The 288,358-nt window shown below is 39.1% G+C and overlaps 3 protein-coding genes across 12 annotated transcripts; 2 read left to right on the top strand and 1 right to left on the bottom strand.

Moving 5' to 3' along the window:
• Window positions 1-22,436: 22,436 nt before the first annotated feature.
• Window positions 22,437-86,083, bottom strand: WAC (WW domain containing adaptor with coiled-coil). 5 transcript variants are annotated; one of them, XM_049798953.1, is made up of 15 exons: window positions 85,895-86,083; window positions 85,066-85,102; window positions 83,416-83,611; window positions 67,370-67,402; window positions 59,838-59,944; window positions 58,386-58,501; window positions 57,698-57,810; window positions 55,899-56,207; window positions 45,409-45,654; window positions 43,242-43,364; window positions 42,049-42,197; window positions 36,563-36,681; window positions 28,703-28,889; window positions 25,093-25,220; window positions 22,437-22,645 (listed from the first exon to the last, which is right to left on the bottom strand). In XM_049798953.1, exons 1-15 carry the CDS (start codon window positions 85,909-85,911, stop codon window positions 22,576-22,578), a joined length of 1,950 nt encoding a protein of 649 aa, XP_049654910.1. In that variant the 5' UTR covers window positions 85,912-86,083; the 3' UTR covers window positions 22,437-22,575. The 5 variants fall into 5 exon arrangements, with proteins under 5 accessions (XP_049654910.1, XP_049654909.1, XP_049654908.1 ...); XM_049798952.1 differs by lacking the exon at window positions 85,895-86,083 and adding an exon at window positions 85,240-85,571 and having other exon boundaries at window positions 28,703-28,886; XM_049798951.1 differs by lacking the exon at window positions 85,895-86,083 and adding an exon at window positions 85,240-85,569.
• A 32-nt stretch (window positions 86,084-86,115) lies between these two features.
• Window positions 86,116-105,509, top strand: LOC126037976 (Sjoegren syndrome nuclear autoantigen 1 homolog). 5 transcript variants are annotated; one of them, XM_049798958.1, is made up of 2 exons: window positions 86,116-86,224; window positions 87,208-87,815. In XM_049798958.1, exon 2 carries the CDS (start codon window positions 87,277-87,279, stop codon window positions 87,619-87,621), a length of 345 nt encoding a protein of 114 aa, XP_049654915.1. In that variant the 5' UTR covers window positions 86,116-86,224; window positions 87,208-87,276; the 3' UTR covers window positions 87,622-87,815. The 5 variants fall into 5 exon arrangements, with proteins under 5 accessions (XP_049654915.1, XP_049654920.1, XP_049654917.1 ...); XM_049798963.1 differs by having other exon boundaries at window positions 86,118-86,220; XM_049798960.1 differs by lacking the exon at window positions 86,116-86,224 and adding an exon at window positions 86,241-86,414.
• Window positions 105,510-129,157: 23,648 nt separating this feature from the next.
• MPP7 (MAGUK p55 scaffold protein 7) lies at window positions 129,158-287,209 on the top strand. Of its 2 annotated transcripts, XM_049798956.1 has the most exons (19): window positions 129,158-129,259; window positions 134,673-134,747; window positions 170,947-171,113; window positions 184,812-184,930; window positions 217,364-217,441; window positions 221,975-222,055; window positions 238,986-239,117; window positions 247,402-247,483; window positions 248,424-248,509; window positions 250,308-250,382; window positions 250,998-251,194; window positions 251,721-251,785; window positions 261,937-261,975; window positions 270,152-270,322; window positions 277,237-277,317; window positions 279,184-279,277; window positions 280,362-280,470; window positions 282,438-282,581; window positions 283,982-287,209. In XM_049798956.1, exons 3-19 carry the CDS (start codon window positions 171,077-171,079, stop codon window positions 284,159-284,161), a joined length of 1,770 nt encoding a protein of 589 aa, XP_049654913.1. In that variant the 5' UTR covers window positions 129,158-129,259; window positions 134,673-134,747; window positions 170,947-171,076; the 3' UTR covers window positions 284,162-287,209. The 2 variants fall into 2 exon arrangements, with proteins under 2 accessions (XP_049654913.1, XP_049654914.1); XM_049798957.1 differs by lacking the exon at window positions 261,937-261,975.
• The last annotated feature ends 1,149 nt before the right edge of the window (window positions 287,210-288,358 follow it).

Genomic DNA, 288,358 nt, shown 5'->3' with positions numbered 1-288,358 from the left:
AAGTGGGATGGAAAACCCACTTCAGTCTTGGATGCACGGGTACAGGAGTTGCGAGAAAAAGCAACCAGAAAAGAGAATTCTTGGAAAACTGCTGCTCCAGTTTCCCGTGAGCAGTCCCCCAGACGCAGTAGATGGGCTGATCTCATTTCTGATCCCCTTGAAGGGACTTCCGATTTACGTGTGCAGAAAGTGAGTAACGGATGTTCTAACCAGGATTAGAGGGGCCCTGCCTCCAGCCAGGTGGAGGAGAGGGACAACCGAGTCTACTGGACAGTGTGGATTCGATGGCCTGGCACATCAGACCCACAGGAATATAAGGCTCTAGTGGACACTGGTGCACAATGTACCCTAATGCCATCTAGTTATAAAGGGGCAGAACCCATCTGTATCTCTGGTGTGACAGGGGGATCCCAAGAGCTAACCGTATTGGAAGCTGAAATGAGTCTAACCGGGAATGAGTGGCATAAACACCCCATTGCGACTGGCCCAGAGGCCCCGTGCATCCTTGGTATAGATTATCTCAGGAGGGGGTATTTCAAGGACCCAAAAGGGTACCGTTGGGCCTTTGGTATAGCTGCATTGGAGACGGAGGAGATTGAACAGCTGTCTACCCTGCCGGGTCTCTCCCAAGACCCTTCGGTTGTGGGGTTGCTGAAGGTTGAAGAACAACAGGTGCCAATTGCTACCACGACGGTGCACCGGCGACAATATCGCACCAACCGAGACTCCCTGATCCCAATCCATAAGCTGATTTGCCAACTGGAGAGCCAAGGAGTGATCAGCAAGACTCACTCACCCTTTAATAGTCCCATATGGCCCGTGCAGAAATCCAATGGGGAATGGCGACTAACAGTAGATTATCGTGGGCTGAATGAAGTCACGCCACCGCTAAGCGCTGCTGTGCCAGATATGTTAGAGCTTCAATATGAACTGGAATCAAAGGCAGCTAAGTGGTATGCCACAATTGACATTGCTAATGCATTTTTCTCCATTCCCTTGGCAGCGGAGTGCAGGCCTCAGTTTGCTTTCACTTGGAGGGGCGTCCAGTACACCTGGAATCGACTGCCCCAGGGGTGGAAACACAGCCCCACCATTTGTCATGGACTGATCCAGGCTGCACTAGAAAAAGGTGAAGCTCCAGAGCACCTGCAATATATTGATGACATCATCGTATGGGGCAACACGGCAGAAGAAGTTTTTGAGAAAGGGAAGAAAATAATCCAAGTCCTTTTGAAGGCTGGTTTTGCCATAAAAGAAAGTAAGGTCAAGGGACCTGCGCAGGAGATCCAGTTCTTAGGAGTAAAATGGCAAGATGGGCGTCGTCAGATCCCTGTGGACGTCATCAACAAAATAGCAGCTATGTCCTCACCGACTAATAAAAAGGAAACACAGGCTTTCTTAGGTGTTGTGGGTTTTTGGAGAATGCATATTCCAAATTACAGTCAAATTGTAAGCCCTCTCTACCAAGTTACTCGGAAGAAGAACGATTTTAAATGGGGGCCTGAGCAACGACAAGCCTTTGAACAGATTAAGCAGGAGATTGTTCACGCAGTAGCTCTTGGGCCAGTCCGGACAGGACAAGATATTAAAAATATGCTCTACACTGCAGCTGGGGAGAATGGCCCTACCTGGAGCCTTTGGCAGAAAGCACCTGGGGAGACCCGTGGCCGACCTCTGGGGTTTTGGAGTCGGGGATATCGAGGATCCGAGGCTCGCTATACTCCAACTGAAAAAGAGATCTTGGCAGCATATGAAGGAGTTCGAGCCGCCTCAGAAGTGGTTGGTACTGAAACACAGCTCTTCTTAGCACCTCGACTGCCAGTGCTGGGCTGGATGTTCAAAGGGAAAGTTTCCTCTACGCATCACGCGACTGACGCCACGTGGAGTAAGTGGATCGCACTGATCACACAGCGAGCTCGCATAGGAAACCCCGGTCGCCCAGGAATGTTAGAAGTGATCACGGACTGGCCAGAAGGCAAAGATTTTGGAATGTCGCCAGAGAAAGAGGTGACACGGGCCGAAGAAGCCCCGCTGTATAATAAACTGCCAGAAAATGAGAGGCAATATGCCCTGTTCACTGATGGGTCCTGCCGCATTGTGGGAAAACATCGAAGGTGGAAGGCTGCTGTATGGAGTCCTACACGACTAGTCGCAGAAACTGCTGAAGGAGAAGGTGAATCGAGTCAGTTTGCAGAGGTGAAAGCCATCCAGCTAGCGTTAGACATTGCTGAAAGAGAAAAGTGGCCAGTGCTCTATCTCTATACTGACTCGTGGATGGTGGCAAATGCCCTATGGGGGTGGCTACAGCAATGGAAGAAGGGCAATTGGCAGCGCAGAGGTAAACCCATCTGGGCTGCCGCACTGTGGCAAGATATCGCTGTTCGGATAGAGAAGCTAGTGGTAAAAGTACGTCACGTAGATGCTCACGTACCCAAGAGTCGAGCCACTGAAGAACATCAAAACAACCACCAGGCAGATCAGGCCGCCAAGATTGAAGTGTCTCAGGTGGACCTGGACTGGCAACGTAGGGGTGAGCTATTTATGGCTCAGTGGGCCCACGATACCTCAGGCCATCAGGGAAGAGATGCAACATATAGATGGGCTCGAGATCGAGGGGTGGACTTGACCATGGACACTATCTCACAGGTCATCCATGAATGTGAAACATGTGCTGCAATTAAGCAAGCCAAGCGGCAAAAACCCCTGTCGCATGGAGGACGATGGCTGAAATATAAACAGTGGGAGGCCTGGCAGATTGACTATATCACACTCCCACGAACACGCCAAGGCAAGTGCCATGTGCTTACAATGGTGGAAGCAACCACTGGGTGGCTGGAAACATACCCTGTGTCCCATGCCACTGCCCAGAACACTATCCTGGGCCTTGAAGAGAAAATTTTATGGCAACACGGCACCCCAGAAAGAATCGAGTCGGACAACGGGACTCACTTCCGAAACAACCTCGTAGACACCTGGGCCAAAGAACATGGCATTGAGTGGGTGTATCACATCCCTTATCACGCACCAGCCTCCGGAAAAATTGAACGGTACAATGGACTGCTGAAAACTACATTGAGAGCGATGGGGGGTGGAACTTTCAAGCATTGGGATACACATTTAACAAAAGCCACCTGGTTAGTTAATACTAGAGGATCCGCCAATCGGGCTGGCCCCGCCCAACCAAGAGATCCACATACTGTAGAAGGGGATAAAGTCCCTGTAGTGCGCATGAGGAGTATGTTAGGAAAGACAGTCTGGGTTAGTCCTCCCTCAAGCAGAAGCAAACCCATTCAAGGGGTTGTTTTTGCTCAAGGACCTGGGTACACCTGGTGGGTGATGCAGAAGGATGGGGAGGTTCGATGTGTACCTCAGGGAGATTTGATTTTGGGAGAGAATAGCCAGTGAATTGGGCTGTATGATATTTAACTGCTAAATAACCTGCCAATGCATGTCATTGTATCTATAGTGTCTATATGCCATATCAAGGGTATTATTGTGAGAATTATCCAAATGACTACAGGATGGACTTTTGAAACTGAGCCAAGTACAACAGCGATAGAACTTGAACTGGCACCCACCAATTTCCTCAAGATCAACATCTTCGACCTGCAGACCAGGGGCATGAGTTGCACCAAATGTACTAGCCACAAGTTCCAGAGGCAGCGTATAACAACCCAACATCTCACACCATCTCTCTCTTATCCTGAAGAACTGTTACAACAGATAGAGCCCCAAAATTGATGGACACATTAGAGGGATAGCCCATAGGCTAAAGGAACACCGTGTGTGTGTGTGCGAGGTCAGGGGGTGGAGTCCATATACTTATATATAAGACAAGGAAAGTTGTAGTGGTTGATTGGAAAAAAATAAAAAAAAGTAAGATCTGGGCATGATGTAGATGGTATAGAATAAGGGGTGGATAATGTCCTGGGTTCAGCTGGGATAGAGTTAATTTTTACAGGAACCTGGGAGGTGGGGGCATAGCCGGGGCAGCTGACCTGAACTAGCCAAGGAGCTATTCCATACCATGTGACATCCTGCCCAGTATATAAATGGGGAGCGGGCCGGGGGGTGGTCTCTGTTTTTTTTCGGTGGGGGAAGTGGCGGAGCGTCGGGTCCCGGGTGGTGAGCAGTTGCACTGTGCATCACTCTTTTTGTATACTTTTTTTCATTAGTGCCGTTGTTGTTGTTGTAATCTCTTTTGTGTTTGTCCCAGTAAACTGCCTTTATCTCAACCCTCGAGGTTCCAGTTTCTTTTCCTTTTCTCTCCTCCGTCTCCTCCCCATCCCACCGGAGGGGGGCGGAGGAGTGAGCGAGCAGCTGCGTGGTCCTTTGTTACCGGCCGGGCTGAAACCACGACAGGCATGTTCCCCTCTTTGCCCCTTAGGCTTTCCCAGGCTAAGCTACCCCCTGTTTTTTCAGGCCTCTCTGGCAGGTCATGTTTTGGACATCATTGTCCTGCATCTCGTCCAGACTCTTTCCAAACTTCAGTCTACAAATACAGACATCACGCTGCACCTCAGGCCCTCCTTGCCTCATTTTGTGTGTCTTGCAGACAGGAACGTAGTTTATACATCTGAATTTTCTGCTTTTCTGCAACAGCAACACACTGGGACGTACCCTGAAAAGCTCTCCATAACGAAGAAGCTAATCTCCCTGTTGCAAACATAGGGGCTATTCCAGAGGATGTTCCTAGCTGTCTAGCAAAGGCAGTCCAAATTTCTTTGCAGGAAGAGACTCCGCTGGCTAGAGAGGAAGTTTGGCAAGACCAGCATGACTAGGCAAGCCGTGTTTAACAGACACACCAGCAGTGACCACAACTCAGCTCGTAATACACAGGATGGACTCTCAGACAACCTACAAGGTACTTTCTGCAGGCTGCTGCCCCAGCAGCTGCTCCCCAGCCATGTTCCTGTGGTGGGGTCTCCCAACTGAATGCACACATCTGTTCTTCTCACTGATGAGTTTCATCCCATGTTTTTCCGGAAACCTACTTTTCACTTTCTGTACACGCCCGTCTTGTGAAAGAAGAGATCACATTTTAGCCAGTATCACCTGTTACTGCTTTTTCTTTTGTTTGTCCATGCTAGAACCACTTCTTTTGGTATTCTTAGCACTCTTTTTAATTATTATTTAAAGGAATTACTGGTTCTGCTTAATTCCTTTTTCCTTTATGCTTCCTCCCTAAAATTACCTACTAATTCTGATTTTACTCAACACTTTTGTCATTCATTTGCTCTTCTCTCACTTTGTATTCCTGAATAGTACATGCATTACCTTTTATCTTCACAGTCAACCTGTTTTGTTCTACTGGTTAGACTCAGACCTAGAATTTCTTTTTTGATTACTTTATATAGATATATAAAGAAGGTGGGAAAAAAATCATCTTCCATCTCATTCATATAGGTAGGAATATACACATATATGTATGAAACTCATTATGGCAACAACTGCTGGAATTTCTCGCCACTCTGCATCCCACTCATCCTCTCCCAGCAGACATGCAGATGATTACAGCCCTCCATGCTCTGCGCTTTGGGTGACATTACTAGTTGCTGAAAGACAACCTGGTCCACCTGATCTTCCTGGTATGGCAGCCTGCAGAAACATGGACAGCCATAGCACTCCTTCTTCCCTCTTCTGTCATCACTGACAGAGCCAGTAACCCCTGTGGAAAGCAGCAGAGGGGCTCCCATCCTTTGTTTCTTCTTTGGTGTAATAGCCAAAAATTGCACAGAGGTTCAGGTGTTCCCTTCTGCATCAATGACATTCGGTCCTCAATGTGCGTTCGGGCAAGAGTCTGGTATGTCTTCCCTACTGAGGAGCAGGTACGAGCACCAAAACAGTGACTGCTTTCTCTTTTCAGAGCGGCATTTCCTCTCTCCTTAGTGATGTTGGTGCAAACCTCCAACTTCCTAGCTTTTGCCTTTGGAGGCCTCTACATCCACCCTGTCTGGGTCTTTGGGATGATGGACCTGTCTCCATCTGACTGTTCCTCGCCCAGCACTTGCAGTCTGCTTCTACAGAAATTTCCCCAGCACTACTCTCTGCACTGGAGGATGTTGTTCTCCTCACGAGCAGAAAAATGTGGAGTTCAGCCCTTGGTAACCCAGCCCAGGATCCCAGCTGAAGCATGGCGTGTTTGCGGTGACGGTGTGGGCCTGGCCCTCAAGGCAGCAGGTCAAGGAAGGTCTCAGCTCCATCAGCACTGTGTTTCATCATCCCTGCCTCGCAGGCTGTGACCCAGCCCCAGCTGTTAGCCGTGTGAAATTCCCCCTTGTTGCCCCCTATTCACTCACAGCTGCTGGGGCTGAGAGTTCACAGACCCTCTCCCAGCCTGGCTGCATCCCGCTCCATTACTAGGTTGCAAAAAGAGGGCAGAGATGCTACCTCTCATTAAACTGATGCAGCTGGAGAAGCAGCAGCAGCAGATGGCTCTGGCTGGAGGGATTATGTGGTTCTGCTGGGATTCCCTATAAACTCAGCTCAGTCAGACCAGTTTTTTCATGATCTGGAAAGACTAAATGAGAAACAGTCTTAAAGAAGGTGAAGAGGAGGAGCAACAGCAACAGAGCCACAGCCACATCAAGCCCTCTTCATCTGTTTCTGAAGAAGGGTGTTGCTTTCTGGCTGCTAGTGCAGCTTGTCTCACAACAGCAGAAACCGGGCTAACTGCAGCAATTCTAGAGATCAGCTCTTTTCACTACAAGATTGTCTTGTCAGGAAGAGAGCTGAGATTCGCCTAGGTGAGCTGGTGTCTCCTTTAAGTAGGCATCTGCATATGGCTAAGAGAAACCCAACATCTCAGAGAGACATTTTTTTCCCTCGGCATGCACACCATCAGTTTTGTTAGCTGTTAGTATGTGTGTTAGGCATTAAAAACACTAATATTCAAAAAGAGGCAGATAAAAGTTTTCAGCTGTGTTATTTTAGCTATTTTTCTTATCTGGTTGAACACATATTGTCTATTTTCAATATCTCTGAAAACGTAATGAGGTTGGGTCTTCCTGTATTGAATATTATGAAAGAGAGGGTAACTATTTCCCCCCTGTTTCTTTACAGTCAGTTCTTCAGACAGTTCATGTTTTGACCTACTCGAGGCCACCAGATTTCTCCCGTCTCAGAAGGACTAGGTTAAGATCAAGGCTATACCTCCCTAGCCCGAATGTAGACAGGTGGCCAAGTGTCAAGCTTACTGAAACAGGGCCATTTCCAAACCATGTTTATCAGTTGATGCTTTAAAATCATTGCCAAACTAACAGGAATAAATGACTCAAGTTTTTGTCTCAATGTCATCTCAACATTGAAAGAAGCATTTCTACATGTTTAAGTCAAGAGACTTCTATCAAGTCTCCACATTTTTTGATGTCTCCAGAAACCCTTTTTTCTTTTTTCTCTCTCTCTCTTTTTTTTTTTCTCCCTTAAACATGCCACTGAAAATATTTTGTAATGGGCATCTGCACTTCTCCATGGTACCCAACATTGCTGTTTTGGTACCTCCACCGCAGGACCTGGGAGCTCGGAAGTTCTGAGCTCTCAGAGGGAGGGATTGCTGGGGGATGGGGGTGGGATAGGAAAGTGAAGGGATTTGGTAAAGATGTCACCGATGGGTAACTTACATAAAGCTACACAAGCATATGGAGTCAGCATGCTTAGCTTAGGAAATCTACCCCAAAATTCATGACTTAGATGCGTGCACCTGCTGCTCCCTTGGAGGAGCAAATGATAGAGGGAATTTTAGAAAAGCTAATTCACCTAATATGCTAAGTTGTTGCCAGTAGAGGCTCAAACTGAATAATAATCAAGCTAAGATACCTGCTTATCAGAGTAGCTTCCTCCTTCCTTTCCCAGTACTTTTAGTGGCTGTCAGTGCATCTTGTTTTATAACAGACTGGGCTGCGCAGAGTAAGGGCCATTTTCTAGTTTCTGAAATGTCCCAAATCCTTTTGGGGACTCAGAAGCAACTATTTCCTATTCTCAACTAAAATTATGAGAACCGTTCCCATCATTTCTCCCAAGTCTAGGTGAGTTTTTACTCAGCCTGAGCACTTATCAACCATTGGCACAACCCAAAGCCACAGAAGACCCTCGTGACCCTTTCAGCCGCTGTTGCATAATTACATTTGACCCATGAATGAACAAGTAATGGACAGGATCTCCACCCAGGTCACACCCAGGAAAATGTTTTCTTAATGCTAGGCATGGGTTTGTGGTCCAGAGGAGGTATTTTGGCAGGGAGACCAGCCTGTGTCCAAGCAGATTTGGGAAGTCAAACATACAGGAGCCAAGTCTTGGTTCTCACATTAAAATCAATCAATTAGACTTCTTAATCATCTCATTGCAACATTCTGGTTGTACTGCCAAGCTGGGCCAGTCAACAGATTTTGTTTACCCTCCAACATACACTGGGACTAGCAAAACAGGCTACAACATCCCACCTCTTGTGGGAGCTGCCAGGGCCTCTTCCTTCGTGAAGACAGATAGATGCAAAATCAGGGCAGGGAGCAGAGCAAAGAGAATGGGCAGTCACAGCATTCCCAATCTCTTGTCCAAACTTTCTGCCTCCTAAATTGCTAAGGCCTGAAATAAAATTAATTTAGGCAGCTCTGTAAGAAGCAAGGGACACTTAGGCAGAAACGCAGAGGAGAGCTGGTGTCATGGAGCAACAAACCGTGCTAAGTGAGAATAAACATCCAGGAAAACAAAGGTGACTTGCAGCGTCCAAGGGGACAGTCCCACTTCATACTCAGTATGGATAATTAATCAAAAACACTTTCAAAAGCACGTATTAACCTTTCTTCAAGAAACGAGGAATCTCCACATAACTGCTCTCCTCCATGAATTGAAGCACCTTGTGAAAATATCTTTCCTGGAGTCACGTAGCCTGCAGTCCCCATTTCTCACCAGCTTTGCTCTGTGAAAGGACCTCCAGCAAGTGCCAGCAGGAGCCAGGGCCTCACCCCACAGAGGGTGAGCACTGCCACACTCTGCCACTGAGAGATCGAATTTGTACTCCACAGAATGCCTTTGGCACAGGCCTTTTACCACTGTTTAAGGCATTATTGTGTGAATTATCACTGCAAGCATCAGTTAAAAAAAATGAAATTAATCAGATTGCAGACTGAAGCCTACAGAAGAAAAAGGAAGGAGAGGTTTTCGTTCTAAGGTGGTGTTGCTCTGAGTAGAGCTCTTATTCAAAAAAACATTTGGAAGAAAGTAGCTTTGGAGCCTGACCCTGCAAGGTCCCAAACAGCATGACCTCTCCTCAAAGCTGAAGAGTAAGCCATAGCATTAGTGTATGGCACTCTGATCAAAATGTATTCCTCTGCCCCTAGATACCCTCAACTCCGTGGTATATTCTCTCGTGGCCAGAAACTACTGGCTTCACATCACCGTTTTTCAACATGGCACCTCTGTAATGAAACAGGTTGCAGCTGTGCCCAAGCATTTGGCTTAGCTTAGCACAGCGGGAGGTGCTGGAAGCAGGGGGTTAACGTGTCAGAGCAACCACAGCCCTTCAACGTCCCCTTGCAGCCAAATGCAGAACCTGCCAAGTCCTGCGTTCCAATAAAACGCAACTCACACAATCTGTAAGTGTAATAAAATAGCTGTTAACAATTCTGTAACTCTCTCTCTTTAAGCTTGTAAAAGCCTGAAGGTCAGCTGGAAGTCAAGCTGCATTTCTTTGGGAAGAGGGCAGGCCAGTCCCTGGTGATGGGTTCCCGTCCTTTTACCTCATCCTCTGGGGCTCCTGAAGGGCAAGCACTGTGCCTGAAGGGGTTTTCTGCCTTACTCCTGCTACAGGAGAGCAAACGGACCAGAAGGATGCGTGACCGGAGGGGAGCGGGTACCAAAGGACCTTGCCGTTTTGGAACTGCTCAGATCTGCCTTTCCTCAGTGGTGACACTGAGCAAACATCTTCTCAATTTGGTGGTTTGGGAGAAACGAGGGGGTGGTTTCCCTTCTCTGGGCTGGCTGCTGGAGACTCTCAAGACCATGGAGTGAAAAGAGAAGCAAGCCCAAACCCTGTCCCTCCAGGTAGGAGCAAGTCTCAAAATCACACGGTGACCTCCAGGCTCACTAGGGTTTAGAGCTGGGTGTGCAAACGCAGGCACAGCACTCCTGCAGTCTTGTATGTGGAAATGTAAGGCCACCGGTCAAGGGAACAAAGCTGATCTGCCACGTACAAAAGCGGGGAAGGAGGATGGATGTGGAGAGGGAGAACAAGGGTAGGGGAGGCAGAAAAAATTCATCACCATTCTCTCGTCACAAGACAGTCCATTTCTAGTTTGGCAAACCAAGTGATTTCATTTGTCATCTCCAGGGTCAAAAGCCTCCTCATTTAATCACTGAGATTTGGAGGGACAGAATGTGTCAACACTTAGAGTAAAAAAAAAACAACATGAAACCCATGTTTTCCCCAGTAATTTCCCAATTGTATCCCCAAGTATATCAAATTCTTGAAAGAAAAAGCGTCCAGACAGAGGGCTGAGCAACACGGACAGAGCAGCCCTGGCGAAATCAGCAGTCGTTGCAAAATGGCGTAACCCACTCCAGGCAACTAACAGTAGCAAGAATAAAGCCTACATGGCCGGACCCTTTTATTGTTTTAGCAAATGTCATGTTATTATATTTCTATTGTACTTTACATTAAAACTCTGTTTATTTCAGCTAAGAAAGGAGGGAATCAAAGGGGAAGAAAAAAAGGGTGGACTAACATGCAAAACCAATTCAAATACAGGCTTTAAGATCAAGCATCTTTTCCGGGATGATATAGGAGTACCCAAAGCTCTGCTCCTTCCCAGCAGGGTTTTGCTTGCCATTATTTTACAGTAGCTGAGGCCAGGGTGTCCAGGGACAGATTTAGATGAGCACCATGAGGAGGAAAGGTGAGGCTGAACACCAATGGCAGGCAGAGCACCACCCTTCCCTCCAGGTGCCGCAAGCCCTTGTGCACAGAGGAAATTCTAAGGTATAGACATACCTGCAACACTCACACGCACAAAGTATGGACTTTTGAAATTTCCTTTTTTTTTTTTTTTTTTTTTTAAAGAAGCACCCTTTAGAAATCCCATTCGCCAAAACATCTTTTGCAGAAAGGGTACAACGGCAGCTCAGAGAACAGTAAGAAGCACAAGCAGCACGCACAAAAAAAATCATGAAACGCATTCAGTTATTCACCCAGGCTTACGTCTTCAGTTCAGCTTTAATCAGGACAAAGTGGGTTCCCCGGGGCTTTGGTTACAAGAAACCAGCTGCAGCACTGGAAGAAGATGGAGCTTTTCCAGAGGGAGCCGGTGGGGTTTGTGCCTGGTGAGGAGCCGCAGCAGTTCAATCGGCCTCAAAGCGAGCCTCTGCGTGCTCTCTTCTGGGAAGCACCACGGGAATACGCTTAAGGTGTGGGCGGTGAAGAGAAGGGGAAACCCAGAGAACACAAGCCTGACAAGTCTGATGTCCCCCACAAGCGCTGGCATCCTTTCCCCTTCACACGCGAGCTGCGCAGGGGAAACCCACCCCGGAGGGGGTGATGCCCTCAGCTGTGAGGTACCACAACCCCTGCTGCTGCTTTAAAGGTGTCCCCGGGGAGCCCCCGGCCTCGCCGAGCCGCTGATGGAGCCGCGGGCGCTGCCGGCCGCCGGAGAGGGCGAGGGGCGGCCGGGCTGGGGGTGGGGGGAGCCGCTGCCCCCCCGCGCCGGTGCGGTCCCCGGCCGAGCACTGACACCTAGCGGTACCCATCGCCCGCCCCCCGCCCCCCCCCCCCCCGGGCTCCCGCCGAAGCGGGGGGAACGGGGGGAATCGCCCTCAGCCAAGAGGAGTCCCGCGGGTTTTGAGAGGCGCTGGACCGAAGGAGGCGAAGGGCAGCAGGGGAACGAAATGAGGCGGAGGAGGGTGAGGCCGCGGCAGGCAAAAAACTTCAGCGGTTGAGAAAATCCTACGTGGGAGAAGAGAGGTTGCGCCTCTGAAATAGCACAGCAAGGCACGGCTGGCGCAGGCTGTTCCGCGGCCTGAGGAGGGGACGCGGTCCCTCACCTAAGCTGAAGATTCAGTCGCAGGGCGTAGTAAGGACCTTAAGAGATGTAGAAGTGGGGGTGGGAAGAAAATCTAGCCTCCGATATTAAAAGGGAAAAGTAACATTTCAAATAAAATGGCCTGGGTGGCTCAAAAGGGACAAATTTAGCAGATTGGCCTCTCAGTTCAGGGAAGTAAGTCCCTTTAAAGCCACCGCAGCCTGCTTCTGCATTGATTAAAATGCATTAACAATCTCTCAGTGTACTGGCTTTGCGTGGCAAGGTTTTGGTAGCAGGGGCAGTTACAGGGGTGGCTTCTGTAAGAAGCTGCTGGAAGCTTCCCCTGCGTCTGACAGAGCCAATGCCAGCCGGCTCCAAGATGGACCCGCTGCTGGCCAAGGCTGAGCCCATCAGCGACAGTGGTAGCATCTCTGGGATCACATATTTAAGAAGGGGAAAAAAAGTTGCTGGGGCACAGAAACAGCAGCCGGAGAGAGGAGTGTGAACATGTTAAGAGAAACAGCCCTGCAGACCCCAAGGTCAGTGAAGAAGGAGGGGGAGAGGTGCTCCAGGTGCCAGAGCAGATTGCCTAGAACACCATGGTGAGGCAGGCTGTGCCCCTGCAGCCCGTGGAGGTCCACGGTGGAGCAGATATCCACCCACAGCCCGGGGAGGACCACATGCTGGAGCAGGTAGATGCCCGGAGGAGGCTGTGACCCCGTGGGAACCCCGCGCTGGAGCGGGTTTCCTGGCAGGACTTGTGACCCCGTGGGGGACCCACGCTGGAGCAGCGTGCTCCTGAAGGACTGCACCCCGTGGAAAGGACCCACGCTGGAGCAGTTCGTGAAGAACTGCAGCCTGTGGGAAGGACCCACATTGGAGAAGTTCATGGAGGACTGTCTCCTGTGTGAGGGACCCCACGCTGGAGCAGGGGAAGAGTGTGAGGAGTCCTCGCCCTGAGGAGGAAGGAGAAGCAGAGACAAGGTGTGATGAACTGACCGTAACCCCCATTCCCCTGCACCGCTGGGAGGGGGTAGGCAGAGAATTCAGGAGTAAAGCTGTGCCTGGGAAGAAGGGAGGGGTGGAGGAAAGGTGTTTTGAGATTTGGTTTTATTTCTCATTACCCTACTCTGGTTGATTGGTAATAAGTTGAGTTAATTTTCCCAAGCTGAGTCTGTTTTGCCCATGACAGTAATTGGTGAGTGATCTCTCCTGTCCTTATCTCAACCCAGAAGCCCTTTGTTATATTTTCTCTCCCCTGTCCAGCTGAGGAGGGGGCAGTGATAGAATGGTTTTGGTGGGCACCTGGTGTCCAGCCAGGGTCAACCCACCACACTGAGTTTTAGATTAATTCTGAAAAGCAGATTAAGTTAAAACTATTTCCTGTAATCCACAAATGTCCTGTCACTCATCCCAGGAAATTCCACAAAATGGAAAAGCACACAGAAAAGACAGTATTTAATGAAATTGAATCCAACTTCACTGAAAACTTCAAGCCTGTGCAGAATTCAAGTGCGTAACAAAATGAACAGGCAAATCTGATTTAATTTTTGACTTTTTCCTCCCCTCAGGGAAGTTATAGATTCTCACAGCTTTTTCTGAATTTAGGGGTTTTAGGATACACTGTTTATTAAGACATTTCTCACTTATGTATGTTCTGCTTGACACATACAAAAAAGATCAAGGCGTTACAAAAGTACATCACAACTACATTAGATTCCCAGGTAGAAATTCCCTCTCTTGAATAACTCTGGATAAGTGAATCAATCCCTCTTGCTCTAAAGAGAAAAATCTCATAACATCTACTACAAAGAGGTACAAAATACAAGGTTATATTAATATTTCTACTTGTCAGCCAGGGAAGCCATTGCTGAAAAAACGTGTTTAACAAAATTTCCCTTGTGAAAACTCTTGTAATAATCCAAATCCCGCCAGAGTTGAACAAGGCAGTACAAAAGAATAGAACGTCATTAAAAATATGAGATTTTTTAAAATTACTATTTAAGAAGTTAATGGCAGGTTTCTTTTAGGTGGTCCTCATCTAAAACTATGTATAACTGCACAAGCCTGAAGTAGGTTTAAGCCTCTCTACATCTCGACGTTTTCATACTAGATCCTCCAAAATCTAGCGCCCATGGCTGGGCACACTTAAGCAGAAGTTACTCTTGTGATATGAATAGCTTACCTAAAAATAGTAGCAGCTATTTGTGTCGATGCATGGTAACGGAAACCTGTTTTCAGACTACAGAATGCTGAATAATCAATCTATAGCATGCCCAAAGCAGAGTCCCTTACGAAGTACTATCCAGGGGGGATGTTTATCGTCCCATTCCACACTGCACAAGATCGGTTTTTGTGAAACTCAGATCATTGTTATGATTTACCTATGCCATGAAGATCAGTCACATGAACCGGCAAAAGCCCATAGCAAACTCCCATGAACCAGCTGCCAAAATGTTGCCTTCTGTTCAATAACCTATTCCAAATGATACCTCTAATCCCAAGTAGCTTGGAACAACTGCTGCCATTTCAGATAAAAAACACCGTCAGAAATCTACACCTAACATATAAACTCCACTTAATCTTGTATTGGTCAAGGATGATCAGCACTGAAACTGGGCACTAGAGAATGAAACAAATTCAACTATATTAACAAATAAGAGAGAAAGCCATGCATGTTAGCTAGGAGAAAAATACAGAGATTTAGGGGCTTATACCAAAGATTATTCTAGGTGGGATATCAGGGCCCCAAAATTGCTAACTGAATTTTAAGAAAAAGGAACCTAGTTTCCAGAGGAACAGGGGTCTGGCCCAGCATTGCCAAAATTAGATCCAAGTTGGCAGTAACAACAGTGGTCGATGCAGCTCAGGTGAGTACCGACACCCTGCTCTGCTTTTCTGAACCCTCCTTTGGGTGGTTCTCTTGCTCTGACCCTCCAGGGTTGGATCCCTTGCAGGTGCCAGAGAGGCTCCCTCAGCTACTACAGCACTAAAAACTCCGACTGAGTAAAGAAGTCCCAGCTGAAGCAGAGGCTATTTACCGGGCCATGCACTGGTCTGTCTCTGCTGAGCCAGGGGCAGCACTGGACCAGCTCAGATGCTGCATTCTCCCCCGAGCAAGCACTAAACACAGCTTCAGCTGCCCCAGAAGCCAGGCACACAGAGAAAGAGCCTGTGTGTCTCTGTGTACCGGCCCAAGGCAAAGGTCTGCCAAGCACCCGCGCTGGCCCGCAAACTGTGGGAGATGCCCAGCCTGGCAGGCTGCTCGGGACCCGCAGCGAGGACACGTGCTTGCTCACAAGGCTCCCGCAGGGGAGCCTGCAAAATCCTCACGGAACAACTAAGGAGTTTGGGAAATGCTCCAAACTCCTCAGATGGCAGATGAGGACAGCTGAGCTGATTTTTCCTCATTCTTGAGAGAGTTTGGGGATCTAAAGACACCACCCAGGGTGAGAATAGCGGCTCAGTATTAGCGTAACAGGGAGTAGTAGTTGAAGAGGAATAGCATCTCCTTGGAGACACTCCGCCATTTGTATTCCAAACCTATTAAAGAGGCACTGTTCGCTTTGGGATGGGTGCTTTGTTTTAAATATATTATGGAGACCGTGGTTGATAATTAGACCTTTGCTCATGCTTAGTTAAAAATTCATGTAGCAGTTAACATGGCAGCTTGGTTGACAGGTTAGGATTTTGTTCAGCTGCATAGCAGCTAAACATTCATAGAAATGAAATTTTTAGATGAAAGCATACATGCATCCAAACCTCAGAAAACTGTGCCTAACTCGGAGCAGTCTCCATGCCCCGAGCCCTTCTCTCTGCACAGGCACCTCGGAGTTTTAAGAGCAGGTAGTCTTTACCATTTGAGCTTACTGCTGCCCCAGGAGTTACTCTGACCTGCCCTTCAACGCCAGAAGGTGCCAGCCCTGCCCTTGCTTGGCCCCTTGGTGTGAGCCTCTTCAGGCTGTGAAGTCAGCAGACACGTTACCAGGCGCGTTTCTGACGGGGCTTTGCTCCCTGAACTGCTTCAGCCCTGGCCAAAAAGGACTCAGCAGGAGCACATCACCGGGAGCAGGGAAGCAATAAGGAAGGGTCTGTTCTTTTCCCAGGGAGCTGGATGTCAGATAAGCTCTCCTGCTGTGTGAGGCCTCACCCTCACCAAGCAATTCTTTCAATGAAACCACCTATGAAGCAGAGTCCTTAAAGATCTTGTCCCATCACTCTGCGCACACTCACATCCCCCAACACATCTCTAATTGTTCAGGTGAAGAGATGCCAGGGGGCATGAGAACAAAATATTAAAAAAATTAATTCTTTCTTTTAATAAAGTGACATTCAGATACCATCCTAGGTCAAAGTGAACTCTCAGAATTTATATCCTAAAAAAAGAATAGTATCAAGAGGTTCAGTTATCCATGCTTCTACTGGCAATGTTATTGCAAGCAGAAAGGCAGTCTTATTTAGCAAGTGAAGACAGGGACATGCTGTCAGTGGTTTAATAGCTTTCTCTTTTTTTTAAATGACAGAAGACTTACTGTGAAATCAAATCCCCAACGAGAAGAAAAAGTTCAATTAAAACCTTTCAAAATGTGGAAGAAAGAAAAGCCTTTACTCCGAGGATGCAGAGCAGCAGCTGAAGGAACCTGGATGGAGCTGATGGACACCAGAGCCCCTTGGCATCATCAAGCAGTCCAGACATGCTGACAACACATTCACCTTCTGTAGCACCATCTGCCACAGGCTTCGTCACTTTGCCAAATAACTCTTCCCGGTACACGAGCTTTCTGCTGCTAACGAGGACGCATCTAGCAGAAGAATAGGAACCCCAGTCAAACTCCAACTGCATCCCAATTACACTGAAAAAAGATCCAATCACAGATTTTTGGACAGAGAAGCATGTAAGATCTTGACAGAAAATCTGCCTGGTCAGGCAGGAGAAGGAAGCTGTTCAGGCTGTTCAGAGCTCTGAAAGGCAACATGCTAACAGACCTCCATGTGCCAACTTCAGAAATTTGTGAGGAAGAGAGGGAGACAGTTTAAGTCACTTGTACCACTCTAGCTACTGGTGCAGATGACTGTGACAGTATTATCCATAATTACTTGGACAAATTTTCTTGTAACGTACAGAAAAAGGGAAGATGAGCATAACTGACCATTCTGAGCTTCACTGTATTAACACACACTTTTCACTCAGCCCAAATTCTGAGATTTCAAACTGAAGCAAAGGGACTAATTTTTGAGCATGGTGCCATACACAGAACTAGATGGCATCCCTTTACAAATGCTCTGTGGCACATATGACTAACAGAAGGTGACAAAATACTTCACATGTATTGAGTAACTACTGGAAAGCTAAGGTTGTTCAAGCCATATTTGCAAACCTGGTGTGCAAAATCTGGTATATGGAGCCATGTGGTACAGCTGCATACAACCCAGCAGCTCCAGGCAGGACCTGTCTGGGATGCAACAAGACTTGCCAGGATATTACTAGTTCCCCTGGAAGACGAAACCTGACAGCTCATTCTCTAGAAAATCCTAGATCAGATGGGTTAGTGTCTTTATTAGGGAGGAGAGCACCTCATGACTTCCAGATCCTCAGCTAGCTGGAGCCCTAATAGCTATGAAGTCTGCATCAGTCCCTTCCCTCAGATAGGCTCTTCAAACAAAAAGCCACGGTTGGGAAATACAGAAATCTGTAGCAAGGAGCATCTCTTCCAGGAATAATTCCAGCTGAATTAGTACAATAGCAGCAGCACAGACATCCAGGAAGGTTAGAATAGAGCTGGCGCCTACAGCTATGAAAGACTGAATCTTTCCCAATTCCTGTTGTAGGAGACCAAAGAGATAGAAGAGAGAGGAACTTAAGAGATACCTGAAAAGAGTGATGTGTGACTAAAATCCAAAACTGTATCACAGCTGAAAACAATTTTCTTTGCAAAAGAAGTCAACAACTATATGGATCTTAGTTGCAAATGAGAGCTTTTGCTTGACTAACTGCAAAAGAAAACAACTGCCAAAGAAGTTAAGCTAGACAAAGAAATTCCTCCTACACCAAAAGCTCTGATTCTTACGAAATAATATAAATAAGAAAACCAAAACACAAAAGAAACCCCCATATATCATTAATCAGTAATTATGGGCAGCAGAGCTGTGCTCATGTCAATGAGATGGCACTTCAGCTCAGAATATTCCTCTGCAGGAACCTTCAGAAGTCAAGGCAGTATTTTTAAAACATCCAGAATTGCCTCATTATCATCTTACATCTGTACATAAGATTGTGTTTTGGTAAGGACAGAATATTACTCTAGGAACAGCAATAGAGATGATGTATTCACAAAACCATCCAGCTCCTAATTCCAAGAATAGACTTGAAATTTAACTATATATACACTAGTCAAATGTTAACTTAGGGTTAGAGTAAGCAGCTGCCCCTTATGCACAGCTGACTTACGAGTACCCCCAAATCACAGTGACACTGATGCTTACGGCACATCACTCCTTCCTTGCAGAATATGCATAATTGGCCACGGCAGTCAAACTCACAGCAACAAAAGACTCTGCTTTGGCAAGTCCTCAGGATGTCATCATAGGCAAGGTGACACTGGAGTGAAAGGGTGACAGTAAGATATGGTCGTCTTTGATCCGTAGACTTAGGGGACGTGGTGTAGCTACCCAGTATTTTCTCACATATCTTTGGGGATACTCCTGCAATGAGGCTGCTCCAAAAAGGGACAGAAATGTTTTTTAATTCTCTCTGGCCTCAATTATATACCCATTCTGAGTAGGTTTTTAACTCAACAGTAAAGACAGCACTGGTGTCCACCAAAAGACAGGACACTCCTACCAAAGGAGATAGAATTAATAAAGCCAGTCTGAAAAAGAGACACTACATTGCTGCAAAAGACCAGTCTAAGCAGGGAAATTTGACCAAAATTGAGCAGTTGACAACTGCACCTTAGGATCAAGGCCACTGAAAAAATATAGGCAGACTTTCAAAGATATCAGGGGGCCTTAATAATAATAATAAATAAATAATAAAAAAGATGGTGCAGTTGTAAAAGCATCAAACATCCGAGTGCCTTGGATCAGTCATGTAGTTTTACAATTATATGAAACCCCTCCTTCTCCTGCAGTTCTTGAGTGTGCAACAACAGATGATAAAATACTATCCCAATTGCACTGCTTGCAGTATAATTGTACAGGCTCAGCCAATCTCCTAACTAATTCTAAAGACCATTTCTCTATTATACTAAATAGTTGCTTAGCAAACACATAACAGGAAAACCAAGAGCAACATATGCAACAACAGTTCTTTCATCGTTTTCTCACCACTGTTCCTTGACCACCCATATCAAGTAATTAATATAGAAAACACATCCCACAACTCCAGTAAACACTTTCTGAACACCTGCCTAGGAAGAAAACATTTGCCCCAGGGGAAATTCACTTGATTTGACTTGCAGGTGTAGAATGATCCAATAAAGCCCCTTTTATTAAACAATGTCAACTACATTTGGAAGGACAGCATCAGTTTCAGGATGGATAATAAATGCTAAGCCAGTAATCTAGTAACAGGTCTTAGTGCACCTGCCCATTTCTTTGTTGTCCAGCTTCAGATAGATTTGATAGGAAGGAGAAAAATCTAGGTGTGTCCCCCCCCCCCCCCCCCCCCCGGCAATATACAGAGGGCCAGTTTCTGCATGTCACTGAAAAGGGTGACAGATCACATGGTTAAGGCCAAAATTGCATTTGTACGTTAGTGAAGCCATTTTGAAGGATGTTAATCCAGACCCTGCAACTTGGTTAGTGTCTACTTTAAAGCAGTGCCTGCAATCCTCTTCCCCAACTTGTCCAATGACAATGGAAGTCTGGCAAGCTGTCATTCCACACCACAACAGCTCCAGGTTTTGGAAGGGTGTGGAGGATGAGGGAGGAAAGCTATTGCATGGTGAGCAAATACAGAAGCCAACAAGTTTTCAGTATGCCATTGGATGCTGACAAAGAAGTAGCCTTTATCGCACTGGTTAAGGAGGACATCACCTGAAGAGAGAGTGTGTGTCTCTGTGTGATGTATGTATATGTAAGCATGCATTTTTAAGGGGTTAAAGTAGCATGTTAGTTCTTGCTACTCCCAAATTATCTGTGACCATTTGTACATTATCAAAGTTTTCATGTGATAAAACAGACTAGTAGTCTTTAGGCTGGAAGACTCTTCTGTAAAACAATGAATAATAAGATCAACAGGCAGCAGCTAAGCATATAAGAAAATTCATTCAAACCAGAAGTTTAAAAAAACAATCCAAAGTAATTTTCTACAAAATTAACAAAATAAACTTGTGAAGCTCATTGATACAGGATGTTGTAGAAGGCAATATATGAAGCAAAAGGAAACAAAATAAGCTCATGGAAAATACGCCCAACATACCTATTAAGACAGAAGCAACCTTTGTCTCAGCAAGTAACTAAACAGTAAAATACCAAACTAAGGACAGCCACTGGTGAAAGATCACCTGTACGTTCATCTATTTCACATGCTATTTCCCTACGCTTGGGCAACCTCAAGACAACAAGCAGTACAAGAAATAGGACGTTAGGCAAATACAAGAGTCTCAGGAAGACTTCTGTCACATGGCCTTGGGTCTCTAAAAATGCAGGAACAATGTATGCTGAAATTAATTCATTCGAGGTTATTCTATTCCCATTTTCTGAGCAAAACCAAACATTTGCATGATATGAAACACAACAGCACATACTGGATTAAAAAGTGAGAACAATTACTAATTAATCTATCCCGATTTCTCATTTGTTGTTGCTAGTTAAGGTATTTCAACTTGCTCTATTTGCAATGTCTTGTTAGGACAGAGCATTCAGCTTCCACTGATGAAAAACTGATTTTGAAAATCAGTCCAAGCCCACTCAACATGAGACAAGGCAAAATAAAAGTCAACTAATGTTTCTGGTGCTGAAAGACAGTATTTTGTAGGAACAAAACATGTAGCATCACATGTCAACACCTTTATCATTAAGTTCTTTTTTTTAATCCATTACCTACAGTCTTTCTTACTTAACAGACTATTTTAACATATACACCTCTGCAAATATTAAACTAGTACCACCATCACTATTTTTGTTGTTGTTTTTAAGCAAAGAAAAAGCCACGTTTATTTTGTAGTAGCAATAGTTTCTTTTTTATTTTTAATATACTTTAGGAAACAATATACAAAGCTGAGCTTTGCCACCATTTTCAAACGGCGGTTGCTCCAATTACACAAATTCAGCGTTTTGTGATGGTTAAGAACAGCAGTCAGCACCAGACTTAAACAGTTAGCTACAACACAAACATCCTTCGAAATGAAATGTCATAATATCAAGACAGGTAAACCAGGAGTTAACATATGACAACTGTTGGGGAGGTGTCTTAAATCATTCTTGTTGAATTTTATATTTCATTAAATATTTTATACACATTTTCCTGTTTACAAGTTTTAAACAAAACCTCCCTCGAGGAATTATTTAAGTACAAAAATGTTCAACAAGAACAGTTCTAATAAAGAGTCCCCAAACAGACCAAATTTTAATATGTGTTGACCAAAGGAAATGAAAACCAGTGTTTCTTTTGTTTTAACATGTTTATTACAACAGATACAATTCACATCTGACTAGCTTTTTTTTTTTCCTCTTTCCCCTCCCACAACCATGTTAACATGTTCATTGGGCTATTTCCTTATATTTGAGCAAGTAATGTACTTTCAGCACACATGCCCAGCAGTACTATAAGTCCATTCTTACAGGGTGCAAATGGAAATACGTTTCAATAATTTATACAAACAAGTGGGTTATGCTCAATCACTGCAATTTTAAGCTACTGTACACAGGAATGAAAAGATTATAGAAAAAGTGCCATAGCAACAGTGCCTTAAGAAAAGAGAAAATTAGAAGCATTAAAAAACTGATAAAATCAGATTTAGGATTTCACGGGGAAATGGAACACAGAAAATGAAAAACATTTCTCTGTAGAACAGAAATGGAGAAGCACTGCTCTCGATTCGGTGCAAGTGTGGAAACAGTTGTTTCATGATATTTTGTACATTACCCAAACTGTTGCAGCCTTAGACACAGATCGCCTGGCGCTTGCATTGAATTTTAGGAAATGCAAGATTTCTGAATGATAAATTAACTAAAAAAAAAAACCAAAACAAAACAAAAAAAAAGAAAGCTAATTTTGCAGACAGGTTTACATGTAAAAGGCTAGGTATTTAGCCACCTCAGCATTGATTAGTTTTGGATGTCTAAGCTCTGATACACATGGCTTCCCATGGCTTCACTCTACAAAACATATTTACAACGTGAAGAATACATCTACAAGAAATCTACATTTCAAGGGTTTTACAAATCATTCTTGTATCTTTCCCCTGAATTTGACTCCCTCCTGTCCCCTTCCCCATGTCAACTTTTTTTCTGCCCAGCTCAACGGTCCAAAGTCTACTCAAATGCAGCTCAAAAGTGTTAAGACTGGGCATCAGTTTAATAGTTCCTGTACTCAAAACCATGTGCAATTGTTTACAACTTTTCACACCATGAAGGAATTCTGATTCTTTAGCTTTTCAAGTTCTTTAATTTGTTGCCTCAAAAATAGTATCCTGCAAGAGAAAAGAAATAAATTAGTATAAACATTTTCATTATACAGATATTAAATAAGTATCTACACAAGTACTTCTACAATTTCAGTGAACGATACCAAGCTCCTTAGCTCTATTAATAAAATTCACATATTTTAAAATTAATTCTCAATCTGCTCAATCACCTACAAACACTGTATGCAGATGCACAGCAACCTGACATGTTTGATACCTTAGTTCAGAAAATTAAGTTGCTATATTTCATTGAGACTGATACACAGTTATGTTTAAGCTTGTTCTTCACTTGAATTTAACTCCCAGAAAAAGTGGGACACTGGAAGAGTACACCGAGTAACTGAATATTCTGAAGAATGGTATTATGCCTGTGTCATGCAGTTTTCCGGACTGTACAACCCCCCAAAGCGCTCAAATTTTTTTAAACAAGCAAGTTTTCTTCTAGGTGCAAAACACTTTTTTTCTAGTATTTGGCTCTGTGGCTGGTGGTAGTCACTAGTCATGGTAAGCTCCAATCTCAAAATACTTGATCATTAAAAGACATCTAAGGGGAAAAAAAAAAAGCTGTAACTACACTTGGCTTAGAAATAAATTATATTGCTAGCAATTCCCTTATACATCTTTCCTTATTCTACTGAACTGACATGAACAACTACTGTGATTAATTAACATTTGGTTTACATAACTGTTTCCCAGAATTTTTAATGAATATTTTGAAACAACTTTTCATGATGCTGAAGTATAATGCAAGCTTGTGAATGAATTAAGAAAATATTCAGGCAAAGTTGAATTTTCATATAAATATTCTATAAAGTCCAAAGCAAATTTAATTGATGCAGAAAAAGCATCCACTTCAGCAGACTTTTGTACAACACTTCAAATATGTGCCCAGTTCAGTAAAAATGAATTTTCTACTGAAAAATAGGTGAAAAACGATTAAGATAGGCACACTGAAAAAAAATTAAACTTAAAAATTGGGGGCATATAAAATATATCAGTCAATGAAAAGCGCCTTTTTGCATGCTGCCAGTTATGGTTAAAACAATATACTCGCTTTGCCTAAAGTTCCCCCTTAGAATAAATTTAAATACTTCTCTTCTGTGCAAAAGCATAGAAATAATATAATCATTCAAATGTGTTGCCTTTGATAATCCCATCCTTTGCAAAAGCCTCCCCCCAACCAACTTGTTACTTATGCCATGTATTCCATGTCTTTGGGATTGCAGCAAAAATAAAAGATACATGTTATCATAGACTCAAAGTCATAATGACAATTATCCATTGATAGCTTAAGTATACACAGTGTACAAGAAACAAGGTGTTATTTAGTGACTTGAACATTGACATTTGACATGTTATTTCAGATCAAACATGTACCCAGAGACAGAAATGAAACCTTAGGAAATGAAACCTGTAAGAAACTAAGCATTTCATTAAATATACTACAGAAATTTTAATTTATGTAATGAAGTTATGAAATAAAATTAAAGAAAGAATGGATATTTTTGATTCTTTATTAGGAATTATTTACAAATATGTTATAGCCTCCTTCTGACTACAGATTTACAAATATATTATTAGCCTACTTCTGACTAAAGGATTGTTTTACTAACTGCCAAAAACCAAGAGCTTCTAGGATAAAGCTAGCTATTTAAACAGCATGCAACGCTATTAAAGTGGCTTAAAATAGTAAATCAGAATCACTGTATTCAAACTGTAGTGTGCCTTAGTAGATGGGACAACATCATTCAAAAAAGGAAACTAAATATGAAAATAGATTCAGGATCATGGCTACTGGTGAAAAGTTTCTGCATGTATTGTAAGACCAAACTTTTCAATCTTGCACAAGTCTGCAACAATGTGGTCGTGTATTGCTTCAGTGATATGCAAGACACCTGCTATGACTGACTTAAGAAGCAGAAGTCTACTTTGCTATAATCAACACCTCGCTAAAGAACCCCGAGATCTTCTCAGATGTCTCCTACCTAAATAACAAACATTAAATTTTTCCTTATTTGTGATATCAACAACACCTGTTCAAACTTACCTAACAAATGTCTCATACAAACAGCAGTGTTTAAGACCAGTATAAAGATGTGTACCTATGTGATCTATGCATCATGTATGGACAGATATTTTAGGAGTATGCTGAACTAGTGTGAGTTAATCAGTTTTTCCTAATGCACTAATGTATCTGGAAAGATACTTCTTTTCTATCTAAGTGGAAATACATACAGAAGTTGCATATCTGGTTCTATTCATTGGAGACTAAGAGGTGTCTGTGTGGGAAACAGGTAGAACGTACACAGGGAAGACAGCTTGTAAATCTGGCAAGAATTAGCATGCTTACAAAGTCATCAGTAAATACAGCTCATGCAAAACAATGCTAGAATGAATTCTAATACCACCTTGAAAATTACCATTTTGAAAATAAACACAGAGCGCGCAATTACCTTTGCTCACGCAAAGTTGCTTGAATTTCACATACTCGAACTAAAGACCTTAAATTCTTTAATTCAGTACAAATTTCTGACATATGGACACTTCCCATGTTATGGGCTTCCTCACGTAATCTTGATGCCTGCAATGGTTACACATAAAGGTTAGGATTTTGAATCATGCATTGGAAACAACTGGCTATAGCCAGAGGATTGCTGGATGAGTGTGTCTTAAAACAGCAAAGCACTCAAATAACTTCAAAAGGGAGTATTAATCAGAAGTACATTAAATTCTCTACAAAAGCCCATCTAGAATCAGAAATGAACAACACTGGCTGCCAAGAGATTGTCTAATCCAGGCCCATGCTAAACCAGGGATGGTTTAGACTTGATCCTAACAAATGTTTACCCAACCATAGTACAGGACAGGGCTCCGAGTTTCCAAAGTTTCCAGACTTATATTTCCCATCTAAATTAATCCTTAGTGACACAAATAATTGAATGCCTTCTTTCCAGCTACCTTATACAGGAAAAATACTTTGCAACCCTCTTCAGGTGTTCTCTTCCAGACAAACTCCATTATTTTAATATCCCCACTTACGTCAGGTGGAGACAAGCAGAAGCATAAATTTAGAAGGCATGACCTATCCTCAATCTGTGCATTTCTTAAAGTCTTGTCAATAGCACCAAGAAGACTAGTATAATTACTCTGAGGTCCTCTGTATCACACTGCAATAAGGAAAGAGGACTTCTTGCAAGTGGCACACTGAAAAAAACAAAAACCTGTTTCAAACAGTTCCTTCCCTGCAGTATTAGTATTTAGCAATACTGTTCTCTGCTGTACTGAGTCTGGCTAGGATGGAGTTAATTTTCTTCATAGCAGCCCATACACTGCTTCAGATTTGTGACCAAAACAGTGCTGATAACACACAAATGTTTTAGCTATTTCTGAGCAGTTGATTACACAGCATCAAGGGCTTCTCCCTTTCTCTCTCTGATCCCCCCACCCCAGCAAATAGGTTGTGGGTGCACAAAAGGCAGGGAGGGATCACAGATGGGACAGCTGATCCAAACTGACCACAGGGATATTCCACACCATACAAAGTCATGCTCAGCAATAAAACCAGGGGGCAGTTTTCCAAGGGTTGCCATTGCTTGGGGACTGGCTGGGCATGGGTTGGCTGGTAGTAAGCAAGACTGCTTTCACTTCATCACTCTCCCCCCATCCCTTTGTCTAACTTTTGCCCTTCCAGTTCTCTCCCCCATCCTACTGAGGGAGAGTGAGTGAGCAGCTGTGTGGTGCTTAGTGGCCTACTGGGGTTAATCCACAACATCTGCTTACGTACTTGCACGTAAGCAGATTTTTCCATCCCCAAAATAATGGTATTTAGCACAGGTCTTCATCAACTTCTGGAATTTCTCCAGTTCAAAGCAGCACTTTGCTTTCTAATTCCCTACATTAAAAGTTTTCTTTTCTGGAGTGTTGACATCCAGGAGTACCCTGGTCTCCAGCAGGACATCATTTTGCATGTCCTCCCTACACAACTCCAAAGCCTTGAGACTGATAGCAAACTATCAATAATGACTTTCAAAGTACTTCTTTTTAAGCTGACCTGTCACCCATTTTAAAGTAATCTCATTTAAATGGCTCTAAAATAATTTTTGTATGATTCTTGTTAAGAGGTGTTAACAGTCTTGCTGCAAATCAGGATGTAACATTTATTGCTTTCCTGTACTACCAAAGTCTGACACTTTATCAAAAGAAAAAAAAAAACTCCAAACCTGACATAATTTCTTTCTAAAAGGTCCACGCTGAATATTATCAGTGTTTTCTTTTCAGGTGTTTGTAAAAAGGTAAATTAATCATTTTTTCTACTTCAATATTGCTCAATACTCAAAGTACCTCTACAATTACTGAGTTGAGATGACCTACAATTTCATTTCTCACATTCCTTAAAGAGAGCATAATTATGTTGATTACTAATTAACCACATTACTGGATCTTTTTCCAGTTTTCCCTATTAACTGCTTTTTATAAGTTCTGCGAGTTAACTGCTAGTGGTTCAAGAATTGTTCTAGCTACTAATTACTTCACAGCACATTTCTTCAAGTCTGACTGCTTTAACACAAACCTGTCCTGGCTCACCTAACTTATTTACTTATTTATTTTTCAGTTTACCTGGCATGTGCTCTTATGGCCTAATTTCAATTTAAGCTACGCATCTGGTTAGAAATCTGAAGAAACCAAGGCACTGCGTATTTTAGCCTCTCCACTTTCATCTAGCTTACCTTCTTCACTATGTATTGCACCCATACTTTCATTCACTTTTTCTTTTCCATTAAATATCTGACTTAAGTCCCTCAAGTGTTACTAACCAAAACTGGTCAATAAACAACACTATCACGTGAAATCATCTGAAATAGCAGACAGGACAATACAGCATGTAGCACTTAGCACAAAGGTAAAAGGTATCCAACTGAGTACATGACCGCCTAGCATTAACTGGGTTTTTTGACCATCTTTATTACTGATAGTGGAAAAATAATATTACCTATGAACTGTATAAATCTGTATTTTCTGCATTAAGATGTATGTCAATTTGGTACACAGTGAAAATAACACTATCAAAACTATGGGCCAAGGCCATAAAGAGAAGTGGCTGTGCTACACCATTTCCTTAAACACTTCCCACAGCAATGGCTCAGTTGTTTGACTCAGTACAGGCTGGCAATGTCTTAAAATTGAAATTAAAAAATTAATGAAAAGAAACAAAACAAGAAGCCCAGAGTCCAAATAAGGTATCAGCCTAGACTGCACTTCTAAGAATCATCCTGCAAGTTACTCCCCAAAAGCCCCCAGTGCAGGCTTGAGGCAGCATGCAACCACTCTTCAAAAGACCAAAGTAAACTGGGCTAGGTAAGATTAATATCCCATACAGACTGTCAGATGGGGCTGCCTGTGAAAGGACTTGAACTAGACTCAATAACCAATATGGTGCCTTTGAGTAATACATTCCAAGCAGCTAACATGCATCCAGTTTCCCTGTATTACCACAGCAAGATAGGTTTCATACAGTTAGTTATAAAATATGGATGGCAATTCTACTAGATTTCCCATTACGTAAAAATAGCCCAAATTCAGTCTGAGCCTTCTATATCATCTTAAAAACTGGGTACAACAAACAAGGCAGAGTTCCTTTTTCATTGTGTAGAGCTAACAACCCAGTGACTCAAACTGTAGTAGTCTCAAATAGTTTTAACTGTCACCTAATTCATAACATTTTCCATGTAACAAAAATATTATTATAAAAATTTGTTGAAATTTATGTTCTTTGTAAATTTCAACAGAACTTTGGCAGTAAAAAACCAGTTGTGAGGATAGCTATTCATCTGAGAATTTCAAAAGCACTGGTACTTTAAGCAAGACTGAAAATACGTAACAGCTAAATGGCAATCACATACAAAATCTGCAGGTCTGGCCTAATCTCTCTTCCCTCTCCTAAGGCCAAGCACTGAGGGTTTTTTAAATACTTTTAATTCCTAGAAGAATCAACCTGTGTAAGAAACCCAGATTTTAAGCTACACATTTGCACTCTCACAGAGAACAAAGCACAAATGTACTCACCTGCTTTTCTGCATGGTCTGCAGGCCAGCCTTGAACATGCTTTATAAGATTTTCATTGAAGTGTGCTGCTAGCGTAGGTGTTAATGAGCAAGTCGGTCGTACAGATGTATTCTGCGGTGCAGGTGTTGAATTTGATGCACTAGTGCTAGAGGTATGATTTGGACCTGGTGATGGGCTTCTTTGACTACTAGAAAAAAGAATTAAATAAAAAGTGAGCATTTAAAAACATATGTAAACTATAGAGAAATAAACACTTAAAATTCATTGCTTCCAGCCACAAAAATACATAAAGCATTTAAGTCACAAGTAAATACTTCTGGTAGACCAAACCTGTACCACTTTTCCACAAACCTCCTACTTGTATGGGAACTGTTTGAGTGCTACAATATAACATGGGGGTTTTTTTGTTTGGTTGGGATTTTTTCAGTTTTTAACTTTGATAGCTGTTCAAGAGATGTAAGCTGTGCCTACATATTAGTGTTGGATAGAAAATACATACATGTATGTTCTTCCTTCAAATAGCTGCAAACCTAAGATTTTCAATAATGACGTATCAGATGGAGTTAAGCAAGTTTATTCAACAGAATATCAGCAAGTGTCACAATAATCATTAAAAACAAAGCCTCACATCCTAATCTAAAAATATAGCCATATGGGCTTTGAGGAATGTAATTATTTACTAATGCCAAAACACAAACACCTAGATGACTTTGTGATACTGTACATCCTCACTTAAAGCACTTAAGAGAACAGAAGTATCACAGGAGCAGTATGTTTGTAGCTATCAACTTGACTGCCTTACTGGTACATATTCATGCTGCCGTTTTTCTGGTTGGTGTGTTAACCTGTTGCTGGAGAACAGATACATGGGGACATGTTCAGCTGACATGTCCTGTAGGACAAATGAAAAACTCTGTGCCTTGGACAAAGTCTTTGACTGTCCTCTTTCAAATCTCCATATGCAAGCAAACACAACATCTACATTATCTGAACACTACCCAATACACAGCTTTTCAAATTCTACTTTGCAACTATAATTCTTCATCAAAAACTTTTCTAATGTTTACTAAAAAACTCTCATGTTGATCTTGGCATAGTAGTCTTTTGCCATCCACAGTGCTCAAGATTGTTATCTACAAAGTATTCTAGTCATTGCTTTAAGCATTAGGGTTTTTGCTGTTGTTTTTTGTTGTTTTTTTTTAACTGAATTCCTCTAATAATTACCCTCTCTCCTCTCACTCCATCTTACAAGACAGTTTTCCTCTCTACCTCCCCTCCTCATGTATGGGAGGGACCTTCTTAAGTTTTTCTCTTTATAAAGCCTATTCCTGCTGCAGTGCCTAAAAACAGTGGGTAAATCTTTGGTAAACTGGTATGACTGACTAATCCACAAGGACTCTTGTGCTCCCAATTTGCAAATACTCATTCCCCACCTTACACTTGGATGGTAAGCTCTCTAGGTAAAGTAGGGGGTTTTTGTTTCACTTGTATCACTTCTCTCAATAAAGCTATGATATACAACCTGAACACCTAACATTAAGCCCAGCAAGCTACCCAAGTTCCCTGAAAATATTTTAAAATCACTGATACTTGAATTTACTTTCCATGTGTCCAGAAAACCAGGTATCAGGGCCAGCATGAACACCACATTCTCATATCATATGTATCCAACCACATCTGACGCAACTGCCAGAGCTGTAGCCACACGGTTCTGCTATGTGTAAGAGTTCATCGCTGTTCTCCAACTCCTGTACTATCAGCAATAGACAACTCCACTGTGACTTTCACCAGCATCCAAACTGCTATTTGGTATATCACCATTATCAAACAAAAGATCAGAATGTGGGGGTTTGTATCCTCCTTGCAAGCACTGCTGTCCAGGGAATCTGATCTTCTAGGAAACCAGAACTTGTGCTGGGAGGGGTATATAACCCATGGTGGGGAAGCTTAGAAGCTGACATTTCAGCACATGCCCTTTTCTACTCGCCCATCCCTTGCAAAAACAAGGCCTCTACACTCTTCCCTTTCCAGCATTCATTCAATCACTCCCCCCTCCCCCCCTGCTGCCAGAGAGGGACTCTGTTCTTCTGTTTTGCTAAGAAGAGGTGGGAGCAGCACTAGTTATCCATGCAAAAAAGAACAAGGACAGGTCAGGATGAAAAGTCTGCTCTGTCCTTTCCACCCCTGTCACAGAAGACAGAGGATGTAGTAATCTTGAGCAGGACAAAAGAACATCACTAGCACCATAACAGTAATGGTACCTCACAGTTACAATGTTTTTTGGTACTACATATACTGAGAAATAGTAGTACTAAACGTGTAAGTACTTAGCTGTTACTCATAAAATTATGTTTACAATCACTCTCCCACTGGCAGCACATAATATAGGTCTATTTCTTAAAACTTTATTACTACTTGCCTGCAAGTGATATAAAGTAATATGAAGAAAAAACAAATTGAGAGGAATCTTAATTCATCACCTAACCTACACCCTTGAGGGCTGAAAACATCCTAGCATAATGCAACTATCTTTACAGTCCAATGTCCAGCCATTTATCCTAATCACACACTTGCAAAGAATTACAGCAGGTTTCCAAACAAACAGCCAACAACTTAGGTACAGCACACCGCTCTGCAGCAGACTTTAACCTCATTCCTTTCAGTAGCCACAAAACTTGTTTAAAAGCTTAGAATTAAAAAAAAAAAAAAAAAAAATGCAGAAGGATTTTGGCAGGCAGCTTTGTTAGTGTTGCATACATAAATTTCCCTTGATTTCAGGCAGCAGAAGTTGCAAAAGGGAATAGATGATGTAACTGGGGGGGAAACTATTCTTTGGGTTTTGTGCTCTGTGTTCTCTTCAGTTATTGGCTCAACTACTTCAAAACCACTTACAAGTGCAAACGCTTAACTGTAGAAATGTTCAGTTGATAGAAAAAAATGGCATTTAGATTTTGAAGCTGGAGTTGAAACTAGCAAAGAACATGAAGGGCAACAAGAGCTGTACATCAGGAGCAAATGAAAGGTTAAGGAAGAGATCTACAAAGCAAGGGGACCTAGAGACAAAGGACATGAAAAAGGCCAGGATAGTCAGCCACTTTTTTTGCCTGGCTTTTTTATGGGTGTGGTCTGCCCTCAGGCCTCCCACATCCCAAGCACATCAGCAGAATCAGTGAGAATAAAGTATTACCTACAGCAGAGGAAGAAGTTAAGGAGCAGTTAAGCCAGCTGGACATATGTCCATGCAACCAGATGGTATGCATCCAAGGGTAATCAGGGAGCTGGCCAGTATAACTCAGATGCTGCATCATCTGATGATGGGGGGAAAAAAGCAAACGTTAAAGCCATCTTCAAGAAGCACAAGGACAAAAATCTGGGGAACTACAGGCCAGTTGACCTTAGTCTCTGGGAAAGTTATGGAGCAAGTCTCCTGCAAGGGGTTCCAGCTACATGAAGACTAAAAGGCCAAAAAAAAGAGCCAGCATATTTTTACCAAGAACAAATTGTGCCTGACCAACCTCACTCTTCTATGATGATATGACTGGCTCAGAGGATAAGGGGAAAGCAGTGACATTTCATGTGTAAGATAGGTGGAAAAATGAATGAACTGCTGGGCTCAAAGGCTGCAGTCAGGAGTACAAAGACCAATCGAAAGCCAGTGACTAGTGCTGTCCTTCACTGATTAACACTGAGGCCAATACTGTTTAATGTTTTTATTAAAAACCTAGATGGTGGCACACAGTGCACCTTCAGTGAGTTTGCACATGACACCTCCTTGTCATTGTGGGAGCAATTAATATGCTGGAGGGCAGGCTGTTATTCAGAAGGACCTGAATGGGCAGACAGGAACCAAGTCCGAAAAAGACAAATGCAAAGTCCTGCACCTGGGGTGGAATAACCCTGGGCAACAATACTGGAACAATCCCACGGGACAGCACAGGCTGGGTGGGTAGAAAGCAGAAAAGGTCCTGAGGATCCTGGTAAGCCAGCAGTGTAGCCCTGTGGCAAAGCAGGCCAAGCACACACTGGGCTGTATTAGCAAGAACATGGTTGAAGAAAGCAATTCTTCCCCTCTCTTCAGAGATTATGAAACCGTAGTACCTGGAGCACTGTGCAACAGGGAGCCCAAAACTGGACAAGAATTAAACTGCCACACCAAAGGAATCTGGCAGAGGACCACACAGATGACTAGGGGGCCAAAGCACATGCCGTATCAGGAGAAGCTAAAAGTTTATTCAGTCTGGAAAAGAGAAGGCTGAGGGAAGGAGACTGAAGGATCTTCTTACTGTTTTGAACTACCTATGGGGAGAGCAGACAGCCAGACTCTTTTCAGAGGTGCACAGTGATAGGACAAGAGGCAGAGACACAAGTTGCAACAAGGGAAATTCTAATTAGACATAAGGAAAAAACATTTCACCATAAGGGTAGTCAAACATTAGAAGACGCTCAGAGATATTAAAAAAATCACCTAAACAAAGTCCCTAGCAATTCAAAATTGCTGGTCATACATTGAGCTAGGTCTTGGACTAATCACAGCTAAAAGTCCCTTTCAACCTAAATTATTCTATGTTTCTAAGTATTCATACAGCATCAGCAGACTGATGGTGCAGAGAAAGGCTACATTTATTAACTAAGTAGAATTGAGGCATCACCTTCAATGCTTACGTACTCCTTAGTTCTATAGGATCAAAGTTCCTCTACGACTTGCCTCCTTTCCATTTATCAACATGGCTTCTCTGACTCCTATTTCATCAGTAAAAATCACTCTAACCCATCAGAAACATTTCAGGAAAATAAATAAAATCCGTGGGTTTCTCAAAAAGAAAGTTGTATCTTAATTATGAATAAAACATAGTCACTAAATATCCCAGCACTGCTATGTTAGCAGCAGGGGGAGCTACAAATGCAGCAATGACACACAGTTCCAGTGCTGTATTTTTAAATGCTTCGATAAAGCCAAATATACCTGCCTTAACTGCTGGATGAGTTAAAGACCGACTTTGTCACAGATAATGGAATGCTTCCGAAGAGGCAAAAACATCTATACAAGAGTATGAGAACAGGATGTTTCTGAAATACACTACTACAAACTACAGAATCTTACAACCTACGAAAAATGGGAGGAAACACCTCCTCCTCCAGCAGTTTTGCATTTTCTAAGGTAAAGGAAAAATATTCCAAGTCTTTTCTGGAAATAAAGAGAAACTGGCAACCTGATGAAACTATTAATTATAGAAGCACTCATTTAGTTCCATTTTTAAAGCAGCCATAATTCATGGCATGTCTTTGGAATCATCTCTTAACAAAAGACTCACTGTATGCCTACTTTGCATTAATTTCCTAACTTACATGACTGAAATGTTCACAGCTTTAAAGTTATCAATAGCTATTCACATATTTCTTAGTGCTTCCTCCCAAACGAGTTAAAAATAATTTCAGCTCCATTCACTTAAAACTTTTAATAATAGTAAAAGCAAAGGAAATGTAGTTGTGATTAACAATGAATCTGTGTGAATCTGCACAATGAATCTGTGTTTAAGCTGTAGAAAAATGCAACCTTAATTCATAGAGCCTCTTTTTGGACCACCTGTCCAGTTCAGGTTGCTAAGCTGTCGTTCATTCCTATTAAAAAAGTAAAGGGAGTTAGCCCCAAGAGCAGTTACCAATCCAAGTGACTGCTTTTACCTACTACAAAGGAATAATCTGTTCTATATCAATTCAGAAATACTGCCTAGACACAGGAAACCTTTTGCAGATGACTAAATCTACATCTGAGCTGGTCCATTTTCATTAAACTCCACTGCACTGAGGAAAATACCAGGATTTTCCCAAATTACCTGTTCCTTAATCTTCCATTTTTTGCAAATGAGACACAGAAACACAAGAACTCATGATGCACAATATACCATAGTCACAAACATGTAACAATTTGAGAGATACAGGATACTAAATAATACTAATATTGTCACAGTATCTTTGATACTAGCCTGCACATTCTCCTGTACTTGTGCAGTGCCTTCTGCGCCGCAGCCTCCTCAAATACAGGACATGTACTCTGCATGACTCCTCTGCTTCAGCGGTACAGTTGCTAGGATAAACTCAGCTTCCCTTCTCCAGCAAAATGCTGATGCCAAGCAGAGCAATGGTTTGCAGAGGACCAGTAGATCCCTAAAGGGAACTCGATGTAGGTAAGGGTTATGCCAGAATAGGAAGTCCTGTAACCCAAAGGGAGGGTGGGGTATGGATTAGCAGGTCAAATGCCCAGCAGAATCACTTCATGCAGACTCCAGGCCATGGTGAATGTTTCCAAGAATAAGACTATCTTCCTTAGCAAGATTTCCTATGGGGAAAGGGTGATCAGCAAAGGACAAAAGGGTCTGTGACTTGAGAGCTGTTCCCCAAAACCTCACCACTCCTTGTAAAAAGGTCTAGTCCCCTTATTAAAAAAGGCTTAGCTGTTGCCAAGTATAATTTTATTTTTGGTACTGTAATTCAGAAAGATTTAAACGGCACCATCCATAATTACTAGAGACTGGAGCTGGTATACTACATCTTTATTCTACCCATAGAGAAAAATTAGTTGTAGGTTAGACATCTGCCAAAGATTAGAATCAAGTGTCTGTAAGACAGCCAACATTAAAGGCTCAAAAACTTCTGACTTGCTTCTGTTTGTACGCTCAAACTGATCAATATTGCAGTGTCTCCAGTAAAGACAGTCACTGGGACAGGACTACCAAGGAAACAAACAAAAAATCCACTGCTCAAAAAAACCTAAACACAAAACAATCCCCTTCTCCCCACAAAAACAGCAAAACCCAGCACAGATTTGAAAATCTAATAATGTTAGTACATTGATGACATATAATCAAAGGTCCCCTTTATTAGTAGTCCCAGAAGGGCAGATAAAAGGATCTCATTAATTTACCATCTGGAAAGCACCACCACGTAGCTTCAGGTATGCTGACAAGGAAAGAGTGTTGGGGTTTTGTTGTTTGTTTTTTTTTGTTTGTTTGTTTGTTTTTTATATCATACCACCATATTCAACCACTCTAAAAATCTACCTTTTAAGTAGTACAACACCTTGTAGATTTACAGGAATCCATTGCGATGATGCACTTTTTAAAAAGTCAACCTGCCATCTCCTCCTGTCACAGTTCTAGACCATGACATCACAGAAGGATCTTACGACAAATCTTTAGTTACAGCCCCTGGAACCAATATGACAAAGTGCACAGCATCCTACACAACGAAAAGCCCATGTTCCCAGAAGACAAATTTCAGATGAGATACAGATCCTAAACACACCTTGTAAATCCAAGGCTAAATGTTCCTATCATGCAACATCTGAATAGGCTGCGATGTTGACAAAAAAGTCTGGCCAAGGAAAAGCATAACTTCATTTTTTTATGTTTTTCATTAAAGCAGCAAAATCGCCTGATAGACAAAAGTTCTTACTAATTCAAAAATCAAATTACCCTACAGCAAGACACCACAAGCATCTAACACTAAGCAAATCACAGAGTTAAAGCATTTAATCTCACAACTGCACAGAGAGAAACAAAAGCTCCAGACTCAGAAATCACAATACAAGGAATCACTTGTAAAATTAACTTCAGAGTGACAGGGCAGAAATACGAATTCTGTTTTGCTTCTGTGAATGGAATTCTAGCGGTGGTCCTAAAATAGAGCTAATGTGGTAGATCCTCCGTAACAAAGATATTTAGCTGCATCCTCTCAGTATCAGCAGTTAAATCATATATTCAATAAATAAGCCAAAGAAGAATCCACAAATTGCAACATATACAACATATATTGGATCCAGAGCAAAACCAGAGGACAGCACAGAGAAGTATTTCAATATACCTTGAGCGCTGAAGACTTCGTGGAGAGGCAGGTTCATGTCCTGCCTGCTTGTCAGCTATTACTGGCTGCTGAGGTGCTGCCTGTGAAGCTGGTCCTTGTTTAACACCTGGAGTAGCAACCTGGAAAGTTCAAAACTTCATTAGATTTCCTCTACAGTAAATATCAAGTGTAAGAAGAAAACATGGAAATTACAAGACCAGTGGGGTTTTTTGATACAAGGTCTTCTGTTGACAGAATTTTTATATTCTTCACAAGGTGGGTTTTTTTTTTTTAAATCTTCTCTAGTTCCACAGCTGTGATAGCTTTTTTTACTAAAATAAAAAGAGCACTTAATAGACATAACAGAAACAAATTTAGATCCATCTGACTTGTCAAAATAATGCAGCTTTATTAGGTAAAATAGTGCAACCCAATTTCAATTTGGACTCTATCTTCCATGTGAGCACCAAGTTAATTTTCAACCTTGGAAGAATTGTTCATTCCCCAAATAAAAATTTTCACTTAAGAAGTTAAAAGTTCCCTCCTTGAAAATACATTACACAGTGTCAAGAGCAGAATTAGGACATAACCGTATTATAACTTCTCTATCAGAAATGGAAAAAATCTAAAGCATATTTGTCAGTCTGTTATTCCCCCTTTTTAACTCTTTTGTCAGTTGTAAACAAATTAATAACAAAAAAAGAGTCACCAGTAGTTTTTTGCTTTTTCTTTGTAGTACACATTCACATTTAAGATATTAAGACACCAGCAGTGAGATGCGGTCTTTTTTTCTGTGAATGACTGAACTACAACAGGATGAAAGTTTGGGAATATAATAGGGTCTAAGTTACAGTAAATGAAGTTCAAGATACTTTTTTTTTCCTCACACTCTGCATACCTCTGCCCATTTTAAAGCATGTACAAGAGAGGAAGCAGCTCCAAGATTTATCCCCCAGTCTGGAAAATGAAGCTAACAATTTTAAGAAAGAGGGAGGGAAGAAAAATAGGTTTAGGGATCCAAAAAGACAAAAAACATAAATCAGGCAGCCTGTCTGGCATTTTCTGACATCAAGCTGGTATAGATTACTAACTAGTGGTCATCTGAACCTCCAGAAATTCTCTCAGTTTCAGAAACAGACTTCTGTGAAACAAACCACAGACAGCAAGTCAGACAGTATCTGCCAAAGTAAATTCAAGACCTAACTTCATTTATTTAAGTATACAGGAAATCTTAATGTAATCTCAAACCTACTTATATGTCTAAGAGGAAAAGCCGCCTTTTAAAACTATCATCAAAAGCCAAAAAAAGTCTGAATAGCACATGAAAAGGTCATGGTTCTGGAAAGATAAAGCAAGATCATTTTAAGATCACTCAGTGTGCTGAAATCAACAGAATTACACAGTTGAGGGGGGGTGAAATAGTAGTAGTTCATAAATTGATTTATGAAAAAAGAACACCTGAGTATCTTTATGAAATGTATGACATAAAGAACATTGTGATTAAGGCCTGAACTTTGCTCACCCTGTGAACAGGCATAACTATTGAGGCTGTTCAAACAGAAGGAACAATTTCAAAAGGGAAGTCCATCAGATAATATAATCACCTTGCAGATCCAAACTGGAAAACTAACCAACTCCTTGGCTGGCAAAAGTAAAAACAAAAATGGATTGTAGAGAAAAACTGAGATTTGTGAGATAAATGACCCACAAAATCTCTTAACTATTCACTCTTTTCAAAGTGTTTCAAAGACTCTAAGTAAGTGTACCAGGGACAGAAAAATAATAAGAGCTAAAAAAACCCACAACAGTATTCTATAAGCAACATTCTTGCTGAGCTTGACACGTCTGTGTAACATGCTTTACACAGTTATTTTGTAGAAATTCAGAACAGTTTCTAACCATACTACACTGGCACAGATAAATAGCAAAATGTGATGCCTAGGATCCTCAAGCCTGCAACACCTGACCTGCCATGCACATACAGCACACTTCCAAGCAGACATACCAGCTTGCGTTTATAAACGGTATAGACATGTTCATGTAGTCTTAAGTAACAGGCCCTACAGTGCAAATGGTACTACACTGTTCGCAGAGCCAGCCCAAGTATCTGTGCATCTGGCACCGGGCTCTGCTTGCATGGTTCTAGTTCAGCTTTGTCTATGCCTGCTGCACAGCAGCACCCTAAGCCCATGAGCTTGTACTCTGAAAGCAAGTGTGTCCTGACACAGCACCACATCTTGATTATGCATAATTTACTTTAAACTCTTAGAACTGGATAAGCTAACCTGACTGACATATATATCCAAAGGAGTACTACTAAAACAGACATGCTCACACTGGAGCTATCAACACCTAAGTTCTCATCTCAGTCCCATCTTATGGAACTGAATTACATGAATACAAGAACGGTTAAGAAAGTTCTTTCCCTACTGAACTGGAAAAGTATCCCCTGCTGAACCAGAATTTGTTACTTCTGGGACTAAACACACAAACAATTCAGGTTAATATTTCAACAGCTCTGTTGTTAGCACCAGATTTGACAAACACAAAAACCAAGAAAAGATCCTGCTGTCAATCATTACTGCTAACTCTGTTTAGCTGATCTGCGAAGCTACTTGAGGTACCTAGAAAATAGAAAGCTTTTATTGTTATGACACCTCAGCATAGTAAGAGTTGTAACTTTCTTACAGAGGGATGAGAGTAAAAACTTGCCAACGTATGTAATAATGCACAACAGTCCATCAGGATTGATAGCATTCCAAAGCCAAAGACATTATAGCTTAGAATGAGTAACTCAGAAATTTACTACACTTAACACTTTGATTGCAACCACATTATATGTGCTTCAAAAATATACCAGATGTGCAATCTCACCTCACTGTGGTGCAATCTTAAGGAAAGATGGATTAAAACATAGTAATTTCAAAATGTGTCACAGTATGCTCATCAAAATATAGATGTCACCACTTTCAGCAGAACTTCTATATATGTATCAATAAAACACACAATATCCTACTTGGAAGATAACCAGAGGTGAAATCCTGCATGCCAAGTCACTAACTATAGGCAATCACACAGCCCTGCATATAAATGGAGATTCTCCGATCAGACAAAGCATAGAATAACAGTTTTTTTGCAGAATGGCAGCCTTGCTACAGTTACACTGAACTCAGATCAACTCTTCTCAAACCTGTATTTAGCCTTGAAGTTTTTTTTGCTTCTACTGAAAACCTGAGGGAAAGCTTGGGTGTCCAAAATCATTCAATTATACAGTTGGTCTACCAAGACAGGTGGCCCTACTTAGAACACTTGACTTGCCTTCACTTTCTCTTAAGGCATAGTTTACTACCACACCACCTACTTCATAGGTATCATGCTGGCCTTCATACTTGGCGAAAGGCAGTGAGTTCAAGTTTGTCTGCACAGTTCTAGGGAAACATCTGTAACAGGATGATAAATACTAAAGAAGCTAAGTTTATAAAACAAGGCTAAATGTCTTGGAGGGGGGGAAACCTGCTGAGCTGCCCTTCCTTCAGGTTTTATTTCAGAAAACACTGTAGATTAAGATCCCAAAGGATAAAACTTTTGCCATGTTTATAATGTAGCTGATAATCAGAACTTTATAAACAAAGTAGATCCAGATCTCTGGGTTGTAGAGACCAGAACAGATCAACTTCCAGTTACTGACACTAAACAACTTCAGAAGATTCTTTTTCATATCCCAAGATTTGAAAGGGCCAGACATCTCCCTTCCTACGTCTGCTATTTGATAATTTCATTACTTGTCACCTAGCTATGGGATGTGACCACATAGATTGAGGATGCACTCCAAGAGCAGAAACAAAGACAACAAGCAAGATTAGTACAAACATGAAGCTTTCACAATTGACTGTACCATTGTCAATCACAACAAACAGGAAGAATCACTTGGTTTTCTTTGTACCCATGAGAAAATTCAAATGTAAGAAAATGAGGCATTTAGACTAGAATGAGGAATGCAATCTGTCCTCCTGAAGATAAAAGTATTCCTTGAAGGCCTTCAAGACATAAGAGGTTCTCTTCCAAGCAGAAAATTGAAAAATGCCTCAGCTAAGCAGGGGGTGGGGTGAGCATGAAGGGTGTTGGAGAACAGGGATTTGGGGCAGGCAGGGCAGGGGAGCGTCAAACAAGACTGGTTTCACTCCAAAGTCGAGAGTCATGCTGCTTACGCTGATAAGATACTACATAAGATACTACTGAGCAACATACTGATGGACTGGGTTAAAATCTGAGGGTCTCAATCTTGAAAGAAAGATCCGTAAAATGAAGAGACAGGACAAGCTCCCATTGCATGAAGACAGGAAACCTCTAGGAGAGGTCCAAATCCTCCTCAACCGACTTCCATTTTTCACAGCCGGAACAACACTGTAAACTGCTAAACTTCTGTTTCATTTTTTTAAACTTGCCTAAAAGTCACAAGAATGTTATGCCCTGCAGCTCTACCTATCGCTAAGAAACTCCTTAATGTAAAAGGTTACTTTCCACCAGACAGTGCAAATCAATAGTTCTGCCTTCAGTCCCCTTTAATAACAAAATCCTCCTTCATAATAGGTCCTTTAGCCCAGTATCTCTTCCCACCCTTGCTCAATAATATGAAACACAAATCTTTAAACAAGGAAAAAGAAAAACCTTTAAGGGGAAGTTCATCTTGAGTGCCTCTAATTACATTTGCTTTCCCCACCTGTACACAGCAAAACAGAGTCTCTGATCTGCTGGACAGAGAAAATAAATAAATAGATACATACATACATAAATAAATAATCTCAACTTCAACCAAATTTATTCCTCAGCATTGCCACTTGTAGGACAATCAATACTGAGTTTAGATTGCATCTTTCCTCTGAAGAGTGACCCACTAGAGGGACTGCACCAAAAAAAAGTAGACAACTTTATGTTTTATACTTCATCCTTAGGAAGAACCTTAGGACCTTATTTAGTAGCTTCAATTAATGCTTCCTAGTCACTGATCAATTAAGGAATTCTGAATGAATGGGGGTGAGGGGGCAGAAGGGAAAGGGACATAACGTTATTGACCCTGTAAACACCTAGAACATTTCTAAACCAAATTTCAGACTACATCAAGTCAACTTCCCCAAGAATTTCTCTCCCATTCTAAAAATTGGCTAAAGTCTAGAGAACTGTATCAGCTGTTGCCTTTGGAGTGAGCTTCTGTTTCCATTTAAATGTGAAAATACTGATCTCTTGGTAATATCTCCAGACAGCATCTGAAGTAAACACAAGATTTTCTTCAAGAACAGAAAAGCGTACTAGAATTCCATGCTAGAGGTGTACTGCAAAAACATAGCCAAGTAGTTGCTACCAGTTGGTTCTGTTTCTATTGGGAAAGATAACATACGTATTTTATCACCCTGTATGTAACTGCTAGCATACAGATAAATAGCAGCAATACTTAATATTACCTATCATGGTTTCTTACTACAACATGGCATAAATCAAGAGGAGCTTACCTTCTGCTGCGATGATACTGGTGGCGTAGTCATCAAAGGTTTAAGCGGAACGGTGTTAGTCTGAGGCGTGCTTATTCTTGGCGATACATACGATCTTGGTGATGAGGCATCAGATGTTAAAGACATTGGAGACTGATTAGATGGCTGAGCTGTAAAAAAAAAAAAAAGATTGTCTTTAACAAAACCATATCCTATCTTAAATGTGAATTAGATTTTCTTTTGGTACTTTGGAATATGCTGTATTAGATAATATAGAAACATATTCACCCTGAGACAGCTGGAGGGGTGAACAACTGGAACAATCAAATGTTCAACAACCACCCTAACTAAAGAACTGTATTCCCCTCAAACCCTCCACTTCAAAAACTTGAGGGGAGGGGGAAAGAGAAGAAGCTATTATGCAATGCTTTTTACACACTAAAAGACTAAATTAGTTTCATTTGCGATTCCTATTTTAGAGTGCTCAACTCAATTTAACCAAAAGAATGCATGAAGAGTTTATCTAGAAAACTATTCACCTATTCTAGGCATCTACCAACAGTCCCCTGCCCATGTTTTTATTAGTTTAAAAATTAGCATTAGCATAATACTGCTTACCTACTCAATAACGTGACGGCATTTATTGTTTTGGTTTAAGTTTCTAGCTTTATTAAGTTACAAATAAGAATGTATTAAAGATACATGAAGGAATATCTTTCCTGGAAGCTACTACTTACAGAAGACTACACCCCCCCCCCAACCAGATAGAATAAACTTTCTTCTAAGAATTTAATGTCTCCCCCAAGAGTAACAGCTGCACAGTATTACAAGAAGGGTGTTCGACCAAGGAAGAGTTGTGGTTTATATTGAACATGAAATAATGTCTAATTAAGGTTCAGAATAAATTGAGAGGGTCTTGCACATTTCATATTACTCATATAGAGTTAGTTAACATACAAAGAAAATCTCAAGAAGCAAAACAGAGAAACCCATTTACTTAGTTGCCTGTCAGCTTCCTGCTCCTCAAGTAACAATTTCTTATCCTATCTTTGGAAAAAGAAGTCATTCAACATCCTCCACACCAGACGGCCAAAGATAAAACAAGAGACAGCTTCTACAAGTTTCAATTGTATCAGCCTTTATAAAATGCAACATCAGCCTTCATAAAATGCAACGTAACAAATTTACATAAGTGAAAAGAAGACTCTGAATACCTTGCGTAGACAGTTGTGCAGCTTGAGAAATTAGGGAAGTGATATTGAAAGCAGATGGTCCAGCAGTAAGAATTTTATGGAGTATAGACTGCAGAGAGGCTTGTGTCACAGCTGCTGTTAGAACTAAAAACAAACATTCTGTTTTACTGACAATTCTAGAACATCACTTTAAACTGTTCAAACTGCCTAAATACATTTGAAGCCGCATTTTCTTTCTGACTTTGTTCCCATATCCACAATAGACCAAAGAGCCACCGGAACTATTTTTCAGTTATTTGAATCCAATTCATGAATGCCTGGCATGTCTAACCAAGTCCTTTATTTAGTAGTTTTACCTTTGAGACATACACTAAAAAAATTCTTTTAAAAAATAACTTTAACTCATCAGCTTGACCTTATGGATCAATAATAATTCTTGTAATCATAAAAAGAGTATTTGTTCAATTTGTTGTTGTAGTAAGCAGAATGTGTGTGGGGTTTTTAAACTATAGTAATTAAAAAAAAAAAAGGCAAAAAAGCAGTATCACTTTAACTCACTAAAAGAGATGGCGAGGGAAGACTCCCTGCTTAAGGAAAAAGAAAGGATCTTTCAAGTTAAAAATCTAGACACTCAGTGTTTCCTCTTAAAAACAAACAAACAAAACCACACACACAAAACCAAACCATGAACAAAAACAGAACACAAACTTTTTTGTTCTGGGTTAAGCTGTCCCACCCCCTCCTCCTCCAGTAAAGAATTGTATCATTTTCAACCAACTGTTTTAAAACTGCACTACGCCAGAAGAACATCTTACAGTATGAGCTGATGAGACTCAGCTTCTGAACTAATCCTTTCAAAAAGGTGTACAGGCTCTGTGGGATACTTCCTGAACATACACTACCCATGCACAAGTCAGAAAAAACTGACTCACCAGCACAAACACAGAATAACTCTGCATCATGTGAACAGTAAGGGCAGTCCTGCTGTGCAAGGTGAAGTCACTCTGCCCACATGGACCTGCCAGACAGGCCCTCATGCCATCAGAACAGTACTAAACACTCTTGTTCCAAGACAGACACAGCTGCTGCTCAGATATGGCAAGAGAAAATTACTAGGAACTTAAATTGGCAGCTTTCTAATGAAATACAATTGGAGTCTTGACTAACCTTTCATTTTTTAACACAAACCACGATAGTCCTACTTTTTTAGTCCAATCTAGTGCACTACAGTTTAAAAAGCTTCTCCCTGCACAGGAAAAAACAATAACCTACTCACCTATTAGTACTGAATGAAGCCATAATATTTGCTGATTAAAAGAAAGACAGCTTTTCCTTATAAATTATCTTAACACACCAAACAGTAATATTTTAAGTAAAATTTTACTTTGACTTTCATGGTTTGCACTTTTAAAAAGTTAATTAACTCTAGGCACTACATGTAAATGTTTTGCTTCCTATTTAAATTGGTGATCAGTGCACAAGAAGTTCCAACAAGCAAACAAAAAATCCACACCACTTTCTTCATCAGTAACCTGCCACATGCAGACACCACATTAGATAAAATTACATTCAAAATGCATCAACTCTACTTGTTCTTGCAGCAAAAGGCACTATAGCTAGTTCTAAACTTTCTTCTAATAAACTAGCCAATGTGACAAAAAAATCTAAGGGATACACCGATTACATGCACAAAATTTAACTTGCTAGCAAAATTACTGATATGCTATCTTTACTCAGAGAAGCTAACATGTTCCACTGAAGAAAAAAGTTGACAGGCAACAAGATTTAAAAATCCCTAGGAGTTTCAGTATTTGCAAACACATATTATTAGAATTGCATCACAAACTACAGAAAACAAAGAACATTACACAAAACAAAAGAACAAAAAGCTCTAACTAAATTTTGTGCAACAGATGAACGCTGATACAGCGATTAAGTCACCGGTCTCAATTAGACTGCTCACATACATCAGAATTTATTAGCTTAAACAACCTTAAACATTACTTGGCTAATTTAAAAAAGTTTTAACAGAAAAAACAAACAAACAAAAATAATCCCCACTTTATCTAGGGATTCATTTATTCACTCTTGATTTAAAATAAGGCTTGCATTTACTACAATGCTTAATATCCAATAATGTACTAATGTGGGTAAATAAGAGATTATATCAACTTTAAAGAATCCTTACCTTCATTGATTTTGGATATATCTACGCTAGAATTATTAAGCTGCAAGGTGGCCTGCAGAGCAGGCAGCAGCTGTCGAAGGAGATTTGGGTCCTGAAGTAACGGAGGAATTGGTGATTGTGGGACAGGCGAGACAGGAACTGTAGGAGCAGATGAAGCAGGTGCAGAAGTTGGATTCAGTCCAGAAGCAGAAGATGTAGAAGGAGTTGTGCAAGAATGTGATACAGACTTGTCCACAGATGCAGACTCTGAACAGAAGACAGACAGTAATTTTCATTTTTCCCAATATAACCTGACAACTTCTCACTAGCACAATATTCACAATAAATTCAGAAGATCAAATGTTTAACTATCTTAATAAGAAAAAAAAAACACAACCAAACATGAATATAATAAAAACTGAAGATACTTGATATCTAGTGTAATTTACGCTACTGAGCCTAGTATTTATTAGGAACACACACACACACACAAAAAGTTTTTCCACTTCAAGATATTGGACTGAAAGTACTACAAATGGGAATTTTTTTCCCCTAGCTTTTACGACAAACGTGGGTCAAAAATTCCTTAGTGATTTTTCCTTTACTGTGCATACACTCATATTCTATGTTTTTACTCATGATTCCAATCTTTCTTTGGAAAATATACTATGAGCAAGAAACTTACAGCCTGTGGACTTTACAGATACACTAGTATGACAAATTTGAGGGGAGGGTATAAGCCATGCTTCATTTATTCAGAGACCCAACTACAAGAAGCTATAAAATAAAGACCACGTCTATCATACACAATCCAGCTACATTGCTCAGGATTCACAGGATAATGAGCTGTACGAGAAATGTAAAACAAGATCTGTTAACATCCCCACAGCAGAGTGGAAAAACATCTAATAATGTATCTGCCCATAATTAATTTGAAACTTGTCAGCTTGTCCTGAAGCATCAAGACCTATATCCTTTTATCAACACTTATTATCCACAGAAATGCTTGGTACTTAAATTCAATTATACTGTACAGCAATTTGTTCTAATTAATGTGAGTTATTTAATTAATTTTAAATTTGACTTCCAGTTAACATGAAAGTCTCTCCTCCATTCCAGTACTGTGAGAAATTCCTCCACTGAAAATATTTCCACTTACTATACGTTTACCATCAGTCACTTCAAATATGCTTTCTTTAAGAAGCCTGTATCACTATATTTCAATTTTAGTGTTCCCTTCTCTCATCCCCATTAAACCCATCAGAGATCTCCACCCCCAAATTCGGTCAAGACTAATGGCTCTACAGCACCAAACAGGCTGGATGAAAAGTGGGAAGATGGATTTGAATCCAAGACCTCACACAGGATGCTTGCCCATAATATTGAAGACCTGGATTTTAAACCCACCTCAAACCGGGCAAAGAACGTCCACCTGGATATTCCATATTTCAGGCAAAAATCCAAATGAAAACTAAAACAACTGGCTAGGAAACTCTTTAACTCTAAAGATGCGTTTGGTTTTTTTCTTTGGAGAGATGGTCAATGTAAGAAGAGGCTGACTTTTAGTAAAGAAGAAAAATGAAAAGATCTTGTTTTGTTTTACTATGTAAGAATAAAATGTTACAAAATTTCTAAAAGCTTTTGTTTTCTGACAGCCTTAATTGCAACTTTTGAGACTAATTTGGAGAAGAACCCTTAAAAAAATAAAAAAAAAAAAAAAATGACCAGAGTACCAATACATAAACCAAATGAGATTAGAAATCTCAGTGAAGAGAAAGGGGACTTCTGCTTCTATGCAGTTACAGTAGAAATAGTTCATAACAGGTCACAAATACTCCAAAAAAACCTTTTCCAGTCAAGTAGCTGAGAACTCTAAACCAGAAAAAAAAATTCTGAAGAATCCAAATTTGACAGCTTGCAAGGATGCAACAGCCAGGGCACACAGACATATTTTGATGTTTCAAGCAAACTCCTAAAAAAGAGGTGGCCTTATCTAGTCACATGCTCCTCAGGACAAGGGTTTGGCTTTCAATGTACCTGTAAATGGACCTGTTCATTTGGCCAGGAGCTTTCATAAGAAGAACTTACAAAGGAACAAGAAGTGTTACAAAGACTGAAGAAAAAGAAAAAAGCAGTGACAAAATTTTTATATGGTTTTCAGTAACATACGACTAGGACAGCTGATTAGGTATTAGCCCCCCTTAAAGCAGTAAGTCATTCATAAAAGTCTTTGTTATAGTGTTACATACAAAATCTTAAGTTATGGTGTTCAAAGTGAACTTAAGACAACTGCAAGTCAAGACATATCAAGCAAACAAGATTCTTACCACACTAAACAAAAACATGTGGAGTTTAAACTGAACTTGGATCTGTCATAGTCCACATAAAGACGAGATACACTGGCAGACAAAAGCAAGGGAATTAAAAGCACAATGGTGCATGTTAGTACTTATATGTGCAAGTCTCCTACCCTACAGTTTTGAGAACCTTACAAAAAAACCCCAGAACACCCAAAACAAAACAACCCCAACAAAACACCCCAATTTAAAAACACACAAACAAAACAGGAAAAAAAATACTAAACAACTACCAGCACTAATTTCAAAACATATTTATTGTAGTTAGGTTTGTCTTCACAGTTGAATTATTTTAAGCAAAGCAGCAACTCAGTACTATACTAATTCACATAAGAAATACCTGAGCTTCAAACCACACCACGATACCAAACAGCTGGAAGTATTTTTCACCCATGTTGCAGTTTTTGAACACAAACTGAATCACAGGCAAACTCGAGGTAACAATGCAGTGAAGACAAACCTTAAGACCAGTTCTGGGTATTTACTCATTTCTTGAATAAAAGGACTCAAAATGTGTCATACAAAACCATTGAATTCCAAGAGGTCTGTAAAAGTACTTTAATTTTGGTGAGCTCCTCTGCTATAAAAATGCAAACTGAATTACATTAAAACAACACAGTCCAGCTAATTCTTTTAGACAATATGGAGACACTATTCTGAGATGTATTATTGCGGGCATTTTAAGTATGTTAAAACACAACTGTGAAAGATATTTTTTGTACCATCACCCAGATTAAACACCTAAAGAAAGTGACATGAAAAAAGCATGGCGTCTAACATTCCGATCTTTTGAGATGGCTAACATTACAAAACCAACAGTTCAAATGTTATGAAAGAATACATCTCTATGATCACAACTATCTACACATACATCATATTACAACTCTGTGTTACCGAACATCATAGAGGATGCAGAGCACAATGAATACTCAGAACATCACTGCACTTCACAAATTAAGTAATTTAAGTTATTCACAGTGAAATAAAGGATATAAACCGGTTCCTGCCAAAAAAAGTTGTAAAAAATATTTGCGGAAATACAAGTATTTCTTGTTTGTATTAAGTAGCCTGAATGGCTATTTTCTTCTCTACAAAGGGAAGCTCCTTTGTGATGAAAAAAACATGCTAAAAAATATAGACTACAGATTAGTTCTGTATAATCACAACTTTTATTACCTTAATTTAAACTAAGGTATCTTACTCCATGGCTTCTAGACTGGATGCTTGATTTCACAGAAACAAATCCAAGAAATACTGCCAATAAAACAAAGCCTCTAAATATTTACACATCCACTTTTGTGTAATGTAATTATAAAGGTTTAAAACTGGTTTAATTTGTGATGCTATACAGAGCTTGCAAGCTTTGCCTTTAGAGTTAACGCAACTAGTCAAAATTCCTCAAGATTAAATGTTTATTTCACAAAAATCCTCAGATATCACTCACTGGATTATTTTCCACAAATAAAAGCAGAAACTTCTCACTCCTTCCTTTTCCTGCCTAATTCCCTTTTTCTGATTTGCTTTGAGTGACTGTTTCATTTTATATTTTGCCACACAGTTTACTTTTCAACATTTAAACAGTTTCCTACTTTCTAAAATATTTACTAGGAGTTTAAAAAAATGCGTAGAATTATACAGTCCTGTAATTCTTAAATGCATTTGAAGCCTTAACCGTCATGAAACACAGTCAAAATGAACACAGCATACTGAGAAAAGCTAAATATCTTTACAAATCTAAGTCCTTTAGTTTTACAACTCAGATGCACTGGTCTCTACACCTGTGTCAACAGAAGTTCATGTTCATTAACAAGCTAACTACAGCATTATTGCAAAATAAGGTTTTTGATTACACGGCAGTCATTCATAAACCTGATTTGAACCATTAATACATCAATCAGACTGACTGCAGGGCTGCAAAAGTCTTAGATTATGATTGAAGTTGACTGCGATCAGACAGGGCAACTCTGCAGCCTCTTCACTGTCAACAGCAATTTCCATACAAATGCTATGCAAATGACTCTTCAACCTCACATAAAATTTCAGCTATTATCATGAAAGTCCCAAGGATAAGTTTTTAAATAAGAAAAAAATAAAAATTTAAAACCGAAATCAGACCATAGCCCTCTGTGATCTTTTGAACTGTTGAAAACTTTGTTAATTAAAATGTTTTAGCTCTTCATCTGGATAAATAAAAAAATTAAAATTTAGATTTTTTAAAAATTATTTTTTGTTGTTAAAAATACAACCTTGCACCAATTTTTCCACGATAAGCTAAGCACATTGAAGTTCCAATTTCTGGAGCTTTTAAGAAAACTTGTAAAAAAAATCCATTCACTTTGTTGTGACAGTATGAAAACACAGTATGCTTTCTGACAATCATGTAACAAGCTAATTAGATGTAGCCTATATATAGAACTACAATATAGAACTAAACAAGTTTCTGGACCATCAACTTTAATCATATGGGAAAAAATGAGCAAGAAATAAAGCCATGCAAAAAAAAAAAAAGGAGGAAAAAGTAATCAGATGGCAAACAAAAACAACTAGATATGGAGATTAAGTTAATGTGAAGAACTATTAATTGGTTTTACATTAAAATGGAGGAGGAAAAAAACCTTTTTATAATGAAAATAATTTTCTAAGACCACAATAATTAGGAAAGAACTTTCTATTCATAACCTACTCTGCTGGAGTGTGACCTGTGATCACATCTTTTGGACAAAAAGGAGAGAAGTCTGAGTTATCGGGCAGTATTCTCTATGACAAGAACCTGTACGACAAAGGTGCATCTTTGTCGCAGGTTTCACAAAGAGGTATCTGAAGTAAACTGGAGGCTATTGCTTGCCCCAGAAACATCATGTCAAGTCAGAATGGAAACATTACACTGCGTATTTCCAAGCAGTGCGGATTTTTTAACAAGGCCAAGTAATCCTTTCAGAAAAACACCACAGATAATTTTCAGCAGTTGCGTCACAATGTTCTTCAATTACAACCTAGATACAAGGCGGCAAACACTTCGCTTCTTTGAGTCTGAGGCAGTATATTAAAATGCTGTTGAATCTTGCTGTTACCAGTCTCTGCCCCTCGTGACAAGAACCTTTGCTCCTAAGCAAACAGCTGATCCACTAGTGAATCTCATTCTGAAAGGCAATTCTCAGCCGAGCATGTTGCAGCTAAAATAAAGTTATAAAGACTCGCTTTAATGCAGGGGAGCGATCAGCTACTCTGTTTCAATGAAGAGCTCTTGACACCAACACTGCATCTCTGTTGTGCCGCAGTCACCCCATTCTACCTGCTGCCATCCTTTAAGAACCTGTTCCAAGTACTTGCTCACTCCCTTCTTGCCCATAGTGTGCAGAGTTATTTAGGCATGTTAGTGTGACAGAAAAGTGAGCGGGGGAAAAAAGAAACAAAAAGAGGAAACTTTTTTGTGCAATAACTTCCTTCACAGTTCTAACAACTAATATACTAGTACTCCCTATACAATGAGTAGCTTTAAAATACTACTATATATAAATTATTCTTATTCTGCCGCATATATAGACAGCTGATTTATTTCAACAAACATTTTTTTAATGACATGGAAATTACCCACTACTGTCGAACAGATAACTCCAGATTATCAATGTGATCCTTTTAATGTTCCAATAGCTTTTACTACTGATGTAATTTTTTATGCCATTTAAAACAAAACCAATGCATTCAAAGTCTTTCAGATTCAACACTACAATATTAACCAATCACTCTGTTGTGAACTTGAGCTGTATCTTTGCTCTGCTAGCAAGTCATGCACGTGTGCTCTCACAGTGTGCTCTTTGTGGGAGGAAAATTGCATTACAAAATTTTCAGAAATTCAATGCCTGATTGCCCCATAAACCTCACCTCTGCTATACTGATTAAACAACTACCACCTAGAACAGCTAACTGATCTGCTTGATTTACTGCTGATGACTAAGAATCATAACACATTCATCTGTGCTGAAATACCTTAAGTGTACAGTCCACCAACCAAGTTCTCTGAGCAGTGACAAGTCACATTTACCTGGTTTACATAGTTCAGTTCTGACCTCCTAAGCACCTTAAGCCACACCAAAATGTACAAATATTTAAAAGCAATGTGTTTTGTAAACACATTTGGCCAAATGAAACTATAGCAGCAACAGTATCTGGGTTTTCAAATATGCTCAAATTATCTAAAATGAGAAAAATATGCAAATTTTTGTACTTGGATTACTCTGGTCTTAAACCTGAATTTGTATTTGTATTTTATCTCTGCTGCCAAAATAAATGTAACAGGAATGCTCAGCAAACAAGTATAAAGTACTGGAAGAAACCTGTAACAGTCTCGCTAGTGTAGTTTTTTCTAATCACTGTATGAATTGAGTAATATACTTAAAACAGCAAAACTCAGCCAAAGAAGATGCAATGATACCATGTTAATAACTGACTGCTAAAGACTAGCAAGTGTTACAAGTAAGAAAACCACAGGGTGAGAACAGAATGAGGAAGAAGCTCAGCTGTCACTGACCAACCACTTTAATCTGTCATCATCAGGGTCACAACCCACCCAGCACTGCACTGGCTGGCTTGCTGAGTTTTGTCAGAAGAATTTTGGAGTGTTGTTGCACTAGAAACAGAACTGCTGCCTGATGGGACTTGGAGGAAAGGTGTGAGAAGTATCCTACAGACAGACACACTGTTAAGATACGGACAATACAACATTTCATTCAGTAACTGAATTAGAAATCGGAAAATGTGATTGTGCCCTACAGATAAAGCAGCCAAAAAGTAGGAAAAGCAACCCCACACTTTACCTGCATAAAGCACTCACAGTGAGCACAAACAGAAGCAGCAGATTCTGACTGGAACATTCAAACCAAAGGGTAGAGGTCAAATAGTTCCCCAGGAACTCTCCACTACTGCCAGCCATTGAGGGCAGAGGACTACCGCTAACAGCTGAGCTATAGTTCAGCCAGGGATTTTATTCAATCTCCTTGTGGGACTACAACATACCCCTGCAGCAAAAGAGATTGAGCTGAAAAAAGTGTTGTTGTTGGTTTTTGTGGTTTTTTGTTGTTTTGTTTTTTTACAACTATTACTGCATTAAAAATTACACACTAAGAACAGAACTATTAAAACAGTGGTACATATATGCTGGCATAAGGCTGCCAGCAACACATTGAAAAGATGCAAGAATTCATTTAGGCAAGGACTACTGCACATACTATTCAGTCATTTGGACCAAGCTATTTTTATAAGCAAAAAATACAGCTTTACCTCTTTTTAGAAAGAGAGAGGGATGGCATAGCTAGCAAACAGAAGATGATCAGAGGCTGTTTGCTTTACTAGTGTAAAAATAAACCCCTCACGCTATTTTCCAATTTTATAAAGATACTTTTAGAAGATTGTTTGAACTGAGTGTCTCCGGACTTTTTTTTTTTTTTTTTCATTTTGTATCACAGCTACAAACAAATACTTTTAAACACTGCATACCTATAGTACTACAGGTTCACAGTCACCTCTGGGAAAATGAGTAACAGAAGCAAACTATCCAAAAACATCCCAATGTACAGCACTGCTTCCTTCCTTCTTTTAAATTTAAATACATAAAATGCTACAGAAATTATAGTGGTCAAATTTCTTATATATAAAAAAAAGTCCACTTTCACAAAAGAGAAAAAGGCATGACTATTGAATATCCTCTTTGAATGATCTCTTATCATAATATAAGCTGCACTGATTTTTTCCGTTTCTTTAAGAGAGGTATTCAAGCAACATGTGAAAACTCACATTTTCTGGAATAAGTATTTCAAGCCCAACATTCATTTATTCTAATTCTTCAATTATTTACTAACTTTGTGTAATCCACCCTGTCGAAGCTCAGGAAGTATTTTATTTGCTCACAATGAAGTGCCATGAAACACATCAACGAGGCAAGAATATTACAGAGAATCTATCCATTTAACCCATATAAACTTAAAAAACACTACATAGGAATACAGAAATTAAGTGATTATTTAATATAGAATCATCCACGGTAACATGGATTCTAAAGTAAGATTTATAGTGTCAAGACAGTCCTGTGCAATCATTTTCACTATTTGTACCCCGTTGCATGTTCTCAAATGAATGTGCAATGTAAGGAATACTAGAACTCCCTGCTAATATCTGTAGCAGTTGTCACAATGGGAAATTAATTCCTTCAATTGCAGTAAAATTCAGGTGGTCAATTTAAGTGGAAGCAACTAATAAAGGTATGCAGTAAAGCAGGGAAAGAATATATTTGAAGTCTGATCACACACGAAACGGGAATCAAGCACATGCCAGAACTGAGTAATAATAAGGGTTTTCTTTAAGTATATTTTAAAGATAGTAATGAAAATAGAGAGGATACAGTAAAGTACACTTGACTTGGATGCTTTGCACTATCGTGTTTAAAAGTGCATCAAACTGCAGTCAAAACATAGAGGCTGAACTGAAGCAGATAGCTATGGTATTCAGTATAAGAACCATGCATAAACTAGTCCACCTTCTTGCTTCACTGTGTTGAATAGAAAAAGGCTTGCTGAAAATCTTCTGTTCCTCTGTCGTTTATAGTCAACATTCATGTACCAGGTCATGTAAAAGTTGCACAAAGACTCAAGAAAAACATACAAAATTTCTTTATATGCACAATTTTCTTACATTGCAGTATTTGCCAATGTACAGTATTGTTTGGTTATTTTGGATGGCCAAGTGCACTTATCTCTGTGTAAAAGCTGGAATTCTTTATTAAAGAAAACTGGAAGGCAGGAAAGCAAACGCGGAGTATAAGATCAATATCAGACCTGAGTCTTCCTGGTCTTCTTTTTAGTACTGCACTATTCTTCTGTTACTAGACAGACTTGCAAATATCAACAGGGCAACAAGCCATCTTTCAGAAAAGAATTCAGTGTCATACTAATTAAGCAATATTTTAAATTAAAACCAGACATATTTATCAAAAATTACTGTTTCCCCTCCCAAAGCCGCCAAAATAGAATTTTCTTATACAACGTTACTCTCTAAGAAGGGTCTAGAGCACAAGTCTTATGAGGAACAGCTGAGGGAACTGGGGTTGTTTAGTCTGGAGAAAAGGAGGCTGAGGGGAGACCTTATCACTTTCTACAACTACCTGAAAGGTAGTTGCCCTCAAGTTGCTCCAGGGAAGGTTTAGATTGGGTATTCAGAAAAATTTCTTCACCGAAAAGGTTGTCAAGCATTGGAACAGGCTGCCCAGGGAAGTGATTGAGTCACCATCCCTGAAGGTATTTAAAAAACGTGTAGATGTGGCGCTTCAGGACATGTTTTAGTGGTGGGCTTGGCAGTGCTAGGTTAACGGTTGGACTTGATCTTAAAGGTCCTTTCCAACCTATATGATTCTATGAAAGTATTACACTATCACTAATAACACACATCTCCATTCTCACAATCTTCTTGGGTTCTTACTCCCTAATAATGAAGTAAATCCAATTAAAATATAGACTTTTGAAGGGTCACAAACAATGCACAGTAAAGTCTTGATGTTTGCTTGATGACTTTGAATTTCTGGTACGTATTATACAACTTTCAGCAGTGAATTACAAACTTTCAGCAGCTTTAGAACTGAAGATCCAGTATATCACAAGACAGATCAAACCAGAAGAATAGCTGTTACAGACATGTAGAAGACTGTGTTGCTTTCTGTAAGAATTGCACTTGTGTTTATTGAAGAGTTTGACACTGGCATTCCAAACAGTAAAAGCAGTTCATAAAATATAATGGTCCAAAATGACTTTCAAATGGTGTAACTACAGCTATGTTAAGAACTCAAATAATGGCAAAGATCCAAAACAACATGAGGGAGGACAAAAATTAAAATATGTCCTACTAAAATACATCCTTCAAGTTACCATTTGAAATTATAATTTGCAGAATTAGCCAGTAAACAGCAAATATTGCAGCGTCAATTTGAAGTTGTGTGAGATACAGCAAATGTGGTTTAAGGGGAAATAAACACATCAAAACAGTAATCGGGTTCTAAGCACACACAATCAACAGAAAATATCTTTAAATTCTTGAACTAACATACTTTGCACAAGCAATGCAAATGCAATGCATCACCTTAAATACTACGAGGAATTTCATTAGACATACCTTTTCTCTCTGTTTTCTGTGCAGGGATGGAAGATGTGGATGTAGGCAGTTTTGATAAAGTAGATGCTCCATTAGCATCAAAGGATTTCTTTGGCTGGTGATCGGATTGTAGAGAAAATGGACTAGGAGGAACAGTGCTTGGGGTAGCAGTTGGATGAACCACTGGTTTGATGGGATGCTGTACTGGAGTAGAACTACTGTGAGTCTCTGCTCTTGGCAGTCTGTAGTCTCTGTCATTGTGCCTGCTTGTTTGAGATAAAATATTCTGTGGGAGCATACTACTGGCGTCACTGGAATGCTTGTCTTCCACTTTTTTCAGGATTCCCCAAGTAACATTGCAATAAGAAAAAAAGATTAAATTAGAAACTTGTCTAAGATTGCAGTGACTGATTAATACAGCTGCACATCAACAACTAGAGCTGATTGAACTTCTTAGGATTAAAAAAAAGCCTCAAGTAGATCAGCATCAAAAAAGGCAAAATTTAATTTTACTCACTGACAAAATGCATTTTCTCTGATCTTTGCTTGAGTTAGAGTTCCGGTTAAACAATGTGTTTTGATGAAAGGCTGCTTTATAACAAGTGTTACAGTCAAGTTAACTTTTGAAGTCTCCTAAAAAAAATCTAAACCAAAATCTATTATTTCCACCTTATATTTAGCGTGACGAGATAATCTGTGCCATTTTTCTTTTGTTCACTGAAAATCCTGAACATTGAGTATAATTTAATAGTTTCAAATTCTAGCCTTCAAAGAATTCCACTTTAAATCACTTGAAAGTAAATTATTTGTAGTAGTACTCAACTGAATTAATTCAAGAAAACTGGGTATTAAATGAGTGACTAATCTGCATTTGTCACATGATCAGAGACTCTAGAATGTGCTACACAGGGAACATACCAAGCTAACATAGAGTAATTCTTTTTATTGATTTCTAGATTTTCATCTGTCACAAAACAAATAGTTACTGCAATATGCGTTTCTACTATCTTTTTGTAGCATACAGTATGGTTTAGCCTATGCAGTATGTTTCAGCATACACAGAAAAACAGTCCTTTATACATCTCTGCCTTGTCAAGTCCCAAGCAAGGAGTGTGTGTGTGGGGAGATTAATACTTTGTCTTCTACTTTTAAACCACACTGAGAACTATGCTACAAATTCACCCAAACTACATCAGCATACAGAAAGTATCTCAAAGTACAATCATTTCCCAGAAAAACTTGACAAAGATTAAAGCTAGGTATCAGGAAAAAAAATTTCAAGTAACAGAAATTCATAGGCCAGGAAAGGCTTTGCTAAGAGTATTGGCATGGTAAAAATATGCTTTCAATAATGTCCACAAGCCTCTGAAATCCCTGATATCATAATCCATGAAATTACCTTATTATTTTCAGATGCGAAATCAATGTTTTAGAAGTGACTCCTGCATCTCTATTTTTAAGCTTAGGATATGACACTGATAGGTCTCGGTGATCACAACAGTCCAACTATACCATAAACTGTGCAAGTTGTTTCAATAACTACCTACAAAGATAATCAAATTGGGCAGCAAAAGCTGCAAAAAGGAGGAGTACCATGAAAAGCATTAAGCAAGCGTTGTACTAGTAAAACCTCAAAGTTACTTTAAGAAACAACATTTGGAAGAACTGTCTGTGCTATCCACTTTGGCCTTTTTATATAAAAAGGTGGGAAAAACAGCTAAGGAAAGCGATTTCTCCTTTTTTTTTTTCCCCTTAAGTTTGGAAAAGAAAACAGTAATGCAAACAAGGCAAGAATATATTACTGTAAAAAAACCACATACTTCCACTGGCAAACCCACTGGCAGCTGTCGCCTGCATCACCTCTCTTCTGTAATCCCTATCTTTTGGAAAACTGTTAACTGACATTTTGCTTGCTTCTTTTTGTCTCTGCTCCCTGAAGAAAAGAAAACACAAGTTGAGTAAGAACTTACATCATCTAATAATATAACACTTTCTACGGGTGAAGTTACATGAGATGAATTAAACTACCCTAAGAGCTTGCTGCTACAGATGGGGTAGGCAAACTCCAGCCATTGCTCCCTTATACCAGTGCTTGTCGAAGCTCCCAGTATACCAGCTTGGCTCACTAGCATCACACACACAAAAAGAAACAAACAAAGAAAAAACCCAACCAAACAAAAAAAACCCAAAACCCCAAAACAACAAAAAACCAACCCCCCACACCATCATTAAAAAAAAAGAATAAAAAAACCCCAAAACCCAAAAAACCCCAAACACCCAAAACTAAGACCAAACCAAAAAAAAACCCCAAACCAACCATACTTCCCCGCTCCTGCTCTGTGTCATTAAGGGATAAAACAGGTACCAGAGGCCATGGTAAGGTTAGGAACACAATAGACTTGGACCACAATCTTTTATAGCAGTAATCTATTAGATAAGCTCAACTGCTCTTAAATGAGCGTAAGAACATTTGTTCTTTATACAATGAAAACACACACACAGATATACCTTTCCAGCCACTCTTTTGGTTTTTCCCATTGTGAAACTTCTGTTCGGCAGTTGTAGTAATATTTTTTGCCTGAAGAGCTGATGTGTTCAGACCAATCATCTGCAGAATCGTAAGCCTTTAAAATACAAACACGTTGAACAAAAGACTACTTCAGAGTTTTAATATACAAATGTAAAAGCTTCCACCATTTTTAAAACTACATAGTGTCCTCATATGCATCCATATCATTGCTCTCCATTTCTACCATCTTTAAATGCCCGTTTCATTTTGGTAGTTTGAAGATGTGACCACTATGCTCCTGTTGCATTCTGCAATAGTTTCCTCTGTTTTATTCCCATCAACCCTGAAACAAAATCTAATAGTATGTTTAGTGGGATACAGTAATATCAATATTGATAATATTAGTTTTCTGCACCTTAACACTTCCTCAAAACTATTAATTCTATTTTCAAAATTTTTCTATACTTCACAAATTTACCTATTCTGTTTTCAGTGCCATTTTTAATAAACTGTCCTGGTTTCAGCTGGGATAGAGTTAATTGCCTTTCTAGTAGCTGGTACAGTGCTATGTTTTTGAGTTTGGTATGAGAAGAAAGTTCGTAACACTGATGTTTTCAGTTGTTGCTAAGTAATGTTTAGTCTAAAGTCAATGATTTTGCACTTTCTGATGCCCAGCCAGCAAGAAGGCTGGAGAGGCACAAGAAGTTGGGAGGGGACACAGCCAGGACAGCTGACCCAAACTGGCCAATGGGGTATTCCATACCATGGGACATCACATCTAGTATAGAAACTGGGGGGTAGTAGGGGTGGGGGGGCACTAACTGGGGGTCACGAGCAATTGCATTGTGCATCACTTGTACAGTCCAATCCTTTTATTATTGTCATTTTATTAGTGTTATCATTATTAGTTTCTTATTTTATGTTCTATTAAACTGTCCTTATCTCAACCCATGTTTTACTACTTTTCCCAATTCTCTCCCCCATCCCACTGGGTGGAGGGAAAGTGAGTGAGCAGCTGCATGGTGCTTAGTTGCTGGCTGGGGTTAAACCACAATACAAACACAACCCTAACTACTAAAACTCGGATAATAAAGTGACTAAAATTCACAAGGTGTAATGATCTTCAATAAGTAAAATCATACTGTCTTCTCTAGATTTACCAACAAAGTAAATGGAAAATATTTCTCTAAATATCTACTTCATTTAAATAATGTAGTATTTTAAAATTCGAGACAGGTACATCAAAGCTCTAATAATTATCAATTAGAATAGTTTTACAACACATTAACAACTGCAGCTTAGGTTTACAGAATGTTTATAAAATAAAGACTGATGCTGGAAAACTCAATGAAGCAGGTAATGTTCATACCGCCTGTTTTAGACAAAATGATGAAAATATAGTGTGTATGAATGGGGTGACACAGAGATGAATACCAATCACAAATACTCACTGCATCAGAAGTTTTGCTTGGATTATTGCTGGGATTAGAAGAATGTGAATTTGAACTATGAAGAGCACTGTGGTTATGTGAATTTTCTTGTGGAGAGTAACTGGTCCCTAAAGGAAAAACAAAAAACCAAAACAAAACAAACAAACAAACAAAAAAACAAAACAAAACAAAAACAAAAAACTGTCACCATGTATGTTTTCAAAGAAATCAACCATCTGCATTCTAAGGAGGTAGAAGGGGAAAGGAGAGGGGAAGGGAGAAGGCAAGTTGTCCACAGCCTGGATGACAGAATAGTTCAGATGCAGAAGTATTTCAGGAGGGCATACGAGAATTTCTTTTTCACAGTGTAAATTTCACTTTCTAGTTACAATAATGCAGTATGTCCCTTCACTAGTCTCACTCTCAAACTTCATTCCACTAAAAACAAACAAGTAGGAAGAGTCCTAACATGTCAATTCAGAAATTAAAAGACATCTGCTCCTCAACATTAAGTCAGAAAGTTTAAATGGATTTATCAACAGCCTACACAGTTAGATACACAAAATCAGGTTTTAAGTTCATTGGAGCAATGCCGTAGTCTCAAAAGGGTTAAGAAAACTTTTAACTGGTTGTAGGTAACTACTTCTGTTTATGCATATAGATTAAATTAATTTTCCTGCACCTCAGTCTCTGCAATATAGGCATCAACATCTAGAATACCAAAAGAAGGATTTTGCAAACGGCTGCCTGTTTCTGGCCTCCCTTACAACTGCTTCTCAAGGTAACCAGTTTTTCTTCCTTGCTGTGAAAACAATTGAAACAAAAAAACAGCTGGGAAATGAGAAGGGAGATAATGCTCAACAACTTTTACATCTATATTTCTGCCTAATGTCAAGTCACCAATTACACCTGAATAGTTCTAATTACAATTAAAAAAGACCATCCATTAAACCCTTCGCAATCTTATTTTAAATTTCCTGCTCTTAAGGCCTCCCATTCCTTGAAAATTTCTAAGCAAGTAAAAACTCTTCCATCCTTCTTTATATGATTTCCTCTTCCTACGTTTTAAATGTTCACATAGATCACATCAAACTAAGAAAAACCATTTTCTTACACATTTCAGGGAAAAATCTAGATATTCCAAATACAGCACTCTCCCTGCCTTTATTTTTCCTCTGCCTACTGAGAAGTTTCTAAATACCCAGGGATACTACATCAGGTACCAATAGCTTCACCTACCATATAGTGATCTAAATAGGAAGTCAAAGTACTCTGCAAATTGCAAAGACTGTATGTTACAGGCAACTACAATAGAGAATACTAATAGTGGACTGATAAGTGGGAGTGAATAAAGCCATTAAAACAAATACATTTTAAGCCTTCTGAGAACCACACACACAGAAGATGACTAAATGATATATCATGATGCAGAATGGGAGAGATTATAACGCAAATTCTACCTTCTGACTACACAAGCATTGATGAAATTACTATTTCAAACTTCTTCCTACCCCAAACCTAACCCTGCAGGTTAGAAAAACAGTCCATCACAAAAGCAAGGAGGTACACCATGACTAATCTGTTCAGTACCCTACAAAGGTTAAAGGCTGATTTGCACACGCATGAGTTACTGCAACCAGAACCACCAGAGTATTGCAGCTCTGAACCTTTTCCTACACTATTTTGGCTAAAACCATATGTCATTCTCTTTAAAGACTAGGGGAGGAGGAAAAAGTCTTGTCCTCAAATACAGCCTTCCAAAAGCAAGACAATTAGTTCTACACCAAAAGTATCTTGCATGCTCAGAGCCACGTGGAATGACTTAAAATGGGGGTAACTTAAGCTTGTCAAAGCAATACTAACAACATCACGTGCTTGTAATGCACATGAATAACAATAAAAAATAGAGCTTCTAGTGAATGGTGTGACTTTACATGTTATGTACATTAGAAAATTCCAGAATTTAGACTTCAACATACATTTATAAAACAGACACGCTTAATTCCCCTAAAAGTATGCTAGAAGTATATTATAATTATGTAATTATAAGACTGTACTCCTCACACCAACAGTCTTAATTATTTTTTTTTAGACCCTGATTATGGAGTGAGACAGCTGTTTAATATTTTCGTATTAATCATTCTGTTAATAGTCTTTATTTACTATACCCTTCCCAAACACTACTGAGATAAAAATCATTAAAATGTCTTCATGTATTTCTGTAGGTTGCTTAATGCAGACTTACTAGTTCATTTCTACTATAAGGTAAAATCATCTCCCTTTTTAAAGGAAAAAACAAGATGAAAATGCCAGATGGCTTGTTTGAACAGTTTGATATTAGCCACTTCAAAGCTTCAGAAAACACCAATGCAGTTAATTTACTGTAATCCCGTACAATGGATGCAGTAACACTACACTTTGTTCAGCATATTCAAGATGTAGTCAGTGATTTTTAAATACTGTAGTCATCTGAACACACTGCCACAGTGAGTCTAATCTAACACACATTTTCCAAACATGAATAAGAGCCAACAACATACGTATTAAATCAATAAAATCCTTTAATGCCAATTCTATCCAACCCATAAACAAACCCCTCAAACTCACTGAGCAGACTTTCAGCCCCCACATGGTCTAACAGCTCAGCAGCATCCCCTCACCGTTCCACAGTTCCCTGCCGCCCTGGTTCCCAATCCCAGTACTGAGTCACAAAGCACCCAGGATGGAGTATCAGAGAGGCTGCAGCAGTCACACCCACCTACAGCTGGCCCCGATAGAAGAAACACCTACTATGCAGCAGTTTCTTCATAAGGAGCCCCTGGGCCTCTCCATGCTGAGCTGCCATCCTCCTAACAGAATCCCAGGCTGCACACCCACGGGCTTGCCTTGAATCAGGGATCCTGAGCTGGCCTCAGCTGCATTAAAAACTGATCGTGGCTGCTCCAGCAATACCAATTGCCTCAGGTTGCCAGGACAAGCTATGTGGGCTTTTACGAGGGCCAACCATAAATACATACCCAATGGCATCTAGGGCAATTACACAGTGTAATTACAGATGCAGGTTCACCCCCATGCCTCCATTTTATGCGTAATACTGCTTTATGTTTGGATCAGTACCCAAACTTCAAGGGAATGAAGATACAAAAGGGCTGCCAAACTGATGTTTGCTGTTGGGAAGCTTCCAAGACCAAAGCAGGTGATACTCTGGAGAACAAGAGTTTTAGGCACTTCATACAAGTTAAGGGCTTAAAGATCATATATAAACACCAAAACTGTATCACCAAATCAACCACATACTAAAATCTTGCTGCCTCAGTATAAAAAGGTACATACCTGCATAGCAGTCACCTAGGAATTCTGACAACCCAGCCAAGCAAGCATTGCCAGCTCAGGTTGCTATGGAAAGTTGCTGAAGATCTTTGAAAGGCCACCAAATTAAAATGGTATGCAGAGAGCAATCTGCAAGTGGAGGTATACCTCTAAAAAGAAGGGGGGTTCCCCTTACTTGTTTGCTAGCTTTCACCACCAGCAAAGCCTAACCCTAAGCCATTTTAAGGTGGCTGTGACATGCAATCAGCTGTCTTTCAGCTGCATGCCTGGCAAAGCAGATCATGAGAACAGGACCACTAAGATTAGTACACATTCCAGAAACAGGCCTGATAAGGTAGACAGCACAGTACTGTCCCTCGAGATGTTTCCTTATAGCACTTCTCAGTTAGTGCTTTCTTCTTACAGTTAGACCTTCCTTACTAGTCCCGCTTTCTTCAAGAAAGAGGGACAAATTTAAAATGCTTATTAGCATAGCTTAAGATTTAGCAATTGCAAATATACATCTTTGATGCACCATAAGGAAATTCATATTGTGTTATAAATCCTACAATTCAGTTACAGAACTCCCCATGGAAATGTTTACTGCAACATCACTGTGATTCTCCTCAGCTTAATCATTATTTTGGAAGCAGTTAAATCTGGAAAGAGCTACTTGTAACTGGAAGACGGCCAAGAAGGTCATCAGCACTACGGTTATATAAAACTGTAGTGGTGCAACTGTGTGAGCAAGCCTTCACTAACACTATTTCTAGTGATGAACAGGTCATAGGACAGATCAGAGTCAAGGTTAAATTATTGTAACTGTCTTCAAGTCTTTCAAAGAAAAATCCCATCTTCCTCACTAATGCATGAAAGCAGAAAGCACAAAAAGACTGGTTCTGGGAACCAATTAAATAAACAGGATGTGACTTAATGCCTACTACAGATTTGAGATTCTGCCACGCCAAGATCCACTTTAACATTTTTGTAAGTAGTTTCCAGATTCAAAGTTCTGAATCCAAGATAGTTTGAACTGCAATGAGGCTTCAACACCATGTTGGACTTGGAAAAAGGACATAACATAGGGTTAAATAAGAATACTCCATTTTGCAACGTAGTCAACTTTCTCTAGTACTTATCACATTTAATTAATGTCTCCATTAACACCACTTCAATTCTGTGAAATTAAGAAAAGTTGAAATTCTGAAGTAGCTAAAGATCAGACTGCTGCAATAAAGCAACTTATTTCTCTCCCTTCACCCCTGCCATCTTTCAGGAACAAGCTGAAACTCCTTCCTTTCCAAAACCTGTACTAGCAACTACAGCATCCATTTGTAACCAGCTAAAATAAATTTTCTTGCTGCTTGATTAGAAGAGTCAAATACATCACCCTCCATTCCCCACCGCCCTCTGGATTCAAGTGTCTTAGCCTAATTAAAACTCTTCTTAACTCATAACATTATACAGTATCATAAACATAAAATCTCCAACTGAAATGCACCAATCGGAACACCAAGACACATTACAGTTATCTTCAAAAAATAATCTATAATCCAGATCAGCAACCACTAAAAAAAAAAAAAAAAAAAAAAAGCTGCTATTTTTCATCCTCTTCAAACAAACATACACTGAGAAATTAGGCAGTCCACAAGTCCACACACCTTCACTCAGACCCAAGATTTTAGCCAGGCACAAATAGTAAAATTACAGTAGTTGCAGTGGTACAATATAGTGTTGCACTACACAGAGGTTAACTTTATACAGTCCAACATAGAGTATTTATGTTTCCTTTTCAGTCAGACAAATACCTTGTTAATATTCTAACCCTCCTTTTGTCCATAATAAAAAGTGTCACTGCAAACAATATAAAGGAAAGTTTACAAATGCTCACTAGCTGGGCAGGAAGCATGAAAAATGTTCCCCAGCAATAATGAGTGCTCTAACTGGAACTCAAAGGAAGTCCTCCCCTCCACTCCTTCCAGAGGGAACAAGGATTCAGAAGGGCGCTAGAAAAGTCATCTTTTCTGTGCCCAGCATACGGAAAGAAACATTGGACAACAAGAAAGCAAGGAAGTTCATTCAACTCCATACATACTGTTCTATGGCTCCATGTTCACCTCTTAGCTAATATGCAATCAAATTCATTAACGTAGTTCATTAGAACTTGAACTTCCTCAACAGAATAAATACTGCCCAACTGATAGACACTAATTATTTGTTAACAGAGAAAACTTTAACAGCAAAATAGTTTATGGTAGTGATATTTTATGGGGATAACTAATTAAGACTTGTTTAAACAGTGAGAATCATAGAAACTTATCTAGGATAATCCTAAATTGTCTAAAGTGTATTTCAACTGACATCTTTGTTACTTCAGTGCAAATCTTTGCGCAGAACCCTTTCTAAAGTTCTGCATATGGGAGGAAAAAAAGTAACACAATAGGAACACAATACCCAAAGTCTCAGCAGTAACTGAACAGCCTATCATGGCCATTTTTATTTGCCACATGTAAAAGTAATAGGACAAAACACAATTTTCCTTCACTGCATTTTTATGTGGCCTGCTGTATTGAAATAAAATATGGCTGTCTTCCATAGGCAACTAAAAGCATAAAAACTTGCAATTTTTCTAGCAGAGCAATGGCCTCATAGAATACACCAACTGCACAGTAACATTTTCAAGAAATTCATAAAATACTAAGTTGAATACACAGTGCTCTGCCAAAAGAAAGAAAATCTAGCCTGATCACTGTACTGCCCAACTGCCCAATTACGTACTCATTATGCCCCCAAATAAATGTTTTATACCAGTCAACAAGTAGCTCTATGGGCAAAAGAGCTCTCAAAGCCTTATTTCCTCCCCTACCCTCCTCTCCTACCTCATTTCCTACCCAGGAGAGCAAAGCCTGTGCTGTTTTGTAATGTTTGATTCACAGGATAATCTTCCCAATGTAAAGAAGCTTTCATCTTTTTCTCCAAGTTACCAATCACACAAAATTTCATGGGAATTAATCTAAAATGTTAATATAAGCAGACCAAGAGTCATTCATACATGGAGTGGGACAAATGACCAATAAGGGATGAAAATGATACTGTAAGCATACAGTTTTCTTCACAATAGATTTTTTCTTCTAATATGGTAGTAAGAAAATGACACCTCAAGGAAGAAAAGCCAGAAGCAGTAAACCAATGAGAGTTACAGACTCATTCTGTTTTACTAATGAAATACTCGAAGAAGGCCAAGATGTTACTGATTATTAAAATGCAAAAGATTAGCTTCAAATTTTATCTTACACATTGCATAACAGTAGTTTGCTGTTTTGCTGTCATCTGCTTACATTTTTATTTTTAATTATATCTGCCAAATTTATTTCAGAAACTGAAGCTTAATTTTAGGGCAAACAGTACAAACTGTTCTAGAAAGAAAACCAGTTATCAGCCCATCAAAAAGGAAAGCAAAAGGCAGTAATAAAATGGCTCAAATTAAATTCAAACTTCTGATCGATTAACAATTCAGTGATGTACTACTCCAGAAGCTAACAGACAGACTGTTTTCCTAGGGCCGTACTTCAGTCTAAATAGATGTAACAGCTTGGGTTGTACTCACTGGTAGAACAGATATAAACTTATTTTTGTCCAACCACCCCCTTCTAGTTTGCTCCTTTCCTTGTTACAGCTACAGCAAAATAATTAAGTATTTTGGGTGTTGTTTTCTTCCTCCCCTCAGCCCACCTCCCAGTAGCAATGAGAAATCACTTTTCAACTTATACATAACTTAGAAAATCATCAGGTTCTCTGAACAAGGTCCACTGAATACACTGAGTTTCTGGAAGATCTAATACTCAAATGTCCCAAGTCATATCCTTCAAAAAAAGCCTAAGGGATGACATGCATTTCCACCGCACTCTATAGACAAATCCCTACCAACTTTCTTCTTCAAAGAAAAGCAGTATATTGGCAGTTTTCTTGGTATCTCAACCAGTGAAACAAAAATAAGCAAAAGACTGAACAAATAATTTTACCATCACCTGCAAAAATTTTTATTTCTGAAGAACAGTAAGCAATATCGTTTGAAAGAATTTGCCTGTTTCTCCTAAATTAAGGCAAGTTCCAACTAGCTTCTAAACCCTTCTGATAAGACCCAAAGGTTACTAAAGTAGATACTTTTAAAGAAGCTGAAATCTACAAGTTGAATTTACATGAAATTAAGAACCACAGATGGACAACAAATTCTTCAGACTTACATGTTCTGTTTTCTCCCTTTGGGTTCAGGTCATCTAATAAAAAAAAAAAAATAAAAAAAGCTAGCAACATCCTCAACACTGCTTAAAATCTCTAAGGCACCTACTTTATTTGAGATCAATTGACTTGAAGAAGCAGCCTAAGTAATTTTAACCATGGAAAATATGAAAAAGTACCATGAACTTCAGCAACAGAGTCATATTCCTAACTCTCTAGCTCATGACCCCAGAAGATTTCAATGTGCTAAATAAAAAAAACAAACTCCCTGCTACAAGCCTCACTGATGAGTCAATTTTAAAGTCTTCTTCATCTTGCAACACTTAGTAATGTTGTCACATTTGTATCAAGTGGAGTGGGACATTCCTCTTAGAAACTAGAGGTAGTTGAGAATAAAGGGCCAAACTATACTTTCATTCTTGACTGTAGCTCAGAAAACATTTACATCTCTAATACAGTGTAAGAGAGTACACAAGATAAGTTGTTCTGTCCCCAAATAAGAGCTTCATACAGAAAGGGGCTTTTTAATTATTATGACACACAAAACAAGAAATGTTAAACTGACAGCCAGAAACCTTACCACAAACTAATAATGATATCTTAACTCCAGCGTGGATCTGCACAACATATGGCCAATAGATTGAATTTCCCCCTTCTAAGCCCTCCCCAGCAATACACCACAAAACCCAAATGAACAGCCCTCCCATGAACAACATATTGAAATACAGTATTAAAGAGATTCAAGTTTGGTAACAGAAGCCTAACAGCACTGCAACAATGCAATATACTACCTCAGGCAACAATACTTCCACAATTCTGATCAACTCAAGAGTAAGCAGAAGACTGCCACTGGTTCATGCCTCAGATTGGTCTAATACCTCCTCAAAAGATAACAACTCTACTACATACATACAGCAAGAAAGGTGTGAACAGGATTTCATTATGTCAGATAAAGTACATGAAGGTTTTTTAATTGGGTCATAACTAGAAAGTAACTTTATGGCTAAGCACCTGATAATAAGCAGTTACCACAAAGACAGAGAAATTGTTTGCTTTAATAGAAAACAGTGTACATGAAAGTATATTCAGTCCACTTCAGAAAAAAAACATTTCACTTATGTCAGATGCCCTGAATCTCTATTTCTGCAACCACTGATACATATTAAATGTCAGTAGATAATTCCAATTTTACAATGTTTTTCTCTCAAAACCCAACAAAAACTGGAGAACTAAAGACACTTCTAAAAAAATGTATTAGTTCTCTGCGGTATTTTTAAATCATTACCAATAGGCACATGTTCAAATACTTTCTGAAAATCAGCCTTTACCACTAACTAAAACTGATAAACAAATCCCTTAACATTGGGGGGGAGGGGAGGGGAGACACGGACACACAGGATGTCAGTTTTTACTTTTAATTTAAGGAACTTCCCATAGAACATAAAACAAATACATAGGAAGAAACACTGATGTTTAACAACATACACCTCAGTGATGCAAGATGGAATTGCTTAAATGCAGACACTTTATAAGAACTGTGTTTTCCACTGTTTTAAGATTACAAACAGCACAGTAATACAATGAAAGACTGATATACCATAAATTGGTCATCACTGACAGAAGTTTCAATAAAGTCAGGGGTCATGCAAAACAATTTCTGCTTACAAAGGAGAAAAAAAAAAGAGCAGTGGCCAGAATACAGCTCAGACTACTCTGCCATTTATTATGTATCAACAGCACCAAATCAGTACTCCTACTCAGAAGATCCAACCAATTAAGCAAGGTATGACAACTTACTCTCCCTGACAAAATCCTCTGAGCAAAAATAAGAGTAAATAAGAACAAGGCCATGTTGTTCAGCAACTCTCAATTTTCTTTAAATGTTTTGGGGATAGTTTCTTGGGGACAAAGAACTTTAAGCAGAAGATTCTGTGAACACAATATTACTTACAAATTAACTTGCGGGAAAGTTTCAACTCCTCAGTTTTAAATAAGGAAGATAAAGTTACAGCTTTTTCTGAACACAGGTAGTGCTACGCAGTGACAAATGCTTGCAACCTTAATCCCATCTTAAAAGTTTCCTTCATTTCAATTGAACATGCACTATTCAGAATCAGCAACTCTACAAGTACATGATGTTGTAGAAAGATTAAAAAAGGAGTCTCTATTACAAAACACTACTGCAATCCTGCAAAAAAAATTAGTCACAGACATAACTATCCCGCTTATATGCTTAATAAAAAGGCTGTGGCAGAATCAATGCCTAACCACATAAAAAATGGCAAGAACAATGAAGACACGGTATTATCTCCCTTCTTAAATGTGTCAAAAATATTAACTGTAAGTCACATGATCTCAAATTCGTATGTCAAGATACATCAAATCTGACTACCCTCCAAAGGCATGCAGAATTTTGTCTCATTCAGTTCTATTCTACTCTATTTTTATTTTGTAGGCTAACACAAAAAAAGCCTTATTTGTCCTCCAGTTACTTAATAACCAAACTCCACTTCAATATAAGATCACTGCTTAGGTGCTATTAATATTTGCCAGTTGAGGAGAACTTTGCTTCTCTTCTAAGACTACAGCAATGCCCATGCAATTTTTAGTAACTTATCACAAATAAGCAAGCTAACTTGAAAATATTTAGTATTAGAAGCAGCAATTGCTCAATAAACTTTTACATGATAACTTGTGAAATGATTAGGCTCAAACTACTCTTTCAGTTCAGGACATGATATGCCACATATGTATTTATTACAGTATAGATATGCAAGAAGTATAAGGATTTTAATTTTATATTTATTTAATCTTCAACTGGGAATTGTTTTTGAAAAGAAGAGATGTTAGTAACATTCTGAAAAAAACAGGTCAAATCAATTTCGGCTGCATAGAAATTCTTCATTAAAAAAAGGAATGCTGGCCCAGGCCTCTGGGTGGGAGGTAACAAACAAGGACCCACCTAAGAATTAATACATACAGTGTTGTGGTTTTAATACGATGGATTCACAGCCTTAGTTTCAGGCTGGATGTTTAGCTCAGCTTAACAAAGGTATTGTGCAATAGGGTTTTCAAAGATCTAAAGCATAGTAGGTGACAAGACAATTCTTCGCTCTTCCCATTAAATAATCCTTAAATATACACTTAAAATTCAACTGGTCTTTCCTGGATTTTCCTTACTAGAGGAAAATATGCCTCTCCACAAAAGCTAAAGTTATGTTTACAAACTGAAAATCTGTTTTATGACTGTCTGGTTGCCTAAGTGTCTCATTTTATTTCCCTAGTTAAGTAAATACTCTCAAAAGGACTATACACAGACTACAATCATTAGTATAGTCAGTATTTTGCCAATAAAAGAGGTGAATTTTACACTACTTGAATTTGAAGAGGATCATATTATTTCTCGTACTAAATCAAGTACAAACAGTATTCTTTCAAAAGAAATGAGCGGTTTTGAAAATTAAGTGTGTTTTAACCTGTCAGCTGCAGATGTCTGAACGAGCAAACTACTCAAACTACTTAACTAGAAGAGATCTGAAGTCCTGCTGATGTCATTCAAGGGGGACACCCGACATGAACAAACCATCATCCAGAAGAACATAATGAAGTGAAATAAACACAGCCTATTTACACAACAGGTAAAGCGTGTTACCTAATTTGTACTAAAGAGTTTATGCATAAATGAGCGTTATTTATAATTATATGCCTTAATTATAAAGTATTCTTTGGGGTTTTTTCCACGTTTCAGAGTGAATAGGTATGTTTGAAACATAATAAATGAGATGAGCAGGGTAGATAATAATTTTCTTTTCCCGTTTTTGCTACTGATAGATACGGAGAATTTATAACTGTTACTCTAACAAATTCAGTAACAAATCTACCTAGAAAAGCACTGAGGAAGACTGTTGCTTTGGAGGACATAAAACAGCATGATATTTAAGAAATCTAGGAAACCAAGGGAGAGGACCTAATCTGCGTAACGGGAATGAAGCTGTAAATAGTTTCTTAAAAATATTTTCAGAAAGCCCAACATGCCTAAATATATCAGATGTCTATGATAATATGGTGAAACACAGAATGTTTCTCTTCCAAAAAAGTAAGCTTAAAAAAAAAAAAAAATTATCTTACTAGGAATACTGAAATTCTTACAGCCGCAGACGTAACAGGTTTGAAAAAGGGACAGGAGGGATTTTTTTAAACGTTTAACTATGCCGATGTCTTTTGCATAAGAAAGTGCCGCTACTGGCAGTTTAACACAGTAACTTAGTTTGAGTCTAGTGAAGTCTAATAGTAACATGCCCATTGCTTTGGATATTTTTTCAAATTATATTTTCTTTTAACAAAAAGGCTGATCTTCAGATTCCTGGAATATGCAGATTAAAGAGCACTACTGTCAAAACCAGAATCACTGAACTCTCAAATATTCAGGTACAGTTACAGAATAAATTTGAAGCTGTCACTTCACTAAAACAGACCAGAAATTATTCAGTTTTTACTTTAAAAAAAGTATATTTTAACCAACATTTTTAAGTATTATCTGATTGCATTTTGTTTCTGCAGAAATTAATGTGCGTGTTCACAATTTAGCTTTTTACAAGCTTTTCTCTGGCAGGCAGCTTCAGACAAAACAACTGTATGGAGTAATGACAGTGCCAGTTTTGAAGTACACTCTTCAAGGGAAAACAGCAAATAGTAGTAAATTCAAAATGCAGGGTATTTGGGATTAAAAAACACATACAAAGATGACACTGTTAAATACACTTTCTTCCTCTTAATTTATCAAAGTGATTCAACATCATTGCCCTTGCAGGATCCACTAGGTGGTGAATTCTATTCTATTAGCTGAGCGCTATACACGTGTAAAAAAAGATGTGCCTCCAAGCTCTATTCTTCCCCACATAAAGACAGCAGCGTTCAGGGTTTTAATCACCCGCCCAGGAGGCGGCACAGATGAGTCATTTTCGTTTACACTTTTGAGTAGCTATGTCAACTCTCTAAAAGTAAGGAAATAGTAGGAAGGAATTTCATGTTATCAAATGAACTGGACCCACAAAAAAAAACCCAAAACACAATAAACAAGCAAAAAACAACCACCCCCACTGATTTTATAGTAGGAATTTCCTGAACCACAAAATCATATGCCTTCAACTACCGCCTCCTAAAACCACAGAAGGTATGAACTGATCAAATACATGCAGCTAACATTTTCTAACCAAACATATAAACATATGAAATGACACAATGTTTTCATAACATACAGCTTTTTCTGCATTTTTTAGATCACAAATATTTAAAAAATAGGAAAATGTAATTTCTTTAAATTTCCTTTTTATTTTCTCCGCGGTAAAAAGTTGTGCTAGTTCAATCATGATCAGGCTTTATTAGTATTATTATTATCATCATTATTATTATACAAAATGCTAGTAAAACTACTGCAAAAAGGATCTGTGACCAATTTCCATGTGATATTGGCTTATTTAAGATTTAAATAAAACTGGTTTAATCTTTATATAAGCAGAAGTAACCTAGTTTATCTTGCTTCTCATCTCATCCTGTAGCCATCTTAGTCTCTAAGCCCAGATCTGTTTCTCACGTTCACAGCCAAAGCTAAAGCTAAGGACTGGAATCAGAAAAATGGATAGCAAGGAACCAGATGTCACTGTCAAGCCCTTGTCCTATGTCCAATTAGCCTGCTTCCTTTATGGTCACAATGAATTACAAGTAAATTACCCAGATAGGTCAGCAGACTTCATATGGAGGCAAGAAAAAAAACTGACTACAGTTTTGTTCGATTAATTCATTGTGTAGCTTGACTTTATTATCTTACATATTTGAAAGCTGTGCTGGCAAAGACTGTTGACTCTTTAAAGGAAAGCTTTATTTAATTAATGTTACAAGTTCTTTCTGCCCATAACAGCTCTTCAAGAAGTTCTACAAGACACAATACTAACTGCTGTTGAGTGAAAACTTGTGTATCAGAATTCAAAATAAAGATTCTAAATCTGTTTTAATTCTCAGTACTCTTAAACTAAAACCTTAACTGTGTTAAATAAGAAGAAAAGATGTGGAAACAGGAACAACAGTAAGTATTTTACATTCTGTCATATGCAAATTTTGCAAATCTAAAACAGCAAAGCAATTTCAAGTTACTAAAGATACTGTTGAACTGCATGAAGCTGTGTAGTTATGGCCAACAAACTAAAATCCAATCTGGTAAACATATACATCAGTGAAAAACATCAAAAGCCTGCATTAAAGTGGAAGTGTGCAATCATCTTTGAACAAATATACTCTAAATACTAAGTCTTGTATAAATTGTACTGAACTGCAGATAAATTCTGAAGAAATTAGATGGTAAGAAATTGCAGAGACCAGATCAGCTAGACGGTATTCAATCCTAAAAGGAGTTTTTGGGATAGCTGCTCCTAAAAAAATGTATGCATTCATAAAGCACACAAAACTTAAAACTGTACCAGTGCACCTGCAAACACTGAATTCTACTGCCAATAGATCCATCATAGTTCCACCTGACCCTGCAACAGGTCTCAAAACAACATATTCTCAATGACAGAAAATCCTACAATGCAATATGAAACACATTCACAGGTTTATAATCCTCACATGCCATGAGCCAAGATCAACAACTTGGGGGGGGGGGGGGGGAAGTTATCACAGGAATGCTACTTACAAAGTTAATTAACAATTTTTAATCCCTTTCAATTTCAAGTCCACTAATCTACAACATTTAAACTAGAAATATTCACATTACTGTTTTACCTACCAGTGAACCTCTGATCAACTAGTTCAACTTTTTGCATGAAACAAACCTTAGAAAATTGTCTTTAAGTCATTCAGTTTCAAAACTTCCACCCCTGCAAAAATCATCACAATAAGTCACTTGAATTTTTACTAATGACATTAAAATCGTGTCTAATGTCTATTTTCTGAATATTTAGGTTAAGCTAACTGGATCTCACACCTTTGTTTGCTACATTCAAGAACATTAAGTATGTCATTTCTTTTCCCTGTAATTATTAATCAAAAAAACCCTTATTTTTTTCTTTGCAACTATAGTAGGAGCTCTTAAAGTCTCTCCTCCTAATGCAAAAGTTTCAACTGCAGGCATTTTCTTGCCTTTTCTCTGAAAATCTGCAGGTTTGCATACTTTCTGAACTGTGAGAATCAAAACAGAGACCATATTCCAGCAACTGTCACATTAGCACTAAGAGGTAATCTCTTTAGTCCTGCTTGATATTCCTCTGATCATATATCCTTCCTGGCTAACACTGCACTCAATATTTATGCTCTTAATTGTGTATGAGTTTCATGTCTGTTTCAAGAGTCATTGCTCTGCACAGTATTTACTTTCTCTAAAGTCTTACACTCCTTCCTGTAACTTTTTACACAGTGGACCACTTTTACATGTTCCTGTAGATTAATTAGCATTTTCACTTTTGCGTAACTTAGCTAGCTCCATACTAGTGAGCAGTTTTTATTATTTGCACTCAGTCTCAAATTCCTGATAGTATATGAATGATCCTACAATTTCTTCCTTGTAGATAAAAAAATGTTATTACTTAGGTCCAAGAGCAAACCTACACACATTTTAAAAAAAAAATAAAATTGGTTCATCTGATGATCACAGGTTTTATATTTTTGGGATATATCAGTTACCAATTTTTGATCTCTAAAACATATAATGTAAACAATGTTTTCTTAGTTAAAGATCTCAAAATATTTTACTCAGTGGCTAAGAATCACCTATTTCATCTCTACCCAAGATAGCAGGTCAGAGAAGTTAGTTGACATGTATCAGAAAGTTACAGAAGTTTAGAAAAGACCTCCTGAAGATTCCTGCTGCCCCTCAGACACTGGGAATTTAGCTCTGGAAACTAATTGTTTGTATTTGACTGCCTTACCCTTGTCATGAAGCACTTTAATACTGCATTACATCTCTTTTTTTTTTTTTTTTGAATGATGACAAAAGCTGGATATTAACATTTTTATCATACCTCTGCTGCAGAAACAAAGTAAGTTATGTTTTAAAATTGGGGCAGAAAAAATTACAACATTAAACTTTGACATACTGTTCCTTTGCAACTCATTACAGTAGTCACAGTAAGGAACAGAATGATTATCCTGAAGTACTATGGGGCCTAATCAACAAAGGTCTTTCAGCCTCTTGCTTTCCATTCATTTCAAACATGGTGTTAACCCTGCTCCTTGCATAGAAATGTAAGTAAAGGCCACAAAAGGCTACCAGGTATCTCTTAACCCATCTGATAAAGAGTGAATAGTGAGGACTCTTGTCAGTCATCTGCTCAAAAATTTATCTCCCTTTCCAGTAACTTGGAGGACAGACTTTCCCACTGGATATTATTCTTGAATACTGCTCCAGGAGTCTACTTTTAGTCAGTTGGCAAGTACAATTTGTGCCTTAAAACATGCATCTCGCTTCACAAGCTTGAAAGTAGGGAGAAAAATTAAACACTGCTCAAGAGGAAAAGGAGGGATGCAAAAGTGTATGTAGAATTCCAGGCTATTTCACTGTTTGGGGTTTTTTTTGCTGTTGAAGGTCTGAGGAAAAAAAAAACTTTCTGCAGCAGGAAAATAGGTGAATATCAGATTCAAGAGATGTCTTTGAATAATTTAGAAAGTGTTTAAAATTTACAGGATCAGCAATTTATTTTAGAAGCTTACACTTCAGAAACTGATACATTTTGTTCCCTGTATTTTCATTACCATAGACTTTCCACTTATTACAAATGAATGAATTTCAAACTACTGTTTTACAAAGCAACACTTCCAAGAAAAATTCCAATAAATAAAAATTTTAACCTACAGTGTAATTTTAAGATTACTCTCTGTGCATACAACTGCAGGCAGAAAGTTCCTATTTCAGAAAAGGGATAAAATATTCAGCAAAAATTTGGTACGCCACAGTTGCTCTGGTTAGTATTTTTTTAATAGGCAAAAGTACTGAAGGGATACAGGTTCATGTAAAAATCTAGACATAATTCCCTGTATGATTACGCTAGTGCTTTCAAATGGAAAAACACACTAGTAAAAAACCGAGCCTACACAAAATGTGTAAAACAAGCAAAAGAAGCCCAGAACTAAACAGCATTCTTCTACTACTAGCAAAATATGACTGGAATAAAGGAAAAGCTACTGAACTTATATACTTCTTCTCTGGTAGTTTTATTGTTAAAAGCTAGGAAGTCTGTTAAAGGTCTTCAAGAAAGGAAGCAGAATCTTCTAACACTGAAGTTACAACAGGGAACACCTGCAGTCAAGTACAATAAAGTCTGGTGACCCCTTCATAATTCAAAAGAAAACATTAAAAGGGTAACAGTCTTACTCACTATAAAGAAATGCTTCTCTCTTTTCAAGTGCTACATTTAACTCCAGAAAGGATTCATTTTTAACCTACAACAAACTACTCACAAAGCTTAAGTCTAGAAGCATCAAGGTTGAGAACTGCCTTTCATTGGGAGCATAATTCTTTTCCTTACTGAAGAACTGTATGAGGAACAACTCCCCTGTACATTGAGAGGTTTTTCCCTGGAAGTGCCTATGAAATTATATAAAAGCCTGACTCCATAAACAAACATAGTTAACACTGCAAGTTGGGTGCCATTAAATTGCTATTTTCCACAGCAAAGTTATTACAGCATCGCCTCCTCTCTAAGGCAAAACAGAAGCAGAGCTTTCTCTTCCAAGTTCTGCCTAGTTTTAATGATACTTGGTTTACTTGATACTTTATATAGAATAGGTAGAAACACCAGGGAAAACAAATGTAAACTGGCAATAAACAATACTTCTCTTCTTAGAAAGCAGCCATGTCCCAAACAGTGGTTAAGGAACTAACTTTAATTGGGGGCCATTAGAGAATACACATTAATCCCAGTAAAAAAAGCTACATAATTTACAAGTGGCTATCTTTACTATGGCCTAGCAGCAGGCAGCTCATCAGAAACTAACAGTTTTCATTGCTTCTTTTCACCTTCAAAAAAGCAACCCAAAAGTACAGGTTTAATAGGCTGTATATTCCATTTCTGCAAAGTCAGAGGCTAGAAGCATTATGTTAGGAAAGCAGGATGCTAAGTAAAAATCATTCCCTTACGATTAGCTATGTACCAAAGACAAGCAAATTTAACAAATCTTGTATATAGCCTGTATTTTCCCTTTTCCAAAATGTAAAATAAGCCTACTTACAACAGCTTACTAGGTCTAGCTACTAGACTGACTTGAATATATTACACTTAAAATCAAAAAAATAAGTTTATGAGTTCTTAAAACACTTAAAGATACGTATTTCCTTAAACAGTTCAACCGTAAACGGAAACCTTCAGAGGACCTATTTACAGATCTGTATTTTATATTGGGAAATAGAAGAAAGTAAGAATAGTAAGTGAAATTTAAGTTCCTAATATCAAAGTCCAAATAGCAATGGATTTTGGGAAGTGGCTGCACCAATAGGTTACAAACGAACAGCACTGCTTATTGCCATTTGCTGCAGCTTCCATTTCGGATAGTCTTCCATTAATACATCTTTACTCTCACAATATGCACAGGGTACTTGAACTTCATTAAAAGAAACACAGAGGACTCCACCCACCTAAATGCATAAAGACTTCACATTTATTACCATATTATTAATATCATATCAATTCTTTCCTAATAACAATAACATAAATTTAGGGGGTTTTATCTTCCATCCTGTGCTTTTTAAAAGCAAGCTTTGCAGCTACTTTTCAGAAGCAATTCTGAACATTAACATTCTAAACCTCAAAATTTTAAAAGTACATACACAAGTTATATCCTTTACTGTGATTCTACGACCACATACTTTCCTATTTCTTTTCTATTAGAGATCCTCACAGCAAAGTAACATAAAAAAAAAGTAATGCTCATACAACTGATCCAGCAAAAGCTCACTTCAGGAACATTGCCAAATATACCGAGTAAATGTAAAGCTACGTTCTAATGAGACAAGGGGAGTCAAAAGAATCTCAGTAGGCATGGAGTCTGTTTTGCGCACGTCACTAAAACTTCTAAACTTTTAAAGCAAACTTAAAATTCATCTCCTCCCCCAACTGAAGGCACTAGTACTAGTGAGACTTCAAAGAAAGTTTTTAATCAAAATTAGAAAAACACAGAGATCTACTTTTCTTTTTCTCTCTCTCTTTTTTCTTTTTTTTTTTTTTTTTTTTTTTTAAATCCAGAGAAACTCTTGGAAGAGGTGAATGGTCCAGGAAGCAATTGTATTTATGTTAAAAAACAAACAAGCCACCAAACCCCACCTCCGTTAGAGCCATCCAAAGAGCCAACATTCAAGGAACAGGGAAGTGACTCACCTCTTTTACACTTGGATGTTGGGGGTAGGGTGTGGGGGGGGGGTGTTCAAAGCATGTTTCATGGAAAGCCTACTCCCATTTGTGACCACAGACTTCTCTCATCCCAGGTTTGATCATACAGTTACAGTGAGGAAACGGTTTTCATATAATCACTTTAATATTAACAGCAGTTAACACTAACTAAATAGATAGAATCTATTCCAGCTTCTTCCTCAACCCTTTGGTATGCTTCGTTACTCTCAGACTTCCCTCTTTCCACCTACACTGCAATTTCCTCTTTCCAATGCACATTGCGCAGGCAGCTTCCAGTCTCTTGTACCTGCCCTAACGCCCCGTTTATTTCTGACTGCTGGTCAATGATCACACTAATTTAATTAGCAGTTAGCCTCCTGTCCTCCTGTACTGCAAGGGTTGCTAAGACAGGAAAGAAAAGCTAGTGCTCTGTTTCTGCCTGTTCACTGTCCCTTTGCTATGAGGACTCTGAACTTCTTCAGGAACTACTGGAAAAAAGGCAAGCCAACACTTCATGACAGAAAGTCCTACCACTACTTCAATAAAACTAGGAACTCATGATTTAAAATATTCCATTCAGTCTCTAATAGCAGTAGGATTTTGAATCTTAGAACTGTATTAGTCAGTAACAGTGGTCACTGACAGTATGCTTAATTGCCAATTAAAAAAAAAAACATGCAAAAGAAACATATTCACAAAAGTTCAGTTATATTCTGGAATTTATATAGCACAAGTTATAATCGAATTTCATGAAAATAGCCTACATAGTACACAATCCAGCAAAAGATTTCATGCTGTGTACATTCATGCTCTCCATTTGCTATTTTAAACAATTCGGTAAGATCATGGCATGAAGCAAATATACATTTTCAAAGTCTTTTAAACATAAGTGTAGCAAAACACTCAGTATTTTCTTCACAATAAGAAACAAGTTCTATGTATCTTAGTCATTCTGCTCCACACATTTAAGTAAAAAGAAACATCCTTTCTCCTTTTTTACCAAGGGTTCCATCTTGTAATTTTTACTCCTAAATAATAGATATATCTCCCTTACAGCATTCCCAAAGCTACCCTACTTAATCTCACCTCTTTGTTTTCTTTCCTGTACACCAATATCACCTCATTTATGCATTTAAAAAGACCTACAGGGATCATCTATGCTCTCAGTCTGTCCATCCTCAAGCATGAGAACCCTCAAATCTTTGTGCTTCCTTTTTTCTTTAATGGAAACACTTTTCCAGAACTACAAGGCCCTTCGTAGTTCTATTCCCTGTAAACAATGCTAGCTTTAAGTCCCTATTTGTTACTGTTAAGGAACTTCACACTTGAGTTGGTCTCATAAGACCCCCTAATCTCTTCAAACTCCACACTTGCCTATAGCAGCTGACCTATAAATAAGAGATGCACTGAGGGGGGTAGCTGTTCATTATGTTTTAAACACTTGCATACAGAGACAATGTCCCCACGCACAAGGACCTGAAAGCAAGAACAAAGTTACTGCAGGTTTTTTATATGCTGGATGTAAAAGTACTCTTTGGAAACCATGGATGTGACAAAAACTTGCAAGTACTCTGCTGTGTTTAGTCCAAGGTAAACTTGGAAGCCTCTCTCCAGAGAAACGATCATCTCTGTACGTAGTCTCTTTCCACAGAAACCATGCAGTAAGCAACTTTGAAAAATGCTTTGTTTGCACTGCATCAGTATGGAGGGCTTACCCATAACATTTTTTAAAACCTTAATTGAAAGCAATTGAATTTCTTACCATGGATTACAGTTCTACAAACAGAAAAGATTCTGCCATGAGTATTACAAAAATAAGCTGTAATGACAAATACCTTTATACAGGTACCAAAGATATTCACAGGGGGAGGTTCTACCATTTTTGAGTTATTCATTTTCAATCTATTTAATCATAGCTCTTACATTTTATACATGCACACTTAAACCTTTAAATGACATTTAGCCAGTTGCCTTTACCACAAAAAAGTGTACCAGTCATGACTAAATGAGTCGCAAGTATCAGCACGCTACACCAGTGAATCTTCCTGTTTCACTTCAGAGCAAAAATCACTAAGATATATAGCAGTGACTTTTTAAACATTGACCTGAAAGGGAGAGATTAAGTTAATTCAGCTTTACGTTCAGTAGTAATACTCCAGATTTTTGTTCTGTTTTGTTTTCTAAGGGGTGAGAGAAAAAGAAACTGTCTGTTTAGGACTTTAATGCAGTTGGGGGAAATAAATACTGGAGATTTTTCAACGAGGTTTGTTTTAAGTTCAGCTAGATCATAGGAAGACAATAACACCTTTGTAGTAGTTCCAAATCAAGCACCACTGATTTTAAAATAATGAAATGCACAGCAACTACAAAAAAAAAAAAAAAACCACAAATTTTTTTTCCCCCTCAGAAGAATGGAAAAAGAAAATAAGACAGAAAACTGCAGTAGCATCAAAGGCAATTAATACTCTTCAATCATATTAGGACTAGAGTTAAAAATTTTAGCAATGTTTTTAAAATTTTTTTTTCTTTTTACTACTGTATGTCTGTAATTGCAAAACTAAGGGAATACTACATCAATAACAGTACCTCAGTGTAACTGAATAGACAGAGAACATGGTAAATTATTAGATTATCTTTTGCATATTAGCAATATGCAAATGTCTGTAATACCACAGCATTTCACCTATATTCCAACACCTACCTTCAATTCATACTGACAGAAAAATTGAGTAAATCAAAGACAAAATTTATATCCTCCTGCTCACATCTGCTCAGCTTTAGTTTACTACATAGAATACACATAGGATTTAAAACCTATACATAGGATTTAATGCAACTTTGGTTGTTTTGAATATATTTTAAAAAGCTGAAACTGGGGCCACAATAACCTTACTAACACCACACACACAAAAAAAATCACTTCTTATTTCCATTAAATAGTACAAATGTTCATCTTTTAAAGTTAGTAATTTCCCTCAGACTGTTGAGGACTACTTCCTCCTCCCAGTCTGTTAACATATGATGTTCAAAGGACCACTTTTAGATCAGAATAAATGAAATTTTCCACTGTCTTAGCAGCCTGGGGAAGGAGAAGGTACAGTGGGATAATGTTCCTTCCACTTAAGAAACTACAAATACTTGATTTTCCTTCATCGTTACTGTATACATCTATGCTTCAGGTCATTCCCCAACTATTAAATCCAGCTGGACTCAGTGAGAACTTCAGAATGTCTCTCCTATCTTAAAAACAATTCCAACACACAAATAAGCAAATACGTTCCCCGTATAGAGCCTCATCCTCCAGATGTTTTCATATACACGTAACTCCACTAAATGTAGCTCCACTGAAGCAGAAAGAATTACTGATTGTAGCAGAACTAAACTGAATTGCGCAAGAGTATATAGGATGAGTATCTTTGGACAGGTGAACAGGAAGTAAGAGAGGACACCTCTGTGTCCTGCGAAGCAGCAAAGAACAGCAGCCTACCGGCCTTGCACATGCATTAATTCTGAGATTATTATACGTTCAAATATGATCATATATAATGAAAATCAGTGTACTAACAAAAGATGCATGTTTTTATAATCCATCTACACAATTATATCATACTATCAGTGGTCTACAGAGCCTCTGTATTAATCCAAAGAAGGAAAAACAAATAGGAATTGTAAGAACACTCGGGTACCATGAATACATTTGTGGTGTGAACTAGTATTTCCTAAAAGGTACTTACAGATATTTTCTTTATTTTACTTTAACTATTATAACAAGTAAAAATAGTGCAGCAATAAATGTATCTGTACATCACAAGCTGTCAGCTTTATATAGAAAAAAGAAGCACTGATTTAAAGCTCTTAAGTTCTCTACCTGAATACTTCACCTCATAATTCAATACAAAGACGAAACACAGTACCTACAAAACAGGAAACATGCTTCCAAGTTCAGTCAGTAACCAAGATTTTCTAAACTGCAACTCCTACCATTTTTTATTAAATGGAAAACCCTACTCTCTCCTTTTTCTAGGAAGCAGAGATAGAAAATAACATCAGTTAAGAAATACTGGGAATATTACTACTGTCTATAAAATCCTGTAAAAGCACAGAAGGCTGACTTGACTATGAACATTCTTCTCTAAGCTCCTGCCAAGAAAAGCTCTAGTAAGTGGTCCCTCTGATTATCATTTTCTGATTGTTAAGAGTTCTACACAGCAGCTAAATACAAAGAGGCTTTTTTTTCATTTCTTATGGGGTTTAATCTATGAAGCACGTAACTACACAGTATAGCAACACAACACACAAAGTTATTAAAAAAAGTCTCTAAAATAGCTAATATTTGTTACCAAAAAATCCAGAATACTATTTCATGTTATCACATGTTGCAGTATGTCTAAACCAAGTGAGACATACCAGTTTAAAAAAAAAAAAAGACAAGTTTATTCAATCTTTGTGGTTATAAGAAAAATAACCATACCTGTAAAAATAAGAAAATTAATAGGTGTTACAATGCCTAAATGATTGCTTCCAATGAAACTTGTACCGTGCTTGGAAGACTGCAGTGAAACCAAAGTGCAAGGCACATTTAATGTAATACTGTCATCACCTGAGTGATAATGGCTAAATTTTAATATTTATGAGAAATTAGTAATGGCTTAAATAAAGGTTAATGAAAGATAACTCACCACCATCCCTCTCTCTAACTCTGTGAGTATGCACACTTTTTGCTTTACTGTGCCCTGTGTTGTCACCATATTTGTTTTCAGGGCTATCAGAGCGCCGCAACATTTTATTTGGTGGTGAAGGATCTGTGGTGTCTCGCATCTTGTCATGACGGTGATCACCACCACCGGGGTGACTCTTGGATGAGTACTTAAGAGCCTGTAACAGATCACAAGAGAACAGGCATCTACATTAGATATGAAGTTACAGAACTGATGTTAAAATGTTATTTCTAAATTTTAGATCTCTTTCCAAAACACTTTTTAAAGTTAATTAATTTTCATTTCCTATTTTAAAAAATCAGCATTAGTCTTTCTAATTTTAATTACCTACATTAAAGCAACAAGTTCTGTAATTAGAACTCAAACCATTTTCTCCCAGCATTACTTCCAACATATCACTTGCTGTTAAGAAAAATCTAATTTCTCTATCCTTTCACTGATGGACTAAACACTTTCAGCAGTAACTGGGCCACAGTACTTCTGTGCTTTTGGGAGAAGCACAAGTCTCCACTTGGTATTAAGAATATAAACAGAAGGTTACACTGAATCACTGTAAACTTTGAATATTTCCTCCATACTGTAGTCAAGGCCACTCAGTTTGACTACTACTCTGAACTTCTGCAACGTTTTTTCAGTACTAGCAACCCTGTAGCAGATGTAATAAAAAAAAAAAAAAAAGTCTAGAACTCTGGGGGCCCAAAACACCCAACGTGACGATTCATTTTGAAGTATTTACCAAAAATTACATGTTTTGCCTCACTTTGACCTGCTTGATTTTGCAGTGCGAGCTTCTCAGTGGCAAGTGTTTACATTTCATGAACTGTCACTGACAGCTGCCTTGGACTGTCAGATTACACCTCACAGTGATACAAATACACAGAAATGTAATAAAAAAGTTCAATTCTGTGCCCTAAGGAGAGCAATATCACAACATACGGCATTCCCCTGATTCACACCCCAAGAACTGTTTTTTTTTCAGTAGCCACAGCAGAGGAATACAGTATCCACCTTAGAGAAATCGAAGTTATTGTCAGCAGCTTAAGGATTTGATGGTTTCTGAACATGCCTAGCAGCTGGCAACTGCAGAAATTAAGCCTTACTGGCAACCCCAGTTATTCAGGGTCTAAAACCATGCCCTGCTCGGGTTACAGTCTGCAGCAGCAGTTTTGGGGAGAAGAAAGGACTTGGGGAGGGGGGTGGGGGAAGAACAAGATGCCTTTTGTTTTTAAAAGGAAAACACTCACCTCCCCCTGGATCTCCACTCCACTGCAAGTGACCCCGGCTCGCTCTCCCGCCCCTCGCACGGCACCCTCCCCGACTCCTAGGCCCAAGCCCTACACGGGTCGCACTAGGCCTCTCCTCCTCGCCCCGGCCCCGCAGGCCTCAGAAGAGCGCCGGAGCCCCGTCCCCTCCGCGCGCGGCCGCCGCCTCCACCGCCCCCCCTCCCCTCCGTTCCCCCCCGGGCCCGAAACGGCGCCGAGGGACGGGACCGAGGCGTCTGGTGCACCGCGGCCTGCGGCGGCGGCCGAAGCCTCCGCTGGAGTAGCTCCCCCCCCTCCCTTCTCCTCCCCTGCTCCTCCTCCTGGGCCTAGCGGCCGGCGCTTGAGGTACCTGGTAGGGCTGCGAGTCCCCCCTGCGGTCGTGACAGCTAAAGAGAAAGCGAGAGAAAGAGAGAGACGTTAGCGAACAACCGTTACCGGCCGCCGGGGAAGGGGGCCCAAACATGGCGGAGGGGAGGGGGAGACCCCGCGGGGCCAGGGGCCAGAGGAGGAGGAAGGGATTTACCCATCACTGAGTCTCTGCTGTTTCCTCGCATACATTACCATCAATGCCCGGCCTGTGTGTGTGAGTGTGAGGGGACCAGGAGGGGACGGCCGCGGCCGGGCCACAGGCGCCGAGGGGGGAGGAGGGGGAGGCAGCGCTCCGCCTCGCCGCCGACCGGGGGCAGGGAGGGGGGAAGGGAGGGAGGGGGCGGCTCAGGCAGCTCGGCTGGGAGCAGCGCTCACGGGCCCATCTCCTCCGCGCACAGCGAGAGGGGAGACGCCAGCAACTCGGCCCCGCGCGCGCTGAGACACTCCGGGAGCACGGACTCCGCCGCCGTCGCCGCCGCCGCTGCTGCTGCCGCCGCGGCCGCCTCCTCCCCCCGCTGCGCCCGCCGCCGCCGCCGCCGCCGCCGCCGCTCCTCCAACTACATCCGGGAAACTCGGGCGACGCCGCGCTCGGTTAACGTCGGCTCTTTTCGGCTCTTTCCGACACGCTCCGTCCCCTCTGTCCCCTTTGCTCTCGGGCGACTCTGCCTTCGGGAAACATCGGCTGCCTTCGCCGAGCCCAACGCCCTTCAATCTCTCCCTTCGGCAAACATCGGCTCCTTCCGTAACTCTCCTCCCTCCCTCCTCCTCCCACCGGCCGGCCCGCCTCGTCCTCCTCTCCCGAGCGCTACCTATCTTCGGAAAACATCGGTTACTTCCGTAGAGATGTTTTCACGCTCTCGTCAGGGTGGCGCCGCGTTCGGAAACGCTCGGCTATTTCCGTGACCCCTCAACCCGGCGCCTCCGAGGCACTGCCGGTCGGAGCAGTCGTTGGCTGGGCGCGCCTGGCTGATTGGCCGAGGGGAGCCCCCGCCGCCCGGGGGGCCGCGCTGCGCTTCGCTTCGCTGCGCTTCCCTTCCCTTCCCGGCGCGGGCGGGCCGGGCCGCGCCGAGCGGGAGCCGGGCCGCGGCGGGGCACCCGGCTTCCTCGGTGGGAGCCGACAGGGCGGGAACGCCAGGCAGGTGGGGGCAGTAGGGGGAATTGCGAGAGCAGCGGCGGGGCGGGGGGAGCGGCGCCCGGCCGCGGGATAGGAAAGGGAAGGTCTCCTCTTACCTACCCCCTCCTCCCCTTCCGCCCAGGGACTTGATGTATAGGCAGGAGCCATTTTGTGTACGGCTCGTCTTCTGCGAGGAAGCGCTCGGCGGCGAAGAGGTTGTTAAAATGTCCCTGGGGAGGCGGCGGCGCGGGTCAGGCCCGGCCCGGCCGCGGCGGCGGTTTCTCCCGCCCGCGGTGGCGGGGCTCTGCTCCCGGCCCCTGAAGAAACGCCGCCAGGCCGCCGCAGCCCCGGCCGCCGAGGGAACGAGGCGCTGGCGGCAGAACGGCCCGGGCGCGCTGTAAACCGCCGCCGAGGGGGGGGGGGGGGCACGGTCTGAGTGGGGGGCGGCGGGTGAGGGGCGCTAACGGCCGCCTCCAGCGAGCAAGCAGCTCGTCCGCGCCTCGGCACACGCGTAAAACTGTCATCCTGGCGGCCGTGAGGAGCCAGCGGCGCCAGAGGGGTTCGCTTCAGGTGGTCCCGGGCTCGCCGAGCGCTGGCGGTGGCCGCTGAGCCTTCTCCTGGGAGAGGGGTCGTTTGGTTATTTCTGAGGAAACCTTCGAACTCGGAGGTACAAAGCATCGTGTGTTCAGAATGGTATTAAGATATGATAAAATGTAATAGAAGTATTTTGATACCAGAGTTGGCATTGCGATGAGGGAGGGTATCACAGGGGAGACGAGCTTTCACTAAAGGTATAGTGTAGATGCCGAATTTTGTCCTGCCCCCTTCCTGCAAAGGGAAGGGATGTGGCACAACTTGGAACTAACATGTTAACCTTAAACAGAGCATCTTTCCCCGTGGCTCTGTCTGCTGGCATAGCATTATTCACGGTAACTCTCTCACAGACTTTTTCTTTGTTTTTCTGTTGCGTTTTTTTGTTTTGGTTTGGTGTTTGTTTTTTTTTTTTAGAGCGTAGAAGGCTGTTGCTGAGAGGGGACTTCAGGGAGCAGCGGCAGAGCTTTGGGAGAGGAGTGGAGGATGACTCAGCAGGGAGCTGTTCTTCAGGGTTACAATAATGAACTAGTGAAATGCATTGAAGACTTATGTATGCAAAAAGAAGAGCTGAACAAACAAATCCAGCAAGCAGAAGAGGAAAAAAATAAACTCCAGCATGAAATCCAAGTCCTGAGTGAGCAACTGGAGTGTGTATGTGAAAACCTGGCCCAAAAGGTAGCTTCACGGAATGAGCTTGATAAGATTCTTGCTGAAACTGAAGCTGCTTACATGAAGATTTTGGATAGTTCTAGAACTTTACTTAATGTCCTGAAGAAGGAAGTGGGAAGCTTAAAGCATACGCCAGAGCTGAAAACCAATGTAACGTGAAACGGTCAAATGTTTGGACTCCACAGTGCTAAAATTCCACTAGGTGAGAAATGTGGTTAGCCACAGAACCTTACAACAACAGTATAAGCGGAGAGGGATTTTTCTTCCAACCTTTCTGTATGTTTTATTATTATTTTTTAAATGCACTAGAAAACAGATGAAATAAAGTTGCTGTTTGGCTGTTATAAGAAAAATCTTAATTACTGAAGCACTACAGAACTATGTTGCAAATAGGTAGTTGAGACAGAGGTGAGGCTGTCAGGTTTGACATGGTGATGCTTCAAGGCTCTTCTGAAGACGGGGAAAAAAAAAAATATCCATGTTTTATTTGTTGGCTTTGGGTGGCTACCGGTGAATTCCTGTTTGACTGAAAACTAGTGGATGCAAGTAGATCAGATACTACTTCTTTTCACTTTACAGGTGCGTAGGCTTTACTGTTAGGGACCAAATAGAAACAAACTATTTAGCTTCCTCTAGGAGTTTGGAGTTCTGTCCGACGCATGCACAAAGACAGGCCCTGTTTACAATCAACTCTTACTGATCTGGAATAATGGAGGGATAAAGTGAGAAAACATGACTAATGCAGGGCATGGAGGCTTCAACTGTGAGACTGTATATGCTTTGTGCATCTTCTGAAGCTATACTCAAAAGTCTTGTTTAGAAAAGAGGCACACTATACCAAAAGACAGGTTTTGGTGCAAGTGCATGCCTCCCGCTGCAGGCAGCTACATCATGTGTGCTCAGACCAACTAATCCACTTATGGACAGGGAACAGATGACTGTATTTCAACAGTGTCTAGAGGCCCTAAAAAAACTACTGGGGTTCAATCAAAAATACTAAGAGTTAAATGCAAGGCCAAAGAAGATAATCTTAGCGAAAAGCCAATAATAGAACTTCTGGAAACCTTATTTTTAGTGCCCTTTAGCTCTATACTGATCTATTAAATAATTGTAATACGATTGTAAAGAATTGTGAACAACCTGGAATGGTGAGAAATAAATACAAATGAAGGATGAAAGTAGAAAATGAGATTCGAAGTAGTTTGCAGCTGTCGGGCATTCTTACAGATGAGGTTAAAATAGAGATCAGGGAGGAGGTAACAGCATGGCAGAAATCTCAATTTAATCCTGTTTTCTATTTCCAGTATTTACTAAACCTCTCTGTTTGTGTGTGTATATACCCGTGCATTTTGTCCTGCTCATTCATGTGTTATAGCAGTAACTTTATTTTTACACTGTATCTTGTAGTCAAATCTTCATTCTATACCAGTTAACTAAATTGAAAGTAGTGCAGTTGTGTAATCTTCTTACTTGATAACTGTGTCTCAGGTGCAAGTATAAAGGGTATGTAGGTGTGAATAGTTTCAGTAACAGGTCTTCCATCAATAATACAAAGCAAATTTTGTTCTTCTGGTTGCCATGTTTCATCAGGGATTAGTGTGACTGAGCTAATCCAACAATTTACTTGTATAGCATTTCCACTGGCTTCCCTCGAGTAATGCTGAGGTGATAAAACCAGATAATCTCAGGGGTGCTGCTGTTGTAGTGTTGCAGTATTCAGGACCGCCATGTTTATATTGAAGTGAAACACAAAAAGTGTTGATAATTTTTTAGTAGCAAAAAAGTGATTTATTTGACTGGATGTTTCTTGGCATTCTCTCTTCCATTAGTCTGGTAGTAGTAACTAATTTACATCAAAATAGAAAGACTCAGGAAAAGGTATCAACTAAAGAGCAAGGAGTTTTTTTTAGAATTGCATATGTAAACTTTATTATCTGGAAGGGAACTTAAAATTGTCTGTGAAAAAAAAATTGTATCATAGAAAGCTCATTTATAGAGAACAGTACAGTTATTTTCTTGTATTATCAGTCTCGAACAATAATTATAGGTTTGTTTGCCTTAGAATAATAATATATTATAAATAATGCCTCTTCTTGCTCTACTTAGGCTATTAAAACTGAAGAATTTTTAAGGGAAGCCTTGTAAGTCTTTAAGGAAGTCTACTTCACAACCATTATTGCATCTAAGAGTAGCTATTTCAGTCTCAAAACTAAAATATTGGAGATGTTTGAATTTTTTATGTTACAAAACTAAGGGAAATATGTAACTGTTGGTTAGTATTTACACACACTGGGGCCTCCCAACTTTCAAACAAAAGGTTGAAATGTTGTTAAAATTCCATTCAGTGATCCCAATCTGTAAAATTTTTGTTTAAATTCAGATTCACAAATGGAGGGCAATAATACCATATCTCTAGGGCTTCCCTATTTGTAGAATAACTCTCAAGTGTGGCAGTCATTGTGAAGTAAGTGCACCTGCAGAGCTGTTACTCAGAAATAGCTCTTACCTTTATATTCTGTATTGACCCAAATGAACATGTCCTTTTATTGAAGTGGTAAGCCTTTTTCACTGCTTTTCCAGGTAGTATAAATCTTGACATAAAGAGCTTTTCTTAAAGAGCTTCTGTTTGTTTAGAATAGAAAACATACAAACTAAATTAGCACACAGTATTGCTTGAACAGAAATTATAATTTGCAGATTACAGCAGCTCTGTAGGGCTAATCTGTGATGGAAGATTTGCCTGAAATAAGGCACGTTATAAATTTAAAGCATCATACTTATTCCTGACTTAATTTTTTATATTGTTTTTATATGACTGGGTTAGATCCAGTAAGTTACTTGAGTGCTTACAATCTAGAGGCCTTAATGACAAAAGTTCACGTTACCAAATTATAGTGCCTAATCTGAAGTGCTCTGTTGGGTGTCTTGTAGCTTATTTGGTATGTGAGCAATCCTGCCTGTGCTTGATTCAAAGCTCCAGTGAAAAGCATCTAGAGCAGTGGTCTAATTTCCTGAATTTATGTAGTGGCACCTCCACCTGGTTTCCAAATAACAGTACATAACTGGAGGAGAGATTATGATTCCCAGCTTTTATAGCAATAAATATGTACCTAGCACATACAACTCTAGCGATCAGCAGGTTTTTCAAAACTTTTGAGTGTTGACTTCTGCCAAGTAAATTTAGTTCATTATGTACGATAGAGTTGGGTGGTTACCAAAGAAACTGCTTGTGGATGGTATGTTGAAGTAATTTGCTGTGTGGAGGTGATTATATGAACCACTGGGTGAAGTCCCACATACAAGCAATCATTCAAAATCCATAATTGTCTCTGCGGAGATGCTTACTCTTCAGTTCAGGTACCTCCCCACACAGTTTCTGCTAATCACCTTGTAGGAATGGAGTTGAGTGGACTGGGGTGGGCCCTAATTTTTGGGGTGGAGAATAAGTATGGATGTGCAGTCCATTGGGAAGAATGGAGCATGGGGGGTGTGATAGAAAGAGAGGTGGGCTTCCTTTTAATTTTTCTCTGCTTTAAGTGTGCTTGTACTAAGTTACTGCCTATGGTTCCTGCTACCCAATAAATCAAATCTTAGAAATCATCTGAGGTTCGCCCAAAGTCTGGACTTCTCCCCACTCCTTTAAGTCCACTGACAAGTAAGCTACAGAGGCAACCTGCATTTTGCTTCCCCTTTCTGCCTTTTACTTCTTTCTGTCCACACAAAGTGGCGTGCTTAGCTGCACAGTGGCCAGTTCCAGCAAGAGGCTGTGGAATCTGAGCCTCCTGTTTGCTGGGTAAGTGTACTGTCAGGCTCACACAGGATGTGTTACTGTTGTTTCCTATGAACAGTAGGAACAGTAGCTCTCCTATGAACAGTAATCAGTGAAGTACTTGGGTTTTATAAAGAACCCTAAGTCCTGTCAGTGTATTAGATGCATTCCGTGTGTATGTCAGATTGCCATCCCGCTGCCTAAATTCTCCAAGGTCAGTTTTTTGGCTCTTGGTAAACCAAGAGGTTTGTTTCCTTGAACTAGGAAGTCTTTAGGCTAGGAAGACTAGGCATTTTCAAACACCCAAAGAATTGTCTATTCAAACAACAAAGCGAGCTATAATCTAAACCCAGATGACTGGGTCTTGGATTGCAATTTCAGAATTCAGTATCTCAATTCCATCTAGCTCTTGTGGTATAAGTGTGTCTCATTCCGAATGGATTAAGTGGATTAAGCTAAATTGGAACAAGATACTCTTAATTCTGGAACAAGAACATTCAGAAGATTGTTAGCAAAAGGATCAAATGTCTACAGTTAATTCATCGTGTAGATGAGTCCTGCACAGAAGACCAGTATCTATTACTCCTTAGATGATTTTGCTTGTTAGGAGAAATTTGAGTTAGAAGATGTAGCTTGTGGCCGTTGCTGAAATTGTCCTTAACTTTGAGTAGATCCTGGGCTCTTGGGGTTTTTTGTAAGAAGTAGATAAACCAGTTCATTTTCTTTTATAAGTTTTTTTCCCTCCTTTTCAGTAGTGAATGAAGAAGTATCAATAGATGCTTTAATATTGATTTGTTTGTCTTTTGTTGTTTTGTTTGGTTTTTTAACAGATGGGTAGGCAAGTTTTCCTAAAATCAGAGTGCTCATTTCACTTTGTTTTTAATGTATGTGTGTGTTTTTAAATAGAGATACAAATATATTTTTTTATTTATTTTCCCCTGGTGGGGGGAAGGACAGGTTAGCCCTTGGTTTGGTTTGCGCACCAATTGCTTTGTCAATGTCTGTTGTGTTACTTGGGCGGTGGGGGGCAAGTCAAGCACTGTGACTGCTTCTGGGGTGACTGTTCTACTCCTTTTTATTTAAACTGGAAATGGGGTTTTTTTGTTCTTTGCCCCTTACTGCTTTATAAATCTGTCTTTAATTTCAGTTGCCCCAGAGTAGTCCTTAATTGTTGTCTTCCTCAATTAGATTTCAGATGAAGTTTCCTTCAATATCTAGCTGTAAAAACCAGATGTGTGCAGGTGACACAACTTGCATGTTAGCTGCTAAAACACAATGGAGAAGTTCAGGCTTGCAGAAAAGGTAGCTATATATTATTTGATCATTCGTAGCTTTAACTTATGGGATTTGTGTAAAAAGTAGTTGAGTGTTGTAGTTTGATTTTACAAAAATATGTTAGAAGAAGTGGGGCTAATAAAACACTTTAATTTTGTAGTGGTTTCACAAAATCTTGTGGGGTGGAACAATCTGCATGTTTTTTTGTCTATTTGTGCAAGACTAGACTATTGATATGCTGCAGTAACCACTACGGTTAATTAGTAAATTTTAGTACTAACTTGGATATCTTATTTAGCAGCAGCATTGAAAATAATGGTGTTGAATCTTGGCATTTTGATTGTAGCAAGCAATAGGCTTGCTACATCATTCAAAGCTGGTTATACATGTCAGTCTACTTCATTTGAACATCATAAATGTGAAAATGTTACTCTTGGAATAGGATTCATCTGTACTGGAGGAAAATGGGTACCTGTAGACAGAGATCACATTCAAGAAAAGGCATTTGAGAAAAGTCGTATCTGTCTCCCTCTGGAGGTGGCATTGGTCATGATTCCACTGACTGTGATAGGAGCTTCAGTTTTACTCACACCTCACTTCAAGGCATGTGAAGTTATGTGGGATGACTTCTCTCTGCTTACCACCACTTGTGTTTTATAGAATATATGTAGTAGTACCTCAAGGATTTATAATGGTGTTGAGTGTTCTCTTTTATTATCTTTTGAGAGGCAGACACACAGCTTCCTGCAGTGGCCAGCCTAAATCCAGAAGATGGAAGTGTTAGGTAGAGACTATAAAACCAAGTAAGAGGCTGAAGAATTTTTAACACTTAATTTTAAACATTTTTCAAAGTATGATACTGAATAGACTGGTCATGGAACATTTTAAAGTTATATCTTCATAGGTGTAATTTTTTGAGCTTCATATGCATAGGTTCTCATGCTCCAGTGAGAGCTCTTGTAATGAGCTTGAGGTTTTCCATTGATATGTGTGTATGGGAACACTTCTAAAAAATTACTTCCCTCATAGTCCATGACAGATCTGTATCTTACATTTTTTTTTAAACCACTTCATATAGTTGATTTAGTTGAACATAGTAAAAAAAATAGTAAATTTCTTTCCTAAACGCTTTCAAATCTCCCTATCTGTATTCAGAATTAGGTCAAATTCTTCTTTGTAGTATTCTTTTTTTTTGTTGTTATACGGTTATTAACAATCTGATACAACCTATAGACCCATTCTGATCGGGCATGTGTCTCAGTTCCAGAGACAAAATCCTTTTCATATTCTGTAAGCTTTAATTTTTTTAAAGCCTCTTTTTTCTTTTACAGTAAGAACACTTTGCAACACTTTAAGTTGAAAATCAGCATGACAGACTCCTGTGATGCATATTTTTAATATAGCTAGTATTCAGGGCTGAATTGTATTCTTTCAGGTGTTTGAAAACAAAAAAACTAGCAGTAATTCTTCATATGCTTGTACAGTTGTTCAGTAACAGAAATCCTGCTTGAGATTTGTGCTGCTTACTGTCCAATAGTAAGTGGGATTACTTGCTGTAATTGACAAACCCAAGGTACTTTTCATTAAATACTGGTCCTTCCTCAAGAATGTTGCTAGCCTGAAGGGAATGGATACTTCATCCCAGGGGGACGTGGGGCAGGAGGAGAGCTGCCTTTTTAGTAGAGACCACCCACCTGTGGAAAGAGAGAAGCATCTTTGTTAGCCTGTCTCATGGTAAGGTGTTGTTGAGACAATTCAAGCCAAGTGGTTATAATGGTCATAGTTTACTGTTGCAAGGTCCACCGAAGCAAGCTGAAAAAAATAAAACCCAGTCCATGCTGTCAGTCATGAGGAATGTGATACCTGATTGCAATTGGGTTATCTTTAAATGCAAGAGCTCAAGTATAGCTGGAAGCAGTGTAGCTGCTGCAGTAACGTGCTCAGCAAGGGTTAATTTGCCCTGCCAAAAAGCAGTTGACCATGTGGACATACCTATGAAATCCTGTGCACTCAGGAGTCACTGAACTTGCTAGAAAAGTGTAACCTGTTTCTGTTGTTGAAGCTCAGGGAATCTTAACTGTCTTAGGTATATGCAACATCAGATATGACTCCATGAGAAGGATATTTATTTTAAATCCTGTTTCCTTTAGGGGCTTTTCTCTGAAGCCTAAAATGTTCTTGCTTTAGATTCAAGTTGTTCAAGTTCAAAAACCTGTGGCCAAGGGGAAAAATACAGATGCCCAAGTTCCACTGAAGCCTGCAAGCCTGTAAGTGGTTTGTATTCCCTGTGTAGTTGTTGTGGTTTAACCCCAGCCAGCAACTAAGCACCACTCAGTTGCTCACTCGCCTCCCTCATAGTGGGGTGGGAGAGAGAATCAGAAAGGTAAAAGTGAGAAAACTCGTGGGCTGAGATAAAGACAGTTAAATAAGTAAAGCAAAAGCTGTGTGCGCAAGCAAAACAAAACAAGGAATTCATTCACCGCTTCCCATGGGCAGGCAGGTGTTCAGCCATCTCCAGGACAGCAGGGCTCCATCACGCCTAACGGTGACTTGGAAAGACAAATGCCATCACTCCCAACGTCTCCCTCTTCTTCTGTCTTCCCCCAGCTTTATATGCTGAGCATGACACCATATGGTCTGGAATATCCCTTTGGTCAGTCGGGGTCAGCTGTCCCGGCTGTGTCCCCTTCCAACTCCTTGTGCCCCCCCCAGCCTCCTCACCAGTGGGGTGGGGTGAGAAGCTGAAAAGGCCTTGGCTCTGTGTAAGCACTGCTCAGCAGTAATGAAAACATCTCTGTGTTATCAACACTGTTTTCAGTACAGATGAAGAACATAGCCCCATACTGGCTACTCTGAAAAAAATTAACTCTATCCCAGCCAAAATGAGCACAGTAGTACACTAAATTCCTGGTCAAATGCTATCTAATCCTTCAGTCAAGTTGCAAGTTTTGTGGCTCCCCTTAGTAGTTTAAATGATTTGCAACAAGTGTTGCTTGTTCAATTTGGAATGTACTTTTGGTTTTTTGTTTGTTTCTTAATGAAGTATTCCATTGAGGCCTCCTGTGGCACTCTGCCATATGCATTCATGTTGTTCATGTGAATATATGAGTGTTCTTTGGGAATGTCAGAAGGAAACCACCTGTACAGCAGCAACTTAACTGAAACAAGATTTGTTTTTATGCCATTCTGGGTTTATTTTTTAAGTGTTTTAAAATGCTGAGTATATACATACATATATTTATACAGGATATATAAGCAAGTGCTTCCAATCAACAGATCACAAAGTATCTTACAGAGAATGTTAATATCTTTATCCCCCTTCATAGACAGTGACACTTGGTAATAATCCACCCCAAATCAGGGACAGATCTGGGAATGGAGGCTTTGCTTTTTCAGCCTCAAGTGAATACTCTGACTTGGACCGCTTCCCAGGGATCCACGTCCTGTTTGGTGTTTGACATAAACCAACTTGATTATGCATTCTCAACCTGTGTGTTGGGGGAAGGGATAGATAAAACTGACTGGATGCATACTTTTTTGCTATTACTCACTTCACATTGCATGCAGCGTCATGATGATGTTTAAAAGTATTACTCATTTCTCCATGGATACACTCCTCATGACAAAGTAGCCCAGCTCCAGAGCGGCTACTCTCACTTTCCAGACCTGCTCTCTCCAAGCCTCTACTTGCAGGTGTTTGGGAGCTGACTGTAGGTGGTGGGTCAGAGGAACAGTAAGAACTTGCATTAGGTTGTGTACCCTCTGCTTTTAATAACCGCCACAGTCTTGCTACTATATGAACCCTCATTTGTAGCCTTAACCTCCTCTTCCTGCTGCAACAGCTTTTGTTGCCCCCATTTTCTAGTCCCTTGCTTCCCATGTTTTTAGTTATCCCAAGCTGCTGACCAGAAATACACTGCTCTTCTGTCATGTGGTGGGTCGGAGATACTTTCAGTATCTTCATATTGTCCAGGCATGTTCTGGCACACTTGGAAAAATTGTTTGCAAAGATAAAACAGATTTCATTCAGTTTGATAGTGTCACAAAAGTTACGGTTGGACGGGGTAAGAATTTTATGTGGTAGAGAAATGACACCTGATCTGAGAGGAGTTTTATCCTATGAAAAACCCATCCTAGAAAGACTTCCAGGTTGAAGTGATGGGTGGCTGGAATGTGATGTTCCTGATACGCTGTGGAGATTAAAGAACAGAAGTTTACTATGTTTGTCAATGAGAATATCCTTGCCCCAGCAAATGCAGACTTTGTAGTCTTCTGCAAATAAAGAAGGTCTATATGGGATGCTGTAATTTAATTAGTATTAAGGCTATGTGCAGAGTGGCTCGAGTTTGTTCCAGAAATGATTGCACTGTGTTTGAGAAAAGACTATAACTTGAAATTAAAAAGAGGAGAAAGGAATATAATGCTGGAGCTTGCAGATCAGTTATCTCATCGAGGAAGCCATTATAGGTCAGCTATGTAGGTCTTCAAAGCTCTGAATACGACCTATATTGCAAAATAATAAACACATTATAAGACAGAGTGGAGTATGCTCACAGTAAGGCTACTTGTAAAAATTTATGTCAAGACATTGTATGTGTTCAGCAGTTTTCTTTGTAATCCTATTCTATTTTACAAACTAATATATTCCCCAGTAATGTGTGCTAGAGATAAACATTCCAGATGCCTTCATCTGCAGAGAAGAAGGAGAGGCAATTAAAAGTCTGCATGCTGTGAAATCTCTGGGTACCAACAGTGTCCGCACAGACTTTTATAACATTTTAAGGAACAATTGGTTTTCCTGCTGTCTGAGGTGACTGAATGCAAACACAGTATCTGAAAGATGTCAGTAGCTCAGTTATTTTCACACTGGCTAAAATCCTGCTGGTTTGCTAAAAAATTTCTATTTTTATTTACTGATAGCAAAGTCTTGGTGACAAACTGGCTCCTCCAGACCAAACAAATTCTATTTTCTTTTATTAGCACACATCATTTCATCTCTGACAAAGAAAGGGCAGACTTCTGATAATGTAGTGGAAGAACCTGGGGCAGAGCAGTGTCTGGTACTGGCCTCCATCAAAGAGGAGGAAAAGCACGAAAGGACAAAATTGCTGGCTTTGATCTGAATTGAGCGGTGTTGCTTGCAGAAGTAGCAAGTGAGAGGGCTTTTTTCTTTTTTTTTCTTTTCTTTTTTTTTTTTTTTTTTTTTTTTAAATTCACTCCCTCCTACATTGTTACTGGGCTGAGTAGGGAAAGAATTTTCTTTCTTTTTAAGGTATGAATAATAATAAATGGGATAATTTGCTCCAAGAAACAACAGTTCCACATGGGAAGCAGTTAAAGCTGCCCCGTGGGAGCTCTGTTTTTTCCTTCAGAAAAAAATTTTCATCATGCGAATTCTAAAAGCCAGCAGCCATTGAAGGAGAAACAACAAAATGCTGTGTTTGCTTGTCATTGCAGACCAATTATTCTTCCAGTAGCTGCACTCCTGTGTGCAGTTTCTTGGTTCCAAGTATTGCCTGTCCAAAACATGGATTTTTGGTCTCAGACCTGTTCAGTTTAAAATACTTGTTCTATTTTAGATGAGCTTAATAAAGTAGTGCACACTGGTGCTTATATAGGTATGAAATTTGTCTGTAACTGTTAGTTAAAAGTCCTTTTCACTGGCTTAGTATGCCATGTATTATTACACCGATGTAGCTAGAGTGAAGCTCAGTTCTCAGACGTTAAGATGACCCTTTTAACTTCAGATTGTGCTGATATGTATTTCACAGTTTCAGGTGTTGGTGAAGTCAGCAGCAACCAAATACAATGAGGTGTAACTTGACTTCTGTGGACTTAAATTAAAACTTCCCATATTGCCTTGCATGAACATTTTTGTTTTAAATAGCTTTTGGATTTGGTTGTTTGGTGGGAAAGCACAGCCAAATGTTTTAGAGAGCTATCAAAAATAATTTGTTTTGGCTAACAGTACATTTCCTGGATAATCTCATCCAGGAGAGATTTTAAGAGCGGTACCTGTTCAGAGCCTGAACCCTCAGAGCACAGCCCAGCTTCTGTTTCCCAAGCCCATCATTCCCACCGAACATGAAGGAGCCAGTCGGTTTTGCAAGAACCATGGGACAAGGGGCCATCTTGCGGATGCTGGGGGAGAGGAGGTGATTAAATAAATGAAGGTAACGCATGCTGTACAAAACCACCCCAGGCAGGCTTACACTGAGGCAGTCAGAAGGACTTGGGAGTCTCTTTGTTTCTATTCTGCGTGAAGTGTAAATAAAAGTAAATATGTATGTGTATGCATATGCTGCTTGAGCTACAAGATGCTACCTCTGCTACACTGGGATTCTGTTACATTGGGAAGTTATGATTTAACTTGTAGTTAAAATCATCTCATTAGCATGAGCAAAGCCCCTAAAACCAACCAACCAAAGCAGTTGCGCAGTGTTACTGGATTTCAAAGTGTTGGATTTCCACATCTGTAACTTCTGATTCTAGTGCTGTGTCCTGTGTGGTAGCAAAGAAGATAACAAAACTAATTTTAAAATTCTGGAATGAGTTTTGAGGTAATACTAGGAGTTTAATAAGTGCCCAAGAGGATTTTATACCACAAAGCTTACTGAAAGTTAGTGGGTCTTGTGGTCTGCTTGCTAATGCTCTGGACTTGAAGATTCAGGATTCTTGGTGCATTTCTCAAAGGCCTGGCTCCTGAAATCAAAGCATTTTCTTTGTTCTTCTCCCCCCTGCCTTTGAAGTTATATTTCTGTTCCTAGTAATGAAAAGGTTGAAAACACAAAAACAAGTAAACATGAAAGGCTCAGAATTGCAAATATAAATAATTCTAGATTTTTTTTCGTGACTTAATGAGTGTCTCACGTTTTGTGCTTGGCCCGATCTATGTGTTTTTGAATGCTAGAAGCTGATCATGGTCAAAGCCCTATTGAAAATTTCACCCCATGTTATACTTCAACCAAGTAAGATGCAATTATAATGGCTTTAAGAAAGGCACTCTTGTAATCCATGGTTGTAGGTGCTGTAGCACACAACTTGCTTTCTCTGCATGAATGTTTAAATTCCCCTCTCACTATCCTTAGCAACTTCACCCAGCTTTTCACAGTCACTTACTCAGATAAGTCAGGGAAGCTCCTTCCAGTCCAGCCCCAACGTGATCTGCAGGTGTCATGGAGCAAGGTCTGGTTTGGAGAGTGAGCTCCAGAGCTCCCAGGCCGGCAGAAGCTAGAAGCCCCATGGCATGGCAGGGGAAGGGATGGCTGCTGGCTCCTGGGAGACAGCACATCCAGCAGCGGTACATGGCTTCTCTTCTGCCAGGAGAAATATCAGCCTGGCATGATGCTTCCCAGAATCAGGAACATTAGAGTAACAAGCAATTTCAGGGCTGAAAGAGGGTCTAGGGGATCTGCTAACATCACAATATATTTAGCTCATGGAAATAAATACACAAAGGTAGACGGGAAGATGACTGAAGAGAAGCATTTTCTCGTATTTATGGAGCTTGCTTTGGAGTCTGAAAGGCCAAAAATATCATCACAACGTCTAGCTGGAAACTGAAGATGGGATTTAGAAATGGAATAATTTATCAAACTGGAGGTAAAGATAGAAGTATGCTGTACAGAGGGGAGGATGAAGACATTTTAGTAAAACTGACACTGAAAAGGAGAGGATGAGCTGCTGAGAACTTCCAGAGGAATTTTCCTGAGAGTAGAGTGTCACAAGAACTGCCAGAATTGTCTAATTTTTCAAATGTTTTTTATTAAAGCATACAAATTTAGTATCTAACATGAAGAATAATTTATCACAATAGAAATAATTAAATCCTCAGCAAAATGAAAATGAATTTTGATGCCATTCCACAATTATATTCGACAAACGCTTTTAATTTGGCCCAAACAATAGCAAGGAGGTTTTGTGGATATCATAATGTGCGATCTAGACCTGAATGATTTGTTTCAGTCATCACAGAGAGGGGACAATAAGAGGGAACATGACAAAAATATAGAAAACAATGAGCAGGGCTGCACATAATTTTGACTGCCATATTTTTATAATAAATCTCATGGTAGTTTGTGGTTTGCTTAAAGCTTCAGCTCCCAGATTTGTGTAGTAAATAAGAATCTAAGATTTCATTACAGAAAAACAAGTTTCTAATTTGCAAGAAGACTTAAACTAATACAGAGCAAGAACAGGAAGCAAAATACATCTTCTAGGAGACAAATTTGTAGAATTTTAACTCAAAACCTAAAATCTACCTTCTTACTCTAAAAAAGTCCAAAGGCATAAAGCTAAGACTTGATCCTGCTATTAGAGCTCAGGTCGGTATTTTTAGCGCGTTAGTTACTCAGCCAGACATTGCAAAGCCTTGTATCCCATCCTTTTCTTTCCTTAGCAACGTTCTCTTAGAGCCTTGAAAACAACATGCCTCTGCCCTCTGTTTTACTTGCTTTTTCCTTCAGCAGATGCTGACGAGCCCAGTGTCTGATTTCAGTTCTGATCTGGAGTAACTCCAGGGGCGCGCACGAAGCCATCCCGCTTCTTCCCTCCGAAGGGGGTGGTGGTGGGGAGGAGGGTCAGGACTATTGTTCTCCCTCCCGCAGCAGCGGCCAGCATTGTTCCTTTTTATTTACTTCCCTCTCTCTGTAAACCAGCAGGGCTCGCGGCAGAGGGACGCAGCTCTCCTCATTAGGATAATTAGGCTGATTTATGAGAGAACAACCCAGTGAAGGAGAGCTCTCCTTCTGCAGCGTTTACCACTCGAGGCTGGGCACCCACCCAGCTGCTGGCAGTGCAGTGCAGTGCAGTGCTGGGCCTCCCCGCTGGCTCACGCTCTCCCCCCCAGCTACCCAGGCAGGCTGGAGGGTCCCCAACTCTTCAACTTTGCAGCTCAGTGAAAATGTACAGATATATGCAATAAACGCTTTTTTCCTTCACGTGGTATTCTTCACAAGTCTTCAACATACGTTCCAAATTAATACTGAAAGTCTAATTAAAATAATAAAGGGGAAAAGCCCATGTTGGACCTTTCCTTAGCATTGGCCAAGTGGAAATTTTGCCTTATAAAATGTTCCTTGAGCAGGTTCACTGTGTCACTGGAACAGTGAGAGCTGGTACGGCTTTGTTCCTCTCCTGCGCTGTGGAAGTTTTGCATTACTTTTAGGAAAGTCTTATGTATGAGGAGTTAGGAAATTTCCTTCTTCCAGGGAAAATGTTCCGAGTATCCTTTGTTCATCACATTTCCTTGGTATCTTCATGGCAAAATATGATGTGTACCTGGGAAGTTCTACTGCAGTCTGGAAGACCCATTTAAAATGCACGTAGACATATTTTAAAACACATTTAAACTTTTGAAAACGCAAGCGAACAAAAAAAAAATCATTGGCAATTCTGCTTGTTGTGTTTCTGCCGGGCACCAGAATCAAACACCAAAGCGGCAAAATTTGCCAGCTTGCCTGCACTTCCCAGTGTGATGTTTGTGGTCACCTTTATGAAAGGAACTGTACACATGGCTTATCTTTGCTAATAGGATGGCATTTGTAGTAACTGAAAGGCAATGTTGTGGTTTAACCCCAGTCAGCAACTAAGCACCATGCAGCCACTCTATCACTCTCCTCCTCAACTAGACAGGGGAGAGAAAATATAACAAAAGGCTTGTGGGTCAAGATAAGGATGGGGAAAGATCACTCAACCAATTACTGTCACTGGCAAAACAGGCTCGACTTGGGGAAAATTAACTTAATTAATTGCCAATAAAACTAGAGTAGGGTAATGAGAAATAAAACCAAATCTTAAAACACCTTCCCCCCACCTCTCCCTTCTTCCTGGGCACAGCTTCACTCCCAAATTCTCTACCTACCACCCCTTCCGCAGCACGGGGGGGGATGGGGAATGGGGGTTACGGTCAGTTCATCACACGTTGTCTCTGCTGCTCCTTCCTCCTCAGGGCGAGGACTCCTCACACTCTTCCCCTGCTCCAGCGTGGGGTCCCTCACACAGGAGACAGTCCTCCGTGAACTTCTCCAATGTGGGTCCTTCCCACAGGCTGCAGTTCTTCACGAACTGCTCCAGTGTGGGTCCCTTCCACAGCGTGCAGTCCTTCAGGAGCACATTGCTCCAGCGTGGGTCCCCCATGGGGTCACAAGTCCTGCCAGGAAACCCGCTCCATGGGCTCCTCTCTCCACAGGTCCTGCCAGGAGCCTGCTCCAGCATGGGCTTCCCACGGGGTCACAACCTCCTTTGGGCATCCACCTGCTCTGGTGTGGGGTCCTCCACGGGCTGCGGATGGATATCTGCTCCACCGTGGACCTCCATGGGCTGCAGGGGGACAGCCTGCCTCACCGTGGTCTTCCCCACGGGCTGCAGGGGAATCTCTGCTCCGGCACCTGAAGCATCTCCTCCCCCTCCTTCTTCACTGACCTCGGTGTCTGCAGAGTTGTTTCTCCCACTCCTCTCTCCCAGCTGCAGTTTCTTTGCCGCAGCAACTTTTTTTCCAGTCTTAAATCTGTTATCCCAGAGATGCTACCACTGTCGCTGATGGGCTCAGCCTTGGCCAGCAGCGGGTCCATCTTGGAGCCGGCTGGCATTGGCTCTGTCGGACATAGGGGAAGCTTCCAGCAGCTTCTCCCAGAAGCCACCCCTGTAGCCCCTCTGCTACCAAAACCTTGCCACGCAAACCAAATACAGGCAATTAAAGAATTTGGTAAATCATCCCCTAAGCCTATAAGAATATTTTTTCATTTGGGGGCAGATTGATGGTGCCAGTTTCAAGAGCAGTTATTCATATTCAATAGCCCTCCACATTGTAAACTCTGTGAACAGCCTCAACAAACCCAAGGAGCTCACAGTATAACCAAGCCAAAGAAGTGAAAGCAATAAAAGAATGAAGTATATGTTAAAAACTGACATGAAAAATCATATTGCAATTATAATTGCCTGTAACAAAGTGCCTCATACCACCCATAGGAAAAAAAGCAAACCAGCATCGAACATTTTCTGCCACCTTCACATTGTCTCAAATGCTCTCAACATATTCTCAGCTGGAACATTTGTTTCTGTCTTTTGCATACATGGAAAAACAGTGCAAGACCCAGTTTCACCCATCCCATTCCCTCATGCAAAGCCTCGGTGTATTTTTGGCTTAGCAGATAGGCAATTTTGACTGGCACAAAGTTGAACCATGTGGAAATCTACCCTTCTTTTATGAAGTTGCATTCCAGAAACTGAGTAAGAACACTCCCTTTCATTTTGGAAAGCGGGAGAGAGGTGGGGAGGGCAACCCCTGAGACATGGCCACTGCACTTTGCAGCCAGAAGAAAAACTTTGGCGCTTATTGATACCTGATTACTCTGAGGTCACCAGGAAACACAAAGCATCTAAAACCCTATCCCACAACGTTATTGTTCAGAAGTCAGCGTTTCAATGCGTAAATACACAACCCGATTTTTTCTGCCTCCAGACATGGTAATTTCACTGATGGACATGGGGCATTCCTGTAGGAAGAGCTCAGTGTTAGTGCTGCTGTGTGCAAGGGCGATCCATGGGGAAGAGACACAGCTATAAAATGGAGAAATGGTTAAAACACTATGCAGTGTGCCTCTCCTAAACATTCATACTGTACTTGCTCTCCCTCTCTCTTCTCAAAATTGCTGCCTTGGGGAGGTAAAGAATTACCATTGCCATAAACCGTAATCAAGATCAGATGTGCAAAGGGAAAGGCCTTGCTCAAATATCAAAGGGGTCTTAAACTGCCAAAACAGAGCCAGAGAGAGAAATCCCGAGGGAATCAAAGATGTAATTTATGACTGACCTTCATTTTAACTGGGAAATGCGTGCTCTTGAATGGCAATGCTCCCGTAAATGCATGTTTTGTTTTGTTTCAGCTCATTGGGAATCTTTGCTGCAGCGTATTGATCTAAGCTCCTGAACAATGAGCCGGGGATGAGGAATCACATATGCATTCCAGAAACATTTTTCTGCCCTGAACTCGTCTCAGCAGTGACAGTGCCTGGCTTTGTCATCCCCTCTGCCACAGCGCTGCCTTCCGGGGCTCACTTCTTTCTGTTTGCATCATCGTTTGCCTAAATGACTCCACATTTTCTGCATTCTCATAACCCAGTTGTCTGGATTTAGGAGAAAACTGAGATAACAACTCTTCAAGGGGATTTTTGCTGCCACAGGAGCAGTTGTCTGGATGAGCTCTCAGTCATTCAAAGGCCAAGCATTACAAGAAAAAACAGACATTAAATCTTTGCAGTCAAATATAAAAAGGCATCGTGGTGCCTCAGCCTCCTGTGCACTGCCTGCCTTTCTACATTTCACAGGGTAACATTTATCTGGGGACTCTATGCTTCAAAAAAGTTTAGATTAAAATCTAGTTCCAAACTTACCTTTGTAATGGACTCAAACTGCACACTGAATGTTGGGGAAATTCAGATCCACATATCCATGTGTATTTCATGGCTTGATTCCAGCTGTAGTTTAAAACAAAGATGCTTAGCTGCTGTCAGCTGAAGTCAAGTCCTGTGTTCCCTTGGCTTCCCATCAGATATGCTTTATTAAAGCAAATACTCATTTTCATAATCTCAGAATTATGTTCTGAATTCGTTTTAAATTCCAGTTAAACACTTTGATGAAAAAGCTTATTTTCTAAATTCTGCCTTGCATTTAACATGAACTGCAAGGAACAGCAGTGCTTAGCAGGTATGCTGAAAAGAACAGATTTCTCAGGAAAGCCTGTAGCATTGTCCATTCTGAAGAAACCTTTCACCAAGATGGTAGCTATTTGTAAAATACACTTCTTGTCTGATAATCAGAAAAAGAGAATCTGTCATAAAAGTCACAATTCCTTCACAGTTTCCCCTCTCAGCTTCCTCTGTGAACAGCTCTCAATATGTGTGTGAAACCAACTTAAAAACCGGATAGGTTTGATGTCTAATGCAAAACAAACTGATCTTTTAAATGGAGCTTTTCCAGGTAGAAAACCCTTTGGAGTTAATTGGATGGGAGGATTCAGGTTATTTTTCATCATTGCAACATGTTGTTTTGCAACACAAAATATGTCCATTTACAGTAAATACAGAGATGTCTGCAACAAATTAACTTCAGATTTTTGGAAACACAGATGGTACTTCTTGCACTTTCCCAAAGGGCTACGTTTGCTCTAGAGAAAGCAGAGATTTTAGCTACTCTGTTATTTTTAGGAGTTTGTTCGTCCCCATCATTTCTACTTGACTAAGAAGAGAGAAAATCTCATTTCCAGTTTATCTGCTGTCAAGCAAGGAGATTAAACAATTTGTTTTGTCACTTGCGATACGTTTCTGCTGCCTCCAGCATTTAATTTTAAAAAACAGTACGTTTTGTAAAGGAAGTCATGAAGATTATGTACTCCGAAAGGGAAGTCTCAGCCTTCAATACATTTTGGATAGGAAGGGAAAAAACCACGCTTCGGTGGTGTAACGTAACATCCCACGTAATAACCGCAATTTGTCCCTCGAGTCCCCTCCTTCCAGAGTCCCTTCTTCGGGGGAGCCCGGCCTGGGCGGCTCACCCTCGCCGCCAGGAGGTGGCACGATGCTCCCGCCGCCGCTCCCGGCCGGGCTCCCGCCGCCGGGGCCAGGCGGTGCCGCCCGCCGCTTGCCGGGGCTGCCCGCGGCAGTCCTGGACTTGCAAACGATCAGGCCCTCGGCGACAGGTTGGTTGGTTGTTTTCACAAGGTGCCCGTCGTTTCCAGCACCTCTGGGTTTGGGGTTGGGGGTTTTCTTTGAGATTTACCGCTTCAAACGACTGAGATGGAGCTTACCCTCCAAAAGTGCCAAAGAGAGAATGGAAAATAGAATGGAACCAATCTTTTTTTAAATATTTAGTGTGTATATATGAACAAGCATATGTAACGTTTCATAACGACCTTTGTTTGAGCTTATGTTCCTGAGAGTCGTAAACATTTTTGGATTTTTCACCCTTCATTATGTTGCAAGACATTTAATTCAGGACACTCCAGTGAGGGCAGAATCGCTGTGTCCTTTGAACAGAAGGGGTAATCGAAGCATACAGCTTACAGTAGGGCCTGCATGCATCCCGCCTAATTATAGGCATCGAAGTGAGAGGGCTAACTTAAGAAGCCAGCTTGTCTTTGCTTCCCTCTAGAGTCGAGGGATAGATCTGGCACCTCCAAAGAGTGATTCAGCGTGCATAGCTATCAAAAAAAGCCATGCAGTTAACCTCACACACAGGGGAAAAAAAAGTTTCAGAGTTTGGGGGGCAATAAAATACAACATATGTTTTGTATATCCATAATTGTGATGCTTAACTCATTCAAACCAAACACTGTACAGTAAAAATCACTACTCTTTCATTTATTGCATTAAAACCACACAAGATGGCTTAAAGATGTAACTTGCCAGTGACCGCCTGTTAAGCGAGAGAAATATTCTCGTGGCAGAACTGTCATTGATTGACTGGCAAGCTCTGCAAATGAACCCAGGTAGGAATTCAGAAACCTCTCATGCTACAAATTCTTGCTGAAAGTAGACCAAGTTCTGCTCTCCTGAATTACACATTTCATTTAACAATGTTTATAATAAGCAAATGGTGACTTTGAGGGTGGAGTGGCAATCTGTGCAAAATGCTCCCACCTGGCAGAGCAGCAGCGCTTCCCTCTGCCGCCCTGCAGGTTCCTTTGCTGTCCAATATTCTGCTGGCTTTCCTGATTTGACACTTTCCTTGCTGTTTCTGGGATCAGAGCGAACACATTTTAAATGTTCATCTTTTACGACTCAGTTCCTGTGGTATTGCATATGCCTTTGGGATCACTCATGGCTGTAACCCTAAACGTGTTCCGCAGCTCAACAAAATTGGTCACTACTTCATGGGAACTTTTAAAAGGCCTGATGAATGCCTACCTGCATGGGCAGGCACCTAAATTAAAATCCTTTCACAATCTGGTCCTTGCTTTGGCCACTTGCTGCTTCATACCTCCAGCTGATTGATGACAGTCAGGTTTTAAGCTGTAGACAGCCTGACTGCGGTATCACGGGACAGTCTTTTTCTACAGGCCCAGTATTTTTTTTGCATTTGAGATTTTTCTACCTGTTATATTTTGTCTTTTCTTATTCTGTCCTTAGATAAATTTGTTATTTCTACCACGGAACAAATAAAAAGAACAACTTGGTATCATCCTCAGTGACACGTTCTCAGGTTTCCTGAAGGAGCTGCATGGTACCCCTCGAATCCTTATCAACACCAAGTCAGGGGATGCAATGCAGTAATCGGGGTGGATAGGAGAGAGAACAAAATATCAGCAGAGCTGGTCCAACAAACCAGCAGCATCTCCCACTTCCCACCCTGATGTGGGAAGCCATGTGATGGTGGCTGTGAGAATGGGCTGCAAGAACACAACCTGCAGCTTCCAGTCAGCAAGAACCAGGGCAGATCATCAGCAGGCAAACACAATACTGATCAGGTTCAGAAATATTTTATTAGTAGAGCCTACGCTGCAGGTTTGCCTACAAGCACCATTTGGGGAACACACCAGAGGAGAAGAAATCATGGGCAAATTGGCCACTGCACAGACCTGGTCAGTCTGGACTCGCATCCAAGTCCAACATGCCCTGAACATGCCAGACTTGCTGCGTCTGTCCTCAGCACAGCCTCTGGCTACCAGGATGGTGAGTTCAGCCACTTCAACGTGGTTGCTCTCAAGGCCTACTGACAGTTTGTACGGTAGACTTCTTGCAGGTTCATGCTTTCTTCCTACAGGCAGCACAGGTCTAAAGGGAAAGGGGGCTTCCAAGACATTCTGGTGCCAGCCTCGATTCCTCAGTGCCACAGCTCGTTTGGAACGATTGCTGCTTGGAACGATCATTGCTCATGCAAAACTAGGACACTGCTATCCTTGGTGGAGACATAAATTGGAAGACATCATTCCCTTGCCAAAGAGCTGTTCCTTCATATTTCACGTTTTCCACAGTGGCACATACAAACACAAATTTTCTTCCCAAGGTAACTGGCAAGCAGTGCTACATCCCCGTCCCGTTGTCACAGACCTGTCCAGTTGTATCCCAGGTGCGTGAAGCTTCCCCCTTCACAGACTTCTGCAGCTAAGCCACAAACTTCCACCTCTACTGTATCCCTCTTGCAAAACCAGATGGATCTTCTGATGTGTTGATTAGCAACATGTGGTGTATCAGGTCACAGAGCAAACTGCTCAGCAGGAAGGGGCTGTGCTTGCTGTGGGGCTCATGCTCCGACCCCCAGGTAGTTCACATACCTCCCAGCTGTAGCACGTAACTTCCCTGCCGTGGGACCAAATGCATCCCATGTCGCAAGACCTCATCCTTCGTGGCATCACATCTCGCTCTGTCCCACCACAGAACAAATATGAAGCACTGTTGGTATAGAGGTGAACCCTGAGGTGGGCAGTTTCTTGTCTGATATTTACCTTCTGCTTAAGGTAAGCGTGTTGTATGCCACCAGATGCAGTCACAAGAAAATGAAAGCAGCACTTGGGCAAAATGGCAACAGGAATTCAAAGAGGAAGTGGTCAGTATTCGCTCATAACATTTGCAGAGCTTGTTTTCTCTTCATTCCCTAAGTCAGGAAAAACTATTACAGTAGCTAGGAAAGGGAAATATTTCTTTCTGTTTCTAAGCATGTGAGGCAGAGTCCCCACTGGCAAAAGCTGCCCAGCACATTTCGCTCAGTGGTGTGTAGAGCCTGCAACTGTACATTGCACCAGGAGCAAAACGTGTTGCAGTACGGGAACCTGTGTAAGGGCCATGTGTTAGCTAAGTACCGTTTAGCTCCTGCTTTGTGTAAGCCCTTGTTTTCTTTAAAAAAATGTAAATTCCACTGGTATTTAATTTCCTTTTTTATAAACGAGAACTTTGGTGTTTTGAGGATGTGGCCAGCTTCTGATGAAGAATGTTATGATGATGAGTGCGACCATTAGGGAAATGACAAAGGTGGATAGAAAGAGGGGGACGTGTCTTCCAATGACAGGTATGGTGTCATGCCCTGCACCTCACCATGGAAGCGGGGAGGTGAGGGGCTGTACAGTCACCAAAAACTGATGTCAGTGACCTACCAGGACTGCCTGTCTGACCTGGCTGATTATGAAGGCTCTTGCAGCTCAGTGTGTAGCTGTGCCAGAACAACTTTTGATGGAGCTCCAGCCTGGTCATGACAAATGAGCTCATGACAAATGTCAGTTCATGACAAGTGCAAGTCTTTAATTTACTTCTTAACTTTGAAGCTAGTGGAAAAGACCTTCAAGGGATATTGACAATTACCAAATTTCTGTTAGAAGTGTTTTACTTCTACAGCAGCATCTTTGAAGAAGCAACAATTGAAAGGAAGAGGGTTTGGGTTTTTTTTTTTTTTCTCTTTTCATGGTCACTTCTGTGCAATGATAATGTTCTTTCCACTCTTCTAGTTTCCACCTTAACTTTATTTTTTCTTTTCTGTTCCTGTGTGAATTTGTGACAGCAAGTATATAGCATATCTAGGGGAACCTGAGGACACAGCAAATGCCAAATCAATTTCATATTTCACACTGAAGTCCTCCTTTAGCTCTTGCTTGCCAGTGTTTTACAGCTATAAACCTGCCAGTCTCCACACTGTAATAATCTCATCATATACCCTTACGAATACTTTTGCCTACTGACTATAAGATAAAAACTTCCCGGCACAAAACTGGGTATACTTTGCCACAGATCTAGAAAGGACAAGAAACTTCACAAATTCTCATTTGAAAATTCTTTTTCCTGCTTGTCTGTAAAGATCAAGGACACAAAGGCATAAAAGCCCTACCTCCAGCATTCAGAGGACCCAGGGAAGCTTTTGATGCCAGGAATCCCATGCAGAGGTGGAGCTACTACCTTTGCAATTACTTTCCATTCCCATAAGGTACTTTCAGGTTTGCCCTTTCACGGACAAAAAGCCTCTCTGGGTCCTTCTTCCTAGAAACTGTTCCAGGGGGAATGAAACTTTACACCTGTTTCAGAGAAGTCTCTAAGTCTGGTAGTGGGAAAAGTGGAAAAAGCTGCTACCTGCACCACTGTCTTCAGGTGGTCACACCAAACCGGGCATCCAGCCTTGAGCTTTGGCATGCAGTAGAGGACAACAGAGGAAAGTTGCAGAGAAAGGCCTTGTTATGGTTGAGGCCAGAACCACTCGGTTATGTTTGTGGTGGCTTCATGGTGGCAGAGAGGACTCTCAGGCTCGCTATCTGGAAGGCAGGACAACCTCAGTGGGAGAGGCCCAAGAAAAAAGCTCTACATGCCTGAAGCAAACCCTGGGAGAATTTGTGATGCCTCAGCCCAAGACAACAATCACAAAAAGCCCTGTTTATGTGCCTGGATTTATGGGCACCTGAGCATCATTTGTATCCAAACTTCTATTACCACACTTGTCCAGAGATGCAGCCACCTTGCTGAACTGAGCAGCTCTGTGTCTTCTTCCCATCTAAGACAGAAGCAACCATGGCCACTTTCATTTCAAAATGCAGCAGGGAGTACCTTCTACTGTCTGCATAACAGCCTAGAGGTTAGGGCTCTTGCTCTGGAAATAAGAGACCATTTTAATTCCCTTCTCAGCTGAAAAAAATCAATGGTTCCAATGAACATAAGTTAGTAGGCTACAAAATTATGTGGGAAGGGAACAAAGTCCATCTCTCTTTTTGAAACTAGGTCAGTGCAAGTACAAGAGTGACATGGCTAGAAGGAGAGGAAACATAATGGAGCCAAAGTCTGTAGTCCACAGTTAGCTGGGAGTGTAATCTCAAAGCAAAAGAGGTATGGGAACTAGTCCCATAAAAATATATAAGGTCTTTGGCGACCAGAGTTTACAAATCCCTGATTTAAGAGTTCATTTTTTCACTGACCGTGTCCCCCTCCTGTTCCTCGTGGGCTCTGCAGCTGCAGTGCCACAGCATGTCAAGTCCTCTCAGCCCATCATAACTCAGTTTCCAGAACTCTTAGTCAAAATTTTCAGGTTACTAAAAGCCAAGGCTGAGGCCAGATGTAAAACAAGCAAATAGAGTTTCTAGATCACATTGGTCTTCATTTGCAACTCTCAAATCTTAAAAATAAAATGCTTGAGAACTTATCTCCAAAAAGACTGCAATTAAGGGTGAAAAATCCAAGTGGCTTGTTATGGGGAAAATACTCATAACGTCCTTCATGGATAACTGTTGCATCTCCAGAATTTGGATGGTGTATTTCTTGTAAAAAACATACTTACTTTCTCAATGAGAAATTTTCTCCCAACCTATACCTTTGCAGCAGCAGCATTCTTGAGCCACTCCATTAGTTCTCAATCATGTGCTACTGATGAGTATGGAAAAGAGAAAAGGAGGGCACGATGGGCTTTCATCTTGTTTAGTCCCTGCGTGACTTCATAAAACTATGAGCCCCGTCAGACCTTACCCTTCCTGGGAGCCCCAGGGCACTTCTGAAAGACTTTACAATCCTCTCTTTGAACTTCTGCAATCATCTGTGCTTTATTTTCTTTTAAAAATGGCAAGTGGGGAATGAGTTGTCCTCCTGTTCTGATTTCCTCCTGCCTGTTGTTTCTGAGGGAGGAGGCCCCTTTTCAGAGAGGTGCAAAGTGCTGGCTCCAAAATTCCCACTGCCTCAAATGGAGTGGAAGGGCTGAGATCCAGGCAGCCATTTGAACACACAGGATGCTCTCTGTGAGGCTATATAATGCAACATTCACTGCTCACACTGCTCAGAACAGCAGGTCTGCTTTTCAAACACAGGCTTCTGAAGTATGAGGTATACAGGTAATGTAGTAATAACACTGCCCGCCTGTTATTTGCTCTGAAATTCTCAATTGCAGTTAGCATGTGTCTTGAAAAATTCATTCTAGCTGAGGCTGGGGTGTCAGACTCACTGCTCAGGCGCTGTGAGTCAGAGGCTCATTTACTCTTCATCTGTGGCAGAGGGAGCACAGACAATGAATGGTGTATCTATGACAGCCCCCTGACTGAAGTGCCAGGGTTATTGTACTGCCTGTAAAGTCATAGGAAAGAAAGTCTCCGGGTTTCTTTTTTTCTTTTTTTTAAGTACAGACATGTTTGAACCAGGACATTCCTGCTTCTCGTAGCTGCCAGTTCCTGAGCCCAAGATTCAATGTTTTTCTTGTACTTGCTATAAAATGCCTAATCAAAGCCTTCACTGCTCTGTTATAGCCGTTTCATTATTTATTGTGGTAAAAGTATGAATTGCTGAACTTCAGCCTTGGCAGATAAGTGAAATAGGAATGAACTTTCAGCTCCTTGGTTTCAGAAGGTGAGTAAATCTCCGGTAGAGTTTGCACACATGGTTGGAATAGTTCCCTTTATTTACACTGGCACAGCTCCACCGACTGCCGCTGCACTGCCCCTACTCACACATCCAGCTGCAGGGAGTTAGGAACTCAGGGGCCTGAGACTGCTGTAATGTTTTCATATTGCTTGTCCAGCTTACCTTTCAAAACAGAAAACTTAAAATCATACATGAAGGGGAAAAAAAAAGGATTTTTCTCCTCTGGGTTATTAAGGGGGACTTGACCAGAGAGAGAGAGAGAGGGAGGGAGGGAGGGAGGGAGGAGCTGTAAGCGATGCACTGAGGCTGACCCTGGAAGAAAGAGAGGTTAAATAACAGTATAAATATCTATTGGCTCTCGAAGCTAGTCACACACAGCATTTCTCATACATAATTCTTTCACATAATGCCCTGGCAACAAGGAGCTCCTTTTTAACCTGGTTTCCCTAGGAAACGTAGCGGGTATGTTCACTCCGTCTGCCTGTCACATCTCCTCCCCAGCCCTCCTCCTGCCACCCGCCATTTGTCCCCTTACTGGCATGTGACAGAGCGAGTCCAAAAGCGAAACCTGGTAGCGGTACACGGGAGAGATGACTGCGGCCTCCCCGGCGGGCAGGGCGAAGAGAACTGCACCCGCTGCAGAGGGGCTCCGGCCACTGCAGCTGCACGGGGCAGGAGCGGCGGGTGCCCCCGCTCTGCCCGAGGGACCCCCGGGCACCTGGGGAAGCCGCAGGAAGGAGCGATGGCACCGGGATGCAGGAAGGAACTGGGAGGGTAAGCGGGACGTGGGAGAGAAATCCGTAGGAAGCCAGCCTCCGTCAGCTTCGCTGCACGCAGCAGTTGAGCCTCACACGAGACAGGCGCTCAACTAAAGTCCTTTGAAGGAGCAGATGTGTTCTTTCCAAAGTATCCGCTGGTAAAATAAATTAAGCCAGTTAAGTTAAGCTTCCATGTCAGCAGCCAGCGGTACAGCTCGGCCTGACTTACCAGTCTGCTTAGCAGCAGTAGGCAACGTAAAACTAGCGTCTTAGAGTTTAGGATGGTTGATTTTAGTGTCGTTTGACATACCGTACGCTGATCTCCGCTTTTAAAAACCAGGGAACACGAAGGTGTCTGCTCGCGTATGGAAAAGGAAATGAATATTAACTTATCGGCACAATGTGTGAGCAGATCTAGCCCTGTTGCAGGAAACTCATTAATCTCACGTGGAAAATAAATAAACCAGAAGAGAAAAGGATGGGTGGGATTTTAACTTCCTCTGTTTCCGCAAATCATTATTTTATACGAATAAGTGCATGCCAAAGGTTTTTAAGAGGAAAATTACTGCGAAGGACAAATAAGTTCGTTGAATCTTTTAAAAGCTTTTCAGTGGAGGGATAATTTAGGGTGGCGTTGGGAAAACTCACCTGTTAAACACTGCCTGATAATTCCCACTATTAGACCACATTTTCCATTGCTGATGCCACTGTCAGACTTGAGCCACCAGGACTCACATTTTCCATGGCAGGTGTCTGCCTGAGGCTGGATACATGTGATGCGTGTGCGCATGTATCAAGAATTGCCTCAGACTGAGTGTGTATAAAAATTTCAGCCAAAATGGTTTTGCTCTTCAACAAGTATAAGAAAAAAAATGTTCTGCTTCCCTCACATTAAAAAGAACGGCAACGTCTTCTTTAGATAGTCCCAAAGGCCCCATATGTTGGAGGAAAAGCATGAAATTTGGCAGGAGGAGTGCTTTAGCCACTCCGGAAATCCACCTCAGCCTGGCTGAATTACGGGCCCGAGCAAGATCAGTTTGGTCTTGATAGAGCTTCACAGCTTGGTGTTTCAAAGATCCTGCCTTCAGTGATTCTGTGCTACTCCGGGGCTGACCAAGGTGTTTTTCTTCAGCTAGTTCCTCCTCTGCTCCTTTGAACCCTGCTGCTGATCTGGGGCAACCCAGAAGAAATGGTCCCCAAAGGAAGGGACAGGCTGGAGAGGGAGAGGTGAGAGAAGAGAAGAGAAGAAATGGGAGTGCTGTCTGGACAGAGACCGTGGGACAAGGGAGGAGGGCTGAGACAAGAAGCTGAAGACAGTGATACCGCAGAGCTGGTGCAAGACAGGGATGGAGCGAAAGAGACCCGGGCTGGGAGAAAGGGATCAGAGAGTCTGTGGCCACGGCACCCACAGCCAATGACCAACACGTGTGCCACAAGATAACATAGCGACAGTTTTGTTTGCTGGTGGGGAAAATGTAGGTGGTCACTGACAGCGCATTCAGAATGACAGTTTTGAGAGTGGCAGAAAGTATAGTTCAAGCTCATTTTCAGCCATGGAAAGGTTGGACTTCCAAGGTATGGCCATATTAGAAAAATGAGAAGAATTGGGAAATTCTTGATCGGCCCTTGTCTTCCATAAAAATATGACTCTACCTGAAAACAGCCACTACCGGTGTTCTTGCACTTTCTTCACAGGTGGGAGACGTTGTTGCTCAATGCCTTGAAAACTCAAATACTCACTGAGATGCCTTTATAGGGCTTTAAATGTTGGCCTTTCCCAAAGACAGACATCTGTGACCAGGGTAGCCAGCACTTCCATGATCATCCATGTATTAGTCAATACCTTTCCAGCATTCTAGATCTGGTCTCACATCATTTGCAAAATTAGAAACTGAGGAGAAACACAGTGCACACTGAGTGACTACCAGTTCTCTCTCTGAGCCCAGCGGTTTATTCTCTGATCACTAATGCAGCTTAAAACTGAGTAATTTGTAAGGCATTCACCAAGCCTATGCTGCCAGGATGCAGCTTTTTCTTCAGATTAATCCATAATCTTTGCCAGTCTGGAATTGTTAATAGTAGCAATTTCAAACAGCAAAATATCTCTATAAATACTCTTCTTTCAGATTTTATGACATCCAGACCATTATTTCCTAAGGACTTCAAAAGCCACTCGTCACAATGCAGAGTTATATTTCTATAAAGATGTAAAGCTTAGAAAAACAAGCAGCTTTAGAACATTTATGACAAACAGAGAACTTTTAATTTAAGGTAGGAATTAAACCAGGGAGAATGCCAATTTATGGTCATAGGATGGGTACGACACTAATTCAGACAAATGTGTTCCTGAGAATACGGACTGAAAAAGCAAATGAGAGCAAGTATGAATGAGACACAGCCAGCCTTAGGTGAGTGCAGGAACATCTTCAATGAAATTAAAATAGCAAATAGCATATGACCACAGAACAGCTTTTTTTTACAGTATGTATTTAGGAGAACAGGCATGGGGTAGTTGAATTGCTGGTTTGGATGGCAAATACATGAGATTCAAATCTGATTCCGTAAACTTCTGGCGGGTAAGTTGGGAGGCAGGAATGAAATTTCAGGGGTGCGTCTTGGGGAACATTGGGACAGCACAGGACAGAAAGGAAAGGAGGGCACGCATGTCATATTTAATGGTCCACCTCTGCTTTCATATTGGACAGAGAAATGGCCATAGTACAACACTCTCTACACCAATGATCTGTACTGTGATTCCCCCATTTTCCATCCATGCAAAATTCTGATGGAAGCTTTTATGATGTTTTGGTTGCTGACAGACATTCCTCCCTTGAACAGATTCCCTGACGTCTAGTATTAGCTTAGCCTTTGTAGCTTTTTGGTGTGGGGTTGCCAATTTTGATTTCTTTCCTTTATCAGCTGCCTGCTTTCACAAAACTGAATTTACTCAGAGGTAAATTCAAACTTATCTTTGAGACCTGTGTCAACTCTGATTGAAACTTCCTAACAAATCCAAGAATTATTGGAAAGACACAGACATCTAAGCTTTGATTCTTTAGGAACTAGAAAGGAAGGGAAAAGGCAAGAAACCAGACACCAGAAAATCTTATAATATTTTGTACATACTGAGAAACTGAATTGGGTTAACCCAAGCATATCAAAGGCTAAAAGTCATTAGGACACCTTCAGAAGTCTCTGCAAAATCTTCCTCCTCCACTCAGCTATTTCAAAAGCTTCAACACAGCGGAGGTTCTGCAGCTGTGGAGTGCAGCCATTACACATTCTCCTGCGCTCTGCAATAATTTTCTGCATGCTGATGGGAATGAAGCTGCAAGAGGTGGTTTTGAAGTCCAAAGTAATGCACCCAGTGAATCCTGGCTGCAATGGATCCTCTGTCTGAAAACCCTGCGTCTCAGCAATTTGTAGCTGTTTCCGACACCGATGGATCATTACTAGCTTCTACTTTGATGAAAGGTACCTGCCCAAAATACCACACCAACAGTCAGTCTAAAGTCACACGCTTGGCTTTTGCAAAACTGTTTGCAAAAAGGAGTCTTCTCTTTAATGCCTGAATATACAACATGATCATGTAATATTAGCTGGATGCAATTTAAATAGATAGGGTTTTGTTGTACCAACTATGTTGGGGTAGGGGAAGGGATAAAACAAAGTTACTTACCTAGCCAGTTGGATATGACTACATTGGAATTAAGTTTTCTGTCTTTAATTTAGAAGTTAAAAAATGAACTGAAATGAACTATACTCTAAGTTTTTGATCTCTATCTTGAGGATCTCTGTGAACAATGCATGATAGATGTACAGTGCTGAGACCCACAACAGAGGAACTGGAACTTTTACTCAGGGGTGCATAACTCTTTGATTCAAGCATAAATGTTTCCTTATTTATTAAAAGTTGGCCAGGGGAAATCAAGAATTCTGGAGAAAAAATTATACGTACTTCTCATCATGTTGATATATGTCTGAAGAAGAAACTACTATTCCCAAAACAAAAGCGGGTAATTAAAAGTTATGCTTTGTGACTCCAGAATTTGAAAAAAACCCACATATGGCATCTAATTAATGTCTATATGATTACTTTCATGTCTTTTCTCAGGGATAAGATATTTATAGCTGCATACAAAAACAAGAAAAGGGCCTAAGGGAACACAAACAAAACCCCACTACCCAGCACCTTAACTGCAGCATCTGCAAGCCAGCAGTCATGGAATACTTGATGAAGTGCTTAAGGCTAGGAAGGCTGATAATGAGATTTCTTTTAAGTTCACAGTGCTGCACATTAAAGAGACACTGCCAACCTCATTCTGAAAGGAAAAACATTACATAGCACACACAAGCTGTTTTTGTTTTTATAGAAGAGTCTTTTTCATCAGCCTTTGCTGGTGTCTTGAAAGACAAACAGGTTTAGTAAGCAGCATACTTGGTCCACAAGTTTTCCCTCAATATTTTTGCATTTTATTTGTCTACTTCGTAATCATCAGTTCTGATCCTGTGTCAGTGCCCCAAAGAAGAGAGTGGTTCTGAGCTCCCACCCGATCAGTGCAAGAAGCAGGAGCTCCCCAAGATAGTACTTTAAGCAGAATGTACTAAAGGCCATCTGCACACAGTGACACTGCATGCAAAATGGTGTCACATGTACAGCAAAAACAACCTGGAACCAGATAGTTCCACTTCTCTCTCTCTGGGCTGTTCAGTGGTAGAAACCACCACATTATTTGCTGCAAGATCAGATCTGGCGTTTCCAGAATTACATGTGAATTATCAAGTTGAAGAAAAGCCTAGTCGACTTACTTTAAGGCTACCTTTCAACCCTTTCTTATAAAACCAAATAATATGTTACTGGCGCAGAAGCCTTATACGGAGGGACCGTAACCTTTCTTATAAAACAGCGCACGTGTAGTCTTATGCTTTTACCAACATAGCTGCTTCCAGGAGTTTCTTTGCAAAAGTGTCCTTTAACCCTTTCTACTCACCTTTCCTGTTCTAAATGGAAGTGAAGTCGTAATGCCCGCATGTTCCAGCTGCCTGCATGGACTAGTCCAAATTAACTTTCCTGTTTTTCCTATCTCCTGTAATTTTTTCTCAACACCCCCTGTGATGAGAAAGAACATGAGCTGACAAACAGGTAGAGCACATAAACATATCTGTATTCAGAAAAAAATACATTCAAACAATATTAAAGTTGCACAATCATTAAAACTTGGCAAAGCTAATTTTGTAATTTTAACTTTTAGCATAGTTTTTACGTACAACATTGCATATTTGTTTTTCAGTCCTGCTGTGGGTAGGAATCAGTTTCTGAATGAAAAGCATCTGTTGTCTGCCAGACCCTTGTTCCCATTTTTGCTGAAACTGAAAAATGAACGGTAAATGACACAGGTGACTGCATGAAGAAACAGGATTGCTTTACAATTAAGATAGCAGAGTGCTGTCCATGGAGGTCTGGAGTCTGCTCTGCTTCTGCTAGAGAGTTCCAGCAGAGGAGTTCTTATTGAGTTAGTCTTTAATTTCATATCCCTCGTTTTGGGTGCTGACTCGATAACCTACGATTTGATTTGCAGACACACTCAGATAGCTGTGGCCGAGGATGCAGAAACTGCGCTTTGAACATATAAAGTGATATATAGCACTAGGTACAACCAGGAAAAAAGAGATCTTAAGAATCACAAGCTGAAATTAGGGGATACTTTTAATCTAGCTTAATAAGCAGGTGTGACAATCTTATGCCGTAATTGCTACAGAAACTGGAAAAGAAATGCTAGCACTGTCTGTCCATCTCCACACCCGTCTGATGCTGCAGGGCTGGATGCCCACGATACGGCAAAAAGCTACTGAAGACAAAGGTGCCACTTCAACAGCACTGCCCATCGCTCTCCTGAGCTGCAGCCACCCGTGCCCGGAGCTGGCTCTCCTGGCAGGACAGGCACCATCCTGGCATGCCCTGGTAAGATCTCATGAGTGACTTTTTGTCAGATTTCCTGCTGGAACGAAACATCAACGCCATTCACAATCGCTAAATAAGTTAAAAAGGACTGTCAAGAGAATGAGAAAAGTGTAGCTGACTTCAGCTCAAAGTAACCCCCGGTACATCTGATATACTAGTGCACTGACGAAGCACTCAGTCATCCTTCCTCAAGGAGTATCAATGGCAACTGAGGTGTTACTCTGCATTTTTACGGGGCTGTGGGCCACAAACCCACCCCTGGAGCTCCTGAAGAGTGATTCCCACAAGGCTCTGTGCTAGCACTAGCCTTATTGAAGATATTTGTTCATGGTCTACAAAACACCACATAGAAGAGATTCTTAAATGCTGATGGTACCTGGTTGATCTTAAATGACAGTAGGCTGGCTTAACCCAAATGGTGACATGTCGCTGCAGAGAGAAATGCAGACCAGCATCAGGCATGCCAAAGGCTGTGTGGGTTTACAACCTTCTGCACACAGAAAACCTGGAGACAGCTGGAGTTTTTGTTAAACACAATCCAGAGTAAGAGGATCAGTCTAGCTTGAGCACTCACAGTCATGGCCATACACATTGGTCAGAGGAGGAAGATCAGGAACTATTTAAAATAAGTGCAAAAGTCTACCCAAGAAAGCAGTGCTAAGTATAATAATAATTACCTGCTACTCATTTGATGAGTGCTGTGGCCCGTGATACATTTCATCCGCAGCATACTTCACCATTTTAATCTTGCCATGATTATTATTGGTAGATTAAAATGAATAAAAGCTATGTTGTTACCCAAGACAGCCAAAGCCTCTCTGCCTAATATCTGGCATCAGAATGCAGCCAACAGCCTGACCGCCAAGTTATGGCAAAGAGAGAGCAAGTAAAAATCACACTAGAAGATCCAGAGGATCCACCCTGGAAAAGATGCACACGTAGCAGGTGACTTCATTGACTCGCGATGCCAGCGGGAACGCCACTTCCAGGATCTCCTGCTGTCAGCAAACCTTCCCACCATGGGCTCCCATGTCCCCGCTGGAGCCGGTCGAGCGGGCATGGCACGGTCCCCTGTGCTGTCTGGCGGTGCTGGGAGGGGCTGCAGCACCAGTCCAGCATGCGACTGGTGCAAGGGTGGATCCTGTGTTCGGGCTGGGCGACTGCTCATGGCCTGGGCTCCCTCCTGTCTTCTCAGAGTGAACACTTACAGGCCTCGGACAATGAGAAGATAATTTGGCTGCTTTTTCTTTTGTTGCAACTGTTGTCTTAGTTCTTTTGTTCACTGACATACATTAAAAACAACCCCTCGTATTCAAAGTCCCAGCTGAGCCTACACTCCCCATCTCCTTGCCCAGGCAATGTGAGCTCCCTCCTGACTCTTTTGCCTGGCTCTCTCCCACCTGCGACCGCTCACTCTGTCCACTTGCCAGCGCTACCCACCTCCGCTGGTTTCCAGTGCCAGTCTCTTTCCTGGGGCTGCGTTCTGAGTGCACCTTCCCTCTCCAGCCCAACTTCTTTACCAGTTTCTTTTTCTTGTGCCCCAGTTTCTTCAGCAGTTTTTTTCCTCCATCCTACGTTCACTTCTACCATCCCTTTAGTCTACAACCCTAATACCCTTGTTCTGGCTCTTCAGCCTCTGACAGTTGTCATTTCCTTTGGTGGCTTCAAATAGTATTCCTGTCCTGCCAATTCTGAATATCTGCCTTCTCTGCAAGTCCCAGTTTTCATCCCACATGCTCCTACTCCCAGTACAGCCTGCTGGTTCTCCACAGCAAGGCCTTAGATCTGGCTCTTGCTCTGTCTGCCTCTGAATCAGAGAGCTTCTTCCTTCACATTGCCTAGATGCCAGCAGAGAGGTCACTGAAAGTGCAGGAAAGTGTCCCTGCTCTCCATTCGTTGCTTGGCTCCGGCTCAGCACGTAGCAGCTGGAAACAACCATTATTGGGAAATTCTGTCTCCATCGTGTTATCCTGGGCTGCAGCATGTGTAGTGGCTTTGTACGGAGGGTGCATGCCCAGGCTAGGAGCTGAGAGGGGCTGGAGAGCCTTATTTGAATGGTGGGAACCATGCACAAACAACGGGACTGTAACCGTGAGAGGCATAAGCTTGCTCTGGGACAAACTTAACCCTTAAGCAGTAGCAAGTGTCTCCATAAACTGAGATTTAAAATACCCTAAAATTTGGCCAAATTAGAGTAGATTTTCTTGAGTGCAGTGCAAAGCATCCAGCGAAGGCCTCCCTTGCTCAATTTCAAAGCAAACTTTCTCTAGAAAAGGTTTGATTTTTTCCTATTAAAAAAACAATGTACGCTTCATATATTTAATTTCTGAAATGACTAAACTATCAACTTTGGTTGATATTTTATCTGGGCAAGAAATGATGCAGACAATCAGTACAGACTTTTCCAGTCTGAATCGGTGTAGCCTGACACAAACAACTGAAAGCTGGGTCTTGCGTCGGAAATGACAAACCCTGTGTAACAGGCTGTGTGGGCTCTTTAAAAACTCGGCAGAGCTGCTCACTCTACCTTGTGCATGTGTTGGGAATCAGCCCTTCAGCTGATTCCCAGCAAGCAGATTTAAATAGGTTTCCAGCTTAGGGAGAGAAATGGATGTTTGTCTCTTAGGGCAGCTGTTCCTTCCTCCCGCCCCTCCCTTACATGTGCACATACATGCACAAAAAAAAGAGCAAAATGGGGGTAAAGGTATTCTCCAGTCGGAAAAGTCCATTCCTCTATGGACAGAGGACACAGAGGCAGAACAGCACTTTTGACAGACCTGAATGGTAGTAGAGTTTAAGCGAGTTGAAAATAAAAGACTGATAATGAGATTTTGCACTAGATTGGCTGGCTTGTGCTGGCAGGCAGCAAGCACAGCCAGCCTGCTTACAATTCACCCTAGATGAGCTAACCAAAAATAGAAACTGAAGAACCACAGTGCGTTATCCAATCTAGAGAGGTAAAAATGTTGACTTGGAAAGGCCACCACTCACAGACAAAAATGACAGAACTGAGCTGCAGCCACTTGCCTTTCTCCCAGTCACGTTAAGAAGGCACTAATCCTGCAGTCACAGGAAGAGGAGAGCTCCTACTTCAGCCCTCTCCAAAGCTGGCCCGAGAGGAGTGTGCGGAAGGAGCAGCAGTGTGGCATTCACCAACTTGGGTCAGATTTACGGTCCCTATTTCTGCTGATCCTGAACAGCTCGTAGTCCCACTGGGTCTAAATCACCTTTCACAGGTAGGAGCTTGTGCCTGAGCACAGGGGAGGAGTTCTGGGAAGTCTGAGAAGCAACGGCTGCTCCACCTGGGAAGGAAGAACAGGTTTGCCAGTGTATTTATGCAGAAGACACCCATGCCCCACTTCTTCCTGGATGTGAGCTTTGCTGCAGCCTGAGCTCCAAGCATCCTCTGCTCATACTGAGGAAGAGGTAAATCTGAGACTATCACACTACTGCCTGGAAGGCATTTGCCTGTGCTTGAGTCATCCAGAGACGATGAATGAGCAGAGGAGCTTGCGCTGAGGCACCTGGCCTATATCAGGGAGCTCTAAAGCTTGTGCTGTTGTGGCCTTTTGGTACAGACTAAGTGGAACATAGCTGGGTGCAATCCTGATTTTAAGGGTAGGCTTGACCGTACCTTGCTAGGTGTAAGAGGAAGGTGTAGATCTTGCTAGTTTTTGGAGGAAAAATTTATATCAATTTCTGGTGTCTTTCCCAATATCTGGAGGAGTACATGGCACTCAGTTTTTGTCAGACAAGCCTAGTAAACATTCGTTTAACAATTTGATAGAGAATGAGTATGCTTAATAACAACTGATAACAGCTGGACTGATAACGAGCATCTCATCCGTAATAGGTGCTCATTTTTCAGCCTAGAAAGATCCTCTGTACTACTTGCTTAAATGCACAAGTGCTGGTGGTGCATCTTAGGCATTACGACCGCTGTAACATTGTTTAATTAGGGAGACATTCACAGGGCTGATACCTTTTGCCTATTATGGACTATCAAGTCCGCAGTTCTGTTATTCCCCAATCTGCAGCCACGTAGATAACAACATTAGTGAATTGGGAAGGCCAGGTTAGCTCCAAAGCAAAACTCTCTCTTCTGGAACAGACTGTTTGCTAGAGGCACTCAACATCGGTTACCCCGTTTTCCTGCTAGCATAATATCGCTGATTTATTAGAGACGTTTTAAACTCAGAACATGCCACAAGTGTATGCAAGTTTGTGAAAAAATACATCTGGCTCCCTCTTCTTTATTAGATGATGTGCTTTTGTGAGATTATAGTTGTCTATTTCCTGTCAATCTTGGTGTCGTGTCTGTACCTGAGCAGTTGCCTCTTTTCTAATGCATTCCCTAAAGGTTATGCACAGTACTGTCAACTGTGCATGATGAGAACTTAAGATAATGCCAAAGGGGGATCTGTTTTCCTCTCTAAGCCATGCACTGCCCGAAGGGAAAGCAGCAGCGGGTCGTGCTCATTGCCTGAGCTCCGGTTTGCACAGGTGTTCTGCACTCTGCCTCCCGGCTGCAAGAGGACATTAGGCAGGGTTTAGGGGAGAAAATGTAGGGAAATGAGATCAGGCAATCAGATAGCAAATTAAAATGAAATGATAGCTGCTTACCCAACCAAATTCTATTCTTCGTACTTCTGCCTGACATTCAAAAACACGTGCGTGACTGGTGCATCACACTCCCTAGCTTCTGTCTTTGAGCATCAGAGTTCTCCTTAGACTGTGACTGGAAGACTAAAATGCACATGCAGGATCACACTTACGAAACAGCACATTCTTGGCATGCAGCCACATCCGAATTTATTAATAATAGTAGTTTTCTGTAACTGCCAGGAAAGATAAAGCAAGCAGTGACATTTTAACTATCTTGTGATGCAAACAGTTCACCCTCCCAGGAGTTCACCAAAATAAAATGGAAGACTCATTAGGGATGATACAGCCTAAACTTCACATTCATTATGTTTTTAATTCTTTCGCAACTCCTCCACAAATCCTGAAGTTGTTTTCTAAGGAACTTCAACCTCAGCATTTAACTCATAAGTACACCTTTATTCAGAAGTATTGCAAACACTCATTTTTTGTTCCTAATTTCAACTGTATGTGTTTTTCTCCTCTCCAAGCACTGTATTAAAACACAATATGAATATTAAGAAGTATGAAGGACACGTCTGCTTCCGGTTCAGTGCAGTTTGGTGGTGGTAGGTGGCTTAGTTAAGCAAATCCAAACCATTAAACAAGATTAAATAAGATATCAGTAGATGTGCCAGAGATCAGGAGGTGGCAGCAAAACTCTGAGGAGGTATTTGATTTCTGCATGGCAGTAATCGCATTGTTTTAACTGCAAACCAGAATTAATAAATCATTAAAGTGTGAGATTCTGGTAGGAAAAACAAGGGATGGTCAGACACTGATTATACAATGAGGAACTGTATGAAAAACTACTGAATTACATGGATTGGAGAACTGCCACCATTAAAATCTGAAATAGCATTCATAATTAATATAATTAACCTTTCAGAACAGGAAGACTCCAAGTCAGAGAAGGCTCCAACAGAACTTCTCAAGTTGGATGGAGTAGCGTCAATGGATGTATTGCAAAGTTCAGCAAATTGGACTGTAGCTTGATGATTGGACAAGTTTTTATATCTATATATATATCTCAGTAGCATGAAATTGGATGAAAAAGCATAAAAACTACAGAACAGCTTACCTCATGTGGTTTGGAAGCAAGATCACGAGGAAGATACTCAGGAAAGAATTCAAAGTAAAACAGAATTTGAAGTATCAGTCAAACAGGTAAATTGTTGCGAGAAAAATTACTGTATTTCTGATCAATCAACTTAAAAAAAAAAATTTACAACTTGAAGGGAAAAAGCCTGATGTATTTTGAGATTTTTATAAATATAATGAAAGCAGAAAGTTAAAATTACCTTAAGTGCAGCTAGAAAAATTCAGAAATTGGTAAGGGGGACTCACAGACAGATTGCTTATCGAGATATCAAAAGCCCTGTTTCCTCAGGAAAACAACATAAACCAATGAAAAATAATGTTTAACATATTTTAATAGTCATTCATATTAATGTATTCACACTCCATGTGCCCTACACAAACATGACAGATTTTTACCACATCAGTCAGAAATCTGGAGTCTCTAGAGGCACCACTTTGCTTTAACAAACTAGGATTTTACTACAGGTTGTGTCTGTAATAGGAAGACCAGGCAAATAATGTGTACACATGAATGTGCATATTCTTTCAATAAAATAATCTGCATAAGTCATTTACTGTGCCTAGATATACTTCAGAGTTTTGCTGAACAACAAATTTCAGAAGGTTTTGCAATTATAATAGGAAAAAGTGAGAAAACAAAATAAATATGTTTTTAATAACTGAATCTATTTTAAAATATTTTCCAGTATCCTCAATTTGCAATGACTGAAACATTGCATTTTTCGGTATCCTCAGTTTGCAATGACTGAAACAGATTTTTCGCTGGTTCCAGTTCCATCCAGCTAGTCCTTCCTCTAGCCACAAGCCTGTCTGCTGGAATACTATGAAGATGAAACAGTAACACAAAAAACCCAGCAAATATTTACAATGCATCAGAAAAAAAAAGATGTCTAGGACTATTTATTTCACTTGCACCAACAATACTGGAATTTGAGACACAAAAATGAAGAATATTGATTATACTTGCATCAGATTAAAATCAAGGAAACAAAAAACTTGACTTGAAGCACCTGTCATAAATACTTTGGGAGCCATTCAAATGTATGTGTTTGAAAAAAACCCAACCAACCCAACCTGTTCTCTAGGAAATTTTCTAAATAAGCAAGTCTGGTAAACTCTTCTGTAAATGTGATGTGATACGAGCTGTGTGCCAAAATCCAGAGAACACAGCTCGAATGCTCTGAACAGAGTGGGAGACACCTGAGATGGCTCTGTTAAATTATGCAAGAATCTCAGCTATGCACAGCAAAAGCCTCAGTGTCAGGAGTTGAAGAACACCAAAGTAGTGTCTCCACACGCACAACATATTTAAAGCAGTTCTCAAATCGTCCCATAGGGCTGGCCACATTTTGAAGAGAAACTGGCTCCGTTTCACTTCCCATTACTGATCATATAACATCTTTGTGCCAGATACAGCAACTGCCTGCATGGAAAAATAATTTTAGGAAAGTATTTAATATGTTTTAGCTGCCTTGTAACAACAACTTAGCAACTGAAGAGAGAGGTGCCAACACCTTGTGATCTGCTAGATCTTTAGAGGCAAGCAGGAAGATTCTGTGGGCCGACAGTGATCTGTGGAGAGCTCTCCATTCTCTCCTTAGTTTCATCTTGTTTGCTATCACATGGGAGTGTTCAGCTTCCAGGAGTTGCTTTGTTTTGGGTTTGTGGAGAATACACCCTTTTTCAAAACCGATGGAGGGCTCAGCTCACTCTTGCCAAACCTACAATAGGAAAAGAAGGGTATTACTTGGATAAGTACAACGACAATTGATCTTTCTGGCCGGAAGCCTTGTTTTGGAGTTTTGTTGCTTAGTGTCTGTCAGCACTTTCATCCTGGGGAACTTAAGTTTCTCCTACAACAGCCTGGCCTCAGCTAAAAGTTTGCATATAAAGTATCAGAACTCAGAGCTGTTTTTTTAAAATTAATTTTCCAAATGAGGTTAAGTCTTTCTTAAGATATGAAAAAGTACTTGGGTGGTACTCAGCATAAAAAGAAGGAAATTATTAGCTTGGCATTTGTTTAATCTTGTGAAATATTTATTTAAAAGGCAAGCGAGATGAATATTTAAAATATGACCTCAAAAAAACACAAAAAATATGTATTCATCCAGAAACTGGGCTACATTTTGAGGTGTCTAGCACCTCTAGGCATTGTAATTACTCTACTGTCTTTGAGAATAATTTATTCCAATACTAACCACATATGTTCAACCGGTTTCCTTTCAGGAATGCTTCAGCTGCTGATGGATCACAAAAGGAAAGATCACATCCCAGGTCTTTGAAGATATGGATAAGAAGGAAGTAATTGTTAATGATTTGCTGATCTAAACAAAAAATGATTGACAACATAATGAAATAATGTAATCCCGTAGTGTGTCAAAACCCCATAATTTTCAAGTGAACAGGAACAAATGTCAGAGGAGGTTGAATGAGATTAGTTGCGTTATACGCTACACAACTATACAAGTCTAGTAATAAAAGACCGGCTCCAAGAAATGACAGGAAATTGTAAGAAATTAATAGTCTTCTGGAACTGTTTATGTATCTCAATGAAATTTTGTCACAATTAAACACTTGACTCGAAATACTACTCGAGTACAATGCAGGAAAGTCCCACTACGTACAGGAGAATTACAGCTGTCGAAAACCACCTGTAATGACATACTTTGAGATTAGCCAAGAACTAGTATCAGTACGGCCTGGTGTAGGCTAGGGCTGCACTTCTGCGAGGTGGCTGTCTGGTGCACTAAATGCTGGTCTTTCTGGACATTAGACAGCACTGCTGTTGCAAACACACGTATTTGTAACACCAGTGGAAAAGACCTGGAAGAAAAGACCGGAAGAATCCTTGGTGTATTTTATTTTATTATGAAGAATAAACCCATTCAGAACAGATTCCCTGGACGAATGAAGTCTCATCCTTTCACGCGCAAATGGGACCGCGGCCTGTTCTTCTGGTGAAGCCACCACTGCCCTTCCCAGCTACGGAGCCCCGTCCATCTCCCAGCCCCTACCTGACAGCCGTACTCACCCTGCTCTTCTGCCCCATCTCCCCCCCGCCCCGAGCGCACCCTCTACAAACTTCAGAAAACTGTTTTCTCTGCGTGTGGCTGCGGAGCTGTCTAAGGCCAGGAGGCCAAACCCAACTACCGACCGCGCTGTCTGGGAAGGCTCCTGCTGTTCCCACGGACCCTGCGGAGCAGCACGGTGTCCACGGCCACAGGCAGCACCGGGAGGTCCCACACCAGGGAGGCCCCGGACCACAGGTGAGCCACGCGTGGGGCAGCACGCTGCGCCCCTGGTGCGGGACACCTGCCACGCTGCGTGGCCAGCTACCACAGCGGGAACCGGCAGATCTCCTCCCCCTCAGCTTCCGTGACAGACTCCCCGCGTATTCCCCCGGCCCCGGTTTTCGCCACGCTGCCGAAATTCCCCAGCTCCGAACTGCGGGAAGGCTCGACCCCGCGGGCGGACGCACGGGGGGCCCGGCAGCGGGACCACCGCGGAGAAGCGGGAGAGAGAAGCGGGAGAGAGCAGCGGGGGAGCAGCGGGACCGGGACCGGGACCGGGGCCGGGGCCGGGACCGGGACCGGGACCGCCGCCGGCGCCGCCAGGGGAGCGCGGCCGCCCGCTCCCGCCGAGCCCCCCGCCACCGGGCGTCACGCGACCTCCGCGGGGCGGGCCGCCGCCTTCCCCCGCGGCCAACCAGCGCTCCGCTTCGCGCGGTCCTCCCTCCTCTAGCCAATAGAGCGCCAGCCTGTCCTTGGCGTGTGTCTGTGTACGGGGCGGTGCCCTGGCGAGCGGCCGTTGGGCTCCGCGCGCGGCGGAGCCCCGCCCCGCTGGGAGGGGCCCCGCGCGCCCGGCCCGGCCCAGCGCGGCGGCGGCGGCGGCGGTCGGCGGCGATGGGGAGCCGTGGCGCGCGTCTCCGCGGGTAGAGGGAGGCTGGGGCGCGCCCGCCGCCACCCGGGAGGCCCGGTCGCAGGTAGGAGCCGCAGCCGCCGCGGCGCGCAGGCGCCTCCTCGGGACGAGCGGTGCCGCGCGCGGGGGTTCGCGCGCTGGCGGGGGGCCCCGCGTTCTCCCCGGGGCGGGCGCCGGGCGCCGCCGGGGCGGGGGGCTCCGAGGGGCGCGGCGGGGCCGCGGGGATGGGTGGGGTGGGGGTGTCGGCTGGCGAGCGAGGGGATGCGGCAGGTGCCGGGCTGTGGGGGCTCGGCGCCGCGGATGGATGGGTGTGGGGGGGTGTGTGTGTGGGGGGGGGGGTCGGTGCCCCCCTGCGCGGGGCGCCGGTTCCAAGATGGCCCCCGCCGCCCCCCCCTCCCCCCCGGCCATCCGCCGCCCCGGGGGAGCCCCCCGGGCTTGTGCGAGGCGCCCGGGCGGCGCGAGGGTTTCCCTCGGGCTGAGGCGGCTGCCGCGGCGGCCCCGTGAGGGGAGGTGTCGGTCCGCGCCCGCGGGAGGCAGGCCCGGAGCGGAGACCTCCCCGCGGGCACGGCGGCGAAACCCAGCCGGTGGGCGAGAGGGCGGGGGAGAGGTGGATTTAATCACGGCTAGTGCTGCGGCTGGGCATCGCTTTTAAAACCTGCCGGGCCGCCGGGAGGGGTTGAGGAGGGAGAGCTCGTTGATAGCAAGCAATGGATGCGACGAGACCATTAAGTGACATGAGGCTACGCGGCCGGACTCGGGAGACCTGTAAACTCTAATTTATAGTTCATCGGTACTCCGAGGTATTTTTATGAATCGGCTGAGAATAACTTAATTCACCCGTGAAACCAGCTCCCTGCTGATTTTTGTTAATGCCTACGTTTGATCTGTGTTGAGCAACAGAGTTATTAATTTGGCACGTTACATGTGAAGAACGTAAATGATGATAGCTGATGTAAGAGCTCGGAAGAGCAGTAGATGCCTTTGCATGCTGCTTTCGTGCTTTCACCTCCGAATTCCTAGCTTCGTTTTATTTAATCTGTGCTTATCACAAACCGCCTTTCTACGTTTCCAGAGCTTTTCCTTTGATTTGATTTTTTTAAACAGCTCACCACACCTTTGCCTTTCCTTCCCTCTAAATAAACTGTAGAATAACATTAGGGGCAATAGCTTTCAGTCATTTTTGGAGTTCTTCCTTTTGAAGAAGACTGAATAGTCTGGACGGTGGTGACAAACATCTTTAGACCTCATGATGACCTTAAGTACTCGAATTCAGCATTTGTTTTTTACAGTTAGGTTTTTTTGGCTGAGGTTCAGGGTTCTTATTTTAAGTTTACTTACATCGAGAGCCGCACTTTAATGAGGCTTTTTTTTTTTCTTAAACCTATCTTTTGTAGGTGTTCGTTTTAAAATATAGTAAATAGAATTTTGGTATGAATTATTATCATCATCCTTCAGGTCCCTTTTATGGAGGGATATTTACATCTTGGCCATATTTACAGAAATATCTTGCTTCATTTACAACTAGGTTGTTCACTTACTGAAAGTATTGTTTGCTCTAATTCATGTGGATGATCAGATCTCTAATCTCACTTAGAATTAACATTAGGATTTTGCTAGATATCACTGTTTGGATTGAGTAAGTTTTTTTGTATTCAGAATGGGTGATTGCATGTAGCTTCTAAAAGCTGTCTTATAGCAACTGTTAATTTAGGTTTGGGGATTTAATCTCATGGAGCTAGGGAATGAATGAATGAGACTCATCAGTTTCAACTGTGCCTGTTTATTCATCAGAATGAAAAGAAGTAAAGATGTAACCTAAACAGTGAAAAGTTGATTTAAGTGATTGCAGACTCAGAGTAGCTTTGGACTTCAATGTGAATGTGTTTATATTTACATGTGTACACTTAAAGGGAATGGAGGAAGTCCCAGAGCTGCAGATTGCTGTCAACTGGCAAAGTACATCAAGGAAGAGTTGTTGTATGTTTACTCTGTTCTTGTTCTCTTCTTTAGGCATCCACTAGCAGTCCTTACTAGAGACAGGATACTGTGTTAGATGGACCTTGAACCTGAGCTAGTATGGCGTTTTTCTGTTTGTAATAAAATGTTTTCCGTGTAATAGCATGCCATTTGGAATTTAAATTTCAAATTAGGCAGGTGTCAGAGCTGTAAGTTTTTCAGAGTACAGTATAAAAGTCAATACCACGTGCAGAGAAAGCAGGCTAATGAATGTACTATTACTATGGATGCTTATTTGCATTTTTGCTAATGTTTATAGGACATTCCAACTCCGGATAGGAAACAGTCACAAGTATATTTTCTAAGTGGCAACTTCCAGTTTTTCCTGAGTGCCTTGTGGAAGTACTGTGCTTCTCACGAAGATATTGTTGTTGGAATCTGCTGCAACTCCCATCTGTTCTTAGATGTTGCAATGTTGCCTTTCACTGCAACTCCAGCCTTAGTTCTGCTTCCCTGCACTGAATCTCCCTTTTTTACGTGGCAGGTGCCTGCGCAACCATGAGCCTTTCATATATCTTTAGCATATGGAAGGGAGCAGAAGGGATCTATAAAAAGTAGTTCAGTAGTATCTTCCCTCTAAACTGGTTCCTCTGTGTTAAGGTTTACTGTAGAACTTGCTATGATAATAAGTAAAAGCAGGAAGAAAAAATCCGGTCTTGCTGCTAGTAAAGTGTCTGTTAGTTGTCTTCAAGAGTATCTTTTGGGAAGCTGTTGCAGTGAATTAAGCAACTAGAACTACATGAATTATGTGTAGGAATCATGAAAGCTTCCCACATAGTTGTGCTAATGCAGTTTAATCCCAGCCTGTGGTGTATATACTCTTCCTGACCCCATCTCCTGAGAAGTTTTCATCCTGATTGCTACTGTTTCTTGTTCATTAAGGAAAAGATGCAGTATAATAACTCATCGCTTCCTAGTTTTAGTCTTACAAATATAATAATATAACAGAATTAATTATTCCTGCTTTCAGTGGATTGTTGGTGTTTACATCACAAGTGATACCGTACTTATCTAATACAGTGCCTTGCCATGTATTACAGAAGTAGAGAGACAGGGAACAAGCATTACTTAATACACTTCAAATAACTTTTACGGTGCAGTATCCTTAATATCCCTTGACGGTTCAGACCACTAGCTCTTGTCTCATGTCACCGTGGCTGTATGGCAGGTCTGAGAACAGGTCCGACTCTGTGTTTTCATATTTTACAGAACCATTTTGAGCATTTCCATGAAGTATTCGGTAAAGTTCTTTGACAAGTGAGTTTCCAAAGACAGTGACAAACGATAGAGATACATTGACGTGCTCTTTTTTTCAGCTAGCAGTCTTGCATTTAGGGGAAAACCAGCAGAAAGCAAAAATAGCGCATGTCTGAAGATGCACAAAACTTTACTTTGGTGTTCTTGAATATCTACGTTCACTATGCTTAGCTACCGAAGAACACAACTTGAATTTTCCCCCCACTTCAGAAGACTAACAAATTCCATGTGTTCTTAAGCAATAACATTAAGCCAGACTAGTTTTCAGCACTCCAGTTTTGTCCTGAAAATGGTTTATCAATCCACATTATGAATCATGGTGTTACTGATGCACGCATAACCAAATCCAACACATGTTAAAACTCAGATTTATTCTTCAGTAAAAAGTTAGTTAGAAGTCTGGTAACATTTTATAAAACCACAGGCTCAATGATGTAAAGAGAACTAATACTACACAGCCAACTCAAGAATCCCCAAGATTTAAAGTGATGGCTCCAAAATGTGCGTCTCACTCACCTAAAAGCTGGGGGCTCTCTCCCTCGAGGAGTTACCATGCGTGGTGCCCTGACCTGAGGGGGAGTCCCCGACTGCAGACCCACTGCTCCCAGGAGGACTGATTCCAACGTGTCCTCCGGCAGGACCCCCTTTATACCCCTGTCGAATCTGACCTGTGGTCATTTAATCCCTATTGGCCAAGAAGGTCACTCAGTGTACCTGGCACATCTCGATTGGCCAGTTCAAATTTCAACCTGTGGCCTCTAGGGTTTAGGGTTTTTTTTCCTTCCCCTTCCCCCTGCCTGGAGAAGTTTCCTTTCCTGCTGGCGGGATGGGGGCTGTGTGTAGTGCCACACATGGGTAGAATCAATCTTATCTCCCAGTTGTTAGCTCTGGAGAAAAGATGAGCTGCTAATGTAAAAGGGTTTCAGTGTATTTAATCTCCTGGGTTCACCTCTTGTACTGTGGCCAACATCTTGGTTTTTGTTGCTTTTCCATTCATCTGTGAAGGCTAATGTGATCCCACTATTGCCGTTCTTTTGTTACTTATATGAAATAATAGATCTCGCTAAAATCCAGCCTAGACAGTACCCCCTTAAAGTATGTAATATTTTAATACAAGAATATTTTAACAGAAGAAAAAAAAAAATCAACTTTGGCAGTTTTTAAGAACAAAAATTCAAGCTTTCTTAGTTCTTGAACCATGTGCAATACGGTCCGTGATGTAATAAGCCTGCAACCAAAAGCTCCTGAAATGTACTCATTGTTTACCTCCTCAATGGTATCAGTATTTAAAGATAATCATTGAACCAATCCATAAACTATAACTACAAACTATACTATAGAACTATGAAATTGGAGATGTGAAGATTGTAGTTTGCAGTGTGCGGAAGAAATGATGACATATGAACATGGAAAGAATAGGCCCATCTTGATGTTTTCCTCCCTGTTTTGACTGTTAGGTGCTTGCCATACATGTAACGGAGTTGCCGTGGTTCTGTTCCCCCACGTGCATTCTGTGGTCTGCTGCTCCATTTCTGCTCCTGCAGTTCATTGCCAAGAGAAGACATCAGGTGTTTTCAGTTTGTATGAGGAGTAAGCAGTGCAGAATGCCAGGTGGAGTGTTAAGGCATTTGCTGAATGTCAGTGTGCACAGCTAGTAATGGTTTTGAGGTTATTGCTGACTTTCCAAAGCAGAGTGATTAGCTATCATGAAGCAAAGAAATGAGCATCTTTACTACAAGCATGAAGTCACAAGTGCCTAAAGGGTTTTCAGTATGGACCCATAAAGTGCAATGGGAGAAGGATTACACTTAGAGTTTTGTACCAGAACTTGCATGTTGTTCACGTATGAAGCATGATTATATGTCTGTGAAGTCTTATGGATATTTATACCTTAGATAAAGCTTACTTGTACCCATTTTGAAATAATCATTTTGCTTAATTACTGCTTTGAGACCAATTTGTCTAGGACAGGCATGGAGGCAGAACAAATTTGCAACCTGAAATCCTCTCTCTCCCTGGCTTAAATAAATCTCTTCTGACTTTTCTTATTTCTGCAGGGCTTCATAGAGAAACAGTCATTGGGAAGTGAACTACTTTAAACTTATGCTCCTAACACTTAGAATAAAAACAGGAAAATACGTAGTATTTCCAACACTGACTAGAACCAGTGTCATATTACTATTAACCTTTCCTTTTTCTTCCAGGCTCCATAGGGTCGCTGCTCCACAGTTTGGAAAATGCGATCTTAAGTCCCTGTTGAAGTAAAGACAGTCACCCAGGTAGGACTACCTTATGATTACTCTTTTTTTGCCCACCATTTTCTGATACTGGACTAGGCTGTTGCTTGTTTTCTACGGTCCCGAACATCGTGTGGATTAGTATGAAAGAACAAGAATAATTTAATATTATGCTTAGTATTAATAAATAAAGCTGTGAAACACCTTTGTACCAATATGTGGTCTAAGTACTCTTAATTGTGTGTTGCTTTATTGTCTTGTAAAGACAACCTCTTTTTTGAGTCAAGACTGAATAAATTTTCTTATGTTATTTCATTATATATGATGGTATAAGCTTTGAAAAAATAGGAAACTATATTGCTAATACAGCCAACAGTTGATGATGACTGACTACAAAACATATTGCACTATAAATTGTGTAACAAGTTTAAGTGTAGAGTAAAACTTCTTCAGAGCTACTAATTATGTCTCAGCTTGGAAATGTACACATCCATTTATATAAAGAGCATAGAAAAATCTTTATTGCGTTCATAATGTATTGTTTGGTGGACTGAGCTCGGCTTTAGTAAATGAAGCTGTTCCAGAAGAAACAATGTAGTTTCAGATATGAAATGCAGAGCTGCTGTTTCACAGACAATATGCCATGAATGCTATCTAAAGAAACGGACATTGCTAATTATAAATAAAAGAGCGTGGAATATAATTATTTCACACATTACATGTGGCCAAATCAGAAGCTTCAACTGGCAGATGGAGAGGGGTTTTTTGTGTTTTTAGACACACCTTGCAAGTTCAGCTGATAGAAAGCCTTGCTTTTTTTAATCACAGTCCAGAAGAGTTGCAAAAAGAGAACTGATCTAAAGAAACAGTCTTAAATGTCTTCTCAGAGGTTTGACAGATACGGTAATGAAGGTTTTCAATGGCTTAACAGATACTGTGATAGAGGTTTTCAATGAATAGCTGTTCACGAGCAGTTAATTATCTCATTGTAATCTGGGTCACTTGGGAAGCTGTGAACACAGTTAACTTTGTGTTAGGATTGCATTGTAAGTGAAATGTGTGTTTCTAAGAGGGAACGCTGAAGCTGCATCATCTTGAGACTAGCAGTGCTGGAGAAGTGACCAAAACCAACTTCTGAACGAGCAGCTTGCTCCCTTGTTAAGGTGAATAGAGGCTAAAGTCTAATGAGGGTATGAAATCTACTCTGCAGGTCATATCTAAAAATCCTGGCTCCTCCCCTAATGCTGTCCCTCCTAGCAGCCCAAGGCACAGTTACTGCTGCTCCCACCAGGACAAACAGCAGCCCTTTGTTAGCTGCTTTGCCTGGGGCACACCCTCTCCTGGCTTCCCTGCTGCTCTCTTGCCATCTGTAGATCCTAGAGACCCTGAAAGGAGCCTTTTGCTGTCTAATCTCCAAGGTTAACTGATTCAGTAAGTCTATGTTACCTCTAGTATGTGTACATAGCTAACTTGTAACTTCAGTCCTGCCAACTTAAGTTCTAGCATTTAATTTCCTACGGGGAAAGGAACAGCCAGGCAGTACCAGAGAGGTGTTGTAGGTTCCTTATTTAAAGATTGGTTACTTCTCCAAAGATGCAAATCTGTTACTTTAATAACATCAAAATGAGATGTGCTAGAAATTTTGTCCTGGTGTTAAGATGACACTAGAAGTGCTATGGCCCAGCAAGTCAAACTGCTCTGATTGAGCTGCAGTGCATGGCTCCCTGCTTCGAAAGCTTGTTGTGTGTTTGAAATATGATACAGACAGTGACTTGGACCACCTTCCAGCTGCCATGAACAGTCTGAGCAAGGGTATCGAAATGGCAAACAAACCTCAGGGGATAAAACTGTGAATGGCATGCTTTGAGGTAAGGTGCTGAGTGGTGCCTTTGGTCCCTCATCTGAGTGCTGTGAGAGTCATGTGCCTGGGCCCTGAGACCTGGAACAGGTTGGCGAGACACCCTGGGTGCTTCTTAGGGAAGACTATCCTGCTTCAAGAAGCCTTAATGGTTAAAACAGAGAGCAAAAATAATGTGCAGCAGCTGAGTACTGAGGCTCTTAGAGAAGTCAGTCACCCAGCAAAAAACATTTTTGGAAGGAGTGTAGAAAAGATACATGTTGTCCTTTGTTTAGAACCATGGCTGCCGCTAGCATATGTGGATGGTTGAATAGTGTCGTAGTTTCCCTCTTCGTTTCTGCTGGAAGATAACTACTTCTAGTGGATAGTGGGTATGCTAGCACCCAGACCAAAGGAGAAATTGTGACTGGAAATAGCAGATTTGGGGACTGCAACAGTGAGGGAAAATCTCTTCCTGGGCAATTAGATCTGGAAAGTTCTGCTGTGAGTGCCACAAAGGGAAGGATTTATAAGGTAGTTACTGGGAGAAGCAGGAATCAAAGGAACAGTTTGACAATTGGAAAAAATTTGAAAACTTTATTGTGCCAGCCATAAAAGGCTTTTGTTTCCTAGAAGCTATGACAACCGTTTTCTAACGCTGTGTACTCTATTCAATATTAATTATTTTAACTTCTGGTTTCATTATAAATATGCATTTATTACTTAATAAATTCATTCTCATTAGGGCTTTTTACTGAACTTGTTCACAGTGATAAATGAAGACTGTTACATATCGTCATTTCAAAAGGAAAAAAGGTTGGGGTAGGAATAGAAGGGTGTTAGAAACCAATACACAAATTTGGCTAAAAGGAAGAATCTGTAGCTGACATGGCTGTGGAGGAAGAGTTTAAATATTTTATGTACAGAAGAATGTTATTCCAGAGTTGTAAAACATTTTTTTTCCTAGATTTCTGATTTTAAAAGTAATGGAAGGACATTAAGATGACAAATATTTGAATTTTGGAAAGAAAACCCCCCACATTCCACACAGCACTGGAGTCTTAGGTGATACCTGTTAGGAAAGGTTTGCAATCTCAATAACCTTTTCTCAGAGTAGGACCTGGCTGATCTGCTAATTATATTTAATAAATCATAGAATAGAATACCAAGGAAACTTCAGAAACCTTGCAAAATACTATTCTTTTCATATTTGGAGAAGAAATAGTGGGGGGTGACCCAAATAATTACCGGTTGGTTGTTGTCACCTTAACTGACTGAAAAGAAGTAATAACTGACATCTGTAACATGAAGACAAGTAGTCTCAACTCAGAAACTCTTTACCAGTGGTTCACTTCTGGCTCAGCAAACCAAAGGTGGTATTGGATTTTTTTTTTTAATTGTTCAGAATTAAAACATCCTGTAGGAAGATAGGTTTTGGTTAAATACTCTTTTTCCTGCTTTATGAATAGAGGCAGACAGAAGCTGTAGCACAATGTTTAATTCTGTAACTTTGTTGTGTAGGTGGACAAGTGTAATCAATGATGACAGTTGAGTAAATGCTACTTCATTAATCTTGGATTTACATTTTACTCCTCAGACTTCCAACTTTATCACACTATTTAATGAGCTCTGGCTAGTGGTTTTGACTTCCTATGGGTGATAGCAATTAAATTTGAAAGAAAACAGGAGGCATTGTGGTTGCTTTATTCAAGGGCTGAACTCACCATTTCACATGCTGCTAGCTTGCATCAGGGAATTAAGTGTCCCACCTTATTATATCAGTTATTCTGTCTTCTCTAATGCTTTAATCTAGCTTGGATATAGCATTAATATTTAAAATGTATGTATCAATTCAATAGACACATGCATTACTTACCAAAACACTGCAGCTTATTGAAACAAACCTGCTGTTATCACAGCTAGAAGTCTCTGGAATGATATGTAGCGCCAGCAGGTGCATTGTACATTTTCACAAGCTGGTCAGTTGAGTGGTGGTGGTAATTCAGGAAGAAAAAACACCTTCTTCATTATACGAATGGAGTATCTCCAGATTCCTGAAAAGAAAACATGGCATGCACGGTAATGTGGTCTAAGACTAACAGACTACAGGAACAGGAAAGCATTCACTGAAAGTAATCAGACCTTCTGTGGCTGTTCAGTGTGCTTGTATTAACAGTTCCCAGTATTTATTAACAGTTTCCAGTATGTCAGGGCAGCTACATGTGTTAATTGAGATTTCTTGTATTTGCTCACATTGTGAAGATGTAAATAACAAACTAAGTTATTCACAGTTGTCCAAAAGCAGGTCTCATCTTGTATTGTGGTACTTATGATTAAGTATTTGTTTAGCTGCTAGTTTGCAGCTCATAAGGTCCCTCAGCACTGGGATAAAAATAAGAGTGTGTCCTTCTTCAGTGCCTGCACAGGATGTGGATGGAGCTGCTGTGGTCTGTCTGCAGGATTCCAGCACGCTTCTGTTGCTTCTGGCTCCCAATGTACAAGGACAATGTCCTCACTACAGAGGCCAGATGTCTTCATCCCTTTCTTATTCACTGGCTGGTCAAATTCAAATGCTGATTTCCCTTGTACTTAGGTGTGCATTTGTGCTGGCCTTACATCTTATGTGCTAGCCATCATACATGGATTAAAAGCATACTGTTACCCTCTTCCTCTTTCAAGCAGGGCTTGGTTTTGATTCTGCCTTAACAAATGTTAATGTCTCACTGCTGGTTAATGTCTCACTGCTGTTGCTGCCGTATATCTTTGCCTGGGTAATGGAAATTGTGTCCTCTTCCTCTGCATCTCTTTTGCTGCATTTCGAAAGAAACAGGTTTCTCTGTAGTACTTGGAATGCTTTTTAGAGACCTTACATGTAATAATATATTGTTCTGAATTAGTAAGTAATGATAGGACCTTTTCTTCTCTAAAAGTCATTCTTGAGTAGTATGCCGAGATGTTTTCTCCCCACTTGAATGCTTGACTGGAGAGATGAGTTTTAGTAATGGGCGTATGTGATAGGCATACATAGACTGCTTCCCCAATGGAGAGGTAAGAATATGCCACAGCCTGACTGAAAGCCTCATGTCTGGTTACCTCGTGCCAAATGTTGTGATGTTTTTTACTGTGTTATGTTTTCTTTGCTGGATATAGACTGAAATAGGAAAGGTAATCCGAAATCTAGCGTTTACATTGTTACAGAGCCACTTACAAATTTAGAAACTAGAAGTTACAAACACATGGGAAACTACACACTTCCTCTTATTTGTAGTTAGATTTTTTTTTTTTTCTGGAGGTTGGATGTTTTTATGCATAAACTCTTTCTCGTATGCACTTTTACTATACATAAAAATTATCTCATAGTGTATGTACTCAAGTACAAGACAGCCCTCACTGCAAGGAGACTGAATGTGTTTTTGTGTGCACACATCTACATTTAAGAGAAACATTTGACCCTGAGTTTTAGATAATTGTTGCAGCAAACCACTCTCACTAATGAGTCCTTCCCCACCTCGTTTGACAGTGAAACCTTTTTTAGGCCAGGGGAAAAAAGTGAAAAGAATGATGAGGTGAAGAAAGGAAAATGTCAGGTGCTTGCCATTCTTTTAGTAGAATCGGCATGTTTTGGGAAAAATCCTTGCTGAACTTCTGATGGAAGGGAATAGAGTAGTAGTACTGTACCCCTGGAAAAAATGAAGCTAAAAGAAAAGCTCGTCTAATCTACTGGATCCTACAGGAATCCTGTAACTAAAAGAGGGATAGTAAAAACTTCAAATAAAAGCCTCTTTTCTAAGGAGTCAAGGGATGAGCTATTCTGGTCTCCAAGTAATAAACTGGTTTCAGCCCTAGCAGATGAATTAATGTCACAGTACTGCTGTCTAGGTCAGTGGTTCCCAGTCAGTAAGTTGTGTTGTCATGGGGCATGGTGTTTGTTCTACTTCTCTTTGTTAGACAATACTGAAGAGAGAATAGTATGATCAGCTGGCTTGGACTTCTCCTTGTAATATTTCCTGACTTGATGTGTCTCCACGTAGCTCAAGCAGGCTGTGTTCTGGCCGTCCAGATGAGGCAGATTTCTCTCTGTTGCTGGCGTCTCATCAGAGGGTCGCTGATTTGACATTTTGTCATGGGAGTCTTTGGCTTATGATTCAGCGTGTGATTGTACCAGCTGCCAGAATGTCCTGTGTAGTTCTATGAACTTGGAATGAAATATAAATTAAGAAAGGAAAAAAAAAAAGCTAATAAAACCTGCAAGTTTGTGTGACTTTATCAGCCTGAGACTTGGCATAAACAACTACATCTGAGATCCAGAATTTGTATACAGGAATCACCCCAGTCATATTTCCAAGATAATGTTTCAAAATTATTGTTTCAAAATAATGTACTAAAAAACCCCTGTGCTACTTGGGACACAGGATTCCTTTGCTATCATTGCAGTGGCACAGCAAAATCATTCAGTCTGCCTGGAAACCAGCCAGGGATGAGTGTAGGAGAATAATCAGAATATCTGACAGGGAATTCTGTAAATTGTCTGTGGGTGCAGCTTGGATGAAACAGAAGACAGAAAGCAAGTGCATTTTGAGTTAGGTGCAATTCTTAATGTCTGCATGTTTTCTGAGTGCTCTAAGTTAGTTTTGTATAGACAGCTTTTCCTTTTGTATGCTTTGCAGTGCTTTACAGTGTTTCTGAAGAGTTCAGTTTGCCTTTTTTAATGCTTATCTTAAGGTAAAATCCTTTTGTGATACAAAGTAGTCTTTCTAACTTTATTCCAGTTTAAGATAAGTTTGTGCAAAAGTGAATTACACTTCAAGCAATTTGTGTGTTTACAGTTTTGTAATATTTAGAGGAATGAAACCCCATTCAAGTAGATTTCATCCTACGATTTAGCTACTTTAGTCAGACTGCTGAATGTCAAAATTTATGTCAGAATGCATATATATTATATTGTTGTAGTTTTGTAATTTGATGTCTAATCCTATAGCAAAATAATCAAAACAGTTTGTAAACAGTTAAGATAACTGAAATTTATCTTCTTAGTATCCAATATACCTTTTTCTGTATGTGATGGGGAGAAATACAGCTAAAGGTGAGACGAGTAATCCCACTTGCTGGTACTAAAGAGATCGCTTGTTGGGTTACGAGGACGCTGTTGCATAGTCCAAGGAGAGAAATCCATTTGTTACTTCCAGAAGTAAAATGATCAAAGGCTGGAGGTGGAGCTGCAACAAGGATTTGAAAGTGGTCATATGAGCTTCGCATCTGTTGCTAAGGCCCAGCTTGCTGACATTAGTAGGCTAGGTCAAGCAAAATATGTTCTCTTATGCTCAGCAGGGCTGGTGGGAAGTCCTTGGTAGTATCTTCTTTCAGCATACTTTTTTTAAACTTGTCTGAATTATGCAGTCATGTCTGGAATATACTATAAATCAGATCTGCAGGCTCTCAGAGTGAATAAAAGTGTATGCTATTTTGATGACAAGTTTAAAAAAGCATTGGTATTCTAATATAAGCAGATGAACTAAAATGGTAGGAAAATGTTGTGGTGTGATATAAACTAACTGAAAATGGATTGTAATACTCCTTTGCGGCTACCATGCTCTGTGCTTCGCTAAGAGAATAAAGCTAAGAAAATACAGTTGGAGATTAATTTACATAAACTTTACTGCTCGGACACAAGTGTTATTCTTGTTCTGCAAAACTTTTCTATGTGTTTAACCACAATGGTTTTGCAAGGGATAAGGAGAGAGGAAATCAACTGAAAAAAAAGGAAATGACTTTGAATTCTAAATTTAAAGTGAAATTGTGTGCTAATTAAGGAAAAATTATATACTGTAGGTCTGCTGATGAGAATATAAGAGCTGTTACCCTTTATTCAGAAGTGACCAAGAGAGGATGTATAGGAAAAGAGACTAAAAAAAATGGCTGTAAAGAAGCCTTTGTTTTGGTGTAGCAGTCTAGCTGTTAACAAAGATTGATATCAAAACTTTTGTCTCCGCCAGACTTTGTCTGGACCATTTGTTTGATAGCAGCCAAAGAACCTGTTCTCAAAATGTGTTTTAAGTTCTTATTTGAATAATGGGGTTTCAGCTATTACAACTTAACCAGGTATTTTATAGAAAAAAAAATATTTTCTATAGTTTGCTCTTTTATGCTGCCAGGTAATTCGCTTGTGTGTTATGAGAAGTAGTAAATGGTTGATTTGCCTTTGATGTACAACTCCTGATGACCACTTACACTTTCCCTTCTTCTACGAATCTCTCAGTTCTTGCATTTCAGTATGAGCCCTTAGAAGGCAACAATAGGATGCATGGTGCGATCAGGGACTTTGCAAATAAGCAGGTGGAGTCTATTGGCCAAACATATTTTGCAGTTTGTCTTCAATTTCAGATACCTTGCAGTAATAAAACTAAGATATGAAGATTACCGCCCCCCCCGCCCCCCCCAGCCAGGCCTGTACCTGTTAGTGTAAAACAGTCTCCTAGCCTGAAAGACTTGTAGGGGCAGGTAATAGTCTTTATTAAATCAACCTGTATACTTTGTTACCTATATCTTTAGATGTCAAGCAACTTGAAAGGTTGGTATGCCTGAAAGGCCATTTGCTTTTACAAACTATAAAGCTTAGTCTATTAGAATATGTTATTTCTGTGGACTGATCACCTCTAACCAATTGTCTTAGAACCTCATGGTTGCTGCAGTTTTTCTGGTTAATGATATTTGGGCAAAAGTGGTGATTTGAACCCTTCAATAGCAAAGCAGTTGACAGCCAGTTTTGAATCATCCTGCCTGAGCTGAATGTAGTAACAACTGTAGCAAATAAAGAGCCTGTTGAGCATGTTAGATACAGTATTGTTTCGGGTAAGATGATCTGCTGTATGTGTGCAGATAATAGGACTGCCTAGTTGCATGGAGACAAAATAAGCTGAGCTCATTCAGATTTGGGAGTGAGTACTTCATGAGAGGTATGCTTTCTGCAGCTCTTGTTTGCAGAGGGACCAAATTTTTAGCATCAGATTATGAGAAGTGAGGTTACGGGTCTAAGACATTTTATGAAAAGATACTCTGTGAAGTTTATTCTTGGCAAAATTTGTCCTGCTGTGATATTAATATCTGTTTTTGCTTTCTGTGGTATAATTATTCTTGGGTATTGCCTGACAGATGGTTATATCTTAGAGTTGTATCAGAATGATGTTATTTGCTTGACAGTTATTGTTCTCTTAGGAATGTGGGACAGGAAAGGACCTCCCTATTCATCAAGTTTATTTTCATGCTCTTGTAGGCTTTATGTCATAGAGTCATAGACATATGGAGCGCTGTCTTAAAAGCAGGTGGCCCTTTTCCCCTCACTACTTTAATTGGAAGCCTGTTCCAATGCTAAATTGCCCTAAACATGAGGAAGCTGCTTGCAATGTTCAACCTAAATTTATTCATCATCCGTTGGTAATAACCAGTTTTTGTGCCAAGATTGTCCTTTTATTTTAGATATTTTTTTCTTATTATTTTATAATTACCTCAGTGTGTTTATACACAGACCTTGCTTTTCTGCTCAGCTTTACTTTTGCTAGGCTAAGGCCAAGTCATTGCAGTCTCCCTTCAGTTCTGTTGTTGAAACATAGAGCAAAATGAAGGTATGAGTACTCAGAGACTCCTCAGCTTTCACTTAGCAGGTTTTTCCAGTTCTCTGAGAAGGGTGTGTCTTATTCTTTGTACTATTGCTGATAAAAGAAGTGAATAGTAGCTTCCTTGTTATTGCAGTATACCAACAGAAACTTGAAGATAGCAAATTTTGTATTTTAAACTCTCTGAACATTGTCTTTGAGTGGTGAGATTGTTCAAACAGTAGAGACTCATGGTATATCCTCTAATTTAGGAATGCAGGTAATCCTATGAGAGCGGTGTTGAAAGGCAGGCAGATGTTCAATTGCTTCAAGTGCGTGGGTTCCACTTTGTATTTTTGTTTTTTTTTTTTTTTCCTCAGGCTGTTAAATGTTCAGATCAGTGTTCTGTGGCTGATCTGTACACAGACAAATTTTTTGTGCATTTTAAATGAGTTTCTGCAAAAATCTGTGATCAGAGATAAGTCAGACCTATTACAAAGGAATCAAAAACTGGAATTATGTTTAAATATTTTTCTGACTAATATTTATAGATACTTGCTACTTTTAAGGCTCTTGATAAATCAAAGTACTCTTCAAAGATTTATATTCTTAAGATATTAATGAAAGATGTAAAAGGTGGATACATTTTGCAGAATTTAACTACAAAGTTTAAAAATAAGAGTTTGAAAAAGCTTCAGTAGGAAGACCTGACCTACTTTCTTACCATTTAAAATCCTAAAGGCTGTTGTGTTGGAAAAAATAAAACAAACACTTAACACTGTTTAAAATGCAGTGGAAGGTTTTATATCCCAGGTTTAAAAAAGAACCTAAGCCTTCTAAATGTTCAACACCACAGCTCAAAGATCAGGCTCCTGGCTAAGAAAGTATGGAGGCAGGCACCTAAGGACTGTATGCTGATGAGATTCTGATTTCCTGGCTAGAATTTGAAATCCATAATGTTGAGCGCTGGTGCAGTGAAGCTGGTTGGTAGGAAACCAGGATATGCCTTTAGACTTTCATATAACCCTTATATTCATCAGAAAATAAATTCCATACCATTTTCTGCAGTTTTCTATTAGGAGGATGGTTTTGATACCTATCTTATATGTAGTAGACTACCAGCTAATTAACTCATTTGTCCAAGAAGCGGGAGGCCTTGATTCTAGGTCCTTCTCAACCTGAGGGAGCTCAAGGTCGCAGCTTTCTCTTCTTACAAGAGTGCCATAACCCAGTCATTTGTGCTTAGGTAAGTGACCTAACCACCAGACTGCAGATTCAGACATCTTGCCTATTGTCTTGCATCCATCAACTTGTACTTCTAGCAGCATTATGGTCAACTTCACCAGGAAGGATGGGGCAGTCCTGTAAAAGTGCCCTGCAGCCTGATGAGTTAGGTATTCTCTTGGAACATGGATTCAATTCTTCCCTTTCCAGGAAAGGAAATTCTACTACTGGAGAGTAGTAGAATCTACCTCCAAATAATCTGGTTTTATTCTAATTTAATATTCTTCGCAATTGTTTGAGTACTGTTTTCTACTTAATGTTTGACCAGAAAATATTTTAACAACCTGATATACTGTAATAAGGAAATGGAATAATAATGGCTGTCATTGATCTCATTGCTTCTGGGGATGAAGTTTAGACTTGTTTCAATTCAGGGCTTTTTTTTTTTTTTTTTTTTAAAGTCTTATGTATTTTTTTTTTTTTCCTAAGACAGACATTGTGTATTTTGAATCCTGATACAGGAAAACAGAAGGGAATTTATAGCTGGTTTTATTTAAAATAAATAAAAGATATTTTCTGTATGTGCAGGCTATACTGGGAGACCCAACCGTGAATCTACTTCCGAAGTTAAAGAATTTTTTTTCTTTTCTGTTCCTAAGCAGTGGCATAACCTTTGTGCAAAAAAATCCTTCTCTCTTCAGATAAAGGCGGCAAGAGTACAGAAAATGGGAGATCTTAAAAGGGGATAACTTAGTTGGGAAACCTACTGGCTGTTAAACTTCCAAAGCATTCAAGAATAAACTTGCTGTGTGTGTTTCCATGTTGCTTGCTCCCTGTGTGATAACCCTCAAAAGTTGTGCTTCACCTGGGCAAAGTTGTAAAAGAATGAAATTTAGCCAACTTTGGTTCTTAATGAGTTACTTACCTTGAAAGTGAAAAAAACTGTGAAAAACTTTACTCGACAAAACAATGAAAATAATCATATTAACTGTTGCTTTTTAGTTATGGCCTGTTAAATCTGGGTTTCACAGTGTGAGACAATGGTTGCCTTCACACATGAATGACTACTTTAGATATACAATTCCTGGGTCCTCTAAAGTAGCAGTAATGAAAAATATGTTGAATACTGGTATGATTGCACCCTTTGGGGTTGTGTGAAGTGGAAGGAAAATATGTGTGCACAGAGGGCCATTGTGAGATTTTTTTGTGTGCCCTGTATTGTCTGGAATATGAAGTAAGTGCAGACCACACATCTGATCTGCAAGACATCTTACCTTAAAGTGGTTTAGTTTTCATAGTTGGCACAGTTCACTGCAAGGAGCACATGTGCAGTGTCTTAGATACCTCAACCCGTTAGCTTCTGCCAAATTTCACTCATGTTTCCAAATGTAATATTATGCTTATGTCCTATCCTCTCTTTGGCACTGAATTCAAACAGCACCTGTTAATGTTAAGAATAAATGAAGTTACTGTCATGTTGAGGTTAAAGAGGTTTTGGTGAAAGAAAATTGGATAAAAGATTTAGATTTCCTGCCTGATTAAATATTCCAAGTGGAGTTGTTCTACTTCAGTTTTATTTAGAAGTCAGAAAGCAATATTATAATGTTAGCACATGCCTTTTTAGTAAAATCTTCTTTCATGAGCTGGTATTTACTGATATAGAGTTCAAATGCTTTTAAGTAATAACCTGAAACGTGCTGGAACATCACTTTTTTGCCAAGAGATAAGTCTTTTTTTTTCTGGAAACTTGTAATTCCTCTGCATGTTGGCTGATTCTCATTTGCATTTAAATCAGTTTTCACAGAGTTGTGTAGCTTTTTGGTATTCCTCTTTAGTTTGACAGCTGAAGAATAGCAGCCGTAAGTATGAACATTAGGCTAAGGCTTACACTGCGTAGCCAACAATCATTTGTTCTGGTACTCTGCAATAGAAATGTAAAACAAAGATTTCTTGCTGCTTCAACCATTGAACATTACTGAGATTGCTGAGTTCAGTACTGCTTTTGGACAGCATTGAAACTACTAAAAGCAGTGAACATCTGTTCTGTGAATGTTACTGCTATGGGCAATGTAGGATGATGTTATTAGATGCATGACTGTTTTTCTAACACCGTAGCTGTCTTTTAAAAATATTGTTTCAAAATACTGTGTTTTCTTTAAGACTGAAGAATATCTGGGGTAAAAAAAAAAATCTGTTCTGGACTCTGTAACTTAATTTCTCTGAAGAGTGGTAGATAAAGGACCATGATGATCTAAGCACTGTTCTATTTCTAATGGGAAGAATGAAGTGGGAGGTGAAGGAGATGATAGTACCTTTATTAGGATGCTGGCAAGGAGATGACTGGGGAAAGGAATCCTCTGTATTGCTCCTCAAAATGTATGGTGTGCAGCTCCTTGGATGGGAAAGGAGGAGTAGCTGGTTTTCAAGGACCAAGAGATCCAAAGGGATCGTAAAGAAGTTGTGCAGTGTCTACGTAGCACTAAGAAATGTGATTAACATGACAGGTTCTCCAATAGATGAATTGTGGAGGGAGTTGTCCGGGGAGAACTGAGATAATGGGGAAGAGCTGGTTGTGCTCCTTAATATGACAGTTCAATACCTTCATCGCTTAATAACCATAATGAAAAGCACTTGAAACTATCAGAAAAGGAGTAGAACTAGTGATTTAGTTGAAGAACATTGTTTTAGAAGTTCTTGTGAAAGTGCATTGCTTTCATTGGAATCAATGGAGTAAAAGAAACCTGTCTCTCCCAAGTTTTATGTGATGATGGAAGTACCCTTGTCTTCATCGAAAACTAGGCTTACTTCAGTTTGATTTATTTGTGTCTAGTTGTGTCTTGTTCAAATGTCAGTCCTAACATAGAAGCTACAGAGGCATCCTTCCCAATAAATCATTACTTGAAAGTAACACAGCACTAGGATTTTGTCTAAAATTGAAATGGATCATTCTAGACAGATACTATTCTAAGATTATTTTAGTCAAAGCTCTTCCTCTTTCTGTTTTTTTCAGTTGCTCACTCACTAGAGACAATAGCAGATGAAAGTATTGTATTAGTTGATCTGTTGGGGTACAGAAAAAATGAGAAAGTAATGAATTTTAGTTTGATCTGAGGGAAGTGAAAAACCTTGGTTTTTATTAACCATGTTGTTGAGTTCAATGAAAAGTAAAAAAGAGTATTAATAATAATTATAATTATTATAATTTTGTGCACAAAAATAAGTTTAATTTAGAAAGGCTGAATTACTTGTGCCATGTTTTCCTGGATCAACACTAGCACTTTCACCTTTTTATATGTGTTTTGGATGCAGATTGTGAAATAGTTTGTTCAAGACTGGTTTTTCTACATTGCCGTGTTGCTTAAGATTAATTCTTCTGACATACAGTCACTAGCTAAAACTGTGATTATATCAATTACAAAAAAAAAGTAAATTTTTCATTGCTTGCAATGTCTGAATATATATTGTCGACTCTTAAAAAGTTGTGCATTTGTTGAATTGCACTGGAAAGTGTTTTATTAGTACTATTACTTCATTAGTTTTCAAGTAAATGATTGGAAACACTTAACTTGTAATTTTAAAAAGTACATTACTTTCTTTCTTGAATAATACAATTCATACCATAATTTCATCACCATTTCTAAAATTCCTCGTGTCCTTTCTTGATTTTCTGTCAATGATGCCATTATTCTGTGTCTCACTAGAGTTCATAAACAGGAAAATATTTTCCAAATTCAGATCCCTGTCAAGGCTATATTTAAGTCTTAGTCATTTCAAATCCTGTAATAGTAGCTATAAGATATATTATTTCTTATTGATTTAAACATTGAAAATATGTTGGGTCTCAATCTCTTTTGTCAATTACTGCAGCATTTGTCTCTCTTCTTGTAATAAATCACGTCTGGTCATGCTTCTCTCTGCAATGCAATTCTGCTGCAAAGATTATACAAGGCTGTTGCTTGTACTGTGTCAGCCTTCTTTTTCTTCTGCAGGATTCCTCTTTCTTACCGAGTTATATACAGGGTACTGCACCTGCCTTCAAAGTCCTTTTGTTGTCTACTCCTATATCGCCTGTCATTAACTCACCAGCAATATGTTGATATATAGGGGTCCACCTCAAATCAGTGCTTAATGACTGGCTTTAAATCTTCATATGAATGTCTTTAAGCTTTCTCTCATGCTGCCCTGAGGGCTATGTTCCTGAGATGTAAGTAAAATGAATGCATTTCTTCTGATAGTCCTTCTTAATTTTTTTTTTTCTCTTTCTACATGTAAAAAGACCTTGATGAAGGCAAGGCAGCTACTGTTCTTAAACCAGAAGTCAAGCTTGACTCCAGCTTAATGGTGTGCTCTGCAGCAGTGTGCTGAGGGAAGATGTCTGCATCTTTCCAAAGCATCTGTTTTGTATTGCAGTCCCAAAATCATGTCACATACCTGGCTGATTGCTTTCAAAGCACTCGGGGCACACAGGTATTTTGGATTGCAAGTAATGTTGCACTGTAACTTTTAGGGTATGTACCTTAATTTAGTAGTTCCAGTTCAAACTCTTCTAGATGTTCAAATGTGGGCAGCACATAGTTTGTTAGCTTGGAATTAGGTCTTAATCATAAGCAAAATTCTGAAGGAGCTGTCTTGCTGTTGACCAAATGCACGATGTTTTTACAATGTGTTCAACCCAAATCTTTCTTAGTCAAGGGATCTGAAGCCACAGGCTGCAGTGTTAGTTACAGATGCTAAGGGATTCAGAGTCTTCAATGCTTTCTGATGTAGAATGTAATTACTTTAGCAGTATAACTCCCGAGCCTGAATTAAATTGTTCTTTTCAAACAGTCAAGTTGATCAGGTATAGAGAAAGTATGTGAAGGTATGATTGTACTAGAAACTATGATTATATAAGGTCCAAGAAACAAAACAAGAGCCAAACCCAGGAATTTTCTAATTTGTTTTATAACAGTCCTACAAACTATTAGCTGGTTCTTAATTCTTTTTAGTATGCATAAACTTCTACCAATTTATATAGGAATTGGTCACAAATTTAACATAGGTAAGCATGTAGGACAGATGAAAGAACATGCAGCAAGAGACCCGCGCAAGTAGTTGTGTTTCTGTGCCTCTGTAAATATATTTGCAAAGACAAGATGTTCCAGCTCAAAATAAAAATGGATACAAGTGCATGTGCAGACTTTTGCATCATGACATCTGTATATTAATAGAATTCAGAGAAAAGAAGGCAAACTTAATTTGCTAATTCCAATGAATAGTTGCATTCAGCTTCCTATTGAGTAATCGCAGAAGGCATTTTTCATTTTAAAGAGCATTCTGAATCCTTTCTCTCTTGTTTGTCTCTGTTTTCCATTAGATATTTGCTGTCTTAAATGTGTTGCTTAGCACTTTCATCAATATTGTATTTATTTCTAGATCAATTAAGAAGTGATTGTAGTGTGTAGCTTGTAATGACTAGCTTAAGAAGGTGTTGAATTTGAAGGACTTTATTATGCGTTGGGGAGTTGTGGTTTAATGTGTGAACTTATTAGTATCTTCTTTTCCTGAAAGGGAAAAATCTTCGCTGGCAGAAACATCTTATAGAAAGTATCAAATGGTAGCTCTAGGGCTATAAGTTAGTTAAATATTATGTGTGTCAAAACCTAACTTGTTTCAAAGTATCTATTTCCTTTTTATGCCATGAATAAAAAGTACTTTGTAAAGATAGCTTTTTGTAATAAACCATCTTGGTTGTTGCATTCTAGAGTGTTCACAAGCAGCAGGTGGGGATCTTGCATTTTCTTTGCCATATTCAACAGATGTGCCAGGGAAAACGGACTTATACATCTATGCTTAAACTTAATATCAAAATATTATTTAATTACATGTTTGTTTCATAGCTGATGACTGATTGTGACAACCTGTATGATGTTATCACATTACAGTTTTTCTGATTGTGATTGCTTTCATATGCAGTTTGGAGTTACTGCACTTGGTGCTGTTATGCCATCTCTCATCCTACTGTAAATGGTTTTCTTTCACTTTTATATGGGATAAGCATAGAAAAATGTGTATACAGATATGTATTAGGCTTTACAGACACTATTTTCTTTTAACATATATTACTATGAAAGTGTATTTTTGAATTGCACTAAGAAGAAAAGGCCCACTTTTGAGGTTTGGGTGACAAGAAATAGCTTGGCTTAAAAAAAATAAGAGACCAGGAGGATAACTCTGCAGTAGGGTGGTGAGGCTGTGGGTTCTTCCTTTTTCCCTAATCAAGAAAGACAAAAGAGATGCAGCAGCTTGTAATCAGAAGTAGAGCGTGTGTCCCTGTTCCATGACCCAGTGCACGTCTTATGATGTGATGGGTGTTGAATTTTGTGACCCAGTTATTGCGTATGGGCAGGGGTTGGGCCCTGACTCCTACATACTTGCTGAAAAGCTGGGAAGTTCCTGAGCTTCTGTACAGATAGAAGGGAAATGGAAAAATCCACAGACAGTTTCTAAAATTATGGGTGAAATTATTTCCCCCCCAAATTTTGTGAATGCTTGAACATTTGCCTCTCTTCTGGGACTGATGTAATTCTAAATCTGGGATATTTAGCCAGTGTAATGAAAATAGAGGTAACAGGGAACATCAGAAATACAAAATGGCTTCCCCATTAAAAGAGGGGAAAAAAGTAAACAAACTAGTTTTTGTTTGGAAAAGAGGTGCTTGAAGGAAGACATGAAAGATAATTATAAAATAGTGGGAGGAAATTAATAGGAAATTTTTTATTCACTACTTCTGAGAATTTGGGATATGAAACAATGCAAAAAATTGCTTTATACTTGGCATAAGTTATAGAACTTATTTTCAGAAGAGATTGTGAAGAGTCAAAACAAAAAAAATGGGCTCAACAAGGAACTTTACAAATCTATTGGTATTACTGGTGATAGCACCTCCAGCCCGGCTGCTGGTTGCTGGGGGAGGAAATAATTTTTTCTTGTGTTATCTTCAATGTGTATTAGATATTTTGTCGTGGCTCTCCTGAAGATAGGATTCTGTACTACATGGACCTTTACTCTGGCTAAGTATTGAAGGGTTTGGGGTTTTTCTTAGTTATTGTTTTTACCTCCTATGTGAAGCTGGCTGAAGAAGCAAGAAGGTGGTGTCAGGCCTTTGCTAGCAGTGGAAGAATGTGGGTTAGTGGGCTTGAGTCATCAAACAGTTTTAGATTATCAATGACTTTCTTTCATGTTGAGGATACAAAGCTAACTTTCGGGCTGTGTGCATGTTATTCACAGGTGGATCAGACAGCAGCAAAACAGAGACAGAGTAGTGGTAGCACTGCAGATATATTCTGGATTGACAGAAGCCTAAAGCAAGTGACTGAAAATAAGTTTTTAATATCTATAATTTTACACTAAACTAGAAGCCAGGTACTTTCCCAGGTGTTTTATTTCTCTTACACTCGTTTTCTATAAAGTATCACATCAAAGTATTATAAGAATGATTGAGATCAAGCATTTCCACAGTTGACATGGAATGGACCAGTCTATTACCCTTGGGTTCCAATTTGTCCTGCTGGGACCAAAGAGGTGGCTGTAGAGTGTGCAGGCTGGTGACAAGGTTTTGCTCAGCCTTCCTACTGTACACACCCTGTGCTGGGAATTGGGATAGGCGAGTTCTCAGGAAAGACTAGTAATTGTTGTTCATTAGTTGTGGTTCAGACTTGATGGTGGCTAATGAGTGCTGCCTAAACAGACAGTGTGGGTGTCTTACACTCACTAAAATAATATTTTAAGTATTGTTATATGAAATTTTCATTCCTACAGGTCAATTATACCACCACTGATTTGTGACAAATGAACTTGTCCTGAATGACAGCTGAGTCTTTCTACAAACCCAAAACCAACTACATAGATGAAAATGTTTAGGAAGTGTGGAGGAGTCTGGTGGGATCATGGGGTGAGGTGTACCTTTTTAAGATCTCAGCAGAACGTTTTGTGCTGCTTCTATCAACAGTTAAAACAAAGCTTTGTTATGTCATTACCTGAATTATGTGAAATACAGAAGATTGGGACAGCTGCTTCTTGGGTACTAAGCAAAATTACAGCCCCCCAAAATGCTGGAATATGCTTATGTGTTAAAGACAAATTGAGCCAAGGAGTATTTTAATGCCTGGCATAGCAGCAAGGAGGAAGAAGAGAGTAGAGACTAGTTTTAAGTAATTAATACTTGGATCCATTTTATAAGGGTGATTATTCAGCATGTAAAAAGTGTAATTTGAGGGAACTTGAGATTGTCCTACAATAAAAATATTGTGTTGACAGAAAACCCAGTTGTTCTTATTGAGTAGCCTGTCCTCAGTGCAACGTAGGAATCTTTTTGCAGCTGGATTCTGAACTTCCTGATTCTGCAGAAGAGCTGCCTTAATGGGGAGACACTTGATTCATAATAAATTGACTATAGTACTGGTTTCAGTTCTGATTCCATTTTACTGTATCTTCAAAATGAAATAAAAATGCAGTGGAGCATATGAATGTGGTTGAAGGTAGCAGCAAAAAGGCATACAGTGATTCTGTTCATGTCAGATATTTTCTGATAACTGGAAAACATTTTTTTTTTTTCCTTAGCAAAGTAGCAAGATATTTGTCCTTTTTACCATGATTTTAGAGAATTATTTTGAAGAGATTGCTTACGAAAAATGCAATCCATGATACAATTATTTTAGGAACTGTTTGTCAGTGGATTTGTAGACTTCTCTGTCCCATGTTTATATAAGTAGTCTGATCCTGTCTTTAGGTTGTAAACTGATCTCTCTACTTATGAAACTAGAATTAATACCTCCCCCTGGCCCCCACACAGTTAAGTTTGAAAACATTTTCAGAAGGTGGATAATTTCACTCTTCTCAGAGAGGCTAATGAATTGGTTTTACTTAACATCAGCAATTGACTGGGAATCAAAATGTCTTCATATGCATTTTTTAAAGCCAGTATCTTTCCTTCCTTTTTAGACAATTCAGGTTTCTGCTGTCTGGTATTAAAATATGGAAATTCTAGGTTGAATGGAAACTCGGAGCTGGTCACTATTTTTTTCTCTCCATTACACTCTGATAATTTTAAAAAATATAGTGTGTCTTGTTTAGATCATGTGAACTTGCAGAACACAATAAACCATCTTGGTCCTTAGAAGGTGCAGAGTACTTTGTAGTTTTACTTCTTTGAAGTTCCTGTTACGAATTCCCATCCTGTGGTGGGAATAAGGACTGCAATAGGATTCCTTGGGGAGGCTTTGCTACTCTTGTGTTTGTTACATGGTTCCATCTGGTGAATTAAAGAGCTTTTGAAATAATAGCATAGAGCTCTGAAATACATGCAGTTTCTTAATGTTTTCCTACATGGTGTTTCCTTCGATGAGTAAATCCAGTGTTGCTCCCTCAGGTCATCATTAACTTGTTTGTGTATTTGGATTAACTAACTTGGCAGCCCCCCAGCGCCTTACTGCAGATTAATAAGACAGCAAGTTTGACCTTGGTTTTTTTTAGTCCTTTCATAACTTTACATGTGACTTTTTTTGCTGATTGTCCATGACTTGTTTTTTCTCATCTGGTCTTTTAAAGAAGACATGCAGTTTCTTGAAAGTGGGGAGAACATTGTGCGCTGACAAATAAGGCAGCACGTTTATGGCACATAAACAAACCTGGATATAGATCTTCCCCTCCCTTTGGTGTTAGGCTGATTTGTGTATTCTCTCCTGGAAATACAGGGAAAAAAATGCGTTTTCTTCTTCAGTTTGGAAAGATTCTCCTTTCTAGTGCAAAGAGAGCTGTGGAGGCTGAGGGATTTACAATAAACGAGTTTTGGAATATCTGTGTATTGTTTAGCAGTAGCCCAGGGAAATGTTGTCTTTTTATGTTTCAAATTACACCGTATTTCACTCTACGAAGCTAGTTTTGCATCTGTGGCCTACCAAATACCAATGGGTTTAGAAGGTCTTTAAGGATATACAGCAGAGCTGGTAATGCTGGTTTTCCTGCAGTCCAAGTGTAGTGCCCTCTTGCTGCTGGTCTCTGTAGGTGGTGGCAAATGACTGCTGAGGGCTACCGTAAGCTCTGGTGGCAAAGATTTGTGCGATGTTTCACACAGCTCAGGTTCATTCAGCTAATGAACCACGTAGGTGTTGATGATTTGTCATGATAACATATGTAGTTTTTGTACGAAGACTATGGGGAAACTGTGTCTCTTCACAACCAAATTTGAAAGAATATCACTAAAATTGTTGTCAGGTGCAGATTTTTTTTTTTTTAGGTGAGAATTAACTTTCGTAATGTTTCAGTATCTTGTGGTATATGAAGCAAGTGGTGTGGAAATGCAGACAGAAAAGATCGTCCTGTCTTCAGAGCAGTGTTTGGAGGGTTTGCAGCAAATAAGGCAAATACGTCAGACAGTAAGGACAAAGTGAATACTCGGTGAGCATGATTTGTCCTGTACGATGAGTGAGATGGGGTATATTTTTGGGGAATGGGAAAGGAGGGACAATGATTACTTATGACTGTAAAATATGGGCTTAGATGCGGGGTAACTCCAGTGCTAACAGAGAACATAGGCTGTTTCAAGACATACTTGATAGATTTTTACAGGAAGAGCAACCTTCCGTTTCCAAGCTAGATTTTACACTAAGACTGCTGGATATTGCAGGTGCCTAGCAACGTTTGGAAGTAAACTTGATAGCAAATTCACTGGTCACTTGTTTGCACTGTGTTTTCAGGGCTTTGTGTAGCTATCAGTGAGGGCCAGGACAATTTTTTTTTTTTTTCTCTCTCCTCCCATTAGCTTCATACTCTTCCCCCTGGAACACATAAAGACTTCCTTTTTGCAGATTGCCTTAAGCCCACAGGCAAGGTTGGGTTTATTTGGGGTTGAAAGATAAGACAAAAACAGTTAAACATGCCTAGCTGCTTATCACAGACAGTTCTTGCTTATCTTGATTCAGTGAAGAGGGTGAAGAATTGTCACCAGCCTTTGGAGTCCTGCTAAGCCACTTTCAAGAACTGGCTGGTTACCTATAGCAGGGTGGCTGCTTTCTGGTGTTGTCAGGTACAAGAAGAGATAGTGGTTGGACTGGTCACTACTGGCATTTGGCTCCAGGAATCAAGCTGACCAGCTGATACTGGTGGGTTATCAAACTCCTTGGGTGTCAAAAAGCAAAGGGAAGAGGGTGGTGGCTAGCTCAAACGCAGCCTTGTCTCCTTCTCCACCCAGTGTTGAACAGCATGTTTTGGTGCTTTTAATGGTAATGAAGAAGTTACTGAGGGCATAGTTGGTGTGTGTTATTCTTTTAATCAGAGTTAAATGTACAACTAGAGGCTTCATTATTTCTAGAGGCTTTTTTTTCTTTTTTTGAGTTCCCCCTCATGCAGCAGCAGTGTAATTTTCATATACTTGTGCATTTTCACGTTGGTAACTATTGCACAAGCACCACTGACATTACTAATAACTTTGATCTTTGACATACTGTAGATTTTATGGCTTTTGTACTAAAAGTGATAGTGTTATCACTGTGTTTAGTGAGTTAGATATTCTGCAAACCCTGTTGTTACTGTTGGCTATGACTGTGGGGAGGTTAGAGGCTGGGCCATGCCCAGTGTGGTTATTCTATGTTATTTGAGCACATCAGTACAAAAGAGTTGTTTTGAAAATCACCTATCAACACTGTGTTTTGCTTTGCTTTCTAAGCTAGAACTCCTAGTTCTGATTTTTCCCCCCCCAGTGAGTTTGTAGTTCATGAGGGCCTGAAGGGGTTTTTGCACGTGGCCAGAAGAGGAGGGAGAAGATTAACAACTCTTGTTCATCCTCTTTTGTGTCAACATGTAGGATATATATTCAACACAGAAGCAAACTCTGCTGATCTTCAGAATGCACTATTTGATTATTTACATATACTTACCTGTACATTCTGTGTGTGATTAACCCTTGGTTTTTGGTGGTTTTTTTTTTAATTTCATTATTATCATTTATCTATTTGTTTCTGTGTATACTCTCCGCTTGAAATAGTGTGATGTAACACTTAAAAAAAAAAAGTTATTACTTTAGTAAGCTGGGATTGTATTTACAAGCTGAGAAATTGTAAGTATCTCTTATTCTGACTTGTTTTCACACTAGAAAACGGTGTGAAAAGAGTTTTCTTTCTTCCCCTCCGCCACCTTTATTTCCCAAGTAGGGGCAGGGCAGAGGCAATGGCATTGTAACAGAGACTTTGATGACCGGAGGAGCTGACCTTGGAGAAGCACAGCCTTGGGTTTCAAGAATGTCTTGAGTAACAGTGTATTTAAAACCGAGTTATTTCAAAATAATTTTTTTTTTTTAACCTATGCTTGACATTTAAATGAAGAGAAATTTCCCTTTGGAAAATTAATTTGAATCTCTAAAGTTTTGGTCAAAACATTAGCCAGGAAAAATCCCACATAAACCTTTTCTCTGATCAGTGCTAATCAAACTTGTTAGTCCATTTGCCTAACAGCAAAGACCACTGGATGTGTGTTGTCATTGTCTCTGTGTTTGGTTGATTTTTTCAGTGGGCTGTTGGATGCAAGAATTTAGAGTGCACTAAAAAACTCTTCCAGAGTGCTTATGTGCTTTTGTCCTTCTATTTCCTTGCCAATCCTGTGCTGATGATGGCTATATTGCTTTAGGTTGAAAGTGGTATTTTGTTTTGTTTCAAACTGGTGAGCTACAAAATGATGAAATATCTTCTGGTATCCACTTAACTTTTAGGGAATTAAATTCTAGGTCCTAATGTTTGTTTAAACTAGTTCATAATGTTATGAGTAACAATTACAGTATTTGTGAAAATTAATTTGCATGTCAAAACCCTCTTAGTATGCTTTAATCACACTGCCATACCTGAAATGAGCTGTGACAGTGATATTTTAGCAAATAATATACCATGAAAAATAGAGCTATACTCTAATATTTTCCACAAATTTGAAGCCTACCAATGAGTGAGAGAAGAGTAGTTATGAAACTGCATGAAATTTAGACTATGTAATGATATTACTATACTGTAAAAACTGACAGTGATGTGAAATTTGGCAGCAAATACTACTGCTGCTTTTGCCCTTCTTTTTATCTTTATGGCTTTTCTTCCTCTCCTTATTCACCACCCTAGTTGAAGGTCATAGCAGATGCAATGGGAAAATTCTGAGCATCATTTTTCTCTATCATGAGGCCAAATTTCCAGATCTTCTAGAACAAACTATTGCAGTTAGACTGGCTTTGTCATTGATCAGTAGATTCTGCTGTATATCAATTCTGTTTTTAAGCACAGAGCATTAGTTCAAGAATATTAAGACTGTCAAATTAGAAGTTACATAGACCAGATGGCTAATTGGTTGTTGGAATATGATGATGCTACATTTTATAATTCTGATTAAGCTGAGAGTTGTGTGGGAAATGCTAATAGAGTCATCAGTAAGGAGTGGAAGAAATTTGCTTCATTTGCTTTGGGAAGAAACCCAGAATGTTGTCGCTTTTACCATGGGGAAAATGAAACCTTATATCAAGGTCCAAAGTACTGTCCTGGGAGCCTGAAAGGCTGAGAATCTTGATCAAAATAGCAGAAAGGGATGTGAAGTGTGAAACTGGAGTCCTTATCTAGAACTCAAACCACTGGAAGATGGAAGTATATGATTTCCTATATTCACTACAAATTGCATCTTGGACATCTTTCCTCTTCAAACTGGCATATGCTTTCTGGTGAGAAGTTTTCACAGATTAACTTCTTTCAATGGGAACAAATTTCTTGGACATTCCTTACTAGACTGTTACAGGTAAAAGTAAGGACTGGCTCAGTCTTGGACATTTTCACTGAAAAAGGAACACAGGTTATCTCCAGGATTAAGGTGTGTTAGTTCCCACTGTAAACCAGGCAATTTACTATGTATTTGTACTTTGAAGAGAAGCGACTTAGAAATTCACTTTAGGGAGATCTTTTAAATATCCAATCCATTTTATTCCATGAATTTTCCGTCAACCTAGAAAACGTAACTGGTATCACAGTGATCCATTTGGTATAAGGAATGTGTTCTGATGAAGCAGGCTATGAAAACTTGTGTTTTGTCCCCTTTGACTTTTTTGTGGTCTCCTCTTATTTTGGGTAAATATTGCCTTTCTAGTAAGGAACCAGACCACAAAATCTGTGAAATACTTGTAATTTATCTTCATTAAACAAGCAGAAAAAGAAGTGCTTTATTGATTATTCTGGATTGAGATGTTTTAAAAAACACCACCTTCATAAAAAGATTGATTGCTGAAATACAACTGCAGCAATATTCTGCAGCAATAAATTGCAAATATTTGTTTTAATTGGTACTTCTCTAGTTTCCTAACTTTCTTACAATTATCAAAATCCAGTTCCTCATTTCTTGTAATTCTAGACAAGATATGTGTTCAACTTAAAGATAGGAAGAACACTCCTTCACTGCTAGGAAATTCAGTGGGTTTTCATACCTATTGAGTCATTGATTATAGATCATGTAATTTCACTTATTAAACACTTTGCAGACAATTATTTCAGCCTTATGTTTACATAATATGAAAATTATCACTTTTACAAGGAAGGGAAATAAAGCTAATTTTAACTTTTTTTTTTTTTTTTTTTTAAATCTATCTCAGTCAGGTATAATTACAATATTCTATATCTTCAAGTTTCATATTAGATTCTTCCTGTATATTTGTTCTTCAAGCAACCAGATGCAGACCTGTGTGTGACATGAGATGAGAACAGCTGCTTTGTTATTACCAAACACAAGATGAAATTCGTGTTGACTTATTTGAAAAGTGCAGGAGCTCCCTCTTCTGGCTTAGAGCGCTTCAAATTGAAAGTTTATGGGAACGTTCTCAATTCTTTACATTTAAAAATACCTTATTTTGAATACTTACCTGCAGAAATGTCATTCTGGTATCTTGAAAGTCATGGTAAAATTTGGGTTGGCCCTCAGATGCCCATTTGGATTCTGCTCCGAGTGCAATATCCATGTGTCTATAGCCCTGCTCTGTACTCTCATAGACAGCAGATGTCCCCTCTGTCAGTCTGCTGTTGCTGGTGTGGCCATGACAGCAATGGTTAACTGTAGGTCTAAGTTGCAATTCCAGTATGATCTCTTCACTTAAGTCCCACCTGAGCTTTTCACAGCTGTTAATAGTAATGTGAGTCCTTGGTGGTCACTTGGTACAAAACCCTATAAATCATCATACGTTTAGAAAGGAGAAGTGGAGTCTTTTAAGAACACTGAAGGGGCCTTACAGTTGATGTATATATTGACCCCTTTCCTCCCCTTCCATCCATCTGGGGTGTGGTAGGAGAGAGGGGGCTTCCTTGCTGTTTGTATTTGTTCAGTCATTCTCCTTTCATAGCCTCTTCAACGTTGCAAATACTCAGAGACATGTTGTAGTTCTGTAGATATTTGAATTTGGTAGGGCAGCACCTGAGTCTTTCACGTCACATCATTCCAACGGGTAGGAACCTGACTGGAAAAGGTGGCACTGGGGACAGATCTCTTGCCTTAGCTGTTTAATAAGGAATTGACTGGATTTTTGTTTATTTCTTTAATTCTGAGAATGCAGGATGATGAAAAAACAAGTATTCAACTGACCCCTATTGGTGTTGTGCCTTTAAATCATCTGTCAGAATAGGAGCCAAGAGAGCCAAATGAGTCCTAGCCACTGTTCAGTTCCTTATCTTACCATCTCAAGGATACTAATCAGATTTTTAAAAATGTTTCTATGCTTTTATTGAGCTACACTTGCTGGAGCAGGTATGCTTACTGATTTGTATAGCATCACCTTTGTCATTACCTAATAAATTGCAAGGTATGTAAGTTGGAGAGGCCACTATGAATAACAAAAAACGTCAAAGGTTCACTATCAAACTGCTTAGCTCTGATTTATACAGTTTCAGGCAAAATAAGAAAAATACTTTGGTATTTGTAGCAAATGCCAAAATAGAATCAATGCAGTATTGTTCACCTAGTTAAAATTGCAAAATCCAGGAAGTGCAAACATTAAGTTTCCAACAGCAACATTAACTTGGACTCTTTGCACACCCTGTGTTTTGCTGGTATACATTAAGACAAAGTAATGTTATTAAGCTGTGAGTTTAACAAGAAAAACAGAAAAAATTCTTCATGTAGGTAACACTGCCAAATTAATTTCTGTTACCTTTTGAGTTTATTGACCTTTTATCATTTTAAATTATTTTCTTCATAAAGATTGAATATGATTTTTTTTGCCAAATGAAGTGAAATCTGAGAGCTTGTCTTCACTGTAGTGTGAACTTGATGTACAGTTTACCCCTTGCCTTGAATCTGACTCTTCTTCATCCATCAGAATCTCAGATTTGAATTAAGTGGCTTTTAAACTTGAAAATATGACTTGAATCTCAGAGGCTGGCGCTCTGATTGCAGTGGGAGTGTAACTTAGGCTATATAGGTTGGCAAAACAGAACTTACAATTAATTCTAATAGATCTATTTTCTGCTAATTAAATTTGTACATAATTAAAATGTGCAGAGTGACTGTACTCATAGAGTAAATCAAGCTTAAAGTGTTGCAGTAAAGATGAACCCTAACCATATCTCTTCTGAATTATAATGTATAACTTTGGAAACTATATATATGATTGGTTCCAAAATTTTTTGGGACTTTTCCAGATGTTACTGAGCGTTGATCGTATGTAAGTCAGCACACAGGAAAGTCCTGCTCTGAGGGTAGTTCCAGTCTGGAGATGGTACAGAACTGCAGGCAGAAAAATCTCTCCATCTGATCTGTTTCTATCTGCAACTGCTTGCATGTGTCACAAACTTAAGGTTTCTTGCCTGTGTGAACTAGGCTAATCCATGTTCTAGAAGAAGGGGAAGAGCATTAAAGGAGATATTTGGAGAGTAGTAAAGCAAGGACATGCTGGTCAAGAATAGATTTGGGAAAGTGAATCTAGGTTTCAAAAGCAATGGTGTGAAAAATAGGGTCATTAGGGCTGCGGCAGTGGTGGGACAGTAATGGCAATAGAGACGGGAGAAAGCAAAAACTGTAAGGGAAATAAAAGCAAAGTGTCAGGAGGTGGGGATGTTTGTAAAGAGAGGGGTAAAAGCAAGTTTCTTTAGTGGAGGATCATGAATGTTTTGTTAGTGGAAGATCATGAATTCATGACGAAGGATAGTGAGTACATAGCAGTGTCACCCAGGGAAAGGGTAAGATGGTTATAGATGTGAAACAAAAAACTGCAAGGTGGAATTGGGACAGCAAGGTCTGAGGGGGGGGGGAGCTTCAGTCCTGGAAAGAGGGAAATGGAGAAAATGAAGGTAATGAAAAGAAAAACTGGAAGGGAGTGTGTCCTGGGTGACAAGTCACATAGTGGGCTTGATGCAGTGGTGCTCCCAGAGCTTGCCAAGGAGGCGGAGGAGGAGGGAAGGGTGTGAAGCAGGAGGTGAGCTTTGCAGTGGCATTTGGGAGTTAGATGGAATTGAGAATTCAAGGACGAAGAATGGCCACAGGGAGCTTCCACGGAGAAACAGAAGATTGCAAGGAGTGTCTGGTGTGCTTGTACCAGCAGTGCAGAGGCTCAGGAACATGTCATTATTGGGCTCTTCAGCTTCACCTTTGTTTTCTTCTACAAACTTAGCATCCCAGAGAAATTTGGCTTGCAAAGCTTGTAAAGTTCTGGAAATCAAATACCCATACTTCCTCTGACTAGCTCTTTGTCCATATGTGGTACTTTGTTTTTACTGTGCACATGTACATGTAAAGAAGTTTTTTGTTACTTACACTCAAGAAGCAACTAATAAATTACCACTTAATAAATTGAAACTTTTTCCAAAATTGAACTAAGGCATATACTTTTCAGATTGCTCATATTAAATTTTAAAACTTCACATTAAAGAAAGCAATCTGAAACTGATTAAAATTATTTTAGTTTTTTTTTTTTTTTTTTTTTAATAAAAACATATGTTAAGACAGTGGGGTTTATTCTGCTTTTGCTCTCGGAAGAAAGAACATATTGTTTAATTGTTCATTCATCTCTTCCCTTTACTCATCTTCTCTTCTAACAAGAACGTAAATCATTGCATTTTGACAGAAGCGGATTATGGAAAGTTACGCTGAACAAAGGAAAAGTGTTCAGAAGATTAGTTAATCTGAAAGAGAAGGGGTGGTTAAAACGTCTAATAAAATATTGGAAGCATTGTAAAATATTTGCATCTTACTTGGCTCTAGAGGTGTACAAAATTTTTAATTTGAAAAATAACATTCTAACATTGTAGGGGATGTTTCTGACTTTGAAATAATAGGGTTTGAATATTTATGTATTTCTGAGGGTGACTTTTGGACATGGTTGTTTAACAGACCCCAGAATTGGTGCATGCAAGTTTTGTTGAGCCACAGGACTGTGAAGTAAATTATGCTGTCGACACAAATACTTGGCTAAACTATTTAAATAAATCAATTAAATAGTTACTGTTCTATGAAGCATGGCCTTAATCCTAGTTTTATTTCTATCAGGGATTTTTCCATCAGCTTTTGTAGATGGGGGATCAAACTGCATTATACTACTATTAACATATGGAGTATATTTCTAAAATTGGAGTATCAGAGCCCTTTGATGCAAAGCATGTGTAATTGCCTGTTAGGGAGTGTTGAGGTTATCAGATGACTCATTGCAGCATGTTTTGCTGAACTTTCTCATTTATAGAAAATGTTAATGTTGTCAATTTTTTCAGTGTTTTGGGGGGCCGGTAAGGTTTATAATTTACTGTAGTTACTTACAGTTTTCAAACAGACTGTCAAGAAACCATGCCAGAACAAAACTGTTTGTGCAGGTAATCAATGAAAAGGCTGTGGTACCTGCTGACAGGTATTTTTCAAGAAAAGGAATGGTTTGTAGCTAGGGGAAAAAGTGTTTAAAAAAGTGCCCTAAGCAGTAACTCAAAACGAAAGAGCAACCTTTGATCTGAGACATAGTTTAGGTCACATTTTAATGAATAGCTTTATTAAACTAGTTCATTAAACTAATATTATTCTGTCAGTTGGCACATTTCATTTGCAGAAAATTGGATCTGTCTAAGGCTATCTGACATTGACTACAGTGATGCTGTTTTAAATCAAACTGGTAGCTTTAGCATATGTATTTGAAGGAATGTTTTCATGCATTTAAAAGAACGCGCTCAATTCCAACACTGACATTTAAGATCTGAGTCTGGACAGAGCTCGTGTAGGGATTTTTCTATTAAAGACAGGGAAGGTGCAGGTTGCAAACAGTCTTGCCACTTTTGTAATATTGCTGCTTATTGAGTGTATTTCAGTTGTAGCATGGCTATGTTTTAAGGCAGCAAGGATCTGTCTAAAACTTTTAATGTACGATAGATTATAAGTAATATATAAATTAATAATTAGGCCTATAATATATTTTGTATTTTAGTATATTCTATATTTTATTTCTATTTTTGTTCTAAGTTAGATTGACTCGTTGAAAGTATGTACTTCACAGCTGTATTTAGAGAGGGTTCAGATAAAGGTGGTATCTAGGTAAACAGGTTTTGTGTTATGGTCCCCATCTGGGTGAAGGAATATCATGGGGGGAAAACAGTCTGGAAGAAGAAAATTGGGATATCAATTTCAGTGTTGCTGTCAGAGTGTCTAGGTAAGTGAGATTTTTCCAGTTGACACAGGATTAAGCCTTTCAGGAGGAGGAACTTATTTATTGCTGAAGTTGTGAAGGAAGCAAATCGTATACTGTGGTCTCTTTTCCCTCTCCTGCCTGTCTTCTGAGCCCTTTGAACAAATTCAGTCAAACATCACAGAGAAGATCTCAATATACAAGTTTCTGGCATGTTTTTGGAAAGGGGTGGTCAGGTAGCGATTGGAGTTGTGTGTCTTCTGGTAATGATCCAGTGAGGGAAAGGTCTAGTGGGAGCTCATCCTTGATGAGGAAGAGAATAAAATTATAAAGGCCCAAACATGTAGCCTAGACACCACAGTCATGAAGGCCACTGGAAATCAGCCTTGCTTTGTTCTGGTGTTGATCAAACCGCTCATTATAGCGAGACCGGAGCACTCTTGGAAATAACCACCAGAGACTAATGAGGATTCATTTCTAATGTCTTAATGTTTTTCAGCACATGACTTCTTCAATACTCGTTTTAATAGTAGTTGTAGGTTTTATTGGTTTTTCTCCACCTGTAAAAATTTTCCAGTAAGTAGAAACCACAGAGATGTCTCTTCTGATGCTTTGGGGCTTCACAGTTAAATTCGAGCCATGGAAGTACAAGGCACCCAACAAGATACCATGAGTTCAGAGTATGTTTTTTCCAAACTGAGTATTTGTTAAAGATGTCCCTACAAACGTATAAATTAAGTCAAGCAGTTATACGTTCTCAATGGCTGCTTAAGAGTGTCTAAATTCTCATCTATTATTCTCAAAGCCTTTTAACAAAGTGAGGTTGTTTCTAACATCCCTGTGGTGTAAGCTAAAAATTTATGTAAGCTAAACGAAATGGAGAACACTGGTAGAACATTATACAGAAAAATATTATGCAGAAGCCTTAAATTCTTCTGATGGCTGAAGATTGATATGATGGCAAGACCAGGAAAAAGTTAGTGAAGGCAGCTGTTGTACTTTTCAATTTGGGACAGTCCATGTTCTCTATGTTGGTGAATTAGTTAATAAAATTTGGTAGTTGCCGTAGATATTCCTTCCTTCCTTTTTTTTTTTTTTTTTTTTTTAATTGGACGCTATACCCAGAGTTTTTTTGCCACTCTTCATTTCCATTATTTCCACAGCTGAGTGAGTCAGAGGTAGCTTTTTCCTTCTGCAGTGTGTTTGAAGCCCCATCACGTTTGTATGCTGTGTCCTCTATGCAGTAATTCCAGTTCACGATTTTTTGAAGGTTCCTGTTGGCAACGTGCATGTACTGCCTGTAAGGGTGGCTGAACAGCTTTGGAAGCCTGTCAGGAGCTGCAAACAGGTTCCAGTAGCCTGTTGGAGACCCTGTGATTGAGGAGGTAGAAACTTCCTCAGAAGAGTTTAAGGATTCAATAGATCTCATTACATTACAACTTCCAAAAGAGTAGACCACCATTTTCAATTCAGATTTTGTCTACCCAAACAGATTTACTTCTCTCAGTCTAGAAAACCTTCTTCGGCAATTTCCTGTGCTGACTACGTTTTGGAGACTTGTATACATGTCCCTAGTCATTCAATTACTTGAGGCCCCATGATGAATACAAGACTGAATGGCTGTCAAATTTCCTGTCTCCACATGAAATCTCTATCTGGTAGTTCAAATACCATTTGCAGGCGTGCTGGTTTAGTTCTGGAAATCAAGGTTATAGTCTTTATAACTGTAGCATCCTTTAGAAGAACAGGTTGGGTGTTTCTTGTATCAAACAACCTGGTTTTATGGTGTCCATAACACCCCCCCCCCCCCCCCCCCCCCCCGCTGATTTGTAACACGGCTAGGTTCATAGCTTTTATGTTTTTTACCTGTTATAAATCAGTCAAAAGTCTTCAGCGCGCTTTTTAAATGTGAAGAAAATCAACGTATATTCATTGAAGTGCCAAAAATAGTAAGTAACTTGTAAAATAACCTTTCAGAAATAAACACCATGCAGTTTATTGAGTTTTGGACGGGGAGTCAAAGGTAGAACCAAGACTTCATGTGCGCTGTCTCCAAAAGCGTGATGCTTGCCATAAAGACAAATTTGAATCCGTTTTCTTACCTCATCTTTTGTAGAAAAATGAACTTGACTAAAATAAAAACGTATGCATGACTAGCGGAGTTCCTTCCATTCAAAAGCAACAGAGGATGCCAGAAAGAAGCTACTGCAGCTCAAGTTACGTGGAGGGCTGTTCATCTTGGCAGCCTTCAGTTGCCTCCCACCCTCTTGTTTTACCTGACTGCCTCTGTCCGTGGTTACCAGTCCTCCTGTAGTGACAACATGGGGGATGGGGAGCAAGACCTATCCCCCCACGCCTCGGTACGGGGCCTCTCTTGCTTGTGGGATACGCGGAGAAATGGTCGCCTTGGAGAGCTGTAATTCTAGGATTTTGCAGCTTGGGAAGTTGTTCCCGGGAGGCTTCTGCCCCGGCTCCTGGCTATTTATAACGGGGGGATTTGGCACCCCAGTAAGTTGTGTCACCTTAATGAGCTTGGCAGTGAAGCTAACTAGAGCTGCATCTGGCTCGGTGAGTGTGTATGGCTTGTATGGTGTGCCGGAGTTACCGGTGGGTAGGGAAACGCTTCTGTCCCTCCTGCAGCCATCTCGTTTTACGTTTCTTCTACTACCTGTCGTTCAGCCGGAACGCCCCAGGACTAGAAACGTCCGTCATTATGCAAGTAAATACAGGGAGAAACAGTGAACTAATAATTAACTGTCCTCCAGTTTCGAGTCACTGTTTGATATTTTAAAGAATTAAAAGCAGAAGTAATTAAAGCGCCTTCGTCCCGTTGGCGGAGCGCCTTGCCGGAGCTTGCAAGGCCGGTGCAGTGCGGTGCCGTGCGGTGGGTGGGGGGCTGTGTAGGTGGGACCCTGCTGAGGCGAGGCGAGGCCCCCGCCCCGGGCCCGGCGCCGCCGCCGCCGCCGCCCCCCGCCGCCGCCGCTAGGTGTCAGTGGCGGCGCGGCAGCCGCGCGGGGGGCTCGGGGCCCGGTGGAGAGCGCGCGGCGTGTCGGCGGGAGCGCACGTCCTTCGGTGTTTCCACACGGCGGGTGCCAGCAGAACCCGATACAGTGTGATATATAGAAGCAAGGTACGGCTGGAATAATGAAATTTCAAAAATAAGCCCTTTTTAAAGGCTGGTTGTAACAGTCCTGCTGGGTATTGTAAATGCCTCAGGTGCACTTGATACTGCTGTTGCGTTCCTGGCGTTGGCTTCTAATTTTTATGGAAAGATGGATTGAACTTCAATTTAAGAATATTCGGTAATCCCTCTCAGGACATACTGTAACAGCTGGTATTTCTGTGTTGCAGCAAATCGATTCCATACAGCAGTCAGCAATGGCTATGGCTGGGCTCCGGCAAAAACTTCCAAAGCATTTTAAATAAAGTGAGCCAAAGAAAATAACATCATCACTGCAAAAATGTAGCTTAATTTGCAAGTTTAAAAAAAATAAATAAAAAAAATCCCCGTTCCATTCCAGCAAAATATTAAGCATTTTACTGGTAAGGATTTCATCAGGTCATTTATTTTTCATTAATATATATTTAGGATCTGGGGGGAATAACTTTACGCCGTATATAAGTTTCTTAAATAATAAGGAGCTTGAAATTTTTTCTATATTAAATGATTTACTGTGAAATAAAGAAAAATAGAGAAACTGATCAAGTTTCAATACATGACATGTATGTAGATCAACAAGACCTTCCACCTCTCGCAGTGAGCTTTTTTAAGGAACGTGAATTTCTGATTAATGATAATGCACCTATAATGAGAACACCTTGCATGTTTTCAGGTTTTTTTCTTAATAGAGCAAAGTACTTTAAGCTGTATATAAATGAAAGATGTCCCATTAATAGTAGATAACGTTGTTTTAACCAGTTTCTTACATCTGTGAAAACTAAAAATGTCTCCATCCCTTGTACAGCTGTAGTGGTGTGCTCATGCTGGGGACTGTAAGAGCTTAGAATCTGACTTCTGCTTTATGGTGCTTGTATGTGTTAAAAAGAAAACAGCAGAATTAATGCAAAGTGAATACGTTCCTTCTTAATTGGTACAGCGCATCCTTGCCACGATAGTGGTTTTTTTGGGTTTTTTTTTTTTTTTTTCCCTTTTAAACTGCACCCTGGCTAGCTTTCCATATAGATGTTTTACAACTTTGCCATCATAAGATGAGCTTTCACTCTGAAATACTTAACTTCTTTATCTCTGCTTTAAATTTTAAGCCAATGGACTTTGTGCTGATTTGATGAATGTCAAAATATTGTTTTGGAAGCTGATGCTTTTTAAGTGAAAACTTTTACTTTTTTCCTTCACCACAAACTTTTGTAACTAAAAAAAACCAAACCCCAAGCCCTAAAACAATCTTAATAGATGGGTTTTTAAGTTTTACTCGGTCCTTTTCATCATAGAAGAAGTTATCTAGGGCTGTAACTTCTGCTGTATTTGCCTTCTTAAAAAAAACAAAGCAGATTCACTGGAGTTTGAAAGCTGACATGCAAAATCTTCGGGTAAATGCTTAGGGGAGAAAAAAGAACTTTAATAAGTTGCCAGACTACTTAAAACTATAGGCTTATGCCTAGGGACAAGTTAACAACTGGCTTATATCTAACAATTGATTTAAAACTTACTAAAGAAAATCTTGTGGATGGCCCTTCATATGTTGCAATACTTTTAGCAATGTGGGGATTTATTTTTTTTTTTTGGTGAAAAACAAAACTTTGAACAGTGTACAGTGTTTACAGCACCTGTATATTACTCTTCGACAAGACTGTTGCCAAGTACAAATGTGTCCAAAATATGCACTTTCAGAGCCAAGATGACTTCAAAAGTCATTCTGATAAATATGAATGTGTTTAAAAAAAAAACAACAAAACCAACAAAAAACAAACCAGCAGCAGCAAAATGCTATTCTGTTTATTTATTTTCTTATGCTAAAGCAGAACTATGCTGCTTTCTTTCTTCCAGGATCCTTTCTGTTTACTGAAATCTGCAGAATACCCTTGTTTTCTGTTAGTTTCTACTTCCCCCTCTCCCTTCCTTCTCCTTGCAAACACATTAGCCCCTGCCCTGCTATTAGTAAACATTTCCAGTCTTAACTCTGAATTTCTTTTCACAAATTGGTGTTCCAGTTTCATATTTTAACATATTTGAATTTAAATATGTTCAATTCCATTTGAAATTGTTTTTTACTTTTGTTACATTTGCTCTGAATTTTCCTCAAGAACTGGTTGAGAGACCCCAAATTTAGTATCTATAGGCCTGTGCAATTATTTAAAAATGTTTTTTAAAATATACTGACTTTGTAGTAATGAATTACAGAAAAATTCCTTACATCTGCATGATAATGGCTCAGTCAATTCCATGAATCAAACTGCTGTTTACCTGAGAGAAGTGTTTGCCCCAGTCCTGCTTTTTTACAACTTCAGTTAAAATTTAGATTATATTTCCAGATTACAAATTAAGATTGCATGTCAGATTTTAAATGAACTGAAAACAACTGAAAGGAGGTTAAGTAGAAACACTGAATAAATTACTATGCTACCAAGCAATTTTTTTTTTTCTGGGATCAGTACTAGCAAAATTTGAGTGACTTAAATTATTCACTGTTTTAATAAAATAACCCTAGACTTTATTTCCAAAATATCTGACACGCTAGAGTTAAGAGTTTAATTTACATGAGAGAAAGGTATTAAATTATTTTTACAGCAGAATGGAATTATAGGCTGGATGGAAGAAAACAAAACTTGTTTTACGGGGGGGGGGGGGAGAGAATCTTAACAGTCATAAAGAAATACAGAGCACTTTGAGAGTCTTAAATCAAAAACTTATTTTGTGATAGTGATTGGATTTGGTTAGCTGCAGTAATTTACAGTTTAACAACATTCTTAATTGTAAAATTCTGTTTCTCTTCTTTCTAGGAGAAATTGGGAGATAGCGTAAATCTTTGTAGACAACTTGGCTGCAAGCAGTTAAACTGAAATTAACTTCTGCCTTCTGGCTGCAGAGTGCTAGTCTGACGTTCCTGTGTGATACTCTGCAGACTAAATCATGCCAGCGTTATCAACTGGATCTGGAAGTGACACAGGTACGCAAGCCAAGGAGGACTGCATGTTTCCTCCAGATCTTATTTGTTAAGTCTACAGTCTCTATTTAAAGAAATGATCAAATAAGATAATCAATTATGGTCTCAACAGATGCTTAATTTAAGACTTTAAACATAACCTTTTCTCCCTGAAGTTAATTCAGATATATGAAACACCACAGATAAATTTTTAAAAGTCCCACCACCACCTTCTGCCCCTCCATTCCCAACCCTCAAAAAAGAACTCCAAACGGGTATTATATATGGATCTGAAGAATTTGAATTCACCTCTGATCATGGTTCCTACAATGTTAAATTGAAAAAAGAGGAAAAAATAAAAGATGATATCATACATGCCTTAATATTTGCACCAGTCTAGACTATCCCCTCTGTGAGTTACAGTTATCAGTGGAGTTATTTCTGAACACAGACTATTTAGTTTTGACACTTCTTTAACAAATTAGGAGAAGAAAAGTACTGTCTCAAGTTCTCTTCCTTCCCTTGCCTTCCACGTCAGAGTCCAGTTCCTATCACTGACTGCAGGCAGTGGGAGTGCAGATATGTAGCTTTCCATAGTTTTCACCTTCTTTGTCACAATATTAGGCTGTATTTAAAGGTTAAATCTCATGTTGCTGTTATGCATGGATTCTCTCTTATCTGCCAATATTTTTGTCCCTGTTTTAGGGACAACTAAAGTTAGTATTTTTGCTGGAGGGTGTTTGGTGTAACCTCTGGCCGAGGTTACAATACAAAGATCCCTCCTTTCCACCCCTGTGCTTGTTATTCTAGATCATATAGTTTTATGCACGAGAAGTAACAGCAGGATTTTGAAAACGAAGAGGGAGATTTCAAGTCAGGAATCCAAAAAAAATATGTATATAAGGAACTGCATTTGATTCTTATGTTAAATAGACCTTTCAGTGCAGTGATTTCCTCCCTCCCCCCAATCCATGTAAAATTTCTCTTAGATTAAAAGATTAATCTTTAGAGTTGTGTGTGTGTGTGTGTGTTTATTACCGTGGGGAGGGAGGGTTGTGTTTGGTTTTATTTGCCTTTTTTGTCTCCTCATTCCTGTGTTTAAGGGATTTGACTGTCATCTTGCCAAACCCTACCTCTACATACCTTTCTTTTCTCTCCCCTCCCCCATGGAAATAAGTGCATTTGAAGCTGTTTAGTATGCTAAAGCTGAATTTTGGAAGATTTGTCAGGGTCCAGCCTGGGCTGTTTTTCCACTCTGGATCTTTGCTTTCTTTATCACACAACCTTTTGTGTCTGTCCAAAACCTGCCTTTTTTTTTTAAGTTATTACTTGGCCAAATGCTTTCTGACATTTCAGAAGTCTCAAGAACATGTTGAGGTGAACAGCAGGGGGATATGTGATGACTGCTGCCTGATGCTGACAGTTTTGCTTGTTTTATTGTTTAAAGAACGTTAATATGTCCAAAAGTAATAGACATGGACATATTCTCTGAATAAAGAAAGAAAAGGGCTCCAAAAAGTAGGAAAAAAATTCCTGATTTTAAAACTGTGTGTGTTTAAAAGTCTCTAAAAACATGTTTTACTGTGCTATTTAATGCATATGATGCTCCAAATACACCTTTAATAATTATGGTATGCGATAAAACTCCACTATCTCCGTTCTCCCAGGAAATATATAGTAAAATATGATATGCACCATTAATATCTTGCTGTTAAATAATACTGCTTGTTAAATCCAATTTGTTTTCTGCTGCAAGTTGTAAGTTGTTTCCTTAAATAAAAATTTGTATTTGGAGGGAAAAGAGAATTATTTGTTCTCTTCTACTTTCTTTAAAGTATTTCCTGATGGGGATGATAGGTATTTAAGTATTTTTTTGAATGATTACATCAAGCTGTGCTTTCTTTCCTGGTTATAATACAGGTGGTTTCTAATCAGAGCCCTGTTTTTCTGCTATTACTCTGACTCTTAGATTAAAAAAAGAGAAATAAAGAAAAATTTGGATATTCTTACCTCTATTGTTCCTTGGTGGGTAGACCAGTTTTCCTCTCGCCCTGCCTGCATAAACTGGTGTTGTGACATGTATTGAGTTGAAACTGCTGTAATCCATGAGAGGACTGTCTGGGATGCTGTGAAGTTAGCAAGTCACTTAGTGGGAACCTAACAAAAATGCACCTTTATAGAGTAGGGATGCAACTTCGTTTAGTCTGTCTGCTAAGACTCTGTTTTATTAATGCATTCAAACAAAACCCAGACCTAGATTATTTCTGTGTCTGCTACATCCTGGTGAAGTAAAAGTAAACCTGGATTTAAAAATGAGTGAAAGAATTCATTGAGGACTAGTAAATAGAAATGTATCATCTGTGAATATCGGAAAGTTGCCAAGTCATGGACTATTGGAAGCTCGGACACTAGTATGGGAACACTGATTTTTTTTATTATTATTTTTTTATTTTTGTATTATAGTCTTAGGCATCAGGCCACTGTTAAAGCAGGATACTATTCATGATGGGCCACATCTGATCAGACTAAATCTTGACCTACTTGTGTTAATTTTACATTGCTTTTACTTTGTCAACAGACTTTATTAGGGATGCCACCACGATCTTGCAGCTGCTTCCTTCAAATACTTACATGTGCTTTTGTTATACCACTTTTTAACCTGTATATTCTTCTGAACACAAAACATGCCTCTTAAATCTGTTTTGGGAGGCATTTGCCAGACTTTAAACTATGATAAATCAAAAGCATGGCTACAATATTTGCAACCTTTTGTTTAAAACATTTGTTTTAATTAATTTAGCTTCATCAAGTGACTTTGAAATCAAACTTATACCTTAGCAGTCTGATCCGGCTTCTTAACTTTAAGACAGAGGAGAAGGGCCTGTGTGCACATGCTTCTTTCTCTTCCACTCTCCATTAGCCATGTAGAAACCCTATTTTTATATTAATATAATAATAATAATAAAAATAATAAAAATTACTTCTTGTTTGACATGTGCATGATTCTGTTCCTCCCTTGAGGTTTATAGTCCTGTCAGTGTCAGGTCAAAGTTATCTTAAAGCAACCATCTTGAACGGAAGGCTGAGCTCCTGCCTGAGGCTGCATCTGAAGCTTTAAGTATTTTCTGTGTTGCAAAACGTCTGCTTGAACTCTGTGTGTAAGCCCATCAAATAGAGTTTGAAGACTGAGCAAGACGACTTGCACTTTTGTGGGTAAAGCAAGTCTGCAAGATCTGGCATTCACTTATCTGATATATTTAGGAAGATTTAACTTCGTAGTTCTGGCTTCACAGTAGTTGATGGCAGCTTCGTTGCTGACTTTGGTGGAGCCAAAATGACATCATTATGCTTTAAATGTTGTTTTAGTGTGAAAAACATCGTAAAATTGTTACAGATTTCTTTCCTCTCAACCCTGTATCAAGCTTGCTTAGCTGAGGAGTTTAAAAATGCTTTTCTGTTTGTCCTTAAAAACTAGTGCGTGAATGTGCAAAGCAGACTTGGTGGTTTTGATTCATGTATTGTCAGTGGGAAAATCATATTTATGGGCCAAGTTTGGCCACCAAGTAAAACTGTATGAGATTGCTTAAATATAATGAAAGTCAGAAGCAGTTCTTGAATTTGAATATTGTAAATTACAGAAAGAAAAAATGTGCAGGGCTTACATTAGTTTCTTCTTGAGTACATATAGGAGCTAATGCTATGCCAGATAGTGGAGTTTTTTCAGTACTACAAGCCTGTAAAACTGAATACGTGGTAGTTTTTTAAATTAAAAAAACGCAACACGTTTGTTACTAATGAAATTGTAAATTCATGTGGCCTTTAAAATATTCCTGGTTTTAGTGTTTTCTTCTTTATTTTGTAATAATACAAAATAAATATATGAAATTAGTTCTAAAAGTTAGATATTTTTCCAAACTGCATTTTTAGTAGTATATTCTGTGATTCTTTAAGAATTATCTCTACCTCTGAAGCTGCGTGCTGTTGATGTGGATGTACTGAATACTAGTAGAAGTATTTTGCTAGAATATTATGTTGATATGATAGCTCCATAGACCATATGGATTACCTCACAGGGAAGTGAGACCACTGCAAGCAATGTAAAGTTCAAAGATCATCTGAACACTGAAAGATGCTATCCTTGCTTTTACTGTTTTCATATAGATGTCTTCCCTTTATTTGCTACTAATGCATTTTAATCAGCTTGCCAGTTTTAACATAATCTATTTTAAGAATGCTTGATAATGAAAAGGATAAAAAGGTAGAGAGGAAAAAAAAAAGAAACAGAAATGACATGAAGAAAAAGCTGAGTAGTTGGCTGAGCTGAGAGGGGGACATCAGAAACATCTGTAGGGGAAGAAGGACAAATTAAGCTGAAGTGGCTAAAGATTTCAGCCTTTTAAACCAGTTTTCAGAATGAGGAGGGAGATAGAAATCAGGCAGTTCTATTTTTACAGCCTGTTTAAAAAAATGTAATAACGTAAAATGGTGGCCAAAGGTCTGGGTTCATTGTCATGAGATGAAGAGAAAGGGAATTTAGGAGAGTGATGAAGGAAAGATTTCTGGGAGTAGCTCTTCCGTTGGAGCCTGCCAGGGTGAAGGCTTGCAGGGCAATTGAATCCTGCTCCAAACTGTCTCTGCTTCCCCGCTGACGTGCCGCAGTGGAAACGGAGCAAGTGGAAAGCCTTCGCTCGCCTGCTTCACACCATTGCTTATGACTTAGGTATAGGTGTGCTGCCGCAAGTGTAGTATGTAAATGCCTTTGGCTGCATCGTAATTTCAAGGCTACTTAAATTTCTCACCAAGTTGAAATGCACAGATATGGCTAGATTTTCATGAAAACCGATACGCTAGCTGAGGCAAAATTTATACAGAATTAATAAATAGAGCCAATATTTTATCGTGCATTCTTGAATTCTCCCCATCTCCAGCTGCCAGAGGCATTAAATGGCTTGTAGGCTAACGTGAATATGAAAGATTTGGGAAAGTATGAGACGTATGGCTAGCTTTAATTGCTATCATATTTAATTTTAAAAAATACAACTTGCTGGTGTTGGAAAGGGTATTTATTTTGGTATCAACATATTTATGGTGACTGTTGGAATACTTGTTCAAAGTGGAATGAAATTTGTCTAAACTGTTCTGGTTTGGGTTAATATTTTATGTTATGGTAGACTGATTCAGCAGTGTGGAATCAGAAAATGTGTGCAATTATATTTACTGATGGTAAACTCTTTAAAACTGTTACAGTTCTTGGACACAAATGTAAATTTAAATGGTCTGGCAGCTGCAACAATTTTTACTCTTTTTTTTTTTTTTTTTTTTTTTTTTTTTTGGTGAGCAATGTGTAGTTTTGTAGTAAATTTGAAAGTACGACAGCCTATATTGTTTCTAACCAGAGGCTTAAATGTATAGCTATGTATGTTGGACCAAAAGCTGTAATTACACAAATGGTTGACAGTTCCTAGTGATGCCAGATGTCCTTTGCCAAGAGCAGGCTGCCATGCTGTACCATTCAAGTGTAGCTGTGCCAGCATCCAGGTTAGCTAGCAGACCGTATGTATCGTGTGCATTTGCTGTCAGATAAAAGGTTCTGTGGCTTCTCAGCCCAATTTCACATCAAGTATTGGCTGATTTAATAAAACTAAAGCTGTTAATTTGAGGGAAATTTAGTACTACTAAGAGATAGTGAGAAGCTTCGCTGCTAGCTGTTAGTTGCCTTGTTGTGGAGCACAGGGGTTCAAATATGATTTTGTGTTTAAAATAACAGATTGGTTTAAAAAAAACCCCACAAACAAAAAACCCCCTCAATGTAGCATATTAATCTTAGGAATAAACTGTGAAATAGTTTAATTATTTCAAATAGTTTAATTTTCTAAGCTTACTTTCAAGATAAGATGATGATGTACTTGACCCTTTAAGCTTTTGTATATTCCTATATACCTCTATAGACTTGTATATCAAGTGTATGTGGCTGTATGTATGACTGACTGATGTAATGGCATAACTTGTTTTGAGTGTCAAATTTTAAGCTCAGTCATACAGTGAATCACAACACTGAAATAATATGCTAGCATGTTTTTGGGCATCAGTACTGCCTAGGATTGTAGGACTTTTCCTTCTACTCTCAAGACACAACATGAAAGGTTGAGATACGTGGTAATCAAATGGTGTTTCCAGTAGTTTTAGGCACAATAAGTTGAAAATAGTCTTGACTTCTGTTGTTAGAAATCTTTATTTAGACTCTTAATGCGATAGTGTCCTCCTTTTGCAGATGTAAAATGCTACTTTCAGTATTCCTTGCCACCCCTGCCCAGTGCCAAGTCTCTTAACATTGCAAACTGTGACTAAAGAGTTAAACATGGCAAGCATGCCCAGTGACATCCTAGTGCTGGAATGAGTTTTTTCCTGACTGACTGCCAGGTACTTGCTATTGCCTTCTCTAGTGTTGATGAAGATCTAGATAGAAATCCTAAAGACTCACCAAGTTGATGTCTATACAAAGGACCAGTCAATTAGTCAAGGTTATTCAAGGTGTCGTAGTATGCAGGCTTTGTTGGAGGAGCCAAGAGTTTTCGAAAAAAATACGAATGTCAGATCTCTGTATGAGCTTTCCACAAGCTGCTTATTAATTTGTGCTTGATAGGTCACTTTAAATCAGTTTTATGTATGTGTTGCTCTTGCAGATAATAGGAGAGCTTTTGAATACTCATGGAAGTACATTTTATGAACTTTGACAGTGTCTTTGTTGATACAGCATTAAGTAACTACATTTTGAGGGGTTTCGATTTTGAAGCAGCTTTGATGAGCTGTACAAGCAAGAACTCTGCAGCAACAGTGTTGCCCTGTATGAATGCAAGTAGGGATCAACTATTTAACTCGCATCAGAACATAAAGGTATGTGGTATGCTAAATCTGAAATACACATGTTGAGACAAATCCTAAAAGACCAATAACTGTTTCAAACAACTGCGGATTCTTTAGCTCTGTGAGCCAAGTTCCAAAACTAAAGACTTTTCCATTTTGAAGGAAATAATATTTTTAAAAGTGGTGGGCTTAAATGATTGCTCGCTTTCAACATTTTCTGTCATAATGTTGTTTTAAGGTGGGTTAACAAATTACTGTAGCTTGGAGGAATAAAAATTTGGTACAACTTTTAAGTTAAAAGGTTGTATTACCCTTAGTGAGTATGTAATCTTGTACTTTGAGGACTTATAGCAAAATTCTCGTTTTCATTAGGAAAAAAAGAGCATTGACATTTCTATTGCTGTGCCATCCATAAGGATTTCAGCAGTTTACTTTTTTTGTGAATTTGCGAATAAATCAAACCAGATATTTTTTTAAAGATGCTGATCACTCAAATGTCATGATTATCTAGTTACACAGTATTCTGTGCCTTTGAAAATTAGTTTAATCCTTTTTTAAAACACTAAACTGCAAAATTAAAAAAAGGTACATGCTGGAATGAGTTAATCACTCTGGTTCTGCAAAGAAAAATTGTTAGTCTTTAACGTTTTGCAGTGTCAGGAAGCCCATATATTCAGTGGAATTACTTAAGAGAACATAAAAAAGAACTATTTGTAGCACGTAAACTTGAGCACATAGTGGTCTTTTTACAACTGGAGTCTGATAGGACGGTGCAGTATGTCTATCCTAATGCATATGTGTACTGCATATGTTTTTATTTGAACCTGTGCATAAATACTGATCTCAAACTTCAGAATGAAGTAATTTTCAATATTTGGTGTTAGTGACTGATTTTATTATGCAGCAGCGAGGATGTCAGAATGAGTGTTTCTGCTGCAATGCTGTTTGCTTTTGTGTAAGGCAAGTGTTGTCTGAGCCTTTATAGAACTGTAAAGTACAGTTCAAATGTGAAAAAATGTCAGCTTGTTATAAATGGCAGCAAATGGTGCTGATTATTTTACCTTTGACAAAGTGGAAAATTTAAAGGCTGGTGTGTCCCATTTTATTAATACAATAAAATTTTACAGTGTTGTTCTGGGCTTAGATATATGTTCTTTAGTGTTTATTATCCCTCAGTTACTGTAAAAATTTTTGATTCGAAGTCTGGCATCATTGTTCAGAATGCTAATTCAGGAAACTAATTAACATATGAAAGCAAATGCACATCCATTTGTCTCCATTTCTTTCCTTACACTAACCAAAACAAAGTTGGTGTTTTCTTGTAATATGCAAGAGCGATGGAACGCAGAGACCATATTTTTTATCATTTAGCACTAGTTTATAGCTTCCACAGACTTGTCCTAATAATGAAGCTATGAAGGATATGACAAGAATGGTGATATTAAATTTCTCTAGACTAACAGTAAATTTTTCCATTCTGATGTCAAGAATGTAGAGCATCTGGAATCTGCAGTGTGAGTGGTTCAGTACGGGAACACTTTCATCAATTGCTTAGCCATTTATTCTCCTCCTAGGAACAAGCAGTCTTCTATAGAATATAACACTACGAAGGAAGTAATTTTCTAGAACTGGAAAAATTCTTTATGTCCCGTTGTTTCTGACTTAAAAGCTTTCCATTGCTGCTTAGTCTTAAATCTTATTGCATGTGCAAATTTACTGTACATATTTTTAAATTGGAATTGCCATTATTATACACTCTGTTGTTCAGATCGAATAAAACTAAATTGTATTAATTAAGCTTAGGAAAAGCTTGAAGATACTCTGAAGACAGGAACTTCTTAAGTGTGTTGAAAGAACAAATTGAAATTTATCTATTACCTTTTTAAGCAGGGACAGTGCTGAGTTTTCAAACATAGCTGGATTTTCCCTTGAAATTATTTCCTTAGTCCAAGCCTTATTCTGCAGCCATTTTACTTACTTGCTCTTGCAGCAAGCCCAAAATCTTCAGAGTTGTTTCTCTATCCATGACAAGCTGTTGTAAATTTTAGTTTTAGATTATGTATGTGTATTTAGATTATCTACATGCGTCTAGTTTACATGGGCTATTTCTGTAGGCAAGGTTATCTAGTCATTGGTTTTTAATTCCCTGTGTCACTTTTCTTGGCTGAACTAAATTTCATGAAAAGTGTATTGTATGCCCAATATTAATTTATTACTTCTAAATTTCTTTATTCTTGAATCAGGTAATCAGATTTAATAGACTACAGAAGCACTTTCAAACAACCCCCTCCCGCTTCCACTCTTGTAAGAGTTTTATATTATTCCTGTGTGCAATGCTTGTCTTCTTTTATTAACATTTCCACGCCATAGGCTTTTCCTTAGTTCACATAAGTTTTAGATACTGTACCTGATTTATATAACATGAATAAAAATAGTAGCATACTAGTATCTAAAACTAGGAGCTCCCTTGTTTATCTGAAAGTGACTCCTAGTACTGCCACTGGATTATATGACCTTGTTTAACCTAGAAAGGGCCCTTTTTTGTCCTCTGTTTCAATGATTTGGGAATGTCCAGGGATGATTACAATGTGATCTGGGCTTCCCACCCCCCCCACCCCCCACCCCCACCCCCCACCCCCCCTGTTGTAGGACTGACTGAACCTACTTCGCCCCTTATAATTGCAAAATAGTCTTACATCTCCATGTTTAAGCTCATTGTTAATTTTTTTTAATGTATGCTCAGATCTTCTGGGACCTTTGAATAAATGATCTGCTTTTAAAAATTGAAGTAAATGAGTTATTCTTGTGTAAGTTATGTTTACTTTACTGAATTTTGACACCTGAAGTATTTTGATACTAGGAAATCCCAGTGGGCATATGATTCCTTTTAAATATAAAACCTGGTTACGTTTAGGCAAACTAGACTAAAAAAAAATATTAGAAGAACCTGAGCAGAATAGCAGCACTGTATAAAAAAAAGCTGCTTTTTTTTTTTTTTTTAATTTTTTCAAGACTCTTTATAGTATTGCTAACATCAGGCATTAAAAAAAACAGGATTATTTTTTTCTTTTGGCTTTTCATGATTTTTTTTTTAAACACAATCTCTAGGTACTTTTTTTTAAAAGCTTTTTTTGTGTGTTTATTTAAATTGTGGGCATCTTTCCAAAAATGCATGCAAAATCCTTTTTTTAATAGGAGGTCCATGCATGTCATATGACTCAAGAAGGTGGGACTTTAAGAGAAACATCAAATTGAGACCAAGAGCACAACTGAGGCCTGGCAGCCACATGCTTACAACGGTGGCATTCAGCTCTGAGGAGCTGAGATACATCTCATTCCATGGCTTATGCAACGAACATGCGTTTTTAATTTACAAAGCAGTTTATCTGAATATAGGGGTTTAGCTATGACCTTTTCAAAAGGTAATTTTTGTTTTTAGAAGTGATCAAAAGTGTTCAGTATAGCATCATTTCAGTCTTTATAATTGCTACTGAGAAGACTAAAAAAAAATTAATCTGGTTTCGACAGCTTGGCAGTACTAATACCAGTGAGAAACTTGCACTTATTTCAGTGGCCTTTGGCTCTGCCTTGCATAACCACCTGAGCTGCTAGTTAGAAGTTTTGCAGGAGGTTTGAGGTTGGGCTGAAGCAGTCTTTGCTGTTAAGTTTGGATTACTTCTACTTCTGCATGGCAGCATCTCTTTACAGTGACACCTACGGGGCTGCAGAGATTTGAGCTACCGCCCTTCAGGTGTTGGAAAGATGGATGTGATAAGTTATCAGATCTGGTCATTTAAATTAGGCCAATATGTAGTTGCCAATGTAGTCATTTCAACTTCATTACCCGTTTACAGTAACTTGACAAATTTTTTTTCCCATGTCACAAAAGCACTTTCTTTTAAATCCCATTTGCTAGTAAAGTCATACGCCAGCCATAATTTTCGCTGTTTCTTCACACTGCAATGAGTAAGAACAACACACTTTATGTAATTGAGACACAAATAAAATGTGATGTTTTAGTTGGAGGGGTGTGTGTGTGTAGAAGATCCACATACTGTTTTTCTTCATATATAAAAATCTGGATGCCCATCTGAAAATTTTTGATTCTGTGCTACTGGGCACCACAGAAGGAACAAGAGAAAATGAGATTCTGTCTGTAAAAGTAAACCTTTACAGGTGCTAGCATCTTCTGCTGCCATTACCTTCTGTTTTCGAAGCATGCGATAGCTGAGTCTGATGATCTGGAATTACATAAATTTAACTTTAGACATATTCTGGATCTTTGTCTTCTGTTCTCCCCAACTAAATACCTGAAGTCCTCCTTCTGCCCGATTTTTGTTTGGCTCCTTGATTGAATTTTTTTACCTGTGGCTACATAGTGCTCAGTTTCAAGAGAAGTCTGAAGAGGGGAGTGTGGTGTTCTCCAGCATGCTGCATGGCATAGTCCTTGGGTTCTGCTGCTGTGGAGAAGAGTGGGATTCTGATTTCCTTCTGGCTGAAAGCCATAAACACTGGACTGTAGAGCCAAAGCAGGGCACAACTAGAAACATAGCCATGATATTGGATAAAATCAGTCAGCACCCATCTAGGTTTCTCCACTTCCCCAGGAGAGTTGCACAGATTGGTGGTGTGTTGCTGTTGAAGCTGGAGTAGCGCACTAGGGATATGGACAGCCATTCCCCTAGAAGGAGCAGTTCAGGGCTATATGAATAAGGGAAGCCCACAGCCAATTTTGAGTTGGATGTGTGTAAGCACTTGCAGGGTTAGTCAGTCCTGGAGTGCCAGCAGGCAGGATTTTTCTCTGGGAGTTCTGTGCATAAAACTTAAAGTCTCGTTATAGGCAGATTCAGTCTTACCCTGTGTCACTACTGTAATAGTTAATCCATTAGGAAACATGAACTTTCATTTTATTTTCACTGGGGATTTAATTATCAAAGCTTTGAGGAGCAACTTACAAGGATAGAATAGTTTTATAGTTTATTATATGCGAAATTTAAGCAGATCTGATAGGTCAAGGAAAAGAAAGCTTACTCAGTTATACATCTCTTATTTGAAAGGAGTGGCTGAAGTTAATGTTTTCTTTCTTCTGAATGGCACACATGAATTGTTCCTAAGCAGTTATAGCACTGTGTGAGTTTACATTGAACCTTCTATTCCATTTTCTAACAACCTTCAGGTTATTCTGAGGTAAACGTATTTGCAGTAACAAAGGTGGCTATGTGCAGAAGTATAAGGCTGAGTGTAAAGAATTTTTTTTTTAATTTTCTAAATGAAAATGTTTTTGAAGCATGGATTGTGTGATAAACATAACCATTTTTGCTAAGTGCTGAAGTTCTATTTGACCAGAAAGTCTAGAGTCAAGAGTCCCATTCAAATCCCTGTTCTCTGGGTGTCAGCTCAATCAGTGACCGTATCTCACTAGGCAAGGCTCAGCGTTCTGTTTGTGTCTGTGCAAAATTGTAGTGGCTTCAGTTGTATCCTCTTTTTTGCAGTTTTTCTGAAGCATAAACAAGAGCAGATTTAAATAAAAGCAAGATTCTGAGAGAAATTAATATCAACCACCAAAAACACTTGGACCACAAAAAAGAATGTATCTGGAAGGAACTTTTTTTCCAGAATACTTTACTGAGAGGCAGTAAAAAGACAAAGTTAAATAATTGGATCCCAAAGGTGCTGTATGTAATTTTGAAAGGGCTATGTAGTGCCTGGAAAGGTTGCGAAATTATGTTTACTAATAAATATTCTAAATCATAAGTTTTAGGGAGATAATAGGCATAATGATAGGTAACCTATAACTTAAACAATGTTCTTCACCAGTAGAATATCTTGTAAATCTGTCCTTGTGATGAACAGCAGCACTTACTCAGACTAAAAATAATAACAGGACCGTGTATCTTGGATCCCAGGAGACTGTTGGTGTTTTTGTAGACAGCAGACAGGAGAAAAAGGCATTTTGTCCTTTTTACCCCAAGTAATCCCACTGGAAAATTAAACATGTGCTATGAATTGATATCAACTCATGCCAGGTTCCCTCCCTACAGAGGGCTGCTGCAAACACTGTTGCTACATTTCTTGGACAGCAGTTTGATGGCTTGTGTGCATGATGGATATTTTATGCTGTATGCTACTGTGGAACAGTGTGCTACTGTCTGCCCCTCCGAGACCGCTGGTGAGGTGTGCCACAAATAACTGGGAACAGCAATTGCTTTAACCCTACGGAGAATCTCAAATACCTGCAAATGAAAAATGTTACTGAAGTATTTCTGTGTGCCTATGTGTCTGGGAAAACTGTGTTGGTTTTATTTTTTAAGGTTTAATCCTGCAAAACAAAGCAGTTCCTTTTGTCTTGCTGTGGATTCCTACTGAACGCGGGATAAAAAAAATATTAAGCAATATATTAGCAAGAAATACTAGAGAAACCACGAACCTTTTTTTAATGGACCACCCTATCCAGTTTCTGTTCTTTTAAGGAAGTTTTTCCTATTCATGACTCATTTCACTCTTTGGCTAACATCAAGGGAAATGGAATAACGATTAAGCAAAGGAATGTATGTTTTTTTCTGGTTTTGTCCTTTTTTCAAAACCTTTATGAATTTTCTGCATAACCTTGTGTAAATATATACGGATGTAGAAGCTTGACAACTGTGACAAGGTAAAAAGTACACTGCTAATACTTGCTTCTTAGTAATTTTTTTAAAATGTTCCTTTTGGTTCTACAAGTTAATGTTATGCTGGATACTCCAGACTCCCTATTCAGTTAAAATGACATGCTCCAGGCAGCCAATTACACAGAACTGTTAAGTGAAATTAATGAGATCACCCCTAGATTACACTTTGTGTTTTATTTTCATTTTATAGGTCTGTACGAGCTGCTGGCTGCACTGCCAGCCCAGCTGCAGCCACATGTGGACAGCCAGGAAGACCTGACCTTCCTCTGGGATATGTTTGGTGAAAAAAGCCTTCATTCACTGGTGAAGGTAAACCACATTTAAGTCAGATTCTCTTTGAGAAGAGCATATGGAAAAATGTTTTGAGCGCCATCTAGTAAACCAGTGATCAAACTGTTGCTCAGTGAAAACAAAACAGCCTTGTTTTAACTCTGTTTCTGTCAGGGGTGGAAGTTGTTAAATAAGATTCTACCAAAAATACATAGATGATTTCATTTAAGAGTGATGTTTTGGCAGTGTAACGCTAATGCAGCAAACATATGTTGTTTGCCCTTGTTTAGAAAAAAAGAGTACGAAATAGTAGCAGGAAATCTGAGACTTCTTTATGGTCAACATTGAAGACCTGGAGTTTAGCTTAAATAAATAAATGTTCACAGCAAAAATTAGAAGGAATATATTTTCTGAGGTCAAGTATGGCAACAGTTCAGTAGCCACATTAATTTAAAATAATTTCCTTTAACAAAGTCAACTGAAATTCTAGTAAGCTGTTTCTTTTATTGGCTTGCCTCCATTTAAAATTGTGTTTTGCACATAAATATGTTGGACTAAAGTACCACCTAAAATAAGTTTGGAAGAATACTTGACTAAAGTATAGTGTCCTGCTACGAAAATGATCAGCAATAAGAAATCAAAGCATGCCATGGGAGTATGCAGAGCTACCCTGATAATGTTAAAATTGCTTATAGCAGAAAAATTGGACCAATCAGCTGGTAAGAAGTGTTCCACTCCTACAAAATGGTAAGTATGTCTTCAGTCTCCAGCACAGAGCTAATTCAAGCTGGAAGGAAATTCTGAGGTCTCAAGTGAGTCAGTAGGTGGTAGTAACCCATGCTGTGAATATATCCAGACTTCTACATAATCGAGCCGAATTTCCTACCCTTGTCAGTCACTGATCTAGAAGAACCTTAAATTGGGATTAGTTTGATGTAGGTTTGAAAGAGTCACCTTTTTCCATTTCTTTCAGCTATCTTATTCTGGAAAAATATGTAATAATGTTGATACTTGGCCAAAATTATTTTCAAAATAGCTGTAAATTTGCATATAAAAGTAAACACAAGTACTCTCTGGTAGTTGATACACAAAAGCAACGAGCAGGGGAACAGTGCTTTGCGGTACTTGCTTACCTAAGGAATTTCATCAATGTTTCTGAAAGTTTCTGAAATGCGGTGATTCCCAGACTCGTTACTGCTTTGCTGCAGCTGTCTGGTCAGGTGGCTCAGAAGATCACTGCAAGGGGAACACCGGTTGTCTTTCTAATAGAGGCTGACAGTGGTGTGCATCTGAGCAAAATGTTAGGTCAGTTGCTAAATTAGTTTTCTTTCTGGATTGGGAATTAAAGAAGGCTGACTAGAAAATGAATGTGGATGTGTGAAACACATTTCAACATTTGATCTAATTTTCTATTGAGGCAAAACCTAAACGTTTTCAAACTCCTTCACTTGCTCCGTTTTGCCCCTTCCCTCAAAAGAAGACAAAGAGAGCACAACAGTAATTAGTTTACTCTCCTTGAGTATACTCTCAGTTTGGAAAAGTTGGCTCTCCTACTGGCTCTCCTAGTTGCGTGCCCTAGTTACCACATTACTTGTTATTGCAGGGTGGGTTGGTCTTTCTGCTTTTAACAAAAAAGAATTAATGAGAAGGCTTTCTTGAGGCAGATAGAAAGTTTGGGGGGGATCAGTGAACGGTCACTTTATTGCAGTTGTAACAAGAAGGCTTTGAAGTATTCCAACCATTTTTATTATTTATCTTGTACATTTTATGTCCAAGTATTAAATGTACATGTAACTCTTACCCTGTGAACGGTTCTTTTAATGTCCTAGTAAGTCTAACACTATCTTACAATAGACTTAATTCTTGAAACTGCATCTTTAGTGTTCACTAGTCACACTTCTTTAATACACCATATTAATTTCATTCAAAAGAAAAAATTTTTTAATTATAAGAATTGGGAGTATTAAGAGCATCTGGTCTGATCCAGTGCATATGACAGGCTATTGAACCTCACCTTTTGGTTTCTGTGGAGTTCAGGTACAGAAAGTAGGGCACAAAGAGCTTACAAAAGGTTATCTAGTGCATATCCCTGCCCCAAGATGGGCTTAACTGTATCTTAAACTCATGGTATTTGTTTGACCTTTAACACATTTTTGGAAGGATTATTCAGTATCCTATCAAGTTTCAGAGAAGGCAGCCCATAGCCTTTTTGGAAGAGAGCTGTAAGAGCAAAAGAAAGAACACCATCTGCCATAGTTTTTCCCTGTTATAAGGCTTCAGCAGTGCCAAACCTTTCTTTCTGGGTTCCGGTGTCTTATTTGAAAGACTGTTTTTCCTAGCAATAACTTCTTGAAGTTAATTGTACTTGCAAAGACAAATGTTTTTAATTCCTCAGGCAGACAATGATGACAGATATTTTGTAATAAAGAAAAAAAAAGGCACTAGCTTAGGGCCAAGGATGTTGCGATCCTGGTATGTGTTGGTTTTGGAAGAAAATGAGCATGGGTATACTACTACTTAGGCACTAATATTTCTCTATTTCAGATAGACATACTGCTTAATAAAAATTTCTATGCTGATCTTCTTACCTTACTGTTTAATATTTTCAAATATTAGAAAAGAGCTTTTTTTCTAAGTTATAAAATGGATAAAATGCTCCAGATTGCTTGAAAGGTTTAAGTATAAAATGAGCTTTCTGCTTTTTTTATGGATATTTTAAGTTTTATGGGTATTTAGTTATCACAGTGTTTTCTGTCTGGTTGTATACCATAGTATATGGTTCACTATTCTGGCTCTCTTAATATTGAAGAGAAAGAAAAAAGGGAAAAAAAAAAAAAAAAAGCCCTAAACCTTGTCTTGGAGTTCTCTTCATTCGGTATTGTTGGACAGAAACCTCTTTGTGAACTTGGATCAGCTTGAGCTGTTCTAAGAAGTCAGAAATGGAAAAGTTATATTAGATCATCCAGTCCATTCCCCTGCAAATACTGGATTGTTCCCTACAGTACATTCCTATTGTAGTAAGTAAAACCAGCAAAAACTGATGCAACTGTTCTTGCTGTCTCTTTTCTCAATAAAGGAATCTGTTGATTAGATTTTATTTTGCAAAGTATAGAGAAGAGGGAACCCACAACTGTTGTTGACAGTTTGGAAGAGAAAACTGGCTGTGGATAGTGAATGTTTAAAATTTCTCTGCTTCCCTCAATTTGTTACTTCCTTGTCTTATTACATGACTCTCTTAAGTTCTACCAAAAATCTTCAGCTATCTCATTACTTTTTATATAGCAGAGATGCCAATAATTCTGTAGAGATTTATAGAAAAGAAACATGAAGAGATCCTTCAGGGTAATTATGAGCACTAACGTAGCTGAAACCTGAAACAGTACACATGTGCTCTGCTTGGATTTTTTTTTTTTTAGAGGAACAGAAGGGATAAATAAAGATCTGTTCTAACTACTTTTTTAGCTTATTTTTAGAGGAGCTGCAAGAATTTCCATGTGCGTTTGCTTGCTATTAGTGCACCAGACACATGTTTTACTGTTTGTCTGTTTAGCTCCAGGATGAAGCTTCTACTTGCACTGTTGCCTTAAACATTTCTGGTTGTGGATTAATCAAGAATTGAGTAAGCTTATCTGTTGGGCTGCTACTGAAGTATTTCTTAACCAATTGCAGTTTACTGATTGGTTTTGGCCAGCTCAGAGCACGCACAGTTCTTTAGCCAGTACTGTACTTTGCATTACGAAAAAGAAGCCACAGCAAGTGGTGTTGCTGTTCCCTGTGATAGGGAAGAGTTTGTACATCCAAAAAGCAGTACGTGGCACTGGAAAAGAAAACAGCTACTGCAAAAGTAAGGAATAATTGGTGAATATAGTCTGATTTTATTATAACTGCATAGTATTTTGGTAGCTGGCCCTGCAAAACCCTAATTTGTGCTAATTCTCTATTAGTTTCACCTGGATATGACTTGACTTGGAGTTCTGAGAAATTATTTTGTATATGTTAATGTTTGTCCATGTCGATGGCTAACAACTTTTCCAAAAATACAATAGTCGAATGTATCCTGGTGTAATCTCTTTGGCTTGCAAGTTGAATCATATGATTACATAGCCCAATTTTTACAATCACTGTGGTGTAGAAGTATTGGAAATTTTCGCTATGAAGACTCAGATTTTTTCAGTATGTAAATGTAGATGCTTTCAGCCTACTGTGGTTCCGTTTTTGGTAATGAGAAAAATAAAGATACCATTTACAAAAAATGAGCTGACTAGGGCAAAGCAAAACGGATTGACTTCACACATGCTTACAGTGATAAAATCAACGATCTGCAGATGGTGTGCTAAATCTTCAGTCTGGACTGGTACAAGCCTACTTCATAGGCAAGTTTATATACACTCATAGTTTTTACCCAGAGCTTTACACACAATCTCCATGAAAAAAGTTGTTAGTCTGTAGGATGAAAGGGTTTACATCTGTGGTACAGAATCAGAGAGTCTCAGTAAGGTTTCATGGCTTATTTTATGGTAGAGAATAGACTAATTCATAGCTATCCAACCTTTCACCTGGGAAGAGCTATGCAGGTTCTTTTGGCACTTGTGGAGGGGTCATATGGTGCAGTTTCCCCTACCTGTGATGTGTCAGACATTCTGCAGCCAACATCCAGGTGCATGCTGCACAGATCATGTGCATTCATCTCACGTGTCATGCATCTGGATGGTGAATGCTCCTGCCTGGGCACGAGCTCAAGCACCCACGCATGTGGATCTTCTTCCTGGAATAATGTAGAGGAAGTGGACTTCAGATTATAAGAGTTGTTCTGATGAGTCGTGTGTGACAACTGATTGTTCTGAACTCGTTCTGAACTTTTGATGGGAATGACCCATAGATGGAGGGAATTATGTCTCTGTATGTGTCAAAGGACTGGGAGGGTGATGGTGGATGAGGAGGATGTATTAGATAGTGTAAGACCTGAGCATGACACAAATGATATAGAATGAATGATTGTACTGAGATGGTGCTGGCTTTCTTCATGGCAGCCTGATGATGTTAATGTTGACTGCTTCTGCACTTCAAGTTTGAAGCTGATATTGAAATATTTTTTGCTCAACATACTAAAGTTATTTACTTTCTCATTACTTTGTTCTTCATGTATACTTTCTCTAGAACTAATATTTATACAATCTTCATAATTTATTGTTGGAACTGTCTGTTTTCTGTGGCTCACAAGAACTTTTTTCTGTTAACTGTTATATTATATAGAAGATGGAGAGAGCAGGGTGTGTTTGTGAGGGGCTTTTGGTGGCTAATATGTTTGCACTCGTTAAGAGAATAGTGAGAGCAGTTTCTGATTTCAGGGCAGACAAAAGCAGCCACCTTGGAAGGAGCTCAGAGGAGCTGCATTACCCAAGAGCAGCGAGCCTGGAAAATGCACTAGAAGAGAAAGTGGGACTGGGGTTTCGTAGACCATAGGTCGCAACTAACCTCAGATCTAACAGAGTGGGTGGGTTGTGGTTTGGGGGGAAAGCATTGGAGAGTTGGAGAGATGTATGGACCACCTTGGAGTGGGTGGAATTATTGAAACTGATAGCTCATTCACTAAAACGTTGCTTTGGTACTTGAAGTCCTTAAGGTTCTTTACTGCTGAGTTCTCAACCATATTTATTTTTAAAAAGCTGTGCCTCCCCGGTAAAGGGACTAGGCTGCAGTTCTGTAAATTCATGTGGAGGTCTGAAGTGCTGTTTGCTTTGGAGATGGGAAAAAATGAAGGAAAAGGCGGTGTGAGTAAGCATTTACCACCTGGCCATCTGGAGGAGGAGGTGTGAGTGTGGTGGTTGGCAGCCAGTAACAATTCATGGCCAACGAAAAATAATTGTTCTTCATGCTCTAGAGGAGAATCAAGCAAGGTTGCTTGTTACGTTATAGTTTACATCTTTCAGTCAGAGAAAACATGCAAAGCCTACTGATGGCAAGAGTAAAGTGATCACTTTTTAATGCAGACAGTCCAAACAATGCACAGGTGTGGTCTGTTGTGCCAGTTTGAAAACTTTTACTATTTCTGGCAAGGGGAGAAGGAATTTACCATAGTTGAATTCATTAATATTGCTGTACTAGATAATAGGTGGCAGTTGCTTGTCATTCTTTAAATCCAGATCATCATAGATCAAGGAAATCTTGATTTTTGTAAGGATGTCCTTGTTCAGTGAATGTCGCTTGTTGAAAGAGGTGTGGTCCAGTCTTGCCTCAAGTCCTGCTGGCAAAGCACACGATACTCAAAGTTTTCAGCCCTACAGAACTATCTAGCAGTACAGTATACATGGACAGTATTAGGATACCCCATCTGCAAAGAAATACAAAAGCTGCATGGAAGAAATTTAAGGCTTTTCTTTTTCTTTTTCTCATTGTCTGGAGAGGAAGCTTGATCTCCAGTTAATTTTTGAAGCTTCCTGCTTGAGTTGTATGTACAGAATATATATGGAGGAGTGCTAGAATTTCAGTACTATTCTCATGCAAAGTATTTGTAGATAATGGTCTGATTCATATACTGAAATATAAACTTGCCACATGCTTTCTGCTTATCTAAAGGTGAAAATTATTGGAAAAATAATACTCTGTAAGAAAGCCTCTTAATGACTGACAATAGTTTGCATTCGTATTTGGAATAATTACCGCTGAAGCAATGAGTCGTTTTGCTTCCATCAAAATTATTGCATTCAAAAAAAGTGTAATGCAAGGTGTTATTCCTTATGAAATGCCACATAAATTTAAAGCGTTACTTTTGAAGCCAAAGTGATTTTTTTGAGACCTACTCAATAGCCAGCAACTGAAATCTGCAAGTAAAGAGATCGCTCTTAGCTGGAGGCAGTCAGCTGCCTTTAAACTTAATTTCCATGGGAACAGTGATCAGATTAATCAAAATAAGGTAATTGAAGTTTTATAGAAAATAGTACAGGAACTTTACTTTATTCAGGCCGACATTGTTTCTATGGAAACATTAGGGAAAAGCTAACTAGCAGCCAGGCATTGAGCAAATGATTGCTTCTCTTGTTGAGATTGGGGAGGTTTCTGGTTGATCTCTGTGTGTTGAACCCTTTGACTTGTTTGTGCTCTTATTGTATAAAAAAGCAGTACATCAGGTAGTAACTGCGCAAAAATAAGCAAAATAAAAATGGATTCCTGTTTGAAATCATAACTAAACCCCCCAACTTTCCACGTTTTATAACATGTAACAGGTTTACTGTTTCTTCTCCGCATAAAGACAGAGTTGTTTTGCCATGTGTGTTTACACATACATACCTGTGCTTGTTTGTGCTTTTAATAAAGTGAGAAAATGCATCTCCAATTTATTAAAAATGTGGCCAGGCATAGCTTTGGATGGTGTAAGCTTGTTTGTAAGAAAATGCACGTCAACTTAATGCCAAGTGGATGGGTTAGTGCAGTTGTGGTGAAATATGGATCCTCTGTGATGGTTCAACCAAAAGTATTTCTTATAATTGTAGCTAGTAGATAGTTTATTAGGAAACAGGCTGCTAGTAGACATAAATAATCATTTTGTCCTGAAGTCTATTGAATGGGTTCTCCTGTGATAAATACTTTTTTTGTATTTTTTTCATATATTTTTATTTTGTACTTTTTGGTAGAAGTTTAACTGGCTATCTAGTGTTAACTTCTTTGTCAGAAGTCTGGACATTTGGTATCTCTAGCATCTTGCAGTTTCTACATCAGTGTTGCTAATGTATTTAGTAATAGGCACTTGCAACTTTTCATCTAGATTTTCATAAGGAAGTCCCATTCCTGTCATCAGCTTCTCCTTTCAGCCCACTTTGTTAAAAATAATAATAATAATAAAACAATTCAAAGATCAGTTTCCAAAGTATCAATTAAATTGTCTTGTTGACAGCTTAGTCTCATAAAAGCTGTAGAAGTTGGGTTGGTATCAGAAGTCTCTATAGGTATGGTGTACCAACAAACTTTTGAAGTGAAAAATAAAGCAGATAAGCTTATTAAATCAGAGGTGTGAAGTGTTGGTCTATGACTGTTACTTGAAACTTGTGAATAAATCAGTGCTTTGGAATGTGAAAAAACTTTGGTTTAGGTTAAAATCCAGACGGAGGCATTTTTTTGGATTGGCGGTAATTGATTTAAAGTTTCTGCTGGGAACCCTCCAAAGAGTAGCAGAAATCCAGCCAAAATGTACTGGACGTAAAAGAAGTAAATCAGTCCTTCTAAGACAAATAGTTATAGTTTGTAATTTCATTGTTACCGAAGGGGCAATGTACCAGCCTGCTGACAAAACTGGTGCAGCGGTTCAAAGAGAAGTTTTAGAACCCAAATCTATGCTCATACCCAGATTTTTCTTGTCTTATGAAGGTTGTACAGTATTTATTTAACCAAAGTGATACATTTTTTGTCTGTAGTACTGAGGCCAATCAAAGGTCTCGTAAGCTGCTCAGTAATAGTAGTCTGATAAATCCAAGACATCCAAGGATAATGTAATTTTAAACTGTTTTTCTACAATGTTCTTTTCCCTTGGACCAGAAGTTCTGTGTCAGAACATGTGATGGAGTGTTTAAAACAATTTTTTTTTGTTACTGTCTTGGACTATTTTCCTTTTAAGAACAGAAAGTCATAACTACCCAAACAACCCTCTACAGTGCCAAAACATTGTAAGAGTTAAGAAGGTTAGGATGTGATAGTTGTAAAATCTTTCTGAAGCATGGCAACTGGTACCATAAGATTTAATAAAAATTTTTAAAATAAGATTTAGCAAAAATGCCTGCCTGTGTTTCCTACCAGCAGGTTTTGTTACTGTTTACGTTAACTGTCCTTCTTTCTTTGGAAATCTTGGTTGTATCTGTTCCTCAGCTAATCCTCATAAAGTTAATGTGTAGTGTTCAGTAATATGTGTAATGTTATGCACATCCTCACCATCTTCCCTCTTTTGTATGAAATACAGGCATACACGCACAGTTTTTACTTATCTTTTCTTTTTCTGTTCCCCATTACTTTTTTTTCTTCTATGCTGGCTTAAGCACTTTTTTAAAAAAAAAAAAAACTAACAACTTTTTTCAGTTATCTCTCTTATAACTCTTTTTCCTTTCTAAAGTATGGAAAGAAGAGAGCAATGTAGTGTGCTACATGTGCACTATTCTTTTAGGCTTACAGATAGCATTGTTTGTATAGCAGTGTTCTCTTAACCACGGGTTGTTTCTGTAATAGCCATTTCTGGGTATCTTGGTAGAATCCAGTGTTCACTTTGCAGGTGTGGTGATGTCAGTGGAAGTTCACTTCAAACATAGGTTACACTAAGTTGAGAGCTGCAGCATGTAAGCACTTAACAAACTGGTGCTATCCATGTGGTGCCCAGTCACTGCAGAGTAACCAGTGAGGTGCTGAAGAAATAAGATTCAAAACCATGCAAAGCATAAGGCTTAGCTGTCTGTGCAAATCAAGAATGAGTAATTTACAATGGGCAATTGCTGTAACTTGCCTATGCCTTCAGTGCAACAGCAAAGCCTACATGTACAGATTCACTTTGGCATAGCATCTTCAGTATGCTGATATAGTCCGTTTCTGTGCTACAGAGAGAAAGGTTCCATGCTTTCTTCCTCCAGCTGAACCACTCTGAGGTACCCACAGTGCAAAAATCTTTCCTATTCCTGTAGTGAACAGTTTTAAAAACATTGAATTGTCTAAAGTTAGAGCTGTCTTAGATTTGTTTTCAAAAAACACTGGTGCCTCAGCGGGCAATTTAGAGTTGCACACACGTACATTATGGTCATGTATTTTGCAGCTGTCTTCCCCCACCTCCATTTTTCTTACTAAGACCCAGTTTTTCTCTCAGTGTGTCTTCCCATGTATGTCTGCAAGCTTCTTCTATTTTTCATCTACTAAATAAGAATTGGATTAATTCCTTGTCTCTTAGGGAAATTAAGACAGGAATTGTATAAAGATGAAATATTTGTATGCCATGTTAATGTGGCCATATAAATTCCTAGGGAAAATATTACTCTCACCTAGTTTGCATGTATTTACAAAGTTACGCCATTTCATTACATGCAAACTAGGTGAGATATTTAAATCTTTTGTACTCCATCAGTACTGGAGTTTGAGGGTGTTACGAGAGTTGCCAAGTGTAGCTGACCCCAGGACGTGAGGACTCCTCTGACTTGGCTGCGGAAGCCCGGTCTGGTGCACTGAGAGATGGATGCAGCCGCTGTTGTTCCCATGTGCAGGTCCAACCAGTAGCAAGGCTGAGCGCCTGTGCCACTAGCCCAGCTGGCCAGAAAGGCTACCACAGGCAGAGCAGTGCCTTTACCCGTAAGTGCCAATGGCAATCATATAAACAAAAAAGCAGACAGCCTGGTCCCATTTCTCCTCTCCAGCTGATCACGACTGAAGTTCAGCGCTGAAAACACGCACACCTTCACTCTTTAGATGTCTAAGCAGAACCACATTTACAAATTCCTCAGATACCAGCACGGGCTCTAAGTCCAACTAAATAGCCATGCCTGGACCCTGAGCCCTTTACCCAGCCACTGGAGTGGAGGACCTTTAGTCCTTCCAGATATGGGTGTCCTCTTACTTGCTGGCTACTCCAGTTTAAAGATTGCTAGCAAAGTACACACATGGTTAAATTCATTAGGGAAGTATCAACACACGCTGCTGTCATCAGTTTCTGGACCTGGATCTTACGCACACAGATATACACTCACCAATATTATTGATGCCAAGGGGTAAAATAATAATCCATTTTGATTTCTGAATTCCATTTCTTAAACCTGTACTTTCACTCACTGTACTAGATGTATCAGTATGCCCCTCTTGATGCATGTGGTGGTCAGCAAGGACACATTTTTCCTTCAGAACTGTTTGTTTCAGAGAATATTATGCCAAGTAGGTACTTCGTGCTCTCCCCTTCAATTTTAGGTTGGTTTTTTTTCTGATTTCTGTCCTGCTGCCGCCCTTCTTGACCCTGTTTCATAGACCTCTAACATGAAATCGTTGCTCCCAAGAGGAGGAGATTCTGAACCTTGGAGCCACTGACTTCTGCCCCAGTGGCTCAGGTACAGTATGACCCTTCCTGAAGAACATGGTATTTACTGAGTGGTGGGGATGGTGTGAGCTAAACAGTTGCATTGGTTTTGTGTGGCAAGGTTTTGATAGCGGGGGGGTTACGGGGGTGGCATCTGTAAGAAGCTGCTGGAAGCTTCCCCTGTGTTTGAGAGAGAGCGAGCCCATACCAGCCGGCTCTAAGACGGACCCGCCACCGGCCAAGGCTGAGCCAATCAGTGATAGTGGTAATGCCTCTGTGATAACATTTTTAAGAAGGAAAAAAGTTGGGACGGGGAGAAACAGCCGCCGGAGTGAGGAGTGAGAACATGTAAGAGAAACAAGACTGCGGACACCAAGGTCAGTGAAGCAGGAGGGGGAGGAGATGCTCCAGGTGCCGGAGTGAAGATTCCCCTGCAGCCCGTGGGGAAGACCCTGGTGAGGCAGGCTGTCCCCCTGCAGCCCAGGGAGGTCCACGGTGCAAGAGATATCCACCTGCAGCCCAGGGAGGACCCCACGCCAGAGCAGGTGGGTTCCCGAAGGAGGCTGTGACCCCGTGGGAACCCCACGCTGGAGCAGGCTCCTGGCAGGACCTGCGGATCTGTGGAGAGAGGAGCCCACGGAGCAGGTTTTCTGGCAGGACTTGTGACCCTGTGGGGGTCTCACGCTGGAGCAGTCTGTGCTCCTGAAGGACTGCACACCGTGGAAAGGACTCATGCTGGAGCAGTTCGTGAAGAACTGCAGCCTGTGGGAATGGCCCACGCTGGAGAAGTTCGTGGAGGACTGTCTCCCGTGGGTGGGACCCCACGCTGGAGCAGGGGAAGAGTATGATGAGCCCTCGCCCTGAGGAGGTGAAGCAGCAGAAAATAACGTGTGATGACCATAAACCCCATCCCTGTCTCCCTGTGCCACTGGGGGGGCTTGGTGGAGAAATCCGGGAGTGAAGTTGTGCCCGGGAAGAAGAGAAGGGTGGAGGGAAGGTGTTCTGAGATTTGGTTTTATTTCTCATTACCTTACTCTGGCTGATTTGTAATAAATTGAGCTAATTTTCCCCAAGCTGAGTCTGTTTTGCCCGTGATGGTAATTAGTGAATGATCTCTCCTGTCCTTATCTCGACCCACAAGTTTTTTTGTTATATTTTTCTCTCCCCTGTCCAGTTGAGGATGGGGGAGTGATAGAGTGGCTTTGGTGGGCATCTGGCATCCAGCCAGGGTCAACCCATCACAACAGTCTTATTTTGTCCATTGGAAATTAAATCCGTATTGTCTCCCTATCTCTAACCTTTCTTGTTGCCTCTTGCTAGAAATCACAACCTGCACAAGGTAAATGCCAGTGATGTCAATTATTCACAAACACGACTGCCTCAATTATTTTGACATTTAGAGTTAAAAAACCCCCAAACCTTATATAACCTATAAGTGCTAGGGATTATGCATGGGATGGCTTCAGTACTGCTTTTCATTTAGTATGGATATCGTCTTCATAAAATATCTTCAGCTTTAATGTGCTTTACAGATTGGGTTGCATGGAAGAGAGCAGTTTTTGTTGACATTTAGTGATTAAATAATCCAGTAATGACACTACAGACATACACAGCTTTAATCAGGATCAAACCATAAATCAGGGTGCAATTTTGAATTTCCTAGTTTCAAACATTCTAGGGAAAAAGTAACCTATGATTGTAATTACGTTAATCGGCATCTGCAATACTAAGCTGGTCATATTGAAGTTTGATGTCATTAAAGACTAACTACGAATCATACCATAGCACGTGCCAAGTAACAAAATATTTGTACTTGTGTTCCCGTGCTCTTTCATCTTGAAACATCCACTTTCTACCAGTTTCTAACTAATTCTAACTAATAATCTGACCAAGTTTTATTATTGTCTTCTCTCAAAGGGGAAGCAATATTTTCCTCTTGTTGTATATCAGATAACCACCAAGTAAGACCTATGGCTTGATCACATCTTCTGTCCTGCTTCTGCTCTGTCCCTTTGTTTTCTGAGTATGTATATTGGTGTTTTAACTTATTAGAACTGGATTATTTTCTATTTATTTTTCTACTGCTAAATGAATTTTTAATGTATGAGACACCTTTAATTCCCTTTGTGTTATGTGCATTTATTCTCCTTTTATTATTCCTATTAACACTTTTATAACCATCCTGTGTGGGAATCTTGTGCTGGTTTTTACTTATTTCAGCTTTTCCACTGATTTTCCAAACCTTTAATAATGTAGGTAAGAGTTACCTCTTGTACACTGAGGTTGATTGTCTGAAGATGGATACAGTTAGAGAGTACTTCAGTGTATTTCAGTTGATCTGGGGGAGCTCAGCTGAGTTAAGCTGGATCAATATTTGTAATTTTTTGTTCTATCAAGTGTAAATTGACATTTTTGCATGATATAAAAAGAAATGTGTCCCCTTTTGGTTTTGTTAATGTTATAACTGATTTATGGCATAAAAATGTAAAATAAAATTCCCTGGTTTATTATACTTCTTCCTGATATTATGTAAATTTTTGCTGGTTTCATATTCAAGTGCAGTGTAAATCAGGCTACATCATGCTGGCTAAGACTTTGGTTGCATCCTACTTGAAAAAAGGGGCAGGGGGGCGCGGTTCCTGGTTGGAAACTCTCAGGAAATCTCTTGGCATCCCAGTAGTTGATACTTTTGTATTGCTGGTCTGCATTTTCCTAGATCCTTATTTCTTGAAGAATAAAATTGCTAAACTTATCTCTGTTATTATTTCATAATAGTAGGAGTGCCAATACAGCTCCCTTATCTTTGTTACTGTCATCTCCTCTGTCATTAGATAATTTCTGCTGTTTTCTACCAGCTTTCCAAAATTTAAAGATATGGCATGGCTGTAATTTTGTACACCTGTACAAATACATTTGTGTTACCCTGTCCAATATAAAAAGAAATGAATATGTTTGCTTTGATTTGAAGCTTCCTATAAAATGGGTTTGCATGTTTGGATGATTTAGTGCAAAAGTCTGAAGTGCAGTGGTCTGAAAAGGTACAGGGAAATGGCAGTAAATCTCTCCTAAATTACTGCAATTTTTTTCCAATATTTTGTCATTATTTTTCATACTCCTTTTTATCTTACAACACACATTCCATTTCAGTGTTGGTGTTTCTCTGTCCTCTGCAGGGAAGGTTGGGAATTAGTTTTATGCATTAACAGTATTGTAATTATCTGGTTGTACTTATTTGGGACATTTTACTCCTACACATCTATCTTACATAAAATTCAGATGCTGTCTTCATCTTCTTTAAAATTAAAATTCTTACTAAAAATCTTGTTTGTTGGTATTAATTAATTTATTAGAATCTCTGTTTTGATTTCCATTTAGTTTAAATTGTAGCCTGGCACCTGACTGTGTTGTGCAGGCCTCAGCATCTTCTGTTCTTACGTCCTGCGACTTCTGACGTACTCACTGCAAGTCTTCCACTGCTGGTTTTTATTATCTTAATTTTTCCCCCATAGCTACATATTTTCTCCACATTTTTTATTCTTCTGAATGTTCACCTACTTCTACCACTATTCCCAGAAACAAAAATAAAACCGACTTTCACCTAATGCCAAGTGTAGTCTGGAAGAACAGAAGATCATCCTTTACTAACCACCATAAAGTGCTTCTTTGCTTTGCTATCTATTTTGTAAGATTTCACAACTTTATATTTTCATATTAACTTTAGGTATGGGATTTCACCAGAGATGTGTCTGTCCCTTGTTGTCCAAGTTCCACTTGATTTGTTGTGATCTGTTTGGAAAGTGGAGCTAACTGTCAATCACCTTTTTTAGAAACAAGGGAAAGCCTAAATGCAAAGCATGTCCCTGTAGGTGTTCTTTGCTTTCATGACCATGGCTTCATTAAAGAGCATTTAAGCAAATGCATAATTTCACACTTGTGACTTATCCTAATACTCTTAAGCGTGTACTTAATTTTAGTGATTAATTATTTTCTGTTTTATTTTGCTTTGTTTTTTAACCTGGACTGTAAGCAGGCAGAGGGAGAAGGGAACAGTAACGTTTTTAGCTCACTTGCCTGTTGGTAGAGGCTAGTAGAGATTTTGCCTGTTGCATTTAAGCACCCTCATGTGCTGCTGCTTTTTATTTGTGAGTCTTTCTTGCATATGGTTGGTGTATGGGGAGTCTGCTACTGTGAGCTTTTGCATTTGAAATTCTTCAGCATTATTTGTTTGCATGGCTTAAGTCCCTTCAGTTTTTAATGTAAAGCTGACTAAAAATTCATGTCTAGATTTCATATCTGAGAAATTGCATAAATGAGTGTGGTTAGTTCTTAGGATCTGTTTTTAGTGTAGGTGACCTCTTTTTAAATTAATTACTTTGAGGATTTCAGAAGTATTTAATCTGTCTTTTTATTAGTGTTTTGGATTGTGATCCAGCACTTTGATCCGGTGTGTGGCACTTTGATCCGGTTTTAGCAAAAGTTCTGTTTACAGCAGAATTCTGCTCTGATGATGGAGGCCTTAAATAAAAGGGGGTTGGTTTTTTTTTTCATCGTTTGCATGCTTCCGAGTAGCTTCTTTTAAAGAGTGGTAGATTTTTCTTGAGGCGTGTGATAGGGGAACAGAAGAGTAAAATAGAAAATAGTAATTAAATTGTAATTGCATTTTGCATATGTATGAATGCCTAAAAAGTGGGTTTTTCTCTTCCTGTCAATAAATATTCATATGTATGCACATGCAGCGTTCAGTGTCAGTATTTTTCTTAAAATGTAATTTATAGTGGAATAACATAATGTTATGAATTAAAATGAGAGAGTTTGGGTTTGGGGGGGGATTTTTTTTTACATCTGAATTTAATTACTTGACCTGTGCTGTATCATAACATGTTGCACAGCATGTAGAAAAACCTGAAGAGTAACCTACATATTTCTCATATGGCATAAAGTGTACTGACCCCACTAGATGGTGCTAATTGATAAATATACATCTGTGTGTATATATATTTAATTTTACCTCAAAGCATAGGTGTCCCTGTCAGTGATTAAATTGGGGGTTTTGAATGGGTTAATTCTGTATCATTGAGCTGTACAGAAGTGCTCTCTTCAATGTTATTAGGAACTCAGGGAACTTGAATTGAATTTGATCTTGGACTAACTTGCATTGAGTAGAGAATGTAAGGATGATGTTTACTGTACTAAGCAGGAATAAACCAAACTCTTCATGATATAAATTTAGCAGGCTCTGCCCGAATAGTGAAAGTGAAAAAGTCTATGCCAAGGTTTCGCAATCTGTATGCAGCAAATCCTATTTTTTTTGCCTATTTTCTTTAATTAATGTTTAACTGGCATTTCTGTAAAATCTTAGATATGTAGAGAATAGAGCTTGGTGAAAAAAAATCTGCCTGACAACCAGAAGAGCAGTTTAGCCTTTGTTCATGTTAGAAATCTGTTTACTTGGTGAGCAGGGTTAAGAAAGTCCTTTCCTTTGGATATATATTGTTAACAGAACAGTGGAAATCACTTGCCTTTGGAAAAATGTCTGGAAATTAGGTTCTGTGTGATGACGTAAAACTAAAGACCTCAATTCAAATTTCTAATGAGTGTTTAACAACAGTAGTATCAGGAGAAATGAAGATTACAAAGCAGAATGTTTACCAAGTAAAACACAGCTGTGGGCAAATGAGAACCTTTTAATGTTTATATAAGGTTTTGTGTTTTCTGAAGAAGGGACGAGGTATTTATTGAGAGAAGTATTAAATCTAGGCACATATTTGTTTTGTTTCTAGCACCTAAATGAAATCTTGAACTTAGCCTTCAAGGAAGTCTATTAGCAGTGAACTGGAGACTACCTGCTCTTACTGTGCAGTGCTTCTTTACCTTCTTAGCAGATTTCCAAAGGCAACTCTCATCTTTCAGTTCTTCTCACTTTAAGGCTCGCTCTTCAGCTGTATTTATTTGCAAAGCAGGACCATACAGTTGTTCATTTAAAACCTGTCCTGATAGCTTCTTTATTTGGAAAAGTGTTCTTTTAATTTAATTTATTTTTTTTTTAAAGTACTATCTCCATATTCTTAGCAAGTTACTTCTTCAGTCCTCTAATTCAGACTCTGGGAATAATTTAGCATGAATGGGTATTAGTATTGGCGCAGAAAGTATTGTAAATTCATGTTTGAATTCACTTTATGGCTCTTTTCTTTGTTAATCAACATACCAGCATAAAGCAGTGGGAAATAATGGAATATCGGGGGGGAGGGGTTGTATTGCTGAATTAGATAATCAAATTTAATCACAAGTCATGAAGTGTTCAGGATTGCAGTTTTCCTAGATGTCTTTCAGCAATAAGATGACAGTTGTTGCTGGTATATTTTGTGCTTAGAAGGACTTCAGATGATGATCGCTTCCCAAACCCAGTCAGTCAGCAGTTGGCATGATCTTTGCTCTTTACATTCTAGCTGCACCCGGTCTGTTTCTTTCATTTTCCAGTTCACGTTTAGTAGTATAATTATTGTTATCGTAGATCATTTTTTTCTTTGAAATACTCAAATCTGATATTCAAGAGCAAGAACAATTATGTTTTTCTGTAGTACAGAAAGCTGACTTTTCTAAGAAAAAATCCTTCTCTTAAATTCATAAAGATATTTAAATTTAAAGTACCAAACCCTAAATGGAGAAACACTTTTGCTATATAAAACAGTAACATTATACTCATGCTGTTTAAAAAAAGTTTGTCATAAAGCTGAAGAAACGTAAACATGTCTTAAAATGTGTCCAATACCAAGACTTGAAGAAGTTTTTGATTTCTGGTGTTTTAGATCTTTGGATTATTTGTTACACATAATAACAATTCAAATTAGTTACGCATGCATTTTGCAAGTGTTTGTTGCATTACTTACACACAGAGTCAGGTGGTACCTAAAGAGGAAGTATCAACAGAGTATTTAAGTGGGAAAAAATGGAAGATTTCCTTGAAACAAAGAAGAAACAAGTTTATTGTTGGAATGTGGGATCAAAATACTGTAGACATGTATATATATTTTTTTCTGATCAATCCAAGTTCATCAGTGTCTTGAATTAAATAAGTTTTTCCTCAAGTTTTGTATTTAGAATTATTGTAAAAACATCAGCTGTTTGATCGTTGCAGTAAGGATTATTTCCATCTGTATTTAATTACAGCTGTGCAACTTACTAAGTACTTTTTGTCAAAACTGAAGAGCTTCAGTAGGAGCTGCAATTCCTTTCTTGCTTGCATAAAGTATTCTTTAAGTAAAGTATATTTAAAAGTAACTTAGAAAGACACATTTCCTGATATAGTTGTCATATAAACAAATATTGCAATTGGTTATAATTATCTCACTATCAGTAGTTGGAATACCAAAAAATTTAAGCTTATGGTAATTTTTTTTTTATTAGAAGTCATTTTAGGAGCATTGGTTTGAAAATTAAGTACATTTTGTGTCCGTGATTAGTCCTTGTCTTCCTTTTAGTGATGAGGAAACTGATGCTTAGTCCCTTTGGTAATGTGCTTTGAAATCTTTGGATGAAAAATGGAGTTATAGTCCTGAGTATTGTTACCCTTTTAAATTGCAGTCTTTATATATGACTTTGACAGTTTTGTTGTATGCATGATCAATTTGCTATGTCTGCAGTACTGCACAGAATTTCCTGACAGTTGGGTCAGGATCTTTAATGAAAGATTTGGTCTATTGTGTTGTGAATGATGAATCTTTATCACTGTCTTAGTGAAAGGAAGAGAGAATTAAAGACACTTATGTGACCCTACTTAAATTCTGTGTTTCATTTAAATCGGAATGCTTAATTTCAAAATGTATGTTTATTAAAGTAATAATACTGGGGGTGGGTGGGCAAAGATTACCAGAATGGAAATGTATAGACGGAAGGGTGAAGAGCCATAAATTGGAAAAAGCGCTTGTAACCTGGGCATCCCGAGTTCACTATTGCTCTTCTGAAATTTTTCCCTCAAACTTTTACCAAATTTAAGATGGTTTTATATAGGTCAGTGTGTGCTTTTGGTGAAAAGAGTTGCTATACCTTTATTTTAGCAAATTCAGACTGGTACAATTCAGACTGGTACTTGATGGGTATACTGCTCAGATGTCATTTTATTTGAAAATGTATTTATGAAGGGTAGCGCGTGAAAATTGTTAGGATCTTTCAGCATCCATGGACTCCAGTTTGAAGACTTCTTGTTTAAAAGGAGAAAAAGTTTGATGTTGTTCTGTTCTTTCTGTTCAAGGACTTCATGTCCTTAGCTCACACAAGAGGGTGGTTTCATTCAAATTTGGAATTGTTCTGATGCTCCTTCCTTTGGAAATGGGGTTAAAAGTACAGAAAAACAATTTGAAAATACTGTATACAGTAGCCATGTAGGCTGTTTGGCTCTAAAGGGTCCAGGAAATTTATTTTGGAGCAAGTGCAACTTGTTTGCCTTTGGTCTGAACTTCCTCTGTCTACCTAGGGACCCTCTTCCTATAAGCAAAGTCATCAAAACCTTTTCTTATTACTGACAAAAAAAAGTGCATTTGAATGAAGTCTGTGAAATCTCATATAATAGCAGCTTTATTTTATTGTATAAGGAACAATGAATTCAAAGTGAAAAGTGTTTCTTACAGAAAAATAAACATTTTAAGAAACTCTGCAAGGAATAACTGGGTTTGTAGCCAGTATTTAATCTGTTTTGCTTAACATTGCAAAAATAAAATAGCTAATACATTAGTCTTATTACCATATGCTTTCATATTCGTTCAGACCAGAATTTTCTTATTCTTGAGTCCTTTCTCTTTGTGATATAGGCTACATAAAATAAACCTCAGAGGTATTGAAATATAATTTAAAGAAAAAAGCTTTTAAAAATGAAGGAAAAGGGCAGCATCTCACAGGATAAGCTATAAAGGGGTTAAAATCACAAATAAGCATGTTACAGTCCTCTGTAAATGGGAATGAGTATGGAAATTACCATTTCATGTAATTGCTATTTTAATCTTGAACCTTCTAGTAGTTTTAGGATCCTACTTGAAAAATAATTATCAACTGTATGAAGACTAGATGGCATGCTGTGGATTTTCAGTAGATAAGGAAAAAATGTATTGATCACAGCCAGATCACAGGTAAGGCCACTAATTAAGTAGGCTGGAGAAATTCCAGAAGAGAGCAGTTAGAATGATGAGAGGGCTGCAAAACATGATCCATGGGGGAAGCTTGAAAGAGTTTGGGGTTAGCTTACAAATCACTGGAGAAGTACCTAAGTTTTCATGTTGAAGAGGCCATCGCAAAGACAAAGTGAATAATTGTTCTCCAGGATCGGATGAGAAGTCAGGAAGTCAATTTACAGCAACATGCAAGTCCAGTGCAAGGCTGCTGCTCCGATGGCCGTTGGATCTCAAAAACGGCTGGGACCCAGGTTAGAAGCCACTCCCTTGCAAGCGTTAGACCAAAGCGTTGGTCTGTTGAGCAGTGGCTTGATTCTGCATGTTGCAGGGCTGCCTGGCTTCTGCTGGCTGCGGTGCCCTGCCCATGCTGTGCACAGTACTTGGCTCTGCTCACACCCCTGAGGAGCTCCTTGCAAAGCACTGTTGGCAGAATGCAGTTTCACGAGCAAGCCTTACCTGGAGCATTTTGTATCACTAGAAATCTATAGAACTTGCCTCTTGTTACTTGGCTATGGGCAGAAGGGGTTGGATGGGGTGTTGCCATTGTGTATACGGCCTCTGTCATTTTCTCAGATCATTCTGTTCAGTTTCCGTACATGCATATAGAGAGGTTGTGTTCATCAAATTTCCACATTAAACAAGAACTTTAGGATACCTCTGTTCTTTCTCCCTGATGGAAGTGTCTAGTCTTCATCAGCTGCCCCAGCAAGTTTTACAGCACCCAAATGAATTTAAATACGTGGCACGCTGTTTTCAAGGTACTTACCTGGTCTTGCTTTTAACCACACATTAAGCAAGGAAATGCTACTTTTACATTTTACAAATAGAGAATGGATGGACTGTCTTCAGGAAGGTGGTAGTGAAGCAGGAAATTCGTCGCCCACCCTGTTACAGTAGGCTCATACCCTAGAAACTTTGCTTTAAAATGACTACATCTGGACTAAATGCTGAACTTCTGTGCCACTAATCCCACACTTAACTGCACTCACACCTTTCCTGTCTCTTCTCAAAATGGATGATAAACCCAACCTCACCAGTCCTCTCTGTCAGGTGTATTTTTTCTGCATTTAAATCTTATTGACAGGTGAACAACTGCCTGCTTACAGTGTGCTTTCTAGATTAGGAAAACTGATTCTCTGGTGCTATAGCTGTTGCTCTAAAATGTTCCCAGTGAATTTAAATTTTAAAATTTAATTTTAATGGTTCTCTTTGCTTTTGCGCTAAGGAGAAGGCATGGTATATGAGCATAATGGAAGCATTTACTAATTTTCTTTCATATGCTTTGGTGACACTAGCGTGAAAGACAGGAAATTCTGAAATTAGAAATATTATAAGACGTAGATCTAAGACATAGATCTGCAGGCCTACCCCGCTGTTAATGAAGGATGTGTTTGTTAGAAGTGTCAATAGCTAGGTATTTAACAGATAAAAGAAGTACTTCTTCCAGTAAAAAAGAAATGTGATGGGGAGGTACAGTTTAAGTATGCAGAGAGAGTGCACATGGCACAGAGAAGCAAGAGCAGTGTCTCCAGGCTCATCATTTGCTCACTTAATGTCTGTCTTTGTTTTCTGCATACAGAAAGAGTGGAAGAGAGGCTTTTTCATTTTATAATAAAAAACAAGAGATGGGTCCTTACAGGCCTGAGACTTTGATTAGATCTCTGTAAGACAAAATCAAATCTGGCAATGCCCTCATGACCTTGTCAGACTAGTCTCAGAACTGTTTCATCCATGAGACTGCCTCAAATAAACCTCTGAGTGCAGGTGTTCTGCCTGCCTCTTCCTGAAGCGTTGCATTTTCTCTGTCGTGATCATCTTCCTCAGATGTTCCCTGCTCATCAAGGGTGAAGGACAGAGAAATGAGGTCATGAGGCACAGTGTTAAATGATTGAGGAGGAAACTCTGAAACCACAGATTTAAAAAAAAAAATAAAAAATCCATGGAGAAGAGGATTTTACTGTACAACTTACTGCAATGTGCACAGGCATTTTTTCTATCTTGCAATATCTGGCTAGACAATAAAAACTAGTTATTTGGCTGGAATGACTAATAACTCACATGACCTGAATTTTTAGCAAGGCTCTTTTTTGTCCTTAACAAAATCAATATATGATTTGATTTTGCCACTTGAGAAAAGCTGCCGCCTTTCCCCACGAGGTTGCTTTCTTTCATTTCTAGTGTGCTGTGCTTCATTTATTGGCTTTAACAATCTAATTCATAATGTTTGCATGATATTTGCCATCCCTGTTAACTGGGCCCTTCTGCCATAACAAGTCTGTCACACATATAAGCACTCCATAAACAACTTCCTGCTGAATCAAACGTCAAGCAGCCAGTGCTTGTTGAGAGTGTAAGTTGAACCTGTGGCCTCTGCAGGCAATGCTGTTGATTTGCATTGATAGCACCTGATTTAAAATAATGCTGTTCCAATAATTTTGTAAATCTGTAGATAACACACTTGTATAATTTTTACAAAACGTAACCTGACAAGAAAAATGCTCTTAAATATGATCTAATATAACTCTATTACCACATTTTGCAACTTAGAAAATTACTATAATTGTGCATACAGTTCTGAAAATATATTTCTGAGTTGCAATGCAATTAGAAATTTCTGGACAAGTTCTGTTTTGAATATGGGTCATTCTGAATGTTGGGTAAAGGACACTTTTTAAGTGTCTTCCAGCACAGTCCTGGACTCTTAGCAACCTTATCTCTAAGGGCTGAACAGATGCTAGTGTAGATTTAGATTGAACATAAGGAAGAAATTTTTTACAATGAGGGTGGTGAGGCACTCGAACAGCCTGCCCAGAGAAGTTGTGGATGCCTCATCAGTGAAGTGTTCAAGGCCAGGTTGGATGGGGCTTTGAGCAATCTGATCTAGTGAAAGATGTCCCTGCCCATGGCGTGGAGTTGGACTAGATGATCTTTAAAGGTCCCTTCCAACCCAAACCATGCTATGATTCTATGCTTGGAGCCTGGTTTGCATTCTTTTAACACAATGGCAAAGATTTTGATAATCTCAGAGCACTTTGGTCTCAATGTGCATATTTATTTGTTGGCTCTTTTCAAATAATGGACTTTAAGTACACATATGACCTGGAAAAGAGAGAGAGGGTTGGTGGTTGTTTCTTTTGTTTCATGTGTTCTGATGTAGCACAAAAATGAACTTGGCAAAAATCGCATCCGTTTTTTGCAACTTTAGGACATTGATAACAGGCTTCTTTCCTGTGATAGGGAACACTCCCTGGAGTGTTGACACGAGTGGTTTTAATCTTCAATGGATATAATGTTTCAAGCTGACAGAAATTAACAAAATCCCATGGAGTTCACTCTTGAGCCTCATTTCATTTCTATGAATGCATTGCTTACTTAAAGGAATGCGAAATGATCTAGTTATCAAGTTTTCTCAGGGCTAGAAACACCTCCTTTTTCAAACCATATTAATGTCTCAAGTTACAACACTCCTTCTCTCCCCCCAAAAGAAAACACCCTTCAGCAGCAGAAGAGATAAGGTTCAAGCTAAGGAGTCTGGATTTTTGGGTTTCCATCAAAGAATTTAGATTCATTGTTGGTTATTCTCTTGTTCTAGCTGTTTGCGGGGTGTAGAAACAAGTGATAAGGAAGCAATCACTCGCCACCAGCTGACTGATGCCCATCCAGTCCCCAAGCAATGGCTGCTTTGAAAAAACATGACATTATATTCCATACCATGTCTCTTTTGTCAGTTGGGGTCAGCTGTCCCAGCTGTGTCCCCTCCCAGACATGTGGCCACCCCAGCCTCCTCACTGTGGGGGGCAGAGTGAGAACAGAGAACGCGTTGATGCTGCACAAGCACTGCTCAGCCATAGCTAAAGCACTACTGTGTTATCAACACTGTTTTGGTCACAGATCTACAACACAGCACCATACGGGCTGCTGTAAAAAAAATGAACTCCCTCTCAGCCAAGCCCATTACAACATTTTATACCAGACAGTCTGCAGGATTTCTGATTTTTTAAAAAGTGATTTCATGTTATAGTGATAACGAAGCTTATGATTCTTTTACTATAGTGCAAGTTTTTAGTTCTTTTGTTAAGGTTGTGTAACATTTGAATGCCTTCTGACTACTGGCCCTTAACTGTTTAGGCAGAAATATTTCCATGTCATTAGCCTGCTTTTGAATTCTTATGAACTTAATGCTTCTGCTCTTTGGAACAGGGGCTTGAAAGAGAATTGCTCATCTGTTGTGATGAAGCTTTTTGCTGTGGAAAATTGGGCCAGAATCGAGGTAGCTGAATATCTGGTTTTATGTCTTCAGAGGCTTGCTTTGATACTTGTAACATTCTCTCAAAAGCCTTTCTGCACTGTGCAATCACTTAATTTATATTTGAGGCAGTTTAATGTTACTAGGGGGAATGAAATTCTCTTTGCGAACTTTGAGTAGTTAGCTATGATTTATGCATTTTTATTTTGTTTGTCTTTTCTAAAATACATAATGCTAAATTCTTCACAATATTCTATGCCTCTAACTGCAATTCAAGTCAATTGTCCTGAATAGAATGATTTAAAGGCTGTACGTGTTCTAAGAAAGTCAGTTTTCAAGATGTTGCATTGGGTATTTGAAATGACTTGGCATTTGGTTTGCTGCTCAGTTTTCCTACACCTCATGTTCATCATGCCATGTTACTGAAGAGTTGTTCATATATTTAAGTTCATTAGTCTGCCAAAACTGCAATGATAAGTACTATAGGAAGATTTTGGATCAAATGAGTGGCTTTGCATTCAGTCCATGTTTCTGTGCTGTGTAAATAGGCTTACAGACACCCACTAAATGATGAAAATAAAGCAAAAAAAAAAAAAAAAGGCTAATTTTTCTGGTTCCTTTCATCTGATATGTAGTGTTCTGGGAGGAGAAAAGGAGGGAATTAAACAATCTTTTAATTAAAATTCTACATGAAGTAAAATATGCATACTCGTTCAGTATAGATGATGGTATGCAATTATTGATTGTGAATGTTTTTATGGTTATTTTGTTTCATTGTAGCAGTTTCTTTTTTCCTTCTAAGTACTTTGTTTTACCTTGACTCAAGGTTGTTTTTCAATTTAGACAGTGAACTCACTGTCTAAATACCAGACTTAAGGTAGTACCGTTAGCGATCAAATGAAAACCCTAATTCTCATCTTGAAATCTCACTGTGTACATGTTGGAACTATTCATAAATGTGTCCTTTGCAGTCATGAGTGCCTTGGAATGGTTTTTATTGCTCCAGATATTACAGATGCAGGACACAAATTGCAGATGAAGCCAAAACTAGCACTTACTGCCTCACCAGTTTCTTTTTTGCTTTCTTTTTCCATTCTCTCCATCTGTTGTGGCTTCTTAATGTAGACGTGATCCTCTTTGTAGTAGCATCTCCCTGGTTTGTGGTGCCACTAGCGGAATTAAAGACTTTTTGCAACTGGTACAGGAACCTGAAACTTTGGTGGATGGTTAACAGCCTCTTGATGTAAGAGAGTCTTTCATTATGCATCCCATGCAAGTGACTAAACCAATAAATACAGAAGCTGTATGGCTTTTGTCAGTGCTTTGATTTCAGACACTCTTTTTGTTGATATATTATGAAGAATATAATGAAGAGAGCAGTTAGGGGAAATGTTCCTTCCTACTGTTATGGACTTTCTACAACAATATACTCAATGCCTGTCTTTTAGACATGTTTTGGTGCTTCGTATGTGTGTTTATGTTGGCATTCTAGTTCAGATCAGGAGTGCACTTTTTAAAGCGATTTCCCAACTTCTCTACTTGTGCTGTTTTGGTTTGCATCAGCAAGCATCAGCAGTCCAATACATGAGATGGATTCCTTTCTGCTGAAACTAAACAAGGAGGTTAGCTGCTAATGGGTGTTCAGCAGAGGAGGCTAGACTAGGCTAGTCCAGAGTAAAACCCTAGAAATGTATGTGGTGTGGTGATTAGGACCTTAGTGCCAACTGTTCCGTTGCATTAAACAAAGGTGGTGTTGCATGTTTTCATGCATGTGTGTAATTAGCTGTATTTTGCAAGCACCTTATCTCCATACTGAGAGATATCTCATTGAGTAAAATCATACCCAAGTAAGGGAATATTTATATAACTAATAAGAAGATATAAGCCTCTGATGTTTCTCAAAAGGTGGTGCACTCTGTTTCAGAATTACTCTCTGCCTTAGAATAATGGTCAGTACAAACTTCTCACAAGATCCTCTTCAGTGTGTACTGTCAGGATGGTGTCATTGCCATAAAAAAAGCTCTTATCTAGAGGTGTTGACATGCCTGAGTAGTTGGTGACACCCCTGTGTGGTTGGCAGAATATTTTCACAAATGTGTGTGATGTTTCTTACGTTTTATGTGCTAGTATGGCTCACTGATGTTGATACAGTGTTTTTTGGGTTATAAAAGTGTTTGCATATTATATTCTTACACACACTTATTCTTTACCTATGCTAATTGTTCCGTTAAAAAGACTAAGTTTGTCTCCTGTTAACTTTTTGGCACCATATTCCTCCCCTGCTCTTGATTATTAATAAAAGCTTTGTTTTGATTTGGATCCTTTCTGAAATTTGCTACCTCTTGTTCTGTCCACCACTGCTACTTTTTGCCTATGCTTTTCAAACAAGGCCTATCTGTGGGCTCTAAATCTTGCACGGCGCACTACAGTGTAATACATCTTCATGGTAAGTCCAATTGTCAGGTTTACTTTCTTTGCCTGTTCCTCCTAAAATTTAGATTGATCAATCCATGTAACAAATAAAATAATCTGAAGGAAAGAAGGTAAACATTCTAACCTGTTCTGTACATAAAATTTAGGTTTAGTGCTTGTTCAAACAATTGAGAGGTGTGTAGTCATTGAGTACGTACCCACAGAGTAGAGTATTCATATGAATATAAGCATATGGGCAGCAAGGTAGTTCTAGGTGACTTAAATGTGTTGATTGTTAATAATCTCTATTTAGAAAGTAGAAAAAAAAGAAGCGGAAGCAAGGAAGCTGGAAAAATACTTTTTGAGATGTAAAAGAGGAGGGGAAGAGAGGACAGAAAGACAAAGCTGATGTCATGATACAAAGAAGCAGGCATAGGAACGGAGAAGGCTATAAAAACTGAAAGACAAAAGTCTTAATGTTTTGTTTACATCTCAAAATGATTAATCATATGTAGGCTTCTGTCTCTGTTTTGGAAATTTATTTTGCTTTGATGTACAGAACATTTGAAACTCCATTAATTCTAGCACTTTTCTGCATCTTTGGTATAGCTTATGGCATTGATGGGAAACTTTTTTCAAAGCACTTACAGTGAACTCTACTTTCAATTTGCTGACACTTTCATTATCTCCTTTAAAAAGATTCTGTTCCTGTGCGTGAAGCCATAGGTATATCAAGCAGTTAAATATTCTTCAAGATCAGAAAAAGGAGATAACATGTCTGACATTGCATTTCTTGGGTGACATCACCTTATGATGAAAATAGTCCATTTTGGAGCTCTGTTTTAAATTTTTGAGAAACTTTATAGATGGAGGACTTTCTAAAAGATTGCTAATAAACATTGGACTGTAATACCGATACAAGCTTACCCTTTCTGAAGCCAGGTATATAGTTTGTAGGTGTGTAGTATTGTACTGTAGAGCCTTTCTGAAAAGTCTTGCTTAGACAACTGTACCAGAGAGCACTAAATACTAATAAAATTGTTCTTGTAGTGAGAGGATTCCTTCCCAGAAGGAGATGGGGTATTGGAAACTGATGACATAATTCTGTGTACATGCCTATCTCCCTCCCCTGTGTTGTTTTCAGCCATATGGTATTGGAACTGTACTTGGAAATTAAGAAATCTAAAAGGAGAAATTAAGCTTATTTTGTAGGATACTTTGCTTAAGGTTTTTAGTTTTCAGACTCGGAAAGCTCCCTGTGGGTTTTGAAATAGTCCAGGCTGGGGACACTGCAGAAAATGTATTCCTGCTATACTTTGTTATAAAAAGCTTAATTCAGTCTCTCTGGGAAAATCCAGAAACAACTTCCCTGGCTTACAAATGTGCCAAAAATTGTACAAATTTGCAAATTATTATTTTTTCCTCTTGGGGCATATCTTCACCGTAGATTGTCAGTTTTTGCAGAACCTTGTAAGTCTTCCCAAAGTACCCTACAGTGAAAAGAATAGGTAGTCATAAAAAAAAAATAAAAAATAATCAGAAGCCAAAACCCCAGCAATTTAGTCATCTGTTCAGCAGAACATCTTTATATGTTTATTTACAATACACAACTCTTGCTTTAACAGACTCGGTCTCATCTGTGAAGAGATTTTCAGGGTTCAAGCTTTACACTTAAATGTCAGAAGAACTTAAACCAGATGTACTATATTTTCTATTTTTTAAGCATGACACAGTCCTATAGTCTCCATACATTCCATAAGTTTCTACTAGAGAGAAGGCAATAGTATTAAAGTTACTGGACATGCGGTATAGCCACAGAATATAAGATAAATTTGCCTTTTGGTTGCAAATATGAAATGTTTTATCTTGAGTACGTAAATGCTCTCTCTTCTACTATTTTCAATCCCCTCTCATACTTCTCTCAAAGTGTTTCAGGATGGTTTTAATTTCTGTTACAGTTTAATTTCATTGAGCAAGATTTGTAAAGGAGCAAAGTACTTGCACTACCTTGTCCTGTTTTGCTTTTCCTTTCTCTGTTTGCCTAGCTTGCCCTGTATTCATTTTCATCAATATGGTCACTTAATCTAGATACTTAAATTTCAAATTCTACTTGTGTAAGAATTGAATTTTGCAAATATAATGCTAGTTGTGGGTATATTAGCATGATTTACAAATTCCAGATTTAGGAAAATAATTAGCTGAAAGACAGCGTGTGGAGAAGTTGCCAAAACGTTTGGCTGTGTGCACAGTAGTTTTTCTAAAGGTGGTTGTCATAAAAGCAGATATTCATCACTCTGAAGTCTGGGAAATCCAAAGGCGACCAGGTGAGTTTGCAAGTGTGCTCTGTCATCCTTGAAAGGCAATAGAGATGACCTAGTCCCCAGTGACTAGGGAAGGGCAAGTGCTCTACCCGTCTTCAAAAAAGGCCAAAAATAAATGTGGGGGGCTAGAGGCCAGTCAGCCTTGCTGTGATCTGTGGGGAAAAATCACGGACCATAACATCTTGAAACACATTTTTAGACACATGGAGAGAAGAAGTTGCCTGAAAATGCTTTTTTGCCTCACTGAACTTTTTGCTTTGTCAGTTGAATTGCACCAAATCTCCTGTCTTACTGCATTCAGGAAGCTATTATATATAAGTTCTGCATACATTATGAATACATTAGTTACCAGAAGTTAGAGGTAGGCAGTAACCGTAGGAAAGCAGTAGGAAGTAGCATTTTTATGGTGCATATGATAATTTTATACTGATATGAAAGGTAATCATTATATTTTGCATTGATTGCAGCTTTGTGCACAGACCAAGCTTCTTTAATTTTCTATAGGTAAATCCTTTACAGATGGAAGACAAATACTATTGTATAAAGATCTAATTTAAAAAAATATCAGCTAACAAACAAGGCAAAATACTATCTATTAAAGAAAATCAGATACTTTTTGAAACAAAAACCTGTATTGTGTCTCAAATGGAAGTGTGCTGAGGTTGCACTGTTACCATAGAACATATAATGTTTATCCCTAGAGTCACTCATCGTGCCAGTACAGTAAATTAATACAACGTCCAATGTGATGTAGCAAAAGCTAATACCTAGAACTGTCTAGTAATAGTTAAATTTTCCTGCTTACTTGATTAGCTTCTGTTGTTTGCTCCAGAACTGGTTAGGCAGTTACTCTCTACTACTGCTCCATAATCAAATAAAATCTTAATGATTTTCCTTAAATGCTTAACTGGATTCCAATATCCACTGTTAGGAAAATAAAAATTTGTTTTCAGCCATTTGCTGATTATAAGCAGAGCCAATAACTTGTTAAAGTTACACAGTACCTCCTCTTAAACCCCTGGTTTTTGTTGCATGAATTTACCATTCTGTAACATTTTTTCAAAGCTGGGTCATGCAAAAATGTCTCAGCATTTGTTTGTTTGTTTTTCTTTTTTTATTTTCACTGGTAAAGACACTGGCAGGTTGTTCACAGTAAAAACAGCTTCATCAGCAGTGGCGCTTCTATCTTCTTTGAGAAAGTAGAGGGTAGCATAGGCAACTGCTTTTAACGTCAGCGCTGACGGAAGCTCAACCTGGATAAAATCAAGATGTTGGCCAATGCAATCAAAAAAATCATGGATTTGAGACTTTTTGATTTACTATGGCTTTTAGTTATTCAAGTCCACAGTCTATGTAAATTACAAATTTCTTCTAAATTCAGGTAGCTGCAGCTTCTTGTTTCGTTTCTGTGCTTTGTAAGCTAGAAGTACAAAGTTGTCCAGTTACTTATACTTTTGGTAACATCCAATATGGATTAGTCTTATTTTGCTGAGTAAACAATGTCTACAAAAGCTATGTAAAGTTCAGACTCGTGTTCTGGAGATAATAGTGCTTTGCATTTAGTTTCCAGATGAGGTACAAATACTTGCTGTTCAGAGCAAATCATTTTACAACTTAGCAATTGAGCAACTGTGGCGTCTTCATGCTTCACCCAGTTGTTCAGAACTTCGGTATGCTTTAACCAACAACGTACAGAAATAATCTTATTAAGTTTACAGAAGTGATGAAGGAATTGACCAAGACTTAGAACTTGCTATGCCACATTGCATTAACAGAGTATCATATGGCCTTTACTTCAAAGAATCTATAGTCTAAATGAGTAAAAGCAGACGTGGACTTAGAAAGTGTTATGAAGCACAGCAGAAGACAGGAAAAATGGCAAGCACAAGCATCACTGATGTGGAATTATCTTGTTATAGGTGTAGTTGTTAGGAGTTCAGTTTAAATTCAGAAGAAGGGGCTGGGGAGAAGGCTGAAGGAGTCCTGGGCAATGAGAGGAGTGAGTGCTGCTGGGGATGAAAGTAAGTGGGGAAAAGCAAATATGGAAGAGGGGGGAAGGCTAGAGGGAATGCTGCAAACCAGATATGATCCAGTGGGCTCCAAACATTTTCAGTGTGCAAAGACTACTGGCTTGGCTGCTCTTTAAAGCTGTCCTTGCTGCCTGGCGTCTGTCCCGTTCCTCCCCCAGCAGCACACCAGGGAGGGGTAAGGTATCATTGGGGTTCCTGTACCCCAAGGACACAAGGGGCTCCCCAGTCAAGTTCTGCGCCCCGCGGCCTCTGCAAGACCTCGTCTTCCCCTCCTTGCCAAACACAGAAGTCCCCGATTTAGCTCCTTCTGCAACTCCTCCAACCATCTGGAGTCCATGCCTCCTTCAGAGCAGTGGAACTAAAGTAGAAATCTAAGAATGGGGTTTGTTTGCATCAGTTCAGACTACTGTTGTCTTCTTTATTTAATTTTGATTAATACTTGTACATTTGGGTATCTTCAGGAAAATAATATAAACACAATTGAATGTTTAATATAGTACTCTATGCCATTCTGAAGCAACTTTTAACAAACTTGTTAGAAGCTTTAAAATATTTTGGCTTTTTAAAGCTTTCACACTGGAAAAATCTAAATATTGAAATGCATAACTTACGGAGGAGGGAAGATGCTAGATATTGAAATGATGGTGTATCTTTTCCCCTTTTGAAAGAAACCAAAGCACACTGCATTTTTAATGTTGATAACTCCCCATTAAAAACTTTAAATGCTCCTAAATGACTTTAACTTGCTGCAGGACTGCCTTTTTCTTTCAGATGTGTTAGAATTCATATTAGCACTACTTTGCCCTTGTTTCTGAATTATTTTAATGACGGCAGCCGCTCCACCAAGCTGTCTGTCAAGATGTGGGTGGCAGGCTATTATTTCACTTCATAAATCATAATTTACAGGGTTTTTTATATCCATCTTGGGGATAAACACTTTATGCTTTGTGTTTTCAGCAGCAATATAAAATGTAATTGATACTTAAAGCAATATGTTAGAAATATGGACAGAGAAAGCCAGGAGAGAAAAATCACAAATGTTTAGTTTTTCTGTGGGTTGGTCTACATACTGAGCATTTTTTCCATCTGATTTCATATTCTTAGCACTTCAACAGAGGATGATGATGAATTACATTTACATGATTGCTGCCTGTAGGTTACTATAAGGATGTTTCTTTAGCTACAGACACTCAACAGATGAGTTATCTCAACAAGGTCATTTTGTAGTTTCTCATGCTGCTAAATAAACTTATCGCTTTGTGCTATTGTCTTCCAGATTCATGAAAAACTGCATTATTATGAAAAACAGAACCCAGTGCCCATACTCCATGGTGCAGCAGCCTTGGCAGATGATGTAAGTGTCCCCTGCTGAGATCACTGGTACCAAGTCTCCCAAAAAACTGTCTGCAAGCAGAACTCCTCATAGTGCAAACATATGAATGTAATCCTGTGAGCTGAAATCATAAGAAGCTGCAAATGTTTCCAAAGGTGCTGTCATCACCGGGCTTGTTGCTGATATTACTTTGATTTTTATTCACTTGACTGTTATAAAAACATTGCATCTAGATAGCCTCTTGTTCTGCTTTACTAACTACGTAATAGAAATTACAGGTTGGAACTCTACTGGGAGGGGAAAAGCTGTCAACTATTAGTGTTTCGTGAAAGTCACAGACAAGAGGAATGCTTTGGAAAAATAAAGACAAATGAGATAGCAGCACTGCTGACAGAACATGAAAAATGACAGATAATACTACAGAAATGAAGCATATGAAATGCCTAGAAAAGAGGCTTGTTAAAAAAAAATCAAAAACTATTTAAGAAAAAATACAGTAGTGATTTATTGATATTGGAGCTTTCCAAATTACCTTCATAACCAAAAAATAAATTGTAAAAGTGGTCGGCATTGATGGAGTAGTTAATTTCCTGTTACTATAATTTTTATTTTAAAGAAAAAAATCCAACCTGCCATTTCTTGCTATTTGGTTAGTTCTAGGATTCAGATGAATTGTGCACACACCTGTGTAAACTATGACTGAACCTGAGGTAGGCCAGGATAGAGAAATGTTTAATAACCTGTGGTTTAGGTGAAATCCAGAAATCTTTGTTGCAATTGATGATCTCAGGTTGTTTTTTGGAAAAGGCAATATGTATTAGGATCCATTTCAAATACAGCATGTTTGAAACTTCACATACTTTATAGATGTGTTAAAATCTTAACTATCTTTTTATATAATTAATAGCGTTTGATTTTTAAATTTTACAAATGGTTAGATGTTGTGAATTGAGAATGGTGACATTTTAACAAAAAATAAATTAAACATATTTTAAGTCTATTGAAAAAAGGATATAATGTAATTTAATCATGTTTCAGTAGGAGGAGAGCTATATCCTGTAACATACCAAATATAATAATGCATTAGCTTTGACATCAGGCATATATTAGTAATATTTTTTTAACCTTCAAGTAGCTTTGAATGATGTTGATAGTAATTTTGAAAATTAGAAAGCTGGTTGAAATTCTCTTCATTAAGTTCTTGGTGACATATTAATAATCCTTGTTAACATTTATGTTATGGATCTCTGGGCTAAAATTCTTAATAAGAATAATTTCTTGTTTTTGGATGCAAAACTTAGTTCTTGATATTTTCAGAAATGCTGAGCAATCTCATTCTTTGTTCAGCCCCATTTAAAATGTATAGTTTTGGAAATCCCCAAATTAAAGTACTCTGTCACTCCTCAGTTGAGAAAGGTCAGGGTTTTTAACCCTATGAATGTATTACTATGTATATATATGGTAGTATTTTCAAAATGTACATATGTTGGGACGTGAGTGTCTCTAGGCATCTGCCTACTTTTTAAACACAGCTTCTTTTTAAAGATCCTCTTGCTGGTTCTTCATTTTTGCTTATGTGTAGCTGAACAGCTGGTTTTATGGGCACTGTCCCATAGAATGAGGATGTCCTTTGGCAGCTGAAGTCAGGCTAGCACACTGCAGGATTTTCTGTGTTTCAATAGTTATCAGCAAACTTTGAGGAAGCTAATTTGCATGTATTGGGTTTTGTAACTCCAAAACCCATGAAGTTCCAGGATTAAAGTGCTATTCAGTTTTTGGCACATTTGTCTGACTAGTTGTCAGCTTCAGGGATTTAAGAGCATGTTGGTGATATAAAACACACTTTTATTTCAATAGGCTTTAAATTAATGATTTGTCTTCCTAGTGATAGTAACTGTTCTATAGTTAAATAAAGGAGATATTCTTATTAGCAAGTGAATATTTCCTGTTTGATTTAAAACCCAAATTTGAGGTGCTGCTATAACATAACTAAAAACTGTTCAAGGAGTGTGTTTTTATTCTTGTGTTATTTTTTAAAGCTATTTTAGAGGTAACAATAGTGGTGAGGCTTCTTTTCTAAACATTTTCATTTTCCTAGCTGCCATACCTTCTCTCTCTTCACCCCCAGCAACTTTTAGGCTGAATTTCCCATCAGAGATTCTGTTTGCCTCTTATTCTGGAGCAGCAGTGTCTGATGTAGGACTCTTGCTTTCATGCAAATGTTCTAAACATTGCTGGCAGTATAGGTATATACAGCAAATAAGGCCTCTAGGTTATTAGAAAGGCTCTTCTGGCAAAAAAAGTTTCAGAACTTTCTCCAGAAGCTTTAAACCCCCCAGGCCCCACTGGTCCTCATCTCGCCCACCTCACCCCACATCTGCCCCTCTCCCCTGGTTTGTCTTCCCCTCCCTATAGTGGCAGCTCTTCATAAAGAACTTGGTGAAATGTTATGGTTCCCTCAGCAGAGAATCGTAGAAGAGGTTCTCAGACAGCTTTTTCAGCAGTCTTTGGCATAGGTGGTGATTCGCACAGTATCAGTGTGCCCAGGGTAGTCCATATAGTTTGTTCTTCTGCTGGTAGCTGTCACAAATCTCAGCCTAAAAATCTGGTCCGAAACTCCTAGAAGCACAACAAGCAGCTCTGGTGCTGTTTCCTAATCTGGAAACATGGCTTTGTCGTCCTCCTCCTCTGTCGAAATTGTCTTCCTCCTCCTCTTCTATTATGGGGCGTTACATGAGCCTTTAAGACTTTTATGGAAATATTTGGGAAAACCTTGTAAATTATATGAGTGGAAACATTTTTAATTGTTTCATCTCTGAACAAATATTTTCTAAATTATGAGATTTAAAAGTCTATTAAAGCAATAACAAAATATTCTGTTTCTCACTGTTCTAAACCTGATGCACCTGCATCTACATTTGCACCACCAAAGCAAACACCAGTTCTGCTGAAGTTAATAGATGCTTGTGCACAATTCATCTGAGAGAAATGCTGAACCAGTCATTCTTACTGAGTGATTACTACTCTTCATCAGTGAAACACGAATGAATAGATTTTATTTTCTAGGTGATGCGTAGTACAAACTAAGGGATGAAAAGAGAACTAAGGGGAACCTGTGTCATATACCTGCTGTCATTCCTATCACAGATTATTCTCAGCTTTGCAGAGCTTTTCTGTAGAACATGCAGGCTAGATTGCAGTCAGAATACCTCAATACTTGGCTTTATGTGCCTAAAATATTTCATTCTGACCTTTCCAAAGGAGGTCGTTTTCTAATCTTTCAGTATTAAGACACAGGTATTGTTAAGATTAGCATTGATGTATTTGATGGACGTTGTTATCTATGAATTATAGTTAAAAGGCCGTGGACTGTAGGTGATTAATTTTTCTTTTAGTCCTGTTACCCCTCTATTAATTTGAAGGTTAAAAAAAATTTACTAAAATCATGTCTGATGTCTATAATTGCTTCTAGAATTAGTCTATTATATATAATTATGCAAAATATACTTCTATCCATTTATCTTGAAAATTTATACAAATTGAAAGTACAAATTTAGAATTAGGCCAGACGAATAAAATTACTTGCTGCAAATAACCAATCTTTTCTTGAGACATTTTTATGATACTGATTTAATGCAAAGAAAATAAGTGATTATCTGAAATCACGTTTTGGATTACGAGCCATGTAGCTTCAGAATTTTAAACTAAAGTTCAGTGTTGTGAAATATGTTTTAGCTTTTCCTTCTTCTGGAAAAATAGTTCGAGTCTGAAATCCTGCAGTAAAATATGCCTCTTGAGTCCAAATTAGTTGAGAATGTCGTGATAAGAAAAACTCAAGACATGAGCCAAATAGCCGTGGGATTAAACGTTAGACTGCTGCTCTATTGTTCACCAAGCCACAATTTTGTAGTATAACCAAACATAAATTACTGATCTTGTTGTTAGGATGTAGTTTGTGCATTTTAGGGGCTTGAATTGCTGATGACCTGTTATAAATGATATTATGATTAACCTGCTTCACATTTAACAAGCTCTTTCCAGTGTATGTGTAAACATAATAAAAGGTTCAGATTGCTTGCACTGTAGGGGCACTTTGCTTTCTTATCCCAGTCCTAAACAGCACAGCTACTGTGGGTTTTTGGAAGCAGTGTGGATTTCACCACCTCATTCAAAACTATTTTTTATAGACAGTGTCAAAGTTTGATCCAGTCATTTTTACAAGCAGTCCTTTGTCTGCACGCAAAGGACCATTCACTTAAATGAAGTGCTGGGATTTGCCCCCATTGCTATAAATCAGAATGTGATCTGGCTGCACCCTTGCCAGAAATGATTACTTGTGTTAAACTGAGCCCAAAAGGCCTGGCTTAAATCTGGTCCACCGAGGGCCAGAAAAAGAAGCGCGGTGATTGATGGTGTTTTTCTTCATGCTGGCTTCTGTTTGAACACACTGGAAAGTAATAACCTTGAACAAGACAGATTCTGGGTTGTCACTGATGCACTGGGTAAAACAACGCTTTGCTAATGGTCTTTGTGTCGATTCCATCTCCCACCCAGCTGGCTGAGGAGCTGCAGAGCAAGCCACTGAGCAGTGAGATCAGAGAACTGTTGAAACTCCTCTCAAAACCCAATCTCAAGGTGAGGATGTGTTGCACCTGCAGAGTGTTTTCTGTATGGGTGTCTGCATCTGCTTCCCTGGGCTGTGAGGGAGTTTGTCTGCTTTAACGAATACGTGTGCTTTTAAGAGAAGTCGCAATGTTAATCGGAAATACCTGTTATGAAGAAACACATTTAATGTTGCCCATAAATTATTATGCTGTAACTGATATTGATAAAAGAAATTCAGTGGAAAGCCATTGATATTTACAGCGGATATTCCAAAAAGTAGATACAAGATTTTCTTTATGTCTTTTGCTAACTTTTATTGCATGTGCTTAATAAATTTATTACAAATGTGCTTTTACTAAAAGGTTTTCAGCCATACTATTGATTTAATTACACTGTGCATAAGTAGCGCAACCTGGTACTTTCAACAAAATTCCTGATGGATATTATTTAAAAAAAAATAATCTAATTTTGAAAACTTTCTGAAAAACTCCTGAGGTTCTCTGTGGTGCTTTTGGGGAAATGGATACCTTTTATCTGACAGTAGGCTATAGAACCATTGCATCACTCAGGTTGGAAGGAGGTTGTCTAGTCCAATGTGTTGCTCAAAGCAGGGTCAACACTGAGTTCAGAGCAGCTTGCTCAGGGCTTTCTCCCACCAGATCTTTAAAATGCCTGGGAACAGACATTCCACACACGCTCTGTGCAGCCTCTTCCAATTCCTAATTATCCTCCTAGTAAAAACTGGCTTTCTTATATCCAGTCAAAACCTCCCCTGTGTATCATTGTTAATGCGCACTATCACATTATTTTTCCACTCTAAAGAGAAGGAAGACCTTAGTGCTGTAGATGCCTATTGCAGTGGTAATTAAACGCAGCAGTTGATAAGTTTAGAGGAAAACTGTAGAGTGGAAAGGAGCCCTTTTTAAGACAGTTGATTCTTTGTATTCCCTTTAAAACACTGATCTCAAAACACTATTATATCTTCAAAGTGCTACAAAATTGTAAAGGTCAATTATGCCTCCTTTTTTAAAAGATTTTTGCACAGTTGGTTATTCCATAGTTTGCAAAGTGACAAACTTTTTCTCTGAAGGGATAAGCAATGCCAATGGCATATTACAAGAGGAACTGTTGGTGCATCAAATTGCAGAGATCCTGAGCTTCACTGTAGGTATTTCCTTAGTGACTGTCCACATGTGTTTCATACTTCTGAAGCTTTAGTGGATTGAGCCTGAAGACATCTTGTTTGCCAGAACTGCATCTCTCCCGCTCCCTTTCTTGCTTTCTCTTTCCCCACCCCCAACCTCCTCCCTCTCCCTCTCCCTCCTTTGGAAGCAGTTAAATGCAATGTGATAATCTTAGTGGAATTTCAGGGAAACAAGTGCCTTACCCCCAGCGTGACTGAACAACTGCAGTAACTTAGCAAATGTCTGTCTTGGCCGCAGGGGGAGATGGCCAGCTGCAGGGTACCAAGCCTTTTGCACGGCCAGACTGCCTAATCCTGCACAAGGGTGCATGTTTCCCTGCCCTGCATAGCTCGCAGGTGTTTGTGTGAGTTAGGGGAAAGAACTGACAGTATGTGTGACACATTTGCCTATCCGTTATCTTCTCCATTTGCCATCTCATGGCAAACATGCCTGGGGGAGGTGGTAAATTATCACTGCTCCCTCCTCCATCACGTTGACCAGGCGAGTGTACTGCATTTGGTCAGAGGCTGTTTTAGTTGAGATTCTTCTGTGGATTTCCCCTGCTCTGTCTTGGGCAGAAAAGGAAAGGAAATAAGTTGCTGGGACTATTTCCAGTTCCTCCCCAGAGATGCCCTTGAGTCTGTTCAGCTGTATCTGAGCTTATGCTGTACACTGCATAAGACTTTCTAGCCTTTCACTATTAGGTTGATGGCTGGAGAGGGTTTGTTTCTTTCCTTCTAGATTCATGGGGCAAAATGATGTCTAGAAAAACTCTTTCCCTCACATCCGAAATGACTTGGGATAACTGATTTCATCTTTCCCAATGATGTTGCATAGGCTTTATCTAAAAACTTGTATATGCTTTAATTTGGGATTGACTTAAACTGGCTGTATGTTATTCTGAGGGGGCAACTTTCCTCTCCTGATCTGGCTTATAACTGCAGTGTTAGCTGGAGCCAGCAGGAGAGCTTCCACTTTCCTTACAGCTCTGCTCTATTGTTCATGGCACAATGAAGGATAGTTAGGATTAGTTTACTGCACTATATCACTACTTCCACAAGTTTGTTGTTGTAAATGGACAGGACTAGCAAGGTGATTATAACTTTGCAGGTTTGGTTAACATGCCAAAAAAGGCTGGGAGAGGTTTCCACCAACTGTCTGATTAGAGGACTATTTCTATGTTTTCATTTTGTGTTACAAAATTGTTTTGTTGAATATATTTCTAAGTGTTTGCATCTGATGAGTAAAGCTTTGACAAGTTTGTGGTGTTCATGGTTTTCATCCATAGAGAAACGTTTTAAAGAAGAAAATAATTTCTCTGAGGCAGTTATATTTATCAGAACTGAGATTTTCAATATGTCCTAAAAGACATTGCAAGGTTCTGTGAGGTGCATTTTCTTTTGGAAAAAAATAAATTGGGCATTTCTAGTCTTCTAAAAACTGGATGCAGTATTCAGTTACACTGAGTGGGGTTTTTTTTCCTGCTCTAAAATGTAACAACCTTTACCATAATTAAATGAACTAATAATGGTTGTGGTTTATCTTTTCTGATTAAAGCAGAACTCTGGAAGCAGAACAGAGCACGTAGCTCTGGGAAATCAAGTGGATTTGTTTATCTGTGTGTGAGATACTGCATTTGCGTTCTAGATTTAAAATATAATTGCAGAGTCCCATGGATGCAGGCCACCCACATCTATTGTTTTTAATTTCCAGTGTAGAATAAAGACTTACAGTTTACATTCTGTAATCCTGCTATACCTTGTTAAAGATATCAACAAGTAGAACAGTATTTCCATACCTGAGAACCCAAAGCCAGTTGAATGCAGTATTTGGTTTTTAAGCAGACTAGAAATTAGCTCTTTGAAACGTATCTTGTTATCTCTCATTCAGAAAGCCTAAGTACAGCAACGTGTATCTTCAGCCCTTCTCCATCATAACCGCAAGTGTGCAATCAAATGTTTGCTATCAGTTGAGGAAGATAACTGTTAATAAACGCTTACACTTCCAGGGTATACATATGCAAGTTTAAAAGGTCTACTGAGTTGGCTGTTAAAAAACAGCTTAAGAGTTTAACATGTCAGAGTTAGAATGATGGTAAATAACCAGAACTAGATGTACTGAAACTTACATTGTTGTGCTTGGGTTTTTTAAAGCTGTGAGGTATGTGGAGATTTTGTTTGGTTGGGTTTATTAAGTTGCAATAAAATATATACCTTAAAGATACAAAGCATAAAGATATATAGATTCACAGTCAGGCCAGGCCAGCTGGCGGGCAGTGCTGCGTGGCTCTAGTCTGAATGGTGTTTGGACCTAAGCGAGGACATGCTTGGGTGATTTGAAATGCCTGCTGATCAGGCTTGGATCCGCCTGCCGTAGCTCTCTGTAAACATATTTTAGACTTCTGAAAGTGAAATTTCTGTCCTCCGCTGCCGTCTGCATTTCCTGGGTGTTGCAGCAGCAGCACTCACCGACGGTTTCTGCGTTGCAGTGGGACAGGCTGTGGGGAAGCCTGTGTGCTGGCAGCATCACCACGTCTTCCCCTTTCCTGCTCCGGTCCCACAAGGCAGACAAGAGCTTGATGCACCTGCACAAAACTTGCTAAGTGCAGACCCTGCCTGCTGGCCTTTCTTCTGAGGGGTGTTTAGACTGTTTTTTAATCCTTTCTATTTGTTCAGTGTAGATATGCTGGCGCTTTAAATTAATTGCATGTTAGATAATCTGTGTAGTGCTACCACTGTTTCCATTATAAGTGTTAGCTAGTGTGGTATGTCTATTATAACCTCACATGAACAAGGAATGGAGGGAGGACTGTGGTGCTGTGTGGAAGGTTTTATTCCATATAATTCAGGCTAACGGGCTGTATTTGAAGGTGGTAATTCCTGGTCTGTGTGGGACTGGGTACTGCATCCACTCCTGGGTTTTCCTCAGTTCCTGGAATGACTTTTTAAGACTTTTATAATTTAATTCCTGAGGTGTAGCCATGAATTAGATTATTTTTAACCCTATTTCAAGCTTACTTTGCTTATTTTATGGAGGAAGCATTTAGAAGATGGTTTGTGTTTTCACGTAGTTTGGGTTTTACACTCCAATTTTGTTCATGGATTTACATTTACATTGAAGTTATATGATTTATACATGTTTGAGTGAAACACAATGAGGAAATTATGTAATACGCTGTTCTCCGTGTGTAAAAGAAAGGAAGAAATGTCCCTCAGCTTCCTTGTCTAATGACAACATTAAAGTTACTTAATGTACGTTGTAAATACGCAACATATGAAGCTTGACATAACACTTGTCATGGTTTAACCCCAGCTAGCAACTAAGCACCACTCAGCTGCTCACTCACTCCCCCTCGGCCCCCGTGGGATGGGGGAGAGAATCGGAAAGAAGAAGGTAAAACTCATGGGTTGAGATAAGAACAATTTAATAGAACAGTAAGGAAGAAACTAATAATGATAATAATAACAATGATAAAATGACAATAATAATAAAAGAATTGGAATACATAAAACAAGTGATGCACAATGCAATTGCTCACCACTCACCAACTGATACCCAGTTAGTTCCCGAGCAGCAATCCCCCCAGGCCAACTACCTCCCAGTTTATATACTGGACATGACATCATATGGTATGGAATATCCCTTTGGCCAGTTCAGGTCAGCTGCCCTGGCTGTGTCCCCTCCCAAGGTCTTGTGCCCCTCCAGCCTTCTTGCTGGCTGGGCATCAGAACCTGAAAAATCCTTGACTTAGTCTAAACACAACTTAGCAACAGCTGAAAACATTGGTGTGTTATCAACATTCTTCTCCTACTGAACGCAAAACATAACACTATACCAGCTACTAGAAAGAAAATTAACTCTATCCCAGCCAAAGCCAGGACAATGCTGAACATCTCTCTTACAGGAGGCTTAATTGCTTTTATATTTTCTATAACATGAAGACTAGAATATATAGTGGGGATATACATGAGGAAATGATGTTTCTGATTTAAGAGAAGACACTCCTGTGTGTGCTTTTGTAAAAAATATGAATAATAGCATAAAAAATTAAGTATTCTCAGCGTTAATGGTTTATAATTTGGAGAAATTTAAGGAACTTATGTGACAGAAAACAGAATGTATGTGAAGAGGGGAGTTGTACAGAATTTTGAAAATAATGACAACCATTTTAAAAATTATGATGCATCAGGTAGGCACCGGTGCAATTGAGAGAGGTGTTTTTATAGCGCAATTTGGCTTTTTATGAATCTGGAAGTATTGCTATTGTCTGAGAGCACTACACTTTTTTTTTCCAATTAGCTACATTATCTAGAGACAAAATATTTTTCATTGTTATGCAATTGTATAAATTGGAATATATACTTGGAAGACTAAGATTCAAGATGTTAACACAAAATATATCTAAAAGGGAATTTAATTCTGGATTTTTAATGTACATGTCACAAGTTAGCAAAATGGTCTTATCTGTTAGTAGGGACTCAAATGGGAAAAAGGGAAGCGGGCAGCAGAGTTACTCTGTCAGTGATGGGGCAGAACCCCAGTGACAGGCACTGTAAGAAATGAGATGTAGTAAATATGACAGATGATCAAACTAAGAATGAAAGACTTTAAAGCTTCCAAATTCTCTTCCACTTTTAATTAAAAAGCTTTCTTGGATAGTAGCTCTCAGTTCCTTTTCTAACAAGCTGGAAAAAGCTGTGTTCTTTGGGGGCCAGTGCCATAGCTCAAGAGCATAATTGTTATTTATTTTTAAAATTATTTGAAATCTACAAAACTAAAACAATTAACTATAGGAATTACAATTTCAGGCACTTATTTTGTTGGTGTGGCTGTAAACAAAAAAAAACATAAAAAGAATGGACCTCTTTTAGTCCATTGAATGATGTTATCCCAATTATACTAACTTTGAGACAGGCTCAGGTTATATTATTCAGATCTAACTAGCTTTTAACTTCATGTTTATAACAGCAGTTACATTCCTGATCATTACATATTGAAATGAGCAATTTACCATTTGAAGTTAATTCCTATTAGGGTAAATGTAGTGTGTTTTAAATTCATATGAAATATATCCTTTGTGGTCATTGGTGTAATGGGCAAAACAATAATTATTTTAAAAGCTTATGCCACTGTGCTAAAACTATTCCGAAGGATGTTTATACCTCTTAAGACCCAGAGGAAATTAAGCTTTTCTAACCTCCTAAGAATGCCAGGGGTGGTTCTGCCTGTTTCAGCAGAGTTTATCTTCTGTTTATGTGTGCTGAAAGGTTTGCCAGCTGCTAGTGTGAAACATAAACCAGGCACCTAAACAAGGGCACAAGGCAGGACTGTGAATGACTTCAGTGCATCATGGTACACAAGAATGTAAAGTATTTGGATCGCTCTGGGCACTGTACCTGTAGCCATAGAGGCAACAAGCAGTGGACATACTTGAAGTATTTTTCTTGGCTTCTCTTTCATTACCGTAGAATGAATAGAATTTTGGAAGTAATTTTAAGATAACTTGCAGAGTGAAGGAAAAACTGCTCTCGTGTGACTGGGAATGTTTTCAGATTAACTTATCCATGGACAACTTCAGTGTGCTGCTGTTCAGAGAAAATACAGATTCTTTAAGTTGTTTCCGATTTTTTTAAATTGCTTTCAAATGGCAAAGATGCATACACAAAAAATTTTAAATAGGATTGTTGCTTGCTGGTTTATTTGCAATTCATTTGAGGAGTGCTTGACTTACAGTTTCACAAAGCATAAACTATTTGCATTTGTGAACATTTTAATCTAATAAGTGCTTCCTTGGCTTTCTTTCAGAATAGAACCATGAGTTAAACAAAACTAAAACTGCAGATAATGAAGCCAGGGCACTCGTTCTTCATGTAAATGTTTCCTGCGTTTGTTTAGGTTTCTTCAAAAAGAGAAATAGTGCTTCTTTTAGCTTGAAGCATACCTTTTATGTTCTGTTTTTCTTGTATTTACTGGGAAATTTGTTCAATAGCTAAATAAATGCTAGCCTTTATTTGATAAACAACTGCCGATGCCATCATCCCTGCCATCGGAGGCTTACTAGATTTGCACAGTGGCCTAATAGACTGTTCTGATCAAAGTGCTACTTGTTCTCTTAAAAAAACAAACTTTCTAAGCCTTTATCAGCAGAGCCTTGTAAAGCTGCCTTACAGTCACTGGCAAAAATTGACAATGTAATTTACTGTGCAGGAAACAGGAGGCATTTTTCTACAAGAAATTTAACATACAAAGCACTCAGAGGAAATATTGGGCTATAATAATATAAACCAAAATCTGGTTTTGCTTTGAAAAGTTCATGAAGTATTTCTTGTAACATGTAATTAAAAAAAATCTTAATCTAAACTTTGTCTTCTTTCCAATATTTCTTTTGTAATTAGATTTGCTGAGGAATTTCCATCAGGGCTTTTTCATTGAAATATGTGGTTTCTGCAAAGTCAACATTTTCCACTGGAAATTGTTGGGATTTGCCTACAACTGTTCAGGTCTTGCATCTGGAGAACCCAAATACAAATTTCAGGTCAGTTAACATCTGAGCTACATTTGGGCTGTTACTGTATCCCAGACATTTGGAGGATCTTTTGGCCCTGTTCCTTTAGAGACCTGTCTTCCCGAATGCGCCAATGTTTTCTGTTTTTGCTCGTGTCCTGGGAGATTATTCTCCTCCTCTTTATGAAATATTCGTGCTCACACATAGTAACACAAACTACAGTATCTGATCAGGAAGCATAATTTCCCATGATTTATAGCTATTTAGTTGTCAGTGGTCTTTGAGGTTTGCTGGTAGGATGGTTATAAGAGTTGTGCTCTTACATTAAGAGATTTTACTGTACAAACTAGTTTAACTTTATTAATAGGGTGAGCTGGAGTACACTGTACTTCATACGTTAACTGAAAAGTTGTCTACATAATCCTCATTTGCAAAATCAGATGGCATTAATTTGTAAATCTGCAAGAGCCTGCTTGATTTTGGATGGTATGCTGTAAAGTATCGGAAGTGAGAGAGAAATATTTCTTTTCCCCTTAAGTAACGTATGCAAATTACTGCAACAATAAACAAGGACCACAGCGCTGATTGTTTGATAACGTTGGTCGAGGGATAGCCCATAGATGTTCTGAGCATACCAGCCATGAAGCTGGGGGAGAGGAGACAGCGCTGGGGAGACTTTTGTTGGCAAGAGAATGAGATCGTTCTGCCCAGTGTTCCCTGCCTTTGAACTGTTTGTCACTTTGAGAAGCCCTCCATCACGCACTTTGGCAACCTTGTTAGAGGAAAAACAGATTTGATTCTTAACTCTTTTCAGCTTTAGACCTTGACTTCCCATTTCCATTTTTGCTTGCACCTGTAATTTAAAGGAGGGTTTTATAGAAAACTTTTCTGAGGTGGGGACTGCTGGGAAAATATGTTGCTGTCTTTATTTTTGGAATGTTCATGTTACTGGGTTGGAATAAGTAAAACAAACATGTAATAGCAAAATAGTCCTTCTAAAAACGGTAAGGAAAGCCTTGATTTTTCACATCTGACAGGCAGAGAAAATCAGAAAGCGGTTGTGGCACTCTCGTAATGTGATAGGAGCTGACAGAGCATACATAGAACAATACACAACATATCATAAGCATAGATATAAAGGAGATGAAAGAATATTGCATGAATATATTTAAGTAACAACCATCATGTTAGCCTCGAAATGCTCTCAGGTCTGTCTTGTGATAACTCAGCTGATGTCCAACAGACAGCTTGTCTGTCAATCTTCTTAGACGTATGGATATGAGAATGCTCGCTAGCAGCCAACATATAATAAACAAAGTGATAGATCTAATAAACAAAAGTGAAGCCAGGCAGATTGGCAGCAGAGAATAAAAGATTTGAAAAGTAAATCAAAGAAATTCTTTGGTTATATATACAGACTTTCCCACATGAAGGAACCAACTCTAACCCATGTAAGAATGTTGAATTGCATACACATAACTGTAGCATTCACATACAGCATATAAAAGTTGGCAACATTACTAAAGCTGGTGGTTTAGGAGGAGGAAAAAATCACTGTGGATAAAATCACATCCAATTCAAGTAGCTATTCTATTCAGCTGGTGAAAATGGAGAAACTGCACAATGCAAAACAAATAGTCCCTTTTTTAGTTGTCATCTTTTTATGCTGCTTGTTCCTTCAGTGGTGCTTTTCCTTTGCATTTGCTGGGCCATATTCTATTTGAACTCTCCATACACTTATTCAACAGTCTCCTCTTTTCTAGTTCATTAATGAATCTTCAATAATGGTCCAGTATGGTCTTGCAATCATTTTTTTCCCCCTTTCTGCATACTCCTGGGTTTCTAGTCAGTGGCAAGACTCTCTTCCCATGATTATGTAACTTGGAAATCTATATCCTTATCACAAATATTTCAGAAAATGGTAAGCTTTTTTTCTTATACCTGCTATTTTTCTGGCCTTTTTGAAAGAATGTTACTATTTAAGAGGCAGGATTTATTCTACTGCAACACATCTGGTTTAGTATTTTATAATTCTTTAGTTACAACTTCATTAAGTACTTATAGAAGATTTACTTATGTATAATGGTGAAGATAATACTCACTGCAGCTTTTCAGTTCTCTAGAATGATACCTGAATTAAGTGCAATTGATATATAGAAATACTACTTCTAGTGTTCAATATGGGAAAAGCAGGCAAAAGTAATTACCTTAAAAACAATATTTTTGGTTAGGTGTCCATGTACTATGAGTAGTCTGTAGCTGAATTTAAGACTTCCTTATCATAAATGAATACATGTTCTTATTTTCTGGACGAATTAAGTATATCCAGATTCTTCTAACCTCATGGATCAGTAGATGTTTTTATTTTCTTTTTAAGACTTTAAGACATCATGCTGTTGTCAAATAAAGCCTGGGTCATTTCTAAAAGACGGTTTTTCAGAAAGGGCAACTGCAAGCTCAGCTTTTACTTTTCTTAGTTTATATTTTCACTTGATTTCTTTTTGGGGTGGGGGGAGTCTTCAGGTGGTTTTCAACCAAGAAAAGATGCATGCTGCCACTGTAGATCCTTAATATTGGTCAGGATGCTGCCACTTCTTCAAAAAAGGAATCGATCAAGGATTGCCAAGATATTGGAAAAGTGTTCCTGTCTCGGCATTTTCCACTCTGAAAACCATCTATTTGTGCTCTTGGAAGTTACTTAAATAGGGCTTAAAGTATTCAAGAACACTTTGGCTACATGAATCGCGTTGCGAATGCAAGAGAGACTTTGTTCAGATTCTTCACTATTGATCTAAAATCAGAGCTTACTCTGCCATTATCCACAACTGAGGAAAACGTAGGGCTGTCATCTGGAAGAATGTTAACACCTTTACCAGATGACACGGACGGGCTGCATGTTTCTGTGAACACTGAGAATAGTTTGACTTTGGAAGCGTCTCACGGGGCTGCAAACAATGAGCCAGAGGAAACAGGAGTCTGAAGATGCAGAAAGTTCACTTTTCTGTTGGCTATTGCCGTCTGGCTACCAGCTGCAGGTAAACGCATCAGTTCAGATTGGTGAATCTGAAATCAAGAAACTGCATTTTCAGGCGAGGAAATTGCCCTTCTGTGAAAGGAAGCTCATATAGACATGAATAAAGTCCACCATAGTAAAGAGGAAAAAGTAATATATACTGAATATTGATCCAACTGAGACGTTGCTATGCTAAGAACATTAATATATGGTGGATATTAACACAAACCCACACATGTACTCTTTGTGTTTTAAGTATTTTGAATCACTACTGTGACTCAGCTGCACCAAAGTCAAATTGGAAGAGAAGGGGATTTAATTGCCAGCTGGACAAGCTTGAACTAGAGGGCAGCTCTGGTTTAAGTACAGATGGGACGGTTGCGAGCACGGAATGTTTTTTCTCTTTTGTACATACCTAACTGTTGTCTTCTCACACAATATGTAATTTCTAGTGAATTTATAGAGAATATATAGGAAAACTGATATTTGAAGGATGGAAAGAAGTAAATTAACGCTGATTTTTTTTTTCTCCATGAATCAGTGCACCCATTGTTTTCCTGATTACAAACTGAAAATCATGCTTAATTTAAAGGACATTTTTTTATTTTTCGTACCATTACTGTCAAAGATTTTTTGCTTATGTCAAATGAATACTGTAAATTATTTTCAGTAGCAAAACATGTTCATTTCTTTGGAAGTTAACTGATTTTGTTATGTACTGTACGTATTTAACTTGGGAATCTTATTCAGAACAAAAAAAATCTCAGATTTCTGTAGGATAGTGATTAGATTATTGCACCTTCAGAAGGAATATTATTACTTTTCTGCCTGATAGGTGCTTACTGTAGTTTGTGGCCTCACTCACTGGGTCTACTGCCAAAAAATATTCAGATCACTGTTATCCCAGCCACCCTCTGGTTGCTTCAGCTGCACTACCAGGTTTCTCCTGCCTATAGTTTTATTGCTTGCTTCTGCTTCTAGATTATGCTTCATGCTTTAGCCAAGCTGGAGAATTCAGCTTGTTCTTATCTGGTAGTTGAGATGCCTGTTCTCACCTGCTCTGTTGTTATCTTGTTAACCCTTATCTTGCAACAGGATTAGGGTTGCACATACTCCTTTAGCAGGCAGTCTTGGTGGTAAAGAGACTGCCATACGCTGCCTTTTTCTGATGGCTGCTTCACCACCCATTTGCTGGAGAGTGGAATTAGGGAGGTGGAAGTCATCAGTACATCAATATAAAGTCTAGCCTATGTACTCAGATAGTAGGTTTAAAGATGAATTCTCCTGTAGAAGAAGAAAAGTTATCCCTCACCCCACCCCCTTTATCTAAATTCTTATCTCCCTTTTCCCCTGTTAAATTTTGTGCTGTTTACCAGTTGCTCTTAAATGTACAGCTTGATTCTGAATACCTTGTATTTTTATTTCTTTCTTCTCTAAACTCTTCTCAAGTCAAATTGCTTTTCTGTCCCTAGAACCTGTATGCCATCACCATTATGCTATAGCTTTCTGCTGATTTTATTCTCCTGCTTTCTAAATTCTTGCACACGTTTGGCTGTTACATCTCTTACGCTTCTCCTTCCATTTTGATGCTTTAATGGTCTTTCCTTCGGTGGGTTTGGTCTCCTCCCAGCTCTTTCAGCTTTCCTTCTTTGTTATCTGTCACTGGATGACTTCACTTGCTTGAGTTTAACTTTATGCAAGCTACTCATAAATCAGTCTCTCCAGTCTTGAATAATTTTCTTAGTCAACATTAGCTTGTCTTTTTGTATTTCTTCTGTAACCCTATCGCAAAGGAAAATGCAATAGGGGTAGAGCTCTCCAGAGGACAAGCTCTGCCAGGTGAGTTCAGGGGCACGTTGCTGTGGTTGCTGATGAAGTTACTTTTCACCTCCAGTGTAACTTCTCTGTGCCAGCCTCAGTCACCACAGCAAAGCAAAGAGGTGGAAAAATGTCTCTGTCTCACCTGATTGATAGAGTTCAAGCTGAACTGCCAGAGAAGGTGGCCTGTGCTAATGATCCAAGCTGCGGACTGGGACAGCAAAGTCATGGGCCATTTTCTTCCATTTTGCTGACTGCTGCCAGGGCAGTAATCTACTCCATAGGCAAGGTAACCAGCAGCTGGGTTGGCAGTGTCGCAGTCTGCTGCAGCTGTTGGCTTTCATAAAGGTTGGTTTGAGTCCCTACAAATTTTATGTCGATAATCTTGACTATTAATTATTTACTTTTCTAATCTCATTTTTTTCAAGTACCATAAAGAAACAGGCTTTTGTTTCTTCGTCCATTCTCTTTCCTCTTTATTTAACTTACTGTTTTCTAAAATGTTTTTCTAGACTAATAAATGCAAAATATTTCTGAGAAGTAAGGCTTAAATTGAGATACATATTTTCTTTAAATAAGGAGAATTTAAAAACATAAGGAGCTGTGTTCGCAAGTCAGGGGCTACTAGGGGTATTTTTACTCTTACAGATCTCAAAATATAAACAGAAGCAAAAAATAATATAAAATTTGTCATTGTTTTAGAGGGGCAAAAATGTAGTCAGTGTAGTTAAATGATACACATTTTTCAAAATATAGGACTGTTTTCATTAACAACATTCTCAATTTAAATAAACATTTAAATTTTTGGAGCAGTTTAAGAAAAAGAACTGTGAATGTTTCCAATGTCAGATTTTCTTTGTGTAAGGTGATAGTGTAAAATATCAATTTATAAACTGCGAAAGAATCAGTGATAGCTTTAATATGAAAAATACAGCACTAGTTATTAGACATTTCAGAGGTCTGATGAAAGTATTCATTTCCAGCTAGATCATGTCTAAGAATTTAGCTGAACATCAATATTTATATTTAGGTAGTGCTGGAGTTTGAATCATACCTTCTTTCAAGTTCTAAATATGGACAGTGTTTACATTAGTGAATCATAAGCATAGAACGTAGAGCTGAAATAAAATCTTTTTCTCCAGAGGTGCTTAAATATACATGACCCAAATCTTGGATCATACGTGCATAGTTCCGAAGAGCTGTGTATTTGAAAACAAAAACAAAACATTACAAAAAATTTTTTTTTCATCTGCACTTCCTGCAGTTTCTTGTGATAGGTAAAAATTAGTATCATGGAAGTAAGTTGATCACTTCTTATATACAAAAAGAGAACGTTACTACCCTTAGATTGCCTTGTGCATTTACTGTACAATTATTCTGGGTAAATCTTGTTCATCATAGGATCCAAATTTTATTTCTTGGCACTTGTAATTTGTTTGCTTCTAAAAAAGTCCCAACCTTTTCTATAAAAGTCTAGTCTGATACATAGTTTTTGGACTAAGCATACATTATATTAATTGAACAGTACAAAGAAGCTGCTGAAGAAATGTCCCTTTACACTGTGAATATGGTCATTTCTTCATACATGCAAAACATATGGAAGTTCTCTTGAGAACAGGCTCTGATCACTTCTAGTTGAATACATTAAGTGAAATCAAAATGGCTTTATAAGTTTTGTTTGCAGATAAATTATTGCCCAATGTCTATGCTGCTGACTACTTCAAAAGCAACTACAGTAGACAGAGAGTAGTGTGTTAAAAGAAGCAATGATGGAAGACAAGCAGGAAAGAAAGCTTAGCATGTTCAGCGTACAGCATAAACAAGATTGTGGTGACAGAAGGAAGCTTGACTGAGAAAAGACACATAATTTCTGTCATTCATACTCTTACTTAAAATATGCATCTTTGCACTGAGATAAAGTAGTACTAGAGTCTGGGGAAAAGATCTTAATATTGAAAACTATAGTACAGTGTGGTTTATTGTGTTTTTTGGGATGAGGAGGGAAGCAGTTGATAAGTTCCAGTTGTGAGTGAAGAAAAGCATCATAACTACCAGGCATTGATTGGCATTGCTTTATAATATTTGGGCTGCATCGTTGTTTTGCATGCAGTGTCCAGGAGCCTGCTCTGGCAGTCAGAGCAGGGAAGTATCTTATTAACATTGGTGGCATAATTCAGTGTAGTAGTGGGCAGAATCTGTTTTGCAAGTTTCACTGTGAAGGGTTCTTTTGAACATGTTTTAAGTTGCTGCCTTTTACTCTGGAAGTGGTGCTTTAGATTATTTTCGTCTGTTTTCTCTATCTGCCTGATTGTTTTTAAACTGCAATATAGAACCTCATTAAATCGAACCAGTCCATGAATGTGCCCTAGCTTTATGTGGAAAAACGTAATTGCAGAAGACTAGTTTTAGAAGTCTTAACTGTAAGTAGCCTGAAGTAAAAGCAAACGCTACTTTTGTTTTAGTATATCTTTGATATTTCATGTACATCTTTAGAGGACTGCATGTGATTGCATGGCTTTTACATATGTAATGCTTCATAATACACATTTCCAGGAGGAACTATAATTGCTAGCCTGAGCTTTTTAGCTTAGATCTAAAGTAAGACTAATCTTTGGTGGGAGGGAGCTGGTAATTTCTCATGCTAAATAGTACAAATTCATAACTGTGTCTTGGGAAGACAACCAGAAATAATTAGCATGTTGAAATGTTTTTGTCAAATTGTACAATATGCATGGAAATTAGAAAAACAATAGCAAATTCTCAGGAAGCAGGCATGATCTCTTCCCCTGTGTTTGTTTTGTTGAAAACCTAACTTCAGATTTAAACTTCAGAATTTCAAGATTACCATATGCTCTTAGCCTGCTTTTGACATGATAGCTTGTAGCATTGCCTGGAAATTGTTTTCTGTTGTTACAGTCTCCTCCATTCAGGAAAAAAATCCTGGAATAGTGTAGTGGAAGTGTCATGCTTTTCTAAAACACTTGCATTATCTGTGAGAACATACAGTTTCTGGTCCTTTGTGTAGTCAGTCAAATATTTTTTGCCTTTTGTTAAGTAGCAAGTAAACTGGCATCAGAGAAATGTAGCCATTCTCTGTTCTTTATTAAGGTGTTTCTTCTTAATCATTATTGTAATTGTTATAATAGATTCATTATTATAGTCATTGATATGATACATTCTGATATGATCCATGTCAAGAATGTTGATGTGTTCTGCTTTATCCTAAACATCTCAATATTTTTCAAAATGCTTTATTTTTATTGTCAGGAAGGTTATCAATTTGTGAATTACTTCTGCTATTCAGACTGCAACTTTTGTAATATTGATGCTTTGGGAAAAAATATCAGGTCAAAATGTAAAATATTCAAGTATTTAGGAGCAACTACTTGAAAAGAAAAGCAACTGAAAGCAGTATATAGAGTTATATGTATGGCTGTTGCTGTTATTCCTGCTATAATGCATAGTTTTCACTACAAAAGAAAAAAGCATTACTTAACTATTTTTCACCAGTTTGAAAGGTATTACAAATAATGAAGACTTTTTAAAATAGAACTTTAAGAGTTCTGTATCTAGAAAAAGCTGTGAATTTTAGATTATAGCTGAGAATTTTTTTTAGCGCCTTAGGAGAATGAGCTTTTTAAATTCCTTTGACTTTCAAGATTTTTTAATTTCTGCAAGTTCAAAAATTATTTTATTTTTAAGATTAAACCCTTTGTCAGGCTTTGTTAGGCTTTTCTTTGAAACATCTATTATTCAAGCTATGCATGAACTGGATAAACAACAGAGAAAGGAAGGAGGCAAGACATGCGACAGGTGGTTGATAAGCACCTGCCTAAACCAAATTGTCTCAGCAGTATGTTCCTCAATCTCAATCATGAATTCCACAATAAATTAAACATTCCTAAGATAATTTGGAGCTCATATGAAAGGGAACTAGTATGATAGGGATCCAGTAACCAGGTAAGCTTCCAGGGCTCCTCTGAAAGGAATAGTTGGGCAACAGCTTAATGTCATGCATCTCATGCTTGAACAGAAGTACTGGAAGATACTTATTTTGCCCATTTGTGTTATAGGACTGCTTACTTTATCAAAGAAACTTTTTATCTAGGACAAGTAGAATGATGTTCTTACTTTAGGAGACTTAGGTTTTCTCCTGTTCATAATGCTTGTAATTTCAAGCTAATGCGCAAATCACTTGGTATTTTTGAGTGTATGAAGACACTGTTCTGTATCCACAATTTACTAGATGCATACATTGTGTATATGAAACATATACTTCATGGAGTTGTTTCATCAGTTTGACGTGTTAAAATTGTAGACAACATTTATATTCAATCTATATGCATCACGGTAGTAGAGTCAGGCTATAAATAATATCATCTTCTTTGCTTCATAAACTTTTCGGATGCCAAATGATATACTGACTATTAATGTTTTCAGGCTTTGCTCTCTGTACATGATACTGTTGCTCAGAAGAACTATGATCCTGTCTTGCCCCCCATGCCTGATGATATTGATGAGGAAGAAGATTCAGTTAAAATAATCAGGCTCGTCAAAAACAGGGAACCATTGGTAAGTAACCCTGTCTTTTGTTTGCGGGTTTTGTGTTTGTGCGCAGGGTGGGGAGTGTTCGGATTATGAATGTGAATGGGTGACATTAACTTGAAATGTAGATAGATGGACATTATGCATTTTTTATTCATAACATTCAGTAATGCACTTGTGACTTCCATTCACAGTCATTATTAGTAAAGCACATGAAATGAATAATAAGAATGTGTTCATTCATGGTGTTTGAACATTATATATGTGGGCCAGTCTGAGTATTTACATCGATAATATATTCATCTTTTATCTTGAATTTGAATCATGAACTTGTTTTAAGATGAGAGAGGGAGAATGAATCCCCAAAGAAATCTTGACCTTTGTTTTGAACTGTGCCTGTTAGCATTCATGTAAAAAAATGTGACCTTTTGATACACTGAAAAGAAAGCGTAAAAACATATTTTAAAATACTTGAATTGAAACCTGGGCAAATTTAAGATGTCTGTTGTTGTACTTTGGATTATGAATACTAGAAAGTTAATATCTTCATGGGGATATCTGGAAAAATGAAAGGACTAAACCTAGGTTGTATTACAAGAATATGAAAATGCTTTACTGATTTGGTTATTTTTATTTGCTGTAGAGTGGGAGTCATCCTGTATAAAATTTAACTATATTCTTTTTCTCCTGCAAACCAGTAAGAGCTTTGTTTTATGTTATCCTGGATATTTGTTTTAATGGATAGCAATCCTGAAGAAATATCTGCAAAGTTACTTAGAGAAAGCCGTGATTTTGTACTTGAGATGACAGTGGGAGAGCGATGCCTCTGTTAGATCTACAGGGGTAGCTTGTCCCACAGTAGATATCTTACTATCACTCTTATTCTTGATGGATTTCTGGCATCAATAAACAAGAAATAAGTTTTGGTATTGACCCACTGCAGGTGCCCATGGGCATAATTAAAAGTTTGACCATATGGAAAGTTTTTACTTTGTTTTATCATAGTAAACCTTTTTGTTTCCTAAATATTTAAATCACAGCTTTAGGCTTTCCTTCTTTTTTTTAATCAAAGAAATTCTTTGAGGAAGAAAATGAACTTACTTTAGTATTTAGTATCAGAAAGAGTATTAATTCTTAAAGGTGTGAAGAAATTTGAACATGTAGTATGAGATGAGTTCTAATTGAGTAGCTTATTTTTAGTATTAATGAAAACACCCTTATTGTTTTTTCTTGAATTTGTCAGAAAAATCTTAAGAAAATATTAATTTACCTAGTTTCGTGTTTCAAACGTGATTTGCTACTAAGACTTGTGTGAGTTAAATACTGTAAGTTAATAATATCTCAAAGTAGATTGGATAAATAGCAACTCCGAAAATAAAACAGAGAGATTTTCTGAAAACCTATACAACATACATTATACATTGGCTTTTGAGATTTTAAGCCCTCTTAAAGGGACAAATAGAGTTGCCTAAACTAAAGGTTATTCTTGGATTGTTCCTCAAATTCCACTTTTGCCTGTTCACTCCAGTGGGATACTAAACTCTTCCACATACCTGTGTGTCTGTTGTGGTTTAACCCCAGCTGGCAGCTCAGCCCCACGCAGCCGCTTGCTCACTTTCCCCAGTGGGATTGGGGAGAGAATCAGAAGGATGAAGGTGAGAAAACTCATGGGTTGAGATAAAGACAGTTTAATAGGTGAAGCAAAAGCTGCACATGCAAGCAAAGCAAAACAAGGGATTAATTCACTCCTTCCCACCGACAGGCAGGTGTTCAGCCATCTCCAGGACAGCCGGGCTCCATCACACATAGCGGTGACTTGGGAAGACAAACGCCATCACTCCAGACATGCCCTCTTCCTCTTTCTTCCCCCAGCTTTATATGCTGAGCATGACACCATATGGTCTGGGGTATCCCTTTGGTCATTTGGGGTCAGCTGTCCTGGCTGTGTCCCCTCCCAACTCCTTGTGCCCCCCCCAGCCTCCTTACCAGTAGGGTGGGGTGAGAAGCAGAAGAGGCCTTGGCTCTGTGCAAGCACTGCTCAGCAGTAATGAAAACATCTCTGTGTTATCAACACTGTTTTTCAGCACAAATCCAAAACACAGCAACATATGGGCTACTGTGAAGAAAATTAACTCTATCCCAGCCAAAATCAGTACAGTCTCTTAAAAGGTGCATCTTTTGTGCTAAGGAGGTAACAGAGAGGGGTTTTTTAGAACTTTCTTTTATTAGGCAGGACGGTAGCCATGGAAAACATAAAAAATGTGAGAGAACTCAGTTCTTCAGTTTAAGACTGCTTAGTTTATTTTCCAGGATGAAAACAGCCTTATAATGGAATCTGTGCTTTACTCAAAAGAGGCAAAGGGCGGGAGCTAATTGCAGCCTACAACTACTTGAGAGTGGGGAGATCACAAGGACCGTAGAGTCAAACCCTTCTCAGAAGTGAAAGTTGCTAAAACATGGGGCAAGTTGCAGCCCTGTGAGGTTAGTTTGAGAATTAGTAGAAGTATTTCATTAGGTGCAAAGTCCAGCACTGGAGCAGAGTAAGCGGAGATGGGGAATGTCCACCCTATACTATAAGGCAATGGCTGACCTGATCTGGCACTGACAGTAGTGTCCTGCCCTGAGTGGAAGATTGGCCTGAATGAAAGCTGGTCTTTAACCAACATTTCTAAGATTGTACCTTATCTGTATGGGAAAGGAGTATTTGTGGTCTTTCCAAATCTCCAGCCTATCTTGATGTTTTATTTTTGTTGGAGAAGAGCTTATGGTGAGTTCTGTTTTGCATGTTACTTCATCTCCAGGAAGACTTTGAAGAATAGTGTGTAGCATCCTCTTCCATAACCCACCTTCAATCCATTTTAACATTATTAAGGTTAACGTCAAACATTAATTTCTTTGTGGCAGATTTATAGTGACAACTTATGACACCATCACGACAATACATAACAAACCTATTATTTGTGTCTTTGTCTTCCCCAGATTTCTGCTCCCCCTCCCCACCCCCTTAGGAAGGGGTGAGAAGAAACAAGGATAGTAATTCAGATAATGTCTTACCAAAATATGGCATGGGAGAATAAATAGAAACAGGTTTATACTAGGTATATTTTATCTACTGCATTGATGCTTCCTGAAGTTATTTTACTTAAGAAAGGATATGCCATGATCTATGTTTACTAAACTATTTAAAATTTCATTTTCTATTTATATCCATGTCTTTTTAATGGCTTTTCCTTCAGAGCTTGTTCTAAAGTCTTGGATATTCTTAGTACAGATCAAAGAGTCTCTACTTGTTCAGTTTATCTATTCCCTATTGTCTAGTCAAAAAGTCTGACTTCCACTTACATCGTTATATCAGGATTCTTGCTACTGAGCTTGAGATTGGAGGTACCATACAATATTTTTTCTGGTCTGGTTTCTTGACTTGAAGATAACTGAACTCTTTGAGCTTTTATTTCACCTCAGATACATTCTTATTCTCTATTTGTACACAAACAGTAGAGATTGTTTTTCTGCAAAGCAGTAAGTTTTACATCAGTTGCAAACCCTGGATGTTCTTGAATTGGATATCTCCTTTGGATGACTTTCAACAGTAGTCTCTGTGAAGCAAATTAGGCACTCTCTTAGCTTCTTTGGAATATATCTAGTGACCATTTTTATATAAAACTGCACCACATTTCCTCTTGTACTTGTTCATGATTTTCTCTGAGTTAAGCACCTCACTGGTGTTCTGAGCTGGTGTTAATCTCATATTAATGAAGCCTGAGTTCCCAGGAGTAATCATCTCAAAAGAGAGGGAAACACATGGTTTGTGGGAGGGCCTTCTGTTTGCCAGATTTCATCAGTTCAGAAGTCAGTGCTGAACTTCCCTCCAGTTTTTTGGAAGAGATGATTTAAACTTTTTGTTAATCCTTCCACAGTTGTTTGGGTTTTTTTTTCTTCTAAATACTCTATTAGCAAATGCCATTCTAGCAGTGTCTCGCTCAAGCAAGGTAAAATTGTGTTAAGAGGTTTTATCTGAACAAAGTAATTTAGAACATCTCTGAAACTTACATGAAGAGAAGTAGAAACATCTCTTTCAGAGATTCCAAAATTCACCTGGCTATAATTAGGCTTTATATTAGATAACTTTGAGGGTTTTTACTTATGCCTGCCTCTCATGGGCTTTTTTAGCCACTGCCATGTTCCTGGTTAAGCATTTCTGGTACCCAAGATGTACAACCACACTACCAGGGGTTCAGTTCCCGGCCTCTCACTACTTCCAGCTCCCAAATGATATTCCAGGTTTGTTACAGATGTTGTGCAGTTATTCTGAATAGGATGCTTATTCATGGTAAGGTGGTTACTTCTTCATGACAGATTCATTTCACATAAATTTAGCCATTTGAAAACTAGTATCTATGCTGTGTCTATAGTCAAGAGAAAAATAGTCAGCTCCAGAGAATGAACCATGCCATCTATCTGAGATGCCTGCCGTAATGAAAGGATGATTCATTCTCAGAACAGTTCATTAACTATAGCAGGAGCCTAGACACCTGGCTTGAACTAGATACCTGATTTCTATAGCTGAACTTGGGTGAAATTAATTGCGGTGATTTCAAGGAGTCGTTTACATGTTCTGCCCATGCAGATTCTACAGCTCTTGCTCGCCTCTTACTCTGAGTCCCTGTAACTTGGTTCTTGTTAGTGAATGAGCCCAACTGTTTTACAGGGGGGGATTAATTGGGGTCTAGGCAGAGCTCTAGTGTGCATAGTCTACATGTATGTGGGCATCAACTTTTAAATAACTCTTCACTATAAGGTAGGTAACTGATATTTGTATTTACATTTTCAATAGAGAATGAATTCAAATAAGGCTTATTGAAGTACTTATTTGCATTCAACATCTGCATGTGCTTTTGTTTAACAGAAACGTATGCAAAAATGTAGTAATATTGATGTAGTCTTTCTTTCTTTAAAAATAAAGGCTTATAATGTTTATGTTCTGGAACCAGCAGATAAATGGAGAACTAATAAAGCTCACATCTCTGAAACCCTGAGTGATGCTCACCAATCAGTGTTACTACATTAAAAATGAAAAAACAACCCAAACCCCAAAAAACAGTGAAAGAGCCTTGTATTACTTTTAGTGCTTTTGCATAGTACACCTTTAAACATTTTCTTAGTCTGATCACCATATGGCTCCCAAACTCCTTATTTTTCCCTTTAAAAGTATTTTAAACTGAGCTATGCTATTACATCTGTATATGTCTCATTTAGGGTAACTTACACTTTTGGCTAGCAACACTGAAAATATTTTCCAGCTCTCAAGGTCCAGTCTAACCTTCTTCCATTTTTAAAGCTCTAAATGAGGAGCTGCACTGCACATGTAACTGAAAGTACTGGAGCTGAACATCTCATAAGGAGAAATTCTTGCCAGATTATATATACTTCATAGTTTAAGCAGGGCTGGCAACAGTACAAGAGAAGCTGCTTTTTCAGAAAATCAGCTCTTCGGTTTTCAAAAAGAAATCTACTTGTGTTTGATGATTTCTTTTTAAGTGTTCTAAATTGGGAGGGAAGGGGAATTTAAGGAACCCCCTTTTTTTCTCTGTGTACTATAGGTACAGCAAAAATACATAAACTCAAATAGTGCTTTTCATTGACCTGCCCTTTCACTTTGAGTTTACTGTAGAGAAGTTATTAGGAGTGAGCTAACTGGGGTTAAATAATTTCCCAGTAAATTTGAACTTGATTTTGCACTTTGTTTGAAAATTCCTATATACCTGTTATCTTTACTGGGGCATCTTTCAAATCGGCTAATCTGTGCTAGGAAAATGCATTTTGTGCCAGTAGTGAAAATCACGTAGAGCACGAAGTGACCATTCCACTTGGACAAGAGCCTTGTTGTTACTTCCAGATGCCGTCTGGGTCAATACTGTGGTCTTTGATCACACACAAGTGGTTTTTTGGAGGTCTGTCTAAAAACAAAGTGAAGTACCCATTTCCAGACATCAGCACTGGGCTGGGGTAGCTGGGTGATCACAGTTAGAAGGCTGTCAGTCATTGCTTGCCTTTTGCATTTGGTGGCATTTAATAGCGTTGACTTCTAGATAAACTGCATAAAGCCTTTCTGTACAAGGCTTTTTTCCAGATTAATTAGGAGAGCCTCTGTTTAATATGGACAATATAGTGGAAATGTCCTGTATTTATATTTGGCTCTAGCATCCTAATACTGCTTTTTTCTTTTTGATGGATATATTCAGAAAAAAAAGATGCTTTGTACTTTTAAACAGACGTAACTATGCAGGTATTAGTAATAAACTTCAATTTAATAGCTGTTGCTGCAAGGTTAGAACTCAATATTGAAACACAGGCTAGAGGGGTTAATGTTTTGTTTAATATATTCCTAATGGTATGCAATTCTTTTTGCAGAGAAGTCTAATCATGAGTTTTTAAAGTGAGATTAGCTGCAGCTAAATCTTTTATCTTTTTGAAGCTCTCACACTCATTTGAAACTGTAATACAAACAAATGCTTACTGATACAATTACATTATAAACAACACATAAGAATAAGGCTGGCAAATTGCAGAATTACTTTGCTTGTGCATAGAATGTCTTACTAATAACTTTAAGATGTAAAATAAAACGCACAAACACAGCACATCAATTTTGCTGTGGAGTGCTGGCTACCGTTAAAGTTTCAGCCAAAGAAAATATTGTGTGGTGACTGTTAATTTTTCTCTATTTGCAATAAATGCAGCTTGCATATAGTAAAATGTAAATTAATCTCCCATTTTTTTCTTGTGCTGTGTTGCCATCTTAGAGGCAGAGGGAAAGGGAAAGAAGTTTATTTACAGTCAGTAAAATTGTTAACTGTAGTAAAATGTCACCCCCATTATTTACTTGTACTTATGTCAGCTTCACATTCGTGAAACACTTAAAAATTGAAGTCGTGATAAACATGATACTCATGTTTAATCTAAACAAATATAGAAAGGTGGGTGTAAAAGCAATTTAATTATTCAAGGAACTTTATAAAGTACTTCTGTACCTTGCTTCAAGCACAGCACTTCCCTGATGGAAGGAAATTCTAACCAGTGATGGTGGAGTGTACATAGCACTGTCTTGTACTTAGAGGTGAAGTAATACTGTTCATTCACTAATCACAAATACAGAAATTTTCAGAAAATTGACTTACCTGCCACAGTCCTAAACATCTCTGTCGATAAACAAAGTTAGAGCTATTGCAGGTAACCAATGACATTAACATGGCCAAGTAATCACGTGCAGCTAAAAAGCTGTTGGCCAGGAGGTGCTTTTTTTCATGTTGTTTTTTAAAAATACTGGATCAAATAACCTTTTTGGAGGTGATTATACAGTACGACTTATCTAGCTAAAATCCCCCTCCTTATTCTGTGGATTCTGTCTTCCCAAGCAGGCCCAGCATGTCCCCCCTCGCTCCTTCCCGTCTGCCCAAAAGGACTGGCACCGCAGCTTGGCAGCGGCTCTATGCTCCAGGTCCCGTCCCTCCTCGCTTGTCACTGCCGCTGTCTGCTGCTTCCCCATCGCCCCGTGCCTCTTTTCAGCGCACCCTCGCAGTTCTTGTTACAAAGGCATTTTTCTCATCTAGACAGCTGTTCGCTGGAAATTTAGCTACATGATGTCATTTTACCTAAATACCTTGCACTGTGTTTGTGTAATGTATGAAAACAGTCATGACTAACTCAGGAAACGTTCCCCTCCTCTGCATTTCTGTCCCGCAGGTATTCCAGGTGAGCCCCGATGTGCGGGGGCATTTCTCAAAGTCATGTTTATTTATTGGTAACACTGTAAAGCAAAATGACGATCAGTGGGTGCACAGGCAGTTCTGAGCATAAAGTGCAAAAATTATGAACACGGATAGACTTTTTGTGCCCACAGTATGTAACGTGGCCTGTTTTAATGTAGGAACAACAATTTATCAACTTTCAGCAGTAGGTTAGTACAGTTTTAGCAGCAGACTCAAGTAAGGTATGCTGGAGTTAACATTAAGTTGGAAAATAAACTTTTTCTATCGTTGGTCCTTTTTTAAAAGCTGTGTACATACAGAACGCGTGAGTTACTTCTGAGTAGAAAAGAAGTCCCATTTTAAGAGGATAGTAATAGAGCAACATACTTTGTATATTCTTTTCATGAGCAAGTATTATTTCTGGCTTATTCATATATTGATATGATGTCAACTTTTTGCAGTTTTACTTAGCAAATGGTTTTTAATGTAGTGAATTAAAATTATGGTGAGATTAACGAAATAACTTTGTTTTTTCTTTCTTTTTTTTTTTTTTTTTACCCAAGGGAGCTACTATTAAAAGAGATGAACATACTGGTGCAATTGTGGTGGCCAGGATAATGCGTGGAGGAGCTGCAGATAGAAGTGGTAAGGTGTTGCTGCTTGGCACTAGCCGTTGAAGTTCTAGAACTTGGAACAAGATGAGATAAAATGGCATATTGTGTAGAAATGAAATATGTCACTATCACAAACAAAAATATTTGGGGTCTGGACAGTTTTCCAAGGTGATATTTCAATACTGGTGAAAGTATTCGTGCTGAGTTTTTTCCCCAATTCAGTTGCAACCAGGTACCCTTGAGTTAGCAGATACAGGGGGGTTTTTTAGATGTATCATGGTTTGTTTCCAATTGAAGGCATCCCCTTAGAAATGATGGGATATGCCAAGATTATAACCTGCTGATGGAGAAACTCAGGATGGTTGCATTGTTTTATATTAGGACATCCATTTGGAGTTTCAGCTGGTAATTCTCAAAATACCAGCACATCCTTGACTGCCGTTGTTTAGTTTGTTATGCTCAAAGTCTGCAAGAACTCGAGCAAGAGGCCCTGCATTATACTCTAAAGTGCCTCTTTTCACTGAAGAGAATCTAGGACAGCTGTGTTTCACACTTAGATGGGGTAACAGAGTAAATCTAGATACATATATTGTTAAATTAGCAAGCATTTGTGCCACAAATTAGCACTCACAGCCTAAGTGATCTTTGCAGTACTTGCAGCTGTGTTGCAATAAGAAGGTAGTATGAGTAGAAAAAGAATTGGCGCAAATATTTTTTCAAACATCTGCATGAAAGTCTGGAAAAGTCATAAAGAAATGGTACTAATTTTCAGGAGAAAGGAAGGGAGGTGAGTAAACCAACCATCTCAAAACTTATCTGTGAGGACAGTAGGTGTTGTTGGGTTCACCATTTATTCCTGCTTCTAAGTTAGAGCTTAAAGTGGATGAACGAGGGAGAAAAAAGCTGAAAGGTAGTGGTATTTTTTTGTATAATACATAGCTACAGTTTAACAACTCCTCTGTCTTCTGTAGGTCTTATTCATGTTGGTGATGAACTGAGGGAAGTCAATGGGATTCCTGTAGATGATAAAAAACCTGAAGAAATAATACACATTTTGGTAAATACCAAACATTTTAAAATTAATTTAGGGAGTCAAGAAAAAGTAATTAGACTTATGATTTCTGGTGTATTTCTTAGAAAAAAGTATGTTCTACAATAATGCCTTTTCTTTCAGTGCCATCATTTACAAACCTCTACTTCTTTTCTCTTAAAGAATGATTTTCCACGCATTACATATATATGCAATTATAGATTACTTGTAAAGAGTTAAATGACAGTAATATGGCTATAAATAATGTTGCAGATCTCAATGTATAATCTACAGTGTTTGAGGCACACCATGATCTGTCGAATTCAAACTATTTTAAATGTATTCATTAATAACGCGCTAACTCCATGTGAAAATTAATTCATAATACATGTACTTGATAGCTTGTATAACTAGTATATTAAGATTATATTTTATATGGACTTGCAGTATATAGCCATATATATGATTATGATTGCACTCTTCTGAACTACAGAATCTCTAAAGCCAGCCTAATTACTTACTTATGGACCACTATCACAAATTTAGAATTTTTCAGAAATATTTAATATTTTTACAGCAAAGAAACTGATAAGGGTCATGACAGCTCTTTATATTCATGTTGTAGGCATTTCTATATACATACATACCTTGCTGTCCTGCTGAATTGAGCAGCTGTCTCACAGTTTTGGTTCAATAACCAAGATGATTCATTTCAAGTGTTAGCCCGCTGATACTCCTACTTGCTTTATAGTTTTGTGTTCCCTACAGAAACATATTTTCCGGCAAAAATTAATATTTAAAAATCTCTAGAAACACAATAGTGCTAGAAAAGGTGTGAACAATTTCCCCATTTACCTCCTTGAGGAACAATATAAACATCAAAAGCTAGTTAGAGCTTGTTTCAAAAGTAACAGAATTATTGATTCCAGTCCTAGGGCTGGTGAAATAAGAACTTGGCTGCTGCTTGTCAAACAGTGAGCTCTTGGATCGCAGACATGCCGGCAAAAGTATGTCTCACTTGGTAGTGGACAGGCCTGTTTCCATTTTGCTTAAATCGTTGGCTCTCTGTTGCACTCTGCTAGTTTTATGAAACTTGTCGGCTGCATGCAATAGTAGCAGAGGCTCCAGCTGATTAGCACTTCCTTCAATAGCAAAATGTCACTGAGGCAGTGGGAATATATTGTGGTTAATAAGTAAAATGCAGCCAGACACACTTTAAGTGGGATATAGGGAAAGATGAATGGATGAGGTGGTTGATGATGGCTAACTTGTTTTAAGATTTATAGTAGAGGGCTTTTTTTCCATTTAGTACACATAGTCTATTCAAATATGTTTTTCTTTTCTAGTTTCTTAAAGTTGCCAAAAGAATAAATCCCCCCCAATGGTTTTATATGATAAATATGGCACAAGCCTGTTTGAATTTTTCTATCAGTTTTTTTTGAAAAATGAAATGTTAGTTGGATTTTCCAGGGATGTCCAAACTGTGCCAGGAGTCCAGTGGTTGCTTCTCATATGCATACATTTTAGCTGTAGCATTTGCGCCTGCTTTCAGTGCAGAAGTGGGACCTCTGAAACGTACAGGTCCCAGTCCATCTCTGCCCACCAGTGAAGCAAATAAAACCGAGCGTTTCAAGTGGGTATTTTAATCTTTGCAATGCAAAGTTTGGTGTGGTGAAGCTGTCAAATTCCACAGATTATGCTTGGGAGAGGATAGATTCATTATATTTGAGTATTTCTACATTAATTTGAATTTCTTTTCCTTTTAAGATTTCTTTGAAATGTATAGCTTAATTCTCAGTACATTTTCTTTTCAAATGTTCACCAGGCTCAGTCTCAAGGAGCAATTACATTTAAAATTATACCTAGTGTGAAGGAAGAAATGCCAGTGAAGGAAGGCAAGGTAGGCAAGACTATTTCAGAAGCTATTACAGTAACTGTTATACTGAGGTTATATATTGTTTGGTTGGATGACAGAACCAAGAATGTGATTTGTGCCTCTGAACTCAGTTTTTCTAATGTGACAGTGTGCAGTGCACTGTACACTTCAATACTTACGTGCTGGATTTACAAGTGGATGTAACATGGTTCTTAAGCCCTAACTCCACAGCTGTGAAGTTGACATAGGTAATCTTCCATCTTCTGCAAGGACCTGGCTTGCTTCCAAGTACTCCTTTTCTTCCATTGTACACTGGGTAGAAGACACTTGATAGCACCTTGGTTCAAAAGTATCTTCTCTTCAGTTCCCCATATGGCCCACTATTCACCTGCAAAGTCCTATTTGCCTTGTATCATAGAGCCTTTACTACATTGGGATTGAGGTTGCAGAAGCAATGAATTGAACATTCTCATGTGAACTTCTAATGTGAGGTGTCCATAAGCATGTTTTACAGCAGTAAATGTTTGGTGCTTTACATTATTTAGTTCAATGGTTTTGAACAGTAAAAGCGAAAAAGGGAGATACCTTTGGATTACATTTAATATTTTGATTCTAAAGACAAAACACGGTTTGTTTCAGATGTTTATCAGAGCTCTGTTTGACTATGATCCTAATGAGGATAAAGCAATTCCTTGTAAAGAAGCTGGACTTGCTTTCAGAAAAGGAGATATCCTTCAGATCATGAGCCAGGATGATGCAACCTGGTGGCAGGCCAAACATGAAGGTGATGCCAATCCCAGAGCAGGCTTGATCCCTTCAAAGCATTTCCAGGAGAGGTGAGCTACTGAGAAGCATAGTTTCATTGTTTTTTGTAGTAAGAGAAGACACTTATTTGCCGAGTTGTTATGTTAGCATAGTTGTCGTATGTAATGCTCATAGATCACACGGGTATGATAAACCTGCATTTGCAGCAAGACAATTGAACTTGGAAACCTGTTGCTGAAATACTTTGGATTTCCTTATTTGTCTGGCTAGAATTAATAATGACAAAACCCGATAGGATAACACGGATCCAGATTGAAAGAAAAAACATATGGGAAATAGCACATCAGTATCTGTATTCATACTGATGTACTATGCAGGAATAAGAACTGCAGCAGGTTTTCGAGAGCTTACAAAAATTTGAGGCTGAGGACTTAATTTTTTTAGATTGTGAATAGATTACATTGTTTTAAGTTAATTTCTTATAAAATCTTCTGGATATTTTGCAATAGTCTCATGATGTTAAGTGTTTATTAATCCCAAACTTGCAGTGAAAACTGAGGAGTTTGTGTCTTTCCCCTACCACCTCCCATTTTATAGGAGATTTGCACTAAGAAGACCAGAAGTGCAGATTCAGCCACTGAAAATTTCCAACAGAAAATCATGTAAGTCTGTTAACCTGGAATAGAAATCATACTCCAGATCTCTAACCTTATAAAATAGCAGTTTGTTTCAGCGCTGTGACTACAGGATGCATTTCTCCTGGGCGCAATAGCTTCTTGATCACATTGTATCAGTAGGAAAATAAACATAAGAGCTGAAATTAAAAGGTTTAAAAGCACCTAACAATTTTTCCCAACCCTCTGACTTTGTTTTTGAAGCACTGAGCCCAATTAATGTTTTGATATATAAAATTTCAAAGCTTGAAGAGTGTTCTTTTCCTGTTGAAATAGTACAGAATTGGCTCAACAGTTTATATAATTTGGACTGCATCAATACAGTGAAATTTATATTGAGAGTGAGATAAAAGGTCAGATAGTCTCCCCTTCTCTCCCCCATATAGTTGGTGATTTTTTGTGTCCTATGAAGCAGGAAATTTTTAGAAGTCGGGATATTCAGTTCTTTGACAGGCTTTCACAAAACCACTTCTAACTGTTTTTTAAACAAATTCATTCTTAATAGTGTCTGCTTTCAAATACAGTAGTTGCACAATATAAGAAAAATAAGCTCTAAGAAAAGTGCATACATCGAAACAAATATTTTCTTTCCACTGGAATTTACATCGACATCTGTTTTAAGTATTATTGCATATTTTACTTGACCTGTTATTTCTTTCAGTTGTACAGACTCATAACAAAGTGAGTAAAATGTAAGAAACTATCATGCTTCTGTAGGATCTAAGTCTTAAATACAAACATGTTTGTGAGTTTAACTAGAAATATTCAGAAAGTGGTCTAAAATTTCCAACCATCTTTCATTCTCTAGCATTAAAACAAAAAGTATGGATACTACGGCAAACAATGGATGCTGGCACACTAAGTGCAAAACTAAATGCTTTTAACTTTAAAACATCACCCTGAGGTTTCTATTGCAATTTTCCTAACTCCTTGCTACAGCTTTCGTGTTCTGAAGTTTGACAATTACTGTTAGTTTTCTAATAATCTGCATTTTCTATCTTTCATTCCATTTCACTATTTGATTGTGTGCCTTAATGCTATTATTAACTCTAAAGCCCTTGATTAGCTTTGTAATTACAATAACAGACTATATGATTACACTATAGCTTTTCTAATTTACATAGATCTTAGAAACAAAGAGGAGCTCCTCTAGCTTCTAGTAAATCTGTTGTTTTTCTAGGTTCTAGGTCAAGTTGCTCTGCCCCAGTTTTGGAAAAGTGTCTGATCCCAGGGTATAGCTATTTCTCTCTGTCCACTGTTCTTGAATCTGGATAATACCCTCAACAAGAGCCTTCAATTAAGGTGGCACTGGTGCTTTTGAAGAGGTAAATCAGCTGCTGCAGCAACACTGCATGATTCCTTTTGTAATGGACTGCATCTTTTTAGTGACCTTCAAGTGAAAGGTTTTACAAGATGCATCTCACCCTTCCAAACAGGCAGCCTGAACTTGATTGGGAATTGCCAAAATTACAACCCAAAGAAGACCCACAGTACAACGTCTGCTATTGTTGTCTCTGCTGTTTCCACTGAATTGGCCTTAACTAGCTGTTGTGGTTTAAGCCGGGGAAGCTTCCAGCAGCTTCTCACAGGGGCCACCCCTGCAGCCCCCTCCCCCACTACCAAAACCCCACCACACAAACCCAAAACACTAGCTTAAACAAGGCAGGAGAGTTCCTCTCTTGCTCCCCTTTCCTTTAAAACATGACGGAGTCTTAGGGTCAAGCAATATGCCTATTAGCGTTCTCTTTTAGACTTTCTTTAAACAAAGCAAGGTCCAGCTAAATGCCATCCATAAGGCAGTGGTGCCTCTTGAAGGAGGAAAGACTGCGGAGTAATGTAGGTTTGTCATTTTCTTTCTTCCCTATTTCTTAGGACAATCTGCTGTCAGATTTCCATGGGAAGAGGGGAAGTGCTGTTCTGAGTTGAGGTCCATCCCTTCATTCAAAGACTAAACATGTTTTTAGTGCTGGGAGGAAATTCAGATCCTTCATAGAGGAGGCATTTTAAGGACCAAAATTCAGGTATAGAAAAAATGTTATGACTAGGATGTTGCTTGAGTTGCTCTCAGGAAAACCTTCTACTTGCATGGCTTTTCAAGAAGATTCCATGTAAGCTGGGAAACTCTGCGCCCTTGTGATCTTTCTAAGGTTAGGCAGCTTTTTCACATTACCAAGCAGGGCAGTGAAGCTGTGAGATGTGGAGGCTGTGTCTGTAGTTGTGCACAGCAATTGCCTTGCCAAAACTGGGAGACGCTGGAAAATTATGCATTGCTCAGCTGAACAAACAGCATACTGGCAGTATCGGAAGCATGTAAGGAAAGTGTCATAGAGAACAGAAAATTGGAAAGGACTGCTGGGCCTGATTTTTTTAGCCCTTTTCTGTATTGTGGGGTATGGCCCACTGATTATTGTCCTCTGAAGTTTTATTTAGCAAGTTCCTGTGTAAGGAGTAATAGTAAGGTAATGCTTGATTTCATCTGATCCTTTTTTAAATCCTGTACTACAGGCCTTCAGCTCGATATAGGGTTCTCCAGTGCTTGGAAGCATAATTGTGTAGGGAGACTGATGTTTTGTAGATCTTCCTGAACTAGCTGTATATTGAGAGGTTGCTTGCTATTGCAGTTGATCCTGTCCAATCATATGACCTGAATTTCCTTAGCAGTTTGGAGGGAAAGGGCAATTTGCCAGCTGATATTCTTAGAGATTCCCAAAGACAAAAACCTGTTGACTTCAACAGAGCTGCTAATGAAAATCCCTTTCCTGACAGGACTGGGAGTTGCACTGGGAAGCTTTCTTGAGACATGCTAAGTAGCACTGGAAGTTGGCCTGCTCTGTTCAGTCAACTCATTCCACAGATCCCATGTTTTGTAATGAGGAGGAAACCTGGGTACATACCTTTGTTTTGAATAGGGAGAATCAAGGAGAAATATTCTATTTTCTTGGATCCCCAGAAAATGTGAGTCGGCTCTGGTTTCTTAGGTGGACTTCCAGGGTGGTCGTGTCCTTCTACTTGAAAATTAATCTAAAAATTAGTCAAAATCATATAACCTATGAGAAGTATCCTACAACTTCTTTTTTTCCTCTCTTCTCAAGCCAGTTCTGGAACTGGGAAGGACTTGTATTTGTCTAGAAAAAGAGCTGTCTAAAACATAGTCAATAACTGTATTTACAGTAACATGCATTAACATCCTTCAGGATTTGCTTTGATAATTAAGTATGTTTCAAAACCTGCAAGGAGCTCAATTGGATTACTTTTGGGAAGCCTTCTTTCTATTTCCTATTTCCTATTTTGATATTTTTACTTTTTTCAGCATAGCAACACATGTTGTGTAAAGTTAATCTGTACACATATTTGTGTATCATAAATTTGGAAGCAAAATAAGAGTGGGCTTTTTTGGTGATGCTTGTATGTATACACATATCAAGGAAAGAGAGTAGAGGATACTTTCCACAGAACTTTTTTCAGTGCGAATAATTTTTGCTGAAAAATCAGAAACTTAACCTAGTTCTAAATTATTAAAAGGATCAGTTTATAATAGAAATGCCAATTCTTAGTTTCACTTTAATAGCAAAGTCAACTTTTTCATTGTACCTATGTGTAAAGTGAATGTAAGTAAATACTTTAGTTTTGTGGAAGATACATACACACACCTCTCCCAGCATTTAGCCGTTTTCTTGAATGACAAAACAGAATCATTCTTATGTTGCACCAGTCAAAATGAAAAAGCTTTAACATGTCATGTGTGCACTGGAGGAGGGGGCAAAACAGTGTATGGTCCATATTGAAAGGTAAGTGAAATCACACTTTTTCATTTGCAAATGGAGAAGGCCCATAGTTTGGTATCTGGGAGTAAGGTGAAAGGAAACTGATAATATAGGTGGATCCTACACTTGACAAGAGATGGTTTTACATTGAGAGGAAGACGCAGGACAAGTGGGAATAAATAAAGGGAAAAGCAGGGAAGTGAAATTTCATATTGAGGATGAAGAAAAGGAGAAAGTATTGCAACAAGGCAGCAGGACAATGGAAGAATAGATGGACAAAAGCTGCCCATAAACCCTCTTAGGCAAAATCCCACAGAAAATGGGCTTTAAAATGGTTAGATTAACGCAATTAACAGTATTATGCAAGATCATCACTATAGCCACTGTTTGCACTATAGTTCAGTTGTTTCTTGATTCTATTTAAATGAAACACTAACGTATTTGTTTTGTTAAAGTTTTTGAAACGGTGAATGCAAAAATTACTAATAGGAACTCTGACCTGTTTTGTTATTATTGGTAGAAAACTTCAACAGGTTCAACATTAGTATTTGCTAAGTTTTAAAAGCATGAGGTAAATGGCAGTTAGATGTGCTGACCTGCTGATGAGATTGATAGTGTTACTTCCCAGGCTCTGGGTTAGTGCAAATGATGGAGAGATAACACACCTCTCAAGCATTTTCAACATTTTTCTCAATACTTAACAGCAGTGACTTTTCAGCAAAAAGTAGTGTTGTGCATTAATGCTATGGGAAAATTATAGTGGGGGGAAAAAAAGGTAAGAAAAAGCAGCATAGAAAAGAAAATAGGAAAATGGAATGAAAGTAAAGAAACAGACGTGCATGAGATTGTGTGAGTAAGACTAACCTTCTGCGTGCTGGGATGGTGAACGTGCAGTATGGCTGACGGGGGGTGTGAGGGAGCTCTGTGGGACACACAGGGAGGTACAGTAGAGGCGTGCCTGGCTGCATGCAATCAGCTTTGGTATGTCTGAGCTTCTGAGCCACCACTGAATGCCCGCTCTGCAAAAACCTGCTCACCTGGTATTCCTCAATAATACTTAACAGCGTTCCTGCCTTTAAGAGGTCAGATTAGCTTGGGCACAACTTTGTGTCTAGATGTGGCTCTGTGAGTTCTCCTGTCGTTGCATCCTGGCTAATTGGGAGTGACATGAGACTCAGTACAGGGATGAATTCATTTGTGCAATAGCTCCCCGTCTGTTAACTTGAGTACAAAGACTACTCATGTTCTGACTATAATAGTCATTGCCAACAAACATGGCGATTCTTGCATTTGTAGCTTACTTCAATTTGTAGACAAACCAGTGATCACCTGGTTTTTTGAGGAAAAAAAAAGTAAATTTCTTTGAATAACAACCAAATAACTTACTGTTCTGCAGTTTTCTAAACTGCAGTAATCGTCCAAGACATTATATTCCTTCAGCATAATTTTGCTTTCACAGTGGTTATTGTGTTTATTCTTGTTATATATGTGTTGTCTCTGGTATGAAAATTGCTGGTAACTTTATATATACTAGTCTAGCCTGTAACTTCTGTTAATTTGTGCAGTGCATGCATATGTGTATACCCATACTCTGAGTGTATAGTTATATATATATGTATACGTATGTAGCATATACAACAGAGCTGTTCAGAGATGTCTTTTCCATGAAAATACATTTGTTCTGTGTATTTAATGGTAAATGTAAATACTTACCGTGGCAGAGCCATCATCATATAGTTTTTCTAGGGCTTAAAACCCATTTTACTTTCAATTTTGATTTACCATATGTGATTGGCGTTGTATCAGCAAGAGGAAATATTTAACTGCAGCCAAATGGTGTTCATTCAAACAAGATGTAACCCAGTTTACCCATAGATGAGTGTCTTGTGAATTGAAGATCATGTTCTGCCAACAAAAGAATTTATACAGGCTAAAAGAATGAATACTTTGTACCACTTGTATTTGAAGACCAAAAATTTAGGATAAATGTATAGTAGGACTCTTTTGCTTGTTATAAGTGCCACACAATCTTAACTCTGCCTTTTTCTCAGTATTTTTCTGTGTTCGTATTGAAACTTGATTGCCCACCTGCAGGTAGTTACGAGTAAAAACAAAAAATAAACCAGACCTATAAAGTTAAATTAACACATTAGCATCTTTGTTCAGAAGTCTCCTGTCCTTACAAATATTAACTTCCTGCTACCACAGAGAAATTAAGGAAACCTGAAGCTGGATGTCATTTGAGTCAAGGTCATGTGGCAGAAGTGGAAATGGATCTCATAAACTCTTGCTCTGTCCTTCACCGCAAGACTGTCCTTCTTCATTTTCCAAATTATCTTGGTAGAGATACTGTTATCTGATGACATTTGAGAGGATTAAATTAGATCACCTTGAATTTCCTATAGCATGAACGTATATGTATCGTTCAATCTACAAAACTCTATAGGATAAAAACCTGCAAAACAGTATAGATGTCGATTGCTGTGTGGGACTGTTCACTAAAAGAATCAGGAGTGTTTAATATATTCACTGTAATGCAGATTGTTGTACGTCACAATTTCTTGCTTACTAGAGTGAAATAGAATTTAAGGGATAATGTAAGTTGCTTGTGATAAGAAACTAGAACAGAGCTGCTGGATCTAATTTTAGACTGAAAAACATTTAAGTAAGGTTCTTTGAAGGAAATACTGTTGAAAGAAAGTCAGCAAAAGCTAAAAATTTTAATCTGGTGCTGGACTGTTCCAAAGAGTTGAGGAAATTCCTGGGGTGGCACTGGTTTTGAACTTGATAAGTAATATAATTTAGGTGAGGCCCCCAAAACCAAATATTAATATATTTCAGTTAAAATGCATACAAAAATAAAGTGTATGTGATACTGGTTTGAGTTGTTATAGTTTAGGATATTGGCTACACTGAAGTCTTTCTAAAATGAATAAAACCAGCTACTTCTTAAGCTTCCATTGTGCTTGTGTTTCCTATTTCTTTTTTTCCCATTTTTGTCTTGGTACTGCTTTGTTGTTGATTCATAAGCCTGTTCCGTGACTATTTTCTTTGTAACTTCCTGTCCCTTCTTACCACACTACATTTAATTGATCGTATTTCTTCTCAGTGTTTTATTTGCTCCATGTTGCCTTACGGTTTTTCTTTTCATTTTGTCACCGCTTTTATTTTCCTACTTCCCATCAGATTTCCTCGTCTTTAGTCTCTGTCCTCTTTTAGTCTCTTACTTGTTCTTTCCAGATAAACACCTCTATTTCCTTTCTCACCTCACTTCAATTTAGTGAAACCGTATTAGCCTGAGATCTACCCCAGTTTTCCATGTCTCTAAACTTTGGGACTTTAGGCATGTATCTGCCATATCTGCTCATGTGTACAACTGCTTCAAACACACAGAGCTGTATTAGCGGTGCATCACAATACAAAGTTTCCTGGCAAATAACCTCTGGCTTTACGATGGACAGGCAGTGCTAAAATTCCTGGTAAAGTTCAAACCGGGAGCTACATGTTGATGACTGTTTTGTAGCTGCATTAAGCTACGAAGACCCACTGGTTTACCTGTGTGTACATACAGACCTCTTTTTCTCCTGGTCCAGTCTTCCATGTTCATAAATGAGGACTTGTCTGTTTCCAATGATAAAATGCCAAAGAGAATACTTTAAAATGCACAGTTGCTACTTAAGTCAAATAACTTTGCTGAATTCAGGAGACTTTTTAGATGTATTGATGTGAACTGGTTTTGAGCATGAGTGACATTGCAGCCAATTGAAAGTCATGGAAACATAGAAAAACTTGTCATACATATCAGGCAGTGTAAGAGGTCTCTCAGCACAAAGAAGGAGAAAGAAATAGTACCTGGAAGCCAGCCTGCCATCCTACGTCCAGCTTTAGGGCATTTGTCACTTCAAGAACTGGGAGCTCTTAAGGTCAGGAGAGGAAAAAAGGATCCAACACTTTCACTCTCAACTCACAAAACTGTCGGCACTCTTTTAAGGCACCAAATGTGGTCAACCAAGCAGTGCTCACCTTAGAGAACTTTCCAGCCTACTAAAACTGTATGGTCACCTCGAGTGTAGAAATAAATTTTAAATAGGATTCAGAGAAGTCTTCCAAATTAATATTTTAAACCATAGGTCCTCAAGAAAAAAGGTACCTAGAAACGATTCTGCAAAACAGTATTGTTCCCCTGGCAGAAGGACTCTTGTATCCATTTCATGATGAGAAATGGGAAAAGCTCTTCTGTGTAGTCAGATAGGCAGGAGAGTTTTGACTTAGCCTTTGTTTGGTACATCAGTTACACATGAAAGATTGTAAAATATCTCTTGAATAATTTCTTCACATTCTGAGGTACTACATGCTTCATGGAAACTCTTTGAACTATTTATATTTTAGGCATATTTATCCAGATTCCAAAGGAAATTTGAATGGGATGTAGATTGTAAAATCACTGCATAAATCTAGACCTTAGTACATAATATCTTTGTGAACAAAAATTCATTATATTTATCTTGCTTTTCTGTAAAAGCTGAAAGATAATTGCAAAAATGTATGTTTTCCACTATCAAGGAGGCAGAAATTTATTGACTTACTATAGGTAAGCAGAAAGTCTTAAGTACATCTATTATATTAGGATAGTGTCAGAGAAAAAAAGACAAGAGTATACAAATTCTTTCATCATTCTTTCAGCTACAACTATAGACATTAAAAAAAAACAAAAAACAAAAAAAACCCTCCAAAACCCAGCTCCAAGGGCAGTAGCACCAGCAGCTGTTACTGTAAGTGCAGAAAAATACTGAGATCATGTTCATGGTAGTGATTCTTAGAAACTGTAGATTAAGACTGATTAAATGGAATTAACAAACTTTGCATTTAATACCAAAGAGATCTTCCATGACAACTGGGTAAGGTCATTGCTACCAAATAAGTAGTGGAAGTATCTCATGTAGGGAATTTAAAGTGTACATAATATTTCAATGCCTTCGTAGGTTCTTTTCTAACTGAGTGTAGTTAAACATGGAAGTTAAACTCACTGCCAGTATGTTGGTATATGCCTCAATATAATAGGTGCTATCAAGAGGATTTTAGAGTAGCTTATATAGCTAAATTTTTTCCTATTTATGAAGTATTAAACAATAATACTTTGTTTTTCTGGCTGTTCTAAGATGAGGAAGCGGTTGAGTGTGGTAGGTGCATTTTTCTTCTTCAATTTAACTTTTCTGTCTTAAGTTATGTTTTCACTCCATTTAATGATTTCCTTTCCTATTTTTCCTTTGTGCTTCTCAGAGGAAATTGAAGGTACATGTACAAAAGTTTCCCTGCATAGCCCAATAGTTTTATTTAGAGAACATGTGTTTAGAATTAAATTGAATATAGTCCAACATTTCTAAGAGATGTTATACATATAATGCTTTTATATTGCCACCAAATACATTGAATCATCTTTTAAAGTAGATAATAATACCAGAATATTCCTAGTTGCTTCATGTAAAGACCAGTAATTTGAACTATTGTTTCAAACTGCTTTCTCTCTCTTGAACTTCTAGAAGATATGTATAAAAAAGTAGTATCATAAAATAATATTAGCAAAACTTGGGTGGGCTGGGATGGAAAGAGATGGTTCCGACTTAATTACATGGCCATGAGAGGTCTTGCATTTCTAATTAATACCGATGAAGTATTTCTCTGAGATGGTAGAAAGTTCATCCATGTAGTATCATCTTTACTGTTTTCCCTCTGAGTGTAGCTGGTTATTGTTATGCTTGCAGCATATGTTAAAGTAATAGCAGCTGATCTCTTGTATTTTTTTTTTTTAACTTGAGGCCTTTGTTTATAAAGGCATTAGAAATTGTAGCTCATATTTTTGATCAAAGGGCCTCTGGCATGTAAAAATATACATTATAGCTATTTTATATCAAATGAGAGGATGTGTTCTTGATCAAAAACCTTTCTGTCTAATCCAGTGAGCCAAAACTTAAAGCTAAACTCTGATAATGTATAATTTACGAAAAAAGCTTGATTTACATCAGATACATTTTGCTTTCTTTTAAGTGGCATCATATTTTCTATTAACTGATAAAGTGTGAATAATAGTGTTAGAATTCTTTTTAGAATGTTTGCTGTCATTCACAGTTTTTGCTTGAAAAGGTAAAAAGATCAGTGTGCATGCTGCAAAATTCCAGAATATCTCCAGCTAAAATATAAAACAATAAATGTTGTTTTATGTTTTTAAGAAAATGGCTTATTGAAAGCTTTTTAATGCTATGCTTTATACAGTTGTCATTTTTTAAGTAATTTCTTCTGTATTTTTTGCTGGGCTTCTAACTGTTCTGCTTTATTTCTTGGCTCTTATTCTGTATGCTTTTACCCTTCGTCCAGAAGATGCTGAATGTGCTGGTCACAACAGTGGATCCTATCTAGGTGAGCAATTGGTTACAAAAGACAATTTCTTCCTTTCTTTCAGCTTCTTTTCCCGGGAACTACTGTGTCCACTTTGCTTTTGGGGGTAATCTGCATACAAATGTCCTTACTCTGCATGAGAAAAGCATGAATATTAAGGTTTTAAAAATGGCTCATTGGATTTGACATAAAGGGTTTATGTAGTGTATGCCTTTATCTGGTTAAACATAAGCTACTAAAATACTGGTTTGATTTTTAAGTCGAAATAAAAAAATATATATAAATTTGGGAAAAATACCTACTTTTATGGTACATTAAGTAAGCAATGTGTTTAATGAAACAAAAAGTTTACTGTAGCATGAAAAGTTTGAGTAAGTCTTCAAAGACACACTTTCAAGGTTTTATCCAAGTTTTGCTTACACTTTCTTTCTTTGTACGTGTCTATCTAACAATTTGGGGAGGATTCAGTGAGAGTGCAGAGCAAATTTGCAGGCACTGGTTCTTTTTCCACATTACAAAATAAAATAAGTCATAGTAACTCAATAGCTTAAATTTAGCTTTAAAGCTAGTCTGAGCTCAATGTATCATTGCGGGGAGGGGGGGAAAGGAGGGGAAGGAGTCCTTTGGCTTCAGCTTCAAGATTCCAAATTTCAAACAAAAGTAACATTTAAAAAAGGTGAATGTTCCATGATATGTTTCAACTTTTTAATTTGTGCCATTTTAAAGGCTATGTAAAAATATTTTAGTTGAAACTGTCCAGAATTCCTGCCAGCTGAAGGCTGGCTGGAGTGGATTTTGTGGCAACCAGCCCTTTTCCCAAGGCTTTCATCCTTCTACTACAAGAGGAATGGGAAGAAACTTGTCAAAGTGCTTTAGTACATCCAAGCCACTGGGCTCACTGAAACACCCCTAGACCAGTACTGTAAATTTGAGTTGGTTTTCATATTGCACTATACTGTTTTTAAATGTGGTGTATAAACTACATCAGGAACACACAACTATCTAATTGAAAGAACTTTGACCACTTTCCAAAAACTTAGTGTGGAATAATTTCATCACGTATTTGTGGAACTAGTGGTCATCTAATCATGCTGAAAATAAACTTCTTACCTTTGTTAATCAACTAAATTAATGTTGAATTGTAATTGTATTGAGAGAATGAAGTATGCTTGGAAAATGATACTTTGGATGCGATTCCAGGTGAACTGCATTTTCTTATCAAATCATCTCTTTGAAACAGAAAAGGCATTCCACCTCCATCTTTTCTTTTTGTCTGCAAATGCAGACTGCATGAATTCTCAAGATGAGACTGTTGTGTTTTGCAATCAGATCTTAGTGGGCTGCTGCTTTATTTGAGAATGAAGGTGGCAAATTAGAATCCATCTTTTCTTAGTGCTGTAGCCCTTTCAGTGAAAAATTTTGGTCTACAGTTACCAAAATGCTCTGTCATCTAGGAAGGAGATGTGTTGAGGAAGAAGCTACTGTTGTCAAAGATGCAAAGAACAAAAAAATCAAGATGGGGTGTAGTTTACTTAGGCAAAACTTTACAAAAATTATTGGACAACTACTGTACTGTTCAGGCAATGGTTTATCTCTTGAGAGCTTCCACATGGTGGAGTGCTGCCATCGGTCCAGGGATGGTACCTTCAGCCTTCACACACAGGCTCTGTGCTGTTGGAAGTGAGGTGCCGGAGAGGAGACCCAGAACAACAGGGAGAAAAAGACTTGTTTAAGGTTAGGACGAGTTTTGGGGTAAGGATACAAGTATATTCACTGGTTGTGAATAATTAGCTTTTTGGTTTAGAAGTGAGAGGTTCCTTGGAGCTCTTCACTAAGAATCTTTCATTAAAAATTATCTTAAGATCTAGCAGGTAGGCTTTTGAAAGTTGATGTTATCATTCTTTTGCATATGGTAACAGGACACAGTGATTTGTTATTCAGACTGTCTCCTGCACTCCAGTGTCTCCTTATTTTGCGAGCCATTACGAGCCCTATGCTATTCAGACACATTTAGGTTTGCTTTTCTCCTAAATTATTTTTCAGTTGTATTTTCTCAAGAAACAAACTGCTGTGGAATAACTTCCTGGGCTGGACAAATGCCACTGCCTGAAGTGTAATAATTTGAACAAAACTTGCTGACCAGCTGCAGGGAGGACACAAAACTCTTACGTATGTGCTGTGCAAGGTATAAAACTCAGATAGTCTATAAGGTAAAGGAGTCCTGGGCAAAGACGCTTTATAAACCCTCTGTTGGGTACATGGGAGCCAATACCATATCTAACTGCTGCAGTCCACCTTCTTACTTAGGAGGGCCTCTTTCTTTCCCACTGGTCTGAGTATATATTCCTTCAATCCCAAGGGTAGTGAAGGCCTTCAAAGATATTTTTTCCCTTGCCTGTTGCTGTTTGGGAGAGCGGGAAAACAAATGTGTCTCTTTTTTGAAAGCAGCTTATTCTGAATGTCCACCTGTGTTTTGCAGTACTCTTTTTTGAAGTGAATCCTGAACATCTCAATTTTTCTGAATGTGCCTGTTCTTGAAATATGATAGATATTTATGGCACTCCTTGATTACTAAGTAACTGTCATGGTTTAACCCCAGCTGGTAACTAAGCACCACGCAGCCGCTCACTCACTCACTCCCCCCCCCGCAGTGGGATGGGGAGAGAATCAGAAAAAAAAAGTAAAACTCGTGGGTTGAGATAAGAACAGTTTAATAGAACAGAAAGGAAGAAACTATAATGATAATAATAACATAATATAATTAATTAACATATAATAACATAAACGATTTTCAAAGTATGGATACACTGATTACTTCCTAAAACCAAAATGATGTAATGTTTCATGCTGCTTTTGATAATATGTAATCAAATCAAATGAACTACAACAATTCGAATATCAATTAATGAATTTTCAGTTGATTTTATGGCTTGTTATGGGTTTAGGGCTCTGTATTTCTTGGCATTTCAATCTGTGAACCAGGATATTCTGTGAATATCTGACCCTCTCTGAAGGGATATGTACATTAGACATACATGAGGTGGTCATGAAGAGGAACAGAAGAGGCAGGTTTCAAAAAGCAGAATGTCTGTACTGCTTGGGGTCAGATCTTTTATGTTCAAGGTTATGCTGCTATTAATTTGAACCCTCCCCTCTAAAGTGACTCAGATAAATTTAATGATTTTTCACCAAATTCTAATATTTAAGTCACAGTATAGTAATGTATGTTTCTGCAGTAATTTCCTGAGGAATTGCTGGGGAGAACGTTAGGAGTTTGCCTTTGCCAAGCTTAAATTCTAGCTACATTACTTGAACCTTTATGAACATACAGTAAATATAGATGAATATCATCTGTTTACTATTCTCAATTTTGTCTTAAAAATCCAGACATAATCTGAGTTTTTATTAACCTGTCTAAACGTGCAAGCTGGGAATCAGTCCAGAAGCAAGCAGAGTAAGAAGTCTGCTCTGTGTTTGTGCAGTTCCTGTGTAACAATAGAAATGCTCGGTATACGAGCCAGTATAAAAAATCCCAATATTTTTTTTTTTGGGGGGGGGGGGGGGGTTGAATCCAGAAATAGCTAGTAAAAATATCATATTCATACAAACCTAGATAATGAGCATTGTTCCAAACTTAGTTTTGTCAGTAATATGAATACAAAAAGTACTTGTACATGCATTTACAGTTAAACAGCATTTGTTCACTCTAAATTGTGTAAGATTAGACTAAATTCAGTGAAGAATATACATAATTTAAACACATATTTAAGCACTTGTTTTAATGAATGAAAATTAACAAAAGCATGTGTAAGTGCTTTATAGCATTCTGGAGCCTTACTGGTGAATTTATGAAGCGTAGGTGAATTTAAATTATAATATTCCCTGTTAGTGTAATTTCTCTGAATTTGAGAAATTAACTTTCTACTTGCATGAATATATTTGGATTTAAATTCACACAACATAGTCACAATCTTTTGTTCACTTCTTCTTTAGAATTATATAATTAAAGGTAGATAAACACAGCTTTTTACATCACAATCCTTTTAAAATATATTAAGGAAGACAGGTTCATGCATTGCCTGTTTTCAGTTTGGATTTCTGCGTGAGGTCCAAGTGGATTTCTCTATGTAAATGTAAGGATGTTGTTCTGAGATGACCAAATATATATTGCTCGTGGTTAAAAGAATAATTGTGCTTTTTCTGCTAGGGTTTTTTTTTTCATTCTTTTTCTTAGAGATGTAAGTAGTTTCTCTTGGATTGTTGTTGGGCCTTAATTAGGTTTATTAGTAGCGGCTTTTGATTTTTATTTCCTGTTGAGAAGTGTTATAAGGTTTGGAGACATCTGTAGTTTGAGAACATTTGTTCTTCATATTTTCTTCCCAGCGGCTGTTCTTATTTCACCAAATCTGTTACATTCCAGCAGTAGTTTATGGGTTTGCATGTTCAGTAAGCTTCTAGTCATGTAGCTGAACCCAGTGAGCTGGTGCAAGCTTCTCAATACTCAGAATTTTATGTTGCTTTAGTGACAGAATTTTCCCCTTTTATTTTATAGTCTGCATACTTGGCAACTAAAGTTAATCTCTGCTGATATCCATATTCCACAGAAAGTGTAGCCTGCAGCTCCGTTCACATTCATCAAGGTTTATATTATCAAATGTTCTGGGCAAGCAATGCTTTTTCCCTTTGTTCTTTATAGGAATTTACTTTTAAGCTTAGTCATTTTATAGAAACTTTCTTTTTCTGTTGCATATCAGTCTTGGTTTTGTTTTTCCGTAGTGATTGTCACTATATTTTTAATAATGCTCTATTATTAATTTAAATATATGAAGTTTGTTTTTCATCTTCCCTAAACTGTAAAATATGCAAGCATTAGCAGAATATTTTTTTGCTTGTTCATAAATGTTTTTATTCCTTGCAAGTACAATGTTGTTTCAGGTTCAGCTTGATTTTTTTGCACAGTCATAGCTGCCCAACATATAATGCAATTTTAAATGTAGAGTTCAATAGAAAATATTTATTAACAGTTCTTTATAAAATAGCTTCTGAAGGTCACAGTAAAGTTAAGCCACATATGTGAGGACATATAATGGCAGATGTGAGAGAGGAAGAATCATGTTTCCAGGAAAGCAGTAGCAGTATCATAAAAATGTTGGATATATTTGAAACAGTCTCATCCTTCTCCAAACTGTACATTTTCCTTGGTTTTGAAAGCTGCTTAAAGCAAGCTTTCCTGGGTTTCTGTATAGGGCTATTCAGATGGGCTTTGAGGAACAGTTAAAACAACTTTCAAACTGACAATAGTCTTAAAGTGGCAAAGCAATCAGCATATCACAGGTTTTTAATATCCAGTAATTTAACAGAGTGTCTTCACCAGCACACTGCAGAGAAATCAGCCATACTGGAAATGTGATTTGTTATCTCTGGCCCACGTGTTTGTTCTTTTTTATTAATGTAATAGCTTTTCTGTAATGTCTACGTCCTAGTTGAACTTGTTGTGGAACCTGCTTAATATACAGGATAATATTACTATTTTCATTTACCAGTGAGTTTCAGTCACAGAAATATCAAACGTTTTAAACAAGGAAACCCATGTTACCAGTGGAACCGTATCACCTAAGTGTTTGTGAAGCTTTATGTGCAGCCTGTAAAAGTGACAAGGGATGAATCAGCCTGAAGACAGCACTGAAAGATTTTCTCCTTTTTGCTAGGAAAAAAAAAATATTAAAAAATCTGGGTTTTTTCATCTTTTAAGGGAAGAAGGAATGAAAATTCTTAAATAACGCACCACTTCGTAGTTTGGTAATGAAATCTGATTAAAGAGGATGGAGAAAAGAGGAACAAGTTACAGATGGTCTTACTAAAGCCTAACTGCACAGATTGAATTGATATGAAGATTTTGCAGAAAGAGTATTTTTCCTAAAGATTCTATATGAAGATTTTGCAGAAAGAGTATTTTTCCTAAAGATTCTACAGTTCAACACATAAGCCGAGGTTAGGAAGCTGTTGGTAATGGTGCTCTGAGGCAGCTGCTCAGAGGTGCGGAGCTCTTGGTATTTGCAAGGTCAACGCCAAACTGGAATGGAGACGATTGGTTTAGCTTCATTTGATCGCTACCCTTACTTTTTACCTTTTCCAGATTCTGTTTTTTTGTGACAAAGCTATTTATTCTGTAAACTGCTTAGTAGCAAGTGGTGACGAGTTATTCTCTCTTTTTCTTTTTTTTTCCTTTGTTTTTTTTTTCATAAAATAATTATACAGAAAAAAATTCAGAACAATTTTCAGCTTGCTTTTAGGGCAACTGGTTATTTTTTTTTTTAATCTGGAGACTTTTAGATGAGGCCTCAGGAAACTAGTAACTCACTTCATGTGTCTATTGCTAATGTTACTTTTAACCTTTCTTTATCTAACTGTCTACACAGTTAGGTGTAGTTATGTAGCAAGAAAACATCCTCATGTCATGATGGACTTCACACTAGGGCAGACAAGATGTCCCAGGCCCTCTCTTGGGTGTGTAAGTTCACAGCTACCAGCACTGCTTTTCTAACTGCAGTCACTTCAGTGTTAGTGTTCTTTTTTAAATAATGAAATAACTCAGTTTATTTTATTATGGTTTCATATCTCATATTTTGGTCCCTTTTCTATCCCAGCCCATGTCCTTCTCAGTCTAGACAATACTGTAGCTCTTAAGAATCTCATCAGCCTTTTCTGTGGATGCTAGCTCTTCTTTTTCTTCTATTTTCATTTTACTTATTCATATTTTGAATACAAATGTGTCGACATCACTTAATTCTCAAAAAATTTTTTCTTCCCTTTTTGTCTATATGCATCTGTTGTAGATTCCCATAGGTACAGGGGCTCACGTCAGTAAAATAACTTGGTTAACATCCTCTGTAATCCAGGTTCTGCAAAGATCTATGCTAAGTGGAACTGTGTGTGTGCAAAATGCTAAGCCTGTCACTAAGCCTTGTAGGATTTTGCTTCAGATCTGGTTCTTAATATTTGCAGAACTGAGTCTTGAATTTGCCAGATACTACCTTTGAAGAAAAAGTTGTAATATGATTACTTCTCAAATACCTAAACATAAGTGCTATTACAAGTTTATGAAAACATATTGCTGAAAAATCTGGGGTCACCAAAAGTTTACACGTTTACTGTCCTATGAAATGTTCTGGGCAAAAAAACAAAAAAGGTGTTGGGATTTTTCCGGTATTTGAAGTGTAGTTTGTGTTTTACTTTATTACCCCAAATAATGAAATCAGCTTTGCAGTCCTTCTTTGCAGTCCTTTGCGTAGTTCCTTCTAGAACAAAAGTGGTGCCATAGAGGTACCAGTAAAATGTAATATAGTGCAGTGTAAAGGATTTATTTGAAAAACTGCAAGGTAATCATTAACAGAGGAGTAAATTAGTTTTTTGACATATAGTGTAGAAGGTTTTTTGTGCTGTTCTGCTTGAAAATGTCTATGATTATCTCCTCTGAGAGTACTTAAAAGCTATGTGAAATTTCCACTCTTCTAAATAGGCACTGTAGATGTCACACTGTTGATGCAATTGGAAATGCAAATTTAATAGGAATATTAACTTTTAATTTCATGCTAACATATCCATAATATGGGTACTGTCTTGTCTAAGATGTTTCATAGTGTTTTGAAATTTAACTTACAGTGTTTGGTTTTACTTTTAAACATATTTGGGAAAGGTTTGTGCACTTTTTTTATACTATTAGCATGGAGCTAAGCACAAAAAAATTGTTCAAGGAGTTAATTCTCATTAACCCTTCCAGACACCAGATGTGTTTCTGCCATACGTTGTACTTGATGTCTGTGTGCCATGATGATTTAATAGAAATGCATTAAGCGTGGTATGAGAGTCCAGATTGCATGAATTTCCTTGTGTATGTGGACTAATGTATAAGATACTCAAATTATCTAAATATGTTAACAACTTACTGTAATTACATTTTATAGCTGCTTGTTGCAACTGTTATGTTTTTATTGGTAATCTTAATTTTGCAGTTGAAATAGGCACCTGATATAGTTTAAAACTGCGGGAAAATATCGTTCTAATGACCTGGCTTATTAAACATATAATACATTTTTTTATTCCATGCACGAATCCTCCAATGTTTGGAAGAGACTGTTTTCAAATGTTTCGAAAAGACTTATTTTCTTACTTTGAAAAAATCCTGTTCTTATTCCAGCTGGTTTTAGAAGAAGCTTTCGTCTTAGCAGAAAAGATAAAAAAACAAACAAATCTATGTATGAGTGCAAGAAGAGTGATCAGTATGATACAGCAGATATCCCAACATATGAAGAAGTTGCAAAATATAGACGACAACCTAATGACAAATACAGGCTTGTAGTTTTGGTTGGTAAGTTGTTTTCTTTATTTTTGACCTGGTAAAACAGAGGACTGCTGATTAGCACAGTGCTTACCACAAAATCATTTAGATTGGAAGGTGTCTCAGGAGGTCATCTGGTCCAGCCTCCCACTCAGCAGGATTAACACTGAATTCAGAGCAGGTTGCTGATGACAACAACTTTGGGAACCTGTCTTCCCACCACGTCTTCCCACCTCACACCTCAGTAAAGAGGTGGCCTCCATCTTCTCAACGGGTATCAGAAGGGTGCTGGTGAGTCCCCCTGAAGACATCTCTTCTTCAAGCTAGATGAGACCAGTTCCCTCAGCCTCTCCTCACAGGTCATGTGCTTCCTCTCCTGACCATCTTGGAGGCTCTCCGCTGGTTTTGCTCCAGTTTATCAACATCTTTGTTGTAGTGCGGGGCCCATCATGGACAGAGTATTCCTCACAGGGTCTAACGAGTGCTGAGTAAAGGGGAAGAATCATTTCCCTCTGTCTATGGGCTAGGCTCTTGCTGATGCATCCCTGTTAGCCCTCATTGCTGGCAGCGTGCGCTGTGGACTCATACTTAGCTCGCTGCCCACCTGGACCCCCCGGTCCTTTTCATCCAGGCTGCTCCCCAGCCAGTCAGTCGCCAGCCTGTACTGCTGTGGGCCTTAGTCTATGCCATATGCAGGACTTGGTATTTGTCCTCATCAAATTTCACAAAGTTCTGCCAGCCCGTGCCTGTACCATACCAAGGTCCCTCTGAGTGGAAGCCCTGGCCTTGAGCAAGTCACTTGCATCGCCCATTTTGGCAATCTGCAAACTTGATAAGGTCCCATTCTGTGTCCTCCTCCAGGTTATTGACAGAGATAGGAAATGGTATATGTCCCAGGCTAGACACCTGAGGAACTCCACTCGTAATGAGTCACCCAGTAGAGTACAGACCAATAACCCCTTCCCTTGAAACATGATCATCCATCCAGTTTTTTCACCTATCTAGTAGTCCACCTATCTAGACAGGATGTCCCAACTTGCATATAAGGATGCTTTAGGATATCATGTTTAAAGCCTTGCTAAACCAAAGGGAGATAACATTGAAATATAGCTACCATGGTTACTAGCCTGAACCTGGCAGTCAAGCTGTACTAAAATTCAAAAGAATTAGGTCAGTGTTCCGCTCTTAGAGATCAATCAATATACCTATATGGAAAAAAAAAGAATAAAGAAGAGAACAAATAAATAACTGTGGCCACCGAAGACAGAATATATAAGTGAAAAGAAACAAAATAATCTACTGTGTTAGAATAACTAAAAAGACAAGTAGAGAGAAAAGTGGATGAGAGGTGGATTTCTGTAGGCCAAGAACAGACGTAAGCATAGCTGCAGAAGACTCAAGATGTGACCCTTTGTCAGCTTTCTGTTCTTCTATAATCTGTCGCTGCCATGGCTTCCCCACAGCATTTATTATCTAATCAAAATGCATTGCTTCAGTCTCCTAAAAAAAGAGAAAATACATTATCTTAAGCTTCTCAAAGGTAACCATTGGAGTACCAATGAGTAATGAGTAACCATTCCTACCAATGGGTAATGTCTCATTGCTTATTGTTTCTTTTGCAGTAGCACGTAGGCTGATGCTTCATTAGTAAAGTTTCCTCCATTCTGAAAGCAGCAGAGAAGAGAAATATGACCCTCTATCAGGGACTGTTATGAACTGTTGAGTAGCTGTGTTTTTATATCACTCATATCCAAGGGAACATTAAATTTAGTTTTTAATAAACAGTTTTGTCACTCTCCAGCACTAAAATTCAGCCACCTACTAGTGTGATCGCTGTGAGATTGTGGGCTACATACAACAAGTAATAACATGGTTGAGTTGATTTTACAGTTACATCAACAGAGTGCAGTGCAAAAGTGTGATAAGTAGACTTTTTATAACAAATTGCATATGTCTGATCTAAGGAATACCTAGAGATTTCATTTGATTTTTGTTGTAATAAATCAAATGAAGAAAGTGTGCTTTTTCAGTAACAAAACCAGTTCACAAATTTATTGCAGACTTCAGTAATTCTAATGTTTTTCTCTGGATATTAAGAGCAGCTTAAGTCTGGCCAATACCATAAAAATGTCTTGGGCAAAATGTGGAAAAACTAGCAGAGCTAAGCAATGCAGGTATAGTAGAAGCGAACACATTTAAAAAGCTTTTTGTGTGCCAGTAGCAGCATTCAATATAATCCGTCAAATATAATTTGGATAGTAGTGCTAGGAAACAAAGGGACAGATAATTAATTTATAGCTGTAATTGGCGGGGGCACTAAATATCTGTTGTGTTATATTAGGCCTAAGTGTATAGTTTAGTGTTGGAAGGCGTTTTTAGGTTTTGTTTTGCCCTTTTTAAGGGCGAGGGAGTTTGACAACTTTGAAATGGAAATTTCTTTGGCTTCGTTTTAAATTGGTCTAGTCTAATTTACAGAATGCAAATTGCACACAGGGTAATTTTTAGCACCCTGCAGTGTGATATATACTAGTCCCAGTTTCAGCTATGTGTATTGGTTTGTCCAGATTCTACCTTGTCTGCAAATGTAGGTTCATGAATAAAATCGTGCGTATCCTTGGGGCTAAAATAACAGATCATCTGAAGCAGTGATGATACAGATGCTTCTACTATGCTTTTAGTTGTTATGAATGTGATGAGTCTGCTAAAACCAAAACTATCCAATATCATGTCACCAGTCATATTCTGGTGACTTATTGTTCCCAGGCTGCCAACAAATCCTTGAAGTCTTCCTTCACAGATATTGCCTGCATCCTAAGCATGATACCTTGCAGCCCTATCAGGCAAAGGCAGAATGTTTTAATATGGACACTAGAATGTATTATTTGTATTATTTGTATTATTATGTATTATTTGGACACTAGAATTTTCATTTAAATTAATGAGGGGAAAGTCCTGCTCACAAAGGCTTCTGCTTCAGTAATTGTGAGGGCCGGACTAGCACAAACTTTATTTCCTAAGAGTCAGAATGGATGTGCTGCGTACTATAACTTTACACAGCGTAGTTTCAGCTAAGTCAGAGCTTTCTGAAGGGACAGTGCTAGGATAAAGCAAGGTCAGCAGTAACAAACCATGAGCATGTGTCCCCCAGAATGCACGCAGTTATGTGCATGCAGTCTTATCACCAGAGGCACGCAAAGCCTTTCACGTGCTGCGGTCACCCATGGTGATGCATCTCTCCTAAGTGGGCAGTGGTGGAAGCAAGGACCAGACGTGTGTCACCACGAAGGAGCAGTTATTATTGGTGTGTGACACAATCAGAAAAGTCTCTCTGTCTCTGAATTAGGCTGTCAGTACTCCCCACAAAGGTCTCCTTCTGGTCACCACTGCGAAGAAAAGGGATCTGGGACTGGAAAAGTTCTCTAGTGTTATATTGCTTACATTTTTAAAAAAATCAATCACCTCTGGTTTTATCGTGAACGAGCTATGTGGAGGCCAGGTCTGTCTCAGAGAAGGGGAGGATGAAATGGAAGTGGCTTCTAGCTCTCCACATCTCCTGACTTACCTTTAACATGTGTTCAGTGGTGGCTTGCAGAGACTTAATAGATCTACACCTGTAGTGCAGGAAAATGGCCTACTGTGGCCATACTACTTCAAGTAAACTTGAAGTAAGTTTGACAATGAAGAAAGAGACCTAGAATTGCTATCTTCATTAAACCTTCCTGGTTGAAGGCATGGGTAGGTCAGCATGGTTGAGTAATGAATACATAGGATGTAACATATTGCCTAGCCTTGCCCATGAGAACACTAGCATGAAGTCACTGATCCTGCTTCAGTGAACAGCAAATCTCAAAGTACCGTTCCACTGCTAGGTATAATTTACTGTAACAAAAAAATGAGTTTCTACTTTCCTACCGCATATCTCATGAGCTACAGTTGGACATGCATGTGCAGTCATTGCATTATAGTGATCAGTTGTACAAGTAATTAATAACAGAACCTCTGTTAAGGCATGTTTTCTACGGGGTCTTTATGATCCCAGCAGGGATGTTGTCACCTAACTCCCAAAACCTTCTCTGAAACATGGCTTTCTTTTTTTTTCTTTTTTTTTTTTCTCCCCCTTTCAAATAGACTTCTAGGAGCTCAGTATGTATCTATGGGTGAAGAATGGCTGCTTGGGTTAACCCTCCTGAGACTTGAACTTATATCAAACAATTTTTTCAGTTTTCTTCAGACATGTCTGAATGGTACAAAATTTAATGCGAGTTTTAATGATCGGTGGTTTAATTCTGCAAGTGTCCCTCAATAAAGTGAGGTAGCCACTACAGTTCCATTTGTGCAGGATTCAACCATTACTTTAGCTTACGTGACTCAATGTGTAACAGCAAGCAATATAAATGTTCCTTTAAAAAAAAAATAAACAAAATATCTCTAAATCTGTCACCATGACTCTAAATATTGCTGCCTCGGGTGATTTATAGTAAACCAAAACTATGCTACAGTCGTGGATCCCACATGCCTGGCATTTTACTATAAGAACCTGGACTGTCCTTTTCAATCCTGATGCTTTATTCTCTTCTTGAGTTCAAACTCTGTTCAGATTCATAATTATTAGAAATTGGCATCTTTCTCTGCTGCATCAAAATGAAAGGAATATTCAGAATAGAAGTGTACATTACACGTGGGAGATGTAGTGTAAAAATGAGCATAATGGATGGCATTGCTAATTAGGAATCAGCCTTCAGTGTCCATATGCTACAGTTATGACAACGCTGTGAAGACAGCACTGAAAAAGAAGAATCTACACCTTTCAGTGGTTAAATTTAAAGATTATTTTTAAATGGTAACCTGGAAGGGGAGACAGAGTAGTAGTGAGGTTGTGGTCTGGAAACGGATTTGATCTAAGTTTCCAAAGCATCTGTTGCAAGAAGCAAAGCCTGGATTCTTTACATATAAATAGAGCTATAAGCATATTGTTGATCTGACAGCATGTAGACTAATGAAATAACATTTGTTTAGATTTGATGGGAAAGATTTTTAGATAGGAAAGATGTTTAGATTTGCTTGAAAGGAATACAAGGATTTTTATTTTTTTTTTAATTTGAATTCCACTTGTTTCATTCTACTTTGCTAAGATATATTGAGAATTTCAATTACTTTTCCTATAAAAATCCATATTTGCCTTAAATAGCTAAACTATTAAAAAAGGAAAAATGCTTTTTAAAAAAACATAAAAACAAAAGTAATGCCATTATCTACATAACACATTGCTTTCCTCTGCAGACATGCACCAGTAGAGGCTGCTGTACACCATATTAAATAAACATTTATACATACTGATGGATTAATTTACAGGCAGGTCAGAGATGGAACTTGAAATGCAGTTGTGTGTTTAACTTATGTAAACATATAAAAATTATAAATGCAGAAATGCTAAGATTTTACAGAGAGACCACAGTCTGGGGGTAGCAGCAAAGTAGCAAGCATTTGCTTTTCAACATTACGTGTTTCTGAGTTCAGACAGAGCAGATAGTAATTTTTAGAAATAGGCACCTGAAGGTGCTAAAGCATCAGTCTTTGCTTTTTGACTCTTGCTAGTAATTAACTAATATATCACTACTTCATTAAAATGTGTATTAGGTTTTGTATTCTAATGTCTAAAATGTCTCTGTTAAGACGCGCTTTGTGCATAAATGCGTCACTTTCACTGGAAGAGCAGAATTTTCCTTAAGACCACATGTATTATCCTTGTATTATTTGGGATGTGGTTCCAATGACTCACTCTCCTCTACGTTCTGCTCTGCAGAAACAAAGCCACTGCGCTGCGTGTCAGAAACACATGAGCATGCAGAGCTGAGCTCCCTTCACACACCCCCACACCCAAAAAGGGCCAGGCAGGCTGGAGCCCTGCGTGAAGGGCTCCTGGAGGCAGGTGGCGATTGCCCACGGAGCCTTCGAGACCTCACGGACAGGATGCCCTCACTAAGACCTAAGGCACCACTGGCAAATGGCCGAGTTAGGGACAACCTGAAAGCCAAGAGGAACGTCTGCTCAGGGGCTTCTAGGACAGCAGTACTCAAGTGGAGGTGGAGGAGATGGGTCAAAAAATTCCATGCAGTCTTTGTTTCTTCCTGCCATCCCCTTTCAGAGAGTGGTCTCCCTTGGACCCGTTCAGACAGCAGGCAGGAGTCGAGCATGGTTTAAAAGAAAATCAGCAACAAAGAAACGAACCCAAACATCCCAAACAGGTTGTGACCTACCTTCCTTCCTCTCCCCGTGCGATGCCACCCTCACGCAGTCAAAAGGTGGACGGTGACAGCTACAGCCAGCCAGAGCCCAGGCGGTATTCCTGCCTGCCGCCGGGCGGGGAAGGAGCCGTGCTCCCAGGGCGTGGGGAGGTGGTGGGAGCAGTGTTCCTCGGGGGAGCCTGGCGCAGACCAGGGACGTCTGCCGCAGCTGGAGGGGGCGAGGACAAGACCATGCTGCCACACGGAGTGCAGAGGCTTTGGGGGGACTTTGCGCATGCCAGCTGGGGTCCTCCAGTCTGTGAGTTGGGGATATTCTGGCAAAATGAATAGCCAAACCACTTTTTGTGCTGGAAAAGTGCAGGTTAGGGTGCAGGGGTCTGTACTAAGGCTGAGGATGGAGATGGGTGCATATCGCGGGCAGTTGCTGTAGAAAAGCAAGTTAGCTTTGCTGTCAGCTTTTTCAGTGATTTTTCCTCAGCAATAAAGTCAGAGCAGAGTGACTGCCAACTACATCTCCTGAAAATTGTCAGCGCTGTATATTCTAGGAGAGGCCAGAACCACCGGTGTTTCCAAATGACTCTGATTAAAAGCTAGTATATATTATAGCTATATGCTGCATAGTCTTATCTCGGAGAGTACTTACACCTGAAGACGAGACAGAACTGGCGGCTGGGAAACAGCACGATTTTTTTCTTTCAGGTCCTGTAGGGGTTGGACTGAATGAACTTAAACGGAAATTGCTGATCAGTGACACCCAGCATTATGGGGTAACAGTGCCACGTAAGTAAAAATACACTTCTATTCTCCTAATGCTATACTTGCATTATTATCCTTTATTATTGCATTACCCTAAGGCACTTTCAAATCTGGGTCTCTAAATGCATGCTTGGCATCCAAATTAATTTTCTAATTTTTAAAAGTGCTGCTCCAGTTGTATTTTAAAATAGCATTGATTAAACTGATAGGACGTTTTGGCTCAGAGGCATTGCAGGAGACTTTTAGTACAAGTTTAACATGATTGATGTCAGCGAGGTTTAGTAAATGAAACTCAGCTGAAGAACACCCTGGCTTTGGCTGTAAAGCAGTGAAATGTACTCTGTTACCAATGTGTGCTTTCAGCAAAATGGCCTTTATGTATTAGACAGGCTGAAAAATGAAGACTGATGATAAACAGTTTAATCCTGTGAATAAATTAATTAAATCCCTTTGATTAGCTTTAGAAAAGTTGATTTGGCGATTTTTTTCTTCTTTCCTCCTATCTGACCAAGTAGTGTGATTTTTATAACATTGAGTAACATTGCGCTGTATTAACTTCTGCAATACTTTATTGGGTTTTCTTTAATGTGGAGGACTTGACAGTTTTAGACTTTCATTCCTTGGTTTGCTTTCTGCTTGCACTTGTGCCTCCTCTAGGGATCCTTCAAAAATATGGGTCCAATGTTCTGAATTTGGGAGAAACTGTTACACGTTTTTTGCAAGTACAGGTGTTCTATAAAGTATATATATGAATGAATTTGCTAGGTAGAAAAATGAATACGTTTGGGTTTGGCAGGTCATTTCATTTGCACATATTTGCTTCAGCTGGGTATTGAAAACAACAACAAAAAAAGCCAGATGTTCCCAAATATTTAACACATTGAAGCATATGCAATCATTTGCCCAAAAATATTTCTCTAAAAATTGCCAGTATTCATCAAGCTGCCTTCTCTCTTTTCTCTTCCAAATTTGTGGTTATAATTTAAAACAAACACGTAAAAAAATCCCTCTCCCTGAAATTCAGTAAGTCAGGACTCGGAGGGAGAACTGGGGTTCTTGTCTTGGAAATGTTCCTCTTTGTGTCAACCTAAGAAGAATGTGATATCAAATGGCATTTAAGACTGTGTTGCTGCAAGCAGGTTCTGTATGTTCATATGTTATGGAGAATACATGCTGCTGTAACATATGACTTGTATTAAGTAGGACTGTTGAATGGGTTCATTAACTGTAAGTGGCAACCCCACAAATAAGTTTCATTTATAAGCAAAATCTTTATACCTAGTACTTGAGGGAAAGTAAGAAGTACAAATACGAAAGTAAGAAGTACAAATACTATAAGGCTACTGAAAGAGAAAGGAATTTGATTTCGATCACCAGAAAAAGAAAAGCACTAAAGCATAAAATTCACACCCTGTTTTTTTATTATCATGCTTCACATAGCATAGCTACGAGTGTTGTTAATGAACGTAACATTTTATAAATCGGGTTGGTGAGGTTTGTTTCCCTTTATGGTCTCATATGCTAATAAGTTTAACAAGTGGCAAGGCTTGGGTGATTGTTATGGACTGCTGATCCTTTTATTATTCAACTGTCCTCATTTTATTGGATTTTTCCACTAGTTAATAAAATGATAATCTGATACTTGTCCAGTAGGGGTTTTTGTGCTTTTCCTGCATGCTTTTAAAACTCAATCCTGTCATCTGCTTGTGTGCTGCCTACCAGATCCAGAGCAGCCTTATGTCCATCAGAAGTGAAGGAACTGGTACGCTTAGTATTGCACGAGGGTCGTGTGCTTTTCAGTGTTTCTTGAACTGGTTTGCATTATGTTGTTTTGTGTATCTTTTCTTTTTTTCTTTTTTTTTTTCTTTTTTCCATTTAATGAAACTGCAGACACTACTCGTCCAAGGAGAAGCCAGGAAAGTGACGGTGTCGAATACATGTTCATTTCCAAGCACTTGTTTGAGACAGATGTACAGAATAACAAGTATGTTGAAGAGATTTTAACTAGAACTGCAGTTAAAACAATAGCTTTATTATAAAATGGAGCTGGTTGTAATTTTAGCAATTTAGTCGAAGTGGATATAAGTTGCAGTGATTTGAAGATGTGTTAAAATTACATTTTGATATATAAGCAGCTGGCAAAAACACAGAGCAAAAAACCAGTATGTGCAAACACAACTGTTACTAAACTTCCAAGTAAGTTTCAGTATTTCAGCTCCTCAAGAAGACATTGAAATCGTAGGTGTTCAGGATGCGGGAGCACTCTTTTAGTAGAGCATCATTTGTCATAGCAATAAAGCATTGCAGCTCGAGGAGGGAGGGCCCTGGAAGTACTGCAAATGTGCCTGAGTCAGTGTTTGTGTAGTTCTGCTCTCTTTCAGGCCAGGCACTTCCTCTGCTTTTGAATTTAGAGATCTACAGTGAAGCCCCTGCCTGTAAACCCACCAGAAATTAAACTAAAATGAAGACAGTGGTAGCATCATGCTCGCTAGCAGCCTGTAAAGTACTGTAGCTTGAAATTCTGCCCCAGTGTTTCAGAGGGCAAAAGTGTATTAGACACAAAGCTGTGGGTTTTATTGAAACTTCAAACTGTGCTTTGCTTTTTTGGCAAATAGCACTTGTACTTTTATAGCACATAACCAGCCGCCTTGGTTCCATTAGCACCATTGTCGCTCCTCCTCCTCTTCTGAGACAGAGAATTTGGATATTCTGTAGTGTGCAATGAAATTTCAGTAGTTTCTATTGTTTAGGTTATCCACTGTTTTATTGCATTGCATTAGTTCAGAAAAAGAGGTGATGGAAAACATTAGCGGGCTGTTGGACTACAGTACTTTTTTCTCTTTAACTGTAATACAAGCAGGTGTTACTGATTTGAAAGTGGTAAAGTAGAAGATTTCTTAAAATTGACATGCTGAAGTACTTGACAGCATTTCCTTTATAAAACATGGTAAAACTCTCATGTAAAGTAAAATATTTTTGCTCCTGAATTAGATCTTATAAACCAAACTGATAAGTTTTTTTCTGCCGAAAATGGAAAAGATTCCAGTTGTTTTCACTTTCTGCCACAGGTTTATTGAGTATGGCGAGTATAAGAACAACTACTATGGTACAAGTTTAGACTCCGTTCGATCCGTTCTAGCTAAAAACAAAGTTTGTTTGTTGGATGTGCAGCCTCATGTAAGTAAGCACGTCTTTTGGACTCTTGTAGTTCCCCATATTGCATGTTGGAATTCCAGGAAAAAAAGTTGTTTCTAAAAAAGTATATTTTATTCCACGCTGAATGACTGTTGAGTGGGCTTGCTGGGTACCTTTATCACAGCAACGCTCTCAGAAAGGAGAGGAAGGAAACCTCAATATATATTGGCAAGTATTCAGCTCAGTAATTAAGTGAATTGAAAGCCTGCAGCATAATACCAAAGATTTAATTACAAAATGCTCCTATATTTCCATTCATCTTCCTGCTGGTTTGGGTTAGAGGTTTTCTCTGAAACTTCAGTTTCAGAATGCCTTTGAGCTATCACCCAGTCCAGCAACTCTCTCTCACATGTTTAACCAGACCGATTACGCCAAGGGTTTACATGCAGGGTGGACATGAGTCAAGGAACGCACTAAAAGTGATGTTGGCTTGATGGTTCTTAAGAACATTCCTCTCTAAACCATTTGTTCTTGCATTGAACTTGTCTTTCAACCCCACTGAACAGCTCCACTGGGAATTTTTATGCTACTAATAACCACGGTGCTTCCAGGAGCTGGACTAGTTTGTTTGAACCCAGCCAAAGTATTTCTTCTCCACGGGTGGCCAGCCTGTGACTTCTGAACCCCGGCAGCTTCTGAACAGTTCCCGGGACAGTTTTGGACACGGAGCTGTGCCCTAGGAGCAGGGCAGGGGGGCTGCGCTGGCAGAGGAGCGAAGGGGGAAGCCAGACCCCGTGCCAGGGGAGGAGGGGAGCTGGGCAGGGCTAATAACAGGGCTCTGCCCTGTTTTCCAGCGAAGCACTAAATTCTCTTGGGCACCCAGGCTTGTGAACCATTCTGGGATCCCACTCTCCAACACGGCGTTTTCCTGTGGGCCTGTCGTGGTTTCAGCCCGGCCGGTAACAAAGGGCCACGCAGCCGCTCGCTCACTCCTCCGCCCCCCTCCAGTGGGATGGGGAGGAGACGGAGGAGAAAAAAAGAAAAAGAAACTGGAACCTCGAGGGTTGAGATAAAGGCAGTTTACTGGGACAAACACAAAAAGATTATAACAACAACAACGGCACTAATGAAAAAGTTTCCAAAAAGAGTGATGCACACACAGTACAACTGCTCACCACCCGGGACCCGACGCTCCGCCACTTCCCCCACCGAAAACCGAGACCACCCCCCGGCCCGCTCCCCATTTATATACTGGGCAGGATGTCCCATGGTATGGAATAGCTCCTTGGCTAGTCCAGGTCAGCTGCCCCGGCTATGCCCCCACCTCCCAGGTTCCTGTAAAAATTAACTCTATCCCAGCTGAACCCAGGACAGGGCCCTAGCAGTGCGAAGAGGACAGAAAGCTTCTGGCCATCCCGACTTCACCCTAAACTGCTGGCCATCCCTGCTTCACCCTGGGCTGCAGTCCGAATCGCAGACCTATCTCTAACTCCATACATAGCATCGTTCGGCTCGCTCAGGAAGAGCAAACAGCAGGGGAGTGTGTGGTGGACACACAGTACTGAAGAGAAAAATCACTGACTTCTAGTGACCGGGTGACACAGACACCTTTTCCCACTACTTTTCATCAGTAGAGAAAGTGTTATTCCTGCTAAAATTTGTTGACCTTTTCCTCCTCTCCCGAACGCCCTGCTGCTCCCCTCGATCCTCCCGCTGCCAGCGGCACTGGTGTGCACAGCCCAGCCGTTCCTGGACTGATGGGATTTACCAGCAGCCCGTGTGGAAATCAAGGGAAATGGTCACCCTTGGAGAAATGGTTTTCTTACCGTTCACAGAAAATTCTCCTTACATGAATCAATACTGATCAGCAGAGTGGGATGGCAGTAAATGAAATATAGCCTTCTAGGAGTGCTTTATGGGTTTATTTTGGTTAGTGGAGAGTTTCTTTTATTACAGTAAATTCCATTGTGCAAAATAAGCTAATTAATTAAACCCTTTCCTCTTCCCAGACAGTGAAACACTTACGTACATATGAGTTTAAACCATTTGTTATATTTATAAAGCCTCCGTCACTTGACCGTTTGAGAGAGACCAGAAAAAATGCCAAGATTATTTCAAGTAAAGATGATAAGGGAACAGCAAAACCCTTTACAGTAAGTATATTTAGACATGGTAAAACATGAGAGCTTGTTAAGAGTTTTGTTGTGGTGGTTTACCTTGAAAATAAAGGTCATCACTGGATCTCATCCACAGTACTTGTCAGGGCTTACACACAGTACATGTGTTGTTTCTCAACCCCTCTCACACCCTAAACTTGCTGTGATGTTTTCATTGTTTGACATGCTCATGGATATTTACATTTCCGTCATGTTCTGTTTGATTTTATGTCATCAAGGAGCCCCCACAATGCAAGTACATTTTTATGAGAAATAATGATTTCCTTTAAAAAATTTGCATGTGGGCTTAGCTGTTTCTATTCAAGTATAAGAATTTCCTTGTTTTATTAAGTGTACTATTGGGTCTAAATTTAGACGAAAGCTCAAATATAAAGCATCAATTAAAAAAATAAATGCTGCTTTAAAAAGGCCATATTTGTGGATAAGAGAAACATTTTTAAAAATGTTATAGGGAAATGAACACTGTAAGAAAGAAAGAGAAAGATCTAAGCAAGTAACAAATGCTGCTTTTTTCAGTAATCAGAAAAAAATATTAGTCATGTTACCCAACAGTAACTTATTTACTTCCTTGAAATATAATAAAATCATGTTTGAATTGAAGCTAAAGCAAAGCTGATCATGGTTAGACTTTTTTATCTGCATTTACAGCGTGCATAATTTTGCCTCATTCAGATGTTATTTAGGATTCTTTAGAATTGTTTCAAACTGAGTCATGGATATAGTCACAAACCGTATCTGTGTAGAATATGCATTTGAAATAGTTTGGAAATAATGCTCTATAAGAATACTTTCTATGGTATATTAAAGATAAGAGGAGTTCATTCTTAAGAGCACCCTTCAGGACATTGCTTACTTAGGACAGGTTTAATCGCTCAGAGTTATGTAATCAATTAAGTTCCTAAGATTTGTTCCCTCCCCAAACATGAAGAGAAATCGACTGAGCCAGGTTGAACCAGGCATAGGAAGACAGCTCCTACCAAGCTCTTAAAAGAATAAAGGCTTCACTGTAATGTATCGCATGCTAATAGCAAGCTGAGACTTAAGTAATGAAACTTTAAATGTATCATCAAAGTAAACAGCAAGAAACATTTTCCACTGGTACTGCTAACAGAAGATGTCTCTGTAATTACCATGCAGTAACTAATTGCGTCACTGCAAGGGAAGAGATGAAAGAATTGCCCGTTGAGCAAAGTCTACTTGTGAGAATGCTCTCCGAGATCATTTGAAATGGCAATTTCTATAATCTTTTTTTAATAAAAAGTACAGTTTCCATCTCCCGATGAGATGAGAAATAAGCAAGCAGCTTTGCTTTTACCTCAGAATGAGTTTATGTGATGTTTCTATAGACTGACTATGCCTTGCACTGACCTTACTAGGAAGAAGATTTTCAAGAAATGATTAAATCTGCCCATCTGATGGAGAGCCAGTACGGCCACCTTTTTGATAAGGTGATAGTCAACGATGACCTCGCTACAGCTTACAGTGAGCTTAAAACAACTTTTGACAGGTTGGAGACTGAGACCTTCTGGGTTCCCGTCAGCTGGCTACATTCATAGTAATGTTTTAAATAGACAAACCATCTGCTGTTGTCTCAGCGTCTAAATATGGGGCATGGTTAGGCATTACTCGATGGCCGTTTTCTTGGTAGGAGGGCTTTCTCACTCTACCTGTGCAGCAGGTACACTCTTCATGCACTTGGAACTGGTCTTGTTTTCCTGTGTCTTCAATCCTCCTGCCCACAATTTGGGGGCAGAACAGTCAGATTAAACCGAAGTCTTACTATGCTCCATAAAGTGAGCTAATGCTAGTGTAACAAAACTGCCAAACACCCCTTTAGCATCATCTGTGTATTTCCAAGGTAAGCTTTTTTAACAGAGAGTTTGCAGAAGATACTAATTAATACTGGAGATCAGCACTTTGATGGTTTTGAGCATAACTGCTCCCATAAAGAGCACATCAGCACTTGGAGGTTATTACCCCTGAAGTGCTTGAGAGAACTGAAACAGGCAAAAGTGACCAACATTTTTATGAGGAAGACATCGTAGTTTTAATTACGTATCAAGTGGTTTTACTTTTCTGGATGTGAACCTTGTCTTATATGTACAGAGTGATTTTAGGATTCCTTTGCACTTACATAGTCATGGAAAGAAAGATGTATTCAGTGGCTTAATTGTGAAATACTCCGCTGTAAGCATGCATGGATTGAAAATATTTTCGTGCATGCTTTGTGGCACAACAAAGAAAACTCACGGGAATATTTATTTAAATAGGGAAAAATGTGAGTTACTATGTATATAACTTCAAAGTCTTTGGGATTAATCTTCTGTAAAATCAGTGGCAAAGTGATATGAATAGCAACAAAGTAGAGAGTAACTTTTTTTTTTTACTTTAAATTGATTTCAAACATTTTTGGCATCCTTTAGAACAATTTTCCCATCAGAAATTTTCAAACAATTAGTGAGGAAACCTTGGAGATCTGGAAAGCAGTTGCAAGCGATTTATTCTTTTTATTGTCTAGTATGTAGTGACACTTTTTTAGTAGTATAACAGACATTTTGTCTACACTCAAAAATAAATTAATGCTGTAGACTTCACTGTAAAAAATATCTTTGTCACTGGTCAGACACAGTTGGAAACCTCATTTTAAAATTTGATATGGCAGTGTAAGCAAATGTATATTAGATGACGTATTTTTAATATAGATAATTTGGTATTTTTCTTTATTTACTACTGATATGCAGGAAATTAGTACAGCTGTAAAGACCAAGTAACACCTGTGTGTTGTGTTGTGAATATGTTTTGTAAGTACAGAATGTGTATAGGAACTTGCTGACTTCGGATCATCCCATCTGTGGCATTCAGACAGGAAACAGATATTTCATGTTAATCTGTAATGAGAATACAGCTGTCTTGTTTAAAGAAAAAAGAATTTAGTGAAACTTTATATATTTATGAAAGGGTTGAAAATGGATGTTAAGTTTTTAAATTTCTTGTCAATGTGATCATTTACTAAAGCAATTACTAAGTCTGTAATTTGAAACACTGTCTCTGTAAATGGAGCTCAACATTCCATGTAAATATTTTATTTCAGTTCATACGCTGATAAAGCCATCAGATTTTGCAGTCTTATTCTAAATGCGTATTTAATGTGTGGGTCATTGCATTTGGCTTAGATTCGTATAAAACAAATGAAATGCAAGCAACAACAGCAAAATCCCTAAGAGTCTGGAAATGTTTATGCAAGAGTTACAGACGTACTGAATCCCAGTACGGATACACGCTCTGCTTGAACAGCTATAATGTACCTTTTGTCAAATTTCACCGTTTTCCTGGTGGACTTAAACTTTTTTGTAACATAAATAGAAATTTGTTGATTAAATTAATTGCACGGAGATTATGCAAGTTAAGAAAATTTTTTCTATTTTTTTTAATTACTGAAAATCAAACCATTTTTCAGGGGATCTCAAATTCGGCAGTTCTGTTTGCCTTTGCCTGCAAGACGCTGAGTGCCCTCGCCATCACTTGCAACCAACCGCAAACCGAGAGGGCACTCGGCATCTCTCAGGATCTGGCTGTTTCCAACAAGAGGGGCTTTAGTCCTTACTTGAAACGTTCTTAACACTGCTTCTAACCTGGGCTGTCTCAGAACATTAGTGTACAATAACACTCACATAAGGGACCTGCTTTTCTCTTTAAGAAATAGATGCTAGAGTAATCTGCAAACTCCTTGGCAGAAACAGTTCTTGCTGTCCTGCAGGCTGTTTTTCTTGTCCTTTTGAAATTAATTTAATTCCCATCCCTGGGTCGGTGTGGTCTAGGAGGACCTTCTACACAGGCTTGCTGTGCTGGGCAGCAGTTAGCAGCGCGGTGCTTTGCTGCCTTTTCAGAGACACTGACCCTCTGATCTTCAGCACAGGCCTGGCAGGAATTTCCTAGATGGATGGCTGCCTGCCCCGTCCCCAAGCCAGGAGCTAATTCCTGAATTGTAACACCTGCAAAAGAAAGGGAATCACAAAAACATAAATCCAACCAACAGAGTAAAATGTGCACAGAGTCTTTGAGGACTGAGCAATAGTTTTAATTAAATTACTAGATTGGTCTTGAAAATCAACGTTATTGCCCTGTTAGCTTCAAAAAATAAAAAATAAACAAAATCAAAGCCACTGGCCTCCATGAGGCAGGCAGAGATGACAGTAGGTCAACGCAGAAAAAAAGTCTTAGCCCAACAGTTTCAACAGGACAAGAGCCTGCTTATCGTGATGGACACTGAGCCCATGTGCTGAATTGTTCTGGGATACCAGGGGGTGAGGGGGGATTGCTCCTTTGACTCCTAAGAATTTGGGAATGAAGACGACTAAAGATGTTTCCAATATTCCACATATTCAGGTTGTGCTGTGTGGGTTTTTAGAGAACCGTATGTTTTGACAGTCAATTCCAGATGTTTTAATTGTGTTTTAGCTGTTTGCCATAGTCAAACAACTGGTAGTATGTTTTAATATTGTACCAAGCTCTATACTTGAATTTGCCATCAGGCCCTTGGTTGATGTCTTACCTGAAATCTGATCTTACCTTCTTATGCAAAACAATAAATTATTGATATATCACTGGGGGTGTTTTTTTCTTTATTGTAAATTGCACCATAACATAAAGGCTTAATGACTTTAAAAGGTAAAATGCCTAAGTAGTAAGTTATTTCATAGGTCCCTCTATTAACTGTAATGCTCCTGTTATCTTTAAATGGAAAAATAAAGCAACCTAGAAAAAGGACTAAAATTCTTAATTTTTCATTTTTGTTGCCAAATTCTCCTTCAAAATAGATGTTTACCCTTTCCTGCAGCTCACCCAAAATAAACCATTTTCTTTCTGAGAGAGAAAGCTTAAGTCAGTGGGTCAAACTGAGACATCAGCTCGCCTGGGCTTGCAAAGTGCTTGGAGTGTTATCTGAGTTACCAAATTGGAGTGTAATGCTCCTAGGCCACTTGCAAGTCCCATGGGAGGTTGTGTTCATTTGCAGGACTCAAAGAAAGTAATGCTTTAACTAAGTTACTTTTTGTATTGTGTTATGTCTTTTCCAGAAAAAAAGCCTAACACGTACTAGGATTAGAGAGAAGACTTTTAAGCCCCTTCTGGTTTGTTTCAGTGCAGTATTCTGCATTTCCCACATGTACTTAGGTTCAGGTTTCTACTGTGCGTGGAGAATTTTTTCCTTGGTAAAGCTCGTACTTAGTTTTTGTGAGATAGTTTCAAAGGATGAATAGTTTCTTCAGAGATTTACAGTTAAAGTTATAATCTGAGTCTGGTTTTGCTACTGCAGTATCTGCAGTAATTTCCCCACAGGATTACGAGTATTCTGTGTATCCATGCTTAAAATCATTTGTACTTGCAATTTGCCCAAGATCCTTTTGCTCTCAAAGTCATTAAGTATTTATCATATATTACCATGATTAATGTATGATACCAAGCATTCAACAGAAAAATGTCGGAACACAAAATTAAAGGAACACAGTAGGTGTATTTGCTGTTTAAGAATTCTGGTGCTAGATAATGGTTAAAAGTTTCAGCAGAAACATACACAAAAACATTTGGAAACAGTTAAAGTCTGGTCTTAAATTTTGTCTTATGTTAAATGACAGTACAAATGAGAGAATTTCGAGTTCTAGACAGCTGGATTCTTTTTCCCTCTTGGTATCTGTGTCTGAAATACAAGTTGGATATTTGGAAGACTGTATGGAATGATTTTACATCTCTGTAAT

The sequence above is a fragment of the Accipiter gentilis genome, chromosome 4, assembly GCF_929443795.1.
Source record: "Accipiter gentilis chromosome 4, bAccGen1.1, whole genome shotgun sequence".
In the NCBI taxonomy this organism is placed as follows: Eukaryota; Metazoa; Chordata; class Aves; order Accipitriformes; family Accipitridae; genus Astur; species Astur gentilis.
This window is presented reverse-complemented; position numbering and strand designations above follow the sequence as displayed.

Excerpts from the sequence above, each read along its gene's own strand:
- WAC (XM_049798951.1), bottom strand. The coding sequence starts at position 85,280 with ATGGTAATGTATGCGAGGAAACAGCAGAGACTCAGTGATGG. Across the intron at positions 67,403-83,415 it reads AGTTAGAGAGAGGGATGGTG|ATGACCTGAACCCAAAGGGA; the intron begins GTGAGTTATCTT and ends TTTTTTTATTAG. Across the intron at positions 59,945-67,369 it reads AAAGGGAGAAAACAGAACAT|GGACCAGTTACTCTCCACAA; the intron begins GTAAGTCTGAAG and ends TTTTTCCTTTAG.
- LOC126037976 (XM_049798959.1), top strand. The coding sequence starts at position 87,277 with ATGACTCAGCAGGGAGCTGTTCTTCAGGGTTACAATAATGAACTAGTG.
- MPP7 (XM_049798956.1), top strand. The coding sequence starts at position 171,077 with ATGCCAGCGTTATCAACTGGATCTGGAAGTGACACAG. Across the intron at positions 171,114-184,811 it reads TGGATCTGGAAGTGACACAG|GTCTGTACGAGCTGCTGGCT; the intron begins GTACGCAAGCCA and ends TTCATTTTATAG. Across the intron at positions 251,195-251,720 it reads TCAAAGCATTTCCAGGAGAG|GAGATTTGCACTAAGAAGAC; the intron begins GTGAGCTACTGA and ends CCCATTTTATAG.